This window comes from Dipodomys spectabilis, unplaced genomic scaffold, assembly GCF_019054845.1.
Source record: "Dipodomys spectabilis isolate Male_0828 unplaced genomic scaffold, ASM1905484v1 ptg000529l, whole genome shotgun sequence".
NCBI lineage: Eukaryota > Metazoa > Chordata > Mammalia > Rodentia > Heteromyidae > Dipodomys > Dipodomys spectabilis.
The window spans coordinates 1794598-2082955 of record NW_024871206.1 but is presented as its reverse complement, the minus strand read 5'-3'; the positions used below and the strand labels follow the sequence as shown (position 1 = coordinate 2082955).

Genomic DNA, 288358 nt, shown 5'->3' with positions numbered 1-288358 from the left:
TACAACTATCCAAGACAAATTCAAGAAATATGATAGATCTATTCAACATTTGGAAGACACCCTCAGAAGGCCTAATCTGAGGATAATGGGTGTAGAGGAGCACCTAGAGTCAGAAGTTAATGATCTAGGAAATTTGGTTAACATTTTCGAAGCAGAGAACTTCTCTAACATGCAAAAACATAGGCCTATTCAGATTCAAGAAGCTTTTAGAACCCCAAATAGACCAGACTAGGACAGGATATCCCACTGTGACATTTTAATCCCCAAGGGATCAATTCCAAAGAAAAAATCCTTAAAGCTGTCAAGGAGGAAAGATCAACAACTTACAAAGGGAAACCAAATAGAATAACCTCAGATATCTCAGCAGAGACAATTACAGCAAGAAGAGCCTGGAATGATATATGCCATGCTTTAAAGACAATAAACTATCAACCAAGAATACTGTACCCAGCTATACTCTCCTTCATAACCGAAGGCCAAATAAAAAACCTTCCATACAAAGAACAACTGAAACAATATATATCCACCAAACGAGCCCTATAAATGAAACTTAATGATATCATACAAATAGAAAACCAACAAGACTACAATAAAGGCCAAGATACCACACCCAAACTGAGAATCCAAGAACCATAGGAAGAACCCAGGTGATGCAGCCACCAAGAAAGGGCATAAAATGGTAGGAACTCACAAACAGCTCTCAATCCTAATTCTCAACATTAACGGATTGACTCTCCAATTAAGCGTCATAGACTGTCAAGTTGGATTAAGAAGCAAGATCGTTCTATCTGCTGCCTTCAGGAGTAACATAGTGCCCATACAAACACATTTTCAATGTGAAAGGCTGGAACAAAATCTACCAAGCAAACAGCCCCCATAAACAGGTAGAAGTTGCAATCCTAATAACAGATAAAATAGTCTTCCATTTAAAATTTGTGAGAAGAGATAAGAAAGGTTGCTACATACTAATTAAGAGATCTTTCCTTCACGAGAATATTACAATTCGAAATATCTATTCGCCAAACAACCAACCACCCAAATTTATTCAAGGAACACACTTTCCCTCAAATCTGACATAGATCCAAAGGCATTAATTGTTTGGGATTTTAACACACCACTTTCCCCACTAGATAGATAAACTCAGCAAAAACTCAACAGAGAAACAGAGAAACAGAGAGTTCTAAACAACTGCATAGATCACCTAAATTTAACATCTACTGAATATTTCATCCAGCAGCATCAGAATACACGTTTTTCTCAGCAGCACATGGAACATTTTCCAAAATAAACCACATTTTAGGTCACAAAACAAACTTTTCCGAATTCAAAAACATTGAAGCTATACCTTGCATTCTCTCACACAACAAGAGAATAAAATTAGAACTCACCACCAAAAGCCACCGAAGAAAGTCCTGTACCACATGGAGGCTGATAAACAAACTGTGGAATGACCAGTTTGTCATGAAAGGCATTAGAAAAGAAAATCAAATATTCATGTATTCAGCAAAGATGAACACACAAATTACCACCTACTCTGGGACACAGCAAAGGCAGTACACAGAGACAAGTTTATAGCCCTGAATTCCAACACAAACAACTTGTAGAGATCTGAAACGAACAATTTAATGAGACATTTGAGCCTCCTTAAATAAGAGCAGCAAGAGAATCCCCAATGCAGTAGATGGAAAGAAATAATTAATATTGAATAAGAATTAAAGAAATAGAATAAAAAAAAGTAGAAAGAATCAACAAAAGAAAGAGTTGAATCATCGATAAAATCAACAAAATTGACAGAACTTTAGCAAATCTTATCAGAAAATGAAGCGAACACACCCAGATAAATAAACTCACGGATGAGAATGGAAACATCACCAGAAAAACAACCAAGATTCAGAACATTATAAGGGAATATTTCTCAAAACTTTATGCTAATAAGTTTGAGACCGTGGAAGAAATGAACCTTTTCTTATCAAATATTGACATGCTGAAACTAAACCAAGACGAGTTAAACCATCTTAACAGGCCCATACACAACATTGAAATAGAAACAACAGTCAGAGTCCTCCCATCTAACAAAAGCCCAGATCCCGATGGATTTACAGTGAAATTCTACAAGGCCTTCAAAGAAGAGCTCACACCAACACTCCTCTAAATCTTCAATGAAATTGAAAGAGAAAGTTCACTACCTAACTCATTCTATGAAGCCATCATAACCCTCATTCCAAAACCAGGCAGGGAGTCATCAAAGAAAGAGAACTATAAAACCATTTCTTGGATGATCATTAATGCAAGAATTCTCAACACACTTTTGGCCAGTCGACTTCAACAATTCATCCAAAAAATCATACACCACGATCAAACAGGATTCATTTCAGGTTTCATTTCATAAAAAATTGTCTCAATATATGCAAATCAATTAATATAATTCATCACACAACAAGAGCAAGGACAAGTACCACATGGTTATCTCAATAGATTCAGAAAAATGATTTGACAAGATCCAACACCCCTTTACGTTGCAGATTCTGCAAAAATTAGGAATCCATGCAACATTCCTCAGTACAACAAAGGCTGTATATGACAAACCTACAGCCAGCATTATACTTAATGGTGAAAAACTAAAGCCATTTCTTCTTAACTCAGGAATGAGACAAGGATGTCCACTCTCTCTACTTCTCTTCAATTTAGAAATAAAATGCCTAGTTAAACCATAAAACAAGATGCAAACATTAGAGGGATCCAAATAGAGAAAGAAGAAGTAAAATTGTTCCTCTTTGCAGATGACATAATCTTATATTTAAAGAATCCCACGGACTCCACTCTCCAATTATTCAAGCTGATTCAAAATATTGGTAAAATAGCAGGGTGTAAAATTAACCTTCAAAAATCAATGGCTTTTCTGTATGCCAACAATGAGAAAAGCGTGCTGAAATCCAGAAAACAACTCTATTTTTAATAGCCCCACAAAAAATAAAATACCTAGAAATTAAAATGCCCAAAGAAGTGGAGGATCTCTATGATGAAAACTTTAAAAACTTGAAAAAGGAAATCAAAACAGAATTTAGAAAGTGGCAAAAACTTCCATGCTCCTGTATTGGAACGCTCAACATCGTGAAACTTGCACCACTTCCCAAAGCTATCTACAAATTCAGTGTAATACCTATCAATATTCCAACCTCATTCTTCAAGGAAATAGAAAAGGCAATCCAAAAATTCATATGGATCAATAAAAGACCCCGAATAGAAAATACTATCCTTAACAGAAAGAACAGTGCTGGAGGAATATCAATAACAAATTTCAAACACTACTACAAAACCATTGTAATCAAAACAGTTTTGTACAGGAACAAGAACAGACCTCAGAACCAATGGAATAGAATTGAAAACCCAGAAATAAACCCACAAACTTATAGTCATCTAATATTAGATAAGGGAGCTAAAAAAAATAGAATGGAAGAAAGACAGCCTCTTCAGTAAATGGTGTTGGCAAAATTTGTTAATCACTTGTAGAAAATCAAAAATAGATCCATACATGTCATTCTGCACCAGATTCAAATACAAATGCATCAAGGACCTCGGAGTCAAAGCAGACACTATGAAATAATTACAGGTCTGAAATCATTACTAGGTCTCCTTGGCATAGGCTAAAAATTTCTTAAAAGAGAGGCAGAAACACAACAAATCAAAGAAAATTTGGAAAAATAGGATTACATGAAATTACAGAGCTTCTGCATGGCAGCAAGATCAACAGAAAACCTACTTATTGAAAGAAGGTATTCACTAGCCATACAATGGACAAGGTTCTCATATGTAAACTATACCTGGAACTCAAAACATTACATGCCCCAACAACAAATCCTCAACGAAATAACTGCCCAATAAATAAGTAGGCTACATTGCAACAATGAGATGTACAAGTTGTCATGTCGAAAACTAAAATTACAACTTTCGTGGGGAGAGACGGGGAGGACTGGGGGTATGCAGGGCGGATTGGGGGGGTCGGGGGGAGGATGGGAAAGGATGGGAAGGGGAAACAAAGGAGGAGGCTAAAATGCTTGATAAGAAATGTACTCATTATCTTGCCCATGTAATTGTAACACCTCAGTAAAATATTTTCAAAATAAAAACAAATAAATAAAAAATAAGTGGGCTAAAGACTTACAGAGAAAATTCTGTGAAGAGGAAAGAAGGATTGCCAATAGACACACGAAAAAATGACCGACCTCCCCAGCCATAAGAGAAATGCAAATCAAAACAACAATGGAGATACCACCTCACCCCAGTTAGAATGGCCATAGACAAGAACAATAACAACAGATTCTGGAGTGGATGTGGTCAGAAGGGAACCTTACTTCATTGTTATTGGGATTGTAAACTTGTTCAACCACTTTGGAAAGTTGTATGGAGGCTCCTCAAAAAACTCCTAGAGCTCTCCTATGACCCAGCAATCCCATTTTTGGGCATTTACCCAAATGATCACAAACAAGACCATACTAAATCTTCCAGCACAACTATGTTTACTGCAGCATTATTTACCATAACTAAGATATGGAACCAACCCAGATGCCCTTGAGTAGATGAATGGATCAAGAAAATGTGGTATATATACACAAAGGAATTCTTCGCCTCCATCAGAAAGAATAACAATACTTCATTTGTTAGGAAATGGAAGGACTTAGAAAAAATTATATTAAGTGAAGTAATCCAGCCCCAATGAAACATAGGTCCAATGTTTTCCCTTATTCAAGTACCACTTCTTGTTTGCACACACCCAGTCTATGTGTGAGGGTACTTTTTCCATGTTAAGCAATAGGGTCGTACTCACTATCTGAAGGGGAACATTCCACAGTATAACCCTATGCCCACAATAGAGGGTGTATAATTTAAAGTATTTTGAGACAAACAGTGATACTAGAATTGAAATGCTCCTTTGGGACATTTTCTTGGAGCTCATTAGTTTACCCAGGAGAAATGTAAATATCCATAAATTTTGGAGCTAATTAGTAAATATCCAAATTAACACTAGATCCTAGAAGTTGTGTTATTACAAGTCAACATTGTATTATTGTTACATCAGAATCCTTCCCTACTTGCCAATATGTAAGAGAAAATGAAAGAAAGGCATTAAAGCAAAATGTCTTATCTTTTTAGGAATTTAACCCTAGTGGTGAGGGTAATGTCTGAACTCTTCCATTCATTAAAAGCTTGAAGTTTATAAGAGCTCTTCCTGCATATAAGAAATTGTGGCAGGTTGATTGACAGGGTTATTTCATCATGGAGATATCACCAAAACACTGTTCTTATTGAAATTGTCTATATCTTTTTAGTTTTCAAATCCAAATAGCATATTTCCTTCAATATCTCTGCAACAGTTTTGACCTTTTCTTCCTGCACATTCTTTCTTTTCTTTACTTCTGTAAATCTGCATTTATTACTTTCTTGTTTCTTTATTTATCTCATTCTTCCAATCTTGTCCACACTGGTACTCACATTGTTCAGAATTGTGTCAGAACTTTCCTTTTCCTCTTCCCTTTAATAATGCCCCGATTTTATTATTCTTTTTCATATTCATGTTCATGGATATTTTATTAATGTCTAAACAAACCTATCTTTGCATCTGCTTAATATAAACTTTGGAACTATCAGAGTTTTTTTCCCCTAAATCCATCATTTCCACCAGCAGTCTCTATTACCAAGAATATCACTAACACAGTTGCCTGGCCAGAGATATTGAACACTTTAGATTTCTTCTTACCCTTCTGCTACCACCCATTAGATAAAATGAATGATCAAGATTTTCTGAGTTTCTGTCACTAATATGATTTCTACGTACTACTTTTTATGCCTCTGTCACCAGCCTGTTCATGTAATCATCACTGATCACCTAGACTTAAACAACCTTTTACAAAGTATGTTTTTCCCCATAGTTTTTCATATTGGTCCTTTCCATCACCAAATTACTTCTGCTTGTAAGCACACAGAGTGAAGAGCTCAGACACAAATTCTAGTATCATTATTTATTCATTACATTGACTACTGGCCTTACATTTCTCATCTGTAAATAGAGCTAATCTACCAGAAATATTGAAGAATATATTTGTTGACTTCTAGAGCAAAAACAAGAAAAGTGAAGAGACCTTACGTTTTTCCCCTTAGCTTACAAATAAGGAAAGAGTCAAATTCAGTTTGTTGGTATAAAGTCACAAATTGTTTCATGCAGAAATAAAACTAAATTTTCCTCCTGGCTCTAAGGACGGGTTCTTTTAAGTTAACTCCAGCTATGTATGTGGTATTATATAAATTGTGTCATGTGTTTACAGCTATATTGAAGAATAAGTCATTGGAAAACATTGGTTATTGAATAGTGTCTTTATGAGAATTGTATTTGAAATAATCAACTAAGTTGAAAACTACATCTTAGTCCATCAAAATATTTCTTATTGTTTTATTTGTTGCCAAGTGTTCTTAATAAATTTATACATAGATTTTCTCTAGTTAACTGGATGGAAACTAAAACTGATCATGGATTTCTGCCTAATGAGTGAAGCATGCTTGAGACATGTGTTGTTAACTTCTAGGGATATATAACTAAGCCAATGGCTATGTGGGTAGTGAAAGGCTTTCTTCTAAATTCTCAAGGCTAGAACAAACAAGATCATTTGTAACAGAAAACACTCAGCTTATTAGATTTTATCTATATGGGATAATCAACATGTGAAAATAAATGATTTTATTTATAAGAAAACAATAGTACCAAGAAAAGTGAGTATATTTAGAGAGACTGAAAGAATAACATTAGCGTTTTTAATGTCTCACCTGTTTATGTGATTGTATTTCTTGGTATTGAAACTCTCCTCTTGTTATTCTTATTGTATTAACGCAATGCTGTTTAGTACTATGTATTCAATGTTGGAAATCTGGCTTAAAAGATGTCTAAAAATTTTTCTTTCCAATCACAACCTTGACATTATCAGGTTACACTGTGGTCATCATCATCTTCATCGAAATTATTATTAGAATCATAAGTGCTAACTATTGAACATATGATACCTGTCTATGATTTTGCAATATTTGTATTTTGATTAATAATTTTAATGTTACCACTGTGCATGCATCCATGTCAAAATTTTGAATAAATAAACAAAAAAAACTAAGCCATATCAGGTAACTTGATTATGTGCTTATAAAAAATTATTGAGTAGATTTTTGAGCCATTGCAAATTCCTAACCAGTATGAATTTTCTTCCTCTCTCCCTGTCATTACACACAAATATTTAAGAGTTTGAACAGAATTTTTTCAAGTAATATACTATAAACCATACTACAATATCATGTGTATATCTAAAATTCCCTTGAAATAAATAAACTCTACTTTCTATTGAAAGATTAATTATTTTACACTAGGAAACTTTTGGAAAGATAGACTACCTATCTTTGAAATGAAAAATAGTTGAATAAAAGTTTCAGAGGGAGTTCCGGGATGATGGCGGAGGAGAAGCTGGAGGCTAAACAAGCTGTCATATAGAAAGCAGTTTTTTTGTTTTTGTTTTTGTTTTTTTGTTCCAGTGAACAGTTCTAAGCCAGAGAATCACACCAAGTGTGCCATCACAGGACAGAGAGTTAGGCCAGAGTGGGAATATCCAGGCAAGGAGACAGATCTGCTGCGGCAGCTGGGCAGCAGCTGTGGTGGCTCTAGCCGCCATACCTGCGCCACAGAGAGTCCAGGATGAAGGTACCAGAGGCAGAGGTGGCAGGTGAGCAGATTCTACTCAACAACAGCAAGAAGTGACAAGGAGCAGATATCTTTATCCTGCAGTTCCCAGACCAGAGACAACACAGGAACCAAGATTCCGGCATGAGTAGAAGACTGATATCCTCACTCCTTCTCAGGGATCAGAGGAGGGAAGGCCACCCCTCCCCTCCCCACTACCGGAGATCTCCATCTTTGATACTGACAAAGGCCTGGATGAGCTGCTACCTCCAACTCAGGCATTGGAAGAAAACAAGAGTACTTTAGTAGGTCACAGGAACCTAACCTGACCTGCTTGGCTCAGCTCCACCCAGGGAAAAGTCACCCAGCACAGGCCGCAAGCCCCAGGAGTGGATTTCTTCACTGGGTACACAGAGACAGAGGCTGCCCCTCCCTATAGCAGCCTTGAAAATCAATTGAAATACAGTAAACATAAACCCTGAAAAAGGCTCCAGGCTGGGCTCTGTGAGTGACTCAGAAGCTAGCTCCTCAGGGTAAAGCTACTGTTTGCTGAAAGGGCTCAACTCTACCCAGAACCTAGCCTTATCACAGCATCTCTAAACTAGAGCAAACAGCCATCTCCCTCTTTTGTGATCCTCAAAGCAGAACTCCCTCCCATTGTACTAGCCTGGGAAGAGGATAAAAAAATCCTGGGTAAGCAGAGCATTTTTCTGCCTGCTCATATTAACCGACTTAAGAAACCAACCAAGCCACAGCAAAGTAAAACACCACAAGCAGCCAGAGACTCCAAATAGAGACAGGTTAAGGACACAAGGGAGATACAGGATCTTCCCATCCCCCCCCCAAAAAAAATCAAAGAACTTTTTTGTACCTTTTTTTGTTGTTGTTGTTCCAGTCGTGGGGCCTGAACTCTGGGCCTGGGCACTGTCCCTCAGCTCTTCAGCTCAAGGCTAGTGCTCTACCACTTGAGCCACAGTGCCACTTCTGGCTTTTTTCTTTTTTCTTATGTGGTGCTGAGGAATTGAACCCAGGGCCTTGAGCATGCAAGGCAAGCAATCTACTACTGAGCCACCTTCCCAGCCCCTGTACCTTTTATTTAAAAAAAGTTTTCTAAAACTTTTTTAAAATTTTTAATAATGAACATTTTTTTGAAAAAAAAAACTGTTTTCTATTAACTTTTTTTCTTCCTCTTATAATTTATATTTTAATGGTATAACTGTGTGCTTTTTTCTCTTTTTTTTTTCTTTTCTTTTTTGTTTAGCGCTACTGACCTCTTGATCCTTTTTTTCTTTCCTTCTCATTCTTTTCACCTTTTCTTCTCTTTTGTTCTTCTTTGAATGACTTAATTGCTCTTCTGCTCATCCTCAGGTATACCCGTAGTAGATTATTAGATCTTATCCCCCATTGTGTACACACTTAATCCAGAAATGTCTTACTCAAGTCAAAACCTTTTAGACTTAAATTCCTTAATAGTAGTACTACATCTTTAAATATATAATATTTTAAGCATTTTTAAAGTTTTCCACATCTCCTTTTTATCCCTACCCTTATCTTATCCTATCTACATTCTACTCTGAATATTATGGTTTTATTTTGCATGATTTTTAAGTTTTTAAGTGTTCCTCATTTTAATTTTTAATGGTTGTTTTTCTATTTTTTCTAGTCTCTTTTTATATCTTTCTCTTCTTTTCTTTTCTCTCTTTCTACTATCATTCTATTTATTCTATCCAACCTATTTCCTGCTTTGAGATTAGGACTTAGTTAAGTTAACTCACCCTCTGCCTTTCCATATACCTCTATCCCTATTTTTACCTACATCTCTCCCTAAACCTAATAATTAGTAGTTTGCCATATTCTTCTTTGCAGTTCGTAACCCATTAACACATAGTTGTTTGATGTTGAATAGATATATCTGTTGAACTAGAGTGTATCTGCAGACTTTGACTGAGCAACTACAGACGTTGGTTGATGCTTACCTTAAGGTAGTGATCTAGCACAAAACTGGTGTTACTTTCATCCCAAATGGGCAGGGCAAGCAGGAAAAACACAAGAAAAATGGCAATTCCGGGTATCTCAAATGCCACTCATGATAATCAGTGGACTGATCAGATAATTAATAATCCAGAGGAGAGTTCCCAAAAAGCTCTACAAACACTACAGGTAAACATGGTAAATGAAAAGATTGAAAACCTGCAACGGACTATGTATGAGCGTGATAGGGAGAGAGAGCAGGCAAAAGAAAGGCCAATACAAGAATATCATGAGCATGAGGAAGCTACTCAAAGATTGATACAGGAATTGCGTGAGCAGCTTGAGAGCAATCTACCGAAATAAAGGAATAGTGTGAGCAGGCTGAGATCAGTCAAAGAGAGCTACAGGAATCGCATGAACCAGAGGAAGATAATCAAAGAGTAATAGAGGAATTGAGAGAGCAGGATGAGAATGCACAAAGATCATTAAAGGCATTCATGGAATCCATAAATGGAGAACTGAAAGAACTCAGGGAATCCACAAAGGGAATGCTGAATGGAGCCCAGCAAAAGGAATGGGAGTCCAAGGAAACTATAACCAATCAACTAAGTGATTTGAGAATAAACAGTGAACACCAAATTAAGGAAGTAAAGAAGTCCATACAAGATCTAAACCAAATCTCCAACAAAGAATTTGAAGCCATCAAAGCCGACCAACTAGAAAGAAAAGAAAAGAAAAACAAAGTAAAAGTCTTGATAGTAGGTTAGAACATGTAGAAGATTGAATCTCAGGGATTGAAGACAACATCCATATTATAGAGAAAAAACATATAACCATCCAAGACAAATCCAAGAAATATGATAGATCTATTCAACATTTGGAAGACACCATCAGAAGGCCTAATCTGAGGATAATGGATGTAGAGGAGCACTTAAAAACAGAAGTTAATCATCTAGGAAATTTGTTTAACAGGATCCTAGCAGAGAACTTCCCAAACATGAAAAAAGATAGGCCTATCCAGATACAATAAGTTTTAGGACTCCAAATAGACTATACTGGAATAAGACATCCCACTGTCACATTATAATCTACACTGGATCAATTCAGACCAAGGAAAAGATCCTTAAAGCTGTCAAGGAGAAAAGATGAATCACCTATAAAGGTAAACCAATTAGAATCAGCTCAGATTTCTCAGCAAAGACAATCAAAGCAAGAAGAGCCTGGAATGATGTATGCCGTGCACTACAAACAACTATCAACCAAGAATACTGCACCCAGCCTTACTCTCCTTCATAAGCGAAGGTAAACTAAAAACCTTCCATACCAAAGAACAACTGAAACAATATATCTCCACCAAACCAGCCCTACAAAAGATTCTTAATGATTTCCTACACAGAGAAAACCAACAAGACCACAATAAAAGCCAAGAAACCACACCCAAACTGAGAATCCAAGAACCATAGCAAGAACCCAGTTGCTGCAGCCCCGAAGAAGCTGCATAAAATGGCAGAAACTCCCAAATATCTCTTAGTCCTATCTGTCAATATTAACGGACTTAAGCAATTAAGCAACATAGACCACTCAGTTGGATTAAAAAGCAAGATCCTTCTATCTGTTCCTTTCAGGAGTCACATCTTGCCCATAAAAACAAGCACATTTTCAACATGAAAGGCTGTAACCAAATCTACCAAGCAAACAGCCCCCATATACAGGTGGGTTGCAATCCTAATATCAGATAAAATAGACTTCAAATTAAAATTAGTAAGAAGTGATGAAGAAGGGGCTGGGAAGGTGGCTAGGCGGTAGAGCGCTTGCCTTGCATGCATCAGGCCCTGGGTTCGATTCCTCAGCACCACATAAGCAAAAAGAAAAAAGCCAGAAGTGGTGCTGTGGCTCAAGTGGTAGAGTGCTAGCCTTGAGCTGAAGAGCTGAGGGACAGCGCCCAGGCCCAGAGTTCAGGCCCCACGACCGGACCCAAAAAAAAAAAAAAAAAAGAAGTGATGAAGAAGGTTGCTACATACTAATAATTAAGGGATTTCTCCTCCATGAGTATGTAACAATTGTAAATACCTATTCACCAAACTACGGAGCACCCAAATTTATCCAAGAAACACTACTTTTCCTCATATCCCACATAGATCCAAAGACATTAATTGTTGGGGATATTAACACACCATTTTCCCCACTAGATAGATCAAATCAAGAAATTGTAAAGATCAACTAGTTTTAACAGATATCTACCGAATATTCCAACTAGCAGCATAAGAATACATGTTTTTCTAAGCAACACAAGGAACATTTTCCAAAATAGTACACATTATAGGCCACAAAGCAAACTTGTCCAAATTCAAAAACATTGATCTTATACCTTGCATTCTCTCAGACCACAAGGGAATAAAATTAGAACTCACCACCAAAAGCCACCAAAGAAAGTCCTGCAACATACGGGGGCTGAACAACAACACACTGCTGAAAAACGAGTGGGTCATGGAAGAGATTAGAAAGGAAATTCAAATGTTCATAATATTCAACAAAAATGAACACACAAATTACCAGGTCCTCTGGGACACAGCAAAGGCAGTACTCAGGGGCAAGTTTGTAGCTCTTAGTGCCTACATCAACAAATTAGAAAGATCTGAAACCAACAGTTTAATAAGGCATCTGAGCCTCCTTAAATAACAGCAGCAATATAAACCCCAATCCAATATATGGAAAGAAATAATTAAAATTAAATCAGAATTAAATGAATTAGAATCCACAAAAAAACATAGAAAAAATTAACAAAAGAAAGAGTTGGTTCTCTAAAAAAATAACAAAACTGACCGACCATTAGCAAACCTTATCTGAAAAAGAAGAGAACAACCCAAATAAATAAACTCAGAGATTAGAACAGAAACATCACCTGAGAAACAACCAAGATTCAGAACATTATAAGGGAAAACTTCTCAAAACTTTATACTAATAAATTTGAGAACTTAGTAGAAATGGACCTTTTCCTAGCAAATATTGACATGCCGAAACTAAACCAAGATGAGTTAAATCATTGTAACAGGCCCATATTAAGTATTGAAGTAGAAACAGCAATTAGAGTCCTCCCATCTAAAAAAAGTCCAGGACCAGATGGTTTTACAGCAGAATTCTACAAGGCATTCAAAGCAGAGCTCACACAAATACTCCTCCAACTCTTCAATGAAATTGAAAAAGAAAGTTCACTACTGAACTCATTCTATGAAGCCATCATAACCTGTCAGGTCTTTGTCCATCCCACAAATGATGGATGGGGGCCAAGGAAAGCTAAGTGCGGCCACTCGAAAGTTACCCAGCCTACCTTAGCCCTTGAGATAATCAGACCCAGCAGGTAGTCAAGTCAAGCAGGAAAGCTCATTTATTAACACAGAGGAGGCCCCTTTTGAAGCCAAAAAAAGCAGAGGGTGGCATGGCAGTGGAGGAGAAGGAAACAATCACTGCCAAGGTCACACCCTATCATGCACCTAAGCTTCCACGGTCTGGTTACACACTGAAAGTAAACCAAATTGGGCTCTGCCTAATCAACTCCCTCTCAGTGCCATCTTTGGTGCCCATGTGCTCTACAGATTCTCCTTTTTTTTTAAATGGCAGACCCACCTCCCAATTAGTTATCCTTTCCCCTCCTCTTTAAACGTTATTTTAACAGGATTACATTGGTAAGAATAGCATTGGCCACGTTGGGAGTTCGAGGCAAGTCTGGGGGGCCTGATTCGCCAAACAAGGATAGGGAGGGCCCTCGTGCATGATCCAAGAGCCTGTCCCAGTTACCTCCAATCCCCACCTAGCACAGTAATAAACATCAGTCCCACCACAGTTAGAAATGTCCAAAGCAGTTCAATTAGTTCCTGGGCATATATAAAAGTCAGTATCTTGTAAGGTTGTCCTCTTTAGAACATGGGAGCAGGCTGGGTATTGGGAGTTCTACACATGCGGCATGGTGCATCCTCATGGGCCCCCACACTCAGGCCATTCTACTATAGTCCAGAAAAACATGGAAAATATAAAACAAACTGCAGACGTAGCAAAGTAATCCTGGGCACCTGGTGTCTTTTAAGTAAGCCAGTTCCTTGTATGTGCCTTTAAGCAAGCACAGGGGTCAAAAAGACTTTTGAGCTTTACTCTCAGCTCCCAACGGCTCCTGACTTCTCCCCCTTCTTTGTTTAAAGAAGCAAACCCACCTGTCTTAGGTTGGGTGGATTGCCTTGTCTGCCTTACCCATCATTAGGAACTTCTTCAGAGCGAAGCTGAAGGCCCTGTCTTTGGTTCGTCAGACTGACACCCCCTCTTACCTGTCTCTGGCTGTGATTCCTCTCGAGGGAAACTCATTCCCTTGGAGCTTGATCTTATGTAACTGGCTGGCTAAGCTCATAAGAGTTTTGCAGTGCATGTGTAATGGAAGGAAGGCATAGGAAAACCATCAGCAAAAGCATTACCAGGCCAAGAAATGTCATTAGCATTACTTTAACATTAGTCAAGAATGGGATAGCAGTCTTTGCCACTTCAGAGTCCAGAGGTAGGGCTTGTTCTAATCCAGCTATTTGCCTGTGGGGTTGTAAAAGATCTAAACTGGAAGTATAACAAAAGGTGATTGTTTAACAATAAGTATGGATTCAATAATGCCGTTATACAAGCAATTAGTAAAAGGACAATTAAAGCAGGTAACATTAAAATAATTAGCTCTTACAGAAATATTAAACGTCGTCCGTACATAATGACGTAGGGTGGTGATCAAAATGAAGGTCAGGCCACCATGTCTAAGGGACAGCTTCTCTTGAGGTGCTACTGATGATTTCTGCATTGCCAGCACTGATCACTGCCCAGGTCACCCATTGAGGTTGATGTAGATCTGTAGGGCCATTGCCAGGACTGGGAGGGTCAGGACAGCCAACAGCTGAAGTATCACCATCTGCAATTAGAGAGCACAAGAGCTTCTCAAGGGCAGGTTTCCCTTGGGGATGGTTAATGGTTATCTTTCTGGCTTTCCTCTTTTAAACACAAGCCTCGCCCAACATAGCCGTTTTTCTTTTCTTGTTGGCTAGTTTATTCTTGGACATCCTTCTGTATAGAGGAAATGGGTAAAAACTTAAGTTTCCTGGCAGGTATCCAAATGGGCATTGTCTCCCTTATTGGAAAAAACGCATCCAAATTCCCTGCCCATAGTAACTAGGGGGTCAGGTCCTCTCCATTGTTGTGTCAGGGGATCCTTTCACTTGACTTTTACTTGGGGCTTAGAGTTTAGTTGTCCCCAGTGTTTCTGAAATCTGGATTCAGTTGCTCTTTTTGAAAAATTTAAAATATTAATGGTAAACAAAGCTATGGAACTGCAAAAATATTGCCTGATGGCTTTCTGTAATTGTAATAACTTCTTGGGGCATCCTGCCTTTTAGTAGGGCAAATAAGGACACAAGACTATCTTTAGGGACAGAAACCCATGGCAACATCCAATTGATTTCCCCTAAAAGACTCTGAAGTTGGATTAAGTTTAGAGAGGCTGGAATATCCAGCAAAGGCTTAAGGGGGCTGGCCTGAGTCAAGGTAAGGTGGGACCCGAGCATTTTAAAAGGAGGTATCTTTTCAATTTTATTGAGGGCTGTGGTAAAACCTCCCTTTTTTTAATATGGCGAGATCCTGGGCCAGAAGGCCCTCCAGGTGTCCGGGGTCTTGTTGCCCCAGAATTATATTATCCATGTAGGCATAAGCAATGGAGTTATCTAAACCCAGCACTGGCCCTAAAAGTGTGCCCAAGTATTATTGGCAAAAGGCCTGGCTATTGGCCATTCCCTGTGGCAACACCATCCGTTCAAACTTCCGATCAGGCTGGGAAAATTAAGCGAAGGGATGGAAAAAGAAAACTTCTCGTAGTCATCTAGATGCAGGGGGATATAAAAAAAATTAATATCAATCAAAACCAAGGTATATTCTGAAGGTATAGTGGGAATCCAGGGCATGTCTCTTAGGAGCGTTTCTACTAGCTCCATCCTTTCATTTACTTAATGTAGATCTTGGAGCTTATGCCAATCCTCGGAGGCTTTTTGAATAACAAATATGGGTGTGTTCCAAGGACTCACAGTAGGGCATATGTGCTCAAGGTTTATGTGTTCCTCCACCAGAAGGTTGAGGGCTACAAGTTTAGATATGGTTAATGGCTGATGCTCCACACAAATAATGTTTCTAGTATAAATCAAACATGGATCGACAATCGTTTTTCCAAAGGTATCCCTCCCTGCCCTTGGGGCAGGGTGTAGGGGGCGGTTTGCACCCCCCCCCCCGCCCGGTTGGCACTGATTCTTGTAAACAGTCCCTCTTAAAGTGCCCCTCCTGACCACATTTTTAAAAAAAAGTCCCTCTTCCGGATGGTCTTGGGGTTCCTTGGCCTTGGGGTGCCAGCATCTGGTAATAGCCTCAGTCATTGCAGATGTCTGAGCCTGTAAAGCTAAAGCTAATGATTGAGACTGTTGCTATTGTGTTCCCACATCCTGCAAGACTACCACCCATCTGCTCAAGGAACTCTCTCTCAATCCCATGCAGGCCATGCGATGGTCTTCATTCATTCCTTCACAGACCAGCAGCTTTACCAACTGATCTCAGAAGTTCCCTGCTGGCAGCTTCCAGTGAAAGATCTGTTGGACTTAGTCTACAAACTCAGCTAGAGGGTCACCAGGTTTTTGTTTCACTCTGCTACGGGGGACTCAGTAGGCCCATCATCCAGTTTGTACCATGCAGGAAGTCCTGCCTGCCTCACCTGGTCACAGTACGGGCCAGGTATTGGGGCCTGTTTGACTCCAGTGGAGTACCCTTCCCCCATCCCTGTTAACATGGCATAAGTAATAGGTATCTCGGGTTGAGCCTGCCATATATTGTTTGCTGCACTCCGTATTCCTCCTTAAAGAAAGCACATCACTTAATAAACTGAGAACTGGTAAGGACAGCTTTGGTCACATCCAGCCACTCCTTAGGGACACATGGGTGATAAGCAATATCCTGGAAAAAGTTCTGGGCCCAAGGAGAGTTTGGGCCATACTCCACCACCGCCTTGTGGAGCTTTTTAAGATCTTTAGCTTCCCATGGATATCATTCCCAGGGCCTGTTAGATCCTGGTGCCAGATTGACCAGATACGCTTGGGAAAGTGAATCCTGTAGCCTAGGGTCCAGGCTCTCAACTGGCCCTTCCCTTCCAGGGTAGGCCTCTGAGTAGGTTACTTCCCAAGGCCTTGGCCCCTCCACAGAAGGTTGGTAAGGATCCAGGTCTTGCAGCTACCTCTTGAGGGTCGAGTAGGGTACCATACCTCCTCCCAATCGGGGGAGGGGGCCTAGGACTGTCAGGAACACCTGAGTCAGTGTGAGTAACTTTCATCCTCATTTTGACTTCCACTGTGCATGTTTCCGTGTGTTCTCCATCAAATTTGACCCATTCTTTTTCCTTCTCAATTCCCAAGTCCTCCTTTACTCCTTCTATGCCTAATGTTGCCTCCTCCTCCTTCTTCTGTGAGATAGCATTACACATACTAAGGGTTTCACTTACCCTGAAAGACCATTTAGCCTCCGCTGGTATCTTTTCCTTTCAAGCCCCAATTTGGGTGCCAGATGTCCGGTCTTTGCCATTCCCACAAAAGGTCAACAGGGTCAGAGGAAAGGTAACACAGACGCTAGCATGTTCCTCAGCCTCCCTTAGCCTGGTATACAATCAGACCCAGCGGGGAGTCAAGTCCAGCAGGAAAACTCATTTATTCACACAGAGCAAGTCCTTTTTAAAGCAAAAAAAAAAAGCAGTGAGTGGCATGGCAATGGAGGAGAAGGAAACAATCAATGTCAAGGTCACACCCAATCATGCACCTAAGCTTCCTCGGGCTGCTTACGCACTGAACTTAAAGCAAATTGGGGTCTGCCCAATCAAATCACTCTCAGCGCCATCTTTGCTGCCCATGTGCTTTACAATAACCCTCATCCCAAAACCAGGCAGGGACTCATCAAAGAAAGAGAACTATAGATCAATTTCTTTTTTTTTTTTTTTTGTAGACCCATTTCTTTACTGAATATTGATGCAAAATTTCTCAACAAAATTTTGGCCAATCGACTTCAACAATTCATCCAAAAAATCATACACCACGATCAAACAGGATTCATTTCAGGGATGCAAATCTGGATCAATATACACAAATCAATTAATATAATTCATCAGATCAACAGGAGCAAGGATAAGAACCACATGGGTATTTCAATAGATGCAGAAAAAGCATTGGAAAAGATTAAACATCCCTTTATGATGAAGGTTCCGGAACAATTAGGAATCCATGGAACATTCCTCAATACAATAAAGGCTGTATAAGACAAACCTGCAGCAAGTATTATACTTAATGTTGAAAAACTAAAGCAATTTCCTCTTAACTTAGGAAGGAGACAAGGTTGTCCATTGTCTCTATTACTCTTCAATCTAGTATTAGAATACCTAGCTAAAGCAATAAGACAAAATGGCAACATAAAGGGGATCCAGATAGGGAAAGAAGAAGTAAAAGTCACCTCTTTGCAGATGTCATTATCTTGTATTTAAAGAATCCCACAACCTCCAATCCAAAATTACTCAAGCTGGTTCAAAACTTTGGCAAAGTAGCAGGGTATAAAATTAACCCTCAAAAATCAATGGCTTTTCCATAGTAATCAAAACAGCTTGGTATTGGCATAAGAACAGACCTCAGGACCAATGGAATAGAATTGAAAACCCAGAAATGAACTTACAGACCTATAGCCATCTAATCTTCGATAAGGGAGCTAAAACAATAGAATGGAAGACAGACAGCCTCTTCAGTAAATGGTGCTGGCAAAACTGGTTAACTACATGTAGAAAACTAAACCTAGAACCTTATATATCACCCTGCACCAGAATCAACTCCAAATGGATCAAAGACCTTGAACTCAAAGCAGACACTCTGAAAACATTACAGGATGGAATAGGAGAAACCCTGGGTCTCCTTGGCTCAGGCCGAAATTTTCTGAATAGAGACCCGGAAACACAACAAAAAAAAGAAAGGTTGGACAAATGGGATTGTATAAGGTTGCAGAGCTTCTGCAGGGCAAATGACATAGCTAGCAAGATCAATAGAAAGCCCACGGACTGGGAGAAGATCTTTACTAGCCATACAACGGACAAGGGTCTCATATCTAAAATATACTTGGAACTCAAAAAATTAAACCACCCAACAACAAATCCTCAAAGAAACAACTGCCCAATAAGTAAGTGGGCGAAAGACTTAAAGTGAAGCTTCTCTGAAGAAGAAAGAAGGATGGCCAATAGACACATGAAGAAATGTTCAACATCCCTAGCCATAAAAGAAATGCAAATCAAAACAACATTGAGATAACACCTCACTCCAGTTAGAACGGCAAAAATCAAGAACTCTAACAACAACAGATGCTGGAGGGGATGTGGACAGAAAGGAACCTTACTTCATTGTTGGTGGGAATGTAAACTTGTTCAACCACTTTGGAAAGCAGTATGGAGGTTCCTCAAAAGACTTCACATAGAGCTCCCCTATGACCCAGCAATCCCACTTTTTGGCATTTACCCTAATGTTTACAAACAAGACCACACTAAAGCTACCAGCACAACTATGTTTATTGCAGCATTATTTACCATAGCTAAGATATGGAACCAACCCAGATGCCCCTCAGTAGATGAATGGATCAAGAAAATGTGGTATATATACACAATGGAATTCTATGCCTCCATCAGAAAGAATGACATTGCCCCATTTGTTAGGAAATGGAAAAACTTGGAAAAAATTATATTAAGTGAAGTAAGCCAGGCCCAAAGAAACGTAGGTCCCATGGTTTCCCTTATTTGCAATATCTAGTATATGTATGAGTCAAGCGGAAAAGGTCAGATAATGTGATGTCAGGAAAATGAACCCTTAGATGTGTATTTTAATGTTTTTTTTCTTTCATGCATGTGTTTCTAACACATTTATAAGATTATCTCTTTGTTGCTTTGTATGTCCCTCCTCCACAGTATAACCCCTGCTTTCACTATATTTGATGTCAGTATAACTTGTGGAGGAGATGGGGAAAAACCAGTTGTTTAAGGATACAGGTGGACCTGTTGCAACAATGAGAAGTACAAGTTGTCATGTCCAAAACGAGCTTTACAACTTTGGTGCGGGGGGGGGGGGAAGGAGAAGGATTGGGATTAGGGGGGGAGGGGGGAGGCTGGAAAGGGATGTGAAGGATAAACAAAGGAGGAGGCTGCAATGCTTGGTAAGAAATGTACGCATTATCCTGCCCATGTAACTGTAACTCCTCTGTACAGTATGTTCACAAATAAAATTAAATTAAAAAAAAAAAACAAAAAACAAACAAACAAACAAAAAAAATCAATGGCTTTTCTACGTGCCAACAATGAGAAAAGTGTGGCTGAAATTAGGAAAGCAACTCCATTCATAATAGCCCCACAAAAAATAAAATACCTAGGAATTAAAATAACCAAAAAAGTGAAGGACCTCTATGATTAAAACTTTAAAAACCTGAAAAACGAAATCAAAACAGAACTTAGAAAGTGGCAAAAACTCCCATGCTCCTGGATTGGAAAGATCAAAATCCTGAAAATGGCAATACTTGCCAAGGCTATCTACAAATTCAATGTAATACCTATCAATATTCCATCCTCATTCTTCAAGTAAATAGAAGAGGCAATCCAAAAATTCATGTGGAACAATAAAAGACACCGAATAGCTAAAATGATCCTCAACAGAAAGAACAGTGCTGGAGGAATATCAATACCAAATTTCAAACTCTACTACAAAGCCATAGTAATCAAAACAGATTGGTACTGACACAAGAACAGACCTCAGGACCAATGGAATGCAATTGAAAACCCAGAAATAAACCTATAGACCTGTAGCTATGTAATTTAAGATAAGGGAGCTAAAAAAATAGAATGGAAGAAAGACAGTCTCTTCAGTAAATGGTGCTGGAAAAATTGGTTAACTAATTGCAGAAAATTCAGCTAGATCCTTATTTATCACCCTGCACCAGAATCAACTCCAAATTGATCAAAGACATCGGAGTCAAACAGACACCCTGAAAACATTACAGGATGGAATAGGAGAAACCATAGGACTCTGGAATAGGCCAAAATTTTCTAAATATAGACCCAGAAACACAACAAATCAAAGACTGGTTGTACAAATGGGATTGCATGAAATTGCAGAGCTTCTGCATGGCAAAGGACATAGCTAGCAAGATCAATTGAAAGCCCGTGGATTGGGAGAACATCTTCACTAGCCTTAGAACAGACAAGGGTCTCATATCTAAATTATACCTGCAATTCAAAAAATTAAATCCCCCAACAACCAGTCTTCAAAGAAACAACTGTCCAATAAATAAGAGGGCTAAAGAATTAAAGAGAATCTTCTCTGAAGAAGAAAGAAGGATGGCCAATAGACACATGAAGAAATGCTCAAACTCCCTCTCCATAAAAGTAATGTAAATCAAAACAACATTAAGATACCACCTCACCCCCATTAGAATCGCAAAAATCAAGAACTCTAACAACAACAGATGCTGGAGGGGATGTGGAGAGAAGGGAACCTTACTGCATTGTTGGTGGGAGTGTAAATTTGTTCAACCACTTTGAAGAGCAGTATGGAGGTTCCTCAAAAGACTCCACGTAGATCTTCCATATGACCCAGCAATCCCACTTTTGGGCATTTACCCAAATGATAACAAACAAAGCCACACTAAAGCTCCCACCACGACTATGTTTATTGCAGCAGCATTTACCATAGCTAAGATATGGAACCAAACCAGATGCCTCTCAGTAGATGAATGGATTAAGAAAATATGGTAAATATACACAATGGAATTCTATGCCTCCATCAGAAAGAATGACATTGCCCATTTGTTAGGAAATGAAAAGAATTGAGAAAATTATATTAAGTAAAGTAAGCCAGGGCCAAAGAAACATAGGTCCCATGGTTTCCCTTATTTGCAATAAGTAGTATATGTCTGAGTCAAGCAGAAAATGTCAGATAAGTTGATGTTAGAGAAATGAACCCTAAGTTATGTATTCAAATGCTTTTGTTCTTTCAGGTGATTGTTTCTAACACATGTATAAGATTAGTTTTTGTTGCTTTGTATGTCCCTCCCCCATGATATAACCCCTGCTTTCTCTGTATTTTAGGTTGGTATAATTTGTGGAGGAGAAGCGAAAAAACAAATAGTTTAAATAGGGATACAGGTGGAACCATTGCAACAATGAGATGTACAAGATGTTATGTGCAAAAACGAATTTCATGTCTTTGGTGGGGGGGGAAGGAGGATTGAGATGGGGTAGGGGGAGGATGGGAAGGGATGGAAAGGGGAAAAAAAGAAGAGGCTAAAATGCTTGATAAGAAATGTATTTTTTATCTTGCCCATATAATTGTAACTCCTCTGTATGGTATTTTCACAGTAAGAAAAAAAATAAAAAATAAAATATAATAAATGAATGCTTGAAGACCTTAAAAAAATTGTAACTCCTCTGCAGGTATTTTCACAATAAAAAAATTTATTAATAAAAATTTATTTTAAAAAAAGAAAAAGAAAAGAATTAAGAAAATCATTCCAGGGCTGGAAGGTGGCTCAGTGGTAGAGTGCTTGCGTTGCATTCATGAGGCCCTGGGATCAATTCCTCAGCACCACATAAGCAAAAAGAAAAAAGCCGGAAGTGGCACTGTGGTTGAAGTTGTAGTGCGCTATCCTTGAGCTGAAGAGCTGAAGGACAGCGCCCAGGCCCAGAGTTCAGGCCCACCACCAGACCCCCTCAAAAAAATATTCCAAGGCTGGTTTGCTCTAAGACTATATTTCTTTTCTTGTTCTAGTTTTCATATGTTTGTCGAAATTAAAATTCCAAAAATCCAATGGATGTTGACATCCAGAAACATCTTCATAGACACTAATATTGGAGGCCCTTAAGTGGAATTGTTTTATTTCATTTGTTATTTTCCCAAATAAATCACCATGATTGTGTATTTTGTTTCTTTTCACTTTTACTGGCTCTTATGTTGAGAATACTTTTTTTTCCTAGCAAAGTACAGAAAAGCAATTTGATTGAGCAAATAACATATGGCTTTCATAAAATGCAGATGCATATATTTGTGTCTTCTGTCATTTCTAAAATTTCTTCCAGAAAAAGTTATTAATTACTCATAAGAGATACCTAATTTCAAGGTATTCCAGTTATTACATACACATTTTGATTAAGTTATCTCTGTATAAACTCAAAATAAACAGAAATCATATCTTCGTTTTAAAAACTGTAGTTTACAGTCTTTAGCCAACACTGAAAATATTTCTAGGTATTTCTGCATTTTGTGTGAAGTATTTTTAACAATAGTTTTTTTTGATGTCATGTAAATCACGTGCAATATATTATCTCTTTTTATTGTATACATTTTAGTGGTTCAGAAGCGAATTGTACAATCATGGGTTTTTCAAGCCAAATTTTCACAAACTTGCATTTCTTCAAATAGAAAATCTGTAAACTTTAGAACAGACATTAAAATAGATATAAAATTCAGTTACAGGTATTTGTCCAGCATACATCCTCTATAGTGTGTCTTTTCAAAATTTGTTTTTGTAGATTATTTCTAGGGTCTAACATAGACCGTTCCAGTGTATTTTCAATGAAACACATTACATGTGCAAACAAGTTTTTTACTTCTCTATACATTCATAGAAGTGTAAAGCATGGATCCTATACAATTCTCTTTGACCTTTTGAAGACTTGAAAACTTTCTTGCTAAAATGATTGCAGTATTATACAAATCGATCTGCTATGTGGAGTAGAGCAATTTCTCCACAAATGCATTAATATATTTTGTGTCATCTTCTTATATAATGGTCACGCTAGTCACTTTTCTTTTTCTTTTTTCTTAGATGCTAAAGAGGATCTTATTTCTTATGTTTCTCCTATTGACTATTAACTTACATATGTTCTTTAAAGAAATATCCTATTCAGAAATAATTTATATAGAATTAGAAGATATAAAAATACTTAAGACTCAGGGTCATTGTAGCATTAATATTGTAGCACTAACAAATATATGCCCTCTATCTGTTGCATATATTTTCACTTCTGTTATACTTTCCTTTTTTGAAATATGAAAGGTTAACAGTTGATGTTATCTAGTTTATTCTTGCTTGTCTTTAGCCACTAATGAGCCTCCTGAGCATCAAGGATTACCAATTGGTGCATGTTTGTCTTTCAATATAAGTATTTTCCTTCTTCTTTTGAATTCAAATATTGTCCTTTCAGGAATTCTGCAAATTCTTAGACTGTTGTTTTCAACTGTCAAGATGGTAAGCATCTGTTTGATGGGTAATTATCCTTTTTATTATGTTTGACATATTTTTCATGATTTCTATTGTTTTATCCTTCCTAATTATTGCATATGACGATTAGAATATTTAATATATAGATTTCAGCTTTGCCTCTAAGGAGATGGTAAACGTCATGTCAAAAGAATGGTTGAAAGAAGTGGCGCTGTAGCTCAAGTCGTAGAGCGCTTACCTATAGCTGAAGACCTGAGGGACAGCACTCGAGCACAGAGATCAAGCCCCATGACTGACAAAAAAAAGAATGTTTGAAAAGATTCTTATAGAGACAGCATTTTGAACTTTATACATAAAAATGACAAAAAAATTTAGTTGGTCTTTGTTTCTATGAAGAAATTTTAAAAATAGGCTTTAAATTATATAGAAATATATTTTAAATGCCAACTAAACAAAAAATTAAAATATTATAATCAGCAAAGTTATCCCTAGATGACTGTCCCATTTATTACCCCCCCCCACTCTTTTTCCTGTTTTAGAGCCTAGAAAGGAAAAGGAAAATTGGTGTTGATTATTAAACATTGTAAAATTCTCAAACTAGTTTTTCAGAAGCTCTACAGGCTTGGATGTAGAACTGTGGTAGAGACCAAGCCTAGCGTGTGCAAGGCCCTGCATTGGATCTTCAGCACTGAGAAAAGAAGAAGACGAGGACGACGATGATGACGAAGAAGAAGAAAAGGAAGAAGAGGAAGAAGAGGAAGAAGAGGAAGAAGAAGAAGAAGAAGGAGGAGGAGGAGGAGGAGGAGGAGGAGGAGGAGGAGGAGGAGGAGGAGGAGGAGGAGGAAGAGGAGGAGGAGGAGGAAGAAAAAGAGCAAAGAGGAGGAGGAGGAGGAGGGGGAAGAGGAGGAAGAGGTACAGAATAACAATTATCTACATTTTATTTAGTGAATAATTATGTAAAATAAGAGGTTCAAGTTTCTTTTTGATCTTTATAGTAGTTCCTGCTTAGCCTCCGGATATACATTCCAAGTGGATACCTGAAATCAATGAAGTACCCTATGTATTCAGAATTTCCACATTAGGTGTTCACCCAACCAGAGACTTAAAATATTCAAGGAAAAAAATTCTTCCCCTCACATTCAATATAGCAACTATTTATATACTGTTACATATATGTTGGTAATAGATATAACCTTGACGTGATATAAAGTGTAACTTACTTTGTATAACATATTATGCTATTTTCTATATGGGCCTGGAGCCTATGCTGATTTTAGTACACTCAATCAGTTCTGGAAGCCACCCTATAAATACCAAGATGACCATTTTGTGCTTTTACCCAGACAAATGTAGCTACAATAAAGCTTAAGTTATAAATTAGGTACAGTAAAACAATAATAACAGTAACTAATAAAATAGAAGAATTGTAACAATATACTGTAAAAAAGTAATGTGAAATAGGTATGGAAGTGCACACCTGTAATCCCAGAATACAAAGTCGAGGCAGGAAAATAATGTGAGAGATTTACAGTGAGACCTTACATCCACAAAAAGCAAAAAAAGTATTATGCGAATGTGAACTCTTTCAAAATGACATTTTTTTCCTTTTAATCTTTTCAGAGCACAGTTGAGCACAGTTAACTAACTACAGAAGGGGAAATTACCGTGAAGGGGACTACTGTATAATTAAGTGTTTTGTGAAGAGAAAAATGTATCCTATTTAAAAGTTCTCTTCTGAGAAGAAAACCCATGCACCATTCTTTTGCCTTTTTCTGAAACTAAGACATTGCTCCCCTCCCACCTAACCACATTCCCACCTAGGTTGTGGAAAGGATAAGCCCTTTCAAACTAGCTTAGCTGTGCCATCAAGGCTTTCCATGGAATTACAAACATCTTTTATTCTTGAATAATCAAGCTTCCTGTAGACTGTTTCACACCTATTTTGCTTCCTGATGCCCAGAAGACACTCCTTTGAACACATATTCGTTATTTTCAGGTGAGTAAAATAAATGACTTCCTAAGAAGAAAATGTGAATTTGAAGATTGAAATTGAGAAGGGAAATCAAACTCTTCCATCTTTTGTTTATTAAGGATCAGAAAAAAATGATATGAGCTTACATGCTGAGAGTAAGCAACATTTTTTTGGGGGGGGGTACGGTCGTGGGGCCTGAACACTGGGCCTGGACGCTGTCTCTTAGGTCTTCACCTCAAGGCTAGCGCTCTACCACTTGAGCCACAGTACCACTTCCGGCTTTTTTTCTTTTTTGCTTATGTGGTGCTGAGGAATCGAACCCAGGGCCTCAGGCATGCAAGGCAAGTGCTCTACCACTGAGCCACCTTCCCAGCCCAAGTAAGCAACTTTTGCCGCCTGTGCTAATGAATTTAATCTTGATGTTGAAGTGAAATGTCTGCCATGTGACCTGAACCCAAATTCCTTATTTTCTGAGAGTATCACTCCTTCAGAGACTCTGATTTGTGCTCTGAATATTTACTTCCCGTTAAATGTAGTTGCTTGGATATTTTGATTTTGTGAAGGCTGGGTGAATTTGATGTTCTTTCAGTTAAATTGTAAGCATGTAAAAATGAATTGAACCTTATTAAATGAAGTCCTTTCTGCGAATTTTCTCTGGTACAGATTTTTCTGATTTAGGAAATCTATATTTTAAGTCATTCTGGATGCCTAACTAGGTCTGTGTATGTGGCTGGGTCCATAAGAAACGCAGAATTCGCCACATTGATTTTGGAGCAAATACTCACAGCTAGTAACTGTGCAATGATTCAGAAGACAGCTGAGGCTGTAGCCATGAGCGCTCCTGCCTGTGTTCAGCTCCCAATCTCTTCTAAAACGCCCTTCACTTCCCATGCGTTGCTATCTTTTTCTGTCCAAAAAGTTTCTGGAGCTTCATCTTATTCTGGCCTCTTAGTATTCCAACATGAGGGGAGTGAAATCAAGCAAGGGAGATGTGTCAAAGGGATTTTTTTCGGGTTCGGTTGTGGGGCCTGCACTCTGGGCCTGTCCACTGTCCCTCAGCTCTTCAACTCAAGGCTAACACGTTACCACTTGAGCTGCAGCGCCACTTCTGTCTTTTTCTGCTTATATGGTGCTGAGGAATTGAATCTAGGGCCTCATGCATGCAAAAAAATCACTTCACCACTGAGCCACCTTCCCAACCCCAGCAGAATGATTTTATCTCAGGATCCATCACATTTGGGAGCTTCTGGCTGAAAACCCCAGAAAGACAAAAGTGAGGAAACACCTAAGAGAAAATGTAATATAGGAAGCTGCAATGTTTAACCCTAAAAACAGTTTCTTGGATAAGGAGACTCAGGAACTGGTGTCACCTGAGGAGAAGCTGGTAGAAGAGAAAATAGTCAAAAGAATGAGAAGGGGTGTGAGGAAGTGGAGAAAAAGAGGCCTAGATTACCTAGAACTGGGACCTGAGTGTGAGCTTAATTTTACTGTGGGAAACCAAACACAATGACACAAGAGTTTACAACTTTGATTACCCTCTCTCATGCTACCAAGCCTTTCCCAGGTCCACTTCACTCAGCATGGTGTCCATTCTGGGATTCATTGACTGCTGGAGGTTCCCAGGGGAAGAAAAGAGTGGAAACCACAGGACTAAAGCTCAGAAAAGACAAATGTCATCATTTCTCACATGTCATTTGTCAAAGTAAGCTATGCAACCAAAGCCTGGTATCAATCGGGATGGGAATACATATTGTCAGCATTATAGTAATATCTATTATTATTGTCATAATAATCTAACATCTCTTGTTTTCATCAAAGGGAAAGGGATGGCATTTCTCCTTTTTCAGGAGTATGGGACAGGACATTCTGTAGAATGTTCTTCAATTGGGGGCTCTCTGAATCTTTTCTCCTAAGATTGTGGCTATGAGGTTTCAGGGAGGAGTATTACAGTGCAAAAGTATGTTGTCAAACTGGGAACTGGTGGCTCATACCTATATTCTGAGCCTGAGATCTGAGGATTATGATTCGAAGTCAGCCTGGGCAGGAAAATCAATGAGACTCATCTCCAATTAACTAAATAGAGCCAGAATAGGAGCTGTGGCTCAAATGTTAGAGCACTAGCTTTGAAGGAATGTGGGTGAGGGGAAGTTCTGGGACAGAATCTTGGCCCTGAGTTCAAACCCAGGATTGAGGGATGGAGGGGAAATATGCTCTCAGTGCATGAAATCAAGGGTGTATGTCAACATAAATATTGATGATAACTTTGGGGTAGAGTTGATCAGTTTTATTCAGGAAATGATTTGTTCCACTCTTCTCTGTTCTGTATGCTTATAAAAAAACAGCTATGTGCAATATGTACCTAAGAGGTGTGGATTGCACTGATGTATTGGTTACACTTTTTTCTAATTAAGAAATTATACATAGGTAGTGTAAAAAAGTGTTTTAATTTTTAATTTTGAGGAGTTTCAATTTAATGTCATTTTGTGAGTACATCTTGATTGATGTCACCAATTTTATCATTCTTCTCTGTCTCTCCCAACCCACCCCTCAATTTACCTGATTACACTTTCACACATTTACATTATGGCTGTATTAGCCTACTGCACCAGTTTTGTAAAGAATTTTCTTCATTGTACAGGCAAGGAAGATGAAGATGAGGACTACAAGCCCAAGACAGCGTAGCTATTAATTGGCATCAAGATTATTTGACTTACAAAATCTTCACCAAAGGTAGCATTATAAAAATGAACATGGCCAGGAAAACTAAAAGCATCTGTATTTGTGTGTGTGCTTGTTCTGGGGCCTGTGTGCTGTCCCTGAGCTGCTTCGCTACCACTTGAGCCACAGTAACACTTCCAGCTTTTTGGTAGGTAATTGGAGGTAAGAATCTCATGAACTTTCTATCCTGGGCTCGCTTTGAACCACAAACTTCAGATCTCAGTCTCCTGAGTAGCTAGGATTGCTGGTGTGAGCCATGGCAGCTAGCAAAATATCTATTAGTTGTCCCAATTAAACATATGGAGCTGTAGTAGGTCGTTTGACACTGGTGAAATGCAGATAATGATTCCTCTACTTATTTTTCTCTGGTGTTTTGACTAGTGTGATACTGCTCACTCTGGTTTATATGACTGTACAATCATTGTTCCATTTTGTTCAGTAAATAGTTTTTCAGGACAGGAGAACTGAAAGGGATTGAAGACAGCCTAGATATTATAGAGAAAGAACACACAACCATCCAAGACAAGTCCAAGAAATATGATATATCTATCCAACACTTGGAAGACACCACCAGAAGGCCTAATCTAAGGATAATGGGAGTAGAGGAGCACCTAGAAACCGAAGTTAATGGTCTAGGAAATTTGTTTAACAGGATCCTTGCAGAGAACTTTCCAAACATGCAAAAAGATAGGCCTATTCAGATACAAGAAGCTTTTAGAACTCCAAATAGAACAGATCAGAATAGGACATCCCACCATCACATTATAATCCACACAGGGTCAACTCAGACCAAGGAAAAGATCATTAAAGCTGTGAAGAAGAAAGATTAATCACTTATAAAGGGAAACCAATTAGAATCACCTCAGATTTCTCAGCAGAGACAATCAAAGCAAGAAGAGCCTGGAATGATGTATGCAAAGCCCTAAAAACAAACAACTATCAACCAAGAAAACTGTACCCAGCTAAACTCTGCTTCATAACTGAAGGCCAAATAAAAACCTTCCATAGCAAAGAAAAATTGAAACAATACATCTCCACCAAACCAGCCCTACAAATGATTCTTAAAGATGTCCTACACATAGAAAACCAAGAAGACCAGAATAAAGGCCAAGAAACTGCACCCAAACTGACAATCCAAGAACTAAAGGAAGAACCCAATTTTTGCAACCTCAAAGAAGGTGGATAACATGGAAGGAACTCCCAAATACCTCTCAGTCCTATCTCTTAACATTAAAAGAGTTCACTCTCCAATTAAGCGACATAGACTGTCTAGTTGGATTAAAAACAAGATCCTTCTATCTGCTACCTTCAGGAGTCACATCTTGCCCGTAAAAACAAACACATTTTCAATGTTAAAGGCTGGAGCAAAATCTCCCAAGCAAACGGCCCCCATAAACAGGCGGGAGTTGCAATCCTAATATCAGATAAAATAGACTTCAAATTAAAATTCATGAGAAGAGATAAAGAAGATTGCAACATACTAATTAAGGGATCTCTCCTTCAGGAGGATATTACAATTCTAAATATCTATCCGCAAAACACCGGAGCACCCAAATTTATCCAAGAAACACTACTTTCCCTCAAATCCCACATAGATCCAAAGACATTAATTGTTGGGTATTTTAACACACCACTCTCCCCACTAGATAGATCAACTCGGCAAAAACTCAACAGAGAAACCGCAGATCTAAACAGCTGCATAGATCAACTAGATTTAACAGACATCTACCGAATATTTCACCCAACAGCATCAGAATACACGTTTTTCTCAGCAGCACATGGAACATTTTCTAAAATAGACCACATTTTAGGCCACAAAGCAAACTTGTCCAAATTCAGAAACATTGAAGTTATACCTTGCATTCTCTAAGACCACAAGGGAATAAAATTAGAATTCAACACCAAAAGCCACCAAAGAAAGTCCAGTAACACATGGAGGCTGAACAACACACTGCTGAATCTCGAGTGGGTCATGGAAGAGATTAGCAAGGAAATTCAAGTGTTCATACTATTCAACAAAAATGAGCACACAAATTACCAGCTCCTCTGGGAGACAGCAAAGGCAGTATTCAGAGGCAAGTTTATAGCTCTGAGCTCCTACATCAACAAATTGGAGAGATCTGAAACCAACAATTTAATGACACATCTGAACCTCCTTGAAAAAGAGCAACAAGATAATCCCCAATCCAGTAGACGGAAAGAAATAATTAAAATTAAATCAGAAATAAATGAATTAGAATCCAAAAAAACTATAGAAAGAATCAACAAATCAAAGAGTTGGTTCTTTGATAAAATTAACAAAATTGACAAACCCTTAGCAAATCTTATCAGAAAAAGAAGAGAAGACACCCAAATAAATAAACTCAGAGATGAGAATGGAAACATCATCATGGAAAAAAACAAGGGGTGGGGGCCTGCCATTCTCCACCAGAAACCCCACATCTTACTAGCCCAAGTCTTCTTAGTGTTACCCTGCCCTCTCAAAGCCAGACCCTGAAAAGCCTCAACCTCATATCTCCGCATTCCTGCACCAGAATCCCCACCTTCTGTCAGCCTCTTGCCTCCATTTCCTGCCCTGCCTTATGGGAAACCTCACCCTACATATCCCACAAGGGCTCACAGTGCTCTACCCCTTCTCTAGCTAACCTCCTCCATTGTAGCCTTGTTCTTTCTTCTCAAAGCTCTGCCGCAAACAGCCTCCTCCACAGTGACCAGTCCCTCCTTCACTGAAAACCAGTTCACCTGCCAGGCCTCCACCAGAAACCTCACACCACCTTCATCCATGAAGGTCCCATCTAGTAACTTTTATTACAAATGTGATTTTATCCTGGCCATAGAATTCATACTAATCAATATGATAGGAAAGCAGTATTGCAAAAAGGCAACAATAATTAGATAGCTCTTAGATGCCTAAGTCTAGTTCGGGGTTCTGTTGCCCGGCAGATACATATTGTGTGAAAATATGTGAATAATTTCGGTTGCGGTGTCTTGTTCTTCTATATATTTCATTGTAAATATTGCTCTTTGTTAAGCTGTGACTAAAAATAGGTCTCAGCAGGTATAGGCCCAGTTAATTCTGTAGTTAGTCTATTTCATCATTTCAAGATTATCAAGATGAAAAACTCCACACACCTTAAGACACACCTGCAACAGTACTAGACATACCCTCCTATTGGTCCAAAAGTGTAAACCAGACCTGTGTTTTACAGAGCTTTGTATGTGGTATGGTATTGTTTATTCAGGCTGAAGAGCTAAAATAACTCCAATTTGAGATTAACCCCACTATCTTTTGCTAGACTGCCCTCAGAATAACGCCAAGAGAGAGTAAAAAAACACAGACTGCCACCAGCCCTGCCCACCCTTAAGAATGCAGAGCAGTTGCCCAAGTGTTCCAGGAACAGAACATAGCAGTAGTTCAGAAAAAGGGCAGAGCGGTTATTGTGGACTCAAAATAATCATGTAACTATTTGTGCGAAAATTCCCTAAACTTGTTTGTTTAAAGCTGTGCAGATTTTGTGCTCGGGGACTCTTAGAATCACTGGTTGCCCGGTGTGTAGGGGACCAAGCTTAATCTTGCACATATACGACTCTTTGGCTATTCGCACTGGTCATGGTCTCCGGTGATCTTTGGGGGTCCCAAGTTCAAACAACATTTCGGGGGGCTCATCTGGTACCTGCCTCATAGGACCCTCTAGACGCTCCTCCACAGAATCCCAAAAAACCCAGCTCTTGAGTCAAGTCATTGCCTTTCTGTATATTTGGTTGCCAGCAGGTTCTGTACCTGTAATTCTGGATTCCTAAGGGGTCTATTCTCTGGTTGGCAAGGTGTCTTGGTAGACACGCTATAAGACTGCCAATGGGGTCTGTGAGTAAGACGTCCTCAGACTCCTCTGGGTAGATTGCTGTTTAGGATGGACATTTTTGGGAAACTCTAAGTCTGTAGACTGGCACTTTTTGGTTGGCAATTTACAAAGCTGCAGTGTGCCTTTGTAAGTTGTGTCTTTGTGTTGAGTGTTCTGTTTGTCATTTGGGGTTTATTTTAGCCTTAGGCCATGGTCCAGGGAGGTCGGAGTATGTGGGAGATTCTGCCAGTCTGAGGGGATAGCCTCTAGGGACTGATTTCCTAGCCCCAAAATGACTTGGACTTCTCTTCCCCCTTGGAAGGCCCTTGGGTCTACAAATATTGATGAGATGTCAGCCCATTCACTGAGACCTGATTGTTCTCTGTTGTTGTTTCCAGAGATAGGGAAGTTCTGGTTGAGTGTGGTAGGCTCACTCAGCAGACTCTGGATTCAGCTTGCTGAGTGAGAACGGCACAGAGTTCTGGTAGGGATAAACTCAGCCTTTGGTTATTGTCTTCTCTAGTTCTGTTTTAGAATTTGTACTAGTTTTAAATGTGGGTTTTTGGTTTTAGTGTTTTTGTTATTTATTTGAAAATCTCTGGTGAAATAAAAGTTCCAGCCTCCAGCTGAGTTCAGTCATATAGAAGGATATGTGCCAGTTTTGACTTTTCAGCTAGTCCAGACAATGGAAATTGATCTTGTCTAAAATTGGATAAAAGTGGATGAATAAGTTTACACACCAACCAACAATGCAGTAAGGTTCCCTTCTGTCCTTATCCCCTCCAGCATCTGTTGTTATTAGAGTTCTTGATTATACCCATTCTTACTGGGGTGAGGCGGTATCTCAATGTTGTTTTGATTTGCATTTCTTTTATGGCTAGGGAGGTTGAGCATTTCTTCATGTGTCTATTGGCAATCCTTCTTTCCTCTTCAGAGAAGTTCTTTTTAAGTCTTTAGCACAATTATTTATTGGGCAGTTGTTTCTTTGAAGATTTGTTGTTGAGGAATTTAATTTTTTGAGTTTGAGGTATATTTTAGATATGAGACCCTTGTCTGTTGTAAGGCTAGTGAAGATCTTCTCCCAATCCGTGGGCTTTCTATTGATCTTGCTAGCTATGTCCTTTGCCATACAGAAGCTCTGCAATTTCATGCAATCCTATTTGTCCAACCTTTCTTTGATTTGTTGTGTTTCTGGAACTCTATTAAGAAAATTTCGGCCTGTGCCAAGGAGACCTAGGGTTTCTCTTATTCCATTCTGTAATGTTTTAAGAGTGTCGGCTTTGACTCCGAGGTCTTTGATCCATTTGGAGTTGATTCTGGTGCAGAGTGATATATAAGGATCTAGCTTTAGTTTTCTACAAGTAGTTAACCAATTTTGGCATCACCATTTACTGAAGAGGGTGTCTTTTTTCCATTTTATTTTTTTAGCTTCCTTATGCTAAATTAGATGGCTATAGGTCTGTGGGTTCATTTCTGGGTTTTTGGTTCAATTCCATTGGTCCTGAGGTCTGTTCTTGTGTCAGTACCAATCTGTTTTGATTACTATGGCTTTGTAGTAGAGTTAGGAACTTGGTATTGATATTCCTCCAGCACTGTTCTTTCTGTTGAGAATTATTTTAGCTATTCGGGGTCCTTTATTGTTCCCTATGAATTGTTTGATTGCCTCTTCTATTTCCTTGAAGACTGAAGTTGGAATTTTGATAGGTATCGCATTAAATTTGTAGATATTCTTGGGAAGTATTGCCATTTTCACTATGTTGATCTGTCCAATCCAGGAACGTGGGAGTTTTTTTTTTTTGTTTTTTTTTTTTTACCACATTCTTAGTTCTGTTTTGAATTCCTTTTTCAGGTTTTTAAAGTTTTCATCATAGAGGTCATTCACTTCTTTGGTTTAGTTAATTCTTAGGTATTTTATTTTTTTGTGGAGGTATTACAAACGGAGTTGGTTTCCTAATTTCAGCCACACTTTTCTCATTGTTGGAATACAGAAAAGCCATTGATTATTCGGGATTAATTTTATACCCTGCTACTTGCCAAAGTTTTGAATCAACTTGAGTTCCCCTATGACCCAGCAATCTCACTTTTGGGCATTTACTCAAATGTTCACAAACAAGATCACACTAAAGCTACCAGCATAACTATGTTTACTGCAGGTTTATTTACCACAGCTAAGATATGGAACCAACCCAGATGCCCCTCAGTAGATGAATGGATCAAGAAAATGTGGTATATACACACAATGGATTTCTAAGCCTCCATCAGAAAGAATGACATTGCCACATTTGTTAGGAAAAGGAGAGATTTGGAAAAAATTTTGTTAAGTGAAGTAAGCCAGGCCCAAAGGAACATAGGTCCCATGGTTTCCCTTATTTGCACTAACTAATATTTGTCTGTGTCAAGCAGAAACGTCAGATAATTTGAATACATGTTCAAATGTATTTTTCTTTCATGTGATTGTTTCTAACACATTTATAAGGTTATTTCTTTGGTGCTTTGTATGTCCCTCCCCCATAGTATAACCCCTGCTTTCACTGTATTCAATGTCGGTATAATTTGTGGAGAGGAAGGGAAAAAACAACTCGTTTAAATAAGGATACAGGCGGACCTATTTCAACAATGAGATATACAATTGATTATGTCAAAAACGACCTTTACACCTTGGGTGGTGAGGGTTAGAAGGGGAGGAGGATTGGGTGGGGGGCGGGGAGAGGATGGGAAGGGATGGGAACTGGAATCAAAGGAGGAGGCTACAATTCTTCATAAGTAATGTACTCATTATCTTGCCCATGTAATTTTAACCCCTCTGTAGAGTACTTTCACAATTTAAAAAAACATTAAGAAGAAAAAAATAAAAATAAACATTGGATAAAATTCAGGACAGTTTATTTTCAGGTGACCACCTCCCCCCCTGAGCCTTACTCCAACAGAAGTGAGTGAAAAGATCAATTGGTGAAATGACTTGCTAAAAAATCCATCCCTGAGAAAATGAAGCTGTAGAAAATTACCTAGTTTAAAAGAAATATTGTCTTAACTTTTTGTTTGAAGACTTTAGAAAATGTATGTACAACTGATTTGATTTTTGGGTGCTTAAAGATGTGAGTGTGTTTTGTATGTGTTTGTGATCATATTCATGATAGAAATTTCCAGGGTGATGTAACAATTGGGTGAAATTGAGTTTAAAATTCAAAAGGTTATGAGGTTTGGGCATTACCAAAACATTTTAAGGCATTTTCAAATGGTTTTAAATGGCTTTTTAAGGATACTTTAACTTGAAGATTAGAAAATCTGGTATTTTAGAATGCATAAGGCTGTTTATACTGTAATCAAGATATCGGGATTAACAAAAAGTAGAAACTTAGAAGCAAACAAAAAACCTATTTTAGGAGTTAACAGTGAACAGGCAGAAGTGCAGTTCAGCTCGTCATGCATGGTGGAACAGGCCATGGGAGGAGTCCTCCCATGGTGAAAGTGGGCAAACTGGCTCAATAGCAGTTCATCTAACCCTAAAGTGTCGGATTGTGTGCGTACCTATTCCACAGGAAGGGCCAAGTGGCCCATCTTTATTCTTCTGTCACTTTTCCCTTCACATAGACACTGGAAACATGATGGTAAAAATGAGTGATATAAAGATCTGATTAGCATTGCTAAAACTGCCCCTTGGATGTGTTAAAATTAAAATTAAGAAGACCTTAAAAAGAGGGTTAAAATTTTATTTGTATAATGTTATTTGCTCTCAAAGATATTCTGCCATTGTGTATGTTTTTTTTTTAAGGCATAAAGGTGTTAAGTCTAGTTTCTTGGTACAGTGATGGTAATTGTAATTTTTGCATTAAGAAAAAATGTTATTTGAGTTTAAAAGTTTTCATGTGTATCTGTTTTAAAACAAGCAACCAAGAGGAAATTGGTAACACACTTAGCCTTGAAAGTTCAAGGGATTTTTCAAAATGCAACTAAAAACTAAAGTATAGAATATTAAAACAGAGATTAATAGGAGGCTTAAAATTAGAATGGGTTTCTGTATATAAAGTTTAAAAGTATAATTGTTCTAAACATTTGCCTTAAAATACAAAAAGGAAAAATTAGGATTACCAAAATAATTGATTAATTCCTATTTCAGTTTGCTGTCATGGTTTTTTTGTAACAGTTCTCATCAGGCCCACAAAAAGGAGTGAGGATTCTTGTCAGTTTGTCAGATGTAACTTTTGCTCTTAATATGTTTCATGTAAGAATATGCTTAAAACTACTTCTATGTTGGCCACCTTGTTGCTTTTAATTGGAGTAAAGTGGCCTTTTATGAGATTCATTGATCTGTAACTGGTTTGAATCCAGCCCGGGCAGAAAAATTCCGTGTGAGACTGTCACCTCTACTCAGTCACCAGAAGGCTGAAAAAGCAAGCAGACCTGCTTTAGGATTCAATGTGACAGAGTGCTAGGCTTGAGCTGTAGAGTTAAGGGACAGCAGTTAGGCCCTGAGTTCAAGTCCAACAACCAACTAAGGGAAATGTCAATAAGGCATTTTTCCCCATGTGGAGAGAACATTCCTTGTATGAAAGCAATGTAGGAGCATCCAGAGACCGTAAGCCAATGCTTGGATGGCAGAAATAATGTCAGATCCTAGAGTCATTTGTGTGTGGCCCTTCAAAATTGGTCAGAGCCAGGAGGTCATGGCAAGATAGTTTGTAAGCATGTCTAATGTCTATGACTATCTACCTTGTAAGGGACAGGAACTTGTCAGTCATCTGTGATAGTACTAAAAGTCTAAGGTTGTAAAATGTGGAAGATAGTTTAGATCCCAACGCCTGTATGTGCCAAAAGCTCTTATTGGCATTAACTTTTGAGCTGACACCAGCTACAAGAAATTCATCTGCTCAGGAAAGTTTTATAACTTGAGTTTTTTTTTCTATTAATATCTGTCTGAAGGCCTGCAGAGAAAACTCAGACATTGTTAGGATTACAAGAGATCACATTCGTAAGCCATCCTGGAAGATCCTTTTGCAAAGCAGATGGCTAAATAAGCACCACTGCTGTAGCAAGAAAAAATGTCTGTGCATTTTTCAAAAGTTAAAATGTTGTTCTTAATGACATCTAACCCTGGTAACCTCTTTGTAAAATAGGCTAAGATTATATGTTCCTGGTTAGGTAGGATCAACACCCCTGAGTCAGTTTGAAGAAGTGACAGAATATGAATCTTCGCCCATTATCTACATTTAAGAACAAGGGACCAGAGTATCTTTTTTAAAAATGTGACAAAATAGAATAGATAGAAGGAAAAGGCATGGGAAATAATAGTACAGGCCTGAGCCCTCTATATCTGCTTAGAAAATCCTAATCTTATTAAAAGTACAATCTAGTTTAAAAAATTGTCATTTTGGTTAATTATCCTGGGCTACTATTTAAATAGTCTAAAAAACTAGGTGAGTCATAGCCTGCCAAGCCTATGCAATGAATCCCTAACCAGTCTTTGTAGGAATTTGCAGCCCAGAACTAGGTGTGACAGTCCCTTGAATCCACAGAGAGTCCCTGCTGCTGCTGCTGCTGCACACCCTAATGAGTAAAGTTCAACGACAACTTGACAGTCACCTGGAGGAAATCTATATCATCACCCAGACCATCTCCACCCTGGTAAAAGTAGACTGAACTCCTGCCTGATTCCATCACCTGAGAATGCTTCCTGGTTGAAAGCTGCTAAAACTAAGATCTTATGGGACATTCTTTTGGTGATATCAAGTAACCTCTCTACTCCCACAGTGGATATTTGGGGCAAGGATATTACTGCCTTGCCTTAGGCACTTCAGGGTCACAACCTAGTTTGGCTCTGGTATGGTAATTATCTGCTTCCTCCTGGGTGTATTTTAAAGATAAAGGAGAGAATTTTTTTAATTAATGGAGGTAAGAGGAGGAATGACACCCAGCCCTAATCTTAGCCTTAAAATCTTGCAAGTTTTTCATCCCACGGGTGCCTTGAGGCTTTCTGAGATAACTTGGTTCCACAAATCAAAAGAAAAATGTGCAGTTTTAAACTCTAGCCACAAAGGAGCTCAAGAAATTGTAAAGAACAGGAGTGTAGTAAAGAAAGCCTTAGGAAGGAATTGGGGAAAAATTGGTATCCACTAGTTAAGAAAGGATTTAAAAAGTAAGGATTGTCTTAAAATGTTTGTAAAGAAGAAAAACCTCAGAAAGTTTAAGTATGTAGTAAATGGTATTAGTATGTCTTAAAATTGGAGCTTACGAGTACAGCTGGTATAATGGTAAGTTAGCTGTGGTATATGGAGTCAGGATTGCTGGAAGAAAATATAAGGACCTTTGGTACTGTTAATTTTTGTTACTCACAATTGGACCTTGTAGACCTTGTAGATCAGCACAGTCCATCTATTAGTTCTGAGATCCCAATACCAAACTGTAAATATAGAAGACTGTACCAATTAGGGGACCATGATTGGTCCCTGATGCTCTAGAAGAGGAGAGAATGAAGAGCCACAGTAACTCCAATTTGAGATTACCCCCACCATCTTATGCTAGGCTGCCCTCAGAGTAACTCAAAGAGAGAGAAAAAAACGCAGTTTGCTAACAACCCTGCCCAACCTTAAGAAAGCAGAACAGGTGCCCAAATGTTCCAGGAACAGAACATACCAATAGTTCAGAAAAAGGGCAATGTGGTTAGGGTGGACTCAAACCAATCATGTAACTGCTTGTGTGGAAGTTCCCTAAACTTGTTTGTTCAATACTATTAAAGCTGTGCTGATTTTGTGCTTAGGGACTCTTAGCCTCACCGGTTACCCGATGTGCAAAGGACCAAGCTTGAGCTTGCAAATATACGACTCTTTTGCTGTTTGCATTGGTCATGGTCTCTGGTGGACTTTCGGGAATTCCAAGTCCACACAATAGGGCTTGATTCAAAATGTCTCTTCCCAGGGAATTAAATGATGGCAATAATAGCTAAAATGACTTAGGGTCATTATTAACATCGAACACATGCTGAGGTTTTTATTTATACCTCTCTTTCTCCCTCCCATTCTTTCTTCCACCATTTCCTTCTTTTCTTTTCTTTTCCTTCTTCCTTCCTCCCTCCCTCCCTTCCTCTCTCCCTCCCTCCCTTCCTTCCTTCCTTCCTTCCTTCCTTCCTTCCTTCCTTCCTTCCTTCCTTCCTTCCTTCCTTCCTTCCTTTCTTCCTTCCTTCCTTCCTTCCTTCCTTCCTTCTTTCCTTCTTTCTTTCCTTCCTACCTTCCTTGCTTGCTTGCTTCCTTCCTTCCCTTCTCTCCTCCTCCTTCTCTACTCTCTTTTCTTTCCTCTTTGTTCTTCCTTTTTTTCTCTTTTAGGAAGTGAATATGAATTTAGATACTTTGTTGTTTGAACAAGTATTCTACCATTAGAACAATCTTTTTTCAATTTAGTTATTTGCTCATAGGTTATCAATTGTGCTGAGGGCTGAACAGAGGCTAAGTTCCTCACCTCTGTCTGCCAAGTAACTCGATCACAAATGCATTGCAGCATGCCAGGCTTAGGATGATATGAGAATCTTCCTACGTTCCTTGCACACTGGTTCTGAACTGTGATTTTCTCAAATTCTAGTTAGTGATATGATCTCCAATAGCCTGCCCTCAGTATAGATTGTCTAAATGAATGATTGAAGGCAATTTCATTTTAATCTTTTTTTTTGCCAGTCCAGGGGCTGTTATAATTTTATTTCTAGACCATTTTTGTGCACATTAGCTTTAAAATATTGCTTTACTGCCTTTTTTTCCCTTTTTACTTTTCTTGGTCATTAGGCTTGAACCCCAGAGTCCTTACATTTTCCACCTTATCTTATAAAGTATACAGTATAAAGTATATGGTATAAAGCCACAAATTGTTTCCTGCAGAAAGAAAAATAAATTTCACCTCCTGGCTCTAAGGTCTATGTCTTTTTAAGGTAACTACAGATAAGTAAGTGGTATTATGTAAATTGTGTCATGTGTTTACAGCTGTATTGAAGAACATACTCTTAATATATCATTGGAAAACAGAGTTATTGAATAGTATCTATATGAGAATGTTATTTGAACTAATCACACTAAGTTGAAAACTACATCTTAATCCATCAAAATGTGGAAATTAACGATTTTAATTATAAGAAAAAAAAACCACCAAGAAAAGTGAGTATACATTAGAGAGTCTGTAGGAATAACATTAGGGTTTTTACTGTTTCTACCTGTTTAATGTGGTTCTATTTCTTGATATTGAACCTCTCCTCTTGTTATTCTTACTGTACGTAATCCAATGCTGTTAATTACCGTGTATTCACTGTGGGAAATCTAGCTTCAAAAATGTGTAAAGTTTTTTTTTTCCTTTTCAATCACAACATTGTAATTATTAGGGTACACTGTGGTCACTATCATTTCCACCAAAATTATTACTAACATCATAAATGCTAAATATTGAAAGTCTGATATGTATCTATGATTTTGCAATCATTTTTCTGTCGATTAATAGTTTTAATGCTACCATCGTGCATGCATCCATTTTAAAATTTAAAACAAATAAAGAAATAAAAAAAACTTAACCATAACAGGTAGCTTGACTATATGCTTATAACAAATTGTAGAATAGATTTTTGAAGTATTGCAAATTCCTCACCAGTATGGATTAACTTCCGCTCTCCCCACCACTACACACAAATATTTATGAGTTTGAACAAAATTATTTCAAGTAATATACTGTAAATGTTACTACAATATCATGAGTATTTCGAAAATTCCCTTGAAAATAATAAACTCTACATTCTATTTAAATATTAGTTATTTTATTCTAGGAAACATTAGGGAAAATAGACTGCATATCTTTGAAATTATAAAAGGTCAAAAATAGTAGCATAAAGTTTTATAGGGAGTTTGTCTTCAGAAATATATATATATATATATATATATATACATATATATATATATATATAATGTGTAGAAAGACATACATTTTTGGAGATTGTCATCAGAAATATATACATATATCTAAATATTTGTGTAGCACGATGTTCATTATAGTGAAACAAAAATCTTAAGACATAATTAAAATTAAATAAATACATCAAACCAAGTGCCAGTGACTCAAGCCTATAATTCGAGCTATTCTGTGTAATTAGATCTTAGAATTGTGTTTGAAACTAGCCCAGACAGAAAAGTATTTGTTAGATTCTTATCTCCAATTAACCACTAAAAGCATTAATTAGCTCTGTGCCTCAAGTTGTATAGTGCTGGCTTTGTGCATAAAAAGGTTTAGAGACAATGCTAATGCCTTGCAAACAACCACAACAAAATATGTCAAATTAATTTCACATTAATTTCACAAAAGCATTTTTTAACTGCTGTGAACATTTCTTAGAAACATTAATACATGCCTCTGAAAAATGTTAAGTAAAAATTATAGAATAATTACGTCTATGTTAAAGACATGACTATTTTGATTGAGTTATCTAGGTAATGACTAGAAATTAAGAATATGATAATATATTTGGATTGGTCTTTTATTCTACTTTATGATAGTAATAAAATGATATTTGTAATGATTATATAAAATTACTCTTGTCTTGTATTTGAATTGTAATAAGTGATAAACATTTTTAAATGATTTCCATAGGAAAGGATCATTTCCTCAATGGTATCAATTCTTTTGTAATTTCAAAACAATTAAGAAAATTATTTCAAGGCTGGTTTGCTCTAAGATTATATTTGTTTTCGTGTTCTACTTTTCATATGTTCGTAGAAATTAAAACTAAAAAAAAATCAATGCATGTTGGCATTCAGGAACATCTTCATAGATACTAACATTGGAGTTTCTTAAGTACAATTGTTTTATTTCATTTGTTATTTTCACAAATAAATCAACATGAATGTGTATTTTGTTTCTTTTCACTGCTGTTGGCTCTTATCTTGAGAAAACTTTTTCCTAGCAAAGAAGAGAAAAGCATTTGGATTGAGCAAATACCATATAGGTTTCATAAAATGCAGATGCATAGATTTGGGTCTTTTGTCATTTGCTAAAAGTTTCTTCCAGAAAAGGTTATCAATTACTTATAAGTGATGCGTAATTCCTAGATATTCTAATTATCACATACACTTTTTGATTCGGTTATCTCTGCATAAACTCAAAAAAACGGATCAAAAAACTGAAAATAAACAGAAATCACATCTTCATTTTAAAAGGTGTAGTTTACAAAGAATTTTTAGTCAACACCGAAAACATATTTTCAGGTATTCTGCAATTTGTGTGAAGTATTTTAAGCAATTTTTTTTGCTGACATGAAATTCACATGCAATATACTATCTCCTTTTATTGTAGACATTTTAGTGCTTTGGAAGTGAATTTTACACTCATAGGTTTTCCAAACCTAAGTTTCACGAACTTGCATTTCTTCAAATAGAAATGCTGTAAATTTTAGAACAGACATTAAAATAGATATAAAATTCAGTTACAGGAATTTGTCCAGCATATATCCTCTATAGTGTGTCTTTTCAAATTTGATTTGGGGGATTATTTCCAGGGTCTCACACACAATATACAAGTGCACTGTCAATGAACTACATTCCCTGTCCAAACTTTTTTTTTTTACTTCTCTTTAATATATACATAGAATATACAATTCTCTTTAACCTTATTAAGACTTGAAAACTTGCTTGCTAAAATGATTGCAGTATTGTACAAATCATTGTGCTATGTAGAGTATATCAATTTCTCCACAAATGCATTACTATATTTTGTGTCATCTTTTTATATTTATGGTCATACTAGTGAGTTTTCTTTTTCTTTTTTCTTAGATACTAAAGAGGAGCTTATTTCATATGCTCCTCCTATTAACTACTAATTTACATACGTTCTTTAAGAAATATCCTGTTCGGGAAAATTTTTATATAGAATTAGAAGATTTGAATGTACTTAAGACTCATGATCGTTGTAGCATTAACATTGTAGCATTAACAAATATGTGTCCTCTATCTGTTGGATATGTTTTCATTACTTTCATAGAATTATGAAAGGTTATCAGTTGATATTAACCAGTTAATTATTGATTATCTTTAGTCTCTATTGCTTTATATGTCAAATTTTTAGAAACCATTACTGATCCAATGTCATGAATCTGTACATTTAGGTTTTATAAGATTTTATATCTCATATTTAGTTTGATAATCATTTTTATTTTAAATTTTTGCATAACGTTTGAGGTACTAGCCTACGATCATTTTAAATCTAGAGAGGCAATAGTGCCAATACACCCATTTAAGATTCTATTTTTATTTCATTAAGTCATGGCATCCTGGTCAATATCTATTGACAATAGAACTAAGAATTTATTTTTGATAAATCTGTTACATTCTTCTATGTGTCTGTTCTTTCACTACTAAACATGGTAATAAGGTTCAAATCTAATATGAGGGCTCAAGCTACACCATTTTACACATTTGTTATGACTGACCTGTATTCCTTAAATTTACATACGAGTTTATTGAACAGGTGGACCAATATTCTACAGAGATATCTAGATGTTTGATAGTCACTCATATTTTGCACCTTGTGAAAACACAAGACCGCAGATATTATATATAGAAAAATGTCTTTAGAGAATGCTTGAAGCATCTAAAATTAATTTAGGAATGAGTTAAGATTTAGTTAACACAATAGCATAATAAAGTTGAATAATAACGTCTTGAGCTCTACTACAGAGGAGAGTGAGAGGGGATAGAATAGAATGATGGACCACATAGGAGATATATGTAATTGCTATTGTGTTTCAAAGAACAGAAAGACTTCAGAGAAGAGGAGGAAAATAATCAAAGTATTCTGAATCAAGTTTCTTTTTATTCCACCTAATAGTGTGGACTAAGAGTCAGAGAAGATGGGAAAAAATAAAATAGAAAATAAAGCATTGTATAGACCTGTTACAATGTAAAGAAATTGTAATAGGAATATGATGACTAATTTCCAAAGAAAAAAAAGAAAGAATAGATAAACTCTAAAGGCAAAAAGAATGAAGAGAGAAAAGAAGCAAAATAAAACCTTTATCAATCACAAACACAAGAGTTTAGAAGTAGAAAAGCAGTGGAAATATTCTAAAAAACAATAAAATAATAATAAAAATTGCTATCATGGATAGAATATGGATCACATTTTATCATATATAATTTTGAAAAAAACATATTAGGAATGAAAATTTAAAAGTCATAATTTAAAACAATATTTACATTATAACTAGACAGTATAGTTCAGTGGTAAAAACTTGGCCCAGCATATTTGAAACAGTAGAGTGATCACCCAAGCATTACAAAGTACACACAAAGCACACACACACACACACAAAAACGACATAAACACAGACACACAACAAATACATACATTTGGAATATTGATACTATCATATTTACAGAGTAAATTATCACAAATAGTAAAACTAGTTTAATATGTTGAATCATAATATTGCTTGTACTATTTAAAATTAGGTAGAAATAAAATAGTCACGATATACTTGGATTCTTATAGATTAAGTATATTGAAAATTAAGAAATAGAAGACATGAGAACCTTTGCAAAGAGTTTTATACAATAAACATTTTGAAACATGTATCCTTTTATTTTTACCAAAGATTGATGTTATTGGAGTTTTAACTCAAGATTTAGAATATGATAACCAGGTGCTCTATATCACGCTAGGGATGGCTATATCTCTATTTATTTCACTCTGAATATTTTTTTGGGGGTTCCTGTCCTGGGGCCTGAACTTACGGCTTTTGCGCTGTCCCTCAGCTCTTCAGTTCAAGGCTAGTGTTCTACCACTAGAGCCACAGCACCATTTCCAGCTTCTTTCTTTTTGCTTATGTGGTGCTGAGGAATCGATCCCAGGGTTTCATGCATGCAAGGCAAGCACTCTACCACTGAGCCACCTTCCCAGCCCCACTCTGGATATTTTTGTACTAAGGTCTCATAGTTTCTCAGGCTCTCCCTATTTACAAACCCTACTTGCAGTTCCTACCATAGCTAGAAAATGGAAGCCACAAATCACCATGCCCAGATTAAACTTTTTTTTAAAATTCAAGTACAAATATTTACAAAAAAAGTGAACAGGTAATGAAGCCTTTCTTAATGAAGTTTGCGCTTCTTGAAAATACAGTAAGTATTTGTTAACTGGAAAAACCTTAAGAAAATAAATTTATTTAAATTCACCAACCATATAAAAATTAAAATAATCTTAAAAATTCACATGTTAAATATTTTTAAAGCAAAATATATGTATATGAATAATTTAAATGTGTAAAAATCATGAAAAATTAAATTAACTAATTCTACAACTCTGAAAAAAGAATTACCCCCCACAAAAAAGAAAATGATTAAGTTCAAAATTTGAAATTTAGAAAATAAAATGAAATGTACTCTTTAGTTGACTTAAGTAATTGTAAACCCACCGTATACCAATTTTATAATAAAAAAATGCATGAACAACGAAAGCAAAAGTACCCATTGATCAATAGCAACAGCAAAAGCATCAGTAGTTTTTTGAGTGTACCAAAAAATCGATGGAGTGAATAACAATGTTCTTTCCATAAAAAATGTACTCATTACCTTACTTATGTAACTGTAACCCCTCTGTACATTACCTTTACAATGAAATTAAATTGAAATTAAAAATAAACCAAATAATATACCAATTAAGAATTCTTAGAAGCCATCTGTTAAAAACCTTGTACAAAACTGCCTCAAGTACCCGAGGAATATACTTTGATGATACTATTCGAATACTTAAACTTCAGCAGAGAAGCCAAAAGTTTAAAAACTGTTACAAAGTAAAGTAATAAATCAGAATCTATTACTATAATAATCATTAGATGAATTTTTAGTGGTAGTCAAATATGTAAGGAATGTGGAAATTTGCCATTTGTTTTCACTTAATACATGAGAAAGAATTTTCTAGGTATTTTAAAATATATCATAAGTTAATGAAGAAACTATTGCTTCACATCATATGATAATCAGATAAAGATTATATTAGAGCAAAGAACAGACAATAATACGTTGATGGATGTTAATGTATATACCTATTTTGGTTGTGGGCAATTATGGGGATTTCAAATTGAGTTATTGTTCTTGCTAGGCTGGCGTCCTATAGTGGTTAATTTTAGGATAGGGGTTCCCTTTCCACAAGAATATGCACCTGATCTGTCCTTTTAGCCTTCCCATCATCAATGGCATCAGAGTTGCCACACCAACTTTCTAGATTCCTACCTTGGCTGGCCTTGATCCTGTAATCCTTCCAATCTTAGTCTCTAGATAGTGCAGGATGGTAGAAAAGATCGAATGCACCCAGCTATAGATTGAGAAGGAAATCCACTAAAATTTGGCCTGTTTTCTATTCTCAAGCTTCCTAAGTAGTTAAGAGTACAGATTGGAGCCCCTGCTGCCAAGCAGTACTAGTATTTTTAAAGCAATTAGACATATTGTGACTTAGGCTTGTGATTACCTCAGGAACGAATAAAAGACCAATGAACCATAGAGGGGTCAGTTCATCTCCCTCAACTCTATAGTGTTAGGAAATTGTTTTGGCTCTTCCTAGCAATATGATTTTGTGAAATCCTGCATCAAGCAGCATATTTCTTTCACGAGAAGAGAAGCCTCTATCAAACAATTAGCAATAGGTTTTTCTCCTCCTGGCAAGCATCTGTAGTTTTATTATGTTCATATAATTCATGATCTGTCTGTGTATGCCAAAGACGGCTTTGAAAATAAAAAGACCCTTCTCAGTGCTTAGCATGCGTATACCATTCATAGATATGAAGGTGTTTAAATATTACTTAAATTGCTTTGGACTAAATAATGTTCACCTTGACAATCTTGAGAATGAAGAATTGGTTTCTCAGCACTTTAGGTAAGAACATGAAAGAAAAGGAAAAGTGAGGAATAAGTCAACACATACATTCAAATGAAACAAAACAACCCAAGAAAACACAAATTAATTCAGTATTCAAGAACTGCAAGAAATGCAACGATTTTTTAAAAATCAGGTGTGATAAGATTATGAAAATCCTGACTATATTGGAGGCTACTGTTGTGAGGCTAGTGGATAAAGCCCAGATTGAACAGAAAGATCTATACACTATGCCAGGCACCTGTTATTCTAATTTCCAGGAAGAATAACATCAAATGGACATCGCCCATTATCATACACATGTAGGAAGCCAGATTCTATCTGAAAATTAATCAAGATAATTTAGGGCTGGGGGCATGTGGCACTGTGGCTCAAGTGGTAGAGTGCTAGCCTTGAGCTGAAGAGCTGAGGGACAGAGCCCAGACGCAGAGTTCAAGCCCCACGACCGGACCACCCTCCCCCCAAAAAAGGTGATGACTTTTCAAGTACTTATATATCAACTGAGTTACCTTTGTGGAGTTAATGGATTCAATATAAGCCTCGCTTAAGAGCTACTTCTAAATTTCTACAGCTTAAAATTTCCTCAATGAGGTCTTACTGGCACAAATGTCTACCTGACCCTTGACCCTTCTTCCATGTAGGAACACACCAACCAGAATATTTTACCTTGACAGCATAGATTGTCTTAATGGAACAAAACTAAAATGTTACAAGGGATCAGAGAGATGAACAGTTCAGACAGAACTGTTCAGACTAGAAGGTATTTTATCAAAATGTAATTATTTATTATACCTACCATTTCAAAAGTAGCTAAAGTCAAGAAGATGAAATAATAGTTCAAATGCATAATTACCTAGTGTCCTGGCCTGTCTACCATCTAACCAGGCAGGAACTCACACTACTGACTTTCTATCACCAAATATTTCCATAGTTCCAGGAGAAGTCCATATGTTTCTCCTTGATATTAGGCCTTAAATTGGTAATGATTAATCACAGTATTTCCTCTTGCCTCTAGGTTGTACATCTACAAATGGTAAAGCATTAGGTCTAACTCTACCAAACACTGAGGTAGAGATAATGAAAAATACTTTAAAAGAGAGTTGCTTTTGATACCCTAACCATAACAGAACAATGCAAAACATTTTCTTATATTATATATAGTTATATATTTTATATTTATACGTGCTGATTTTATATTTCACACAGTGAATATTACTAAAATTAATTGATAATTGGTATTTAAGCCAATAAATACCCCGGCCCGCGGGGTTGATCAACAAGGGCTCGAAGAGGAACTGACCTGAATGAGAGACAAACCAGACATGAGGAAGGAGACCAAGACAGGGTTCTGATCAAGGTCTCAAACTTTATTTTTTACACAGCAGTATATATAGCACGCTGAGCAAGGTAATTAGCATCAGCAGGTCAATAGGTTTGCTAAGCACCAAAACTGCAAATTATATCTTGCAAAAGGTCATAGGTGAGGAATCTTCAGAAGGTGCCAAGCAATGTTGTCAAAGAGGACATCAGTAAATTGTAAGGCTTAATGGTTCTTATGGAAAGTGGTGGCGCCAAGCAATGTTGTCAAACAGGGTATCAATAGGCTCCAAGGCTTAACAGCCCTTATCGAAGGTAGTAGCTGTGTTTTCTTAGCAAACAGCACTTGGTTGAAGGTAGTAGCTGTATTTTCTAGCAAACAGCACTCGGTTCCCGGCAAATAAATAGATTGGAATATAAATAAATAGGTTTAGAATATATATTAAGATATAAAAAGTATGAATGCAGTGTCTTTGGTATAAACATGTGATATATTCTAAGTGTTCTTGGTCTTTTGAATTCACATGGTAAAAATTTGTTGTTTTCCTCTAAGCTATAAGGGATTTTACTCTGCTGCTCTCTTTATTGTTGTAAGTCGCTGGTCCCAAACTGTTTTTCTCCATATTTCTGAAGCATTCCTACTGATTATACACAAATTTTGCTGATATGATGTCTAAAAGGTATTGTTCTTCTGCAGGACCCACAGGTCCTAGGATCGCAGGTCCCACTTATCTGCATCATCAGATAACAAGGGCAAGACTTCTCACCTAAGCCCATGCAACATGCCAACAAAAAGTATTTGAAAACCCATCTCAATTTCTCCTTTCCTATAATATTTCAGGGCCCCAATTCCTTAAGACACAGAAAGTAGCGGTAAGCAATTGTGAAGTGCAAGACAACTTAAAATGAAAGATATCACAAAATCTGAGAAAAAGTACAGTAATTCAAAATTTCAATTTACAAATGATCAGCCCATATGAGTGAACAAGATCACAAATATCACAAGATTATTTTTAATACCCCTCCCCTAATGATTACTGAAAAATTTCAGTCCAGAATAAGTAGGCCAAAAAATATTTTCTGGAACGATAGATCCATAATCGGTCTACCAAGGCTAGGTAAACGACTTAGAAGTCAAATATAATTCAGTAAAACAATAATTGAGAAGATCATTAGTGCTTCAAAACATTGGTACTTCAGTAAAACTTGGTTCTGTAGTATAAAAATTTTGTCATTCTCAAACCAATGATAACCTACATTTAATCTAATGAAAGTATATTACTTTTCAAATAAACTTTTTAAACTCATTCACCAAAATAACATTTGACAAGTAGATGATACTTAGTGACATTACAAGTTTTTCATGTGTAGGGAGCAAATTACAATAGAGTGGATTTATTTACCCAGCACTAATGCCAAACAGGCTCAACCATTCATTAAAGTGTAGAAATAATACCCCTCACCATATGTCTTGTTCAGTAGGTGCCTTCCAGAAATGTGTTAAATAGATCAGCCACCCATATTTCAAACCCAAACAGTAGTTAATAAAGTAAATTTCATCACATAAGGTACATTTTAAAAAGTCATGAATAGTTGTCTTATCATATGTTGTTTTAGTTTTCCCTATCTGTCTAACATAGTAAGAAAAATGATTTTGTCTTGAATATGGGTACTCATCAGAGATGTGACGAACATAAAATCTGTCTTCTATTTCCATCATATTCCTCTATAGTAGTAAATTCTAGTTTTCTTCTTTTTGAAAATCTTGTAGGTAGTAGAAAATATTATCCCATGTAAAATAAAATAATCGAACACCATTGAACAAAGCCATTTATAAAAACTGGTAGGAATACATTCTAAGCCATTTTTAAATTTTCTTGTTTACTAAAGATTAATCTTCCAAATGGATGAGAATAAAATCATGTCTAGGTGCTTCACGTCTCCAGGCTTGCAAATTGTTATTGCAGATTAATGAATTATGGCAATATAAGCTGACATCAGTTCAATTATGTGCAGGATTGAAACTCCATGGAATGTATATAAACCTTTCAAAGTATTAACAGACAGTTTAACAGAATGACTATCAGGAAGTTGAAACCAGAGAGGAATAATTGTAAAGACATAGAATGAATGAAAAATGGAACAAGGGGCAAGTCAAGCTAGAATATTCAATGTACACATGTGATAAAGGAAGTAGTAAATCTGAAATAAATCTTGGAGAAGGAGTTGGTTGAGAATGATAGAAGGAGTGTGATTCTGATCCAGGAGCATTGGACAATTAGATGGACATATTTAATTGTAACACACTTGCACAAACTTCTGAAATTCAGTTAAAAAACACAACAACAAACAAAAACACACAAAAATCACAACCAAACAGCAATCCCTAGAGAGTATGAATATGACCTCTCAAAGTTTTAAATAGTTAATGAAGGGCAGTCTTGGGAAAAGCAAACAAAGCTGTTCAAAAGGGCACTTTGGGGTATGGGAGTATTTTGAACAGATTAAAATAGATTTTCTAAGGTTATAAATCACCTATATTTGCTGCAAATATTTTCTTCTGTGAGTTTTCTTTGTCTGAACTGGGTACTCCAGTCCTGAGACACACATGATAGCTTGTGAAGATAGAATGGACTAAACAAGATCAAGAACCCATTACTCCACTGGAGACAAAACAGTCCTCTATGTTTTCTCTCATCTCTCTTCACTACTCTTTTTTCATATTTTTAAGTCAAGTCATTTTGAATTATATCTTTCCTTCTTTGCTTTGGCAAGTAATTGGTCAAAATAATTAACTAAATATTATTTGCCATTTTTTTCTATCATGCTGTTTACTTGTCCAAGCAAGTCCATTAAACTTCACCCTTGTATTTGGTTGCCACGAAAACCCAACATCTATGTTAATGAGGACAAACTTTAATGTAAAACTTTGTCTCCAAAAAACCAGTCCAAGAAGCTGACATCACAAATATTTACCTATTCGTTTTTATTTTTTCTTTTACCTTTAAAGTCTTCCTGTGTCTAAAGTGCCCACAAAAAAGTACTCCACCAATTTTTGGTTCAAACACTTCTAAACTGAAAGATATATTTTGCTAGCAAGATGCTTAAAGGAAACCGAAGTATACTCCACTTTTATCTTCTCTCTTAATACTCTCCTTAGATAACATATCAGAAACAGTGAAGTTATTCTTTGTAAAATTATTTCAATAGATTATTTTTCTCTTGATCTTGCATTTGCTCAACAAGTTGCATGAAGAAGACCAGACTTAAATCACCCATACCTTGTATGACAGTGTCTCTTACAATGGACAATACTTTTGTCCTACTTTGATGTCCTCCTCTTAGCTCTTGCCTGATTTGCAATTAATCACAGCTTGTTGACTTCAAGTCTAGTGAAGCTGAAGAACTATAATGCCGACCCCACTACTACATCTTCATGGTTTCTCTTTTTAAACTCTTTTATTTGGATGTGGAATTTATTTTCATGTCTTCATTCAGTCTGTTCTGAACTATAGTGAGCCAAATAGGCTCTATAAAATCACTTTAGGTACCAAAAATATTAACACAATCTATATAAAAAAATTTGGCCTCCCTCCACTGCTGAAGCCAATATGCTTACCTAGGCCTTCTAAGAACGCCTTTTCTTACCTTTTCAATTTGCTCAATTCTTTTCTTTTTTTTGGGGGGGGGTGTTCTGTTCGTGGGGCTTGTACTCTGGGCCTGGGCACTGTCCCTCAGCACTTCAGCTCAAAGTTAGCATTCTAGCCACAGCACCACTTATGTTTTTTTTTTTTTCTTTTACTTATGTGGTGCTGAGGAATCGAACCCAGGGCCTCATGCACGCAAGGCAAGCACTCTTCCACTGAGCCATCTTCCCAGCCTTGCTCAATTCTTTTCTGATCCCAAAACTTTTTGCTTATGTAATAAGGGAAGTCTTCACTATCTCATGTTAATAAGGATATTATATTTTGTGAGCTACTTAGAAATCTGAAATCATTGGTTTGAAGTGTCCAATGTGATGTTTTTCTGTGTTTCACTGCTTCACGTGCAAAGACATTGTGGAAAGTATTGCAAACAGAAAAGTGTAAAGCCAATACATTCTTTCATTGTGAAGGGCACTTTCTCCCTAAATATTTTGACCCAAATTATCTTTTTCAGAGAATTACTGTTTGGTAATCAAAGGTTAATTCACAAATTTTTATGTCTTATTTTTTTAAGGACTTTGAATTTAAATTCCATTAGAACCTTGTTTCACACAGTGAGAGTATATTTGCTGGATAAGGACAATTCTCAAGGGAACCTATACTATTTATAGCAAGGTTTTTGAGATTTGTTTGTTTAGAGTGAAAAGGAGCCATCTTCACCCACATTGCTCCCTCTCAGCTAATTCTCCATGGATTTCTTTGCATGAAATCCTATTTTCCCAGGCAATTTTAAATTTTATTAATAGGCTAAGTTGTTAAAAGTTTTGAACAATTAAACCTTACCTGTCATTTTTTTTTTCTTTTGAAAATACTGTACAAAGGGGTTACAATTACATGGGCAAGATAATGAGTACATTTCTTATCAAGCATTGTAGCCTCCTCCTCTGTTTCCTCTTCCCATCCCTTCCCATCCTCCCCTTGCCCCCCCACAAAATCCTCCCAGCTCCCCCTCCCTCCCCCCCGCACCAAAGTTGTAAAGTTCGTTTTGGACATAACGACTTGTACATCTCATTGTTGCAATGGGTTCACCTGTATCCCTATTTAAATGATTTGTTTTTCCCCTTCCCCTCCACAAATTATACTGACATCAATACAGTGAAAGCAGGGGTTATACTGTGGGGGAGGGACATACAAAGCAATGAAGAAATAATCTTATAAATGTGGTAGAAACCATCACATGAAAGAAAAAAAAAAACATTTGAATATATATCTTAGGGTTCATTTCCTTAACATTTCCTTATTTGACATTTATGCTTGACTCAGACATATACTAGATATTGCAAATAAGGGAAACATAGAACCTATGTTTCTTTGGGCCTGGCTTACTTCACTTAATATAATTTTTCAAGTCTTTCCATTTCCTAACAAATGGGGCAATGTCATTCTTTCTGATGGAGGCATAGAATTCCATTGTGTATATATACCACATTTTCTTGATCCATTCATCTACTGAGGAGCATCTGGGTTGGCTCCATATCTTAGCTATACTAAATAGTGCTGCAATAAACATAGTCGTGCTGGTAGCTTTAGTGTGGTCTTGTTTGTAAACATTTGGGTAAATGCCCAAAAGTGGGATTGCTGGGTCATAAGGGAGCTCTATGTGGAGTCTTTGGAGAAAATTCCATACTACTTTCCAAAGTGGTTGAACAAGTTTACAACCTGTCATAATTTTTAAACTCTTTTGAAATTCCTTTATCAGAATCGCGAATTCACCAATCCTAATTCCACCTTTACCATCAAAAACAGTTAACATGTTTTTTTGATGATATTGTGTCCATGAAACTATTATTTCCAGTGACTTTGTTATGCGTATATATGACCATATAAGCTGATGCTGAGCAAAATGAACTCCAAGATATGGAAACAGATTTTTATTTGTGGTTGTTGTTTTTTAATGTACTATGTGATTTCTATTTTCTTTGGGCTTTTCCCCTATGGTTCATTCCCTGCTGTATTTGATTTTGGTACCATGTTTATTGTGTATACATTTACCTAAATTAGGGAAGGGAAGGGGAACAGCAAAATGGCGAGACAAAAGACAAAGAGCAAACCAATGCAACAGCAATTCTCACAAGACAATATGTTGGAAATGTACATTACAACTTGTGAGGGGTATTGGGTGAAAGAAAACTGAAGAAAATGAGGGAGGAGGTAACAAGTTTGAAAAGTTATGTATTCACTACCTTAAAATTACTGTAACCCCACCATTCATCACTTTGACAATAAAATTAAATTAAAAAAATAAGTTGCATAAAATATAGCTTATCTCTATTCTGAAAAAAGTACTAAGCCTCTGCTAATGTGATGCCCTCCTTGTTCTGGAACGAACCCCACAATAAACTGGATTGCATGAATTGTTCCCCCACTGGTATTCTTGAAATCAGAACACTTGTAAATATTATTTATATTTATACTTTTTTAACTATCATAGATATGCAGGATGCTAAGATTGAAAGATTACAGTTCAAAACCCACCCAGGCAGGAAGGTTCCTTAGAGTCTTATCTCGAATAAATTTCTCAGAAAAAGCCAGACAGACACAAGTGGCACTGAGGTTGAGGTGGTAGGGCATGAGCCTTGAGCAAAAACAGGCTCAGAGACAGTTTCCAGGCTCAGAGTTGAAGCCCTAAGACAAACCAATAAAGCAAAAGAAAAATAAAAACAAACCCCAAACCTAGCATTTTTCTCATTGCATACAGAGGCATGTAATTAAGGAAATTGCTTCCTGTGTTACATATAGGTAGAAGAAAGACGATCTCACAGAATCATTCTCTTCATTCCATGTTATACCAAAGCCTCAAAAAATTGCTCTTTTTCTAAATTTTTAAATTAATACCACCCATTTGTTGGTAACTCTGTCTACATTATTCACATTATCATTTTATACACAAACTATTGGAATTATCTATTAACTAATTTCTAATTATAACTCTCTTGAAAGAATATTCTTGGCAAATAGAATGCCAGAAACATTTGTGAATTTATCAATTAAACCATCTACATAAAAAGAATTTTGTACTATCCTATAGAATATGAAATTACAAACAAAACCAAAATATTTATTTTAAATCTAAATTCTAATTTAGCAATATCTTCAAAGTCTTACAGATGAAATTTGCTATTTCTCCAGGCTTAACCTTTTGTATTACTTCATCATTTCTTTGGAATCCAACAGAATGATGATTACTTACTTTTTCAAATTTTTGATGGGAATCATGAGGATTTTGCATCTAGGAATGTTCGGTAATGAAGAGAGCATTTAAAACTCAACTGGGGATTATACGTGAGTTGCACTGCAATAGGAAACTTGACTTTTCAAAACATAATAACAAAATTAGCCCAATCTTCCAACTGTGTATTCCTTTCTTGAATGGTTTGTTTTATTAATACAAAATTATAATACCTGATCTAGGGAAGCTATCACTATGTAATTGCACTCTTTAATCTCCTGTCTTAGTCTGAGTGCTGGAATTCTAGCCTTGTATCACATTGCCCTGTCATAGTTTCTTGGTTTATTTAATCTAGATACAGACTTGCAATTCTGAACTACTCCAGTGATATTATCCACTAGAATGACTGTTCAGACTGTTTATCTACTATTTTCAAAGATATTTTAACATTTCACACAAGATATGAAAATTTTAAGATGCACCTGCAGGGGTCTCTGATTCATTTCTCCATGGATCTGATCCCTTTAATAATGATTACTTGATTCTCTTATTATCTCTGGTACCTACCTATGTAATAGTCTCAAACATTTTTGAAGGTAATTCACTTGAGTACTTTCTAATTTTAAAAATTATTACTTGATTCTAGTGTTAGGACATATTTTCTATTGTTTTCTAATTTTTCTACATATTCTGAGAGTTGTTTCATTTGTGTATTCGTGTGTGCATATGTAAGTGCCTCTGTGTGTGTGTATCTTTGTATGTATGTATGCAAAAGCCCCAAGTTCTTATCCATCAGTCTTGCTCATGACTGGTATTCCATCACCTGAACCATTCTTCCAGTCCAGCTTTTGGCTGGTTAATTATAGGTAGTGTCACAAAGAGTGTTCTGCCCAAACTGGACACAAACTGAACTTCCCAGACTCCTTTACATTCTAAGGTTTTATTTCTCCAGGAGTATCAACTTTTAAACTACAAACATTTTTGTGAGTGTAAAGTCTAAGCTGTGTACCAGATTTTTCACACAGGAATTCATATAAAGATAGATGAACATACACATTGCATGGACTGAGTGCACACTGTTAGATATGTGATCTTAAACCAGGAGGCAGTGGGATCTGAAGATTGGGATTCAAAGCCAGCCCAGGTAGGAAAGTCCAGGAGACTCTTTTCTCCAGTTAACTACAAGAAAAAGGGAAGTGGCACTGTGGCTCAAGTGGTAGAATGTTAGCCTTGAGCTGAATAGCAGAGGAAAAGTGCCCAGGCCCAGAGTTCAAGACCACAACCACCAACAAAAAATATATATATAAGTAAAAAAAAGGAATGTAATCTTAGCCAACCGTTCATTGCTAGTATAATCCCTGTTCTCTCAAGATGCATTTTTTCCCCAGCTAAGTCCATGCTCTTATATCTGACTTGCATTGGAAAAAGAATTATTTTTCCATTCTACTTTTAACAAATTTGCATGATTAGCACGTGTGATTTAGAAAGGGAGTGGCCTCATACTTCGTGTTCCACTTAGGAATAATGCTTTCTGTATATCACTCCCATAAATCTACATACTGGAAATGGCTTTATTGTTTCATTGTTGTCTTATTTGTAGAGTCTTCTATAGTGTATTGAACCCTTAGACTTAAAAACAGAACTTCACTTTCTCCTATTATTGCTATTGTTCTCTTACTGTTCACTCATGTACACTTGGGAAATAATGCACAGCACAAATACTCACAAAAAGAAGGACCTGAGAACCTTCTTCCCATTAAAAATTCGCCTTAATTTACAGAGAACTTACAAAGTTTGAACTCAAGGTACTCATTGATAATATATTTATAAGCAACATAAATTTCATATTTTCTCTTTACTAAGTTGTCTCTGAAACACGTGTTACCTCAGGTCCAAAGATGTCCTTGTGTTATTTCAGTGAACCCAGAAAACTTTCATCATACCTCAGGCAGCACCACAGATTGTTACTGGAAATAACTGCTGCTGAATGTGGAAACTCGCAGGAAAGGAAATGAACATAGAGGAATGACAAAGTTCATGTTAACTTCTGCTTTCCTTTTTACTGTACAAAAAAGAATCCCAAGGCTTGAAGGAAACTCTGTCCCTGACATTTCGATTGTGTTCTATACTCATATAAAACTTTTCTGTAAACTTCTAGTTGAGAGTATTACAAAAAGAAATAATGTGCTCTTTGAAGGCCAGCATAGAACAAAAGGAAACAACGTTGTTTGAAAAGTGTTCTACAGAAAAGAAACAAAGACATGGAAGTTTTAAAGTGTCTTATGGATGGATATTTCACTCCTGAGATGATTCTCTTGTTGCAGGAGACAGTTATCAATTCCTTTAGTCTGGCTCTGAGTTCTCCAGAGCAATAAGGATTCCAAAAAAGCAGGATCCAGTGAGTATGATCAGCAAAAGGAGCCTCTTCTCAGACCAGTACTCCTTTAAGGAGGCTCCCAAATAAAAATGTGGGGTTATTTTTGTTTCCTTGTTTGTTTGTTTAGTTTGTGTTGGTTCTAGGGCTTGAATCCAGAGGCTATACCCTGTCTCTGAACAGTTGTCTTTCCTGACCACCTGCCTACAAAGCTAGTACTCTACTGCTTGAGCCAAACTGCACCTACTGCTTTTTTTTTATTTTTTTTTATTACAGATAAGAGTTGGACAGACTCCCCTGTCTGGGTGGGTGCTGAACTAAGATAGTAAGAAAGCTAAGTGACATCAACTGTATGGACTTATCTTTTGAAACAAGAAATATTAGTTGAGGGCTGGGAAAGTGGCTCAGGGGCAGAGTGCTTGCCTTGCATGCATGAGGCACTGGGTTTGATTCCTCAGCACCACATAATCAAAAAGAAAAAAATGTAGGAAGTGGAGCTGTGGCCTAAGTGGTAGAGTGCTAGCCTTGAGCTGAAGAGCTGAGGGACAGCGGCCAAGCACAGAGTACAGGCCCCACATCCAGATCCCCCCCCCAAAAAAAAGAAAAGAAAAAATTATTATTTGTAAATGATTGTCAAACTAATATTTGGCAATTTTTAAAAGAAGAGAATATGTCCAGCAAAGAAGCCATAACTTAAATTTTAACTCAGCAAAAGTAGGTGCACTGAATCATTTTAGAATTATTTCTTCTGCTTGGGAAGATTATTGACCTTGCCCTTCTTTTGGGGGAAACTAAAAGTCATATTTCACTTTTTTTATTGGTCTTGGGGCTTAAACTCTGATTCTAGGCACTGTCCCTAAGAAGTTCAGTTCAAGTTGAACGCTCTAGCACTTTAGCTACAGCACCACTTACGGGTTTTTGGTGGTTAATTGAAGATAAGAGTTTCATAGATTTTCCTGATCTGCCTTTGAACCACAATCCTCTGGTCTCAACCTCCTGAATAGCTAGGATTACAGGTGTGAGCAACCAGCACTCATCTTACATTTGCATTTATGTGCAAATACGCAAAGTATGAAAACTTGAACCAAATGATGACATTGAAGCTTTTCAGAAAATTTGAGTTAGCAATAATTATGTCCTCCTTTTCCAAGTTGTTACATTAAGGACTAATGAGCTATGGGACCCTTACATTAGTATCTCATGCCATCTGTATATGTGTAGTATCAGGAAATGTTCATAGAGAAATACAGAAAGACAGATTTTTAGAAAGCAAAGGAGATCTGGTATGAAAGAACAGCATAGGAGATACATTTTTTTTTTTACCACACAGAGCTTAAAAACTATCCTAAGAGATTTAGAATGGCATAGGCAATGAGGAACAATCCTAGTTGATAACTAATGCTTCAATAATCAGAAATGGTTCCCTAGAACAGCTTCTGGTATACCTTACCTACCCTTTTATTCCTTCCATCTGGAGTTTTTCCTTCTCTTCTGTCACAACTGTTAATTAGCCACTGCCTTTTTGGTGCCATGACTGACCAAAAAGATTTCCAAATCACACTTTGACTACCCTTCTCTTTGTTATTAGCAATGACCACACAAAAGCCTGGAATCATTGAATTTCCAGAATTAATCTTCACCTGACATCTAAGCACATTCCTGGCATTAATTCCTGTGACCTAATAAACAAAACTTTTTATTTCAACACAGTATCCTAATATGATTAAAGTACATGAATTAGAGACTATTTTCAGGTGTCAGTATGGAAGGAGCAATTATATATATTCCAAGTATGGGTTCTTTATTTTGCATTAACTAACTAAATGTTTTTTGTTTTGTTTTTGCCAGTCCAGGGGATTAAACTCGGGGATAGGGAATTATTCCTGAACTTCTTTTTTTAATCAAGGTAAGTACTCTACCACTTGAGGCACAGCACCACTTCCAGTGTTTTTCTGTTTATGCGGTACTGAGAAATTGAACCCAGGGTTTGATGAATGCTAGGCAATCACCATACCATGAAACCACATTCCTAGTGCCCTAAATAACTTTTTTTAATATGGCATTATATTTTCATTCCATAACTATGTATCATAATTTTGGCCAGGTGCTACAAAATGTTGTTGAAAACAATACAAAGTCCAATAAGGGTGGATAGACAATGAATAACCATCATGGTCTAGCCAGGGCACAGAGAGGCTTACCTCATGGAACTGTTTCAACAGGCTGAGCTAGACAGCTCCTGACCCAAAGCCCACCTCCGGAATGAGAGGGCCACCTTGGGTTCCAGCCACATGGGGACGCTGGGCCACCTCCTCCAGCACCCATTCAACCAGTTCCTGTGTGTGGGGGAGAGAAAGAAAGTCAGAATTACACTTAAGTCAGTGCTGATGGCTCAGAACTCTCATCCTAACTAGACAGGAGCCTGAGATTTGAGAATCATGGTTCATAGCCATCCCGAGCAGGAACGACTGTGAGACTCTTATCTCCAAAGAACCATGAGAAAACCGGAAGTGATGCTGTGGGCTCAAGTGGTAGAGTGCTAGCCTTGAGCTGGGGAGCTTGGGAACAGCTCCTAGGCCTAGAGTTCAAGCGCCACGACTGACAAGAAGTGGACTTTTGACCACAAGTAGTGGACTGAATAGCACACATTGTCCTAGAGAGCATGGCAGAGAAGTCAGGCTGAGCTTCCTCTGAACTTGAGGTCATAAGTAGGTCACCTGGCTTCTCTATGCCTTGATTTTCCCAGCTGCAAATCTTAACACAGTGAAGGATCTCCTTCCTCATGAAGATAGGATAAGGATGAAAGAAAGCCATGTTTTGTTTCATAATCCCAGAGGTGTTGCATGAATAATAACAGGTCCCACCTGTGCCCTTTCCTGGTATCTTCTTGTCATATGCTCCCAGAATTGTCAAGAAGCTTGTATGAAGGCCACTCCCTCTGAGCTTAGCCATATTCGAGATCCCTCTGTATAAATCCCTTGTTTCTTCACAACTGTTCTGTGAGGAGACTGAGGTCCTATGTTTGAAGCCCTACACAAAGCTTCACCTGTGGTCAAAAATTGGCTGCTGTGGAGTAAGAGTTTGAGTTAATCCATCTAAACTGATGACTGAGCATGGCGCTACATGCCTACCATCCCAACTACAGAGGACCAAGCCTGGTGGAGCATACCTTTCACAGATAGGAGGACCATGATTCAGCCCAGCCTGAGCATATATTGATTCTCTATCTCAGAAATTCCCAAGACAGAAAGGTGGCTCCTCAGAGCTGGGGAGATGAAACAAGCAGGGGATCATGGTGCCTCTAGATGCATGTCTGAGCTAGAGTAGGGCTGGTTTTATGGGGGCCATACACCTGTGCTGCTGGGAGAAGCTGTTGGTGGCTGCTCCGGGTGGGGTGAGCAGCAATGGCAGCAGCATTGCGGGTACATGGGTCCAGAGCAGAGCACCTGGGGCAGAGGACCAGGTGGGGGCCTTAGGCTAGCTGGCAGCAAGCCATTGCCTGAGGTATGGTACCCAGCACTGCGGGGAAGCAGAGGAGGGGGCCAGGGCGCCACCAGGAGTATGAATATCCTACTATACTCAAATTCTCTTGTGCACCACTCAGCCACCTCTGCCTTCCTCAACCGCTGGTAGTGGTGTCAACTAACAGAATGAATCCCTGTGCTACCTGGAAACATAGAATGTGGGCGTGGCCACCATTCTTGTATCCCATTGTTCAGAAAGAAACATGAAAGAATGGGAGTGTAGCCGGAATTCTGAGATGCAAGCAGCATGGCTGGAGCAAAGATGACAGCGTCTCCCCTAGCCCTTTTCCCAGAGAACTCTGTCCAATTCAGTTGGGTACAAGAAGGTGACCTGCTTTAGCCAGATAGCTGCACAGATTGTTGTGTATGTCTCTTTGTTTCCAGTCCCAGACTTTAACTCAGGATCTGGGCAGTCTGTGAGCTCCTTTTTCTCAAGGCTGGCCCTGTACACTGGAGCTACAAGGCTTCTGGCTTTGTTGGCAATGAAGTTGGACAGGGGTCTCAAGGACTTTCCTGCCTAGGGTGACCCTGATTCTCCTGTCACAGCCTGGTAAGTATCTAGGAGCACTGCTGAGAACCACTGGTGCCTGCCTCATCATTGGTCTTGCTGATGTTCTTGTACAGATAATTATGTTCCCTATTCACGGGTTGAAGTCATGGAAGCTGGAGCCCACAATTCGAATCCTGGCCCTGCCATCTCCAAATGGCAGGAGATACTAAGAAACTTGTTCCTATCCATATGATTACTAATGGAATGTGATATATGACTTGATTTCATGAGCAGATCTTGAATGATTCTAGCATAAAATTATTCACAATTATAGGACACTGGTCAATGTTAGTTAATACTTTATTAAGCATTTAAACAATCACATACATATAATGGAGGCATAATGAAATACCTAAGAATTGGGCCGTACATACTATAAAGGTTCCATTTTTCTGCCAGGACTGGGATTTGAACTCATGATCTGGGTAACTCTGTTGCACTGTGTGGGAAAGGGAAGCTGGCTTCCTTGAATTGAAGAAATTCCAGTCTGATCCTTAGGCCTGAAATAGATCCCCACCACTAGAAAACATCCTATCCATGTACAACTTAAATATATGATTTATATTTATATCCATATGTTGACTCCATAGGTGTTAAGTATAGTTATTTTATTTTTTGTTTTATTCATGTATTGACCGTTTATGTCATTGACTATTATGGCACATAGAACATTGATTACATTGATTAAATAGGATATAGGTCTACATATGTATTGTACTTCATACCTGACACTGAGGACATTCACAGAAAAGGAAAACATGTGTCGCCATCAGCTTCTTACTCCACGATTCATTGTTTGGGAGTGCTGGCATCTGAACTTATGGCCTACAAGGCCAAATTCATGAATGGGTGAGTGTCATCATGACATCCTGGGGCAAATTGAGCTGACAGGCTGTTTTCAGGATCTGAGATAGAGCCCCAGGTGTTAACAAAATAAGAACAGATTAACATGCAGATGGCATTATGCTAATAAATATATATCTTTATAGAGTGCCAGAGTCGTCTATACATTTCTCAGTTATACAGATTACATTCCTACCAATTCCTAGGTATTTATTATGGATCCACATAATTAATGTTGTTGTTTTCATCCTTAAAATATTAATGAAATCAATTACTGTCCTGAAATTATTGCATTCCTGTAAGTAATTATATTCTTTCAATGCTTCATAAATATTAAATAAAATTAATCAGCCTCCGGAAATGATGCTGTCTAATTTTATAGGAGCATCATTCACGATCAATTCATTCAACCATGACATTGACACCATTCCATTGTTATTCCTATGGATGAGAACCAGTATCTTAATATCTCCTGCCATTAGTTGGTGTCAGAATGGGGATTCAAAATCAGGGCCTATGTTGTCACTTAGCCCTATGGCTTCCCCGATAGTCTGGCAGCCTTCAGCAATGCAAGGTGAAGTACCCTTTGCAACAGTGTCATTCAGACCCAGGAGGGTCACCATGCAAAGGAAGAAAACATAAAAAGGCCACATTTTTTCTGTGCATTTTTTTCCAGGCAAGGCCTGGAGCAGCTATGGGATCAGTGGGTGCACCGCAGCTTAGGGTGATCAGAGCTGAGGCAGAGTTACCACGAACTGAGTTCAAGCCCTGTGCTGAGAAAAAAAATAAAAATAAAAACAAAATTAAAAAGTAAAAAAATTAACTACTTGGCTTGCAATTCCCGCAATTCATTCTTCCAGGCTTTGAATTTGAACTCAGGATCTGGGTAAATCTGCAGCAATGTGGATGAAGGGGAAGATTACCATACTTGAAGATAAGAAAGTCAGGCCTGTTCACTAGGCCTGAATTCAAGCCCCAATCCTGGAAAACATACTATTTATAATCATTGTAAAGATAAGATTTATACTTACCTATAGATGTTCAGTACATTCATGTCTGATGTGATTGTTCCTTGTATATTTTGTTTTATTCATTTACTTAACATCAATTGTACTATGATGAAACCCATTCCCTTTATTACATTGATGACATCTTATCACAGAGCATCTAGATTTGTAGAAATATTCTCCATCATGCCTGACACCAAGGATTCTCAGAGAAAAGGTAAACCTATTTCACACTTGGCTTCTTATTCCATGATCCACTTGTTGGTAGTGCTGGAATCTGAACTCAGGGACTAGCAAGACCAATTGGAGAATAAGTCAAGGTGTGAGCAACTATCCCAGGAACTGACAATGACCCCCAGGGTGTTCCACTATAGTCATAAATTCATTACTTAAACCTAGGATCTATATTGACATACATGTGTGGACAGGATTTCTGTTCGGTGTACTTCTTCTTAGTTTGTCTCAAATTCTAGGAGGTATTGCTTATTTTACTAAGTATGGTGACAGGTATAACTGTTCTAACATGGATGACAACCTGTTCCCATGGTTATAAGGTTGCCTATGCATTCTCCATTCTAGTTAGGCACTGGACATTCATGTGAGAGGAAAGCCTGTGCAACAGCTGGCTTCTGACATCAGCATGAATGTTTTCTCAGTTCTGGGACTTGAACTCAGGTCTGGGCAGCTCTGTTGTACTAGGGGAAAAGGGGAAGCTCAGCATCCTTGAGGGATAGAATTTCAGGCCTGGTCCAAGGCCTGATTTGAAGCCCCAGCACAACAAGCCCACCTTTTTTAAACATAATATCTCTTTACCTACAGGTGTGGTATGCATCTTGCATTCAGTGTAGTTATTCTTTTTATTTTGTGTCTTATTCAAGGATGTATTTTATATTTTGTTGAGTATGGTGACAGATATAACTGCTGATATGGATGACAACCTATTGTCATGGCTATAGAGTTGCCTATATAGCATTCTCCATCCTCGATGAGACCCAGGACATTCACAGGGCAGGAAAACATGGGCAACCACTGGCTTCTCACATTAGAATGAATCTTTTGGCAGTGCTGGAATTTGAACTCAATGCCTAGCAGACTCAATTGATGAATGGGTCATGATGAACACAGAAGCCTATGAGCCACTAAGGAGCTAGGTCATCCCAGGGACCTGAGATCATGCCCTGGTCGGGGGCAATATAGTCATAAATTCATAATTAAACAGAGGATCTATATTTCCAAACATGGCTGGGCATCATCTTGCATTCGGTATAGTTACTCTCTTTATTTTGTGTCTCATTCATTGATGTATTTTGTATTTTCTTGAGTATAGGGAGACAGATATAACTGTGGTGAACTGGATTACAACCTATTCCAATGAGTATAGTGTTGCCTATGCATTCTCCATCCTAGCTGAGACCCAGAACTTGCACAACACAGGAAAACAGGTGCAACAACTGGCTTCTCTCATCAAGGTGAATTTTAGGTAAAGCTGGGATTTGAACTCAGGGCCTAGGAGGGCCAACTGCACAATGGGTCCACGTGAGCACACCAGCCAGTGAGCCACTAAGGAGCTGGGTCATTCCCAGGAACTAAGATTGAGCCCCAAGGAGGCCAAAATAGTCCTCAATGCATCATTGAAACATGAGATATATATTCACATCCGTGTGTGGACTGCATCGTGCATTGAGTGTAGTTATTCTTTCTTTTGTATGTTATTCATGGATGTATTGTGTATTTTCTTGAGTATATGATGAGAGATATAACTGGGTTGACATGGATAACAACTTATTCCCATGGCCACAGGGTGGCCCATGCATTCTCCATCCTAGCTGAGACCCACGAGTTGCACTGGAAAGGAAAACAAGTGCAATGATTAGCTTCTGAAAGAAAGATGAATCTTTTGGCAGGGCTGGGATCTGAACTCGGGGCCTAGCAGTCCCAATTGGAAATTTGGTCCACATGAGCACACCAGCCTGTGAGCCACGAAGGAGCTAGGCCATTCCCAGGACCTGAGATTGAGCCCCCCACCATGGGGGGAAGAGTGAGAAGCACAATAGTCATCCATTCATAAGCTGAAGTAGTATGCAAATAAGTACATATTTGTATAGGGTAGGAGAGATGGTGTCCTGTGATGGAATCCAATCTACCATGGGACTACTGATTCTTGGATCTTTCCTGATGCCTCCATTTCATGACTGTGATGATTATTGTCAGCTTCATCAACTCTTCTTTACCCCATTAATCTATACCCCATAAGTCTTGCCTATCATTTCCTACTCTCATCATGCACGAACTACTCATTCAAGGATGAGATCGATAGCATACCATAACTCTTCCTAGGTCCAGAACTGAGTAGCTCATGATCTCCCGCCATTCCCTCCTCATAGCGGGGGCTTAATTCAAGATTCAGGCCTGCAAAAGATAAACCTTATGTACATTTTAAAAGTAGGATTTATACTTCCATACAGATTTTCAGTCCATATTGTGTTTGGTGTGGTTATTCATTTTATTTCTTGTTTTATTCATTTATTTACCATTTATTTTATTGACTCTGATGACACCTATACCATTTATTAAGTTGTTTATATCTATCATATAGCATCTAGATTTTGGATGTGTTCTCCATCATGCCTGGCAATGCTAGGATCTGAACTCAAGGCCTAGCAGGCCCTATTCATGAATGGGTGAGTTTGAGCATGGCAGCCTCTTGCCAATGAAGCTGTGAGGGGGTTCCCACATGATGAGATTGACCCCCAGGTTTAGACAAAACAGCGATACATGGATAGGCAAACTGTGGTATACAAATAAATACATATTAGTAAAGAGTGCCAGAGCCGTCTATCTATGATTGAATGACACCTACTACGTTCCTACCAACTCTTAGGTATTTATTATACTGCCAGTGAAGGAAAATTATTCGTTTCATGCTTAATAAACTATTAAGATCAATCAGCATTCTAGGATTATTGCATCCAATTTTAGACTAGACCAAGGCACGAAGTACTCTTTCAACCAGTATTCCTATGCATAGGAACGAGTCTCTTGTGATCTTCTGCCATTGGTGTCAGGACTGAGATTTGAAGCTAGGGTCTATGTTGACAGGTTGTCCCATGGCTTCCCTGAGAGCCCATCAGCCAATAGCAATGGCAGTTCAGGTCCACTTTACAGCCGTGTCATTCAGACCCAGGATGGTCACTGTGTAAAGAAAAAAAAAATCATAAAAACCGAGCCCTCTGCAGCTCACCATTTTTTGTGTTTTCCAGAGTTTTCTTTTCTTCCTGACAGCCCACTGGGCCTAGGATCTCAGGATCGGCTATGGGTCCAGAGACTGCATCCCACCCTAGGGAGATCCAAGCAGAGGCAGTTTCCACGACCTGATTTCAAGCCCCATGGTTGGCCAATAAATGAATAAATAAATAAATAAATAAATAAATAAATAAACAAAATTTAAAAAATGAAGCTCCCTGGTTTGGAATTTCTGTGAGTTTTATTTCCCAGAAAGGGATTTGAACTCAGGTTCTTGGTAAATCTGTAGCAATGTGAGGGAAGATTTGCCACTACTTGAGTTCAAACCCCATGCCCACCAAAAATGAAAAATTAAGTCACTGACCTCGGTAGGGGGAGCTAGTTGTCAAGATGGGAGGGAAGGGATGGTAAGGGGAATACAAAGAGGAGGCAACAGTGCTCAATAGGAAATGTACTCATTACCTTGTTCATGTAACTGTGACCCCTCTGTACAACATTTTACAATGAAAAACATACAAAAAAGAAACATATTAGTTTTCAGAGAAGCACTTTGGAGGTAAAGGAAGGAAATCTGAATAGCTGTACAAAATTCTACGCTGCCTATTTTTAATGTTCAGTATGGAATTGAATAAACATAACTGCTTCCATTAAAAAAAATTAAGTCACTGCCTTGGAACTGGGGCCAGTATTTCTGCCATTGCTAGCATTTGAGCTCACCATCCAGGTAACTCTTCTGCAACATGGGTGAAGGCGAAGCTCACAGCGGTGAGGAAAAGAAATTCAGGCTAGAGTTCCCAGGGCCCGAATGAAGGCCCTGCAATGGAAAAAAATATTTCTATACATGTGTAATGAATGTATGATATATACTTACATATGTATGTTAATTTCATATTATGATTTTTATTATTTGTTTTTATTTGATTCATTTATTTATTGATTATTTTGTTTAGTATTGTTATACACATAATATTTATTCCATTTTGCACATCTATTATAAAATTATGCACAATAATTTAGGACATTGACTCATTTTTCATTAATATTTTATTAAGTTTTGAAACATAATACATCATTAAATGGAGCCATTTGTCACAGTATTCACATGTTTAGAGTCTCTCCCAAGTATGAGCTTTTTCTTTTCTTTTTCCTTTTTTTTCTTTTTCTTTTTATTGTGAAAATACTGTAGAGAAGGGTTACAATTACATGGGCAAGATAATGAGTACATTTCTTATCAAGCATTGTAGCCTCCTCCTTTGTTTCTCCTTCCTATCCCTTCCCATCTTCCCTGAGTTTTTTCTTTTCTTTGGATATCTTCCTATAGAGATTGTTTAGATGATTTATACTCAGAAGCCTTTTCCTGAGGATAGGCAAAGTGAGGGATAAAATTTTACGGGAGGGGCTAGAAATGTGTCTTAGTAGTAAAGAGCTCCCTCCTCAGCATGCATGAATGCCAGGGTTTGAATCCTCAGTGACAGATACTCAGGAAAAGCCAGTGGCTAACCTTGAGGAAAAGAAGCACAGAGATAGTACCAAGGCCCTAAGATCAAGCCCCAGGACTGACAAAAACAATAGGCCAGATGCCAGTGCTCAAACCTGGAATGCTAACTTCTCAGGAGGCTGAGAGTTGAAGACTACAGTTCCAAGACAGCCTAGGCAAGGAAAGCCTGTTAGACTGTTATCTCCAGTGAACAATCAAAAGACCCCACCTGGCGCTGTCGCTCTAGTGGTAGATTGTTTGCCTTTAGTTGAAGGGCTCAGGGACAGTGCCCAGGCTTGAGTTCAAGACACACAACTGGAAAAAAATGAGGGTTAATCAAAGTACTTTCCTATTTGCTAATTAGGAGAACATTCTCTTGAAAATGAACACTGATATACACCAGAACTGGAGTCAGAGCTCCAGATTCAAATGTAGCAGATTTATATTCCCAGCCTCTTAGACTCTAGCATTGTAACCTTGTGTCCTACATGGTTCTTAAAGGTCCATTGTTGAAAGGCTTAATATGCTTCCCAAGCCCTATGTGATAAGCAGTTGACTTGTATTGTTAATGTCCTTACATTTCTGAACCTAGCAGAGCACCAGTAGCTCATGCCCAACACCCTAGCTCATGAGGCTGAGGTCTCAGGATCACAGGGTGAAGCCAACCAGGGCTAGAAAGGTCTATGACACTCTGACTTCCACTTCTGAAAGGTCAGATGTTCAAGAGCTTCCTGTGTTTCCCTTGGTGATGAGAAGTTACTTGCACTCTAAATGTTCTTAGAGTTCTCTAGCTATAGAAGCAGTAAAGAAACATTATTGAACCATCCTGGGTTCAAATAAAGTTCTCAGGATCCAAGCCCTAGCACTGTTTGCAGAAAAACTCCAGTGTAACACTGTAATTGAAGGACAGAAAATGGTTGCAAAAGCCAGGCTAAGTGCAGAGACCTAGGCCTGCAGGATTAGGAGGTAGAATGTACACACTCAACAGGGAAGTCAGCTGCAAAAGCCAGCAATGGGGGGAACCCTGAAACATTTGTTAGAGTTAAAACAGGGTCAGGCTTTTCTCAGCCTCTTCAAACAATGACTAATTAACCTTCCTCTCTCCGGTGAAGGGAGCCTCAGGCTATCTTTATTTTAACAATAGAGAGCCAGTTTAGTGGGGGAGAGGAGAGGAACAGAGAAGAAAAACCCTGCTCTCTGGTCTTAAGCAGTGGGGTTTTGACTCTCCATATGTCAGATTTAAAGACCATTCTTCTAACTCTGCCAGTCCATTCTCCTTCCTTCATTCTGCACATCATTAATGCAAATTCCCAGTCCAAGGAGAAGCAGGGCCCTTTCTCTTCTGTCTCCAAGCACCTGAGTTAAAAACTGGCTCTGCCCTCGTGGCTCTGGGGCATTTGGCTGCCTGAGAAGTGTTAAAGAGACAGTCTTCCTGCTCTGTAGTTGTGTGAAGGTGAAGTTGGTGGCCGGAACACTGAAGAAGGCATCATGACTGGGAATTGTTCCCTTCATTCCTCCTGACATCCAAGACCAGGTTAATCTATCATGTTTCTTTCTATCTATCTATTTTTCTTTCTATTTATCTATCTTTTTTCTATCTATTGTTTATGTATCTATGTAGTATGTATGTATGTATGTATGTATGTATGTATGTATGTATGTATGTATGTATCTATCTATCTATCTATCTATCTGTCTGTCTGTCTGTCTGTCTGTCTGTCTGTCTGTCTGTCTATCTATCTATCTATCTATCTATCTATCTATCTATCTATCTATCTATCTATCTATCTATCTATCTATCTATCTATCTATCTATCTACCTACCTACCTAGTTAGCTACCTACCTACCTACATAGGTTTCTGTTTGCCAGGTCTAGCCACAGCATCAATTCTGGCTTTTTCTGTGTATGTGATACTGAGTAATCATACCCAGGGTTTCTTGCATGCTTGGCCAACATTCTTTCAGTAATCCAAGTCCGCAACCCCATCTTTTACTTCATGGTATTTTTTACATAAGTATACCATCATTTTACATCCCCAAATTTAATTTTCTGAATATTAGTTATTTCTTTATATATATATATATATATATATATATATATATATATATATATATTACCATGTTTTTTTATATTTTTTTGTGAACATACTGTACAGACGGGTTACAATTACATGGGCAGGATAATGCGCACATTTCCTATCAAGCATTGCAGCCTCCTTGTTTGTTTACCCTTCACATTCCTTCCCAGCCTCCCCCTCCCACCCCTCCACCCAACACTACCCCCCCCCACCAACGTTGTAAATCTCATTTTCGACATGACAACTTGTACTTCTCATTGTTGCAGCAGGTCCACCTGTTTCCTTAAACGACTTGTTTTTCCCCATCTCCTCCACAAGTTATATTGACATCAATTATGGTGAAGGCAGGGGTTATACTGTGGGTGAGGGACACACAAAGCAACAAAGAGATAATCTTATAAATGCGTTAGAAAAAAATGCATGAAAGAAAAAAAACATTAAAATACCTATCTTAGGGTTCATTTTCCTAACATCACATTATCTGACCTTTTCTGGTTGACTCATACATACACTAGATATTGCAAATAAGGGAAACCATGGGACCTATGTTTCTTTGGGCTTGGCTTACTTCTCTTAATATAATTTTTTCCAAGTTTTTCCATTTCCTGACAAATGGAGCAATGTCATTCTTTCTGATGGAGACATAGAATTCCATTGTGTATATATACCACATTTTCTTGATCCATTCATCTACTGAGGGGCATCTGGGTTGGTTCCATATCTTAGCTATGGTAAATAATGCTGCAATAAACATAGTTGTGCTGGTAGCTTTAGTGTGGTCTTGTTTGTAAACATTTGGGTAAATGCCCAAACGTGGGATTGCTGGGTCATAGGGGAGCTCTATGTGAAGGCTTTTGAGGAACCTCCATACTGCTTTCCAAAGTGGTTGAACAAGTTTACATTCCTACCAACAATGAAGTAAGGTTCCCTTCTGTCCACATCCCCTCCAGCATCTGTTGTTATTAGAGTTCTTGATTTTTGCCATTCTAACTGGAGTGAGGTTGAATTTCAATGTTGTTTTGATTTGCATTTCTTTATGGCTAGGGATGTTGAGCATTTCTATTGGCCATCCTTCTTTCTTCTTCAGAAAAGTTTCTCTTTAAGTCTTTAGCCCACTTATTTATTGGGCAGTAGTTTCTTTGAGGATTTGTTGTTGGGGGATTTAATTTTTTGAGTTCCAAGTATATTTTAGATATGAGACCCTTGTCCGTTGTATGGCTAGTGAAGATCTTTTCCCAATCCGTGGGCTTTCTATTGAGCTTGCTAGATATGTCCTTTGCCATGCAGAAGCTCTTCAACTTCATGCAATCCCATTTATCCAACATTTCTTTGATTTGTTGTGTTTCCGGGTCTATATTCAGAAAATTTCGGCCTGTGCCAAGGAGACCTAGGGTTTCTCCTATTCCATCCTGTAATGTTTTCAGAGTGTCTGCTTTGACTTCGAGGTCTTTGATCCATTTGGAGTTGTGAATACTAGTTATTTCAAAAAAAATTATCTTCTGTTCGCCTGTCTGATTTGTGTCTGTTCCTGCATGGACCTCATAATAAAATGTAAATAAAACTGCTGAGAGCTTAAGTGTGCATGGCAAAGGACATAGCTAGCAAGCTCAATAGAAAGCCCACGGATTGGGAGAAGATCTTCACTAGCCATACAACGGACAAGGGTCTCATATCTAAAATATACTTGGAACTCAAAAAATTAAATCCCCCAACAACAAATCCTCAAAGAAACTACTGCCCAATAAATAAGTGGGCTAAAGACTTAAAGAGAAACTTTTCTGAAGAAGAAAGAAGGATGGCCAATAGAAATGCTCAACATCCCTAGCCATAAAGAAAAGCAAATCAAAACAACATTGAAATTCAACCTCACTCCAGTTAGAATGGCAAAAATCAAGAACTCTAGTAACAACAGATGCTGGAGGGGATGTGGACAGAAGGGAACCTTACTTCATTGTTGGTAGGAATGTAAACTTGTTCAACCACTTTGGAAAGCAGTATGGAGGTTCCTCAAAAGCCTTCACATAGAGCTCCCCTATGACCCAGCAATCCCACGTTTGGGCATTTACCCTAATGTTTACAAACAAGACCACACTAAAGCTACCAGCACAACTATGTTTATTGCAGCATTATTTACCATAGCTAAGATATGGAACCAACCCAGATGCCCCTCAGTAGATGAATGGATCAAGAAAATGTGGTATATATACACAATGGAATTCTATGTCTCCATCAGAAAGAATGACATTGCTCCATTTGTCAGGAAATGGAAAAACTTGGAAAAAATTATATTAAGAGAAGTAAGCCATGGGCCTGAAATGAAGAGTATGGTGCAGTATATGCCACGAGCATATCTGAAAAGTGAACCAGAAAATAATAGAACCATTGCATACGATCTGTTTGCACTCAGGGAGGTACTATACACACATAAGTAATTAGTGCACTGATACATAATCTTGTCCTTCTCTTTTTGAAAAGAGAAGCCATCCCAGTGCTTAAACACAGGGCCCAATGCGTACCTCAGCTGTTTCGTACAAGGCTGAAGCTTTACCACCACCATAGCTCTACTTCCAGCCATGTGGTCGTTAATTGGACATAAGTGCATCCCAGGCTTTCTTGCCTGGTCTGGCCTTTGTCTCCTGCTCGGCTTTCTCTCAAAGCTGGAGCTTTACCCTCTCGGACTCTGTTCCACTTCTGGTTTTCTGGTGGTTTTTTGGCAATAAGAATTATACAGACTTTCTTGCTCGGGCTGACTTTGAATTGTGATCTCCCCAGGAGACTGCAAGCAGCTTAATCAGGCATACACTGAGGAGCCCCTCCACCCAAAACCTTAGTCTAAATCTCGGGATGTACTAGAGAAAAACAGAAACATGCAGACGCTTTCACTGTGTTCTAGATAATTAAGTTTGGAGACACACAACACTCATAATTATTAGATCATTTTATAGGCAAAAAGAGCAATGCAGACAGTATGAGGATTGCTCCAGCTTTCGGTTCTCTCATCCTTAGACAGTAAATTCATTGCAGCTCAATGCTAAGTGACAGAACTGGCATGTAAGGTGGACATTAGCTGCCAAATCCTGTGATACTCATTTCTCACTTTTGCCTTCAAACTTGTGATCAGAAGAGAAGATGAGGGGAGAAAATCCTTCTCAGAGAAAGCAGCTATAAAGAACATTGGAATAGCTTACTTATAAAATCAAACCACTAGAATGACTCTATCAAGAAATCAGATTGTACAGATTAAAAAATGAAGAAGAAAAGAAAGGCAAGAGCCAGTGGAGGCTGACTATAATCGCTGCTCCTCAGGTAGCTGAGATGTACAGAATCAGAGTTTGAATCCAGCCAGCATAGGAAAATCCATGACACGGTTATTGCTAAGACATCACAGAAAAACCTAGAAGTGAGGAGGTGATTAAAGGTTAAAGCAATACCCTTGAGCAAAAGGAGCTCAGGGACAATGCCTAGGCTCATAGTTCAACCCCAGTTCCTGCCCCCTCGAAAAGAACCTGTACCTCCATGTCTCCGTGTATATGGACATATTCCTATAGGTGAATCTCCAGAGTAGCTATTATGAATTGCACTAGTCTAGAAAATTTGTTTTCAATCCAATGATTTCATAACACAGAGAGTGCTTTCATGACAGTGCATGTTCTGGGGCTCACCTCACTGTTCCCAGTGTAACCTGAGGGTTTCTCTGCATCCCAGGCCTGCTGGAAGAAGTCTCTCTCATTGTTTCTCTGCATCCTAGGCCTGCTGGAAGAAGTCTCTCTCATTGTCTGGATATGCAGACAAATGGCCTCACTCCTGTTCAGCTGTTTAACAAACAATTCCATCTACGTCAGTTAGTAATGATGAGTGTGGGCAGGCTTTGAAGGCCAGGAGAAAAAGACCTCTTTGTATCCCACATGATCTCTCTCCCCAGTGCCCTGTTTTGACAGGAAGATTTCATTTGTACCACTTCCCATAGCAGGCCAAGTCCTGTGTACTTATGCTGCCTTTGTGAGACTATATTCCGGTGTTCAGATACGGTGCTCAATATAATTCAGGGGTCCTTCTGGCAGACAACTAGGGCACTGTACCTAATGGAATATTTCATTGTTGGAGATGATGGGCCTATGATGCCTCTCCTATGTTTCTGGAAGCTTGGGAAATCCAAGCACATGTCGGATATCTCAAAGCTTCCTGTCATCTAGGGCTGGTCAAGCTCATCAGATATTGAAACTTTTGACCTCTCCTAGTTAGGGCCTTGGTGGCTAGGTTTTGGGGTTGAACACAAGGCCTGGGTGCTGACCATGAGCTCAGTGCAGAAGCCCAAGGCTTTACCATTTTGTGTCATGACTTCAACTCTGGTCTGTGTGTGTGTGTTTTCGTGTGTGTGTGTGTGTGTGTGTGTGTGTGTGTCTGTGTGTCTGTGTGAGTGCGCATACACCAGTCCTAGAGCTGGAACTCAGCACTGTACCTACTTTCTCTTGTACAAGGATAGCCCTCTCCTGATTGAGCCACAGAGCCACTGCAGCCTTTTTCTAGTGTTGTGGTCTTGAGAAATAAAGTCCAGGGTTTCATAGTTGCAAAGCACTCCACCCCTAAGGCACATTCCCAGCCCTCTACTTCAGGTTTGTTAGTTTGTTTCTGTCTTTTTTGTTGTTGGTGGTTGTAGGAGTTGAAGTCTGGGGCTGGATGCTGTGCCTGAGCTCTTCAGCTCAAGTCTTGTGCCCTACCACTTGAGCCAAAGCACCACTTCATGTTTTCTGGTGGTCCATTGGAGCTAAGTGCCTCAAAGACTTTCTTCCCCAGGCTAGATTTAAACCATGATACTCAGATGTCATCCTCCTGAGAAGCTAATATGATAGGCATGAGCGACAAGCACCCAGCTTCAACTTCAGGATTTTTAGTGGTCAATTGGAGACAACAGTCTCAAGGGGCCTTTTGTGTCTGGGATAGTTTGAAACCCAGATCCTCAGATCTCAGCTTCTTGAGAACGCGGGATGACAGTCCTCAGCTATCGACCCCTACGTGGCACTTTCCTGCAAGGGGGTCCTTGGCTACACGTGGTGGAATGCTAGCCATGTGCCCAAGAGGTAAAGGTCAGTGGCTAGGCCCCAAGTTCAAGGTTCATGACTGTGAAAAAAAAAAGAAAGAAAAAAAAACCAATTGTCTGCAGGAGACAACTCACTAGTCTTCATTAATACATAATTTTTGTCCCTGCCATGGGGACATATCTGAGCCTCAATATTCTTGTCTGCATAATCATCTCAGTTGTGGAGCTCTTACAAGGACCTGATGAAAGAATGCACCTGTGAAGGACACTCTTTTCACATGACACTCTTTGCATGACTCAACACACAGCATCCTGTGAAAGACCCAGCACACAGCACCCAATGCAGGACTCAGCACACTGCACCCTGTGAAGGACTCAGTACATAGCACCATGTGCAGGACTTAGCACAGAGAACCTTATGAAGGACTTAGCACATAGCTCTGTTCCACAAGCTGTTATTAGAATTAGGGTGCTTTCATCAGTATCATCATTCTTTGAGGAACATTTCACAAACCACACAAGTTCACATCTAATGGTTTATTGTGGTGGGGTTTTTTTGGAGGGTGGGGAGTTAGGCATATGGCTTGAACTCAAAACACGGAGATAGTACTCTAATAACATTTGCTCAAGGCTAGAGCTCTACCACTTGGAGCCACATTTTAAAGAGTCTCACAGAATTCCTGCCAGGACTGGGTTTTAAAGCCCCTGAGCAGCTAGGATGATCTGGGTAAGCCAGTTGTGTCTGGTTCCATGGAGCTTGGTTGCAGCATTTACATTTGACTAAGTCAGGTTAGGTGACAGCTGTCAGCACCAGACTCCTAGCTTGCTCTGTGATGAGGTATTTGAAGTTCTATCTTTGTATAGTTGCAGTTAGAACAATCTATCTTTTTGTGGCAGCAGTCCTATGGCTTGAGTAAGGGCTTAGACACTGTCCCTAAGCATTTGTACTCAAGGCTAGCACTCAATTCATTGAAAGACCTCAGAACTTCCCGGTACTCTGTTTATGTGGCACTGAGGAATCGAAACAAGGGCTTGGTGCTTGTGAGGTGAGCACTCAACAACTGAAACCAGGACTGAACAAGTTATACTTAGAGATTCCTGTATATAAATATTATATACACAGAGAGATGTCTGTATATTATTTAATTATAGATAATATTACTAACAATTTTTAGGTATTAAATCATGTCTCCATTTAATGATATGTTTCAGTTGAACAATTAATAAATCATTAATTAATAATTACTCAATATCCTGTTGTTGTTTATCATATATGTACATACATCCATACATAAAATTACATATTTTATAGAATGAGATAGATGTCTATATATAGTTAAATTATACATCATTTGTTACTTTCAATAATTAGGTATTTAATTATATCTCTATTTAATTTTTATTCTGTTAATGCTTAATAAAATATTAATTATACTTAATCCACCTCCTATAATTATTGAATCTAATTTTATCCCAGTAGGATTCACTACTAATTCAATCGGTTTTTCATTTATTTTAGTGACAATTATTCCACCTATGACATTTCTTACCTTTATGACATCCTATTACATATTATATAGGTTTGCACCCGAATTATACATCCTACCTGAGCACTTTCAAAGAAAAGGAAAACATGGGTCCTGCTCAGCTTCTTACTCCAAGATTATACTTTTGCAATTGCTAGGATCTTGACTCAGAGCCTAGAAGGCTCAGTTCATGAATGGGTGGCTGTCAGCACAGCAGCCTCTAGCCAATTCATCTGCCAGGCAGTTGCCAGGCCCTGAGATCGAGCCCTGTATGTTGACTCAATATTGTGCTTATTGTAGTCATTCATTTAATTTTCTGTTTTATTCATTTATTTACCGTTTATTTTATTGACTTATTGCACATGGAATATTTACTACATTTATTACATAGGATATAGATTTGCCTATGTATGAAACTTCACACTTGACACCCAGGACGTTCACAGAAAAGGAAAGCATGTGTTACCCTGGGCTTCTTACTCCCCGCTTCAATTTTTGTGAGTGCTGGCATCTGAACTCACAGCCTACAAGGCAAAATTTATGAATTCCTGAGTGTCAGCTAGGCCATCATGGGGCAGATGGAGCTGACAAGCAGTTCCCAGCACTGAGATCGAGACCTAGGGGTTGACAAAATAAGAACAGATTGACATACAGATGGTAGTACACAAAGCAGTATGGAGGTTCCTCAAAAGACTCCACATAGAGCTCCCCAATGACCCAGCAATCCCACTTTTGGGCATTTACCCAAATGATCACAAACAAGACCATACTGAAGCTACCAGCACAACTATGTTTATTGCTGGTTTACCCTACCTAAGATATGGAACCAACCCAGATGCTCCTCAGTAGATGAATGGATCAAGAAAATGTGGTATATATACACAATGGAATTCTATGCCTCCATCAGAAAGAATGACATTGCCCCATTTGTTAGGAAATGGAAAGACTTGAAAAATTATATTAAGTGAAGTAAGCCAGGCCCAAAGAAACATAGGTACCATGGTTTCCCGTATATGCAATAACTGGCATATGTCTGTGTCAAGCAGAAAAGGTCACATAAGTTGATGTTAGGGGAATAAACCCCAAGATAAGTATTCAATTTTTGTTTTTGTTTTTGTTTTTGCCTTTCATGCAATTGTTTCTAACATATTTATAAGATGATTTCTATGTTACAGTGTATGTCCCTCCCCCATGGTATAACCCCTGCTTTCACTGTATTTGATGTTGGTATAATTTGTGGCGGGGAAGGGTACAGGTGGACCCAATGCAACAATGAGATGGTGGGGGGAGGGGAGTAGTATGGGAAGGGATGGGAAGGGAAACAATGAGGAGGCAACAATGCTTGATACGAAATGTACTCCTTATCTTGACCATCTAATTGTAACTCCTCTGTACAGTATTCCCAAAAGAAACCCTCAAAAAAAACCCAATTAAATATAGATCTTTATAGAGTGCCAGAGGTTTCTATACATTCTTCAGTTATATACACTACATTTTTACCAACTCTTGGGTATTTATTATGCCTCCATGTAATTAATATGACTGTTTCCATCCTTAATAAATTTTTAATTGAATCAAACACTGTCCTGAAACTATTCCATCATGGAACTAAAAGTATTCTTTTAATGTGTCAGAAAATATTCACTAAAATCCATCGGCCTCCTAAAATCACTCTGTTTAATTTTATAGTAGTATCTTTCAGGAACAACTAATTCAACCTTGACATTCATAACCTTCCATCAGTATTACTAGCAATACGAATGAGACTCTTAGGATTTCCCTCCATTGTTAGGGGACAGGAATGGGCTTCTAACACAGGGCATATGTTGCCGAGTTGGCCTATGGCTTCCCTAGTAGCCAGCCAACCTTCAGCAATGCCAGGTTACAAACAATTTTCAGACATGTCATTGAAATCCAGGAAGGTTACCTTGCAAAGAAAGCAAATGTAAAACCGGAGCCATCTGCAAGTTGCCGGATTTTTATCTGTCTTTTCATTTTTTTTCCTATCAGTCTTTGTGGCCCAGGAACTCAGGTTCAGTTGTGGGTACAGTGGCTGCACCCCAGCCTAGACTGATCAAAGCTGAGGCAGAGTTGCCACTACCTGAGTTCAAGCCCTGTGCTTGACAAAACAAAAATAAATACATACATACATACATTAAAAATATTTTAAAAATTATGAGGATCCTTGGCTTGGAATTCACGCCATTTTTTCTGTCAGGCCTGAGATTTGAACTCACGGTCTGGGTAAATCTGCAGCATTGTGGGGGAACGGGAAGCTCACTGTGCTGGAGGACAAGAAAGTCAAGCCTGTTCTCAGGGCCTGAATTCAAGTCCTAGCACTCGAAAAAAAGTAATATTCATATACATTTTAAATACATGATTTATATTTACATACAAGTTAATTGCATATTGTGATTAGTTTAGTTATTCATTTTATTTTGTGTTTTATTTTTATCTATTTAATGAGTATGATTTCACATAATATTTTTTACATCCTATTACATAGGACATAGATTTGCCTATGTATTATACATCATTCCTGAAACCCAGGACTTTCGCCGATAAGGAAAACAAGTGAGACAATTGGCTTCTTCCACCAGGATTAAGTATTTGGCAGTTCTGTGATTTGAACTCCAGGCCTAGAAAGCCCACTTCATGAATGGGTTAATTTTAGCACAACAGTCTGATGCAAGTGAAGTTGGTGAGCAAATTTGAGGACCTGAGATCAAGGCCTAGGAGTGGCCAATACATAAACAGATAGATGTGTAGATTGCTGTGTATGTATTTACATATGTATATTCAGCTATAAATAAATGTATATATAGAGAGAGACAGACATTTATGTAGATTCTAGTGTATAACTCTACATAAAGTGATGTCTGTCTATATCTTATTTTTATATATTCTATTACTACCAATTATTTGTTCTATAACTATGCCTCCATTAATTACTCATGGTAGGAGACTTAATAATGTACTAATTAAATTAATCAATGACTTATATTTATTGGATACAATCTTTTAATAGAAAGACTAGCTAATTACTAATTAAATTAGTATATGTCAAACATTCTATTAGTGTTCCTATAAATAGGAACGAGTCTCCTAGGATCTTCAGCTGTGTGTAGGTGGCAGTCCCAGGATCATGGAACTCAGGGCCAAGGTGTCTCTGTTGGGCTCAGGCTTCACTAACAGCCCATGAGCCTTAGGCCATGCAAGGTGACATACAATTTCCAGCCGAGTCATTGAGACCCAGGATGGTCACAGTGCCAAGGAAAAAGAGGTAAAATGGTTATGCAAAACTTCTTGGTTTTTTTCTTCCTCCGTTTTTTTTGTTTTTTTTTTTTTTGGTTTGATGTATTTTTGCCAGTGCTGGGAGTTGGACTCAGGTTCTAGTATCCCCGGGTCACCTGTGGGTGTAAATGCTGTATTCCAGCCTATGGTAATCATGGTTTAAGACAATAAAGTGCTTCCTTCAGCAAAAGGAGCTCAGGGACAATGTCTAGGCTCATAGTTCAATCTTCAAAAAAAAAGCCATTACAAAAAGCCATTAAAACGTCACAAAAAAGAGCCATTAACTCCATGTGTCTGTGTGTGTATGCATGTATTTCTATTGGTGAACATCCAAGGTTGCTATGAAGAAAGGCACACAGCTAGGAAATTTGCTTTGAATACAATGATTTCATAGCACAGACAGTGTTTTCAAGACAGTGCATGGTCCGGGGCTCCCCTCACTGTTCCCAGGTTATCCTGAGGGTTTCTGTGCACCCCAGGTTGCTGGAGGATGTCTGCCTCACTGTTGTAACAGGCAGACAAAAAGTTTCACTGCTATACAGCTGTGTAACAAACAATTTATCGAGGGCAATTAGTGAGGATGAGTGTGGATGGGCTCTCAAGGCCAGGAGAAAAAGGCCTCTTTGTACCCCAAGCAACTCTCTCCCCAGTGCTCTGTTTTGACAGGAAGCCTTCATTTGTGCTACCTCCTGTGGCAGGCCAAGTTCCCTGCACTTGTCCTGTTTTTGTGAGGCTATGTTCCAGTGTTGAAACAAACTGCTTCAATAATTCGAGTCCTTCTGACAAACAACTAGGGAGCTGAACCTAATGAAAAGATTCCTAATTGGCAATGGTGATGCCTCCCTAAGATTCTAGAAGTTAGGTAAATCTAAGCACTTGTGCAAAATCACAATGCTTCCTGTCATCTAGGTCTGGTGAAGCTTATCATGTTTTGAAACCTTTGTCCTCTCCTAGTCAGGCCTTGGGTGGCTAGGTTTTGCGGTTGAACACAGGGTCAGGGTGATGACCATGAGTTCAGAGCAGAATCCAGGTGCTTTACCATTTTGTGTCACAACTTCACTTCTGCTCTGTGTTTGTGTGTGTGTGTGTGTGTGTGTGTGTGTGTGTGTGTGTGTATACACTAGTCCTGGAGCTTGAACTCAGGACATGAACATTGTACTTGTTTCACCTGTTCAAGTATACCACTTGAGCCACAGAGCCACTTCAGACTTTTTTTCTAGGGATGTGGTACTTAGGATTCAAACCCAGGGTTTCATATATGCAAAGCACTCTCCTCCTAACAGAAGTTCCCAGCACTCCACTTCAGGTTTCCTTCTTTCTTGTAAGTTGGAGGAGTTCAAGTCTGGGCCTCGGTGCTGTCTCTGAGCTCTTTAGCACAAGTCTAGCGCTCTACCAGTTGAACTACAGTGCCACTTTAGCCTTTCTGGTGGTTCATTGAAGATAACATCTCAAGGAATTTCCTGCCCAGGTTGGCTTTGCACCATAATCCTCATCTCTCAGCCTCCTGATTAGCTAGGATGACAGGCATGAGTCACCGATGCCCAGCTTCCACTTCAAGTTTCTAAGTGGTGAATATAAGATAATAGTATCATGGGACATTTTGTCAGGGTAGATGGCAGCTCTCAGCACCAGACTCTCAGTTTGTTCTGTGATGAGGTATTTGTAGTCCTATACTTGTGATGAGGTATTTGTAGTACTATACTTACATTGTTGCAGTCAGAACATTCTAACTTTTTTTTTTGGTGCCAGTCCTGGCTCTTGAGTAAGGGTCTAGACACAGGCCCTAAGTTTTTAAGCTCAAAGCTAGTGCTTGACTGCTTGGGTGACAGCATCACTTCTGGATTTTTTTTGTGTACACAGTAGTGAGGAATCAAATGCAGGGCTTTGTACTTACTAGGCGAACATTCTATCATTAAGCCCCAGGAGTGACAATTGTATGAACATATAAATGTATAGATTGGTAGATAGACAAATAGATCTATATGTATAAAATAAGAGAGAGAGATGTCTGTATATTATGAAATTGCATGTACAATATTAATACTGATTATTGGCAATTAAAATATTCCTTCCTTTTTTAAGTTTCATGATTGAATTCATACTAAAGTATTAGTTGAAAATTAGTCAATATTGTATAATTGTGTATAATTTCATAATATCGTATACTAACTACTAATTTAATTATTACTTTTATAAAATTCCGTTCGTATGGGTATATATTGGAATAGGTTTCTGAGAATCTCCATTCGTTAGTGGCAGTCCTGGGATTCAACCTCCAGACCTAAGTTGCTGGTTTTGGCTATGGCTTCCCTAATACCCCGCCAAACATCAGCAATGCAAGATAATGTATGCTTTCTGGGCCTTGTCCATTAGACCCAGGATGGTCACAATACAAAGGGAAAAAAAAGGACAACTACCTACTTGAACTTCTCAGTTTTAGGCTTCTCCTTTACAGTTTTTTATTTTTTTTCCACCCTGAGATTTGAAGTCGGGTCTTAGGATGCCACCACCAACTGTGGCAGAGATGCCAAGATCTGAGTTCAAGCCCCGTGCTTAGCCAAAATAATAATAATAATAATAATAGTAAAAAGGCCCTGGTAGGCTTTGGATTTTTTTGGATTTTCTAGTAGGCTTTGGATTTGCACTCAGGGTCTGGGTGAAGAAGAAAGGCTCACCGTCCTTGAAGACAGGAAATTCAGACCAGTTCCCAGGGCCTGAATTAAAGCCCCAGCACTGGAAAAAGTAATATTAATATATGAGATCTATTTACATACATGGGTTACTACATATGACATTTATTACCCTTATTTATTTAGTATTTAATATATACACATGTAACATTTCTTTCATTACATCATATCATATAGGGTATAGTTGCATATGGATTTTACATCATACTGACAAAGGACTTTCACAGAGAAAGTAAATAATGTGTCAAAATTGACTTCTTACTCCACGAATAAATTTTTGGCCATGCTGGGATTTCATCTCACAGTCTACAATGCCAAATCCATAAATAGGGTCACAGACTTAGCAGACCAGCCTCCTGAAAACTGAGCTGCCAAGAAGTTCTGAGGACCTGTGATCAAGCCAAAGTAGTGCCCCATATATATATGTATATATACATATATGTACATATATATGTATGTATGTATGTATACATTGATAAATATGTAGATTGAAGTAGATAGATAGACATAAACATATACACACACACACACACACACACATATATATATATATATATATATATATATATATATACATATACAGAGAGTGGGACTGTGAGGATATTAAATCATATATGTTATTACCAATTAATAGTTAATAAATTTTGCCTCCATTTAATGAAGTATCCGGGTTGAATACTTATAAAAGCATTAATTAAAAATTAATCAATATCCTTAATTATACCATGGTGCTAGAATGGAAAACATAAACCCAATAATTTTTGTGTGGCATTCTAAAATAGGGTCATGAATCCACTGCACATTTATCGTTACATTAATAACACTCCATAAGCATTCACATGAACAGGAATAAGTTTGTCAGGCTCTCCTTCCTTTTGTGGGTGGCAGTCCTAGCATTCAAACTCCAGGCCTGGGTAGTTTAATTATAATGACCGCGTGAAGACTTCAGATTGTTACCATTAAAAAAAAGAAAAAGAAGAAGAAAAGTAAGCAAGGTGCCAGTGCCTCCTGCCTATAATCCTAGCTCCTCAGGAGGCCAAGATGTGGAGAATGCCAATTTGAGTTCAGCCATGGTGGGAAAGTCCATGACACTCTTCTTTGTAAGAGATCGCAGGGGAAAAAACCCATGCATGGGGCTGTGGCTCAAGGGCAGAGCACTACTCTCGAGCAAAGGGTGCTCAGGGACAGAGCCTAGGCTCATAGTACAACCCTGGAACTGTCAAAAATAAAAAAGGAGGCAATAACTTCAAGTATCTGTGTATGGACAATGGGCATTCTGCAGGTTGCCCATGCCCAGCACCCCAACGTGGGCAAGCTGGGACAAGCCCTCAGAGAGTACAAAGTCTGAGCAGGCAACATGAACAAAACATCCTTCTCTGCCATTTAAGAACGGAAGCCTTATGTTCTGGCCGAGGTGTCCCATCGGGACACCATGCAGCCAGCCACTGCCTATAGGGAAAGCATAGTTCCTAGGCTGTAGGAGTTGTCAAAGGTTCAGGCTCCATATTCTCTGTCCTTCTTTAGGACATGAGCCTAGACTTCTGAGGCCTGTGGCTATCATTCATTTATCATTCCTCATTCCCGAGTCACAGGCTGGTCCCAAATAATGGCAAAGATATGAAATAGATATTTCTACACCAAAGGGGGTAAGTCAATAAACCCCACCCTCATAACTCCCATTAGAAGGGAACCGTGGGCTGAGATTGTGGCTTAGTGCTAAAGTGCTTACCCTAGCCCGCATGCACAAACCCTGTGTTCCATTGCTCAGTACCACAGAAGCAGAAAAAGCCGAAAGTGGTACTGTGGCTTAAGTGATAGAGTGATAGCCTTGAGCAAATGAAGCTCAAGGGTATGCCAAGACCCTGAGGTCAATCCCCAAGACTGTCAAAAAGAAAAAAATCATCCTGGTGTGATATTTTGCTCTGGGACTCAGAGGAGGGCTGAGGTTATAGATAAGAGGTAGAAGACAGGTGCTGGTGGCTCACCCCTGTAATCTTAGCTACTCAGGAGGGTGAGATCTGATTATCCCAATTGCAAGCAAGAAAGTCTATATGAGAAACTTTTCTCTAATTAAACACCCAAAAAGCCAGTAAAGTTTTGGTTCAAGTAGTAAAGCGCTAGCCTTGAGCACAAAATCTAGCCTTGAGCACAAAAGCTCAGGGATTGGATAGCATCCAGGCCATGAATTCAAACACCAGGACTGGCACACACACACACACACACACACACACACACACACACACACACACACAGCCCAAGATAGAGCATTTGCCAGTCAGCCTGCACAAGTTCCATCTCTAGAAACTCAATATTAAAAAAAAGAGGGAGAAGGGAAGGAAAGACTTGCTCCCGAGGTGACATAACCAATGCCAAAATTCCACAGGAGTTCTAAGATGTGGATTCAGGACAGAGGGCCTCAGGCAGAAGGTACAGCATGGGCAAAGGTCCTGAGGGGTGGTGTAGAGCAGATGGTGTGGGTGGAATGAAGGTTCTGTGGCTTCAGACAAGTCTGGTAGGACATTCAAAGCTGGGTCAATATTTGTACTTGAGTCACAGGTAGGGCAGAGGGTGGGGTCCCAGAATGGGACCCGGGGGGAAGATTAGTTGACTTTTTACCAGAGACCGCAGCCATTTCCTGTGGTTGGAAGCTTATTTTTCACAGCCACTGACCCTTAGACCTCCTTTGCATGGAGGAGTCAGGGCAAACGCAGGGAAGAACACTTGCTTAAGAAAAGCTTCTAGCCCAATGCCACCAGTGGCTCAACCCCTGTAAATCCTAGTTACTCAGGAGACTGAGCTAGAGATCGTGGGTCAAGCCAGCCCAGGGGAGGAAAGTTAGTGAGACTCTTCTTGCCGACGATCTACCAAAAGCCCGAAATGGAGCTGTGGCTGAAGTGGCAGAGTGCTAACCTTGAGGGAAAAAAATTAAGAGACCAGAGCCTAACCCATGAGTTCAAGCTCCAGTACTGGCACCTAAAAAAATAAAGAAAAGCTTTCTGAAGTTCCTAGTCTACTGTGGTGAAAGGCCAGATCAGCCAGGCACCAGTGGCTCACACTTGTCCTCCTAGCTCCCCAGGAGGCTGAGATGTGAGGATCACGGTTCAAAGCCAGCCCAGGCAGGAAAGTCCAGGAGACTCTGATCTTCAAAGAACCTCCAGGAAACCAGAAGTGGTGCTGTGGCTCTAGTGGTAATCCGAACAGCTGGGGGACAGCCCAAAGCCCAGAGTTCAAGTCCCATGACCAACACCTGGCCTGCTTGGACCTCACTCTGTGGCTCTAGGGAGATTACTTTACAGTGGGCCACTGAGGGTCTCCCAATATCTAGGTGTCCTACAAGTCTTGAGAACAGCCTCTTTGGAGGCCTTTGCCTACACAGCAGGCCACAGTATCAGAGAAGGTTCGAGCCGTGAGCACGGAGGTCATTAATCTGTTCATCAGAATGGCATCTCTCATGGCTGCACTGTAGATCTGAGCAAAAAATCGACCTCTCAAACCATGGTTCTAGGCCAGAAGGGGCAGCAGCTGCAAGATGGCACAGCAGGTAATGCCCACTCACTCGAGTATCACAAGAATGTGAATCTTTCAGGCACACCTTGAGCGGGTGTTGAGTTGGGCTCATGAAAGACTTGTAGTCTCAGGTATCCACAGCTAGCAGGCTGCTGCTGGTAGCAGTCTCTATCCCAGGAGTCACAGGGCTCAGAGCCTTACTTTTCTCACCAGTGCTCGGAGCAATCGTGAGCTGACTACAAACGAGCATCCATAGTGGCTTCCCTTGGTCCTGTGGCCCCATGCATGGATAGAGGGGCAGGTTCCATGGAACTTCCTGCCATGACCCAGACCCCTCAGCCCAAGAATGAATTAGGGAAATAGTGCTTGATCTGCCTTGAGAGTTTACTATGACTATGCCTCAGGAGTGCCCCCAGTTTTCTTGCTGAGCTCATCATTACCACCTTCTTGTGTGTGTGTGTGTGAGTGTGTGTCTGTGTGTGTCTGTGTATGTATGTATGCATGCACACACGTGCACACATCTTGGTACTAGGGCTTGAACCCAGGGCCTGGACTCTGTCCCTCACCTTTTTCATTCAGGGTTAGCTCTCTACCACTTGAGCCACAGCTTTTCTTCCAGCTTTTCGGTGGCTAGTTGCAGAGGAGATTCTCACAGACATTTCTAGTTGGGCTGCCTCTGAATGGCAATCCTCAGATCTCAGACTCCTGAGGAGCTTGGACTAGGAGGGCATGAGCTATTAGCATCTGGCCACACTTTCCTTCTTGGCTGAAACAGATTACCTCTGCCCCAGCCGAGCACCCATCTACAGCTACCCTCCTTCCCCAGGCTACAGAAGAAACATACCCTCCCATGAGTACAAAGAAATGGGATCATGTTAGAGGTTTATGTTCTCCACACTGTCACAGGATACTAGGAGCTGAAGTGGAGGTCAGAGATCTAGGCCAGGGCAAGTAGACAGCTGTAAGAACAGAAGAGCACATGAAAACACAACCTTGCAACTGGATGCCAGTGGCTCATGCCTATAATCCTAGCTACTCAAGGCTGACACCTGAGGATCAATCAAGATTCAAAGCTAGCCTGGGCAGACTTTTCTCTCCAATGAATCACCAAAAGCTGGGAAGCAGAGATACTCTAGTTCAAGTGGTAGAGTACCAACCTTGTGCAAACAAGCTAAAGGATACCACTTAGGCTCTGAGTTCAAGTCCTGGTAAATACACACAACACGCACACAAGCACATGAATCCACTGTCATCCTCAACTGGAGCCAATTGCTCATACCAGCAATCCCAACGACTCAAGAGGCTGAGCTCTCAGAATGGTAGCTTGAAGCCAGCCCAAGCAGGAAAGTCTGTGAGACTCTTCTCTCCACTAACTACTAAAAAAGGTGAAAAGTGATCTGTGATTCAAGTGGTAGAGTGTTAGCTCAGGAACAGTGCCTAGGCCCTGAGTTCCAGCTCTGAGATTTTTTTTTTAATAGACACCCTTTGCCTTCCCAACCCCCACAGACCATAAATCCAGATTTTGGTCATCATAGATCTCACTTTTACTCCTGCCACTTCCATAGCACTTCCACAAATGGCCGGTGTGTGGCCAGCTATGGGTTAGGAAGTGAACTTACACAAGGAAGGCATAAACAGGTCAAGGCTAATGCCCCAGAACAATGAGGTACTGGGCATACCAGTCTCTCATCCCCCTGTTCCCTGGCCCTGGAATCTTAAGTCTCTGCCTCTGTATTCTGGGTATCCGGAATTATCTAGAAGGACCTGAGAGGTCTAGCTGGGGCTGGGAGATAGACTTGGCTGTCATAATGTTCGTTGACATTTCCTAGACAACAACAGATACTTCCAAGCCACCTGGGTCTCACCTCCTATGCAGCCCAAGATCCTTCGTGATTGGGCAACCTTCAGTCAGCTATCAAGCTCAAGTTGGTCAGAGCCACTGGCAAACACTCTTCCCCCACTCCACTGCCAACCTGATGGGAGGGACATGCAGCCAGAGGCCCAGCTGAGGAAAAGGACAAGACATCCCATGACTGAACCCCACCCCTCCAGAGGTAAGGGAGAACCTATGCCAGCTGGCCCTGCTGACCCAGAATCCCCTGGAGGTGGCCAAAGATATGGATAGCCGGACTTGGGCTCCAATGAAAAGCTGGACTATGCAGTTCTCTGGCAATTTAGGACTCATTGTAGACCCTGACAGGGGGCTAACTGCAAGGTTGTAATGGAAGAGGGGCAACATCCGAGATCAGGTAGAGGAAGACAGGCACTCAGGAAGGGCACAGAGAAAGATGAGGGAAATACACACACACACACACACGCACACACACACACACACACACACACACATAGGGGTAACCCAAGGCCTCATCAGTCCCTGAGCACCGGAACATGCCAAACCCCTAGAAGATGGCACTACCATCCTCACACAAAATGTAGAAAAATCTCAGCCTCTCACACGTCTGGAATGGCTCATAACACAGCATGGCATTTCCTACTGTACACAACTCTATGCAGAAAACTCATCCACCTTATTTTTGGTTGTCAGTCATGGGGTTTGAACTATGTGCCTGCACCCAGTCCCTCAGTTCTTCAGCTGAAAGTGCACGCTATACCACTGGAGCCACAGCACCACTTCTGGTTTTCTGGTGGTTCATTGGAGATAAAAATCTCACAGACTTTCCTGCCCAAGCTGGCTTTGTACTGCAAGCCTCAGGTCTCAGCCTCCTGAGTAGCTAGGATGACAGTTGTGAGACACTGGCAGCACCCGGCTTCAGTTACATTCTTATAGCCAGGTGAAACCCAACTTGTCAGGCTACAAACCACATGCAACCCTTCACTTCAGACTTTGACACCAGCATCCAAAACTATATTTCCATGAATGGAGGGAATATAATTGACACTACCCTCCCATCCCTGCTCCCATTAGCCCACTCCCTGCCTAAGACAGGCCACGACCTCTGGAGTTGTTGGTAAGGCAACGCCCACCCTTCTGTGACTTCACACTGGGGCAAAACTGGAGAGTTTTTACACTTAGGCTAGCATCTGGTCTCCCAACCACAGGACCCCCATTGCTTCACCGTCACTTGCAGGCAAGGGGTGTCTTTCTGTTTTTTTTTTTGTTGTTGTTGTTGTTATTGTTGTTTTTGCTGAGGGGCTTGAACTCAGGGCTTGGGAACTGTCCTTGATGATGATTTTTGTTCAAGGCCAGTTCTGTTCCTTTTAAGCCATGGCGCCATTTCGGTTTGGAGATTGTGGATGACACTCTCATGGGAATTTCCTGCCTGGGCTGGGAAATGAGATCTCTGGATCTTAGCCACCCGAGTAGCCAGGATGACAGGCATGAGCCACCAGCACATGGCTTACAGTGTCTCATTCTTTATAATTTCCATTTAGTCCTCCTCTATACACTACCACCTAGACACTCCTCTATCTCCCTCACAGAAAGCAAAGGGAGGCTTGGAATCTGGTTGGGGCCATGGGCATTAAAGAGCCCCCTCCACATCTCTACCTCTCTCTAAGCTTCCATCCACCTCCTCTGGATGAACTGGTCCTCTGTGGCAGGTCAGACCCACTAGGATTCTGGGGGCTGCCTTGTATGCCCCCACCCCATCCAACCTGTACCTGAGAATTTCTGGGGCAGCTACTCCATGTCCTGGTGGAAGATGTTGGGAGGGTTGCTGATAACCTCCTCCAGGGGTGTTCAGGGCAGAAGGAATGTCTAGCTCCCTTCTGTTAAAGAAGGAGACACTAAGCATGGATGGATCTCCTAAGATCAACAGGGCATAGCCAACCACCTGTCACCAAGGACCATCGGAGTGCTATTTTATTTTCACAGTCCTAGAGCTTGACCTCAGGGCCTGGGTACTGTCTAGGAGCTTCTTCTGCCCGAGGCAAATCACTCTTCCACCTGAGCCCTGGTGCCGATTCTGGCTTTTTCTGTGTATGCGGGACCTAGGAATTGAACCCAGGGTTTCCTGTGTGCTAGGCAAGCCCACTACTGCTAAGACACAATCGCAACCCTGGATAGCTGTTCTTCTATAAACCCTCAGTCTGTCTCGGGATAGTCTTTCACATCAGTATTGAGTTTCTCACCAGCAGCCCTGTCTGGAAATAAATGTGCTCAACTATGTGGTAATTTATCTACAGCATCTTTGCTGTCTGTGCTTCCTGTCAGATCCTCTTTGTTAAGAAAGACCCTCTTTCAATTGTTGCCTCTAAAAAGCCCACTCCAATCTCCCTGACAGGGCAAGGTCTTCCCGCTCTGCAGGCTGCATGCCTTGTCATGCTCTGCCTTCTGCCTGGTGTGGGTTAAGAGCACACAAAGGAGTAGGCCTGGCTTCCACCATGCAATTTCTGAAGGCTCTGATATACTACCTAGGACCGGTGCTGTATCACACTATGTGAGAGGGTACTCAAGGCCTAGGCAGTCTGGGGGTGAAAAGATGGGGCCATTTTTGTGTGTGGGCTTGAACTCATGTTCTTGGAGCTTTCTCTCTGAATTTTCATGCTCAAGGCTAGTGCTCCACAACTTGAGCCAAAGCTCGACTTCTAACTTTTTGGTGGTTCCATGGAGAGTAGATTCTCACGAGCTTTCCAGCTTATGGCTGGCTTTGATCTTTGATCCTCAGATCTTTGCCTCCTAAGTAGCCAGGGTATCAGGCGTGAACCTGAGCAAGAGGTGATAGGCACCAGACCCTTTCTTTGATTATCTCGTGCCAACAAGTAAGCCCTAGTTAAAATAGTCATTTACAAGGGATCAAGTACCTCTGCTAGATCAGTTAATACAAGGAGATAAGGTGCCTTTGGAAAACGCTAGTCTGAGTTGGCCTAGGTGAATGTGTGTGTGTGTGTGTGTGTGTGTGTGTGTGTGTGTGTGTGTGTGTGTGAGTTTCGGGGATACGTACCCCGATCTCTGCAGTGCCTCATCCTCCCAGTGGTGAGAACATCCAGGATCCCCACCCCAAGGAAGTTGGGTAGAGGAGGGTACATAAGGTCACATTGAGTGGAATGATATGAATTCTATCCTGAAACTGAAGCCTGGAGAGCTAATGCAGAGAAGGGGAGGTTTAGAGGAGAATCAAAGAAGCCCCTTACTTTTGGCTACAAGTGCCAGAGAGACGACTGAATCCATTCTTTTTAGTAGTAAGATAACAGATGCCCACTATTCATTTATTTTAGTATTTTTTTCTGAGCCCTAGGGCTTGGATTCAGGGCCTTGGTGTCGTCCCTGAGCTTCTTTCATTCAAGGCTGAGGCACTACCACTTGAGCCACAGCACCACATCTGGCTTTTTTTCTGGTGGGGGGAGGTGGTTTTTGGGAGATAAGAATATCACAGACATTGCTGCCTGCGCTGGCCCTTAGTCATGACCATCAGACCTCAGCCTCCCAAATAGCCAGGATAATGGGTGGGAGCCACCAGCACCTGAACGCCACCATCCATTTATATTCCTCTAGGGCCAGTGCCGGCCACCTGCACTGCACCCCCCCCTTATTGTGAGTGGGAAGTAATCATGGGTGGGTTTGATACTTCAATTGCCCGCCTACATACCTTTGAGCATTGTTCTTGATCAGTTTGATGGCAGCTACTTCGTTATCCACAGCAATGACTTGGCTGTGTCACAAGAGCAAAGGTACCGCAAGAGCTGTCAGGTCTGGAGTCTTTCCTCTGCACCCTGCTCCCCTACCTGAAATGACACACCCCAGCAAAGCGAAGTAGACATAGAGTGAATTCATTTTCTTATAACCGGGATCTGGCCAGATAGATGGCAGTGAGGATCAGAGGCCCAGAATCATGCTGGGCAGTTGAACAACACGATGCCTCCTCATCCACATTCCTTTAACTGTCTTAGCAGAGGGTAGTGGGCAAGTACTCAGAGGATGGATGGACAATGACTAACCGTCACGTTCTAGCCTGGGCACAGAAGGGCTGACCTCAGGGAGCTATTTGAACAGGCTGAGCAAGACAGCTCCTGACCCACAGCCCACCTCCAGAATGAGAGGGTTACCGTGGGTCGCAGCCACATGGAGATGCTAAACCTCCTCATTCAGGACACATTCGACCTGTTTCTGAAAGAGAGAGAGAGAGACAGAGACAGAGACAGATGCATAGGGAGAGAGAAAGAGAAAAAGAAGGAAAGAAAGAGAGAGAAAGAAAGAAAGAAAGAAAGAAAGAAAGAAAGAAAGAAAGAAAGAAAGAAAGAAAGAAAGAAAGAAAGAAAGAAAGAAAGAAAGAAAGAAAGAAAGAAAGAAAGAAAGAAAGAAAGAAAGGAAAAGAAAAGAAAGAAAGAATTGGACTTATGTCTGATGCAAGTGGCACAGGCCTAATGCTATACAGGAAGCTGACATATGAGGATCATGGTTTTTATCCAGCGCAGGCAGGAACGGTCTGTGAGACTCTTATCTCCAAAGAACCACCAGAAATTCAGAAGTGGTGCTGAGGGCTCAAGTGGTAGAGCACCTGCCTTGAACTGAGGAGCTTGGGGACAGTGCCCAGGCCCAGAGTTCAAACCCCAGGACTGACAAGAAGTGGTCTTTCCACCACAATAAGTAGACTGAATACCAGCCATTATCATAGGGAGCATGGCAGAGAAGTCAGGCTGAGCTTCCTGTAAACTGGGGGACATGAATAGGTCACCCAGCTTGTTCGTGCCTCATTTTCCCCAGCTGCAAAACTGAACACAGTGAAGGATCCCCTTCCACATGGGGATAGGGTAAGGATGAAAGAGAGCCATGTTTTGTTTCATAATCCCATACCTGTTGCATGATAAATGACAGGCCCCATCTGAGCCCTTGCAGGCCATCTTCCTGTCATATGCTAACAGAATTTCCAAGAACCATATCTGGCAACCATTCCTTCTATGCCTGGCCCTGCCCCAGAGATCCCCCTATGTTGATCCCTTGTTTCCTCACAACTGTCCCAGGAGGATAGTAAGGTCCGATGGTAAGGCCCAGAGCTTCAACTGTGGTCAAGAATCAGCTGCTGTGGACTAAGAGTTTGTGACAATCCATCTAAACTGATGACTAAACGTGGTGCTACCTGTCTAGCATCCCGATACAGAGAACCAGTCATGGTGGCCAACACCTATCACAGGAGGATCGTGATCCAGTCCAGCCTGAGCATATATTGAGTCTCTATCTCGGAAATGCCCAAGACAGAAAGGCTTGGCTTTCATGGTAGAATACCTGACTGGCAAGCCTAAGGCCTTGAGTTCAAACCCTAATATACCAAAATGAATCAGAGGCCCGGTGCCAGAGGCCCATGCCTATAATCCTAGCTACTCAGGAGGCTGAGATCTGAAGGTCATAGGTCAAGATTTAAAATAGGGTTGGCCTCACCCATCAGACCTCATGATGAGATGACCCAGAGTTTGACCCACCCAGTACGCTCCATACTAACAGAGCTGGCATCCTGACTAAGTGCTGGCCATGCTCTCTGTCCCTCTGGGGAGCCACCCCTTGTGGGCCCCACCCTCAGGTCCTCCCAAGATCCTTCTGCCACCAACCAAGGACAGGGGAGTAGACAGCTCCAGGGAACACAGATCCCTTGGTCTTATAATTTAAGCTTTTCACCCTTCCAGGCCCCCAAACCTAAGACATAACATCCATGCACCCCCAAAGATAGCAGCTAGAAGTTACCCAAAGGGTCCAGCGCTCCTTGTTACAACCCACTTCTACACACACACACACACACACACACACACACACACACACACACACAAACACACAAATCTGGCACAGGTGGTTCATGTCTGTCATCCTACCTACTCAGAAGGCTGTGGTCTGAGGATCACAGTTCAAAGCCAGCCCATGCAGGAAAGGCTATGAGGCTCTTATCCTCAGTGAACTACCAAATAGATAGAGATGGACCTGTGGCTCAAGTGTCAGAGCACTAGCTTTGAGCTCAGAAGGTCAGGAACAATACCTATGCCCTCACTGCAAGGCTCAGTTCTTCTAACACAGGGACAGATCAAGGCTTCAGCAGTCCCTGAGAACAGAACCATGAACTCATTCCATTAGGATCACATCCCACCCACAAGAACCTGGCACTACCGAGCTCAGACCTACTGTAGACAAAACATTGAGCCTCTCACATATCTGGAATGTCTCAGAGACCAGCATGGCATTTCATATGGTACACACTGCTATGCAGAAAACTTAGCTACCTCTTTTTTGTTGTTGCTCATGGGGTTTGAACTCTGGGCCAGGTCACTGTCCCTCAACTTTTCAGCTGAAGATGAGCACTCTCCCAGACTTTGTCAACAAGCATCCAAATTCATCCTTTATTGGAGAAAAAACAGACATAGCAATCCCAGCACTGCACCCATTCACCCCCTCACTGCCTGCCACAAGCCATGTCCTCTTGAAGCAGTGGCTTCAAGCTGGGTTAAACTTGGGAGTTCTTAGAAATATCTGTACACTGGGGTGAGCACCTGGTTTCCAAACCACAGCACCACTCTTTTCATCTCTTGCACACCTGGACCATCCTTTGCAGGCAAATATGTTTTATTTTCTTTCTTTTTTCAGTTGTGGGGCTTGAACCCTAGGCCTGGTTGCTGTTCCTGAGCATTCCAGCTCAAGGCGAGAACTCTACTACTTAAGCCACAACACAACACCACTTCTGTTTTTCTGGCGGTTGGTTGGAGATAAGAGCTTCAGGGTTTTTCCTGCCCAGGCTGGCTTTGACCCCTGATGCTCATAGCTCACCTCCTGAGTACCTAGGAAGACAGTCATGAGCTAGTGCCACCCAGCCAAACATACTTTTCCATGCCTGTCATCCTATCCCCTCAGGAGCCTGAGATCTGAGGACTGGAGTTGGATGCCACCCTTGGCAACAAAGTCCATGAGAACACATTATCTCCAATTATAAACACCCAAACATGTTGGAAGTGGAGCTGTGGCTCAAATGGTAGAGTGCTAGCTTTGAGTATAAATGACAAGGGATAGGACCCAGTCCCTAGTTTCAAGCTTTTCTAGCAAAAACCCACCCAAGAAAGGGAAGCAGGTGGGCATACAGGAGCTGAAAGCTCACACATATTACTCAAGACTCCCAGAGCAGACCCCATCCTGCTCTGATTCTCTAGATTCTATGTCCTACATCATGGTAATCTTAGATGGAACTTACCATGCAACAAGTTAGGATGTTCAAGTACAATCGCATATTCAGGATCCCCTGACCATATCAAAGACTCAAGATCTCTCACTGTCCTGCCTCTACACTAGTAGGGAGGTGAGGTGTAGTTATCCAACCACAGGATGTGGGAATGAAAGGATTTCTCAGCCAAAGGACGCAGACTCAAGTCCCTCTCTCTCAGGAAGAAGAAAAGGGCTGAACTCTCCCAGGAATGTTCCTGGGTTGTGAGTATCCTCAAAGAAACAACCCTGCTCAGAGAACAGTGCCTCTGGTTTTCCCACCAGCCTCTATACAAACCTGCTCCACCTTCAGTCTGCTCTCTGTGAATCCCAGATCTGCCATTTAGACTAAAGGCTGAGCCAGCAAAGAGACCCATCTCTGCCTCTTAGAATGGCAATCACGGGGTCCTCGCGCCCCCTAGAGGAAGTCTGGGGAAACAAGGGTCCTTACTCCCCCCCTCATTCCCTGGCCGCCCTGTGTTAGTGGCCAGGTTATTTCTGTCTCTGGTGGAGGAAAGAAAAGTGCGGGGGGGGGGGGGTGTCAAATTCAGACTGAGCCCTGGAAAGTCCCAGTCCCCAAGGATGTACTGCACAGACATCCTGCAGTGGACAATAGCCAAGTGGTCAATGGTGAACCTAATGTGCCAGGACTCTTAATAGCAGTGTGGTTGGGTCAAAGGCTCTATCACATTTGGTCTAGGATGTCAGGTGAAGTCATGGCTCCGATATCCTGACACTCCTGCCCTGTGATTGTCCTCCCTCTTCATCTTCCTGCTTATCCCTTGCCCCCCCCCCCGACACTCCCTCACATCAATACCTCCCTAGCCCTTGGACAGCTTGTTCTTATCTGACCAGAAAATAAACTCTTTGGCGCCAGGGATGATTGAAACCTGGTGAACCGCCCTGAGTCCTAGTGTCTACCCGAGGCTGCTTACCTCTGTAGTCGGCTACCACACAGCTCCTGGATGTCAGAAAGTTGCTGAGTTGTCAGTGTCTTGGGCCTACATACTGGCTTTAGGCTATGAAATTGTCCCCACCTAGATTGTGAATGGTTGACTCCCTTGATCCAGGGACTCCAATACAAGGCTCACATGTTCTCCCTTCTTCCTTCCTTTCCTCTTTTTCTCCATCATGCCTTCCCTCCTCTTTCTCTCTTTCCTTCCTTTCTCTCACTCCTGGGCCTTGAACTCAGAGCCTAACACCAATTTTGTGCTAGAAAACTTATTTTGAGGCAAGTATCAACCATAGTCCGGTAGTTGCACAATCAAAATGGATGCAGATACAATCTAGTTCAACAGATACAATCTATTCAACATCAAACAACCATGTGTTAATGAGTTAAGAACAGCAAAGATGGATATGGAAAATCAGAAATTATAGGCTTTAGGGAGAAATGTGGGGGAAAATAGGACTAAAGGGATGTGGAGAGGTAAAGGGAGAGTAAATTTAACCAAGTCCTAATCTCTGAGAGGGAAATGGATTGGACAGAATATTAGGAGAGAGATTAAAAAAAAGAACAAATGGAATACCAAAAAATTAAATTTAAGAAGTGAAACACTTAAAATATGTAAGTGTAAAGAAATGATATTGATATAAGAAAAGGATAGGATGGAAGGAGGGGAGGGTTAGAAAGGAAACATGAAAACTAAAAAATAAAAATTTTTAAAATTAGTTACTTGAAAATTATATAGATATAAAGAGAAAATAGTGCTATTAAAAAGTTAAGCCTAAGAGGTTGTGAATTGAGTGATAAATTACTGTATTAAGTATGTACGCAATGGGGAAAAAGGTCTAATAATTGACAACAGGTATATATCTGGGGATGAGCAGAACACCATTTAAGTCATGCAAAAATAAGAAAGTAAAAATATGAAAACAATAAAAAGAACCAAAAGATCAAAAGAGTTTAAACACACACACACACACACACACACACACGTACCACAAATAAAAGTTATGAGAAAAGGAAGATTTACAGAAAACACTTTAAAAAATTAAAATTATAAAAAAGTTTCAAAAGAGTTCTTTGATTTTTTTGGGTTTTTTTTGGGGGGGTGGGAATCCCTTGTGTATCCCTTGTGTCCATAACCAGTCTCTTGGTGGAATCTCTAGTCTGCTTGTGGTGTTTGGTTTTCCTATGGCTTGATTGGTTTCTTAAGTCAGTTTGTTTGGGCAGGCAGAAAATTCTATGTGTTACCCAAGATTTTGTGATCCTCCTCTCAGACTAGTTCAGTGAGAGGGAGAACTGCTTGGAGTATCACAAAAGAGGGAGAGAGCTATTTCCTCTAGTTTGGAGATGCTGTGATGAGGCTAGGTTCTGGGTAGTGTTGAGGCTTTTCAGCAAGCAGTAGCTTTTCCCTGAAACACTCACAGAGCCCAGCTTAAAGCCATTCTCAGGGTTTATGTTTACTGAATTTCAATTGATTGTCTAGGCTTCTGTAAGGAGGGGCAGGCTCTGGCTCTGTTTACCAAGTGAAGAAAGTCACTCTTCCGGGGGCGGATCTTTTCTCCCTGTGCAGGGTGACGTTCCCCTGGGTGGAACTGAGCCTGGAAGGTCACTTCTATTTCCTCTGACCTGCAAAATAACTCTTTTGTTTTCTTCCATGGCCTGAGTTTAAGCTAGCTGCTCAGTTGGGCCTTTGTAAGTATCAAAGATAGCGATTTCCCGTGGTTGTGGCGGGGAGGGGCGGCCTTTGCTCCTCTGCTCCCTGAGAAGTAGTGTGGATGTCAGGGTTCTACTCACGTCAGAGTGTTGGTTCATGGGTCATCTTTAGTCTGCAATCTGCAGGATGAAGATATTTGCTCCTTGTCAGTTCTTTGGTGTTGAGTAAAATCTATTTGTCTGCTGTGTCTGGCACCTTTGTCCTGGAATCTCTCCATTGTAGGTTTGGTGGCTACAGCTTCTGTCGCTGCCACCACATCTGCTGTAGCCGCAGAAACTGGCAAGTGCTCAGATCTGTCTCCATGCCTGGATTTTCCATTTCTGGCCAAACTCTCTGTACTGTGATGGAACACTTGGTGTGATTCTCTAGCCTATGCTTGTTCACTGGAACACTAAAACTGCTTTCTATGTGAGAGCTTGTTTAGCTTCCAGTTTCTCCTCCGCCATCTTCCTCTGAACTCCCTTACACATTAGTATGACATAATGTTGTGACATCACACTGACATTGTGATATCACTGTGCCATTCTGTTTTCACAAACCTATTATGACATCACATGTTAGAAAAGTCATGGGTTTTAGGACTTCTAGCTCCTTCCTTGAAGTCTTATCCTCATTGTAAACTAGTAGCAATTTAAATCTGACATGATTTTAATATTACAAACTCGTAGTGACATCACTATTCCATGGGTGACCTCATTACCAACATAACACAAACCTATTGCATCATCACATTTCCATTGTGACATCACAATCACATTGTGACATTTCAATCCGTTATGACTTCTTAGCACCTTTGAAAAAGCATATGGCCTTTGTGATATCAAAGTTCAGTTGTTTACCCATATAATCATTGTGGTCTAAAAATTGAAATCAGTTATACCATTGTAATATTACAAAACACTGGAGAAAGGATCACCAGTATGACATCATTGACTAGTCCTCTCCTCATAACTTTGACATGATGTCCTTGTGATACATAGGCCATTTGTGATCTCATAATGTTTTTGACTTCATATTTCAGGTGCGACATGTGATATTAGAAATGCACTCTGATATGAAAATTTTAACATCACTCTGTCAGATATCATGAGCATTGTGTCACATTTTGACATCACATACCTGGTGGGAGTTCATGTTTTGGCCAATGCATGACTTTGTATATCTCACAATCCCATTCTGAATTCATATTCTAATTGGGAGTTAATGAAAATTGAAGTCCAGTATGTCATTGTGACATCATAAACCTTCTGTGACCTCATGACTGTTATGGCATCACCAACTAATTATGACATCAAAATATTATTATGACTTGATATTGTGACACCATATTGCCCTTGTGATATCAGTGTTCCTTGGGTTTTGTAAACCTATTATGACATAACATTTTACAAAATTTATGGCCTTTGAGATGATTAACTTTTTAACTCATTTACTTATGATGCATAAAGCACAAGAAAATCCAATGAGGCATATTGAAAATAACTTTATTTACACTAGAAATGGGCATGCGTTTACCTTGTCCTGGGCTGCGCAGTCAGTGACAAGCCAGCCCAAACCACCAAATCTCAGACCTCCAATGGGCAGTCCCACACAGAGTTAATTGGTCTGCAAACCACCAACCCCCCAAATTATCATCTCTAAAGCTCCAAACTTCAAAAGGTAAGGCTTTTCCCTTTTCCCTTACTCTCTCCTTTATAGACCTTTCCTTCATTTCCCTTTTTCCCTTTCATCACTTCCTTCTTCTCTTTAGGACTCTCCACTATCCACAGGCCTACACTTCTCTGGCCTGGTGGCCAATTGATATCCTTCCCCTCCTGCTCTCCCACAAATTCCTCTTCTCCCAGGTCTTTCCCTTCCTGCTGTAACACCACTTCCTTCCTTCCAGGTCTTTCCTTGATTTTCTCCAATTCCATTGCTCTGACCATGCAGCCTATATATAAGTTGAACCTCTCCATCACTCCAGGGTGTCTCCTGCCTAACAGTTTTCAACCATCACTTCACAAACTGCCCATTACCCAATCACTTCTTCACAGCTCGTCATGTGATGACAACATACTACCCCCTCCAGCAGCATGCCCCATGCACTCGAGTGGGCCATGACATGTGGCCACATTGATTAGCGGGCCCTGCTTATTATTAGGGCCCCACTGCTTTATACATCCCCCACTGGTTTTCATGTCCATTCAAATCGTGATTCCTTCTTACCAAATCCTAAAAAATCCCTTCTCTCCTCCAAACAAACAGGCTTAAAATGTAAACTTAATAGAAAGCAAGTAAATTATAGCAACATACTAGTTAGCACTAATTAACACTTAGTAAGCCTTATCCTTAAGGGATCCACTGAGTGTCTCTCAACAGTCAATCTTGCAGCCTTCTCTGTATATTGGTTCATTGCCTGTTTCACTTGAGACTGATGGATCTAATATTGTTTTCCTACTAATTTAATAGAAGACAGTGAAATTAGCACCACCAAGTAAGGTCCTTGCAACTTCAGTTCCAATTCAGGAGCATGATGCATTTTTACCTACACCAGCTGTCCAAGCAAGAAAGAATGAGTGGAGTTTCTTTTTTAAACTCTATTTCTTAGTTTATTTCACTTACTTGAGGTCTAGCTTTTGAATTTATTTCTGAAGTGAGACTTCCTATAGAATAAACTACATTACTCCCCCCAAAGAAATTTTCCTTCCAACTGGATTTAATTTCTTATTTTATATTTGAATATTTTTATTGTCATCCTTATGTTTATTTATTTTTAAACAATTTTTATTATTATAATCTTTAAGTAGTTGTACAGAGAAGTTCCCATTCTACAAAACAGTACATGAATGCAAGGTGTCTGACAACATTGTCACCCATCCCTGGTAACCTTTCCCTTAAAATTTGAGATAGGTGATTACATATCTTTCACATATTTCGCAGTATTGTGGAATTGTGATGCTTAAAGTCACAAACACTTTTTAACCTTGACAAGGCAAATTATGGTTATTATGGTCTGAAGTTTGTTAATTCTATGAGCTTCAACAATACAAATTATTTTTCCCACCTCAGGTGATGTTTAAATTTTTTCATCTTGCTTAGTGTGGGCTATTCCATCTTTCCCCCTCATTCCACCCTTCCCATCACTGTGTTTGGGTTGCTTAGTTATTTTTCTTCTATGTCCCGTGCAACTGATGGGCCCCTTTGTTGTATGTTGTTCCATTTCCCACTTATTCCGTTCCTCCTCCTGGCTTCTTCCATTGCGTGCATATTTCTATCATCTACATGTTCAATAACATGGAGTCATTAATGGTGGTACAACAAAATGAGTGGCTGTCCTTTGTTTCTCGAGTCCTGTATACTCTGTCATACCTTCTTGCATTTTGGCTTTAGCATCCACGTATCAGGTAGACCCCGTGCCGTTTGTCTCTAGGTTCTTTGCTTACCTCATTCAAAGAATTTGGTCTAGTTCCATCTATTTCCCTGCAAATGCCATCATTTTGTCCTTTCTAATGGCTGCATAGTATTCCATTGTATATAGGTACCATATTTTTGTGATCCACTTATCAGTAGTGTCCCATCTGGGTTGTTTCCAAATCTTGGCTATTATGAACAGTGCTTCAATAATCATAGAGGTGTGTGTGTGTGTGTGTGTGTGTGTGTGTGTGTGTGTGTGTGTGTGTGTGTGTTTGTATAGTTGTTCCTTTTGTTCAGAGTAGATGTCTAAGAGTGGTATAGCCAGTTAATAGGACAGGTCGATATTTAGCTTTCTGAGGTACCTCCAGAGTGCTTTCCAAAGTGGTTGTACTAGTATATATTTCCACCAGCACTGCAGTATTGTTTCTCTTTCTTTACATCCCTTCCAGCATTTGTCATTGGCTGAATTTAGGATGTGGGCTATTCTGACTGGGGTAAGGTGGTATCTCAGAGTTGTTTTTATTTGCATTTGCTTTACAGTCAGGGATGATGACCATTTCTTCATGTGTTACTTTGCTTCATGTGTTACTTTACTTCTCTTCTGAGAAGTCTCTCTTTAGCTCCCTTGACCATTTCAAGATTGGTTTGTTAGGTTGGTGAAAGGTTAGTTTCTTGAGTTCACCATATATAATGGATATTATACCCTTGTCTGATATATTGCTGGTAAATATTTTTCCCAATTATTTGGCTTTCTTTCTACTTAGTTGCTACTTTTTATCTGTGTAGAAACTTTTTATTTTAACGTAGTCCCATTTATCGAGTCATTCTCCAATTTGTTGTGACCCTGGGAATCTGTTCTGGAAGTTCCTGCCTGTGCCTATAAGTTCAAGTGTCTATCATACTTGGTCCTGCAGTAGTTTCAGAGTTTCAGGGTTGATGTTAAGGTCTTTAATCCATTTTGAGTTGATGTTAGTGCATGTTGCAAGACTAGGGTCCGCTTTTAGTTTTCTGCATGTGGCCAGTTTTCCCATATGTCTTTGGTTCCTTTGTCAAATATCAACTGGCTGTACATATGCGGCTATATTTCTGGGTCTTCTAACCTGTCTCATTGATTTTCAGGTCTCTTTTTGTGCCAGTACCACGGTGTCTTTGTTATTATGGCTCTATATTAGAGCTTGAAGTCCTGTTTCATGATCCCTCCTGTATTCTTTCTTTTGCCTAAAATTGATTTGGCTATGCTAGGTCTTTTGATGTTCCATATGATTTTCTGAGCTATTTTCTCTATTTCAGTAAACTAGGATATTGGAATTTTAATGGGAATTGCATTGAATGTGTTTATTAATTTTGGCAGTATAGCTATTTTTACCATATTAATTCTGCCTATCTAGGAACATGGGAAGTCTTTCCATTTTCTGGTATCCTCTAAGATTCCTTTCTTTAGGCTTTTATAGTTTTCATGGAATAGACCCTTTTCATCTTTGTTTAGGTTAATTCCTAGATAATTTTTTTGAGGTTAATGTGAATGGGGTTGTTTCCTTGATTTCCGTTTCTGCTTGTACATTGTTGCTGTTTAGAAAGGTGAGTGATTTTTGTTGCATCCTACTACTTTGCCAAATTGGTTTATAAGCTCTAAGAGTTTGGGGATGGAGCTTAAGGGATCGTGGATTTATAAAATTATGCCATCTGCAAAAAGAGGTAGTTGATCTTCTTCCTCTCCTATATGGATTGATCTTCTTCCTCTCTTATGTGGATCTTTTTAATGTATTTTTCTTGCCTTATTGCTCTGGCTAAGAATTCCAGAACGATATTGAAGAGGTGTGGAGAGAGTGGGCATCCTTGCTTTGTTCCTGTTTTTAAGGGAATTGCTTATAGTTTTTCCCCATTAAGTATAATATTGGCCTTTGATCTGCCATGTAAAGCTTCTATTGTCTTATGAAATATTCCTTCTATTCCTATTTTTTCCAGAGCTTTTAGCATGAATGGGTGCTGAATTTAATCAAAAAGCCTTTCCGCATCAATGGGGAAAATCATGTGGTTCTTGACCTTGGATCTGTTTATGTGATGGATTACATTTATTGACTTACATGTTAAACCACCTCTGCATCTCTGGGATGAAGCTTACTTGGCCATAATGTAGTTATTTTTATATATGTTTCTTGATTCTGTTGGCTACAATTTTATTGAGGAGCTTTGCATCTGTCTTAATCAAAGAGGTTGGTGTGTAGTTCTTTTTTGGGGGGTCTTTGCCTTGTTTGGGGAAGAATGTGATATTGGCTTCCCAGAATGAGTCTAGGATTACTCTCTCTGTTTCTATTTCTCTGAAGATCTTGAGGAGTATGGTTATTAGTTCCTCTTTAAAGGCCATATAGAATTCTGTAGTGAATCCATTAGGTTCTGGCATTTTCCTGTTGGAAGTTTTCTTATTACTTCTTCTATCTCATTGCAGGTTATTGACATGTTTAATTGATTTATTTCTTCTTGGTTCTGTTTGGGCAATTTGTATTTCTTTTGTTTTTCAGGCAGGAAAAGATGTTTATTTATTGAATTGCTGCCCCCACCATGCATGGTGGAGAAGCATGGCTGAAAAGGAAGGAGGGCAACCCACCTCTGGGCCAGGACTTATCTAAGCCAGGGACAGGAAGAGGTGTGGCTAGGTGGGGGAAAGGTGTGGCCACACTGGATGTGACCTCAGGGTCTTGGACCCTCCTAACGTCAGATGGGAGGGCAGAAACTTAGCCAAGAGGGAAGGAGGTGTCCCTGTTCAGACCTGATATTCCAGACTTTTGATTATTATGAAAAAGGACGAACATTCTCTCTGGCTACTTCTTGTTTGCAAGGGCCGTCAACAGAAGGGGTAAAAGGCTGAGATGTGGTCCCCTCTGTGCGAAGGAAGCAGGCAACAGCTGTCACTTGGGCATTGAGTCCTTAGATGAAGTTTGGAGTCTTGGATGAAGTCTGGAGAAGTCTCATGAGGCATTGAGGGACTGAAAAATGTACTAGAGAGCAAATAAATGGCAAGAGGAAGGACTTGGGGCTGAAAATGTTGGTAGAAATGTTCTAGCTATTTCTGACATCTGGCAACTAGGTAGAGAAGAAGACAAGTGATAAAGGCAAGAATATAAATTCCTGTCCAATTGAAAGTTATACACGAATGAACATTAGATGGTCAGACTTCTTACTTCTATTGATCTTATGACTCTGGTTTATTTTGAAAGGGCAGGCACAAAGTGGCTTATGTGAGATCATCTCCTCTTACTCCTCTCCATGTTCCCTTGATCCCCATACCAGCCGAGTCTAGTTGCTCATTGCTGGAATGGTTTGTCCCAGTTGGTATTCAAGGAGGTTTGTACTTAAGGCCTGGGCACTGTCCCTGAGCACTTCTGCTCAAGGCTAGCACACTACCACTTTGAGTTATAGTACCACTTGCAGTGTTTGCTGGTTAGAGATAAGAGGCTCTAGCAATGCTTCCAGCCTGTCTTTGCAGGTTAGTTGTGTGATGGAGTCTAAGGGATGTTTTGGCCTGGGCTGGCTTTGAACTTCAATCATTGCCACAAAATCCCTTTGTTATTTCTAATTAAAGCAACAAGGACATCAAATAGAATAAGTAGGGCTTACCTGGTCCTTATCAAGAATTGAACAAATATTCTACAATGACAAAACTCGTTAGACGTGAGAATCTTAGCACAGATATACCCAATATTTTAGAATCACGTAGTCAGTACCAAACTACACAACACAAAACAAAAAAGGCAAAACTCAAAACTTAAAATTTCTGACAACAAAATTTAGACATCTCTGCTAACAAATCACATCAGATGGTTGGGCATCAGTTACCAGTGTCTATGAAAAGAGCAACTTCTTAGCAAGGCACATTAGAAATAGATGAATGGAGGAGTAGTAAGCTTGGTGGAAGGGTACGGGTTGGTTTGGGCCAATCCCTTAACCCACCATGTGGCCAAGATGGCAAAGTCAAGTTGGCAAATTTCTGAAAAAATGCAAAGAAAGCCTTAACAAAAATCAAGCCTTGTTTGACCAGCCTTTGATAGGGAACTAGAGGGGTCCCCAGGACCCAGGGCACAATCCAAAAAGTTGTAGAAAAGGGAGAGATATGGAAAGTTGGACGTGAATAGCAGAGGGCAAATGGAGCCTGAAAGTAAACAGACTTCGACCATGTACCATTGCAGAGGCAAAAATTGTCTAAATCTGACAACAGCATGAAAATATTAGGTGTGCCGTCTATCCAGGGAGTGCAGGAAGCATTTCAGAGGCACGGCTCGCAGCACCCTATTAAATGTGTAGGACAGTCAGTCTGTTGAATGAAGGAGAGCTGACCAGGCAGAAGTGGCGTCCCAACTTCCCCCGGAGCCCTCTAGAGAGAAATGTCCAACCCCCCAAACCAAGCATCCTTGGCTTCAGAGCGACCAGCCTTTCGACTAAAGGCCATAGGAACTTTTTGGCGTGGTGGCACATCTGAAAAGAGATTGAGAAACAGAGAGCCATAGAGACTAGTTTCACTCACCAGAGTAGAGAAGTGGTGTGGACGTGGATGTCAAGGCCAACAATGGTATTGGTAAAAAGTCTCATGTGGTATCTCAAGGCAGTTTGGTTCGCAGAAAGAGGGTGGTTAGGAAAGTCTAACATTTCCAACTCTAAAACCCCATCCGAGACAGAGCATCATATATAAGGTATATTAAATAGGTAAGTTTCATTAGGTAGCTGATGAAGAGAACACCACATGCTATTTAGGCAGGAAAAGAAGTTTATTTAATCAACTTCTGCCCCCATCATACATGTTGGAGAAGCATGCCTGAAAAGGAAAGGGAGAAATAGCGATATGTATATTTGTAAAAATTCATCCGTCTCTGCTAGGTTTTCCTTCCTTTGTGAGTAGAGTCTGGAATTATTTCTTTATGAATGTTTGGATATCTTGCATGTTTGTTGCAATTTTCCCTGTGGCATCTCTGGTATTATTGATTTGGGTCTCCTCTCCTATTTTGTTGCTCTTGCCAGTGGTCCGTCAGTTTTATTGACTTTTTAAAAAACAAAAACAGGTCTTTGTTTTATTAATTTTACTTATAATTTTCTTAGTATCTCATTAATTTCAGCTCTTATTTCGCTTATCTCTTTCTGTCTAGCAACTTTAGGTTCAATTTTTCTTGTTTCTCTAACGGTTTCATTTAAATCATAAGATTGTTTAATTGGTCTATGTTTTCTTGATGTGCACACAGAGAACAATAAATTTGCCCCTCAGGACTGCTTTCGCTGTGTCCCATAGGTTTCTTTGTGATATATCTTCATTGTCATTGAACTGTAGGAACTTTTTAATTTCTTCTTTATTTTCTTCTGTCACCCATGTATTGTTCAACAGAGTGCTGTTTAATGTCCATGTGTTTAAGTATTTTCTACTTTATGCCTTGTTACTGAGAACTAGTTTGATTCCACTATGGTCAGATAGAATACAGGATATTATGTCGATCCTGTTGTATTTGCTTAAATTCCTTGTATGAACTAAGAAATTATTTATTTTAGAAAATGTTAGGGGGTTGGAAAAAATAAGACCCTGCTGGTGTGAATCCCTGTAATTATAGCTACTCAGGAGGCTCAGATCTGTGTATTCAGGTTCAAAGCCAGCCCAGGCATCAAAGTTCATGAGGCTTTTCTGGGGTTCTTCAGCACCACACCCTGCCTCAAGTATGGGGTTGTTCACCACCTTTGCCACCATGGGCTGGAACTGGGCTTCTTGTGCTAGCCTGTTTGGAGAGGTGCTGCACCCCACTAAGGGTCCAGAGTCGTCTGCAGCTGCTGTTGATGCTGCTGCTGCCGCCAAAGCTGCTACCGCAGCTGCTGACACTGCCCCAGGTGCTGCCACTGCAGGATCAACTGGGCCACTTATTCAAGGAAGGTACCACAGCACAAGTCAGGTGTTAACCACTGTTGCTGTCTCGGGCTAGGCTGGGCTGCTGATGCGGGCCAGTATGGAGAGGCACAAACTGCCACGGGTCTGGAGTTGTTCACTGCAATTTTCCCGGTCCCAGCCACCGCTGCCTCCCTGGGCTGCTCTGGGATGTTCCTGTGGCTAGTGCCAAGAGGCATTGTGCACAGAGTCTGGGTGGTTTGCTGCCACTGGCAGCTGCCACTGCTGCTCCAGGTTAGGCTAGGCTGTTTACATCAGCAGGACAGAGGCGCCATGCTGCGAGTCTAGGGTCGTTCACCACTGCTAACAGTTACTGTTGCTCCTGACTCGGTTGAGCTGATTGCACCAGCCAGGCAGAGGCGCTGTGCCAGGGAGGGTGAGGGAAGTCTTTCGGCTGGCTCTGCCTTCTGAGATTTCTATTTGTATTCTCTTGGTTGGCAGTGGCTCTTTGGAGTCTTCTGGAGGCCTTGGGATGCTTGCGAGTGTGTGGTCCTCTGAAGGTCCAGAGCTGGGGCCGCTTAAGTAGCCTGCTAAGAAGCCCTGCCATTTAAGCTACTCAGCATGGAGCCCCATCAACAACAAGGGATTTGGGAAGGGTCTTCCCCCTTTAATGTCTGTGTAAGTTTTTCCCTTTTCTTTTTTCACTTCCTCTCTGAGTAATCACCCTTTTTCTGGTGGGTCACTTGGAGAAACAGAGCATTGAAATCTGTATTTGGTTGGAGAGAGCTATGGTGTTTCCCTGCTGTTCCATCGCCATCTTGACCCCTCTCCTTCAGGTGGAGTTTTTCTTAGGTGGCCTGTGGGCCTTGGTTACCAAAGGATAGGTACATAAAAGAATATGTTGTAAAGCCTGCAGATTGTAGTTAGACATTTATGTTATTATAGACTTCCCAAGTTTAGCAACCAAAGGGGGTGTTCTACCCTAAAGTATTTCAAAGGGATTAAATTGTTTAACATAAGGGCTACATATTGCTCGAAGGAGAACAAAGTTCAGGAGGCTTATGTAGCCATGGCCAGTCCCTGTATTTAATTTAGTTAATGTTTTCTTTAAGGTCATATTCATACTTTCTAGTCCCTTGAACTCTGAGATTTATAAATGGATTGTAACTTCTAATTTATTCCTAGGGCGTTAATTAATAATTGAGAACTTTGGCCCTGAATGAAGGGGCATCTTTGGACCCCATAGCTAAAGGTAAGCCAAATCAACAAATTATCACATGCCTCAACTCAGCCTGAAAAAGTGTCCACAATTAGTAACAGGTACAAATAACCATACTTTCCAGGCTTTACCTCGGTGAAGCTCACTTTCCCAAATTCACCATCTGAGGTTCCTCACATATGAATTGTTTCCATACGTTCCAGCTTTTCAGTATTTACCTGTTGGAAATTATCTACACACTTTACAAAGGATTGTCAGGCTGAGGCCCCACTGGTTTTCGAACAGTTATAGGCAGTGGCCCGGGGCAATTTACCAGAGTGCAAATATCTACATGTAAACTGACAGAAAGCTTGAGCCTGTATGAATTTTTCACAAGTTCAGTGTCAACATTTGCACATTTATTACTACCTTTTTTGCTTCTTACTTTAATCTTAACGACTAGTAGCTCTAGAGACCCCACTGGTTTTAGAGTGCTCTCCCAAGTTACCTGATCAGCTCAGATGTTTCCCTGTATCTTAGGGTCTCTAGTTTAACTCCTGTATAGTACGCTGAACCTTGGAGACTTCTTCCATTTTATTCTCTTCCTTTTCTCTCAAACTTGCTTTCATGATCTTACTCTCCTTCTCAATGTGCTCCTTAATCTGCAAATATTTTGACAGGGTCATAGGAGAGTTTCTTTGACTGGTCATCTGGTTCTCCTTCTCACATCACCTTTGCTTGCTCTTCAACTCCTCCCTTAAGTTCAAAAAGGTGCTACTGAGAGGTATTTTTTCCCACCTCCTTCTGTTCCATAGGGACTCGGTGCTTCTGCATTACATTTATGGTGAAGGTCTCAGCAGTCGTTTTGGCCTTTTACTCTAGTAATTTATCTTTCTGATTTTCCACTTAAGTGTAATTTTGTGACAGATCTTGCAACTGTTTGTTTAGCTTTTCTGCTTTTCTTCCCAATGCTCTTTCCCTTTCCCCAGCATTCTCTATCAGAGCATGTGTTCCTTTAAATCTTTCTGAAGAGTAACAATCTTCAGCCTGATATTTTCCTGTTCACTTTTCTTGGCCTGATCTTCCATGACACAGCATTTCCCTGTCTTCTCTGCCAACTACTCTTTCCTTCTTTCTCTGTTGCCTTGAATTTCTGGTGACACTCTTCAAAGCTTATAATCAACATGTACTTCACCCTAATATATTCTTATATCAGGTCCAACTCCTTTTTCATGGCTATGATTTCTTAATGCAGCATCCAGATCTTTTCTTGGCCTCACTTGTGGTTAGCAAGGATGGCAGCATTGCTGTCCTGTGCTTCTGTTGGCCTCTGACTTGTAGTCCCCTAATTTGCCTCATGCTCACCCAGGCTAATGTACTTGAATTTCATTTGATTCTGAGTGTTTTCTAGGTTCCTTTTGAGGATTTTCTTCTCATTTTTGACTCTCACAAGTTCCTAATTTATATCTTCAAATCTTTTCTTCATGTTAAATAATTCTCTCTATTATCTCCTGTGTGCTCTATGTGCTTTTAATCTCTTGGTGGGTTTTTACTGGCACCTATAGGAGATTCATTCTTTTATAAGCCTGTGTTTTGAGTTAGAAGTGGGTAAATTTTTTTCTTTAACATATTTCTTCTTAAGTTCAGAGGGCTGCTTTTTAAATTGAACACAGTTAGAATTCGGAGCCCAAAGCTCCTTTGCATGTTTCTCCAGAGAAATGAATACATTTTCCAGGTGGTTAATGTGATTACTTACCCTGTCATTTTCTATCTTTCTCCTCCTTGGACATTCTTTTCCACAATGTCCATTTTGCTTGCAATAAGCACACTGGTTTAGTCCTAGAGGATCCCTACTGACATTTTCAAATGTATTGTACTGTCTTTGCTAAAGGTTTCTTGATCCATATTCTGGTGCTCCTACCAAAAATTCAAACTCACTTCTTAGACTCTTTTTTTCCAGGGTATCTCTGGTATCAAACACCCACTGGGCAACCACTTCCAACTTAGGATACACTTTTCCCTCAAAACCTTCTAACTTTTGAAGGTTTCTTCTAATATCTGTGGCCGACTGAGTAACAAAGGCCATATTTAGGGATCTTTGATTCTCCAGGTCTTCAAGATCTATAGGCCAGGCCTATAGGTCCTATAGGCTTCTGGGAGAAGTTCCAGAAAACGTTAGAGTACTAACTGGGGAACTGTCCCATTTCACTCACCTTAGATTGATGACTTGGCTTTCTAGCTACTGTGGTATCCCTGCTAACCGAACCTGGCAATAATTGGTAAGCACCTCCATACCTCGATAGCTGTTAGTCTCAGCTTGAGTTTACATTTTTTTTTTTTGGTCGGTCGTAGGGCTTGAACTCTGGGCCTGGGCGCTGTCCCTCAGCTCTTCAGCTCAAGGTGAGCGCTCTACCACTTGAGCTACAGCGCCACTTCCAGAAAGTTTTTTTTTGGGGGGGCGTCCGGTCGTGGGGCCTGAACTCTGGGCCTGGGCGCTGTCCTTCAGCTCTTCAGCTCAAGGCTAGAGCTCTACCACTTGAGCTACAGCGCCACTTCCGGCTTTTTTCTTTTTGCTTATGTGGTGCTGAGGAATCGAACCCAGGGCCTCGAGCATGCAAGGCAAGCGCTCTACCGCTGAGCCACCTTCCCAGCCTCAGCTTGAGTAAGTCTTGGGAAAGACTTGTTCCAAATGGTCTGGTTCAATAGTGGGGCTACTGTGTGGTCCAAGGACCACCTTTAAGTCACTGAGCAGAATTCACTCCCTTTTCTACCAGGTGAAACACACCTGTAAAATTTGCCGACACTCATCCCAGATGTGCTTGTGTGTGAAAATTACTGTCTCTAATGAGGGAATGAGCCCCTGGTTTTATTTTTTTCTGAAAAGGATAGATTTTCTGTATCCAGTTATACAGGTCACTAGTTGTAAAGGGAAAGTACATTAGACAGGGTGCCTGCTCACCATCTCCTCCATGTTCTTGTCTCAAGGGTAATAAGGATAACATACCACATTGTACCACCTCAAGCTGGTACAAGTAATCACTTTTGGTATGGGAGGACTTTAGATTAGAGGTGTTGATGGCAAAGAATAGGAGAGAGACTACATCAGTGCATCTTCCTCTGAAGGATTCTGTAACACTGGGGGAGAATATTTTTTTGGATATGACAACTTTAGGCCTGTTCTCCCATCCTGAGAAAGGGAGTAAACAGAGGTGCATACAGGACACAGATAGAACTATCAGCATACACACACAGACCAATAGCCACAGACACTAAACCCACATGTCCACACCACTCAATTTTGACCTCTACAGAAATCTGAGATGACAGAGAGAACATCCCAGATTGCCTCTTGAGGATGTTGCAGATGACCTCTGGAGGATGTCACATATATCCTCCCTAGGAGGCCCTAGATGACCTCTCATGGAGGATCCAAACGGTTCCCCAAGGACGTGTCAGATGACCTCAAAAGGAGGCCCCAGATATCCTCTCAATGAGGATGAGATTAACTCTTGAGTAGCTCCCAGATGGCCACTCAAGGAGGCCACAAATGAACACCAAAGGAGGTTCTAGATAACCCTCTTGAGAAAGAGACAGATGACCTACAGAGAAGGTCCTATATAGCTTCTCAAGAAATTCCCAGATGATGTCTGAAGACAGTCAGATTTTTCATCAAGGTAACCTGAGATGACCTCCCAAAGAAGCTCCACATGACCTCAGGTGGTCGTCTTAACTTGCCTCTTAAGGAATCCCCAATGACTACTTTTGAATAGGTCTCGGGTGGCCTTCAGAGGAAGCCCCAGATGACCTCTGGAGAAAGTCCAAGATGGCCACTGGAGAAGGCCCAAGATGACCTCCAGGGTAGGTCTCAGATAGCTTCTCAAGGAAGTTGCAGATGCACTCTTGATGAAGTTCCAGACAGCTTCCAAAGGAAGCACTACATGACCTCTTAAGGAGGTTCCAGATGGCTTCACAAGGAAGCCCCAAATGACCTCTCAAAATTTCTCAGATGGCTTCCCAAGAAAGCCACAAATTACCTCTAGAGGGGTTCCCAAAAGCAGGCTGGCAAGCTTGCACAAACGCACCCCTGGAGGTACCTATAGGACTTTTGTCCATGTTGGTCCTCTGGAGACAAACACTCGAGGCCTTGAAGGCTGACACACTCACCTATAGGGATTTTGCCCTGGGGCCAAGGCCTGATGCCATCTAAACGGATTAATCTTCATGGGGACTCCAAAAATTCGGAACTCTAATGTTCAAGGGAATCCATCTAGACATATTTAATATAATAAATATTCTCCAAACCACTGAACCCCAAAATTATGATATCCAAAGCTCCAAATATCAAAGGGCAAGCCTTTTTTTCCCCTTCCCTTTGTCTCTACTTCACTACAGACCTATACTTCCTTTGAAGTCTTTCCCTTTATCCCTTCTACCAGTTCCTTCTTCTCTTCAGGCCTCTCTACTCTCCACAGGCCTGAACTGCTTTGCCTGGGTCGTCAGTTGCCATCCTTCACCTCCTGCTCTCCCTCAACTTCTTCTCCTCCCAGGTCTTTCCCCTTCTGCTATCACACCACTTCCTTCCTTCCAGGACTTTTCAATTTGTATCTCCCCTTCCATTGCTCTGAACAAACAGCATATGTAAAGTCTGTACCCCTTCTCCACTCCAAATGCTAACAGTTTTCAACTATCACATCCCAAGCTCCTCACAGCCCAATCACTTCTTAACAGCTCAACTCTTGGTGATTAATGTACCATCCCCTCCTCCAGCTGGTGGCCACACTGATTATCATACCCTATAAATTATTGGGGCCCTGCTGATTATTACAGTATCCTCCTTGTGAACTAGTTGTAATTGAAATTGGAAATTTGATTGAGATATTGCAAACTCGTTGTGATATCACAAACCCATTTTGACATCATCATCAGCACGACATCACAAAGCCATTGTGACAATATTGTCATTGTAACATCATGATTCCATTGTGACATCTCAAATCTATTATGACATCTTAGCTCCTTTGAAAAATCACATAACCTTTTCAACATTACAGTCTCTTTGTGTACCCATATCCTTGTTGTTAACTAATGACAATTGAGATCAGATATGCCATTATAACATCATTGTGATATCACATTTTCATTATGAGAACATCAGCTCATTGTGACATCACCATACTCAATGATATAATCGCAGTATGACAACAATTGTCATTGTGACATCGTAGACACATTGTGAATGCCTATTCTGTGATTTCATTGTATTTCAAATGTGGCATGAGAGCTGATATCAGAAACACACTTTTGTGCCTACGTAACCATTTTGACATCATAATCACGTTGTGACATCACAGTGCCATTGTGATATATCTAATACCATGTGACATCACAAACCTCTCCTATCCTCATAACTTCTGTGACATGCTGACATTGTGATATCTTAGAACTTTTTGCCCTCATAATTTGTTTCCAACTTCATATTTCATGTATGACATGAGATACCGGAAATCCACTGTGACATCATAACCATTGTGACATCACACTGACAGATGTCATGAACATCGTGCCACATTGTGAAATTACAAAAAGCTTTGATGTCCCAATTAGTTGATGATGCCATACAGGTAAGGGGTCACAGTAGGTCTATAATGTCACAATTGGTTGGTGATATCCAAATGGCATAAAGGTTCTCAGTTATTATGAAATCACAGAGAATTTGAGTTCACAAAAGGACAGTGGTATCTCCAAAGGCATGTGTTGTCACAAATGTGATGAAGTCCTAGGAGGATTGTGATGTCATAGTGTGATACAATGGTCATGATGTCTGTCAGTATGATGTCACAATGGTCATGATGTCACAGTGGATTTCTAATATCACATATCAGAACTGAATTGTTATAAGTTTGAAAACAGGTTACGAGCTCAAAAATGGCCTAAGACATCACAATTGCAGCACATCACAATGCTTATGAAGACAGGGCATATTTGTGATGTCACAGTTTGTTAGTGATATCACCATGGCACTGTGATGTCACAAAGTGATTGTGATGCCATATGTTTATGGGATCACAATGATTTTCTGATATCAACCCATATGCCACATTTAAAATAGAATGAAATAAGAGCATAGGCATTTACAATGTGTCTATTCCCTCATAATGACAATATAATGTCATAATGCTATGAGGTCATTGTAAATTGGTGATGTTGCAAGGAGGTGATGATGTCATAATGAATATGTGTTGTCACACTGGTTATGGGGTCACAAAGGGTTTGTGATGTTACAATGGTATATATGAATTCAATTGTCATGTGTTCAAATTGATGATATGGATACACAAACTGACTGAGGTCACAAATGTCATATGTGTTTTCTAAGGTACTTAGGGGACATGATAGCTTTATGATTCACAGTTGTGATGAGGTCACAATGGGTTTTTGATGCTATAATGTTTTTGTAATATCTCAAACACAAGTCCAATTTGAATCGCTACTATTTCACAATCTGCATACAAGTTCACAGAAGGAGCATGAAGACCTAAGGGAAATGAATTTTTTTTAATGTTATGAGGTCATATTAGGTCATATTTTGAAACAGTGGGACAATGATATCACCATGTCAATGTCAACACACTTCATCATGTCAGAATATTGTTTTGGTGTCACAAATATTTGATGATGCCACATTGGTGATGAAGTCACAAAAGATAGATGATGTCACAATGTGCTGGCCATGTCACAATGAAATGATAGTTCTCAATTGTCTTTAACTTACAATGAGTTCATGAGTTCACAAAGGGACTGTGGTTTCTCCAAAAGTATGTGTCGTCACATATTGAAATCCTAAAAGGTTTGTGATGTCTGAATTTGACACAATGGTTATGACATCTGGCAGTGTGATGTCACCATGGTCATGATGTCACTGGGAATTTGTGATATCAAATGTCATATGTGAAATCTAATGAGGTTGCCAACAGATTATGAGGGAAAAAAATCATGTCACAAAAGTTATGATGACAGGACAGGTTTGTGATGTCACGGTGTGTTAGTGATATCACAATGAAAATGTGATGTGCAAAGGGATTGTGATGTCACAATGGTTATGAGTTCATGATTTGTTTATGATATCCACCTATATGCGACATTTGAAGAATGAAATCACAGAAAAGGCATTCATAATGTATTGATGATATCACAATGACAATGTGAAATTATAATTTTATCATATTTTAGTTTTGTGATTTCACAATGAGCAGATGGTATCACAACGACAATGTGATGTCACAACATTTTAATGTTAAAATGTCATGTCTGATTCTCAATTGTCAATATTTCACAGTGGGGTTTGGGTAAACAAAAGTACTGTTATGTCACAAAGCTATGTATTTTTTCAAAGGTTATAAGAGGTCATAATAGATTTGAGATGTCACAATGTGATCCTGGTATCTAAACAGCAATGTGATATCACAGTGGGTTCATGATGTCACAGTGGTTTTGAGGTCATAATGGGTTGGTTAGGTCATGAGTTTGTAATATCACAATTATTTGTCCAATTTCAATCACTACTAGTTCACTATGAGGACTCTGTAATAACCAGCAGTACCCCTATAACAGATAGTCATCATGATCTATTAGACTGGACCACCAGAGAGGGGGAGTGCATGCCGCTGGAGTGGGCAGGACATGCTGCTGAAGAGATAGGATGTTAAGTACCACATGGTGAGCTGCCAAGAAGTTATTGGGCATGGACATTTGGGAAGTGATGATTAAAAACTGTTATGCAGGAAACATATTTTAGTGGGGACAGGGTACAGCCTATATATAGGTTGCATGTTCAGAGCAACAGAAGGGGGAATGAAAAGGGGAAAGGCTTGGAAGGAAAGAAGTGATGAGACTGCAGGAGGGTAAAGACCTGGGAGGAGAGGGAATTGAGGGAGAGCAGTAGGTGAAGGACGGCAACTGGCCACCTAGACAGGGCAGGGAAGGCCTGTCAAGAGTGCAGCAACCTGAAGAGAAGAAAGGAATGATGGAAGGAAAAAATGAAAAGACCTGAAAGGTAGGACAGGTCTGTAGAGAAGGAGGATGAAGAGAAAGGAAAAAGCCTTGTCCTTTGAAGTGTGGAGCTTTGGAGATGATTATTTTGGGGTTTGGTTGTTTGAAGGCCAGTTAACAAATGCCTGGGCTGCTCTTTGGAGGTCTGAGGGTTCATGGTTGAGGCTGAAATTAGCTCTGGGCATCCAACCCAGGTCAAGCTAGTCGCTTGTTACAAAATTTATGAAGGCAAGACAGGTTTGTGATGTTACATTGCATTAATGATATCACAATATCACTATGAGGTCACAAAGGGATTGCAATATCACAATAGTAATGTGGTCACAATGGGTTTCTGAAATCAACCTATATGCCACATTTGAGATAGAATGAAATCACAGAATAGGCAATCACATTGTCTCTATGACCTCACAATGAAAATGTGATGTAGTAATGCTATGTTGTCATTGTCATTTTGGGATTTCACAGTTGTCTGATGGTATCCTAACAAAAATATCATCTCACTCTGTAGATGATGTCACAAAGCATCTGTAATAGTACAATGGAATGTCTGATGTCAGTTGTCCTTTGTTCACAGTGAGGATATGGTTACTCAAAGGGACTGTGGTGTTACAAACACCATGTGCTTTTTCAAAGGTGCTAAGAGGTCACAACAGTTTTGGGATATCACAAGGTGGTCGTGATATCACTGTGGCAATGTGATGTCACAATGGGTTTGTGATGTCACAGTGGTGATAAGGTCACACTTTGATAGTGATGTCACAATTAATTTGTAATATCACCATTATATGTCCAATTTCATTCTACTAGATCACAATGAAGATACAAGTTCACATAAGGAGCTAGAAGTCAGAAAGGCCCTAAATTTTGTAAAATATTATGAGGACATAATAGGTTGGTGAAAATGCAATGGGAAAGAGATATCCCATTGGCAATGTGATGTTACCATTACATGAGATAGTATTGTTTTGAAGTCACAAATAGTTGGTGATCCAGACAGGTGATGAGGTCACATAGGTTTGTGATTTCACAATGGGATAGTGATGTCTCAATCTCATGCCAGATCTCTAATTGACAATGAATATATAAGTTCATAAGTGATAATTATGTATCCAAAGGTATATGTTGGCACAAGTGTAATGGGTCTTAACAGGTTTGTGATGTCACAATGTGACTCAGTGGTCATGACAACTGTCAGTGTTATGTCACAGTGGTGATTCTGTCACAGTGGATTTCTGATATCACGTCATACCTGAAGTATGAGTTGAACAATTTATGAACTCAGAGATGCCAAAGAGATCTTACTGGCAGCATGTCAAAAAATATGTGAGAATAGGACAGTTTTGTGATGTAACAGTGGGCTAGTGATATCATAATGGCAATGTGGTGTCATCAAGGTATTGTGATGTCATAATGATTATGTGGTCACAATAAATCTCTGATATCAACCCACCTCCCACATTTGAAATAGAATGGAACCACAGAATAGGCATTCCAATATATCTGTGACATCACAATTAGCATGTGATGTCATAATGCTATGATGTCATTGTTTTAGGATGTCACAATTTGCTGAAGTTGCCATAATGACAATGTGATGTTACACTGGTAATGATATCACAAAGTGTTTTTGATGTTAAAGTGGGATGTATGATCTCAATTGTCATTAGCTCAAAATGGGGATATGGGTACACAAATGGCCTGTGATGTCACAAAGGCCATGCTTTCTTTCAAAGATTCTGAGGTCATAATAGGTTTGGGATGTCACAATATGATCATGGTGGCACAATGGTAATGTGATATCACAATGAGTTTGTGATGTCACCGCAGTGATGAGGTGACAATGGGTTAGTGATGTCTCATCAAGTTTGTAATATAACAAAGACATAAACAATTTCAATTTCTTCTAATTCACTATGATGATACTATAATAACCAGCAGAGCCAGAATTATCTGTGGGAGCCGTTAATCATTGTAAATTCTTGGCCTGGTCCACCGGAGAGTGTGGTGAATGCCACCAAAGGTCGAGGTTTCAAGCCTCACATGGTGAGCTGTCAAGAAGTGATTGAGCATTTGGCAGTTTGGGAAATAAAGGCTGAAAACTGTTAGGCAGAAGACCCGTTGGAGTGAGGAGGGGTACAACCTATATATAAGTTGCATTTTTAGAGCATTGGAAGGGGAGATAAAAATGAGAGCTACCCAGATGGAAGAAAGTGGTAATACAGCAGGAAGGGAAAAACCTGAGAAGAGAGGAAGCAGAAAAGTGGTCATTAGGGCAGAGTAGTGCAGGTCTGTGGAGACTGGAGAGGCCTGAAGAGAAGAAGGAAGTGATGGAAGGGAAAAACAGAAAGACCAGAAAGGAATGATAGGTCTGTAGTGAAGGAGGGAGTAATGGAAAAGTTAAAAGCCTTGCCCATTGAGGTTTGGAGCTTTGGAGATCATAATTTTTTGGCTGGTGGCTTGCAGATAAATTAAGATAGGGTGGGGCTGCCCATTGGAGATCTGAGGTTTGGTGGTCAAGGCTGATCTTGTACCTGGTTATCCAGTCCAGGATAAAGTGATCACAGTCTCCTTTCTAGTGTAAATTGGTTTATTATACTAAATGTGACTCAATGGTTTGTCTCCTTGCCTTAGAGGTAATAAGTACGCGAGTTCACAGAAAGACCTTGAAGTCTCAAAGGCCATGAAGTTTCTAACATGTGATGTGGCCATAATAGGTTTGTAAAAAAACACAATAGGACAGTGAAAGAACAATGCCAATACCACAATATCTTGTCAAAATAATGCTTTGATACCACAATTAGTTGTTGATACCATTCTCGTGATGAGGTCACAATAAGTTTGTGATGTCACAATAGGTCCATGATTTCAGAGTGGCATGGGATATCTCAATTGTCATTAATTGACAATGAATATATGAGTTCGAAAAGGGACTGTAATGTCTCCAAAGGCATATGTTGTCACAAATGTGATGCCTTTCTAACAGCTTTGTGATGTCACAATGTGACACAATGGTCATGACATCTGGCAGTATGATGTCATAAGGTATTTCTGATATCACATGTCAAACCAGAAATATGAGATTGAAAACAGATTATGAGCTCACAAAGGCCCTACTATATGACCATGACAGCATGTCACAAAACTACAAGGACAGGACTGGTTGTGATGGCACAGCAGGTTAATGATATCACAAAGGCAATGTGATGTCACAAAGACTGTGATATCGCAATGGTTATATGGTCAAAATGGCTTTCTGAAACAGAGTGAATTCACAGAATAGGCCTTCACACTCTTAAGTCATAACAATGTCACTTTGATTTTTAATGCTATGATGCCATTGTTGTTTGGTGATGTCACAATGAGCTGATGGTGTCATAATGACAATTTATTATCACTGCCGATTTATGATGTTACAATAGTTATGAGGTCACATTATGTTTCTAATATCAACACACATGTCACATTTGCAATAGTATGAAAAAGCCGGGCACCGGTGGCTCATGCCTTTAAACCTAGCTACTCAGCAGGCTGAGGTCTGAGGATCGCAGTTTAAAGCAGCTCAGGCAGGAAAGTCTATGAGACTCTTATCTCCAATGAAAACCACTAGAAATCCAGAAGTGGCTCTGTGGCTCAAGCGATAGAGTGCTCACCTTGAGCTGAAGAACAGGGACAGCACCCAAGCCCAGAGGTCCAGCCCCATGACTGGGAAAAAAAAAGATTAAAATCAGGCATTCATAATCTATTTATAACATCACAATGGCAGTGTGATCTCATAATGCTATCTTGTCATTGTGGATTTGTGATGTCAAAACTAATTGATACTACCATAATGACAATATTATACCACACTGGTGATGTCACAAAGGGTTCGTGATGTTACAATGGCATGTTTGATATCAAGTGTCAGTTCATAATGAGGGTATAGTTACACAAAGGGACTGTGATGTCACAAAGGCCATGTGTTTTTACAAAGGTGCTGAGGTCCTAATAGGTTTTGGATGTCACCATGTGATAGTGATGTCAAATGGTAATGAAAGCTCACAATGGGTTTGTGATGTCACATTGGTTATGAAATCAAATAGTTTTGTGAAGTCACATCTCATAATCACATGTCCAATTTCAGTTGCTACTATTTCACAATGAGGATATGAGTTCACAGAAGAAGACTGAAGTATAAAAGGCTATGAATTTTCTAAAATGCAGTAGGTTTTTGAAAACACAGTGGAAGAGTGACATCACAATGGCAATGTGATGTTGCAAAATGATGACTTAATTATGTTTTGATATCGCAATTGGTGATGCCACACTGGTGATGAGTTTACAAGTGGTGTGTGATGTCACAATTGGTTGGTGATATCAAAATGACACATGTGATATCAATTGTCATAAACCCACAATCAGTATATGAGCTCACAAAGTGACTGTGATGTCTCCAAAGGCATGCGTTGTCACAAAAGGGATGAAGTTCTAACAGGTGTCAGACTGTAACAAAATGCTTATAACATCTATCAGTGTGATGTCACCATGATGAAGATGTCACACTGGACTCGGGTATCACATTTCATACCTGGATTGGGTATGAGAGGATTGGAATTTCACATTGGGTTAGCGATATCACTATGGAAATGTGGGGTCATGAAGGGATTGTGCTACCACAATGTCTATTAGATCACAATGTGTTTCTGCTATGATAGGTTTGTGCTGTCACAATTGGTTGGAAATGTTACAATGGCATGCCGGATCTCAAATGTCATTAATTCGCAATGAAGATATGAGTTCACAAAGGGACTGTGTTGTCTCCAAAGTCATGTGTTGGCCCAAATATGATTAAGCCCTAACAAATTTGTGAGTTCACAATGTGACACCATGCTCTTGATGTCTATCAATGTGATGTCACAATGTTCCTGTCAGAGTCAATTTCTGATATCATATATCATACCTGAATTATTATGAGTTTGAAAACAGATTATAAGCTTACTAAAGGCTTAAAATATCCTAATGGCAGCATATCACACAAGTTATGACTAAAAACTCATGGCCTTTGGAGCTTAATATTCTTTCTTTGAAATTGTATCCTCATTGTGAACTAGTAGAAATTGAAATTGGACATGTCATTGTGATATTACAAACTCATAGTGACATCACAAACTCATTGTGACCTTATCACCACTGTGACATCACAAAACCATTGTGACATCACATTGCTGTTGTGCCTTCAAAATCAAATTGTGACATCACAAAACTATTGTGAACTCTTGAGATGTACAAGTCGTTATGTCGAAAACGAACTTTACAATTTTCATGCAGATGGGGGGAGGGGGAGCGGGGAGGATTGGGTGGGGGGCAGGGGAAGGATGGTTAGGGATGGGAAGGGGAAACAAAGGAGGAGGCTCCAATGCTTGATAAGAAATGTACTCATTATCTTGCCCATGTAATTTTAACCCCTCTATACAGTATTTTCACAAAAAAAAACATGAAAAAAAGAAGAAAAAAAAACAACACATGACCTCTTTGGCGTCACAGACCCTTTGTGTATTCATATCTTCATAGTGAACTAATGAAAATTGTTATCACACATAGCATTATATCATCACAAATACTTTGTGTAATAATTATGTCTGTGAAATCACATTGTCATCATGACACCACCATTCATTGTGCATCACCAAACCCCAATGACACCATACCATATTTTTCTTTTTTTTCTTCTGTGAGTTATTTTTTATAGTAAATACAGTGTACACAAGGATTACAGTTACATGAGCACGGTAATGAGTACGTATACTATCAAACATTGATGCCTTGACATCACATTGTCATTTTCATGTCATGACCCATTTCAAATGCCTACTCTTTGATTTCATTCTATCTCAAATGTGCCATCTGTGTTGATATCAGGAAACCATTATGAACTCACAACCTTTGTGAGATCTAAATCTCTTTGTCACAGCACATTGCCTTTGTTATATCACTAACCCACTGTGACTTCAAATACCTCTCTTGTTCTCATAATTTTGTGACATGCCATTGTGATATTTTAGGCCCTTTGTGAGTTGAAAATCTGTGTTCGATCTCGTATTTCAGATATGACATGAGATATCTAAAATCCAGTGTAACATCATGATTTCACACCGCTGGACATCATAACCATTGTTTCACTTTGTGACATCTCAGACCTGTTAGTTATTCAGCTTTTTCACTACATATGCTTTGCTGACATCAGAATCCCTTCCCAAACTCATATACTCATGGTGTGTTAATGACAATTGAGATCCCACATGTCATTGTGCCATTACCAACCCCTTGGGACATCTCAAATCCATTGCGACCTCCTCATCAGTATTGCATCACCAATTGTGACATCAAAACATTCTTATAACATGATAGTGAGATATCACATTGTCATTGTGAAATCACTGTCCCATTGGGTTTTCACATAGTATGACCTCATACTTTGGAGCTGCTTCTATCACCTGGTATCCTCATATTGAATTATGAGTCATTGAAATTTGATTATATCATTCTGATATTACAAACAAACTGTGAAATCACAAAACCATTGTGACCTCATCACCACTGTGACATCAAAAACCCAATGGGATATCTCATTTCCATTGTGACATTATGGATCACATTGTGCCATCCCATACCTATTATGACTAATAACCACCTTTGAAAACACACATGGCCTCTGTGACATCACAGAACCTTTTTCTATCCTAGCCTCATGGGGAACAAATGAAAACTGACATCAGATATACCATAGAAACATAACAAATCCTTTATGACATAATATTTGTGACATCATGTTGCCATTATGACACAATCAGCTCATTTTGACATGTAAAACTACAATGATATCATAGCATTGTAACATCACATTGTCATTCTGATGTCATAGACACGTTGTGTTTGCCTATTATGTTATTTGATTCTATTTCTAATGTGGCATGTCAGTTGATACCAGAAATCCATTGTGAGTTCATGACCATTGTGATATCACGATGCCTTACTAGCATCACATTGCCAGTGTGATGTCACATTGCCAAATTGATGTCAAAAAGGGATTTTGATGTGACAATGGTTATGATATCACAATGAGTTTCTGATAGCAACCCACGTGCCACATTTCAAATACAATGAAATCACAGATTTGGCACTCATAATGTGACAATGTTGTCACAATGACAATGCCAAATGCTATGCTGTCATTATCATTTTGTGATGTCACCATAAGCTAAAGATATCATAACAACAATATAATATCACACTGGTTATGATGTCACACAGGGTCAATATAATGTCACACTGGTTATGATGTCACACAGGGTTTATTATCTTACAATGGTTATGAGGTCACAATGTGTTTCTGATATCAACTGATATGCCACATTTGAAATAGAATGAAATCACAAGATATTCATTCACAATATGTCTATGACAGCAAAATGGCAATGCGATGTCATAATGCTATGATGTCACTGTAGCTTGGTGATGTCACAGTGAGCTGATTGTGTCATCACAACAGTCTGATGTCACAATAGTGATGATGTCACAAAGGGTTTATGATGTCACAATGGCATGTCAGATCTTAATTGCCATTAGTTTATAGTGAGGATATGAGAATGAAGTCACAATGACATATACAAATGAACTGTGATGAAACAAAGGCCATGTTTTTGTCAAAAGTGCTAAGGTTCCTAACAGGTTCTGGTTGTCAAAGTGTTAATGATATAAAAATGGGTTAGTGAAGTCAAAACTAGTTTGCAATATCATGTCTTATTTCAATTTTCAATTGCTACAAGTGCACAATGATACAAGTTCATGGAAGGAACTTGATGTCTCAAAGGCCATAATTGTCTAAGATGTGATGAGATCATAATAGATTTGTGAAAGCATGATAGTTCAGTAATATCACAATTGCAATATGATGTCAAATTATAATGTCAAAAGATTCTTGTTATGTCACAATTAATTGGTAATGCCATAAGAGTGATGAGTTCAAATTAGTTTTGTGATGTCACAGTAGAATGGCATTCCAGACCTCAATTGTCATTAACTCATAATGAGTATATGAGTTTAGAATGGGATTGTGAGGATTCCAAAGTCATTTGTTGGCACAAATGTGATGAAGTCAGAACAGATTTGTGATGTGGCAATGTGACAAAATGGTCATTACATCTAGCAGTGTGATGTCACAATATTCATAATATCACAGTATATTTCTAATATTTAATGTCATACCTGAAATAATATGAGGTCAAAAATAGATTGAGTTCTCAATGGGCCTAACACAGTGGCAACATATCACAAAACTTACGAGGAGAGGACATGTTTGAGTTGTCACAGTTGTTTAGAGATATCACAATGGCAATGTTACATCACAAAAGGATTGTCATGTCACAATGGTTATGAAGTCAAAATATGTTTTTGATATGAACCCACATTTGAAATACGAAATCACATAATAAGCCTTCATAATATGTTGTCACATTGACAATATGATGTCATAGAGGTATGATGTCATTACCTATTTGTGATGTCACAATGACCTGATGTTGTCATCATGACAATGTGATGTCACACCAATGATTATATTGTAAATGCTTTGTGATATTATAATGGCATATCTGATCTCAATTGATATTTCACAATGAGGATATAGATACACAAAGGGACTGTGATGTCACAAAGGCCATGTGTTTTTTCAAAGGATCTAACGATGTCATAATGGGTTTGGGTGGTAATCAAGGTGATTGTAATGTCACAATAGCAATGTGATATCACAATGGCTTTGTGATGTCACATTGGTGGTAAGGTCACAATGGACAGGACAGGTTTGTGATGTCAGAACAGGTTAATGATATTACAATGGCACTCTGATGTCACAAAGGGATTTTCATGTCACAATGGCTTTGAGGTCACAATGGATTTCTGATATTCACCAATATTGATAGCTTGTAATAGGATGAAATCACAAAATAGGAGTTCACAATATGACTTTAATGTCACTATGACATATAATGTCATAATATTATGATATTTAAGTTTAGTGATGTCAAAATGCCATGTCTCATCTTATTGGTAATTAAATTACCATGAGGATCCCAAAAGTTGCTATGTGTTGAGTCCTTCGAAAGGCACACTGTACTGAATTCATTACACAGGGTTCTTTGTATTGTTTTTTAAGTGTGCTGTGTACTGTCATCCCAAAAGATTCAATGTTCTGAATCCTTGAGAGGACAATCACACACTTACACACACACAGTCACACACACACACACACACACACACACACACACACACACACAAACATGGAGCATTACCTTGCACCTAATTTGTGTGTGGGGTGGATGGAGTAGAGTCTTCCCCAGTGGTTGGGCTGAGGGGATCTTCAATTCCCCCAGGCAGCTGCTGGGGTTGGAGGGAAGCCCTGAGCTGAGGTGAGGCTGATTCTGCCATAGCCTGATAGCCTTAATGGAGAGTCAGGGCAGCACAAAGCCAGGAGCGGGGGCATGCCCGAGGTGGGGAGGGAGTGTGAATGAGGGGAGGACAGGGCGTGGCTGAAGGGGCACATAGTTGCTGCAGCTAGGGGCAGATGGGAGTTGGCATAAATGCTCAGCAGGACCTGGGCAGCCTGGGTGAGAAGTTGGGGCAGAGAAAGAGCAGAGAAGAGCAGGCACACGCACCAGGGGTGGCAGCATCAATGGCTGACCTCTGCTGCTGTAGGAGCACAGGTCTGGGCCAGGAGCACAGAGGACACAAAGCCAGCACAGCAGGCACATCCCTCTTACAGCCCCAGGGAGGCTCAGAGGCCAAGTAGGTCCTGAATCCAGGGCCCCTGCACCAGGAGCTCATCTGTGGAGGGGGCGAGCTCAGCCCTGCCACCTGCCAGCCCCTGCCCTGGGCCCTTCCCCTGCCCTCCCCGTGACACCACGTTTGAAACAGGTTGCTGCCAGCTTGGACCCATGGCGCCTTTTGGAGTCATCCAGAGATGGTGCACCCCTGTCCTCCTTGCTGCCCTGACCCGGTCCTGGTCCCCAGTGGTAGCCCTGCGGCTCTGCACCTCACGACCTCCCATTACCCTCCACCTCCCCAGACCCAGACCCATGACTCCTGCCTCCCCTCTTGTGTCCCAAAACACCTCCCCAGCACCAGGCAGGCCAGCCCTGACTCTGCCACAAATGTGCACCAGGAGTGGAGAGTGGGGGAGTGGATGTTGATCCTGGGATCCCATCCCCATCCCTAGTGGACAGTGTCCCAGGAAAAGGGCAGATGCAGGTATGGGTGAAGAGAGGGCACCACTTAGCCCCTGGCCTAGAGCAGTGGGAGCCACAGAGCCATGCATCTGCACCCTTCCTTTCACTGGGGGGAACCTGGTGGCTTTACTCAGAGGTGGGAAGCAGCACTTCCACACCAGCCTTTTTGGGATATTTCCTTTTCTCTGAGGGTGGGTGGTGTTGGATTCAGAAGATAGACCCTCCTTGTTGTGTCAGCCCTTGTCTTTCGTGCTCGGTCATAATTTTACTTGAGGAGGGTCCCACAAGAGCCCACTAGGGAGGTGAGGGCACTGGGGGTCAGATAGAAGGTGAATGTCTGGGAAGAACACGCCCCTCTAACACACTTACACCTTGCCTGACCCCCCACTCCAGCTGTCAACAGCACTCATAGGGTGAACACATTTCCCAGCTCTGCCACCATCTGCTGGTGCTCCAAGTCCATCTGATTTCCTCATCTTCCCCAAGTCACCCAGAAGCATCTAGGCTGGAAGTAGGAAGTGTATCCATGTATATTGCGTTTAGGACCCCATCCATTTACCCAACACTGCCCCTACCCCGGGTCAGACACTTCTCTGGGGGCACAATGACCTCCTGCTTGTTTTCAGTCCAGTCTGAAGAGCCAACTGTCTCAGGACTCCTTCACCCAGAGTCCTGGTCTAGGGTTTTGGTGAATGGGGAGTCAAGGCTGGTTATTCCCAAGGGAAAGTGTCTGGCCCTGGAGAAAGGGAGAGGTAGGGTGGTTCAGCATTATTGGAGCTGTGCTTCCTTGAGTCGAGTCCCTGGTTCTGAGAAAGGAACTCCTGTGTTCCAGCTTGTACATTGTCCCAGATGAGGAACCAACAAACTCAGGAGGGGCACTACTCTGAGTCTGTGTGTGTGTGTGTGTGTGTGTGTGTGTGTGTGTGTGCATGAGAGAGAGAGAGAGAGAGAGAGAGAGAGAGAGAGAGAGAGAGAGAGAGAGAGATTGTGCTCAGGTGAGTGATCAGTTGACAAATTGCAGGTGCTGCATGGATAAGACTACAGTAACTATTATGGATTGTTGTGTGTGTTTGTGTGTGTGTGTGTGCGTGTGTGTGTGTGTTTGTGTGTGTGAGAGAGTGTGTGTGCATGAAAGAGAGAGAGAGAGAGAGAGAGAACCTGACTGATCTCAGGTGAGTGATCAGTTGGCAATTTGCAGGTGCTGCATGGATGAGTCTACAGTCACTGTTCTGCATTTGTATGTGTGTATTTGTTGTTCTTTTTTCATCAATGCCAAGTATGAGACCAGCCATAATTTTTGTTTTCACCTTCACTGTTTCATAGCTCCTATGGGGAAGATTTCAGTAGATGTTCTTTCCACCTCTCACTTCCCCCTTTCCTATAACCCACAGTAACTGCTGGGCCTGCGTGGGTCTCCCCTAGGAGGCCTGTGTGAACCACAGACCAAAGTGGACACCTTCTGTCTTAAGCCTGAGGGCTTGTGAGACGAGTGTGACCACAGCCGCACTCTTCCAGCCAGACAGTCTGCTCTCATTTGTATAGGTGGAGCTAATGCAAGGGTTGGGTGGAGCTAATTCAAGGGGGATGTAGAGCAGGGGCTGTAAATCTAGGAGGGTCTGGGAAGTGGTGAACGGTGTGACATTGCAGATGGTTCACCACTACCGAAGATGAGAGGGTAACCTTACCCAGGGCATTGACGGTGTCCATGGGCATCTGGGCAGGGGGCTCTGGGACCCCACTGGTGGTGTGGATTCCCTCCCGGGAGAGTGCACTGGTTTGAAGTCCTCCCTGGTGTCCTGCAGACTCTAATCTGTGTCCTGCCTGTGCTTATTCCAGCTGGGCAGTGGTAGGCAAGTGTATTCCTCGTGCTGGAGCCTGCCCGGTATCAGGCCGTGGCAGTTAGCTAGGGCTTGCTGAATGCTAGTTTCTGTAACCTGCTGTGGGCTGTCTGGAAAGAAAAGGGGACCACTAACTTTAGAAACCTTTAAGTTTGATTGGGACAACTGAAATGCCACCTTTTTCAGGGTTGTTTTTTTTTTTTGGAAGCTGGCAATTTCCACTAACGCCTGGGATTATAGGTCAAATTAGATGGACCATTTCAGCCAACAATCAATGATGTTCAAAGTATCACAAGCAGAGTTCCCAAGCCAGATGGTCTCCTGCTATGAACGTCGTGCCTTGATTGCTTTTATGCAGCAGCTGTTGATTCTCCTCTGACTCTCTCTAGTGTGACCACAACAGTTGAGTGAAGGGTTAAAGTACTTGAAGCAGTGACAATTTGTTGCTCGTTTCAGAGCAGAGCAACACGTGGTGCTAAACCACCTCCTTGTGTGCCTTTATAAGACCTGTAAATCCTTATCTCAGAGCTCTCCTCCTGGGCTCCGCTGTGTCAGAGTGTAGTACGAGGCCCGGGCTGCAGCCCATTTAAATAAAACAGCTGTAGAGCCTGACTCTCGGTGGTCTTCTTGGTGGGGGTCCTGCGACCTAGGCATAACATTGAGGATGTCATGAGGAGAAGAGATTGTGACCTCACCATTCCTAGCCTGCCAGCTGTGAGTAGAGAGGATTCTCAGCACCTGCACTGGACTCTGGGAGAGTCCAAGATGCCTGGAGGATCCTTTTTCTGCAACATGAAACTTGGGGGCCAGATGTGGTGGGCCATCCTGGCTGGCTCCAGGGGTAGGAGAGTAGGCCTCTTGAGCCTGGCCTTCAGCTGATGGCAACCTCATTCACTCTTGAGTGGGGAATTGAGTGCCACAGAGCTGGTCAGCCACTGGACAGAGATCTTTGAGAAGATAGGCATCCCAGAGGTCCCGGAATCCAGCGAGTATACCATGGATCATGTCTTCAGAGCCAAAACAGTTAAGTTCAGTGGCACCAGGAGGCTGGGAAGAGGGAGGAGGAGAATTGTGAGAGAGCTACATCAGCCTTTGCCCCGCCCACCATGATGCTTACCTGAATGGGATGGGACTTTTCTGTAGTATTTTTGTAAACAGATGCTCATTTATTTATGCAAGAAAGAGTCACAGTGTGTGCCAGGCTCTGGAGGGGTCATAGACAATGAGAGTTTCCATTGCTGGTTCCTCAGCACATGAAGAAATCTTGGTTTGAGCTGGATGCTGGTGCTTCATGCTTGTCATCCTAGCTACATAAGAGGCTGTGATGGGAGGATCAATGCTTGAGGCCCAGGCAGGAAAGCCTGTAAGACTCTTATCTCCAACTAACTACCAAAAAGAAAACACCAGAAGTGGATGTGTGGCTCAAGTCGTAGTCTGTTGGCCTTGAGTAAAAAGGCTCAGGGACAGCACCTAGGCTCAGAGTTCAAGGCCCAGGAGTGAGAGAAAAGAAGGAAAGAGATAAAGAGAAGGGAAGGCAGGATGGAGAAAAGGAGGAAAGGAAGGAAGAAGGGAGAACATGTGAGCCATGGTTTGGAGTCCCTGGATCAAGGGAGCCAACCATTCACAATCTATGTGGGGACAATTTCAGAGCATAAAGCCAGTATGTAGGACCATGCTACTGACACCTCAGCAACTTTCTGACATCCAGGAGCTGTGTGGTACCTGACTGCAGAGGTAAGCAGCCTCGGGTAGGCACTAGGACTCAGGGCAGGTCACCAGGCTTCAATCATCCTTGGCGCCAATGAGTTTATTTCTGGTCAGATAAGAATAAGCTGTCCAAGTGCTAGGGAGGTATTGGTGTGAGGGAGTGTTGGGGAGGGGGCAACAAGGGATAAGAAGGAAGATGAAGAGGGAGGACGATCACAGATAAGGAGTGTCATGACATTGGAACCATGACTTTGCCTGACAACCTAGACCAAAAGTGATAGACCCTTGGACCCAGCCACACTGCTATTAAGAGTCCTGGCACATTGGGTTCACCATTGACCACCTGGCTATCATCCACTACAGGTTGCCTGTGCAGTACATCATTGGGGACTGGAACTTTCCAGGGCTCAATCTGAAGATGACACCCCCCCACACCCTGTTCTTTCCTCCACCAGAGACAGAAGTAAACTGGCCACTAGCACAGGACAGCCAAGGAATGAAGGTGGGAATAAGGACCCTTGTTGCCCCAAACTTCCTCTAGGGGGCGCGAGGACCCCGTGATTGCCATTCTCAGAGGGAGAGATCTCTTTGCAGGCTCAGCCTTTAGTCTAGATGGCAGATCTGGGATTCAGAGATGGCAGACTGAAGGTGTGGCAGGTTTGGATAGAGGCTGGTGGGAAAACCAGAGGCACTGGTCTCTGAGCAAGGTTGTTCCTTTGAGAGTACTCACAACCCAGGAACATTCCTGGGATAGATCAGCCCTTTTCTCCTTCCTGAGTGAGAGGGACCTGGAGCCCTTGAGTCTGCGTCCCTTGGCCAAGAAATCCTTTCATTCCCACATCCTGTGGTTGGATAACTAGACTTCACCACCCTACCCAGTGTAGAGGCAGGACAGTGAGAGATCTTGAGTCTTTGATAAGGTCAGGGGATCCTGAATATGCGATTGTACTTGCTCATCCTAACTTGGTGCATGGCAAGTTCCATCTAAGATTACCATAATATAGGACATAGAATCTAAAGAATCAGAGCAGGATGGGGTCTGTTCTGGGAGTCTTGAGTATTATGTGTGAGCTTTCAGCTCCCGTATGCCCACCTGCTTCTCTTTCTTGGGTGGGGCTTTACTAGCAAAAGTTGAAACTAGGGACTGGGTCCTATCCCTTGTCATTTATACTCAAAGCTAGCACTCTACCATTTGAGCCACAGCTCCACTTCCAACTTGTTTGGGTTTTTATAATTGGAGATAAAGAGTTCTCATTGACTTTGTTGCCAAGGGTGGCATCCAACTGCAGTCCACAGATTTCAGTCTCCTGAGGGGATAGGATGACAGGCATGGGAAAGTATCTCTGGCCAGGTGGCACTAACTCATGACTGTCTTCCTAGGTACTCTGGAGGTGAGATCTGAGGATCAGGGGTCAAAGCCAGCCGGGTCAGGAAAAACCCTGAAGCTCTTATCTCCAACGAACCACCAGAAAAGCAGAAGTGGTGTTGTGTTGTGGCTTAAGTAGTAGAGTGCTCACCTAGAGCTGAAATGCTCAGGGACAGCACCCAGGCCTAGGGTTCAAGCCCCACAATTGAAAAAAGAAAGAAAGTAAAACATATTTGCCTTCAAAGGATGGTCCAGGTGTGGGAGGGACGAAGAGGGGGGGTGCTGTTGTTGGGAGACAAGGTGCTCTTCCCACTGTACAGACATTTCTAAGAGCTCCCCAAGTTTACCCCAGCTTGAAGCCACAGCTTCAAGAGGACGGAGCTTGTGGCAGGCAGGGAGTGAGCGAATGGGTGCAGGGGTGGGATTGCTGTGTGTGTATTCTCTCCAATAAAGGATGGATTTGGATGCTTGATGACAAAGTCTGAAGTGAAGGGTTGCGAGAAGTTTGTGGCCTTATGAGATGGTTTTCCTCTGGGTATGTGAAGGTGTTGAATCCAGAAGTCTCCAGTGGCTCACAACTGTCATCCTCGCTACTCAGAAAGCTGAGATGTGAAGACCATGTTCAGAGCCAGCTTGGGCAGGAAAGTCTGTGAGACTTGATGTCCAATGGACCACCAGAAAACAGGAAGTGGTGCTGTGGCTTAAGTGGGAAAGTGCTCACCTTCAGCTGAAAAGCTGAGGGACAGTGACCTGGCCCAGAGTTCAAACCCCATGATCAACAACAAAAAAAATAGGTGGCTAAGTTTTCTGCATAGCAGTGTGTACAGTGTGAAATGCCATGCTGGTCTATGAGACATTCCAGATATGTGAGAGGCTCAATGGTTTGTCTACAGTGGGTCTGAGGTCGGTAGTGCCTCCTTCTTGGGGATGGTATATGATCCTAATGGAATGAGTTCATGGTTCTATTCTCAGGGACTGCTGAAGCCTTGGGCTGTCACTCTGTGTGTGTGTGTGTGTGTGTGTGTGTGTGTGTGTGTGTGTGTGTGTGTGTGTGTGTGTGTGTGTGTGTGTTGTGTCTGTGTCTGTGTGTCTGTGTTTGTATCTGTGTCTTTCTGTGTCTGTGTGTGTTTGTAGGTATAAGAACTGGGCCTTTAACTCAGGGCATACGTGTTGTTCCTGACCTTCTGAGCTCAAAGCTAGTGCTCTGACACTTGAGTCACAGGTCCATCTCTATCTATTTAGTAGTACACTGTAGATAATAGCCTCAGAGCCTTTCCTGCATGGGCTGGCTTTGAAGTGTCTTCCTCAGACCACAGCCTCCTGAGTAGCTCGGATGACAGACGTGAACCACCTGTGCCAGATTTGTGTGTGTGTATGTGTGTGTGTAGAAGTGGGTTGTAACAAGGAGCGCTGGACCATTTGGGTAAGTTCTAACTGCTATCTTTGGGAGGAGGTGCATGGATGTTGTGTCTTAGGTTTTGGGGCCTGGATGGGTGAAACGCTTAAATTATAATACCAAGGGATCTGTGTTCCCTGGAGCTGTGTATTCCCTTGGTCCTGGTTGGTGGCAGAGGGAGCTTGGGAGGACCTGGTGGTGGGGCCCACAGAGGGTGGCTCCCCAGGGGGACAGAGAACATGGCCAGCACTTAGTAAGGATGCCAGCTCTGTTAGTATGGAGCACATTGGATGGGTTAGACTCTGGGTCTTTTCATCATGAGGTCTGATGGGTGAGGCCAAACCTATTTTAAACCTTGACTTATGATCTTCAGATCTCAGCCTCCTGAATAGCTAGGATTGTAGGCATGAGCCTCTGGCACCGGGCCTCTGATTCATTTTGGCATATTAGGGTTTGAACTCAAGGCCTTAGGCTTGCCAGTCAGGTATTCTACCATGAAAGCCAAGCCTTTCTGTCTTGGGCATTTCCGAGATAGAGAGTCAATATATGCTCAGGCTGGGCTGGATCACGATCCTCTTGTGACAGGTGTTGGCCACCATGACTGGTTCTCTGTATTGAGATGCTAGACAGGTAGTGCCACGTTTAGTCATCGGTTTAGATGGATTGTCCCAAACTCTTAGTACACAGCAGCTGATTCTTGACCACAGGTGAAGCTCTGGGTCTTGACCATCAGACCTCAGTATCCTCCTGGGACAGTTGTGAGGAAACAAGGAATCAATATAGGGGGATCACTGGGGCAGTGCCAGACATAGAAGGAACGGTCGCCAGATATGGTTCTTGGAAATTCTGTGAGCATATGATAGGAAGATAGCTGGAAAGGGCTCAGATGGGGCCTGTTATTTATCGTGCAACAGGTATGGGATTATGAAACAAAATATGGCTCTCTTTCATCATTACTCTATCCCCATGAGGAAGGGGATCCTTCACTGTTCAGTTTTGCAGCTGGGGAAAATGAGGCACGAAGAAGCTGGATGACCTATTCATGACCGCCAGTTTACAGGAAGCTCAGCCTGACTTCTCTGCCATGCTCCCTATGACAATGGCTGCTATTCAGTCCACTTGTTTTGGTGGAAATTCCACTTCTTGTCAGACCTGGGGCTTGAACTCTGGGCCTGGGCACTGTCCCCAAGCTCCTCAGTTCAAGGCAGGCACTCTAACACTTGAGCCTTCAGCACCACTTCTGGATTTCTGGTGGTTCTTTGGAGATAAGTGTCTCACAGGCCGTTCCTGCCTGCCCTGTCTAAAAAGCATGATCCTCATATCTCGGCTTCCTGTATAGCATGATGCCTGTGCCACTGGCATCAAGCATAAGTCCAATTCTGACTTTCTTTCTTTCTTTGTTTCTTTCTTTCTTTGTTTCTTTCTTTTTCTCTCTCTCTCTCACTCTATCTCTCTCTCTCTCCCTCTCTCTCTCTTTCAGGAACTGGTTGAATGGGTCCTGGAGGAAGTGGCTCAGCGTCTCCATGTGGCTGGGACCCACGGTGACCTTCTCATTCTGGAGGTGGGCTGTGGGTCAGGAGCTGTCTTGCTCAGCTTTTTGAAATAGCTCCCTGAGGTAAGCCCCTCTGTGCCTGGGCTAGAACATGATGGTTATTCATTATCCATCCATCCTCTGAGTACTTCCCCACTACCCTCTGCTAAGACAGTTAAAGGAAAGTGGATGAGGAGGCATTGTGTTGTCCAACCGCCCAGCACGATCCTGGGCCTCTAATCCTCACTGCCATCTATCTGGTCAGACCCCAGATATAAGAAAATGAATTCACTGTATGTCTACTTCGCTTTGCTGGGGTGTGTCATTTCAGGGAGGGGGGCAGTGTGCAGAGGAAAGACTCCGGACCTGACAGCTCTTGGGGTACATTTGTTCTTGTGACAGAGCCAAGTCATTGCTGTGGATAAGGAAGTAGGCACCATCAAACTGATCAGGAACAATGCTCAAAGGTAAGTAGGCAGGCTGTTGAAGTATCAAACCCACCCATGATTACTTCCCACTCACAATAAGGGGCGGGGGGTGCAGCGCAGGTGGCCGTCACTGGCCCTAGGGGAATATAAATGGATGGTGGCATTCAGGTACTAGGGGCTCCCACCCTTCATCCTGGATATTCAGGAGGCTGAGGTCTGATGGTCATGTCTAAGGGCCAGCGCAGGCAGGAGAGACTGTGATATTCTTTTCTTTTCTTTTTTTTTTTTTGCCAGTCGTGGGGCCCGAACTCTGGGCCTGGGCACTGTCCCTCAGTTCTTCAGCTCAAGGTTAGTGCTCTACCACTTGAGCCACAGCACCACTTCTAGCTTTTTTTTGCTTATGTGGTGCTGAGGAATCGAACCCAGGGCCTCATGCATGCAAGGCAAGCACTCTACCACTGAGCCACCTTCCCAGCCCCGAGACTGTGATATTCTTATCTCCCCAAAACCACCTCACCCCACCAGAAAAAGCCAGATGTGGTGCTGTGGCTCAAGTGGTAGTGCCTCAGCCTTGAATGAAAGAAGCTCAGGAATGACACCGAGGCCCTAAATCCAAGCCCTAGGACTCACAAAAAAATAATAAAATAAATGAATAGTGGGCACCTATTATCTTACTACCAAAAAGAATGGATTTAGTCTTCTCTCTGGTACTTGTAGCCAAAAGTAAGGGGCTTCTTTTGATGCTCCTCTAAACCTCCCCTTCTCTCCATTAGCTCTACAGGCTTCATTTTCAGGATAGAATTCAGATCATTCCACTCAATGTGACCTTATGTACCCTTCCCTCCCCACTTTCCTTGGGGGGGTGGGGATCCTGGATATACTCACCACTGGGAGGATGAGGCACTGCAGGGATGGGGGTAGGTATATTCGAAACTCACATACATACACACACACACACACACAAACACTCACCTACGCCAACTCAGACTAACCTTTTCCAAAGGCACTTTAATCTCCTTGGATTAAGTGACCAGAGGAACTTGATGCCTTGTAAATGACTATTTTATCTAGTGCTTGCTTGTTGGCACGAGATAAACAAAGAAAGAGTCTGGTGCCCATCACCTCTGGCTCAGGTTCATGTCTGACACCCTGGCTAATTAGGAGGCAAAGATCTGAGAATCAAAGATCGAAGCCAGCCATAAGCTGGAAAGCTGGTGAGAATCCACTGTCCATGGAACCACCAAAAAGTTAGAAGTGGAGCTGTGGCTCAAGTTGTGGAGCACCAGCCTTGAGTATGAAAACGCAGAGAGACTGCTCTCAGAATATGAGTTCAAGCCCACACACAAAAATGGCCCCATCTTGTTGCCCCCAGACTGCCTGGGCCTTGAGTGTACTCTCACAAAGTGTGATACAGCACAGGTCCTGGGTAGTGTATCAAAGCCTTCAGAAATTGGGTGGTGGAAGCCAGGCCTACTCCTTCGTATGCTCTTAACCCACAGCAGCTGGAAGGCAGAGCGTGACAAGGCAGGCAGCCTGCAGAGCGGAGAAGATCTTGCTCTGCCAGAGCAATTGGAACGGGCTTTTTAGAGGCAGAACTTGAAAGGGGGTCTTGCTTAACAAGGAGGATCTGACAGGAAGCAAAGAGAGCAAAGATGCTGTAAATAAATTACAACATAGTTGAGCATGTTTAGTTCCAGCCAGGGCTGCTGGTAAGAAACTCAACACTGATGGTCAAGACTATCATGAGACAGGCCTGAGGGTTCATAGAAGAACAGCTATCCAGGGTTGGGAATGTGTCTTAGCAGTAGTGGGCTTGCCTAGCACACAGGAAACCCTGGGTTCAATTGTTAGGTACCACATACATAGAAAAAGCCGGCAGCAGCACCATGGCTCAGGTGGAAGAGTGCTTGCCTCGGGCAGAAGAAGCTCATAGACAGCACCCAGGCCCTGAGGTCAAGCCCCAGGACTGTGAAAATAAAATAGCACTCCAATGGACCTTGGTGACAGGTGGTTGGCTATGCCCTGTAGCTCTTAGTAGATCCATCCATGCTTAGTGTCTCCTTCTTTGACAGAGGGGACTTGGACATTCCTTCTGCCCTGGACACCCCTGGAGGTGGTTATTCGCAACCCTCCCAACATCTTCCATCAGGACATGGAATAGCTGGCCCCAGAAATCCTCATGTACATGTTGGTTGGGGCAGGGGGATATAGGGGCAGCCTCCAGAAGTCCTAGTGGGTCTGACCTGCCCCAGAGGACCAGTCCATCCAGTGGAGATGGATGGGAGCTTAGAGAGGGGTAGAGATGTGGAGGGGGCACTTTAATGCCCATGGCCCTAACCAGATTCCAAGCCTCCATTTGCTTTCTGTGAGGGAGATAGAGGAGTGTCTAGGTGGTAGTGTATAGAGGACTAGATGGAAATTCTAAAGAATGAGACACCGTAAGCCATGTGCTGATGGCTTACGCCTGTCATCCTGGCTACTCAGGAGGCTGAGATCCAGAGGATCTCGTTTCCCAGCCCAAGCAGGAAATTCCCATGAGAGTGTCATCCCCAATCTCCAAACAGAAATGGCGCTATGGCTCAAAAGGTACAGAACTGGCCTTGAGCATAAATCATCATCAGGGACAGTTACCAAGCCCTGAGTTCAAGCCCCTCAACAACAACAACAACAACAAACCCAGAAAGACACCCCTTGCCTGCAAATGATGGTGAAGCAATGGGGGTACTCTGGTTGGGAGACCAGATGCTAGCATAAGTGTACAGAAATTTCTAAGAACTCTCCAGGTTTGCCCCAGTGTGAAGTCACAGCAGGGTCGGCGTTGCCTTACAAACAATTCCAGAGGTCGTGGCCTGTCTTAGGCAGGGAGTGGGCTAATGGGAGCAAGGATGGGAGGGTATTGTCAATTATATTCTCTCCATCCATGGAAATATAGATTTGGATGCTGGTGTCAAAGCCTGAAGTGAAGGGTTGCATGTGGTTTGTAGCCTGACAAGTTGGGTTTCACCTCGCTATAAGAAGGTAACTGAAGCTGGGTGCTGCCAGTGGCTCACAACTATCATCCTAGCTACTCAAGAGGCTGAGATCTGAGACTTGCAGTTCAAAGCCAGCTTGGGCAGGAAAGTCTGTGAGATTTTATCTCCAATTAACCACCAGAAAACCAGAGGTGGTGCTGTGGCTCCAGTGGTAGAGCACACACTTTCAGCTGAAGAGCTGAGGGACTGCGTGCAGGCCCATAGTTCAAACCCCATGACCGACAACCAAAAATAAGGTGGATGAGTTTTCTACATAGGATTGTGTACAGTAGGAAATGCCATGCTGTGTTATGAGCCATTCCAGACGTGTGAGAGGCTGAGATTTGTCTACAGTTGGTTTGAAGACGGTAGTTCCATCTTCTTGGGGTTTGGGATGTTCCGGTGCTCAGGGACTGATAAGGCCTTGGGCTACCCCTGTGTGTGTGTGTGTGTGTGTGTGTGTGTGTGTGTGTGTGTGTGTGTGTGTGTGTGTGTGTTTCCCTCATCTTTCTCTGTCGCCTTCCTGGGTGCCTGTCTTCCTCTTCCTGACTTTCGATGTTGCCCCTCTTCCATTACAGCCTTGCCTTTAGCCCCCTGTCAGGGTCTAAAATGAGTCCTAAATTGTCAGAGACCTGCATATTCCAGCTTTTCATTGGGGCCCATGTCCGGTTGTCCATATATTTGGCCACCTTCAGGGGATTCTGGGTCAGCAGGGCCGGCTGGCATAGGTTCTCCCTTACCTCTGGAAGGGTGGGGTTCAGTCATGTGATGTCTTGTCCTTTTTCTCAGCTGGGCCTCTGGCTGCATGTCCCTCCCATCAGGCTGGCAGTGGAGTGGGAGAAGGGTGGTTGCCAGTGACTCTGACCAACTTGAACTTGATAGCTGACTGAAGGCTGTCCAAGCAAGAAGGATCTTGGGCTGAATGGGAGGTGAGACCCAGGTAGCTTGGAAGTATCTGTTGTTGTCTAGGAAATGTCAACGAACATTATCACAGCCAAGTCTATCTTCCAGCCCCAGCTGGACCTCTCAGGTCCTTCTAGACAATTCTGGATACCCAGAATACAGAGGCACAGACTTAAGATTCCAGGGCCAGGGAACTGGGGGATGAGAGACTGGTATGGCCAGTACCTCAATGTTCTGGGGCATTAGCCTTGACCTGGTTATGCCCTCCTTGCGTAAGTTCACTTCTTAAGTCATGGCTGGCCACACACTGGCCATTTGTGGCAGTGCTATGGAAGTGGCAGGAGCTAAAGTGAGATCTAGGATGTCCAGAATCTGGATTTATGGTCTGTAGGGGTGGGGATGACAAAGGGTGCCTATTAAAAAATAAAAAAAACATCTCCGAGCTGGAACTCAGAGCCTAGGCACTGTCCCTGAGCTAACACTCTACCACTTGAATCACAGATCACTTTTCACCTTTTTTAGTAGTTAGTGGAGAGAAGAGTCTCACGGACTTTCTTGCTTAGGCTGTCTTCAAGCTGCCATTCTAAGAGCTCAGCCTCTCGCTGGGATTGCTGGTATGAGCAATTGGCTAGTGTTAAGGATGATAGTGGATGCATGTACCTGCGTGCGTGTTTGCGTGCATGCGTGTGTGCATATGTGTGTGTGTTTACCAGGACTTGAACTCAAAGCCTAGGTGGTATCCTTTAGCTTGTTTGCACAAGGTTGTTGCTGTACCACTTGAACTTGAAGCTCTGCTTTCCAGCTTTTGGTGATTCATTGGAGATAAGAGTCTGCCCAGGGTAGCTTTGAATCTTGATTGATCCTCAGGTGTCAGCCCTGAGTAGATAGGATTTTAGGCATGAGCCACTAGCACCCATTTGCAAGGATGTCTTTTCATATGCTCTTCTGTTCTAACAGCGTCTACTTGCCCTGGCCTAGATCTCAGACCTCCACATCAGCTCCCACCAGCCCTTGACTGTGTGGAGAACATAAAGCTCAAACCTGATTCCATTTTTTTGTCCTCATGGGAGGGTATGTTTCTTTTGTAGCCTGGGGTAGGAGGGTAGCTGGAGGTGCTCGGCTGGGGGAGAGGTAGTCTTTTTTAGCCAAGAAGGAAAGTATGCCCAGTTGCTAATAGCTCATGCCTTCCTATTCCAAGCATCCTCAGCAGTCTGAGGTCTGAGGATTGCCATTCAGAGGCTGCCCAGCTAGAAAAGTCTGTGAGACTCTCTTCTGCAGCTAGCCACTGAAAAGCTGGAAGAAAAGCTGTGGCTCAAGTGGTAGAGTGCTAGCCCTGAATGAAAAAGGTGAGGGACAGAATCCAGGCCCTGAGTTCAAGTCCTAGTACCAAGATGTGTGCACGTGTGTGCATGCATACATACACACACAGACACAGACACAGACACAGACACAGGCACACACACACACACACACACACACACACACACACACACACACACACACACACACATGCACACACACAGAAGAAGGTGTTAATGTTGAGCTCAGCTAGAAAACTCGGGGCACTCCTGAGGCATAGTCATAGTAAACTCTCAAGGCAGATCAAGTAGTTTTTCCCTAAGTAATTCTTGGGCTGAGGGGTCTGGGTCATGGCAGTAAGTTCCATGGAACCTGCCCCTCCATCCATGCACGGGGCCACAGGACCAAGGGAAGGACACTATGGATGCTCGTTTGTAGTCGGCCTACGATTGCATACCTTCATCTCCCCCGAGCACTGGTGAGGAAAGTAAGGCTCTGAGCCCTGTGACTCCTGGGATAGTGACTGCTACCAGCAGCAGCCTGCTGGCTGTGGATACCTGAGACTACAAGTCTTTCATGAGCCCAACTCAACACCAGCCCAAGATGTTCCTGACAGATTCACACTCTTGTGATACTCGAGTGAGTGGGCATTATCTGCTGTGCCATCTTGCAGCTACTTCCCCTCCTGGCCCAGAACCGTGGTCTGAGACTTCGATTTACTGCTCAGATCCACAGTGCATCCATGACAGATGCCATTCTAATGAACAGATTAATGACCTCCGTGCTCCAAGGCTCGAACCTTCTCTGATACTGTGGCCTGCTGTGTAGGCAAAGGCCTCCAAAGAGGCTGCTCTCAAGACTTGTAGGAAACTTAGGCATTGGGAGACCCTCAGTGGCCCACTGGAAAGTAGGTCCAAGCAGGCCAGGTGTTGGTCATGGGACTTGAACTCTGGGCCTGCAGGCTGTCCCCGAGCTGTTCGGCTTACCACTTGAGCCACAGCACCACTTCTGGTTTTCTGGATGTTCCTTGAAGATCAGAGTCTCCCGGACTTTCCTGCCTGGTCTGGCTTTGAACCGTGATCCTCACATCTCAGCCTCCTGAGGAGCTAGGAGGACAGGTGTGAGACACCAGTGCCCAGCTGATCTGGCCTTTCACCACAGTAGAGTAGGAGCTTCTGAAAGCTTTTCTTTATTTTTTTAGGTGCCAGTACTGGGGCTTGAACTCTGGGGTTAGGCTCTTGTCTCTTAATTTTTTTCCCTCAAGTTTAGCACTCTACCACTTGAGCCACAGCTCCATTTTGGGCTTTTGGTAGTTCATCGGCAAGAAGAGTCTCACTAACTTTCCTTCCCTGAGCTGGCTTGACCCACAATCTCTATCTCAGTCTCCTGAGTAGCTAGGATTTACAGGGGTTGAGCCACTGGTGGCATTGGGCTAGAAGCATTTCTTAAGCAAGTATCCTTCCCTGCATTTGTCTTGACTCCTCCATGCAAAGGAGGTCTGAGGGTCAGGAGCTGTGAAAAATAAGCTTCCAGCCACCGGAAATGTCTGGGGTCTCTGGTAAAAAGCCAACTAATCTTCCCCCTGGGCCCCATTCTGGGACCCCACCCTCTGCCCTACTTGTGACTCAAATAAAAACTTGACCCAGCCTTGAATGTCCTACAAGACTTGTCTGAAGCCACATCACCATCATTCCACCACACCATCTGCTCTACACCACACATCAGGAGCTTTGCCCATGCTGTACCTTCTGCTTGAGGACCTCTGTCCTAAATCCACATCTTAGAACACCTGTGGAATTTTGGCATTGGTTATATCACCTCGTGGAGCAAGTCTTTCCTTCCCTTCTCCCTCTTTTTTTTTTTAAATATTGAGTTTCTAGAGATGAAACTAGTGCAGGCCGACTGGCAAATGCTCTATCTTGGTGTGTGTGTGTGTGTGTGTGTGTGTGTGTGTGTGTGTGTGTGTGTGTGTGTGTGTGTGTGCGCATGTGTGTGCCAGTCCTGGGTTTGAATTCATGGCCTGGATGCTATCCAATCCCTGAGCTTTTGTGCTCAAGGCTAGTGTTCTACTACTTGAACCACAGCTCTACTTCTGGCTTTTTCGGTGTTTAATTGGAGAAAAGTGTCTCATATAGACTTTCTTGCTTGCAATTGGGATCCTCAGATCTCAGCTTCCTGAGTAGCTAAGATTACAGGGGTGAGCCACCAGCACCTGTCCTCTACTCTACCTCTTATCTATAACCTCAGCCCTCCTCTGAGTCCCAGAACAAAATATCACACCAGGATGGCTTTTTTTCTTTTTGATAGTCTTGGGGATTCATCTCAGGGTCTCAGCATATCCCTGAGCTTCATTTGCTCAAGGCTATCGCTCTATCACTTAAGCCAAAATACCACTTTTGGCTTTTACTGTTTCTGTGGTATTGAGCAATCGCACCCAGGGTTTGTGCATGCGGGCTAGGTAAGCACTCTACTACTAAACCACAATCTTAGCCCACGGCTCCCTTCTAACGGGAGTTATGAGGGTGGGGTTTATTGGCTTACCCCCTTTGGTGTAGAAATGTCTATTTCATATATTTGCCACGATTTGGGACCAGCCTGTGACTCATCAATGAGGAATGATAAATGAGTGATAACCACAGACCCCAGAAGTCTAGGCTCACATCCTACAGAAGGATAGAGAATATGGCGCCAGAACGTTTGACAACTCCTACACCCTAGGAACTGTGCTTTCCCTGGAGGCAGTGGCTGGCTTCATGGTGTCCCAATGAGACACCTCAGCCAGAATATAAGGCTTCAGTTCTTAAATGGCAGAGAAGGAGGCTTTGTTCCTGTTGCCCGCTCAGACTTTGTACTCTCTGAGGACTTCTCCCAGCTTGCCCAGGTTGGGGGGCTGGGCATGGGCAACCTGCTGAATGCCCATTATCCATACACAGATACATGGTGTTAATGGCTCCTTTTTTAATTTTGGCAGGTCTGGGGTTGTACTATGATCCTACGCTCTGTTCCTGAGCAACTTTTGCTCGAGAGTAGTGCTCTGCCCTTGAGCCACAACCCCATGCATGGGTTTTTTTTTTTCCTGTGATCTCTTGGAAAGAAGAGTGTCGTGGACTTTCCCAACCTGGCTGAATTCAAATTGGCATTCTCTACATCTTGGCCTCCTGAGGAGCTAGGATTACAAGCAGGAGCCACGGGCATCTTGCTTACTTTTCTTCTTCTTTTTCTTTTTTTAAATCGTAACAATCTGAAATCTTTTTTTTTTTGAGTCTGGTCGTGGGGCCTGAACTCTGGGCCTGGGCACTGTCCCTCAGCTCTTCAGCTCAAGGCTAGCGCTCTACCACTTGAGCCACAGCGCCACTTCCGGCTTTTTTCTTTTTGGTTATGTGGTGCTGAGGAATCGAACTCAGGGCCTCATTCATGCAAGGCAAGCGCTCTACCACTGAGCCACCTTCCCAGCCCCACAATCTGAAATCTTCACGGTGTCATTCCAATGGTTTGCATTCGAATTAAACGACCCAGGCCTGGAGTTTGAATGCTAGTACTGCCACCCACAAATGGAGGGAGAGCCTGACAAACTCATTCCTGTTCATGGGAATGCTTATATAGTGTTATTAAAGTAACAATTAAAATGTACAGTGGATTCATGACCCTATTTTAGAATGACACACAAAAATTATTGGGTTTATGTCTTCCATTCTAGCACCATGGTATAATTAAGGATATTGATTAATTCTTAATTAATGCTTTTATAAGTATTCAACCCAGATACTTCATTAAATGGAGGCAAAATTTAATAACTAATAATTGGTAATAATGTATATAATTTAATATCCTCACAGTCCCACTCTCTGTATATGTATATATATGCATATATGTTTATATCTATCTATCTACTTCAATCTACACATTTATCAATGTATACATACATATATACATATATATATATATATGTATATATATATGGGGCACTACTAGTGGCTTGATCACAGTTACTCAGAACTTCCTGGCAGCTCAGTTTGCAGGAGGCTGGTCTACTAAGACTGTGACCCTCTTTATGGATTGGGCATTGTAGGCTGTGAGATGAAATCCCAGCATGGCCAAAAATTTATTCGTGGAGTAAGAAGCCAATTTTTGACACATTATTTTCCTTCTCTGAGAAAGTTCTTGGTCTCAGTATATGATGTATAATCCATATGCAACTATATCCTATGTGATATGATGTAATAAAAGAAATGTTACATGTGTATATACTAAATACTAAATAAATAAGGGTAATAAATGTCATATGCAGTAATCCATGTATGTAAATAGATCTCATATATTAATATTACTTTTTCCAATGCTGGGGCTTCAATTCAGGCAATGGGAACTGGTCTGAATTTCTTGTCTTCAAGGACGGTGAGCCTTTCCTCTTCACCCAGACCTTGAGTTCAAATCCCAGGCCTACTAGAAAAATGGTGCAAATTCCAAACCAGGGCCTTATTATAATTATAATAATAATAATAGTTGTTGTTATTATTATTATTATTGTTATTATTTTGGCCAAGCACGGGGCTTGAACCCAGGTCTTGGCATGTCTGCCACAGCTGGTGGTGGCATCCCAGGACCTGAGTTCAAATCTCGGAGTGGCAAAAAAAAAAATAAAAAAACTGTAAAGGAGAAGCATAAAACTGAGAAGTTCAAGGAGGTAGTTTTACTTTTTTTTCCTTCGTATTGTGACCTCCCTAGGTCTAAATGACAAGGCCCAGAAAGCGTACATTATCTTGCATTGCTGATGTTTGGCAGGGTATTAGGAAAGCCATAGCCAAAACCAGCAACTTAGGCCTGGAGGTCGAAACCCAGGACTTCCACTAATGAATGTAGATACTCAGAAACCTATTCCCATATATATCCATACAAATGGAATGTTATAAATGTAACAATTAAATTAGTAGTTAGTGTACGAAATTATAAAATTATATGCAATTATACTATATTGACTAATTTTCAATTAGTACTTTAATATGTATTCAATCATGATACTTAAAAAGAATAATTTACTTGCCAATAATCGGTAGTAATATTGTATATGCAATTTCATAATATATAGACATCTCTCTCTTGTTTTATCCATATGCAATTATTTGTCTATCTACCAATCTATACATTTATCTGTTCATACAATTGTCACTCCTGGGGCTTAATGATAGAATGTTTGCCTAGTAATTACAAAACCCTGCGATTTTTGTGTACACAAAAAAATCCAGAAGTCGTGCTGTCAACCAAGCAGTCGAGCACTAGCTTTGAGCATAAAAACTTAGGGACTGTGTCTAGGCCCTTACTCAAGACCCAGGACTGGCACAAAAAAAAAGATAGAATGTTTTGACTGCAATGATGTAAGTATAGAATTACAAATACCTCATCACAAGTATAGGACTACAAATACCTCATCACAGAGCAAGCTGGGAGTCTGGTGCTGACAGTTGCCATCTAACCTGACAACATGTCTCATGATACTATTATCTTATATTCACCACTTAGAAACTTGAAGTGGAAGCTGGGCATCGGTGACTCATGCCTGTCATCCTAGCTACTTAGGAGGCTGAGAGATGAGGATCATGTTGCAAAGCCAGCATGTGCAGGAGATTCCTTGAGATGCTTATCTCCAATGAACCACCAGAAAGCCTGCAGGGGCGCTGTAGCTCAAGTGGTAGAGCGCTAGACTTGAGCTGAAGAGCTCAGAGACAACACCGAGGCCCAGACTTGAACACCTCCAACTTACAATAAAGAAGGAAATCTGAAGTGGAGTGCTGGGAACTTGTGTTAGGGGTAGAGTGCTTTGCATGTATGAAACCCTGGGTTTGAATCCTTAGTACTACATCCCTAGAAAAAAAGTCTGAAGTGGCTCTCTGGCTCAAGTGGTAGAGTGCTATCCTTGAACAGGTGGAACAGGTACAATGCTCATGTCCTGAGTTCAAGCTCCAGGACTAGTGTATGCACACACACACACACACACACACACACACACACACACACACACACACACACACATACATATAGAGCAGAAGTGAAGTTGTGACACAAAATGGTAAAGCACCTGGATTCTGCTCTGAGCTCATGGTCATCACCCTGGCCCTGTGTTCAACCCCAAAACCTAGCCACCCAGAGCCTGACTAGGAGAAGACAAAGGTTTCAAAACCTGATAAGGTTCACCAGACCTAGATGACAGGAAGGATTGTGATTTTGCACAAGTGCTTAGATTTAGCAAACTTCCAGAATCTTAGGGAGGCACCACCATTGCCAATTAGGAATCTTTTCATTAGGTTCAGCTCCGTAGTTGTCTGCGAGAGAGACTCTTGAATTAATGGTAGCAGTTTGTTTCAACATTGGAACATAGTCTCAAAAAGACAGGACAAGAGCAGGGAACTTGGCCTGCCACAGGAGGTGGCACAAATGAAGGCTTCCTGTCAAAACAAAGCACTGGGGAAAGAGTTAGTTTGGAGTACAAAGAGGCCTTTTTCTCCTGGCCTTCAGAGCCCATCCACACTCATCCTCACTAATTGCCCCGGATAAATTGTGTGTTACACAGCTGTACAGGAGTGAAGCTTTTTGTCTGCCTGTTCCAGCAGTGAGTCAGACTTCCTCCAGCAGCCTGTGGTGCACAGAAACCCTCAGGATAACCTGGGAACAGTGAGGGGAGCCCCAGAACATGCACTGTCTTGAAAACACTGTCTGTGCTATGAAATCATTCTATCCAAAGCAAATTTCCTAGCTTGGTGCCGTTCTTCACAGCGACCTTGGATGTTCACCGATAGAAATACATGCATACATACACAGACACATGGAGTTAACAGCTCTTTTTTGTGGCTTTTTCATGGCTTTTTTTAAGGGCTTTTTTTTGAGGTTTGAACTGTGAGCCTAGACATTGTCCCTGAGTTCCTTTTGCTGAAGGAAGCACTTTATTGTCTTAAACCATGATTACCATAGGCTGGGGTACAGCATTTACACTCACAGATGATCCGGGGATCCTAGGACCCGAGTTCAACTCCCAGCACTGGCAAAAATACATCAAACCAAAGAGAAAAAAACGGAGAAAGAAAAAAACAGAATGTTTACACAACAATTTTACCTCTTTTTCCTTGGCACTGTGACCATCCTGGGTCTCAATGACTCGGCTGGAAATTGTATGTCACCTTGCATGGCCTAAGGCTTCTGGGCTGTCAGTGAAGCTTGAGCCCAACAGAGATACCTAGGCCCTGAGTTCCATGATCCTGGGACTGCCACCTACACACAGCTGAAGATCCTAGGAGACTTGTTCCTATCTATAGGAACACTAATAGAATGTTTGACATTTACTAATTTAATTACTAATTAGCTAGTCTTTCTAGTATAAGATTGTATGCAATAAATATAAGTCATTGATTAATTTAATTAGTACCTTATTAAGTCTTCTACCATGAGCAATTAATAGGGGCATAATTTTAGAACAAATAATTGGTAGTAATAGAATATATAAAAATAAGATATACACAGACATCACTTTATATAGAGTTATACACTAGAACCTACATAAATGTCTGTCTCTCTATATATACATTTATTTATAGATGAATATACATATGTAAACACACACACACACAGCAAGCTACACATCTATCTGTTTATGTATTGGTCACTCCTAGGCCTTGACCTCAGGTCCTCAAATTTGCTCAGCAACTTCACTTGCATCAGACTGTTGTGCTAACATTAACCCATTCATGAAGTGGGCCTTCTAGGCCTGGAGTTCAAATCACAGAACTGCCAAAAACAATCCTGGTGGAAGAAGCCAATTGTCTCACTTGTTTTCCTTATTGGTGAAAGTCCTGGGTTTCAGGAATGATGTATAATACATAGGCAAATCTATGTCCTATGTAATAGGATGTAAAAAATATTATATGTGCAATCATACTCATTAAATAGATAAAAATAAATAAAACACAAAATAAAATGAATAACTACAATAACCACAATATGCATTAAAAGTGCATGTAAATATAAATCATGTATTTAAAATGTATATGAATATTACTTTTTTTCGAGTGCTAGGACTTGAATTCAGGCCCTGAGAACAGGCTTGACTTTCTTGTCCTCCAGCACAGTGAGCTTCCCGTTCCCCCACAATGCTGCAGATTTACCCAGACCCTGAGTTCAAATCCCAGGCCTGGAGAAAAAATGGCGTGAATTCCAAGCCGAGGAGCCTCACAATTTTTAAAATATTTCAGTTAATTAATTAATTAATTTATTTATTTTTGTTTTGTCAAGCACAGGGCTTGAACTCAGGTAGTGGCAACTCTGTTTCAGCCTTAATCACTCTAGGCTGGGGTGCAGCCACTGTACCCACAGCTGAACCTGAGTTCCTGGGCCCCAAAAACTGACAGGAAAAAAAATGAAAAGACAGGTAAAAATCCGGCAACTTGCAGATGGCTCCAGTTTTACATTTGCTTTCTTTGCAAGGTAACCATCCTGGATTTGAATGGCATGGCTGAAAATTGTTTGTAAACTGGTATTTCTGAAGGCGAGCGGACTACCAGGGAAGCCATAGGCCATCTCGGCAACATAAGCACTGTGTTAGAAGCCCGTTCCTTTCCCCTACCAATGGAGGGAAATCCTAAGGGTCTCATTCCTATTCATAGGAATACTGATGGAATTTTACGAATGTCAAGGTTGAATTAGTTGTTCCTGAAAGATACTACTATAAAATTAAACAGAGTGATTTTAGGAGACCGATGGATTTTAATGAATATTTTTGACACATTAAAAGAATACTTTTAATTCCATGGATGGAATAGTTTCAGAACAGTGGTTGATTCAATTAAAAATTCATTAAGGATGGAAACAGTCATATTAATTGCATAGAGGCATAATAAATACCCAAGAGTTGGTAAGAATGTAGTCTATATAACTGAAGAATGTATAGATATCTTTAGCACTCTATAAAGATCTATATTAATTGTTTTTTTTTTCAGTGCTTTTTTTTGTTAGAATACCTTACTGAGGAGTTAAAATTACATGGTCAAGATAAAGAGTACATTTTGTATCAAGCATTGTTGCCTTCTCTTTATTTCTCCTTCCCATCTCTTCCCATACTACCCGTCACCCCCATCAGATCCTGCCCCGCCCTCCGCACCAAACTTGTAAAGTTCGTTTTTCGACATAATGAATTGTACATCTCATTGTTGCAATGGGTCCACCTGTATCCCTTCCCCTCCACAAATTATACCAATATCAAATACAGTGAAAGCAGGGGTTATAGCATGGGGGAGGGGCATACAATGCAACATAGAAATCATCTTGTAAATATGTTAGAAACAATTGCATGAAAGGAAAAAACAACAAAAAAATTTGAATACTTATCTTGGGGTTTATTCCCCTAACATCAACTTATCTGACCTTTTCTGCTTGACTCAGACATATACCATTTATTGCATATACGGGAAACCATGGTACCTATGTTTCTTTGGGCGTGGCTTACTTCACTTAATATAATTTTTTCCAAGTCTTTCCATTTCCTAGCAAATGGGGCAATGTCATTCTTTATGATGGAGGCATAGAATTCCATTGTGTGTATATACCACATTTTCTTGATCCATTCATCTACTGAGGGGCATCTGGGTTGGTTCCATATCTTAGCTGTGGTAAATAATGCTGCAATAAACATAGTTGTGCTGGTAGCTTCAGTATGGTCTTGTTTGTGATCATTTGGGTAAATGCCCGAAAGTGGGATTGCTGGGTCATAGGAGAGCTCTATGTGGAGTCTTTTGAGGAACCTCCATACTGCTTTGTGTACTACCATCTGCATGCCAATCTTTTCTTATTTTGTCAACCCCTGGGGCTTGATCTCAGTGCTGGGAACTGCTTGTCAGCTCCATCTGCCCCATGCTGGCCAAGCTGACACTCATCCATTCATAAATTGAGCCTTGTAGGCTGTGAGTTCAGATGCCAGCATTCACAAAAATTGAAGTGTGGAGTAAAAAGCCCAGGGTGACACGTTTTCCTTTTCTGTGAACATCCTGGGTGTCAGGTGTGAAGTTTCATACATAGGCAAATCTATATGCTATGTAATAAATGTAGTAATTATTCCACGTGTAATAAGTCAATAAAATAAATGGTAAATAAATGAATAAAACAAAAAATTAAATGAATAACTACACTAAGCGCAATATGGAGTCAACATACAGGGCTCAAACTCAGGGCCTGGCAACTGCCTGGCAGATGAATTGGCTAGAGGCTGCTTTGCTGACAACCACCCATTCATGAACTGAGCCTTCTAGGCTCTGAGTCAAGATCCTAGCACTGCCAAAAATAGAATCTTGGAGTAAGAAGCTGAGCGGGACCCATGTTTTCCTTTTCTTTGAAAGTGCTCAGTGTCAGGTAGGATGTATAATTCGGGTGCAAACCTATATACTATGTAATAGGATGTCATAAAGGTAAAAAATGTCATAAGTGGAATAATTGTCACTAAAATAAATGAAAAAGAGATTGAATTAATAGTGAATCATTCTGGGATAAAATTAGACACAGTAATTATAGGAGGTGGATTAAGCTTAATTAATATTTTCTTAAGCATTAACAGAATAAAAATGACATGGAGATATTATTAAATACCTAATTGATAGTAACACATGGTGCATAATTTAACTATATATAGACATCTGTCTCATTCTATAAAATATGTAATTATATGTATGGATAATAACAAGATATAGAGTAATTATTAATTAATGATTTATTAATTGTTCAACTGGGACACACCATTGAATGGAGACATAATTTCATACCTAATAATTGCTAGTAATATTATCTATAATTTAATAATATACAGACATCTCTCCGTTTATATCATATTTATATACAGCAATCTCTGGTCACTCCTGGTTTCAGTGGTTGAGTGCTCACCTAGTAAGCACCAAGCCCTTGGTTTGATTCCTCAGTGCCATATAAACAGAATACTGGGAAGTTTTGAGGTCTTTCAATCAATTGAGTGCTAGCCTGGAACACAAATGCTTAGGGACAGTGTCTAAGCCCTTACTCAAGCCCCAGGACTGCAGCCACAAAAAGGTAGAATGTTCTAACTGCAACTATACTAGGACAGAACTTCAAATACCACATCACAGAGCAAGCTAGGAGTCTGGTGCTGACAGCTGCCACCTAACCTGACTTAGCCAGATATAAACGCTGCAACCAGCTCCATGGAACCAGACACAACAGGCTTACCCCCATCATCCTAGCTGCTCAGGGGCTTTAAAACCCAGTCCTGGCAGGAATTCTGTGAGACTCTTTAAAATGTGGCTTCAAGTGGTAGAGCTCTAGCCTTGAGCAAATGTTATTAGAGTATAATCTCCATGTTTTGAGTTCAAACCATATGCCTAACCCCCGCCCCCCCCAAAAAACACCACCACAATAAACCATTAGATGTGAACTTGTGTGGTTTGTGAAATGTTCCTCAAAGAATGGTGATACTGATGAAAGCACCCTAATTCTAATAACAGCTTGTGGAATAGAGCTAAATGCTGAGTCCTTCATAAGGTGCTCTGTGCTGAGTTCTCCACATGGTGCTATGTACTGAGTCCTTCACAGGGTGCAGTGTGCTGAGTTCTGCATTAGGTGCTGTGTTCTGGGTCTTTCACAAGATGCTGTGTTGAGTCATGCAAAGAGTGCCATTTGCTGTGTCCTTCGCAGGTGCATTCTTTCATTGGGTCCTTGTAAGAGCTCCACAACTGAGATGATTATGCAGACAAGAATATTGAGGCTCAGATATGTCCCCATGGTAGGGACAAAATTATGTATTACTGAAGGCTAGTAAGTTGGCTCCTGTAGACAATTGTGTTTTTTTTTTTCTGTTTTTTCGCAGTCATGAACCTTGAACTCGGGGCCTAGGCACTGACCCTTACCTCTTGGGCACATGGCTAGCACTCCTCCACGTGGAGCCAAGGACCCCCTTGCAGCAGAGTGCCACCTAGGTGTCGATAGCTGAGGTCTGTCATCCTGCCTTCTCAAGAAGCTGAGATCTGAGGATCTGGGTATCAAACTGTCCCAGACACAAAGGTCCCATGAGACTATTATCTCCAATTCACCACTAAGAAACCTGACATTGAAGCTGGGTGCTTGTTGCTCATGCCTGTCATACTAGCTACTCAGGAGGATGAGATCTGAGTATCATGGTTTAAAGCTAACCTGGGGAGGAAATTCTTTGAGACACTTAGCTCCAATGGACCACCAGAAAACATGAAGTGGAGCTTTGGCTCAAGTGGTAGGGTACAAGACTTGAGCTGAAGAGTTCAGGGAGAGCACCCAGGCCCAGACTTCAACTCCTACAACCAACAACAACAAAAAAGACAGAAACAAACTAACAAACCTGAAGTAGAGGGCTGGGAATGTGCCTTAGGGGTAGAGTGCTTTGCATCTATGAAACCCTGGACTTTATTTCTCAGGACCACAACACTAGAAAAAGGCTGCAGTGGCTCAGTGTCTCAATTGGGAGAGGGCTATACTCGTACAAGAGAAACTAGATACAGTGCTGATTTCCAGCTCCAAGACTAGTATATGCACACTTGCACAGCCACACACACACACACACACACACACACACACACACACGAACACACACACACAGACCAGAAGTGAAGTTGTGACACAAAATGGTAAAGCACTGGGCTTCTGCCCTGAGCTCATGGTCAGTACCCAGGCCCTGTGTTCAACCCCCAAGCCTAGCCACCCAGGGCCTAATTAGGAGAGGTCAAAGTTTCAATATCTGATGAGCTTCACCAGCCCTAGATGACAGGAAGCTTTGAGATCTCCGACATGTGTTTGGATTTCCCAAGCTTCCAGAAACCTGGGAGAGGCATCATAGGCCCATCATCTCCAACAATGAAACATTTCATTAGGTTCAGTACCCTAGTTGTCTGCCAGAAGGTCTCCTTAGTTATATTGAGCACTGTATCTGAACACGGGAATATAGTCTCACAAAGGCAGGATAAGTGCACAGGACTTGGCCTGCCATGGGAGGTGGCACAAATGAAGGCTTCCTGTCAAAGCAGAGCACTGGGGAGAGGGATCGCTTGGGATACAAAGAGGCCTTTTTCTCCTGGCCTTCAAAGCCTGCCTACACTCATCATCACTAACTGACACAAATGGAGTTGTTTGTTAAACAGCTGAACAGGAGTGAGGCCATTAGTCTACATATCCAGACAATGAGAGAGACTTCTTCCAGCAGGCCTGGGATGCAGAGAAACAATGAGAGAGACTTCTTCCAGCAGGCGTGGGATGCAGAGAAACCCTCAGGCTACACTGGGAACAGTGAGGGAAGCCCCGGAACATGCACTGTCATGAAAGGAGTCTCTGTTATGAAATCATTGGATGGAAAACAAATTTTCTAGACTGGTGCAATTCATAATAGCTACTCTGGAGATTCACCTATAGGAATACATCCATATACACAGAGGCATGGAGGTACAGGCTCTTATTGAGGGGGCAGGTCCTGGGGTTGAATTATGAGCCTAGGCATTGTCTCTGAGCTCCTTTTACTCAAGGGTATTGCATTAACCTTGAATCACAGCCCCACTTCTGGGTTTTTCTGTGATCTCTTAGAAATAACAGTGTCATGGACTTTCCTATGCTGGCTGGATTCAAACTCAGATTCTGTACATCTCAGCATCCTGAGGAGCTGGGATTATAGTCAGCCACCACTGGCTTTTGCCTTTCTTTTCTTCTTCATTTTTTAATCTGTACAATCTGACTTCTTAACAGGGTCATTCCAGTGGTTTGAATTTATAAGAAAGCTTTCCAATGTTCTTTATAGCTGCTTTCTCTGAGAAGGATTTTCTCTCCTCATCTTCTCCTCTAGTCACAGGTTTGAAGCCAAAAGTGAGAAATGAGTGTCACAGGATTTGGCAGCTAATGTCTACATTACATGTCAGTTCTGTCACTTAGCATTGAGCTGCAGTGAATTTACTGTCTAAGGATGAGAGAACCGAAAGCTGGAGCAATCCTCATACTGTCTGCATTGCTCCTTTTGCCTATAAAATGATCTAATAATTATGAGTGTTGTGTGTCTCCAATCTTCATTATCTAGAACACACTAGAAGCATCTACATGTTTCTGTTTTTCTCTAGTACCTCCCGAGATTTAGACTAAGATTTTGTGTGGAGGGGCTCCTCAGGGAATCCCTAAAAAAGCTGGTTTCAGTCTCCTGGAGAGATCGCAATTCAAAGTCAGCCTGAGCAGGAAAGTCTGTGAGATTCTTATCGCCAAGAAACCACCAGAAACCCAGAAGTGGAGCAGTGTCCCAGAGGGTAAAGTTCCAGCTTTGAGAGAGAAAGCCGAGCAGGGGACACAGGCCAGACCAAGCAGGAAAGCCTGGGAGGCACTTATGTCCAATTAATGACCAGATGGCTGGAAGTGGAGCTGTGGTGGTGGTAAAGCCTCAGCCTTGTAGGAAACAGCTGAGCAATGCATTGGGCCCTGTGTTTCAGCACTGGGATGGCTTCTCTTTTCAAAAAGAGAAGGCCAAGATTATGTATCAGTCCACTACCTACTTATGTGTGTATATGACCTCCCTGAGTACAAACAGACCATATGCAATGCTTCTCCTTTTGATTACTGGTTCATTTTTCAGATACGCTCATTGCACATACTGCACCATTCTCTTTATTTCAGGCCCATGGCTTTTCTCTTCTAGGGTTTCAGGCCTATGTCCTTATATGATGCACACTTAAGCTCTCAGCAGTCTTTATTTACATTTTATTATGAGGCCAATGTAGGAACAGCCACAAATCAGGCAGGGGAAAAGAAGATAAGGTTTTGTAGAAATAACTAGTATTCAGAAAATTAAATTTGGGGATGTAAATTGGTAGCATACTTATGTAAAAACTACCATGAAGAAAAAGATGTAGCTGCAGACTTGGATTAGTGAAAGAGTGCTTGCCAAGCATGCAAGAAGCCCTCGGTATGATTACTCAGTATCACATACACAGAAAAAGCCATAATTGGTGCTGTGGCTAGACCTGACAAACGAACCCTATGTAGGTAAGTAGGTAGGTAGGTAGCTAGGTGGGTAGATAGATAGATAGATGATAGATAATAGATAGAAAGATAGATAAATAGAAAGAAAAATAGACAGATAAACATATAGACAGAATGAAACATGATAGATTAACCTGGTCTTGGATGTCAGGAGGAATGAAAGGAACAATTCCCAGTCATGATGCCTTCTGCAATGTTCCGGCTGCCAGCTTTGCCTTCACACAACCACAGAGCAGGAAGACTGTCTCTTTCCCACTTCTCAGGCAGCCAAATGCCCCAGAGCCAAGAGGGTAGAGCCAGGTTCTAACTCAGGTGCTTGGAGACAGAAGAGAAAGGGCCCTGCTTCTCCTTGGACTGGGAATTTGCATTAATGATGTGCAGAATGAAGGAAGGAGAATGGACTGGCAGAGGAAGAAGAATGGTCTTTAAATCTGACAGATGGACAGTCAAAACCCCATTTCTTAAGACCAAAGAGCAGGGTTTTCTTCTCTGTTCCTCCCCTCTCCCCCACTAAACTGGCTCTCTATTTTTTCCCTAAAGATAGCCTGAGGCTCCCTTCACCTGAGGGAAGAAGGTTAATCAGTCATTTTTTGAAGAGGGTGAGAAAAGCCTGTCCCTGGTGTAACTCTAACAAATGTTTCAGGGTTCCTCCCATTGCTGGCTTTTGCAGCTGACTTCCCTGTTGAGTGTGTACATTCTGCCTCCTAATCCTGTAGGCCTACGTTTCTGCACCTAGCCTGGCTTTTGCAACCATTTTATGTCCTTCAATTACAGTGTTACACCGGAGTTTTTCTGCAAACAGTTCAAGGGCTTGGATCCTGATAACTTCTTTTAAACCCAGGATGGATCAATAATGTTTCTTTCTTGCTTCTATAGCTCGAGAACACTAAGAACATTTAGAGTGCAAGTAGCTTCTCATCATCAAGGGAAACACAGGAAGCTCTTGAACATCTGACCTTTCAGAAGTGGAAGTCAGAGTGTCATAGACCTTTCTGCCCTGGCTGGCTTCACCTTGTGATCCTGAGACCTCAGCATCTTGAGCTAGGGCTAGGTTCAGAAATGTAATGACATTGACAATACAAGTCAACTGCTTATCACATAGGGTTCGGGAAGCATATTAAGCCTTTCAACAATGGACCTTTAAGAACCATGTAAGACACAAGGTTACAATGCTAGAGTCTAAGAGGCTGGGAATATAAATCTGCTACATTTGAACCTGGAGCTCTAACTCCAATTCTGGTGTACATCAGTGTTCATTTTCCAGAGAACGTTCTCCTAATTAGCAAATAGGAAAGTACTTTGATTAATTCTCACTTTTGTTCCAATTATGTGTCTTGTACTCAAGCCTGGGCACTGTCCCTGGGCCCGTCAACTCAAGGTGAACACTCTACCACTAGAGCGACAGCACCAGGTGGGGTCTTTTGGTGGTTCACTGGAGATAACAGTCTAACAGGCTTTGCCTAGGCTCTCTTTGAACTGTAGTCTTCAGCTCTCAGCCTGCTGAGAAGCTAGCGTTCCAGGTGTGAGCACTGGCATCTGGCCTATTGTTTTTGTCAGTCCTGGGGCTTGATCTTAGGACCTTGGTACTATCTCTGTGTTTCTTTTTCTTAGGGTTAGCCACTTGAACCACTCCACAGCTTCTGGCTTTTCCTGAGTATGTGTCAGTGAGGATTCAAACCCTGGCATTCATGCATGCTGAGGGAGCGAGCTCTTTACCACTAAGCCACATTTCTAGCCCCACCCTTAAAATTTTATCCTTCAATTTGCCTATCCTCAGGAAAAGGCTTCTGAGTATAAATCATCTAAAGAAATCTCTATAAGATGATGTGCAAAGCTAAGAAAAAACTCAGGGAGAATGGGAAGGGATGGGTAGGGGAAATAAAGGAGGAGGCTACAATGCTTGATAAGAAATGTACTCATTATCTTGCCCATGTAATTGTAACCCCTCTCTACAGTATTTTCACAATAAAAAGAAAAAGAAAAAATACCAAAAAAAAAAAAAAAAGAAAAAGCTCATATTTGGGAGAGACTCTAAACATGTGAAGACTGTGACAAATGGCTCCATTTAATTATGTATTATATTTCAACTCTTAATAAAATATTAGTGAAAAGTGAGTCAATGTCCTAAATTATTGTGTATAATTTTATAAGAGCTGTGCAAAATGTAATAAATATTATGTGTATAATAATACTAAATACAATAATCAATAAATAAATGAATCAAATAAAAATAAAATACAAAATCAATAATAAAAATCATAATATGAAATTAACATACATATGTAAGTATATATCATACATTCATTACACATGTATAGAAATGTTGTTTTTCCATTGCAGGGCCTTCATTCAGGCCCTGGGAACTCTAGCCTGAATTCCTTTTCTTCAAGGATAGTGAGCTTTGCCTTGCAAAAGAGTTACCTGGATGGTGAGCTCAAATCCTAGCAATGGCAGAAATACTGGCCCAAGTTCCAAGACAGTGACTTAATTTTTTTAATGGAAGCAGTTATGTTTATTCAGTTCCATACTGAAAATTAAAAATAGGTAGCATAGAATTTTGTACAGCTATTCATATTTCCTTCCCTTACCCCCCAAAGTGCTTCTCTGAAAACTAATATGTTTCTTTTTTTGTATTTTTTATTGTAAAAATGTTGTACAGAGGGGTCACAGTTACATGAGCAAGGAAATGAGTACATTTCCTATTGAGCATTGTTGCCTCCTCCTTTGCATTCCCATTACCATCCCTTCCCTCCCATCTTGAAAACTAGCTCCCCCTGCCAATATCAGTGACTTAATTTTTCATTTTTGGTTGGCATGGGGTTTGAACTCAACTAGTGGTAACTCTTCCCTCACATTGCTACAGATTTGCCAAGAACCCGAGTTCAAATCCCAGGCCAGGAAATAAAACTGGCAGAAATTCCAAACCAGGGAGCCTTAGTTTTTAATTTTGTTAAATTATTTATTTATTTATTTATTGGCCAACCATGGAGCTTGAAATCAGGTCATGGAAACTGCCTCTGCTTGGATCTCCCTAAGCTGGGATGCAGTCTCTGATCCTGAGATCCTAGGCCCAGGGGGCTGTCAGGAAGAAAAGAAAAAGCTGGAAAACACAAAAAGTGGTGAGATGCAGAGGCCTGGGTTTTTATTATTTTTTGTCTTTACACAGTGACCATCCTGGGTCTGAATGACACGGCTGTAAAGTGGACCTGACCTGCCATTGCTGTTGGCTGGTGGGCTCTCAGAGAAGCCATAGGCCAACCTGTCAACATAGACCCTAGCTTCAAATCTCAGTCCTGACACCAATGGTAGAAGATCACAAGAGACTCATTCCTATGCATAGGAATACTGGTTGAAAAAGTACTTCATGCCTTGGTCTAGTCTAAAATTGGATGCAATAATCTTAGAATGCTGATTGATCTTAATTAATAGTTTATTAAGCATGAAACAAATAATGTTCCTTCACTGGCAGTATAATAAATACTTAAGAGTTGGTAGGAACATAGTAGGTGTCATTCTATCATAGATAGACGGCTCTGGCACTCTTTACTAATATATATTTATTTGTATACCACTGTCTGCCTATCCATATATCGTTGTTTTGGCCAAACATGGGGGTCAATCTCATCATGTGGGAACCCCCTCACAGCTTCATTGGCAAGAGGCTGACATGATCAAACTCACCCATTCATGAATTGGGCCTGCTAGGCCCAGAGTTCAGATCCTAGCATTGCCAAGCATGATGGAGAACACATCTAAAATCTAGATGCTATAAGATAGGATGTAAACAATTTAATAAATGGTATAGGTGTCATCAGAGTCAATAAAATAAATGGTAAATAAATGAATAAAACAAGAAATAAAATGAATAACTACACCAAACACAATATGGACTGAACATCTGTATGGAAGTATAAATCCTACTTTTAAAATGTATATAAGGTGTGTCTTTTCCAGGCCTGAATCTTGAATTCAGCCCCCGCTATGAGGAGGGAATGGCAGGAGATCATAAGCTACTCAGTTCTGGACCTAGGAAGAGTCATGGTATGCTATCGATCTCATCCTTGAATCAGTAGTTTGTGCACTAAAATATACAAGGAACTCAAAAAATTAAATCCCCCAACAACAAATCCTCAAAGATACAACTGCCCAATAAATAAGTAGGCTAAAGACTTAAAGAGAAACTTCTCTGAAGAAGAAAGAAGGATGACCAATAGACACATGAAGAAATGCTCAACCTCCCTAGCCATAAAAGAAATGCAAATCAAACAACATTGAGATACCACCTCACCCCAGTTAGAATGGCTATAATCAAGAACTCTAATAACATCAGATGCAGGAGGAGATGTGGATAGGGAAACCTACTGCATTGTTTGTGGTAGTGTAAACTTTTTCAACCACTTTGGAAAGTGGTATGGAGGTTCCCGAAAAGATTTCACATAGAGCTCCCCTATGGCCCAGCAATCCCACTTTTGGGCATTTACCCAAATGTTTACAAACAAGACCACACTAAAGCTACCAGCAAAACTATGTTTATTGCAGCATTATTTACCATAGTTAAGGTATGGAACCAGCCCAGGTGCCTCTCAGTAGAAGAATGGATCAAGAAAATGTGGTATATATACACAATGGAATTCTATGCCTCCATCAGGAAGAATGACATTGCCCAACTTGTTAGGAAATGGAAAGACTTGGAAAAAATTATATTAAGTGAAGTAAGCCAAGCCCAAAGAAACATAGGTCCCATGGTTCCCTTATTTGCAATATCAATTATATGTATGAGTCAAGCAGAAAAGGTCTGATAAGGTGATGTTAGGAAAATGAACCTTAAGATGTGTATTTAAATGTTTTTTTTCTTTCATGCATTTGTTTCTAACGTATTTATAAGATTATTTCTTTGTTGCTTTGTATGTCCCTCCCCCACAGTATACCCCCTGCTTTAAATGTATTTGATGTCGGTATAATTTGTAGAGGGGAAGGGGAAAAACAAGTTGTTTAAATGAGGATACAGGTGGACCCGTTGCAGCAATGAGAAGTACAAGTTGTCATGTCGAAAATGAACTTTACAACCTTGGTGGGGGTGGAGGATTGGGTGGGGGTCGGGGGGAGGCTGGGAAGGGATGTGAAGGGTAAACAAAGGAGGAGGCTACAATGCTTGATAGGAAATGTACTCCTTATCTTGCCCATGTAATTGTAACCCGTCTGTACAGTATGTTCACAATAAAAAAAAAGAATATTTTCAAACATTCTTTTTTCTTTTGTCAGTCATGGGGCTTGATATCTGTGCTTGAGCGCTGTCCCTCAGCTCTTCAGCTCAAGGTAAGTGCTCTACCAATTTAGATACGGCACCACTTCCTTAAACCATTCTTTTGACATAACTTCTACCATCTCTTTTGAGGCAAAGCTATAGTCTATATATTAAATATTCTAATCATAATATGCAATAATTAGGAAGGATAAAACAATAGATATCATTAAAAATATGTCAAACACAATAAAAAGGACAATTACCCATCAAACAGATGCTTATCATCTTGACAGTTGGAGAACAACAGTCTGAGAATTTGTAGAATTCCTGAAAGGACAATATTTGAATTCAAAAGAAAGAGGACAACACTTAAAATATTGAAAGACAAACATGCACCAATCGGTCATGCCTGTAATCCTAGATGATCAGGAGGCTCATTAGTCGCTAAAGACAAGCAAGAATAAACTAGATAACATCAACTGATAACCTTTCATATTTCAAAAAAGGACAGTATAACAGAAGTGTAAATATATGCAACAGATAGAGGGCATATATTTGTTAATGCTACAATTTTAATGCTACAATGATCCAGAGACTTAAGTATTTTTATATCTTCTAATTCTATATAAATTATTTCTGAATATGATATGTCTTTAAAGAACATATGTAAATTAACAGTCAATAAGAGAAACATATGAAATGAGCTCCTCTTTAGTATCTAAGAAAAAAGAAAAAGAAAAGTGAGTAGCGTGACCATTATATAAGAAGATGACACAAAACATATTAATGCATTTGTGGAGAAATTGCTATAGTCCACATAGCAGATCGATTTATATAATACTGCAATCATTTTAGCAAGCAAGTTTTCAAGTCTTCAAAAGGTCAAAGAGAATTGTATAGGATCCATGCATTACACTTGTATGGATGTATAGAGAAGTAAAAAACTTGTTTGCACAAGTAATGTAGTTCATTGACAGTACACTGGAACAGTATATGTTAGACCCTAGAAATAATCTGCAAAAACAAATTTTGAAAAGACACGCTATAGAGGATGTATGCTGGACAAATACCTGTAACTGAATTTTATATCTATTTTAATGTCTGTTCTAAAGTTTACAGATTTTCTATTTGAAGAAATGCAAGTTTGTGAAAATTAGGCTTGAAAAACCCATGATTGTACAATTCGCTTCCAAACCACTAAAATGTATACAATAAAAGGAGATAATATATTGCATATGAATTACATGTCAACAAAAACTCTATTGTTAAAAATACTTCACACAAAATGCAGAATACTTAGAAATATTTTGGTGTTGGCTAAAAACTCTTTGTAAACTACAGTTTTTAAAACGAAAATGTGATTTCTGTTTATTTTGAGTTCATACAGAGATAACTCAATCAAAAAGTGTATGCAATAACTGGAATACCTTGAAATTAGGTATCTTTTATGAGTAATTAATAACTTTTTCTGGAAGAAATTTTAGAAATGACTGAAGACACAAATATATGCATCTACATTTTATGAAAGCCATATGCTACTTGCTCAATCAAATTGCTTTTCTCTACTTTGCTAGGAAAAAAGTATTCTCCACATAAGAGCCAGTAACAGTGAAAAGAAACAAAATACACAATCATGGTGATTTATTTGGGAAAATAACAAATGAAATAAAGCAATTCCACTTAAGGGCTTCCAATATTAGTGTCTATGAAGATGTTTCTGAATGCCAACATCCATTCAATTTTTGGAATTTTAATTTCTACGAACATGAAAACTAGACAAGAAAAGAAATATAGTCTTAGAGCAAACCAGCCTTGGAATCTTTTTTTGAGGGGGTCCGGTTTTGGGACCTGAAATCTGGGCCTGGGTTCTGTCCCTCAGCTCTTCAGCTCAAGGCTAGCACACTACAATTTCAGCCACAGTGCCACTTCTGCCTTTTTTCTTTTTGCTTATATGGTGCTGAGGAATTGAACCCAGGGCCTCATGCATGCAACACAAGCAGTCTACCACTGAGCCACCTTCTCAGCCCTGGAATAATTTTCTTGTTTTTCTTTTCCTTTTTTTTAAAAATATTATTACTAATTTTTTTTATTGTGAAAATACCTGCAGAGGAGTTACAATTTCTTTTTTTAAGGTCTTCAAGCATTTATTTTTTTTATTTTATTTTTGAATTTTTTCTTACTGTGAAAATACCATACAGAGGAGTTACAATTACATGGGCAAGATAATGAATATATTTCTTATCAAGCATTGTTCCTCTCCTTTGTTTCCCCTTTCCATCCCTTCCCATCCTTCCCCTACCCCCTCTCAATCCTCCTCCCCCCCACCAAAAAGATGAAGTTCGTTTTTGCACATAACGCCTTGTATATCTCATTGTTGCAATGGATCCACCTGTATCCCTACTTAAACTATTTGTTTTTTCGCTTCTCCTCCACAAATTATACCAACATAAAATAAAGTGAAACAGGGGTTATACCATGGGGGAGGGACATAAAAAGCAATAAAAAAAAACTTATAAATGTGTTAGAAACAATCACCTGAAAGAAAAAAGCATTTGAATACATAACATAGGGTTCATTTCTCTGACATCAACTTACCTGACTTTTTCTGCTTGACTCAGACATATACTACTTATTGCAAATAATGGAAACCATGGAACCTAAGTTTCTTTAGGCCTGGCTTACTTCACTTAATATAATTTTTCCAATTCTTTTCATTTCCTAACAAATGGGGCAATGTCATTCTTTCTGATAGAGGCATAGAATTCCATTGTGTATATTTACCACATTTTCTTGATCCATTCATCTACAGAGGGGCATCTGGGTTGGTTCCATATCTTAGCTATGGCAAATGCTGCTGCAATAAACATACTAGTACTGGGAGCTTTAGTGTGGCCTTGTTTGTGATCATTTGGGTAAATGCCCAAAAGTGGGATTGCTGGGACATAGGAAAGCTCTATGTGGAGTCTTTTGAGGAACCTCCATACTACTTTCCAAAGTGGTTGAACAAATTATCACTCCCACCAACAATGTAGTAAGGGTCCCTTCTGGCCACATCCCCTCCAGCATCTGTTGCTATTAGAGTTCTTGATTATAGCCATTCTAACTGGTGTGAGGTGGTATCTCAATGTTGTTTTGATTTGCAGTTCTTTTATGGCGAGGGAGATTGAGCATTTCTTCATGTGTCTCTTGGGCATCCTTCTTTCTTCTTCTGAGAAGATTCTCTTTAAGTCTTTAGCCCACTTATTTATTGGGCAGTTGTTTCTTTGAGGAGTTGTTGTTGGGGGATTTAATTTTTTGAGTTCCAGGTGTATTTTAGATATGAGACCCTTGTCTGTTGTATGGCTAGTGAAGATCTTCTCCCAATCTGTGGGCTTTCAATTGATCTTGCTAGCTATGTCCTTTGCCATGCAGAAGCTCTGCAACTTAAGAAAATTTCGGCCTGCTCCAAAGGAGACCTACGGTTTCTCCTATTCCATCCTGTAATGTTTTCAGAGTGTCTGCTTTGACTCCGAGGTCATCACTCCATTTGGAGTTGATTCTGGTGCAGGGTGATACATAAGGATCTAGCTTAATTTTCTGCAATTAGTTAACCAATTTTGGCAGCACCATTTACTGAAGAGGCTGTCTTTCTTCCATTCTATTTTTTTTAGCTCCCTTATTGAACATTGGATGGCTATAGGTCTGTAGGTTCATTTCTGGGTTTTCATTTCTATTCCATTGGCCCTGAGGTCTGTTCTTGTGTTAGTACCAATCTGTTTTGATTACTATGGCTTTGTCGTAGTCTTTGAAAATTGGTATTGATATTCCTCCAGCACCGTTCTTTCTGTTGAGGACAGTTTTAGCTATTCGAGGTCTTTTATTGTTCCATATGAATTTTTGGATTGCCTCTTCTATTTCCTTGAAGAATGAGGATGGAACATTGATAGGTATTGCATTGAATTTGTAGATAGCCTTTTTCAGGCTTTTGATCTTTCCAATCCAGGTGTATGCGAGTTTTTGCCACTTTCTAAGTTCTGTTTTAATTACCTTTTTCAAGTTTTTAAAGTTTTTATCATAGAGGTCCTTCACTTCTTTGGTTAAGTTAATTACTAGGTATTTTATTTTATTTTATTTTTTCTTCTACTTTCATATTTTTTTTATTGTGAAAATACTGTACAGAGGGGTTACAATTACATGGGCAAGATAGTGAATACATTTCTTATCAAGCATTGTAGCCTCCTCCTTTTTTTACCCTTCCGATCCCTTCCCATCCATTCTCCCACCCCCCCCCCCCAATCCTCCTCCTCCAAGTTGTAAAGTTCGTTTTTGACATGAAAACGAATACTTCTCATTGTTGGAACAGGTCCACCTATATCCTTATTTAAACGACTTGTTTTTCCCCTTCCCCTCCACAAATTATACAGACATCAAATATAGTTAAAGCAGGGGTTATATTGTGGGGGAGGGACAGACAAAGCAACAAAGAAATAATCTTATGAATACGTTAGAAACAAATTCATGAAAGAGAAAAAACATTTAAATACATGTCTTACTGTTCATTTTCCTAACATCACCTTATCTGACCTTTTCTGCTTGACTCATACATATACTATATATTGCAAATAAGGGAAATCATGGGACCTGTGTTTCTTTGGGTTTGGCTTACTTCACTTAATATAATTTTTTCTAAGTCTTTCCATTTCCTAACAAATGGGGCAATGTCATTCTTTCTGATGGAGGCATAGAATTCCGTTGTGTATATATCCCATATTTTCTTGATTCATTCATCTACTGAGGGGTATCTGGGTTGGTTCCAGATCTTCGCTATGGTAAATAATGCTGCAATAAACATAGTTGTGCTGGTAGCTACCAGCACAAGTTCTCAAAATTATTAGCATAAAGTTTGAGAAGTATTCCCTTAAAATATTTGGGACTGCTGGGTCATAGGCGATCTCTATGTGGAGTCTTTTGAGGAACCTCCATACTACTTTCCAAAGTGATTGAACAAGTTTACACTCCCACCAACAATGAAGTAAGGTTTCCTTCTCTCCACATCCCCTCCAGCATCTGTTGTTGTTAGAGTTCTTGATTATAGCCATTCTAACTGGTGTGAGGTGGTATCTCAATGTTGTTTTGATTTGCAATTCTTTTATGGCTAGGGAGGTTGAGCATTTCTTCATATGTCTATTGGCCATCCTTATTTCTTCTTCAGAGAAGTTTCTCTTTAAGTCATTAGCCCACTTATTTATTGGGCAGCTGTTTCTTTGAGGATTTGTGGTTGGGGGATTTAATTTTTTGAGTTCCACATATATTTTAGATATGAGATTCTTGTCCGTTGTATGGCTAGTGAAGATCTTCTCCCAATCTGTGGGCTTTCAATTGATCTTGCTAGCTATGTCCTTTGCCATGCAGAAGCTCTGCAACTTCATGCAATCACATTTGTCCAACCTTCCTTTGATTTGTTGTGTTTCCGAGTCTCTATTAAGAAAATTTCAGCCTGCTCCAAGGAGACCTAAGGTTTCTCCTATTCCATCCTGTAATGTTTTCAGAGTGTCTGCTTTGACTCCGAGGTCTTTGCTCCATTTGGAGATGATTCTGGTGAAAGGTGATATATAAGGATCTAGCCTTAGTTTTCTACAAATATTTAACCAATTTTGGCAGCACCATTTACTGAAGAGGCTGTCTTTCTTCCATTCTATTTTTTAGCTCCCTTATCAAAGATTAGATAGCTATAGGTGTGTAGGTTCATTTGTGGGTTTTTTATTCTATTCCATTGGTCCTAAGGTCTGTTCTTATGTTAGTACCAATCTGTTTTGATTACTATGGCTTTATAGTAGAGTTTGAAATTTAATATTGATATTCCTCCAGCAGTGTTCTTTCCGTTGAGGAGCGCTTTTTCTATTAGGGCTCATTTATGGTTCCATATGAATTTTGGATTGTCTCTTCTATTGCCTTGAAGAATGAGGTTGGAATTTTGAGAGGTATCACATTGAATTTGTAGATAGCCTTGGAAAGTATTGCCATTTTCACGATGTTAATCTTTCCAATCCAGGAGCATGGGAGTTTTTCCCATTTTCTAAGTTCTATTGTGATTTCCTTTTTCAAGTTTTTAAAGTTTCCATCATAGAGGTCCTTCACTTCTTTGGATAAGTTAATTCGTAGGTATTTTATTTTTGGTGCGACTATTACAAATGGAGTTGCTTTCTTAATTTCAGCCCCACTTTTCTCATTGTTGGCACACAGAAAAGCCATTGCTTTTTGGGGGTTAATTTTATACCCTGCTACTTTGCCAAAGTTTTGAATCAGCTTGAGTAATTTGGGAGTGGAGTCTATGGGATTCTTTAAGTACAAGATCATGTCATCTGCAAAGAAGGAGAGTTTTATTTCTTCTTTCCCTATTTGGATCCCCTTTATGTCTGCATCTTGTTTTATTGCTGTAGCTAGGCATTCTAACACTAGGTTGAAGAGAAGTGGAGAGAGTGCACATCCTGGTCTTGTTCCTGAGTTAAGAGGAAATGGCTTTAATTTTTCAAAATTAAGTATAATGGTGGCTGTAGGTTTGTCATATACAGCCTTTATTGTATTGAAGAATGTTCCATGCATTCCTAATTTTTCCAAAACCTTCATCATGAAGGGGTGTTGGATCTTTTCTAATGATTTTTCTGCATCTATTGAGAAAACCATGTGGTTCTTATCCTTGTTCCTATTGATATGATGAATAATATTAATTGATTTCCGTATTTTCAACCAGCTTTGCATCCCTGAAATGAATCCTGTTTGATCAATGTGTATCATTTTTGGAGGAGTTGTTGAAGTCGATTGGCCAAAATTTTGTTGAGAAGATTTGCATCAATGTTCATCAAAGGAATGGGTCTATAGTTCTCTTTCTTTGATGAGTCCCTGCCTGGTTTTGTGATGAGGGTTATGATGGCTTCATAGAATGTGTTCCATAGGTAACTTTCTCTTTCAATTTCATTGAAGAGTTGGAGGAGTATTTTTGTGAGCTCAGCTTTGAAGTCCTTGTAGAATTCCGCTGTAAAATCATCTGGTCCTGGACTTTTCTTAGCTGGGAGGTCTCTTATTGCTGTTTCTATTTCAATGCTTGATATGGACCTGTTAAGATTATTTAACTCATCTTGGTTTAGTTTCAGCATGTCAATATTTGCTAGGAAAAGGTCCATTTCTGCCAAGTACTCAAACTTATTAGCATAAAGTTTGAGAAGCATTCCCTTAAGATATTTTGAATCTTGGTTGTTTCCGTGATGATGTTTCCATTCTCCTCTCTGAGTTTATTTATTTGGGTGTGTTCTCTTCTTTTTCTGATAAGATTTGCTAAGGGTCTGACAATTTTGTTAATTTTTTCGAAGAACCAACTCTTTGTTTTGTTGATTCTTTCTATTCTTTTTTTGGATTCCAATTCATTTAATTCTGATTTAATTTTAATTAGTTCTTTCCAACTACTGGATTGGAGTTATCTTGCTGCTTTTTTTCAAGGAGGTTCAGATGTGCCATTAAGTTGTTCGTTTCAGATCTCTCCAATTTGTTGGTGTAGGAACTCAGAGCTATAAACTTGCCTCTGAGTACTGCCTTTCCTGTGTCACAGAGAAGCTGGTAATATGTGTGCTCATTTTTGTTGAATGTAATGAACATTTGAATTTCTTTCTAATCTCTTCCTTGACCCACTCGTGATTCAGCAGTGTGCTGTTCAGCCTCCATGTGTTACCGTACTTTCTTTGGTGGCTTTTGGTGTTGAGTTCTAATTTTATTCCCTTGGAGTCTGACAGAATGCAAGGTATAACTTCAATGTTTCTGAATTTGGACAGGTTTGCTTTGTGGCCTAATATGTGGTATTTTAGAAAATGTTCCATGTGATCCTGAGAAAAACGTGTATTCTGATGCTGCTGGGTGAAATGTTCAGTAGATGTCTGTTAAATCTTGTTTATCTATGCAGGTGTTTAGATCTGCGGTTTCTCTGTTGCGTTTGTGCCGAGTTAATCTCTCTAGTGGGGAGAGTAGTGTGTTAAAATCCTCAACAATTAATGTCTGTGGATCTATGTGGGATTTGAGGGAAAGTAGTGTTTCTTGGATACATTTGGGTGCTCTGTTGTTTGGCGAATAGATATTTAGAATTGTAATATCCTCCTGAAAGGGGGATCCCTTAATTAGTATGTAGCGACCTTCTTTATATCTTCTCACAAATTTTAATTTGAAGTCTATTTTATCTGATGTGAGGATTCCAACTCCCCCCTGTTTATGGGGCCATTTGCTTGGTAGATTTTGTTCCAGCCTTTAACATTGAAAATGTGTTTGTTTTTACGGGCAAGATGTGACTCCTTAAGGCAGCAGATAGAAGGATCTTGATTTTTAATCCAACTAGACAGTCTATGTCCCTTAATTGGAGAGTTAATTCCTTTATTGTAAAGATATAGGACTGAGAGGTATTTGGGAGTTCCTGCCATGTTATCCACCTTCTTGGGGGCTGTGAAAACTGGGTTCTTCCTATGGTTCTTGGATTCTCAGTTTGGGTGCAGTTTCTTGGCCTTTATTGTGGTCTTGTTTTTTTTCTATGTGTAGGACGTCTTTAAGAATATTTGTAGGACTGTTTTGGTGGAGATGTATTGTATCAATTCTTTGCTATGGAAGGTTTTTACTTGGCCTTCAGTTATGAAGGAGAGTTTAGCTGGGTACAGTATTCTTGGTTGATAGTTGTTTGTTTTTAGGGCATGGCATACATCATTCCAGGCTCTTCTTGCTTTGATTGTCTCTGCTGAGAAATCTGAGGTGATTCTAATTGGTTTCCCTTTATAGTTGATTAATCTTTTCTCCTTGACAGCTTTAAGGATCTTTTCCTTGGTCTGAGTTGATCCTGTGTGGATTATAATGTGACGGTGGGATGTCTATTCTGGTCTGGTCTATTTGGAGTTCTAAAAGCTTCTTGTATTTTAATAGGCCTGTCTTTTTGCATGTTTGGGAAGTTCTCTGCTAGGATCCTGTTAAACAAATTTCCTAGACCAATAACTTCTGTTTCTAGGTTCTCCTCTACACCCTCCTCTACACCCAAGACCTTCTGATTGTGTCTTCCAAATGTTGGATAGATCTATCATATTTCTTATACTTGTCTTGGATGGTTGTATGTACTTTGTCTATAAAGTCTAGGCTGTCTTCAATCTCCGAGATTCGATCTTCTGCATGGTCTAACTTGCTGTCAAGACTTTCTACTTTGTTTTTTATTGCTTTTCCTTCTAGTTGGTCAGCTTTGTTGGCTTCAAATTCTTTGTTGAAGCTTTGTTTTAGATTTGGTATGAACTTCTTTACTTCCTTAATTTGGTCTTCAGTGTGTATTCTCAAATTACTTAGTTGATTATTTATTGTTTCCTTGGACTCCCATTCCTTCTGTTAGTTTCCATTCAGCATTCTCTTTGTGTTCTTCCTGACTTCCTTCCGCTCTTTGTTAATGGATTCCATGAATGCCTTTAGTGATCTTTGTGTATTTTCATCCTGATCTCTCAATTCTTGTATTACTCTTTGATTAGCTTCCTCTCGTTTGTGCGATTCCTGTAGTTCTCTTTGAGTGTTCTCAGCCTGCTCATGCAATTCCTGCCTTTCTCTTTGAGTATTCTTAAGCTGCTCACACAAATTCTGTATAAGTTTTTGAGTAGCTTCCTCACGCTTATGAAATTCCTGTATAAACTTTAGATTGCCTCCTCTCTCTCCCTATCACGCTCATACAGAGTCCTTTGTATGGTTTCAATCTTTTCATTTATCATGTTTGCCAGCAGTGTTTGTAGAGCTATTTGGGAACTCTCTTTTGGATTATTCATTATCTGTTCTGTCCCCTAGTTATCATGAGTGGGAATTGAGATACCCGGACTTGCCATTTTTCTTGTGTTTTTCCTGTTTACTCTGCCCATTTAGGATGAAATTAACACCAGTTTTGTTCTAGAACACTATCTTAAGGCAAGCATCAACCAAAGTCTGTATTTGTACAGTCAATAGTCTGCAGATACAATCTAGTTCAACAGATACATCTATTCAACATCAAACAACTATATATTAATGGGCTACGAACTGCAAAGAAGAATTTGGTAAACCAGAAATTATTTGGTTTAGGAAGAGATGTGGGTAAAAAATAGGAATAGAGTCATGTGGGAAGGCACAGGGAGTGTTAACTAAGTCCTAATCTCAAAGCAGGAAATAGGTTGGATAGGATGAAAGTAGAGAGAGAGAGAAAAAAAGAAGAAAGAGAATGGGAACAAAAAGATTCCAGAAAAAATAGAAAGGTAAAAATTAAAAATATTATACAAATTGAAAACAAACTGTTCAGAGAAGAACATGAATATAATGAGAGAAGGGGAGGGGTATAAAGGAGATGTGAAAAATTTAAAAATAAAAATACTTAAAATATTATATAGGTATAAAGAGGTAGTGCTGCTATTAAGGAATTTAAGTCTAAGAGGTTTTGAATTGAATAATAAATTTGTGGATTAAGTGTGTACACAATGGGGGATAAGGTCTAATAATCGACTATGGGTGTATCTGAGGATGTGCAGAGCAGCAATTAAGTCACATAAAGAATGAAAGAGAAGAACAGGTGAAAAGGATAAGAAAGAAAGAAAAAAGATCAGAAGTTCAGTAGAGCTAAAAAAAAAACAAAACAAAACATAAAACAAAAAAAGGAAGAAAAACGCACACACACTTATACCCCTAAAATCAAATTGTAAGAGGAAAAAAAATTACTAGAAAATAATTTTTTTCAAAAAAGGTAAAAATTAAAGATTAAAAAAAATTTTTAGAAAAATATTTTTATAAAAGGTACAAAAAAAATAGTTCTTTGATTTTTTTGGGACGGGTGGGAAAAATCCTGTGTCTACCTTGTGTCTGTAAGCAGCCTCTTGTTGGAGTCTCTGATCTGCTTATGTTCCTGTGGCTTGGTTGGTTACTTAAGGAATTATCAGTTTCTTTGAACAGGCAGAAAAATGCTCTGCGATCCTCCTCCCAGGTTAGTTCAATCAGAGGAAATGGCTTTTTCCTCGAGTTTGGAGATGCTGTGATGAGGCTAGGTTCTGGGTACAGTTGAGGCCTTTCAGCAAAGAGTAGCTTTTCCCAGGGGCTGGTATGTGAGAAACTCACAGAGCCCAGCCTGGAGTCACTCTCAGGGTTTCTGCTTACTGAATTTCAGTTGATTGTCGATGCTGCTAAAGGGAGGGGCAACCTCTGGCTCTGATTACCCTGTGAAGAAAGCCACTCCTGGGGCTGGCGCCCGAGCTGGGTGACTTTTCCCTGGGTGGAGCTGAGTCTGGCAGGTCAGATTAGGCTCTTGTGACCTGCTAGATGACTCTATATTTATTCCAGGGCCTGAGTTGGAGCTAGCGGCTCTGCTGAGCTTTGTCGGTATCCAAAATGGAGATCTCCGGTACTGGGGAGGAGGGGTGTTCTTCCCTCCTCTACTCCCTGAGAAGGAGTGAGGTGGTCAGGTTTCTACTCATGTCGAGTCTTGGTTCCTGGGTCGTCCCTGGTCTGCAAACTGCAGGATGAAGATGTCTGCTCCTTGTCAGTTCTTGCTGGTGTTGAGTATAACCGCTCGCCCGCCACGTCTGGCTCCTTCGTCCCGGACTCTTTGTGATTCTGGTATGGCAGCGGAAACTGCCGCTGCCACTGCTGCTGCCGCTGCGGCGGCTGCCCTCTCTGACCTAACTTTCTGTCGGTATTTTATTTTTGTGGGGCTATTAGGAATGGAGTTGTTTTCCTAATTTCAGCCACACTTTTCTCATTGTTGTCCTATAGAAAAGCCATCCATTCTTGAGGGTTAATTTTATACCCTGCTACTTTGCCAAAGTTTTGAATCAGCTTGAGTAATTTGGGAGTGGAGTTTGTGGGATTCTTTAAGTACAAGATCATGTCATCTGCAAAGAGGGGAGTTTTATTTCTTCTTTCCCTATCTCGATCCACTTTATGTTTGCATCTTGTCTTATTGCTGTAGCTAAGCATTCAATACTAGATTGAAGAGCACTGGAGACAATGGACAACCTTGTCTCCTTCCTGTATTAAGAGGAAATTACTTTAGTTTTTCACCATTAAGTATAATGCTTGCTGCAGGTTTGTCTTATACAGCCTTTATTGTATTTTGGAATATTCCATGGATTCCTAATTTTCTGAGAACCTTAATCATAAAAGGGTGTTTGATCTTGTCCAATGCTTTTTCTGCATCTATTGAAATACCCATGTGGTTCTTATCCTTGCTCCTGTTGATGTGATAAATTATATTAATTGATTTTCGTATATTGAACCAGCTTTGCATCCCTGAAATGAATCCTGTTTGATCGTGGTGTATGATTTTTTGGATGAATTGTTGAAATCGATTGGCCAAAATTTTGTTGAGAAATTTTGCATAAATATTCACCAAAGAAATGGGTCTACAAAAAAAAAAAAAAAGAAATGGATCTACAGTACTCTTTCTTTGATGAGTCCCTGCCTGGTTTTGGGATGAGGGATATTGTAAAGCCCATGGGCAGCAAAGATGGCACTGACAGTCAGTTGAGTGGGCAGAGCCCAATTTGCTTTACTTTCAGTGCATAACCAGCCCGAGGAAGCTTAGGTGTATGATAGGGTGTGACCTTGACAGTGATTGGTTCCTTCTCCTCCACTGCCATGCCACTGGCTGCTATTTTTTTTTTTTGCTTTAAAAAGGGTTTTCTCTGTGTTAATAAATGAGTTTTCCAGCTTGACTTGGCTCCCCGCTGGGTCTGATTGTCTCCCAGGCTAAGGGAGGCTGAGGAACGTGGGAACATCTGCGTTATCTTTCCTAGGACCCCGTCCATCTTTTGTGGGATGGACGAAGACTGGACATCTGGCTCCCAAGTTGGGTCTTGAAAAGAAAAGATACCAGCTGAGGCTAAATAGTCTCTCAGGGTAAGTGAAACCCTTAGTATGTGTAATGCTATCTCACAGAAGAAGGAGGAGGAGGCAACATCAGGAGTAAAAGGAGTAAAGTAGGACTTGGGAATTGAGAAGGAAAAAGAATGGGTCAAATTTGATGGAGAACACACTGAAACATGCATCCAGGTGACTGTGAGAAGTTTTCTTTCTCCATTCCTTCTATTAATTTTCCCAGCCTGATTGTAGGTTTGAACAGATTTTGTTGCCACAGGGAATGGCCAATAGCCCCGCCTTTTGCCAACAATACATGGCTACGCTTTTAGGGTCTGTCCTGGGTTTAGATACCTCCATTGCTTATGGCTACAAGGATAACATAATTCTGGGGCAACAAGACCCCAGACACCTTGAGTGGCTTCTGGCCCAGGTTCTTGCCATATTGAAAAAGGGGGATTTTACCATAGCCCTCAACAAAATTCAAAAGCTACCTCCTTTTAAAATGTTCGGGTCCCACCTTACCTTGACTCAGGCCAGCCCTCTTAAGCTTTTGCTGGATATTCCAGCCTCTCTAACCTTAATCCAACTTCAGAGTCTTTTAGGGGAAATCAATGGGATGTTGCCATGGGTTTCTGTCTTTAAAGATAGTCTTGTGCCCTTATTTGCCCTACTAAAAGACAGGATGCCCCAAGAAGTTATTATAATTACAGAAAGCCATCAGGCAATATTTTTGCAGTTCCATAGCTTTGTTTACCATTAATATTTTAAATTTTTCAAAAAGGGCAACTGAATCATGATTTTAGAAGCACTGAGGACAACTAAACTCTAAGCCCCAAGTAAAAGTCAGGTGAAAGGACCCCCTGACACAACAATGGAGAGGACCTGACCCCCTAGTTATTATGGGCAGGGGATTTGGATGCGTTTTTTCCAATAGGGGAGACAGCGCCCATTTGAATACATGCCAGGAGCCTTAAGTTTTTAGCCATTTCCTCTATGCAGGAGGATGTCCAAGGATAAACTAACCAACAAGAAAAGAAAAACGGCTATGGTGGCCGAGGCTTGTGTTTTAAAGAGGAAAGCAAGAAAGATAACCATTAACCATCCCCAAGGGCAACCAGCCCTTAAGAATCTCTTGTGTTCTCTAACAATTGCAGATAGCAATACTCCAGCTGTTGGCTGTCCTGACCCTCCCAGTCTTGGCAATGGCCTTACAGAATCTGCATCAACCTCAAGGGTGACTTGGGCAGTGATCAGCGCTGGCAATGTAGAAATCATCAGTAGCACCACAATAGAAGCTGTCCCATCGACCTGGTGGCCTGACCTTCACTTTGATCACACCCTATGTCATTATGTTTGGACCGTTTAATATTTCTGTAGGAGCTAATTATTTTAATGTTACCTGCTTTAATTGTTCTTTTACTAATTGCTTGTATAATGGCATTATTGCTAACTTATTGTTAAACAATCAACTTTTGTTATGTTTTCAGTTTAGATCTTTTTCAACCCCACAGGCAAATAGCTGGATTAGAACAAGCCCCACCTCTGTACTCTGAAGTAGCAAAGACTACTATCCCATTCTTGACTAATGTTAAAGGACTGCTAATGACTTTGCTTGTCCTGGTAATGCTTTTGCTGATGGTTTTTCTATGCCTTCCTTGCATTATATGTGCACTGCAAAATTCTTATGAGCTTAGCCAGCCAGTTACATAAGATCAAGCTCCAAGGGAATGAATTTCCCTCGAGAGGAATCGCAGACAGAGACGGGTAAGAAGGGGTGTCAGTCTGACCAACCAAAGACAGGGCCTTCAGCTTTGCTCTGAAGAAGTTCCTGATGATGGGTAAGGCAGACAAGGCAATCCACCAGCCTAAGAGAGGCAGGTTCACTTATTTAAACAAAGAAGGGGGAGAATTTGGGAGCCATTGGGAGCTGAGAGTAAAGCTCAAAGGTCCTCTTGACCCCTGTGCTCTCTTAAAGGCACGTACAAGGAACTGGCTTACTTAAAAGACACCAGGTGCCCAGGATTACTTTGCTACATCTGCAGTTTGTTTTTTATTTTCCATGTTTTTCTGGTCTATAGTAGAATTGCCTGAGTATGGGGGCCCACGAGGATGCACCGTGCTGCATGTGTAGAACTCCCAATATCCAGGCTACTCCCATGTTCTGAAGAGAACGATCTTAAAATATACTGACTTTTATATATGCCCAGGAATTAATTGAACTGCTTTGGATATTTCTAACTGTGGTGGGACTGATGTTTATTACTGTGCTAGGTGGGGATGTGAGGTAACTGGGACAGGCTCTTGGATCATGCACGAGGACCCTCCCTATCCTTGTCTGGCGAATCAGGCCCCCAGACTTGCCTCGAACCCCCAGTGTGGCCAATGCTATTCTTACCAATGTAATCCGGTTAAAATAACCTTTACAGAGGAGGGAAAAGGATAACTAATTGGGAGGTGGGTCTACCATTACAACAAAAAAGGGGGAATCTGTAGAGCACTTGGGCACCAAATATGGCACTGAGAGGGAGTTGAGTGGGCAGAGCTCAATTTGGTTTACGTTGAGTGTGTAACCAGCCTGTGGAAGCTTAGGTGCATGATAGGGTGTGACCTTGACAGTGATTGGTTCCTTCTCCTCCACTGCCACGCCACCAGCTGCTTTTTTTTGCTTTAAAAAGGGCCTGCTCTGTGTTAATAAATGAGCTTTCCTGCTTGACTTGACTAACCGCTGCGTCTGATTATCTCACGGGCTGAGGGAGGCTGGGTAACAGGCGAGCAGCCGCATTACCTTTCCTTGGCCCCCATCCATCATTCCTGGGACGGACGAAGACCAGACAGGTTATGATGGCTTCATAGAAAGAGTTAGGTAGTGAACTTTCTTTTTCAATTTCATTGAAGAGTTGGAGGAGTATTTGTGTGAGCTCTGCTTTGAAAGCCTTGTAGAATTCTGCTGTAAAACCATCTGGTCCTGGGCTTTTCTTAGATGGGAGGACTCTAATTGCTGTTTCTATTTCAATACTTGATATGGGGCTGTTAAAATGATTTAACTCATCTTGGTTAAGTTTTGGCATGTTAATATTTGCTAGGAAAAGGTCCATTTCTGCCAAGTTCTAAAATTTATTAGTATAAAGTTTTGAGAAGTATTCCCTTATAATGATCTGAATCTTGGTTGTTTCTCTGGTGATGTTTCTATTCTAAACCCTGAGTTTATTTATTTGGGTTGTTCTCTTCTTTTTCTGATAAGGTTTGCTAAGGGTCTGTCAATTTTGTTAATTTTTTCAAAGAATCAACTCTTTGTTTTGTTGATTCTTTCTATGATTTTTTGTGGATTCTAATTCATTTAATTCTGATTTTATTTTAATTATTTCTTTTCTTCTACTGCATTGGGGTTTATATTGCTGCTCTTATTCAAGGGGGCTCAGATGTCGTATTAAACTGTTGGTTTCAGATCTCTCCAATTTGTTGGTGTAGGAACTCAGAGCTATAAACTTGCCCCTGAGTACTGTCTTTGTTGTGTTCCAGAGGAGCTGGTAATTTGTGTGTTCATTTTTGTTGAGTATCATGAACATTTGAATTTTCTTTCTAATCTCTTCCATGACCCACTCGTGATTCAGCAGTGTGTTGTTCAGCCTCCATGTGTTACTGGACTTTCTTTGGTGGCTTTTGGTCATGAGTTCTAATTTTATTCCCTTGTGGTCTGAGAGAATGCAATGTATAAGTTCAATGTTTTTGAATTTGGACAAGTTTGCTTTGTGGCCTAAAATGTGGACTACTTTGGAAAATGTTCCATGTGTTGCTGAGAAAAACGTGTATTCTTATGCTGCTGGATGAAATATTCGGTAGATGTCTGTTAAATCTTGTTGATCTATACAGTTGTTAAATATGCGATTTCCCCAGTTGATCTATCTAGTGGGGAAAGAGGTGTGTTAAAGTCCCCCACAATTAATGTCTTTAGATCTATGTGGGATTTGAGGGAAAGTAGTGTTTCTTGGATAAATTTGGGTGCTCTGTTGTTTGTTTAATAGGTATTTACAATTGTAATATTCTCATGGAGGAGAGATCCCTTAATTATTAATATGTAGCGACCTTCTTTATTACTTCTTACTAATTTTAATTTGAAGTCTATTTTATCTGATATTAAGATTGCAACTCTTGCCTGTTTATGGGGGCCGTTTGGTTGGTAGATTTGGTTCCAGCCTTTCATGTTGAAAATGTGCTTGTTTTTATGGGCAAGATGTGACTCCTGAAGGGAACAGATAGAAAAATCTTGCTTTTTAATCCAACTGAGTAGTCTATATTGCTTAATTGGAAGTTAAGTCCGTTAATGTTGACAGATAGGACTGAGCGGTATTTGGGAGTTTCTGCCATTTTATACACCTTCTTGGGGGCTGCATCAACTGAGTTCTTCCTATGGTTCTTGAATTCTCAGTTTGGGTGTGGTTTCTTGGCATTTATTGTGGTCTTGTTGGTTTTCTCTGTGTAGGAAATCATTAAGAATCTTTTGTAGGGCTGGTTTGGTGGAGATATATTGTTTCTGTTGTTCTTCGGTATGAAAGGTTTTTAGTTTACCATCGGTTATGAAGGAGAGTAAAGCTGGGTACTGTATTCTTGATTGATAATTGTTTGTCTGTAGTGCATGGCATACATCATTCCAAGTTCTTCCTGTTTTGATTGCCTTTGCTGAGAAATCTGAGGTGATTCTCATTGGTTTCCCTTTATAGGTGATTGACCTTTTCTTCTTGACAGCTTTAAGGATCTGAATTTATCCAGTGTGGATTATAATGTGACAGTGGGATGTCCTATTCTTGTCTGGTCTATTTGTAGTCCTAAAACTTCTTGTAACTGAATAGGCCTATCTTTTTTCATGTTTGGGAAGTTCTCTGCTAGCATCCTGTTAAACAAATTTCCTAGACCATTAACTTCTCTTTTTAAGTGCTCATCTACACCCATTATCCTCAGATTAGGCCTTCTGATGGTGTCTTCCAAATGTTGAATAGATCTATCATATTTCTTGGATTTGTCTTAGATGGTTATGTTTTTTCTCTATAATATCCATGCTGTCTTCAATCCCCGAGATTCAATCTTCTGCAAGTTCTAGCCTACTATCAAGACTTCTACTTTGTTTTTTATTCTTTTCTTTCTAGTTGGTTGGCTTTGATGGCTTCAAAGTCTTTGTTGGAGCTTTGCTTTAGATCTTGTATAGACTTCTTTACTTCCTTAATTTGGTGTTCACTGTTTATTCTCAAATCACTTAGTTGATTGGTTATGGTTTCCTTGGACTACCATTCCTTCTGCTGGGTTCCATTCAGCAATCCCTTTTTGGACTCCTTGCGTTCTTTCAGTTCTCCATTTATGGATTCCATGAATGCCTTTAATCATCTTTGTGTATTCTCATCCTACTCTCTCAATTCCTGTATTACTCCTTGATAAGCTTCCTCTGGTTCATGGGATTCCTGTAGCTCTCTTTGACTGATTTCAGCCTATTATTTATTCATTTCTGTTTGAGTGCTCTTGAGCTGCTCACGCAATTCCTGTATCAATCTTTCAGTAGCATCCTCATGCTCACGATATTCCTGTATTGGCCTTTCTTTTGCCTCCTCTCTCTCCCTATTAAGCTCATACAGAGTCCTTTGCAGGTTTTCAATTTTTTTCATTTACCGTGTTTACCAGTAATGTTTGTAGAGCTTTTACGGAGCTCTCCCCTGGATTATTAATTGTCTGTTCTGTCCACTGATTGTCATGATTTGGAGTTGAGATACACGGACTTGCCATTTGTCTTGTGTTTTTCCTGTTTGCCCTGCCCATTTGGGATGAAAGTAACATCACTTTTATGCTAGATCACTATCTTAAGGTAAGCATGAACCAACGTCTGTAGTTGCTAAGTCAAAGTCTGCAGATACACTCCAGTTCAACAGATATATATATTCAACATCAAACAACTATGTATTAATGGATTACAAACCGCAAAGAAGAATTTGGCAAACCAGAAATTATTAGGTTTAGGGAGAGATATGCATAAAAATAGGGATAGAAGGATATGGAAAGGCAGAGGGTGAGTTAACTTAAATAAGTCCTAATCTCAAAGTGGGAAATAGATTGGATAGAATGATAGTAGAGAGAGAGAAAAGAAAAGAAGAGAACTATATGAAAAGAGACGAGAAAAAATAGAAAAACAAATATTAAAATTAAAAAGTGAAACACTTAAATACTTAAAAATTATGCAAATTTAAAAACGTAATCTTCAGATAAGAACGTGTATAGGATAAGATAGGGTAGGGATAAAAAGGAGATGTGGGAAACTTTAAAAAATGCTTAAAATATTATATAGATATAAAGAGGTAGTACTACTATTAAAGAATTTAAATCTAAAAGGTTTTGAATTGAGTAATACATTTATGGATTAAGTATGTACACAATGGGGAATAAGATCTAATAATCACCTAAGGGTTGAGAGAAGAAAAGGTGAAAAGAATGAGAAGGAAACAAAAAAATTATCAAAAGGTCAGTAGCGCTAAACAAAATAAAAATAAAGAAAAGAAAGAAAAAAGAAAAAAGAGAAAAAAAAGCACATACTTATATCCTTAAAATAAAATGTATAAGAGGAAGAAATGAAGTTAATAGAAAACAAATTTTTTTCAAAAAAAATTCAATATTAAAAATTAAAAAAAAGAGCCAGGCACTGGTGGCTCACACCTGTAATCCTAGCTACTCAGGAGGCTGAGATCTGAGGATCGTGGTTCAAAGCCAGCCCGGGCAGGAGAGACCGTGAGACTCCTATCTCCAATAAAACCACCAGAAAACCGGAAGTGGCACTGTAGCTCAAGTGGTAGAGCGCTCGCCTTGAGCTGAAGAGCTGAGGGACAGCGCCCAGGCCCAGAGTTCAAGCCCCACAACCGACCAAAAAAAAAAAAAAGTTTTAGAAAAAATTTTTTAATAAAAGGTAGATCCTGTATCTCCCTTGTGTCCTTAACCTGTCTCTAGTTGGAGTCTCTGGTCGGCTTGTGGTGTTTGATTTTGCTGCGGCTTGGTTGGTTTCTTAAGTCGGTTAATATGAACAGGCAGAAAAATGCTCTGCTTACCCAGGATTTTTTGATCCTCCTCCCAGACTAGTTCAATGGGAGGGAGATCTGCTTTGAGTATCACAAAAGAGGAAGATGGCTGTTTCCTCTAGCTTAGAGATGCTGTGATGAAGCTAGGTTCTGTGTAGAGTTGAGGCCTTTCAGCAAACAGTAGCTTTTCCCTGAGGGGCTAGCTTCTGAGTCACTCACAGAGCCCAGCCTGGAGGCTTTTTCAGGGTTTATGTTTACTGTATTTCAATTGATTTTAAAGGCTGCTGTAGGGAGGGGCAGCCTATGTCTCTGTGTACCCAGTGAAGAAATCCACTCCTGGGGCTTGTGGCCTGTGCTGGGTGACTTTTCCCTGGGTGGAGCTGAGCCTAGCAGGTCAGTTTAGGTTCCTGTGACTTGCTAAATTACTCTTGTTTTCTTCCAATGCCTGAGTTGGAGCTAGCTGCTCAGGCAGGCCTTTGTCAGTATCAAAGATGGAGATCTCTGGTAGTGGAAAGGGGAGGGGTGGCCTTCCCTCCTCTGATCCCTGAGAAAGAGTGAGGATGTCAGGCTTCTACTCATGCCGGAATCTTGGTTCCTGTGTCGTCTCTGGTCTGCGAACTTCAGGATGAAGATATCTGCTCCTTGTCAGTTCTTGCTGGTGTTGAGTAGAATCTGCTCACCTGCCACCTCTGCCTCTGGTGCCTTCGTCCCGGACTCTCTGTGTTGCAGGTATGGCGGCGACGGCTGCTGCAGCCACCACAGCTGTCACTGCAGCTGTGGCAGCAGGCAAATGCTCAGATCTGTCTCCTTGCCTGGATTTTCCCTGTCTGGCCTAACTTTCTGTCCTGTGATGGCAAACTTGGTATGGTTCTCTGGCTTAGGACTGTTCACTGGAACAAAAAAACTGCTTTCTATGTGGGAGCTTGTTTAGCCCCAGCTTCTCTTCCGCCATCATCCCAGAACTCCCTCTGAAACTTTTATTCAACTATTTTTCATTTCAAAGATAGGCAGTCTATTTTTACAAAAGTTTCCTAGTGTAAATTAACTAATATTGCAATAGAAATTAGAGTTTATTAATTTCAAGGGAATTTTAGATACACACTTGTTATTGTAGTAACGTTTATATTACTTGAAAAAATTCTGTTCAAACTCTTAAATATTTGTGTCTAATGAGAGGGAGAGAGGAAGATAATTCATACTGGTTAGGAATTTGCAATGCCTCAAAAATCTATTCAATAATTTGTTATAAGCACATAGACAAGCTACCTGATATGGCTTAGTTTTTTTTTTTTATTATTTCTTAATTTATTCAAAATTTTAACATGGATGCATGCACAGTGGTAACATTAAAACTATTAATCAAAATACAAATATTGCAAAATCATAGACAGGTATCATAAGTTCAATAGTTAGCACTTATGATTCTAATAATAATTTTGATGAAGTTGAAGTGTAGCCTGATAATGACAAGGTTGTGATTGAAAAGGAAAAAATTTTAGACATCTTTTTTTTTTTTTTTTTTTTTGTCGGTCTTGGGCTTGAACTCCAGGCCTGGGCGCTGTCCCTCAGCTCTTCAGCTCAAGGCGAGCACTCTACCATTTGAGCTACAGCGCCACTTCCGGTTTTCTGGTGGTTTATTGGAGATAGGAGTCTCACGGTCTTTCCTGCCCGGGCTGGCTTTGAACTGCGATCCTCAGATCTCAGCCTCCTGAGTAGCTAGGATTACAGGCGTGAGCCACCAGCGCCCGGCTGAAATTTTAGACATCTTTTAAGCCAGATTTCCCACATTGAATACATAGTACTAAAAAGCATTGGATTAATACAATAAGAATAACAAGAGGAGAGTTTCAATAACAAGAAATACAATCACATAAACAGGTGCGAGAGTAAAAACCCTAATGTTATACTTTCAGTCTCTCTAAATATACTTACTTTTCTTGGTACTATTGTTTCCTTATAAATAAAATCGTTTATTTGCACATGTTGATTATCCCACATAGATAAAATATAATAAGCTGAGTGCTTTCTATTACAAATGATCTTGTTTGTTCTAGCCTTGAGAATTTAGGAGAAAGCCTTTCACTACCCACATAGCCATTGGCTTAGTTATATATCCCTAGAAGTTAACAACACATGCTTCATGCATGCTTCACTCATTAGGTAGAAATCCATGATCAGTTTTAGTTTCCATCCAGTTAATTGGAGAAAATCTATGTATAAATGTATTAAGAACACTTGGCAACAAATAAAGCAATAAGAAAAATTTTGATGGACTAAGATGTAGTTTTCAACTTAGTGTGGTTAGTTCAAATACCATTCTCTTAAAGACACTATTCAATAATCAATATTTTCCAATGACATATTTTTCAATATAGCTGTAAACACATGACACAATTTACAAAATACCACTTACATATCTGGAGTTACCTTGATAGGACACGGTCCTTAGAGCCAGGAGGAAAATTTATTTTTATTTCTGCATGAAACAATTTGTGATATTTATACCAACAAACTGAATTTGACTCTTTCCTTATTTGTAAGCTAGGGGGCAAAACGTAAGGACTCTTCGCTTTTCTTTTTCTTTTGCTCTAGAAGTTAAAAAAATATATTCTTCAATATCTCTGGTAGATTACATCCATTTACAGATGAGAAATGTAAGGCCAGTAGTCAATGTAATGAGTAAATAATGATACTAGAATTTGTGTCTGAGCTCTTCACTCTGTGTGCTTACAAGCAGAAGTAATTTGGTGATGGAAAGGACCAATATGAAAAGACTATGGGGAAAAACATAATTTGTAAAAGGTTGCTTATGTCTAGGTGACCAGTAATGATTACATGAAACACGCTGGTGGCAGGGGCATAAAAAGGGCTACATAGAAATCCTAAAAGTGACAGAAACTCACAAAATCTTGATCATTCATCTTTTCTAATGGGTGGGAGCAGAAGGGTAAGAAGAAGTCTAAAGTGTTCTACATCTCTGGCCAGGCAACTGTGTTAGTGATATTCTTGGTGATAGGGATTGCAGGTGGAAATGATGGATTTAGGGGAAAAAACTCTGATAGTTCTAAAGTTTATATTAAACAGATGCAAATATAGGATTGTTTAGACATTATCAAAATATCCATGACCATGAATATGAAAAAGAATAATAAAATTCGGGGCATTATTAAAGGGAAGAGGACAAGGAAAGTTCTGACACAATTCTGAACAATGTGTGTACCAGTGTGGACAAGATTGGAAGAATGAGATAAATAAGGAAACAAGAAAGTAATAAACGCAGATTTACAGAAGTAAAGAAAGGAAAGAATTTGCAGGAAGAAAAGGTCAAAACTGTTGCAGAGATATTGAAGGAAATATGCAATTTGGATTTGAAAACTAAAAAGATATAGACAATTTCAATAAGAACAGTGTTTTGGTGATATCTCCATGATGAAATAACCCTGTCAAACAATTTGCCACAAATTCTTTTTTTTTTTAATTTAATTTAATTTTATTTTATTTCTGAACATACTGTACAGAGGGGTTACAATTACATGGAAGAGTTCAGACATTATCTTCACCACTAGGATTAAATTCCTAAAAAGATAAGGCTTTTGCTTTAATGCCTTTCTTTCATTTTCTCTTACACATTGGCAAGTAGGGAAGGATTCTGATGTAACAATAATACAATGTTGACTTGTAATAATGCAACATCTAGGATCTAGTGTTAATTCGGATATTTACTAATTAGCTCCAAAATTTTTGGATATTTATATTTCTCTTGGGTAAACTATTGAGCTCCAAGAAAATGTCCCTAAGGAGCATTTCAATTCTAGTATTACTGTTTGTCTCAAATTCTTTAAATTATACACCCTATAATGTGGGCATAGGGTTAAACTGTGGAACTTTCCCCTTCAGATTGTGAGTACTACCTTATTGCTTAACATGGAGAAAGTACCCTCACACACAGACTGGGTGTGTGAAAACAAGAAGTGATACTTGAACAAGGGAAACATGGAACCTATGTTTCTGTGGGGCTGGATTACTTCACATAATATAATTTTTTCTAAGTCTTTCCATTTCCTAACAAATGAGCATTGTTATTCTTTCTGATGGAGGCAAAGAATTCTTTTGCTTATATTTACCACATATTCTTGATCCATTCATCTACTCTAGGGCATCTGGGTTGGTTCCATATTGTAGCTATGTTAAATAATGCTGCAATAAACATAGTTGCGCTGGAAGATTTAGTATGGTCTTGTTTGTGATCTTTTGTGTAAATGCCCAAAAGTGGGATTGCTGGGTCATAGGAGAGCTCTAGGAGTTTTTTGAGGAACCTCCATAAAACTTTCCAAAGTGGTTGAACAAGTTTACACTCCCAATAACAATGAAGTAAGGTTCCCTTCTGGCCACATCCACTCCAGCATCTGTTATTATTGTTCTTGTCTATGGCCATTCTAACTGGGGTGATGTGGTATCTCCATGTTGTTTTGATTTGCATTTCTCTTATAGCTGGGGAGGTCGGGCATTTCTTCATGTGTCTATTGGCAATCCTTCTTTCCTCTTCACATTATTTTCTCTGTAAGTCTTTAGCCCACTTATTTATTTATTTATTTATTTTTATTTTGAAAATAAAGTACAGAGGAGTTAGAATTACATGGGCAAGATAATGAGTACATTTCTTATCAAGCATTTTAGCCTCCTCCTTTGTTTACCCTTCCCATCCTTTCCCATCCTCCCCACGCCCCCCAATCCTCCCTGCCCCCCCCCACGAAAGTTGTAAAGTTCGTTTTCAACATAACGACTTGTACATCTCATTGTTGCAATGTAGTCCACTTATTTATTGGGCAGTAGTTTCTTTGAGGATTTGTTGTTGGGGGATTTAAGGTTTTATGTTCCAGGTATAGTTTACATATGAGAACCTTGTCCATTGTATGGCTAGTGAATATCTTCTCTCAATAAGTAGCCTTTCTATTGATCTTGCTAGCTATATCCTTTGCCATGCAGAAACTGTGCCATTACATGCAATCCCAATTTTCCAAATTTTCTTTGATTTGTTGTGTTTCTGCGTCTCTTTTAAGAAAGTTTTGGCCTATGCCAAGGAGACCTAGTAATGATTTCAGACCTGTAATGATTTCAGAGTGTCTGTTTTGACCTCGAGGTCCTTGATCCATTTGGATTTGATCCTGGTGCAGGATGACATGTATGGATCTATTTTTCATTTTCTACAAGTGATTAACCAATTTTGCCAGCACCATTTACTGAAAAGGCTGTCTTTCTTCCATTCTATTTTTTTAGTTCCCTTATCAAATATTAGATGACTATAGGTCTGTATGTTTATTTCTGGGTTTTCAATTCTATTCCATTGGTCCTGAGGTCTGTTCTTGTGCCAGTACCAAGCTGTTTTGATTACAATGGTTTTGTAGTAGTGTTTAAATTTGGTATTGATATTCCTCCAGCACTGTTCTTTCTGTTAAGGATCGTTTTAGCTATTCAGGGTCTTTTATTGTTCCATATGAATTTTTGGATTGCCTTTTCTCTTTCCTTGAAGAATGAGGTTGGAATATTGATAGGTATCACATTGAATTTGTAGCTATCCTTGGGAAGTATTGCCATTTTTACGATGTTGATCCTTACAATATAGGAGCATGGGAGATTTTTTCCACTTTCTAAGTTCTGTTTTGATTTCCTTTTTCAAGTTTTTAAAGTTTTCATCATAGAGATCCTCCACTTTTTTGGGTATGTTAATTTCTAGGTATTTTATTTTTGTGGGGCTATTACAAATAGAATTGTTTTCCGGGTTTCAGCACGCTTTTCTCATTGTTGGCATACAGAAAAGCCATTGATTTTTGAAGGTTAATTTTATACCCTGCTACTTTACCAATATTTTGAATCAACTTGAGTAATTTGAGAGTGGAGTCCGTGGGATTCTTTAAATACAAGATCATGTCATCTTCAAAGAGGGAGAGTTTTCCTTCTTTCCCTATTTGGATCCCTCTAATGTTTGCATCTTGTTTTATGGTTATACTAGGCATTTTAATTCTAAATTGAAGAGAAGTGTAGAGAGTAGACATCCTTGTCTCGTTCCTGAGTTAAGAGGAAATGGCTTTAACTTTTTACCATTAAGTATAATGCTGACTGTAGGTTTGTCATATAGAGCCTTTGCTGTACTGAGGAATATTTCCTGGATTCCTAATTTTTGCAGAATCTGCAACGTAAAGGGATGTTGGATCTTGTCAAATCCTTTTTCTGCATCTATTGAGATAAACATGTGTTTGTTGTCCTTGTTCTTGTTGATGTGATGAATTATATTAATTGATTTGCATATATTGAACCAACTTTGCATGAAATGAAACCTGAAATGAATCCTGTTTGATCGTGGTGTATGATTTTTTTGGATGAATTGTTGAAGTCGATTGGCCAAAAGTGTGTTGAGAATTCTTGCATTAATAATCATCCAAGAAATGGGTCTATAGTTCTCTTTCCTCGATGACTCCCTGCCTGATTTTTGGATGAGGGTTATGATGGCTTCATAGAATGAGTTTGGTAGTGAACTTCCTCTTTCAATTTCATTGAAAATTTGGAGGAATGTTGGTGTGAGCTCTCCTTCGAAGGCCTTGTAGAATTCCACTATATATATCCATTGGGATCGGGCTTTTGTTAGATGGGAGGACTCTTACTGCTGTTTCTATTTCAATGTTGGATATCGGCCTGTTAAGATGGTTTAACTCATCTTGATTTAGTTTCAGCATGTCAATATTTGCTAGGAAAAGGTCCATTTCTGCCAAGTTCTCAAACTTATTAGCAAAAAGTTTTGAGAAGTATTCCCTTATAATTTCTGAATCTTGGTTGTTTCTCTGGTGATGTTTCCATTCTCATCTCTGAGTTTATTTATTTGGATGTGTTCTCTTCTTTTTCTAAGATTTGCTAAAGTTCTGTCAATTTTGTTAATTTTATCGATTAATCAACTCTTTCTTTTGTTGATTCTTTCTGTGTTTTTTCTTGGATTCTAATTAATTTAATTCTGATTTAATATTAATTATTTCTTTCCATCTAATAGATTGGGGATTATCTTGTTGCTTTTATTCAAGGTGGCTCAGATGTCTCATTAAATTGTTGATTTCAGATCTCTACAATTTCTTTGTGTTGGAGCTCGGGCCTATAAACTTGTCTCTGAGTACTGCTTTTGCTGTGTCCCAGAGTAGGTGGTAATTTGTGTGTTCATCTTTGCTGAATATCATGAATATTTGAATTTCCTTTCTAATGTATTTTATGATGCACTGGTCATTCCACAGTGTGTTTATCAGCCTTCATGTGGTACAGGACGTTCTTGGGTTGCTTTTGGTGGTGAGTTCTAATTTTATTCCCTTGTTGTGTGAGAGAATGCAAGGTATAACTTCAATGTTTCTGAATTTGTTAAAGTTTGTTTTGTCACCTAAAATGTGGTCTATTTTGGAAAATGTTCCATGTGCTGCTGAGAAAAACGTGTGTTCTGATGATGCTGGGTGATATATATGGTAGAAGTCTGTTAAATCTAGTTGATCTATGCAGTAGTTTAGATCTGCAGTTTCTTTGTTGAGTTTTTGCTGCGTTGATCTATCTAGTGGGGAAAGTGGTGTATTCAAGTCCCAAACATGTCAGATTTGAGGGAAAGTAGTGTTTCTTGAATAAATTTCGGTGCTTGTTTGTTTGGCGAATAAATATATTGAATTGTAATATTCTCGTGAAGGAGAGATCCCTTAATTAGTATGCAGCAACCTTCCTTATCTCTTCTCACTAATTTTAATTGAAAGTCTATTTTATCTGTTAGGATTGCAACTTCCGTCTGTATATGGGGGCCGTTTGCTTGGTAGATTTTGTTCCAGCCTTTCACATTTAAAATGTGTTTGTTTTTATGGGCAATATGAGACTCCGGAAGGCAGCAGATAGAAGGATCTTGCTTCTTAATCCAACTTGACAGTCTATGTCGCTTAATTGGAGAGTCAATCCTTTAATGTTGAGAGTTAGGATTGAGAGCTGTTTGGGAGTTCCTGCCATTTTATGCCCCTTCTTGGGGGCTGCAGCAACTGGGTTCTTTTTATGGTTCTTGGATTCTCAGTTTGTGTGCAGTTTCTTGACCTTTATTGTGGCCTTGTTGGTTTTCTATGTGTAGGACATCGTTAAGTGTCATTTATAGGGCTGATTTGGTGGATATATATTGTTTCATTTGTTCTTTGGTATGGAAAGTTTTTGTTTGGCCTTCAGTTATGAAGGAAAGTATAGCTGGGTACAGTATTCTTGGTTGATAGTTGATTGTCTTTAAAGCATGGCATATATCATTCCAGGCTCTTCTTGCTGTAATTGTCTCCGCTGAGATATCTGAGGTTATTCTAATTGGTTTCCCTTTATAGGTGATTCATATTTTCTCCTTGACAGCTTTAAGGATTTTTTCCTTGGAATTGATCCTGTGGGGATTATAATGTCATGGTGAGATATCCTGTCCTAGTCTTGTCTATTTGGGGTTCTAAAAGGTTCTTGAATCTGAATAGGTTTATCTTTTTGCATGTTTGAGAAGTTCTCTGCTTAGAACATGTTAACCAAATTTCCTAGTCCATTAACTTCTGCCTCTAGGTGCTCCTCTACTCCCATTATCCTCTGATTAGGCCTTCTGAGGGTGTCTTCCAAATGTTGAATAGTTCTATCCTATTTCTTGGATTTGTTCTGGATAGTTGTATGTTCTTTCTCTAAAATAACCTGGCTGTCTTCAATCGCTGAGATTCGATCTTCTGCATGGTCTACCCTGCTCTCAAGACTTTCCACTTTGTTTTTAATTTCTTTTCCTTCTATTTGGTCAGCTTTGATGACTTCAAATTCTTTGTTGGAGCTTTGTTTGAGATCTTATATGAACTTCATTACTTTCTTAATTTGGTGTTGTGTTTATTCTCAAATCACTTAGTTGATCGGTTATGGTTTCCTTGGACTCCCATTCCTTCTGTTGGGCTCCATTCAACATTCCCTTTCCTGCCTCCCTGACTTCTTTCAGCTGTCTCTTATTGGATTCCATGAATGCCTCTATTTGGTAGGAAAGTAACACCGCTTTTGTGCTAGAACACTATTTTAAGGCAAGCATCAACCAAAGTCCTGTAGTTGCACAGTCAAAAGTCTGGGCCTTTTGTCAGTATCAATTTCTGGGCCTTTGTCAGTATAAAAGATGGAGCTCCCTGGTGGTGGGAGAGGGGCTGCCTTCCCTCCTCTGCTTTCTGAGAAGGAGTGAGGATGTTAGGGTTCTACTCATGCCAGAATCTTGGTTATTGGGCTCTCTCTGGTCTGCTATCTGCAGCATGTATATATCTGTTCCTTGACAGTTCTTCCTGGTGTTGAGTAGAATATGCACACTGTGTCTGGCATCTTTTTGACTGAACTCTCTCTGTAGGCATGGTGGCTCTGGCAGCTGATGCTCAGATCTGTTTCCTTGCCTGGATATTCCATCTCTAGCCAAACTCTCTGTACTGTGATGGCACACTGGGTGTGATTGTCTAGCCTAGGACTCTTGACTGGAACACTAAAACTGTTGTCTACGTGAAAGCTTGTTTAGCATAGACCTTCTGCCATCTTCCTCCGTACTCTAGATTATGACTTTATACTCTAACTTGGGACAATGATCTGCTGTCAGTTATTTTCTACTCTTTTCCTTCTTTTGCCCTTCCACTTACATAATTTTTATTTACAGAAACATATTTGAGCTTGTATTTCTAAATTCTTCAAAATTATGTGAATTTCTTCATACTTCTGGCAGCCTCCTATATATTTCTCAATGGAATATTTGGTCACTACCATTTTTATCCCATACGATATTGAATATCTTCCTGACTAATTCAGCGCAAGATATAATTACACTCATCCAGATATTTCAACATTGTACCACCATAAATTACTTTCTTACGTAGAAATCATTATTTTAGTATTTCTGGGGAGGTATCATCTGTCATTTTTGAAAGACCCTACGTGATACTTATATGCAAACCTGTTTTAATCCAATATGCCATTCAGTAGATGAACGAATCAACAAAATGTAGACATATTATGTATTCACTACCTTACAATTAATGCAAACTCTGTATATATCACCGTAAAAATAAAATTAAACTAAAAATAAGTTACATAAAGTATAATTTCACTGTCTTGCTATAGTAAATATTATTCTATGTGCATTACCTTTTTTAAAATGAATACTATTTGGCATCTAATTTGAATTAATTACACCTTCTTTATCAGAGGTTCATCAACTTGAATGTTATCAAAATATACAATATTTTCACAATATACCTGCCATAATTTTCCAAAAAATTATAATTTCAGTATTGTCTCATAGTAAAACAAAAACAGTTTAATTCTCTGGAAACTCCTAACTTTTAAAACTGAATAATTCTTCAAAGGACAGTATATATGTGTTTTTCAAAGTTCTTACAAATACTAACTACTCATTTTCAAATTCTGAGCATTTCATATCAGAGATATTCAAAACATTACCTGTTTGCATGTTATTTAATTCTGCAATAGCTGCAGTTTCTAATGGGGTGTTACATATTGAGAAATCAACAGAAAAAAATAGCCACATTCTGGTGAAGAATATAACTATGAAGTATGTGTAATAATTAATTCCTCAAGAGTAAACATTTGTTCATCAGAGTAAGCTATTATTTCTGTGACCATCAATCCCAAGCTTTTATGCCATAAAGTCTTCCTAGCCCAACAGTTTCCAATTTGTAAGTTGCACCTTAAAATTCCCTTAATTCACATCATGAATAGCTTATCACTATTGTGAAAAAATACTACACTTGTGCTAATATGATGCCTTTCCTATTGTGGAAAGTACACTACACTAAATTTGCTGCAACATTTTTCTGATTTCTAGAATTCTGAACACTTGCAAATATTATTTATATTTTTTATCTATCATAGATATTCAGGAGACTGAGATCAAAAGATTATGGTTCAAAGTCCAACCAGTCGGGAAGATTCCTTAGATTCTTATCTCCAATAAATTTCTCAGGAAAAGCCAGACTCAAGTGGCACCGAGTTTGAAGTGGTAGGGCATGAGCCTTGAGCACAAACCACCTCAAAGAGAGTGGCCACGCCCAGAGTGGCCACGCCCAGTGTTCAAACCTGAGGACAAACCAAAATATAAAAACCAACTCCAACCCTAGCATTTTTCTCATTGTAAACAGAGTCATGTAATTAAGGAAATTTCTTCCTGTATTATGAATAGATAGAAGACCCAAGACCTCATGTTATACCAAAAGCTCAAAAAATTGCTTGTTCTAAATTTATAAATTAATATCATCCATTTGTTGGCAACTCTGTCTAGATTATTCACACTATCAATTTATACATGAACTGTTGGAATTATGAATTAACTAAGTTCAAATTAAACCTCGCTTCAAAGAATATTTTAGGCAAATAAAATGCCAGATTCATTTGTGAATTTGTCAAAACCTCTACTTAAAAAGAATTTCGTAGTATCCTATAGAATATGAAATTACAAACAAAACCAAAATATTTATTCTAAATATAAATTCTAATTTAGCAAGGTCTATAAAGTCCTACATTAGATGAACTTTGTATTTTTCCAGGCTTAAAATTTTGTAATCTTTCATTATTTCTTTGAAATCCAACAGAATGATACTTACTTTTTCAAATTTTTGATTGGGAATCATGAGCCATTTTGCATCTAAAAATCTTGTGTAATGAAGAGAGCATTTAAAACACAACTGAGGATTATATATGAGTTGCATTTCAACAAGAAACTTGCCTTCTCAAAACATAATGACAAAATTAGACCAAACTTCCAACTGTGTATTCCTTTCTTGTTGTTTGGCTTGTTTTATTGAGACAAAATTATACTACCTGGCCCAGGGAAGGTATCACTATGTAATCCCACTCTCTAATCTCCTGTCTTAGTCTGAGTGCTAGAATTCCAGGCTTGTATCAAATTTCCCTGCCATAGTTTGGTGGTTTATTTAATATAGATACAGACTAGCAATTCTGAACTTCTCCTATGATCTTATCCATTAGATTGACTGCTCAAACTGTTTATGTACAATTTTCTTTTCTGCAAAGCAGTTTTTTATCTTTCCAAATTTTGTGCCATTAGACATCAATTTGCATGAAATAGCACATTAAAGTCTTATTCCTTAAAACATGCATAGTAACAACATATAAATGCAAAATAAAAAATATAAAAGTTTTAGAGGAAAATGTAGAAGAGATTCCTCATGATTTAAAGTTGATAATATTCCTAGAGAGGGCATTAAGAGTACAAAATATATATTAAATATAAATTTAAAACTAATATTTAATGAAATATATAAATGAAATTTACCTTCAACAAAAATACAGCTTACTCAAAGGATACTACTAAGAAAATGAAAAAGGTAAGCTATAGACTAGAAGAATATTTGAAAGCAACATATCAGATTAAAGTATTATATGCATTATGTAGGGGGGGAAGGTTTGGTTCAGGAGGAGGGGGGAGGCTGGGAATGGATGTGAAGGGTAAACAAAGGAGGAGGCTGCAATGCTTGGTAAGAAATGTATGCATTATCCTGCCCATGTAATTGTAACCCCTCTGTACAGTATGTACTATTTTCAAGATGTTCTATCATTTGACACAGGATATGAACATTTTCAGATGCACCTGCAGGGGTCACTGATTCATTCTTCCATGGATCCAATCCCTTTAATAATGATTAATTGACTTTCTTATTATCTCTGGTCCCTAGGTATGTAATAATCTCAAACTTCTTTGAAGAAATTTCATTTGAGGACTTTCTAATATTAAAAATTATCACTTGATCTAGTCTTACTCAGGATATATTTTCAATTGTTTTCTAACATTTCTCCACATTTTGAGAGTTGTTTCATATGTGCAGGTGGGTTTGTACATATATGTGCCTCTGTGTGTATGTGTATGTTTATATGTTTTTATGCAAAAGCCTCAGCAACCTTGTTCAGCAATCTTGCTCATGACTACTAGAATTCCATCACTTGAGCTCATGCCTATAATTCTAGCTACTCAGGAGGCTGAGATCTGAGGGTTGCAGTTCAAATCCAGTACAGGTAGGAAAGAAAGGTTCTGAGGCACTTATCTCCAATTAACCACCAGAAAACTGGAAGTAGTGCTGTGGCTCAAGAGGTAGAACACTAGCCTTGAGCTGAAGAGTGGAGAGATATTGCCCAGGCCGAGTTCAAACACTGCCACAACCATCAGAAACAAAAAAAGATAAAAGATAAAAGAAAGAAAAAGAAATGAGATCTTGTCCACCAGTTCTTTGCTAGTATAATTCCCACTTTCTCACCATGGATTTTTTTTCCAGTTAAGTCCATGCTCTTATATCTAACTTGCTTTGGATTCAGAATTATTCTTCCATTGTACATTTTACAAATTTGTGGGATTAGCAACCATGATTTAGAGATAGAAGTTGAAAGACAGTGGCCTCATCGTTCATGTTCCTCTTAGTATTAAATATTTCTCTATGTCACTCCCATAGATCTACATAATGACCTTGGCTTTATTGGTTCAATGTTGTCTTATTTGCAGAATCTCCTATAGTATATTGAACCATTATACTTAAACACAGAACTTTTCTTTCTCTTATTATTCCCATTGATTCTTCTACTGTTAACTTGTGTACACTTGGGAAATAATGCAAAAGAAACACACACACACACAAATAAACGTTTTTGAGAATCTTCTCCCAGTTAAATTTAATTTAAGAGCACTTATGAAATTTGAACTTAATGTACTCCTGGATAATGGTTTCTTCATTTATAGTAAAAATAGTGTACAGAGGGCTTAGAGTTACATAAGTAAAGTAATGAGTACATTTCCTATTGTTATATCCTCTTTTGTTTTTCCTGTGGTATCCGTTCCCTCCCCATCTACTCAATTCCCCCTCAACTCCCCAAGTTGTAAAGTTCATTTTCTACATAGTGTCTTGTTCATATCATTGTTAAAATAGGTCATCCTGAATCTTTGTTTCAGAATTTTGTTGTTTCCCTTCCCCTCCCCACACTAGAAAAATGTACATGCAAGATGCAGGGCACCAACATAATATTCAGTTCAAACAGGAGTTATATGATGGGAGAAGAACATGGAGGAGAAACGAAAAAGTCACATAGTACATTTTTGATACATTAAAAACAATTGCAATAAAGAAAAAAAACAAGTTGTGTCCCTATCTTGGGATTCATTTGACTTAACATTATCTTATATGGCCATATGTACATGAACAATGTTTTTATAAGCCATTTAAATTTTATATTTTGTGTTTATTAGTTGTCTCTGAAAGGCGTGTTATCTCATGTCCAAAGATGTCTTTGTGCTAGTTCAACGAAGCCTGAAAACATTCATTTTACCTCTAGCAGTGCCATAGATTGTTACTGGAAGTAAGTAGAAGGAAATGTTAGTGCAGGTGGAAACTGATCCCAAAGGAGAAATTGAACATAGAGAAATGACAAAGTGCAAGTTACTTTGTGTGTTCCTTTTTTCTATACAAGAAAATAATCCATTGTCCAAATTAAGAAACATTGAAGTTATACCTTGCATTCTCTCAGACCACAAGGGAATAAAATTAGAATTCAACAACAAAAGTCAGCAAAGAAATTCCTGTATCACCTGGAGGTTGAAGAATACACTGCTGAATCATGAGTGGGTCATGGAAGAGATTAGAAATGAAATTCAAATATTCATGATATTCAACAAAAATGAACACACAAATTATCAGCTCCCCTGGGACACAGCAAAGTCAGTACTCAGAGGCAAGCTTATAGCTCTGATTTCCTATAGCAACAAATTGGAGAGATCTGAAACCACCAATTTAATTAGACATCTGAGCCTCCTTGAAAAGAGCAGCAAGATAAACCAGTAGAGTAGATGGAAAGAAATAATTGAAATTAAATCAGAACTAAATGAATTAGAATCCAAAAAAACCATAGAAAGAATCACAAAACAAAAAGTTGATTCTTTGAAAAAATTAACAAAATTGACAGACCCTTAGCAAACCTTAACAGAAAAAGAAGAGAACACACCCAAATAAATAAACTCAGACATGAGAAAGGAAACATCACCACAGAAACAACCAAGATTCAGAACATTATAAGGGAATACATCTCACAACTTTATGCTAATAAGTTTGAGAACTGGGCAGAAATGGAACTTTTCCTAGCAAATACTGAGATGCTGAAACTAAACCAATATAAGGTAAAGCTTCTTAAGGGGCCCATATCAAGCATTGAAATAGAAAAAGCAATAAGAGCCCTCCCATCTAAGAAAAGCCCAGGACCAGATGGTTTACAGCGCCTTCAAAGCAGAGCTCACACCGATACTCCTCCAAATCTTCAATGAAATAACAGAAAGTTCACAACCCAACTCATTCTTTGAAGCCATCATAAACCTCATCCCAAAACTATGCAGGGACTCATCAAAGAAAGAGAACTATAGACCCATTTCTTTGATGAACATTGATGCAAAACTTCTCAACAAAATTTGGGCCAATCGACTTCAACAATTCATCCAAAAAATCATACACCACGATCAAAGAGGATTCATTTCAGAGATGCAAAACTGGTTCAATATACGCAAATCAATTAATATAATTCATCACATCAACAGGAGCAAGGATAAGAACTACAAGGTTATCTCAATAGACATAGAAAAAGCATTTGACAAGCTCCAACACCCCTTGATGTGAAGGTTCTGGAAAAAACTAGGAATCCATGAAGCATTCCTCAATACAGTAAAGGCCATATAGGACAAACCTACAGCCAGTATTATACTTGATGATGAAAAACTAAAGCCATTTCCTCTTGAATCAATAATGAGACAAGGATGTCCACTCTCTACACTTCTCTTCAATCTAGTATTGGAATGCCTAGCTACAGCAATAAGACAAGATGCAAGCATTCGAGAGATCCAAATAGGGAAAGAAGAAGTAAAACTCTCCCTCTTTGCAGATGACATGATCTTGTATTTAAAGAATCCCACAGAATCCATGCCAAAATTACTCAAGCTGATTCAAAATTTTGGCAAAGTAGCAGGGTATAAAATTAACCCTCAAAATTCAATGGCTTAGCCGGGCGCTGGTGGCTCACGGCTGTAATCCTAGCTACTCAGGAGGCTGAGATCTGAGGATCATGGTTCAGAGCCAGCCCGGGCAGGAGAGACCGTGAGACTCCTATCTCCAATAAACCACCAGAAAACCGGAAGTGGCGCTGTAGCTCAAGTGGTAGAGCGCTCACCTTGAGCTGAATAGCTGAGGGACAGCGCCCAGACCCAGAGTTCAAGCCCCACGGCCGACCAAAAAAAAAAAAAAAAAATCAATGGCTTTTCTTTATGCCAACAATGAGAAAGGTTTGGCTGAAATTAGGAAAGCAACTGCATTCAGTGTAGCCCCACAAAAAGTAAAACACCTAGGAACTAACTTAACCAAAGAAGTGAAGGACCTCTATGATGAAGATTTAAAAATCTGAAAAAGGAAATCAAAACAGAATTTACAAAGTGGAAAAAACCTCCTATGCTCCTAGATTGGAACGATCAATATCGTGAAAATGGCAATACTTCCCAAGGCTATCTACAAATTCAATGTGATACCTATAAATATTCCAACCTCTTTCTTCAAGGATATAGAAAAGGCAATCCAAAAATTCATATGGAACAATAAAAGACCCTGAATAGCTGAAACGATCCTTTTCAGAAAGAACAGTGCTGGAGGAAGATGAAAACCGAATTTGAATTCAACTACAAAGCCATAGTAATCAAAACAGCTTGGTACTGGCATGAGAACAGACCTCAGGACCAATGGAATAGAATTGAAAACCCAGAAATGAAACTACAGACCTATAGTCATCTAATATTCGATAAGGGAGCTAAAAGTGTAGAATAGAAGAAAGACACCCTCTTCAGTAAATGGTGCTGTCAAAATTGGTTAAATACTTGTAGAAAACTTACGCTAAATCCTCATATATCACCCTGTACTAGATTCAACTGCAAATGGGTCAAAGACCTCCGAATCAAAGCAGACACCCTGAAAACTTTACGTGATGGAATAGGAGAAACACTAGGTCTCCTTGGCACAGGCCGAAATTTTCTTAATAGACACCCAGAAACACAACAAATCAAAGAAAGGTTGGGCAAATAGGATTGGATGAAATTGCTGAGCTTCTGCATGACAAAGGACATAGCTAGCAAGATCAATTGAAAGCCCACAGATTGGGAGAAGATCTTCACCAGCCATACAATGGACAAGGGTCTCATATCTAAAATATACCTGGAACTCAAAAAATTAAATCCCCCAAAAACAAATCTTCAAAGAAACAACTGCTCAATAAATAAGTGGGCTAAAGACTTAAAGGGAAACTTCTCTGAAGAAGAATGAAGGATTGCCAAAAGACATATGAAGAAATGCTGAACCTCCCTAGACATAAAAAAAAATGCAAATCAAAACAATATTGAGATATCACCTCACCCCAGTTAGAAAGGCTATAATCAAGAACTCTAATAACAACAGAGGCTGGAGGGGATGTGGACAGAGGAAACCTTACTGAATTGTTGGTGGGAGTGAAAACTTGTTCAACCATTTTGGAAAGCAGTATGGAAGACTCCACATAGAGCTCCCCTAAGATTCAGCAATCCCAATTTCGGGCATTTACCCAAATGTTCACAAACAAGGCCACACTAGATGTACCAGCACGACTATGTTTGTTGCAGCCTTATTTACCATAGCTAAGTTATGGAACGAACCCAGATGCCCCTCAGTAGATGAATGGATCAAGAAAATGTGGTATATATACACAATGGAATCGTATGCCTCCATCAGAAATAATGACATTGCCCCATTTGTTAGGAAATGGAAAGACTTGGAAAAAATTATACTAAGTGAAGTAAGCCAAGCCCAAAGAAACCTAGGTCCCATGGTTTTCCTTGTTTGCAATAATTAGTATATGTCTGAGTCAAACAGAAAAGGTCAGATAAGTTGATGTTAGGGAAATGAAACCTAAGTTATGTATTCAAATGTTTTTTTGTTTCATGTGATTGTTTCTAACATATTTATAAAATGATTTCCTTATTGCTTTGTATGTCCCTTCCCATGGCATAACAATAACCCCTGCTTTCACTGTATTTGATATCGCTATAATTTGTGGAGGTGAAGGGAAAAAAATCATTTAAATAGGGTTACAGTTGGACCCATTGCAACAATGAGATATACACGTCATTAAGTCGAAAATGAACTTTACAACTTTGTTGGTGGGGGAAGGAGGATTGGATGGGGGGGAGAGGTGAGGATGGGAAGGGATGGGAAGGGGAAACCAAGGCATAGGCTACATTGCTCGATAAAAAATGTACTCATTACCTTGCCCATGTAATTGTATACACTCTGTACAGTATTTTCACTATAAAATATATATATGTATATATATATTCATTGTTAGAAAAAAGAAAAAGAATCCAAGTCTTGAAGGAAACTCTGTCCCTGACTTTTTTCAAGTGTGTACTTTATTCATATAAAAATTGTCTGTAAACGTCTTCTTGAAAGTATTACAAAAGGAAATAATGTGCCATTTGAAGGCCAGCATAGAATAAAAGGAAATAACGTTGTTTTAAAAGTGTTCTATTACAAGGAAACAAAGACTTGGAGGTTTTAAATTGTCTTATGCGTGGATATTTCACTACTGAGAAGATTCTGTTGTTGCAGAAGTCATTTATTAATTCCTTTAGTATTGTCCTAAGTTCCCCAGCGCAATTTGTATTCCAAAAAAGCAGGATCCACTGAGTATGATCAGCAAATGGAGCCTGTTCTCAAACCAGTGCTTTAAGGATGGTTCCTAACAAATATGTGGGTTTCTTTTGCTTGTTGGTTTGTGTAGTTTGTCCTTGTTCTGGAGCTTGAACTCAGAGGCTGGACCATGTCCCTGAAAAAATGCCCTCCCTGGCCTATTTCCCCCAAAGCTAGTACTCTACTGCTTTAGCCAAAACTCCACTTCTGGCATTTTTGGTGTTTAGTTACAGATAAGAATGTGACAGACTTTCCTGTCTGGGTTGGCTTTGAACTGAGAAAGTAAGAAAGCCATGTGACATCAACTGTATCAAGATTTCTGTTTTGAACAAAGGAATACTAGACGAAGTTTATTATAAAGCTAATATTTGAAAATTTTTAAAAGAAAAGAATATGTCTAACAAAGAATTCATAACTTAAATAACTCCACAAATGTAGGTGCACTGAATCATTTTGGAAGCATTTTTTCAACTGCTTGGGAATACAACTATTGATTTCATAGATCCTTTTGGGGAAACTTAGTCATATTTGCCTGTTGTCACTGGCTTTGTACACAGGTATGCTGTACATACTTCAAAGGGCCTTACATAAAGGAAGCCTTGAAATTCTCAACAATATTTAAATAATATTTAAATAAGATGCTCCCTATATTTATGTTCACATTTGGGGATCATTATGTAAAACATTAATAAAGGATTTTTATATTTTTTTATTTTTCACACTAAAGCAAATACACTTTTCCTCCTTGCAAGCCTGATTTTGAAAGAGTCAGACACATACAATTATTTTATAGACAAAAGTTTACTGCTTTGGCTTAGGTGTTTTCCTGCCTTTGGGTGTTGCTCTCTATTATTTTGGCAACTATATAGAAAAACAAGAAAAATCCATTATGCTTTTGTTGAATTTTTCAAAGTCAAGCTGTCTTCAAACACAGTTTTCTATTACCTTCTTCACTGCTAATTAAAGTTTAATTATTGCACTTTAAATAACAAAAAACATACTTTAAGATATATTCTCATTGAAACCAATGAAAACAGGCGTTTCTGCCATTGCTTTTTAAATTGTTTCCATGTATTTTCCTTGGCTATTTTCATTATTGCCTTTGTTCCAGTCTTCTAATCAGGAATACAGTGTTACACAAAAAGATCTTCCTAAGATATAGGATGTTAGGCAGAAAAAATAGATATATAATTAAAGATTTTCATCTCTTATGAGACTGAAAAGCTCAGAAGACATTTTGCTATTACTGGCATGGTTCTTAAGCTAAGTGAAATGCATGTATATGTGACAGTTATTCCAAAAAAATTATGGCTTATACTTTTCTGCTCCAATGAGATAAGCAACTTTACTGTCAATGAAATCTCTGACAAGGTTGGAGGGCATATTGATTTTAGGGTAGAAAGTTTAATGTTAGAAAGCCAAGGGAGATTCCTAAAACAGCACTGCCTATCACTTATCAGTTAATTATACTTATGGCACATTAGTATATAAATACATAAATATGAATTGATTGAGAAATGTGTGACTTACACAATTGATTCAATGGTTACCAAAACCAGAAAACACTTCTCCTCATTTATATAAACTATTATATCTAGTGAGGATTCAAAAATTTTTAGAATTATATTTTAACATTTATGCCAAAATATTGGTTTATTTTTAACACTTTATTTTTAAATTTTGTCGGTCGTGGGGCTTGAAATCTGTGCCTGGATGTTGTCCCTCAGCTCTTGACCTCAAAGCTAGTGCTCTACCACTTGAGCCACTGCCAGTTTTCTGGTGGCTTATTGAAGATAATGTCAAGGAGCCGGCGCCAGTGGCTCATGGCTGTAATCCTAGCTACTCTGAAGGCTGAGATCTGAGGATTGCGGTTCAACCCAGCTGGGGTAGGAAATTCTGTAAGACTCTTGTCTCCAATAAAACCACCAGAAAACCGGAAGTGGTGCTGTGTCTCAAGTGGTAGAATGCTCACCTTGAGCTGTCAAGCATAGGGACAGTGCCCAAGCCCAGATTTCAAGCCCGATGATAAACCAAAATTAAAAAAAAAAAAAAACAACAAAAAGTCTCACGGACTTTACTGCCTAGGCTGGCTTTGAATCATGATTCTCAGCCATCAAACTCCTTAGTAACTAGGATTACAAGCATGAACCACTGGCACCTAGCTACATAATTATTTTTTACACATTTATGAAGTATGGAGTGGTAATCCCATTCATTTATAAGTTGCGTAATGATCAAGCTATATCATATCTATTAGCTTCTGTATGTAACATTTCTTTTTAGTTAGAGTGCTAGAAAAGTTATCTTTTGGCTGTGATGAAATAGCTATTCTTAACTATAATCACTTTGGTTCTTATGGTATACAATTAATATATTTACTTTTAGTATTGGAAGTCTGCTAATTAAACTCATAGAAAACATGAATTGTATGGTGAGAGAAGTTCATGGTTCCAATACTTGATTTAGGAAAACAATTATGCCTTTTGTTTTCAATTATATTTCTGTGGGAATGTGAACTATTCATTGATTTAATTATTAAAGTTGATAACTGTTATATTATATCAAGTTGATTCCAACTTGTATTTGAAGATTGCACATTTAACACAAATATGCTTCCACTTTCTTCTATCACATAACTAAAATAACAGTAAAGCAAAGCTTGGTGTTAGTGGCTCATGTGTAGAATCCTAGAAACTCAGGAAGTTAAAGCCTGAAGATTTTGGTTCAATGTCAGTCTAAACAGACAAAAATGTGAAAACTTATCTCCAATTTTCCAGCAAGAAGAAGACGAATAGGATGTGACTCAAAGGATAGAGTGTGTTCAGCGATGAGCAAAATGTACAAGGAAGACAATTAAACACTGAGTTCAAGCCCTAAAAATGGCATAGACACAGAAGACAACAATAAAAAGTACTATGAACATCAATTATTTAGACAAAATAGTAGAAAAGATCATGAGAAATATTGCATAAAGAGCTGGAAGACAGAAATCATTTGACAGAATGTTGATTCAGGTGAGGGAAAAATCACAGTCTCATTGGTACAATCACATTGTACTCATTTGCGTTGAAACCTGGCTACTGGGTAACACGTGAATGAGTAGATTGGATTACCTGACATTACAGACATTGCTTGTGACTGACTATGCACCATCCCACTCTGAAACAATCTAAAATTGTGCTTGCTAATTTAAATAAAACCTCATATAAGATACAGTTTGGTCCACACAGACTGGGGTCCTTATTTTGAGGCTTCAGACTTATGTGAGGCTTTTGTTAATAACCAGTCCTGTTGTACCCACTTTCCTTTGTGCACTTATACCTTACAAAGCTGACACCAAGCCAAGGCTTTGAACTAGACACCACGGCATTAATCTCTCCCTTTCTCCAGCTACAGTTCTTTTCACATGCTATCTCTGTCTTAGTATTAGTTGTTTTCTTACTAATCCCTACCAGAAAACTCTTATATTCATCTAAACTCACTATAAGTATCCTAGTTCAAAAAGGGATTAAAGGTTTACCATTGGCTAAGGCTCTCATCTGTAGGTTTGCTCCCTAATAAATCTGTGCTACAATATCTCTCTTTTCTTTGTGTCTTTTGAGTCTGACAAATGATTGATTCGGTTTGATGTAATCCCATTTATCCAACCTTACTTTGGAAGTTTTGACCTGTCCCAAGGAGCCCTCGTGTTTCCTCTAACTCTTCCTGTAAAATTCTAATGTATCTGGACTTACATTAGGGTCTTCAATCCATTTGGAATCGATTATGGTGCAGGAGGATATATAAGGATCTAACTTCAGGTTTCTGTGTGCACACAATTCCATCAGCACAAGTTTTTGAAGAATTTGTCTTTCTTCCTTCCTGTGTTTCTGGCTCCCTTATCAAAGATTATGTGCCTATAGGAGTGGATTCATTTCTGGGTCTTCAATTCTGTTCTATTGATGGAAATCTGTGCTTCTATTGGAAAGAACGGCATTACCCCATTCCTGAGGAAATTGACTACTCTGTAAACTGAAAAGCAAAATTCTATGTTTACAAGATAAAATTGAGGAAAATTTTGAACACATAAACTATAATATAGAGAGGAAAATGTGGGAGAGAAAAGATAAGATTAAAAGTAGAGTAGCTGTCAATTGAAGAACTCATAAACAATTACCAAAACTATACAAGAGAGCTGGGGTAAAGCTCAGTTGTAGGACTAGACTAATATATACAAAGCCATAGGTTCAATCTCCAAGAAGACCTAATAATAAGTTAATAAATAGTAATAATCAAATAATTACTTGAAATAAATGCTTTCATATGAGAGAGGTCTGAATCCTAAAACAGTAAACAAAATACCCTAAATTCTTGTATCTAATGACATGAAACTACAAGAATGAAGAGGAAATAGTTTTCCTTTTCTCTCCTTTCTTTTCCTTTCCTGTTTTCTTCTTTTCTTCTTTCCTTTGGCACTACTGGTGCTTGAAGTTGCTAAGGCTCTGACCACTTTAGATTATTTTTCAGATGAGGTATTACTTTTTGGCCAAGCCTCCCTTGAGCAATAATCTCTTTCCTATTGTTTCCACAAACGAGAGATAACAGGGAAATTACCGTATATCTTGCTTTCTTTTTTGGATTTTCTCACGACTTTTTTTGGTCAGAAGTGGCCCTGGATATCAGTCTTCTAAATCTCTGCCTTCTAATTAGCATGGTGTAGTTCATCTAAAGCTTGGACCCATATTATTTTTCATTGTAAACATTCAATATTGACTTCTGTTTTCTAGATATCTTTAAATTCAATTGAGGTTAGTATGGATATTTATGATGTTATAAGAAGAACATAGAGAATCCCTTGAATAGTTTTTTCAGTTTCTTTAAATATTTATAGTATGATATTAAAAGTAGGACATTAATATTTCACAAGTACCTTATGTAGACTTCAATTGTTTTAATGATTTTGTGCACACATTAAGTTCAATATAATTTTATCAACTCTATATGAATAGTTACAGACACGTTTCTTTAAGTCTGTCTCATGCTTCCCTGTTTTAATTAAACCCACTACTTCCCTTGGTCCCATCCCAAACCTGTTTCATCCTGGAAACCAAAACACATTTTTTCTCCGATTTCTAGGTCATGCAATAAATAAGCTTTTAGGATTGCCCTCAAATCTATGGTAGATTATTCCCTGTTGTTGTATGCTGTAATATTGTATTATATTCACTCGATTAGCCTTTTGGTTCTGTTATTAGAGAATGTAGCACAATTCGTTTCCCATTCACCTGAAGAAAGCCTGAATTGATTTCCATTTCTTTAACTAGAGGAAATAATGCTGCTATAATCCTCTGTGTTTTGGCCTTTGGATGAATGTTACAGCTTATTTCTATGGGACAAACCTGAAGAGCTCAATTCCTGTGCTATACTCTAGTTGGTTGCATATTTCATATTCTAGGAACCTGTCAAAATGTTTTCAGAAGTGGCTTTCCCATTTAAGATTCCTGCCAGCATCCAGTTTCTCTGTTTCTTGATAGCATTTAGTATGGTCAATATTGTATTATGTGCAGTAATTCTCATACATGTTTTATGATGTCATTTTTGTTTTAATGTACCTTTATTTAGTGACTGATGATGCCTTTCTTGGGCTTATTTTTCACAAGATGTTTTTTGCTAGTTTCTAATTGATGTTCTTTTTAACATTAGTTTTTGAGAGTTCTATGTAGAGTCTAATTTGAGACATTCTTCAAGTATAGGATTTGCAAATATTTTATCCTTGACTATCGGTACACTTCATCAACATTATCTTCATCATCATCATTATCATCATCTGTTGGGTCTTTGTCCATCCCATAAAAGATGGACAGGGTCTGAGGAAAGGTAAGTGCGGCCGCTGGCCCTTTACCCAGCCTCCCTCAGCCAGGAAAAAAATCAGACGCAGCAGGAGGTCAAGTCAAGCAGGAAGAAACTCATTTATTAACAAAGAACAGCATTTTTAAAGCAAAAAAGAGCAGGTGGCATGACAAGGGAGGAAGAGAAACCAATCACTGTCACGGTCACACCCTATCATGAACCTAAGCTTCCATGGGCTGGTTACACACTTAACATAAAGAAAATTGAGCTCTGCCCACTCAACTCCCTCTCAGCACCATCTTTGCTGCCCATGTGCCCTACAATAATCATCACCATAATCATCATCATCATCATCATCATCATCATCATCATCATCATCACTATTAGTAGTATTACTACCATTAGTTTTGTACATGTATGTAAGGTCCTTGGACATGAACACAGGATCCCTGAGATTAGTCGCAACTTGTTAATAATATACCATTTCAGTCATGCCTCACTTCTGGCTTTTTTGCTGATTAATCAGAGATAAGATTTTCAGGGACATTATTTTGTGGGCTGCCATCCATCAGCAATACTCACATCACAGCCTAACAAGTAGTTAGATTGAGATACATGAGTCCCCTGCATATGAGCTTTCACAGTCTAAATTATTTTATACATTTTTGAGTTCTACTATATCAAGTTTTCCTTTCCTATAATTTTAATGCCAAATTTAGGTATGCTTCATCTCGAAAATTGTCAAGGCATCTTCCTATGTTATACATTTACATCCCTCTTTTTGTTTTATAGGCCACCTTCAAATCCTGCTTGAAGTTAATATTTGAATAAATTATTTTAAGTCAATGTTCACTTTTTAATTCTCCCCAAGATTGTCTAACCTATCACCACTTATTAAAGAGAATGTCACTCCACAAGTGTCTGGTTTTACACTCTTATTAAATATTCCTTGATAATAATTAAGTGGCTCTAATCTGGTGTCCTACAGACACATTGAGCTGTATAATCTTTCCTCTACAAATATAACAATTTTACACTAACATAGCTTTAATATTAGACAGAGAAATATATTCCAGTTTATTTTCCTTTGTCAATGAGTCAAAGAGTGATGGTCAGGTTTTTTTAGATATTTTCATAAACTTATAAATTAAACTGTGAAGCTGGGCACTGTTAGCTCATGCTTATTATACTAGCTGGATAGGAGGCTGAGATCTGAGGATTGCGGTTCAAGGCAGCTGGAACATGAATATCTGTGAGACTCTTATCCTCAATTAACCACCAGAAAACAAGAAGTGGCACAGTTGTTCAAAGGGTAGAGCACTCCCTTTGAGCTGAAGAGCTGAGGAACAGTGCCCAGGACTAGATTTCAAGCCCAATGTATGACTCCAATAAAGGGGTGTGGGAACAATTAATATCTATGCTCAATTGTATCCTCAAATCCATAAAAAGTATATGTCTCCATTTACTTAGACTTTTGCTTTTATATTCAGCATTGCATAATTTTCATTGAGGGAAAGTCAACAACACTTTAATACATTTTGACGATATGTGGAGATGGAACAAAAAAATTCACAGAAAACAGATGAAAAATAAGGGGAAATGGGAATGGAGAAAGACAGAAATGGGTTAATCAAGCCCTTGATCAATATGTGAGTGTGTAAAATATTTCAGTAAGGTTTCTTTGTACAATTAATATACACCAATTAATAAATATCTTCCAAAGGCATTGATATTCAAGTATGTCATAAAGGATAAATACAGATTTTTGTGGTGAAATGAAAGATAGAAAATACATACTTATGTTAATACTTATAGTAATAATAAACTAAGAAATTTGGTCAACATTTTGAGGGCTCATGGCTCATTAGAATAGAAGGCCCTTGGTATCTAACATAAGACTAAAATATTAGACTTCAGCCTATCTTTAAGACTGCTTAATGCTCTTGCCTTTTGAGTAAGTATTCTCTTTATTGTTGTTGTTGTTGCTGGTGGTGGTCGTGGGCCTTGAAATCTGGGTCTGGGCACTGTCCCTCATCTATTCAGCTCAAGGCTAGATCTCTACCACTTGAGCCATAGCTCCACTTCTGGTTTTCTGTAGGTTTATTGGAGATAAGAGTCTCATGGACTTTTTCTGCCCAGGCTGGCTTTGAACCACGATCCTCATTTCAGCTTCCTGTGTAGGTACAATTATAAAATGAGCCACCAACATGGGGCTGGAATCAGTATTCTTAGTACAAAGAAAAAATACAAGTGATTTGGAACCAAGCTGTAGAAAGCTGCTTTTTTGGCTTCCAGCGAGAGCTGACTGGTATCTTATGAGAAGATAGATTTAGGAAAAAATGAACATATAAGTCCACATGGAAGGCTACAAAACATTTATAGGACATGAATTGCAATAACTACCTTGGTAATAAAGAACATGTTTGGAAGTTCAGTCTCTATAGTTACTTTTGTAAATGTACAATGTCATTTTATTCATTTTTGTTGTTGTTGTTTCCTTAGTATGTTCTTTCCCCTTTGGAATATCTCCTGTTGTCACTGTACTCAATTTTGATACCCTGCATCTTGTATATACATGTCTAATCTGGGGAGGGTAAAGGGAATTACAAAACGCTGAAACAAGGACACAGGATGACCCATTGCAACACAGATACCAATAAGACTATATTGGAAATCGACCTTATCATTTCATGCTGCGAAGAATGGAGAGAAAGGAATGTGGGAGCTGGGGGAGGGAGGGGATAGTGGGACAACAACAAGGAAGGAAAGGGGTAATAATGATCAACAAGTAATGTATTCATTGTCTTACTCTTGTAACTGTAACCCCTCCATACAACATTTTAACAATAAAAATACAATAAAGTAAAAACAATAAAGGACATATTTGGCAAATAAAGTAAAATGCTAACTTACAGACAAATGAAAATAATAATAAACATGTATGTACACATCTGTATATTCATATAAATGTATACATATATAGGTATTTGTGTATGTACACGTATAAGTATGAATATATGCATATGCACATAGTGTGTATACATATACATTTATTTAAAGAGACTTGAATAAGAAATATATTAATTCCTATGAAAAACTTTAACCATCCTGCCTATGAAAAGTTTTAACCATCCTGAATATGTTGTCAAAAAATGAAAAGTATTTTTACATATCTTTATAATAATATACCAAAATCCAAAAATATTTTCCACAGTGCAGGTTCAGATTTAACAACTAAACAAATATCTAAATGTTAATTTATTAAATTGAGCCTCTAGAATTCAAATAATAAATTTATTTTATTCTTAGATATATCTATGCTGAATTTGTGTGTCTCAAGCTTGTAAACCTTGCTACTCAGGAAGCTGTGGTCCAAATCCAGCTTTGCCAAGAAAGTTTGTGAGACACATCTCAATTAATCACACACACACACACACACACACACACACACACACACACAGAGAAAGCCAGAAGTGGAGTTGTGGATCAAACGTAAGGACACTATCCTTGAGTGAAAAAAAGGAAGGTATAGGCCTTGTGTTCAAATCATAAGAATAACACACACCCACATGCACACACATGCACATTATGTTTAAATTCTTATTTTAGTTTGAAGAAATAAGCAATATCATGAATAGTAATATTTGTTTCATATCCTGCAACTTTTATGAAGTGGTTTGTAGTACAATTTGCTTTAAGATATAACATAGGTCATTAAAATTATTATTAATCTAGTTAATATTTATAATTACTCATAACACATTGGTATTTTATGTATACACTTAAGACATATTATGAGTAAAAGAAAGAAAGGAAGAATAGAAGAAAAGAAAGAAAGAAAGAGAGAAAGAAAGAAAGGAGGAAAGAAGGAAAGCAAAAAGAAGAGAGCAAAAGATAGAGGTAGGGATGGAGGGAAGAAGGGAGGAAGGAAAGACAGAAGGAAGGAAGGAAGAAAGGAAGGAAGGAAGGAAGGAAGGAAGGAAGGAAGGAAGGAAGGAAGGAAGGAAGAAAGGAAGGAAGGAAGGAAGGAAGGAAGGGACAAAAACAATATAATTTACAAAATCTGTTATTTAGCCCAACATAAACTTCATGTAAGTTAACCCTTTTGTAAACGCAAGGTTACAATTGTCACTTCTCTGCATGTTCTCCATGCATGAATGAAACCAACAAAGGAAGGATCAGAAATAACCAGATGAATCTGTTTGCATCTCTAGTAAATATGTACACAAATCTTTTTCTCATTTTATATACATCATCAAATAACTATTTGCATTGTTATAAATATTCTAAAAATTGATGTAACCAAAGTATGTCACTTTAGTATTTAGTATGTCACACTAGTATTTATAATGCTATTAATATTACAGACTTCATATTATATTAATTATAACAATTATATATTTTATCAGAGAAAATAGCATACTCTGATTTGGTGTCTGTGGGAGACTTAATAGCAGACAGCAATTAAAATCTAAGGATATCTGTATTTCTGAAAGCAGTTAACTCATTGGAGATTGGTCAAATACATCAGAAGGGCCTTAGAAAGGCTGAACATGTTTACATGATTGCCCATGATGTGATTCAAGAGCCACAAAACAATCATACTTCACTTTGTCATCACTACAATTATTCCCATTGTAAGAATCATTCACATAAATTACACGATATGGGTTTGTCCTAAAGTTATTATTTTCTCTGAAATAATATAGAAATGATACACTACACTGAGTTAAAGAAAAAGTTGCATAATATATTGGACACTGTAACTCTTTCCAATTACACGCATTGAAATTCTATTCCCCTGTCTGGTAACATTAGAATCAGACTTTCAGAGATGACCGTGCAATAATGATCCTGATGAAAGAAGCCCAATATAACTAGTCAGCAAACAGATTATAATGAACCAGAAAGTAGACCCCCATAAGACAAAGATTTGCTTTGAATAACCATTTTTATAATTAATGTTCAAGCTTCTAGAGTATGGGTAATATAGTCCTGATGTTTTTAATACACTTACTTTGAAGTATTTTCTTGTAACATCCCAATAGAGAACAAAAAGCAAAGTAGTATTGATTTAAATTTCAAATTTTTGAAAAAACTATGCATAATATTTTATTATTTGAACTTTATTCTCCAAACCTCCAGGTTACAAATATTATTAAATGGGAATTGAATTGAGGTTCAATGTTCTATTCAACTATCATAATTAACATTTGGAATATTTTTATTATCTTTAAGTATTTGTACAAAGGAGTTGCCATTCACAGAAACAGTTTATGAATACAGTGTCAACCCTTTCAACATTCTCATCCACCCCTCCCAATAAACCCAGTCCTTACTTATCTCAATATTATGTTATGTATGGAATTACTTGCCATTTAACAAAACATTTTATGTATACAATACACTTGGAATTGTGTTACCACTTCAACATCTTCATCCCCATTTCACACTACCCATTGTTTTGTATATTTCAATTCTGGGAAGTATGCAATGGATTCTTGCCTGTATTCTATCCTTTTCAATTTCCTACCCCTCCCACATTGCCCCCCACTGTCCTCTCTTGTAGTACACATTTACTGGTATTTATTTTGTTGGGTTTTGACTTAATGTTTTAAGAGAACTATACTATTTTCTCTTTCCATGGACTCTGATACTTCAGATAATACATTTACCTCTTAGCATATCAGCCACTATGTTTACTTTTACATTTATACGCACCTTCTGACTACCAAACATAAGGAAAGTCATACAACCTAATTTTCTCTGTGTCCAGTTAATTTCACTTAATATGATTATTTCTAAGTCTGTCATTTTCCTTAAGAATGGTGCAATAGGGGCTGGGAAGGTGGCTCAGTGGTAGAGCGCTTGCCTTGCATGCGTGAAGCCCTGGGTTCAATTTCTCAGCACCACGTAAGCCAAAAGAAAAAAGCCAGAAGTGGCACTGTGGCTCAAGTTGTAGAGCGTTAGCCTTGAGATGAAGAGCTGAGGGACAGCGCCGGGGCCCCAGACCTCAGGCCCCATGACTGGACCGCCCCCCCAAAAAATAATGGTGCAATATTATTTTTTCTGATTGATGAATAAAATTTGATTATGTATGTATATATACACACATACTTGTAAATAGGGATCAATTCTTGATCCCTTTTTGCAGTGAGAGGCATCTGGGCTGATTCCATATGTTGGCTACAGAAAATAATGCAACAATGAACACGATTGTGCTAGCACCTTCAGTGTGATCTTCTGCTCTACTGGATAAATGCCAATAAGTGGAGTTGGTGGATCATAGGGAGCTCTCTATTCAGTTTTGTGAGCAACCTCCATAGTGTTTTCCAAAGTCGTTGAACAAGATTACATTTCCACCAACAATGTAATAGAGTTTCCTTTGGACAACTTCCCTATCAGTATCTGTAATTGTTCGTTTTTTCATAATGGCATTGTAACAGGGATGAGAAGAATCTCAGTGTTGTTTGGATTTGCATTTCTTTCATGGAGAAAGATATGTCTATTTGTCATTGTTACTTTTCTTCTAAGAAGTTCTCTTTAAGTCATTATCCCATATATTAATTGGGCTCTTGTTTATTTGAGGGTTTATTTGATCTGTAAATATGGGTTAGTTATGTAAACCCTCGTCTAATGCTTAGTTAGTAAAAATCTTCTTCCATTGTGTTCTCTTTCTATATACCCTGCTAACTTTTTCCTTTGCCATGAAGAAACTCTTCAGTATGATGCAACTCTATTCACCCAGAAAAAATGATATTACACCATTCATAAGGAAATGGAAAGACTTGGAACAAACCTATATTAAGTGAAGCAAATCAGACTCAAAGCAATATAGGTTGCCCAATTTCCCTCATTTGTTGTATTAGAATGTGCCTCTAATTCTACAACTTAAAACACCTGGATGTTAAAAGAGAAAACATTACATTTGGACATGATAAATTACATGGGATTCTAAACATTTAAACAGTGAGATCAAAGGAGGATGCCCTTTGGAGAGGATCAAAAAGGCTCAATAGCTATATAAATATTATCATATCAAATAATGTTCATCAAATTGATCTCCAAGAAATGATAATGATAGTTTTTTATTATTATTATTATTTTGCTTTTTCCATCTGAATTCGGATGCTGTTTGTTTTGTTTTAATTTCTGCACCTTTGGTCTTATATGTAAGTTTGGAAAGGGCAAGGGGAAACAAAGAAATGGTGGGACAAAGGGTGAACAAATGTAACAATGCCACTCAATAGACACTACCTTGTAAATGAACTATACAACTTATGGGGGAGGGAGATTGAAAGGGAAAAACTGGGAGAACATGAGGGAAGAGGTGACACTGTTGAAAAAGAAATATGCTCATTATCTGACTTATGTAATTGGATCCCTTCTGTACATCATCTTTACAAATTAAAATTGGACCTCATAAACAGGCCAGAGTAGTTATATTAATATTAGATAAGATTGGCTTTAATGTATTCCTTCCCTTACACATGTAACTAATCTCTCTTTAAGTCATCCTAACAACAAAATAAATTTTTTAAAATAATGAAATATAAAACCTGACAGGAAATAGAAAAACACTGAAAAAATTTAGGTTCAAAAGGCAAGTAAATTTTAGACTTACACTCTGAGCAAGAGTTAGGATAAATGTGAAAAAGAGGCTTCCTAACATGCTGATTCGATTATATGTATGCTTAGGCAAAGTGATCTAGTTAGAGCTGGGGTTGGGATGGGGAAAAGATGCAAGATATTGTGTAAAACTGCCACATATTTTAAGAAGAATGAATCATAGTTAGAATGAATGAAAACGAATGTCTGTGTTACTTTAAAGATCCAGATATAATTTGGTTTAAAGAGTGAGATACTTTTTTGTTCTGGTTAGGGTTAGGGAAGGATAAGCTTTAGGGTAAATTTAAATTTTCCACTAAGAAATAGAAGCAAAAAATATGCGATTGAATAAAATCTAAATAATTTTCCTTACATTAACCAGTTGGTGTTAAATCAGTCTGTGTTTAGGATTAGGTTTCTGGTTAACTGGGGTTGAGGATAGAGTAAAGAAATGGGTTAAACTTGTGGCTCATGCCTATTTTCCTAGCTACTCAGGAAGCTGATTTCTGAGGATCACAGTTCAAAGCTAGCCCAGGCAGGAAAGTCTGTGAGACTTTTATCTCTAATTAAACACCAGAAAAACCAAAAGTGGTGCTCTGGCTCAAGCGGTTCAGCTCACACCTTGAGCTAAAGAACTGAGGGATCGAGCCCAGGCCCAGAGATCAAGCCCCACGCCAGACAAAAGAAAAAAAAAGAAATGTGTTAAATGTTAAGGAAAGCTGAATGTTATTTAGGTTCTAGGAATTCAGGAAAAGAAGGGATAATGGAAGTACAATGTATTTCATAATATCAGGATTTGAGATCAATGGGTATAATGATTCCTGTTATGGAACAAGATACATTCAGAGATAAGAGTGAGAAAATCTATAGGGTTTAGGAATACCTGCAATTTATTTCAAGAATTGCAAGTGGAATTTCAGTTAGGATTGCACAAAACGAGCATTTTTCATAAATTTTTGAATTGGGATACTATTAGTGTCAAGGTTATGGTTAGGATTCCAGCCATGGTTAGGGTTAGAGTGAAGGAGAAAAAATGAGGCTCAAATTCAAAATAAATTTTAATATAATCCTTGTGCGAATTACAATGAATGTGAACTAGAGTATTGCTATTAATATTAGATTCTACTTAAAATTACGCTTATGGTTATTCTCAATGTTCCAGTTAAGATTATATTTAGATTAGAAAATGACTCAGATATTGGAAAAAATTGAAACCTATGTTTGGAATGTTTATTTGAATCAAGTTAGGATGAGTGAAAACTAATGAACTTGTGTTAGTGTCATATAATTTGGATTAAGACCAGGGTCAGTATTTTGTTCTGATTATGATTACTGTTATGAATAAGAAAGTTTTTATTATAAAATTGAGTTTTCACTAACAAGTAGAATAAAAAATATGACACTGGGAGAGTTCCGGGAAGATGGCGGAGGAGAAGCTGGAATCTGAACAAGCTCTTGCATAGAAAACAGTTTCAGAGTTCCAGTGAACAGTCCCAAGCCAGAGAATCACACCAAGTGTGCCATTACAGGACAGAGAGTTAGTCAAGAGAGGGGAAGCCAAGCAGACACATCTGAGCAGCTGCCGTTGCGGCGGCAGGGTCGCAGTGGCGACCACCGCCGCGGAGGCATACCTGAGACGCAGTCCGGGACGAAGGAGCCAGACGCAGCGGTGGAGCGGATTCTACTCAACACCAGCAAGAACCGACAAGGAGCGGACAACTTCATCCTGCACTTTGCAGACCAGAGACGACCCGAGATCCATGACTCCCCGTGAGTAGAAGCCCCACTTCCTCACTCCTTCTCTGGGAGCAGAGGAGGGAAGGCCACCCCTCCCCCCCCAGCACCGGTGATCTCCATCTTGGATACCGACAAAGCTCGGAGGAGCGGCTAGCTCCAGCTCAGGCCTTGGAATAGAGCTAGTCATTTGGCAGGTCACAGGAACTTGGCGGTGAGGTGACCTCACAGACTCAGTTCCATCCAGGGAAAAGTCACCCAGCTCAGGCACCAGCCATTGGAGTGGCTCTCCTCGCTGGGTGGCCAGAGCCAGAGGCTGCCCCTCCCTCTAGCAGCCACCACAATCAATTGAAAAACAGAAACCCTGAGAATGGCTCCAGGCTGGGTGCTGTGAGTTTTTTTTCACAAAATAGCCCCAGGGAAAAGCTACTGTTCGTTGAAAGGCCTCAACTCTACCCAGAACCTAGCCACATCACTGCATCCCCCTCTTTTGTGATTCTCAAAGCAGATCACCCTCCCAGTAAACTAACCTGGGAGGGGGATCTCAAAATCTTGGGTAAAGCAGAGCATTTTTCTGCCTGTTCCAACAAACTGACTTAAGAAACCAATCAAGCCACAGGACCTCAAGCTGACCAGAGACTCCAACCAGACTCTGGTTACAGACAAAAGGGAGATACAGGACTCTTCCCACCCCTCCCAAAAAAAAAAAAAATCAAAGAACTTTTTTTTTCTTCTTCTTCTTTTCTTTTTTTCTTTTTCTTGTTTTGTTTTTTTTTTCATTTTTTGTTACCTTATATATATATAAAAAATTTTTTTTGCTTTTCTAAAACTTTTATTAATCTTTAATTTTTGCCTCTTCTGAAAAAATAATTGTTTTCCATTAACTTTTTTTTTTCTCCTCTTATAATTTTTATTTTAGGAATACGTGAATGTGTGTTTTCTTTTCTTTTCTTGTCTTCTTTCTCTTTTTCTTTCATTCTTAATTATCTTTTTGTTTTTTTTTTCTAGCTCTACTGAACTTCTGATCTTTTCTACTCACTTTCCTATCCTTTCCATCTTTTCCTCTTTGTTCATCTTTATGTGACTTAACTCTTGTCCTGCACATCCTCAGATAAACCCGTAGTTAAACAGTAGACCCTATCCCCCATTGTGTACACACTTAATCCACAAACTTATTACTCAATTCAAAACCTCTGAGACTTAAATTCACTAATAGCAGTACTCTATACCTATACAATATTTTAAGCATTTTTTTAAAGTTTTTCTCATCTCCTCTATGTCCCTCCCTTTCTCTCAACATATTCATATTCCTATATAAATAGATGGTCTTTTAATCTCTAAAATAACATTAATTTTTACGTTTCTATTTTTTTCTGGTCTCTTTTCATTCCCCTTTCCCTTTCTTCTTTTTCTCTCTCTCTCTACTTACATCCTACCCAACCTATTTCCTGCATTGTGATTAGGACATAGTTAACTCTCCCTGTGCCTCCCCACACCAATCTATTCCTATTTTTTACCCACATCTCTTCCTAACCCTAATAATTTCTGGCTTTCCAAATTCTTCTCTGCGGTTCGAAGTCCTTTAACATATAGTTGTTTGATGTCGAATAGATGTATCTGTTGAACTAGATTGTATCTGTAGACTATTGACTGTACAAATGCAAACTTTGGTTGATGGTTGCCTTAAGATAGTGTTCTAGCACAAAACTGGTGCTATCTTCATCTGAAATGGGCAGAGTAAGCCGGAAAAACACAAGAAAAATGGCAAATTCGGGTATCTCAATTCCCAATCCTGATAATCAGGGGTTAGAACAGATAATGAATAATCCAGAGGAGAGTTCCCAAACAGCTCTACAAACACTGGTGGCAAACATGATAAATGAAAAGTTTGACAACGTACAAAGGACTCTGTATGAGCGTGATAGGGAGAGAGAGGAGGCATCCCAGAAGTTTATACAGGAATATCATAAGCGTGAGGAAGCTACTCAAAAACTGATACAGGATTTGCGTGAACAACTTGAGAATACTCAAAGAGAAAGGGAGGAATGGCGTGAGCAGGCTGAGAACACTCAAAGAGATCTGCAGGAATCCCACGAACGGGAGGAAGCTAATCAAAGAGTAATACAGGAATTGAGAGACCAGGTAGAGAACACACAAAGATCACTAAAGGCATTCATGGAATCCATTAACAAAGAGCTGAAGGAAGTCAGGGAGACCACAAAGGGAATGCTGAATGGAACCCAACAGAAGGAATGGGAGCCCAAAGAAACCATAACCAATCAACTAAGTGATTTGAGGACCAACACTGAACACCAAATTAAGGAAGTAAAGAAATTCATACAAGACGTAAAACAGAGCTTCAACAAAGAACTTGAAGCCAACAAAGCTGACCAACTAGAAGGAAAAGAGATAAAAAACAAAGTAGAGAGTCTTGACAGCAGGTTAGACCATGCAGAAGATCGAATCTCAGGGATTGAAGACAGCCTAGATATTATAGAGAAAGAACATACAACCATCCAAGACAAGTCCAAGAAATATGATAGATCTATCCAACATCTGGAAGACACCATCAGAAGGCCTAATCTAAGGATAATGGGTGTAGAGGAACACCTACAAACAGAAGTTAATGGTCTAGGAAATCTGTTTAACAGGATCCTAGCAGAGAACTTCCCAAACATGCAAAAAGATAGGCCTGTCCAGATACAAGAAGCCTTTAGAACCCCAAATAGACCAGACCAGAATAGGACATCCCACCGTCACATTATAATCCACACAGGATCAACTCAGAACAAGGAAAAGATCCTTAAAGCTGTCAGGGAGAAAAGGGTAATCACTTATAAAGGGAAACCAATTAGAATCACCTCAGATTTCTCAGCAGAGACAATCAAAGCAAGAAGAGCCTGGAATGATGTATGCCATGCCCTAAAAACAAACAACTATCAACCAAGAATACTGTACCCAGCTAAACTCTCCTTCATAACTGAAGGCCAAATAAAAACCTTCCATAGCAAAGAAAAATTGAAACAATACATCTCCACCAAACCAGCCCTACAAAAGATTCTTAAAGATGTCCTACACATAGAAAACCAACAAGACCGCAATAAAGGCCAAGAAACTGCACCCAAACTGAGAATCCAAGAACCATAGGAAGAACCCAGTTTTTGCAGCCCCCAAGAAGGTACATAACATGGCAGGAACTCCCAAATACCTCTCAGTCCTATCTCTTAATGTTAACGGACTGAACTCTCCAATTAAGCGACATAGACTGTCTAGTTGGATTAAAAAACAAGACCCTTCTATCTGCTGCCTGCAGGAGTCACATCTTGCCCATAAAAACAAACACATTTTCAATGTTAAAGGCTGGAACAAAATCTACCAAGCAAACGGACCGCATAAACAGGCGGGAGTTGCAATCCTAATATCAGATAAAATAGACTTCAAATTAAAATTCATGAAAAGAGATAAAGAAGGTCGCTACATACTAATTAAAGGATCTCTCCTTCAGGAGGATATTACAATTCTAAATATCTATTCGCCAAACAATGGAGCACCCAAATTTATCAAAGAAACACTACTTTCCCTCAAATCCCATATAGATCCAAAGACATTAATCGTTGGGGATTTTAACACACCACTCTCCCCACTAGATAGATCAACTCGGCAAAAACTCAACAGAGAAACCGCAGATCTAAACAGCTGCATAGATCAACTAGACTTAACAGACATTTACCGAACATTTCACCCAGCAGCATCAGAATACACGTTTTTCTCAGCAGCACATGGAACGTTTTCTAAAATAGACCACATTTTAGGCCACAAAGCAAACTTGTCTAAATTCAGAAACATTGAAGTTATACCTTGCATTCTCTCTGACCACAAGGGAATAAAGTTAAAACTCAACATCAAAAGCCACCAAAGAAAGTCCGGTATCACATGGAGGCTGAACAACACACTGCTGAATCATGAGTGGGTCATGGAAGAGATTAGAAAGGAAATTCAAATGTTCATGCTATTCAACAAAAATGAACACACAAAATACCAGCTCCTCTGGGACACAGCAAAGGCAGTACTCAGAGGCAAGTTTATAGCTCTGAGCTCCTACATCAACAAATTGGAGAGATCTGAAACTAACAATTTAATGACACATCTAAACCTCCTTGAAAAAGAGCAACAAGATAAACCCCAATCCAGTAGATGGAAAGAAATAATCAAAATTAAATCAGAATTAAATGAATTAGAATCCAAAAAAACTATAGAAAGAATCAACAAAACAAAGAGTTGGTTCTTCGAAAAACTTAACAAAATTGACAGACCCTTAGCAAATCTTATCAGAAAAAGAAGAGAACACACCCAAATTAATAAACTTAGAGATGAGAATGGAAACATCACCACGGAAACAAGCAAGATTCAGAACATTATAAGGGAATACTTCTCAAAACTTTATGCTAATAAGTTTGAGAACTTGACAGAAATGGACCTCTTCCTAGCAAATATTGACATGCCAAAACTAAACCAAGATGAGGTAAACTATCTTAACAGGCCCATATCAAGCATTGAAATAGAAACAGCAATAAGAGACCTCCCAGCTAAGAAAAGTCCAGGACCAGATGGTTTTACAGCGGAATTTTACAAGGCCTTCAAAGCAGAGCTCACACCAATTCTCCTCCAACTCTTCAATGAAATTGAAAGAGAAAGCTCACTACCGAACACATTCTATGAAGCCATCATAACCCTCATCACAAAACCAGGCAGGGACTCATCAAAGAAAGAGAACTATAGACCCATTTCTTTGATGAACATTGATGCGAAACTTCTCAACAAAATTTTGGCCAATCGACTTCAACAATTCATCCAAAAAATCATACACCACGATCAAACAGGATTCATTTCAGGGATGCAAAGCTGGTTCAATATACGCAAATCAATTAATATTATTCATCACATCAACAGGAGCAAGAATAAGAACCACATGGTTATCTCAATAGACGCAGAAAAAGCATTCGACAAGATCCAACACCCCTTTATGATGAAGGTTTTGGAAAAATTAGGAATCCATGGAACATTCCTCAATACAATAAAGGCTGTATATGACAAACCTACAGCCAGCATTATACTCAATCGTGAAAAACTAAAGCCATTTCCTCTTAACTCAGGAACAAGACAAGGATGCCCACTCTCTCCACTTCTCTTCAATCTAGTATTAGAATGCCTAGCTACAGCAATAAGACAAGATGCAGACATAAAGGGGATCCAAATAGGGAAAGAAGAAATAAGACTCTCCCTCTTTGCAGATGACATGATCTTGTATTTAAAGAATCCCATAGACTCCACTCCCAAATTACTCAAGCTGATTCAAAACTTTGGCAAACTAGCAGGTTATAAAATTAACCCCCAAAAATCAATGGCTTTTCTGTATGCCAACAATGAGAAAAGTGTGGCTGAAATTAGGAAAGCAACTCCATTTGTAATAGCCCCACAAAAAATAAAATACCTAGGAATTAACTTAACTAAAGAAGTGAAGGACCTCTATGATGAAAACATTAAAATCTTGAAAGAGGAAATCAACACAGAACTTAAAAAATGGCAAAACCTCCCATGCTCCTGGATTGGAAAGATTAACATCGTGAAAATGGCAATACTTCCCAAGGCTATCTACAAATTCAACGCAATACCTATCAAAATTCCACCCTCATTCTTCAAGGAAATAGAAGAGGCAATCCAAAAATTCATATGGAACAATAAAAGACCCCGAATAGCAAAAACGCTCCTCAACGGAAAGAACACTGCTGGAGGAATATCAATACCAAATTTCAAACTCTACTATAAAGCCATAGTAATCAAAACAGCTTGGTATTGGCATAAGAACAGACCTCAGGACCAATGGAATAGAATTGAAAACCCAGAAATGAACCTACAGACCTATAGCCATCTTATCTTCGATAAGGGAGCTAAAACAATAGAATGGAAGACAGACAGCCTCTTCAGTAAATGGTGCTGGCAAAACTGGTTAACTACATGTAGAAAACTAAAGCTAGATCCTTATATATCACCCTGCACCAGAATCAACTCCAAATGGATCAAAGACCTTGAACTCAAAGCAGACACTCTGAAAACATTACAGGATGGAATAGGAGAAACCCTGGGTCTCCTTGGCTCAGGCCGAAATTTTCTGAATAGAGACCCGGAAACACAACAAATCAAAGAAAGGCTGGACAAATGGGATTGTATAAGGTTGCAGAGCTTCTGCAGGGCAAATGACATAGCTAGCAAGATCAATAGAAAGCCCACGGACTGGGAGAAGATCTTTACTAGCCATACAACGGACAAGTGTCTCATATCTAAAATATACTTGGAACTCAAAAAATTAAACCACCCAACAACAAATCCTCAAAGAAACAACTGCCCAATAAGTAAGTGGGCGAAAGACTTAAAGAGAAGCTTCTCTGAAGAAGAAAGAAGGATGGCCAATAGACACATGAAGAAATGTTCAACATCCCTAGCCATAAAAGAAATGCAAATCAAAACAACATTGAGATACCACCTCACTCCAGTTAGAATGGCAAAAATCAAGAACTCTAACAACAACAGATGCTGGAGGGGATGTGGACAGAAAGGAATCTTACTTCATTGTTGGTGGGAATGTAAACTTGTTCAACCACTTTGGAAAGCAGTATGGAGGTTCCTCAAAAGACTCCACATAGAGCTCCCCAACGACCCAGCAATCCCACTTTTGGGCATTTACCCAAATGATCACAAACAAGGCCACACTAAAGCTACCAGCACAACTATGTTTATTGCAGCATTATTTACCATAGCTAAGACATGGAACCAACCCAGATGCCCCTCAGTAGATGAATGGATCAAGAAGATGTGGTATATATACACAATGGAATTCTATGCCTCCATCAGAAAGAATGACATTTCCCCATTTGTTAGGAAATGGAAAGGCTTGGAAAAAATTATATTAAGTGAAGTAAGCCAGGCCCAAAGAAACATAGGTCCCATGGTTTCCCTTATTTGCAATATCTAGTATAGGTATGAGTCAAGCGGAAAAAGTCAGATAATGTGATGTTAGGAAAACAAAACCTCAAATATGTATTTTAATGTTTTTGTTTCTTTTATGCATGTGTTTCTAACGCATTTATAAGATTATTTCTTTGTTGCTTTGTATGTCCCTCCCCCACAGTGTAACCCCCGCTTTCACTATATTTGATGTCAGTATAACATGTGGAGGAGATGGGGACAAACAAGTCGTTTAAGGATTCAGGTGGACCTGTTGCAACAATGAGAAGTACAAAATGTCATGTCAAAACCAGCTTTACAATGTCGGTGGGGGGGGGGAGGGGGGGTATGATTTGTTGGGAGGGAGGGGGGAGGCTGGGAAGGGAGGTGAAGGGTAAACAAAGGAGGAGGCTGCAATGCTTGGTAAGAAATGTATGCATTATCCTGCCCATGTAATTGTAACCCCTCTGTACAGTATGTTCTCAAATAAAATAAAATAAAATTAAAAAAAAAACAAAAAAAAATATGACACTGAACAGTAACTAGAGCATTATCATTATATTTATTTCTCAGTGATCCTTCTTGTAATGATTAATGAGCTTTTTCCAGCAAGGTTTAGGTTGAGAGCGTTAAGTAATGGATTAGGTGGTAAGTAAATCTGAAACTGTTTTAGGGTACAGGGGTTCAGGAAAAGGTAGGATCAATGGAAACTACAGTATTTTTCCTGATAAGATAATCTGAGGACAAGTAATAAAATTGTTTATGTTAGGGAACAAGATAACTTCAGAGGTAGAGTCAGGAAATTTTGGGGAATTATGGCAAACTGTATTCATTTCCAGAGTCCAAACTGGAGTATTCATTAGAATGATTAAAAACTAGATTCTTTTTCTTAAACATTAGAATTGGACTATAATTAGGGTGAAAGTTAGGTCTCAGTTCCAGCTGGGATTCGTGTTAGCATTAAGGAAAACTTCATTTTCAACATAATGTCTTGTGAGTATCATTGTTGAAATGGTTCATCCTATGTTGAACCTAAATTTTCTATTTCTCTAATCCTAATTCTAATTCTTTTTGGGATCCTAACCCTAACCATAAAGCCATAATAATAATGATAGCTCAATTCAAAAGTTAAAAAAGTATTCAATTTTTATTCATCCTATTAATCCACTGTACATCTTGAGTTAAGCTGCAATTTAGCTTAACTTTTCCAAATTAGTTTACATGTGCATATATAAAGATGTAATTTTATGTGAAAAACAGAAGATCTTTGGAGGTAGGAGTAATGAAAAGGAAATAGAGGAGTATAATCAAATATTTTAAATATATTATGAAATCACCACTTCTGACAATTAACATCCATTAACAAAATACCTAAAAATTAATAAAAAGTACACTGCCTTCTAGTGTTCTTTAAGAGAGCCATGACATGTCTTGTGAAATACTTACGTTAGATAAACTTTGTTCATGCATAATTTATATTGTTATTGGCCAATTATTTAACTTAATGAATAAAAATAAATCAAATAATATTCCATGACAAAAAATATAAAACAGTTACTTAGTAATTGTTTGAGAAATAGTTATAATCATGCATTTTAGGAAACTGAATTTCTATTTCCCTACAAAGGAATGAATTGGGTTTACTAATCTAGTATTTGTAGTAAGTTTAGAGAACATAATTGGCATGAAAAACATCTAACAGTACATCTTCTCTTGAATGAGTGATATTTTAAACATTGTCTTTTATTCAAATGAATGCTTAGGTTTACATTTCAGAATAAATGCTATTTTAACTCCCTTCAGAACAAGTACTTGCTCTGCAATTAAATGTACTAGCATATTCAGATATTTAAAAGCTAAATTTTCAGTTATATATGTAGCGTTACGTGTTCAGAATGACATGATTTTTTTATTCATAAATGTTTAACCTCAGATTTTTGCTTCACCAATATAAATGGTCTCAAGAGGTTGTAGTGAAGGCTCCAGTAACCAGATTGGTCAAAATCATTTCCTGAATTCTAAATTTTAAATCTAATAATTTTTAGGCTTTGATAATATCATTTATTGTCTCTTCAGAGCAATTAACCTAAAATAAATACTATTTTTAAGCATTTCACTCACATTGTAAATAGTATTAACATAGGTCAAAAAGAGACTAATTATTTAAGATTCAACATATTTGGTGATCTTAGTGTGAAGAATGTAGAGAGTAGAGATTTTTATATTCAATAAATATTTTTGTTTAAATTAAATCATATATCTGGATTTCTAATTCGGAGGTTAATCACATGGAAACAGGAAAACAATAAAGGAGTAATTACTTTGGGATCATTTTTCTTCTTAAAATTATGAAGCAAAAATATCTCTAAGAATATATTTTTCAATAAAATGTTTCAACTCTTAGTAAAGTGCATTATACTTTAATATAAAGTTTTTCTCAAAATAGAAATTCTGCAACTAATCTAATGTATGTGTTCATGCACAAAATTCTGTGACTTCTAGTCTTGTTATGTGATTTTATTTATATTTTTTAGTTGTGACATAATCCCTATTTACATTTATTACAAACATCTGTAATTATACAAATCATCTCTGTACACACTAATTTATGTAAGATAACATTCAAACAAAATTATCTTTTTCCCTGTATCCAACCGGGAAGGATGATGTGCTGAAGTATATTAAATGAAAGTACTCTAACGAAGAGTCTTTATGGAATGAAAATTTGCAACATGTGGATGTTCTACTTTGCTGAACAGGAATTCTTGTTTCTACAGTGCTTTCTTATCTTTTAATCCCACAAGGAAAGCTACAAAAATTGAAGTTCATATGAAGGAATTGCATTCCTAAATGATGTGGCAACCCTGCTCAAAAGTTTTATGTTCTATATTTTTAAGCATATTAGTAATTCAGCTGTGAGTACATTGCATGAGACTCCTGAATTCACAGCTATTGCGGTGTAATAATCAGAAGAGAGGAAAAAGATTATATTAAGCTCCAATTCCTCCCTTTGACCTTCAATATACCAATTAATTGTCAAAACAATCATGTAAGATGTTAGTTCATTTTTCCCTTTCTAATTAGAGATTAAGCAAGTGCTTTTAGCAGTTAAGAGTGGATTGTGTTACAGATAAAAAATCTTCTTCTATAGGCTCATAAATTGAAAACTTGTCTTCCTATATTGAAAGCACAATTAACATTTACATTTTTCCAGTTTTTTTGCTTACCTATGAGTTCTGATCATAAATCCTCTTATGAATTTTTATAGTATCTTTGAATAAATCACACGATTTGCATGTACTTATCATCTTAAGGAAAGGCAGTCTACCTTTATATTTTTCATTCTATGTGACAAACCCTTATTTTTTGTTTCCCTATATGCTGAAAAAAATGTATCCATGGAAACAAGATATTGACAGCAAATCTGAGTGTAATTTTCATTTTTCAAATTTCAAATATAATATAAACTTTGTTTTGCCTAGTCATTTTTTAACAATGAGTGATATTCATGAACACTAACATTTTGGTGCTTTTAAGTAAATTGAGACTTGATGTGGTATGGTAGTTCTAGTGTCTAGTTGATTTAATCATTAGATTATTCATGTATAAACATGTGCATTGCACTTTTTTATTTTTTTAATCTTTTTTTGGAGGGTTCCGGTCATGGGGCCTGAAATCTGGGCCTGGGCGCTGTCCCTCAGCTCCTCAGTTCAAGGTTAGCGCTCTACCACTTGAGCCACAGGGCCACTTCTGGCTTTTTTTTCTGCTTATGTGGTCCTGAGGAATCGATCCCAGGGCCTCATGCATGCAAGGCAAGCGCTCTACCACTGAGCCACCTTCCCAGCCTCGACTTTTGTATTTTCATATATAAAATAGTCCCCAAGGTTTTACTTTAAAGTATAATGGGGGAGGGTTGTCTTCATGTTAAAAACTTTATATATATTTCAATTAAAGTATTAGAATGGATTTATTGATTAAAACATAGAAAAGTGTAAATAGTCAGGTTTCTTGCTTGAGACTGCATAAATTTCATATGAATGCAGCTCAAGATGAGACTGAGAGATAAATTCATATTCATATCACTGAGATTTACATCACAATATAGGAAATATAGGTATTTTAAGGAATTGGTCATTCAAAGCCCTTGATATATAATGGAGGAAGAATTGAATTGAAAATAGCAGAGAATAACAAATCAATATGCAGGGATTATGATTTTATAATACTAATATGAAAGAACTGAAGCTTTAGTCTTCTGAAAAAGAAAGTTTAGCTTGTAAATTCAATATAAGGCATCAGCTGTGATGAGTCTAATATCTTTCCTCCAAGATATCCAAGAGTACTATACTCATCCTCTAAAAAGTAAATAAGTAATTATTTTAATAAGCTTTGCTTAATATTAATTTACTTGAAGCAAAAAGGTTAAAATGTCTTCTCTTTCTTTCCGTGTAATAATATACATTTCATATTATTACTGTCTCTTCATACAAGCCTGAAATCACTATTTCAAAGTAACATAAACAGAAAAACAAAAACAACCGGAAGTGATCAGACAAAATATTACCTCCTCTGGGACACAAGAACACAGGCAATACGCAGGAAAATTTATAGCTTTGAGTATATACATTAACAAATTAAAACAATCTTAAATCAGCACTAATAATGCACCACTAGGTCCTTGAAAAACAGGAACAAGCCAATTCAAAAACTGGTAGATAGAAATCATACAAATTAGAATAAAGAAATAAATGAATTAGAGTCTCAGAAAAACATACAATCATAATTGACCGATGTGTTAAATAGTACACTTTCATCAATGTTCAAGGAACTCCACTGCTTCATTTTTTCACCCTTTCCCTCAAGCTCTGTGTCCACCCCCACCTTCCTGAAGATGTAGAATGAATATACCATGCATAAGGTAAAGAAGACAGAACCATCACAAACTATAAATAACAACAACATACACTGAACAAAAAACAGAGTCTTCTGTTTCCATACCTCATAGCTTGTTTCAGGATGTTTATCATGTTATATAAATGTAAATGTTTTTATAATAAAGTCAATTCAGGGATTAAGGTGTGATAAACTTATAATTTTCTTTCTATTTAGTAATGCTTTTATTTTACACTAATGTTGTAAGTAACACAATTCAAATCCTAGTGAAATTTGGAGGTTCAGATTTAAAGTTAAATATTCAAAAGTTCTAATAGTTCCATTTTGGCAACCAAACTGAAAAACAGGCATGTTTTATCCTCAGGAATGTCATTATTTCATATGCAATTTTCATATGTAATTTTACCTACGTTTTCTCTTATATGATAACATATTATCTGCTAATCAGAGAAATACGAAAAGACTTTTAATTATGATATGAAAAATGTATCGACATGAATGAATGAAATCAGGGAGTAGATGGCCCAGAGCGGGGTGGTTCTGTTAAATATTCTCACGATTTTGAATGATCTGGTGTTTTTGTATGTGTGGAATTTTGAATGTATTTTATGTCTGGACAAGAAAGTTTGATTAATAGATCATTGTCTGATAGACAATATCTGGAATCTAACCTGAGTCAGAGTGGTAAGTATGTGTGTGTGTGTGAGAGAGAGAGAGAGAGTGTGTGTGTGTATGTGTGTGGGTGTGGGTGTCTCTCTGCCTGCCAGCAAGTCTGGATTTAGAAGGAAGTATCTTATTTCTCTGAGGGTATATACTTAATTCTATTAGGTATACTCCATTAATGACAGCAGATAAAGTTAATGAACATTTTGTGCCATATTTTTATGTTCCTATGATTGCACGAACAAACTAAAAATTATGTTTGGGGTATGAGTTTGTAAAAGGTCAGCTGAAAGTATAAACATTTGTAATCTTGAGAAAGATATCAATGGCAATCATTTCATTGTAGATAAATTTTGACAACACCTGCAGTGATAGGTAATCCCATATCAAAATTCAATATTTATTGATTTTCCATAGCTACACTATCCTATAAATTTGTAGGAAAACAAGCTAAATTATAGAATCATAAAAGTAATGTGATTATTTATTGCAAACAGTTTTACAGTTAGGTCCTGATTGTAAGCGCTAGGATCAACAGAAATAAAAACACAATATACAACATGGAGTGAGATATTTTATAATGAAGCATATTTTAATATACTCTACATTGTTAGAAAGTCTAGAACGTTGGGTTAGCTTTATAACCTACCATAATAAGTGATATTGTCCATTTATTAAGCAGAAAGGCTTACTCAGATTTACAAGATTGAATGTTTCAGTGTATGTTCAACTGGTTTTATTTCTTTTGGGGGCCAGTGACAAGACAATGTCAAGGAGGGGAGTATGTCAAAAAGAAATGTTTTTTGCCTAGAATGATTAAAAGATAAAAGAAGAAAGAAGATGAGAGTCTTTTTCTCATGGGTTTCACTCTGAAGAACTTAATCTCCAGAAGAACTATTCAGGTATGCTCCACAGTCTGGGAGGAATTGGAATGTCATTTTTCTTTAACACATAGGTCTTTATGGGGCATTCTAAAATCAAATGGCAACATCTTCACCAATGATAACTTGTCCAGGGGTGGAAGCCACTAGATACTTCTATAAATTCTAATCAGATCTCAGCAGACTAAATATTTTATGGAATTCCCATTAAAATAGTTTCTTGCAGACTGACTGGGTCTTCATAATGTGTATCTGTGTGTTTATATGTGTGTGTTTGAATAAACTAATAAAACAATGTGGCAGATAAAAGTATTAGTATGGTCTTTTTTTTTCTTCTCATACTATGAAAGCCTGTCACAATTCCCAATCAAATCCCATCCAAGATTCAAACAATAATGCTGTCCCAAAATTTCTTTATGTTAACCTAAGTACATCCATCTCATTTCAGATGGCCATGGTATAGGAAAATTTTAAGTCTTCCAATTACGTTGTCACCAAGGAAACAACGTACAATATTTCTTTTAAAAAAACCTAGAATGTAGAATATTTTATCCATAAAATTGAAGGAGTATACATTATAGGATTTAATTTAAATATTTAGTCACATAAATGGATATTCTTTATCCCCAACTCAGAGCCCTTTTAAACTACATAATTTCTCAACTCATCTATTACCATCTTCCATGAAGACAGTCCTTGCTGTAAACAAACCAGATGTGGTGAACAAATTAACATGTACACCATTGTTACATGCTGCTGTTCTAAAGCCTGGAAGTGAAAGAGCATTTAATGCATGTGTAGAGCAGGTTCTAAGGATTACGGAAAGTGATTACTTTGCACCATAAATAGAAAAATCCACAGATGTTTTAAGTTGTTTTTTGTTGTTGGCATTTGTGAGATATATTTTGGAAAGCACAATGAATGAAAGCATGCTATTTTGTAAAACTTTGCTGGCTGACACATTTACTGAAGTGTTTCATATGAGAAGACAGACAATAGGGTGGGTAGGATGTGGTATGCAGCTTTAAATACAGACAAGCAAAACAGAGAATGGGAATTTTTTTTCCTTAACAAATGCTTTCTGGTTATATTGTGCTATACACTATAATGATGAAATAATCATTTCTTTGGAAAAGTAAAGAGAAAACACTGTCACCTGTTGATTTTCTTTTTAAAGTGAATCTTAAATGTCAAGTTCAAAGAAATTTAAAAACCTTAATAAAATATTATCAAGTATTACTTTCATTTTTGATGAATAGTTAAAACAAACTGACAGACTGTTAGTCCATTAAGATTTATAAGTTTCCTGCTATACATTTCCTATTGTTCCTCTTTTTGGGGGTGATATATTTTTTTTTAGAATGGCAACATGGTCTTAACCATTACCTACAAAATGTATGCTGTCATAGAATCAGAGAGTTTTGGTTTTTTTTTGTTGTTTTGTATGGTTTATTTGGTCAGTCTTGGAGCTTGAACTCTGGGCCTCAGTGCTGGTCCTACACTTCAGCTCAAGGTGAGCGCTCTACCAATTGAGCCACAGCACCGCTTCTGTCTTCTAGTGGCTTATTGGAGATAAAAGTCTCAGAGACTTTCCTGCCCGGGCTGTCTTTGAACTGAGATCCTCATATCTCAGCCTCCTGCGTAGCTAGGATTACAAGCATGAGCCACCAGTGCCCAGCCAGAGAGTTTTATTTTATTAAATTAAGACAATAGTAGGCTCATTTTATGCCAACACAAAATATAAACACCAATGACATTTTTCCCTAAAAAAAAAACACTTATAAAAAAATCATGAGTGGGGACCAAGATGGCGACAGGGCAGTAGGGAAACGCCACAGCTCTCTCCAACCAAAAAGAGAGTTCGAGTTCCAACGCTTAATCTCCCCAAGAGATCGACAACAACAAAAAGACGAACACTCAGAGAAAAACCAGATGTGGAAAATAACAAAAAAAGAAAGAGAGGAAAAGAAGAATTTCAGAACAGAGAAGAGCGAAGACCCTCCCCCAACCTTTAATGGCCGTGTGGCAGTGTGCCAAGCCGCTGGCCAGTCGGCCCGGCGGGGGCTGTCGGAGCCCAGAGACACAGGGGGCCGCTTGCAGATCACCAGGTACCGGATTGCAGAACAGCGGATCGCCAGGAACAGAGAAACCTACCAGCCTGGAGTCTCCACGAGGATCCCACCCCCACCCCTCACTCTCCACCGGATCGGTGAGGCTCCATCCCGCCAAAGCCGTCCAGCACCAGCAGCGCGACAAAGGGACCTGTTGGCAGACCACCCGCCTAATCACGATCGCAACTACCCGGCGGGGGCCACCCAACCCAGCCCGCAACCACCCCAACTGAACTCGGATTGCAACAACAACTGCCGCCCTACACCACACAGAAACAACCAGCTCCAGGGTGAGTACTCCACAGGGGACAGTGTATCCCTCAAGGGAGACCAGAGCTGGAGGGAATCCCCAGACCCTGACCTAAACTCCCTACCCCAATACCTGGACCAGAGGACCCACTAAAACTGGGAACTGTTTGAGAGCTCCACCAGTCGGTGGAGCACACTCTGCTGGCCAGGCCAGAGCAAGAGTGGCCCTGGAAGGGAGCTTAAATGCCCAAGCCAGGAACAGCGCCCCTGGGTCAAGACTACCAACAGTAGAAGAAATTTGAACTGTGTCCTCCAGGCTGCATAACCTAGATGGTATACACATCAGCACAGGCCTAACGAGCGCACTCCAGGCTGGGGCCGGAACCAGGCCCGGGGATCTGGCACCTGAACAACACAACCAACTCCTCCCAACTGAAGTAAAAAGCTGAGCATATGCCTCAACAGAGGGGAGAAAACCAGGAAACAACACTCCCCAGGAAGCACGCCTGTGACAACAAAAGACCTGGAGGTTCAGGACAAGAGAAGCCCAAACCCCACCAAAACTCCACCCATATACTCTAGGCTGGGAATTGGGCAACACAGGCTGCCAGCACCTGATAGTAAGCAGGAGCTCAGGCTGATAAGGTGGCTCAGCAATAGAGTGATAGTCTTGGATGTATGAGGCCCTGGATCTGATTCCTCAGCATCACAAAAGCAAAAAGGGTCAGAAGTGGTGCTGTGGCTCAAATGGTAGGGTGCCAGCCTTGAGCTGAAGAGCTGAGGTACAGCACCCAACCTAGAGTTCAAGCCCACAACCAGCCCAAAACAAACAAACAAAAACACATCAGGAGCCCATAGCGGACTCCAGTATTTGGGAGAGTGCATCCAGAGCATCTGATCTTCCCAAGAGCACCCGTAGGAGCAAACACAAGCAGTCTAGGCTGCTCAACCCTTCCAAAGGTGGGAATTGCCAGCAATCTACTGCAGAGAGCTGAGAATCCTAAGTAAGTCAGAATAGCAGCTGGAAATAGGCTCCCAACAGAACCCAGATTAGGCACAGACTCTCTCTACCAATACCGAATCAGTAACCAAGCAAAGACAGACACACCAAAACAAAATTGAAGAGCAGTCTCCTGAACCCCCATGCGAAAATCACAGAGAAAAATCACAAGGTTTACCACCACCCAGGAGAGCAAGCTCACCTCAAAAGCCAGCAGCCATGCAGGGGTGAGCCCCAGTGGGAGCAAAGCAGGAATGGAAGACAAAAGCTACATCCAAGGGTTGCTGGAGGCAATGACTCAAGAAATAAAGCGAGAAATGGATCAGAAATTGAAAGAGCACAAGGATGAACTATCAAAAGAGATACAGGATATCAAACAAAAGTTGGATGCAAAAATAGAAGCTGCACAAACCTCAGTAAGAAGTGAGATAAATGCCAAATTAGAGGTAATGCATACTGATCTCACCTCATTGAGAGGTGAGATCAGTACTCTGAGAACCAACATTGAATCCAGAAAGGGATCCATTTCCTCCATGCAAACCACAATAGAAGCCACGGTCAACAGAGTGAATGAAATGGAAGGTAGAGTGTCAGTTAAAGAAGACAGAATACACCAAAGGAAAATTCAAGAGCAAGCAGATAATGCCAAGAAATTTAACCTTCGCATAATCGGAGTGGACGAAGGGGAGGAATTCCAGAGCAAGGGAATGCAACACCTATTTAACAAGATAATAAATGAAAATTTTCCCCGCCTCAAAAACGACCATCTTAACTACATTACAGAAGCTTATAGAACCCCCAACAAGCAAGATCCCAGGAGAAACACTTCTTTTCACATTATAGTAAAAATGATAGATCTGAATAATAAAGAAACAATCCTGCATGCAGCAAAAATGAAGAAGGAGCTATACTACAACGGAAAAAAAATTAGAATCACTGCAGATCTCTCCACACAAACAATGAATGCAAGAAAAGCCTGGGAAAGCACCATAGGAGCCCTGAGAGCCAATAAATGCCAACCCAGACTGATATACCCGGCAAAGCTAGCATTCACATTCGATGGAGAACTGAAAACTTTTAATAGCAAAGAAAAACTAAATGAATACATAAACATTAAGCCAGCATTACAAAGAATTCTAAGAGGGGGGACACAACCTGAAGAAAGCAACCAGGAACTGGGACCTGCCCCAAACAGGCATTACTCAAAGTCTAACCGAGCAAGCACAGGAGGAAAGGAAAGAAGAAAAACTTAGGAAAACGGAATGGCAGGGACAACAATGCATCTCTCTATACTTTCTCTTAATATAAATGGGCTGAATTCGTCAATTAAAAGAAAACGAACTGAGAACTGGATCAGAAAACAAGACCCATCCATCTGTTGCCTTCAGGAGACCCACCTCTCAGCCAAACATACAAACAAACTCAGAGTGAAGGGGTGGAAAAGGATCTACCAATCAAATGCCCCCAGTAAGAAAGCAGGTGTAGCTATCCTGATATCTGACAAAATAAACTTTTCATTAAAATCAGTACAGAAAGACAAGGACGGACACTACATATTAATAAAGGGACCAATCCAAGAGGAGGATATAACCATCATCAACTTATATGCCCCAAATATTGGTGCACCCAGATATGTCTAACAAATGCTCTCAAACTTACAGAATAAAATAGATCCCAATACGATAATACTAGGAGACTTTAACACACCACTCTCTGCTCTCAAATTTACAGAATAAAATAGATCCCAATACGATAATACTAGGAGACTTTAACACGCCACTCTCACCAAAGGACAGGTCTACCAACCAGAGGATTGGCAAAGAAGCTACCGAATTAAGTGAGGCCATACTTCAAGCGGAATTAACTGACATCTACCGAGTATTTCACCCTAAAACAACACAGTACACATTCTTCTCAGTAGCTCTTGGAACTTTCTCCAAAATAGACCATATCATAGTTCATGCAAGGTACTTAAGCAAATACAAAGGGATCGACATAATCCCCTGTATCCTATCTGACCACAGTGGAATCAAGCTAGCTCTCAATAACAAAGCATACCGCAGAAATTTCTCTAATACATGGAAATTGAACAGCACACTCCTTAACAATGCCTGGGTAACAGAAGAGATCAGAGAGGAAATAAAGCATTTCCTACAACTCAATGAAAATGAAAACACCTCACAAAGAAACTTGTGGGACACAGCAAAAGCAGTCCTGAGGGGCAAATTTATTGCCCTCAGTGCCCACATCAAGAGAATGGAGACAGACCAAGTAAATAATCTCATGTTGCAACTAAAACAGCTAGAAAAACAAGAAAAAATGGGACCTAAAGCTACTAGACGAAGCCAGATAACCAAATTAAGAGCAGAGATTAACCAATTAGAAAATCAGAAAACCATAACCAAAATAAACCAAACAAAAAGCTGGTTCTTTGAAAAAATAAACAAAATTGATGGCCTGTTGGCAAGATTAATTAAAAAAAGAAGAGAGGAAACCCATATTAATAGGATTAGGGATGCCACCGGAAACATCACAACATGTACCCAAGATATCCAAACAATTCTAACAGACTACTTTCAAAAGCTATACTCTCTAAAGGAAGAAAATCTGGCAGAAATGGATGCATTTTTAGAGAAATACAAGTTACCGAAACTGAGCAAAGAAGAAGTTAACCAATTAAATAAGCCAATATCCTATAATGAGATACAGGAAGCTATCAAAAGTCTTCCAACAAAAAAAAGCCCAGGATCAGATGGATTCACAGCAGAATTCTATAAGACCTTTAAACAAGAACTAATACCCATACTCCTCAAGCTCTTCAGAGAAACAGAGAAGGAGGGAGCTATCCCAAACTCATTCTACGAAGCCAATATCACACTCATCCCCAAACCAGGCAAAGACCCTACCAAAAAGGAGAATTACAGGCCAATTTCCTTGATGAACACAGATGCAAAGATCCTTAACAAGATTCTAGCTAACAGAATCCAGAAACACATAAAAAAAATAATACACTATGATCAGGTAGGCTTCATCCCAGAGACACAGGGATGGTTTAACATACGTAAGTCAATAAATGTAATCCAACATATCAACAGAGCCAAGGTCAAGAATTACATGATTATCGCCACAGATGCAGAAAAAGCCTTTAATAAATTTCAACATTCATTCATGCTAAAAGCTCTGGAGAAAATAGGAATAGAAGGAACATTTCTAAAAACAATAAAAGCCATTTATGACAGACCAATAGCCAATATGAATACTTAATAGGGAAAAGCTACAACCAATCCTCCTAAAATCAGGAACAAGGCAAGGATGCCCACAGTCTCCACTCCTCTTCAACATAGTCCTAGAACCCTTAGCCAGGGCAATAAGGCAAGAAAAAGACATTAAAGGGATCCGCATAGGGAAAGAAGAAGTTAAACTATCCCTTTTTGCAGACGACAAGATACTATACCTCCACGATCCCAAAAACTCCATCCCCAAACTTTTAGAAATCATAAGTCACTTTGGCAAAATAGCAGGATACAAAATAAACCCACAAAAATCAGTTGCCTTCCTATACACTGATAATGTACAGGAAGAGAGGGAAATAAAGGGAGCAACCCCATTCACAATAACCTCCCAAAAAATAAAATATTTAGGAATTAACCTAACCAAAGAGGTAAAAGAACTATTTAATGAGAAGTATAAAAAGTTAAAGAAAGAAATTGCAGAAGACAGTAGGAAATGGAAAGACCTCCCATGCTCCTGGATAGGTCGACTTAATATAGTAAAGATGGTAATACTTCCAAAACTAATATACAAATTCAATGCAATTCCTATTAAAATCCCAATGATGTACATCACTGAAATACAGAAAACAGTCCAAAAATTTATATGGAACAACAAAAGACCTAGAATAGCCAAAACAATTCTAGGGGATAAAGACAATATGGGAGGGCTATCCATGCCGAACTTCAAACTCTACTACACAGCTATAATAACAAAGACAGCATGGTACTGGCACAAAAACAGACCCGAAGACCAATGGAACAGAATAGAAGATCCAGAAATAAATCCACAGGCCTACAGCCAGCTGATATTCGACAAAGGAGCCAAAGACATACAATGGAAGAAACACAGCCTCTTCAACCGCTGGTGCTGGGAAAACTGAGCAGCCACATGCAGAAAAGTAAAAGTGGACCCCAGCCTATCACCATGCACCAACATCAACTCAAAATGGATTAAAGACCTTAACATTAAACCTGAATCTCTGAAACTACTGCAGGACAGAGTAGGAGAGACACTTGAACTAATAGGCATAGGAAGGAACTTCCTGAACAGAGTCCCAGGGTCACAACAAGTTGGAGAGAGACTCGACAAATGGGACTACCTTAAAATAAAAAGCTTCTGCACAGCTAAATCTATCGCAACTAAGCTAGAAAGACAACCAACTAATTGGGAAAAAATATTTACCAGCAATATATCAGACAAGGAGTTAACATCCTGTATATACAGGGAACTCAAGAAACTAATCCCTCCCAAACTTAACAAACCAATTACTAAATGGGCAAGGGAACTAAAGAGGGACTTCTCAAATGAAGAAATAAAAATGGTAAAGAAACACATGAGGAAATGTTCATCATCCCTGGTGGTGAAGGAAATGCAAATAAAGACAACTCTGAGATACCACCTTACCCCAGTCAGAATGTCCCACATCCACAAATCAGCCAAAGACAAATGCTGGAGGGGATGTGGAGAAAGAGGAACCCTATTACACTGCTGGTGGGAATGTACACTTATACAACCACTTTGGAAAGCAGTCTGGAGGGTCCTTAGAAAGCTAAAGATTGACCTCCCTTACGACCCAGTCATACCACTTCTAGGCATCTACCCTGAACAACAGGAACCAATATACAAGGACACGTGCACCTCCATGTTTATTGCAGCACTGTTCTGACCCGTCCAGCAGGTCCAGCTATTTTGCTAGGCTCGAGGAGGCACCTCCTAAGAACCAATGGGGGTGAGAGAGAAAAGAGACCAAGCGCATAAAGGAAGACAAAGTCAGTCTGAGTCGCGTCAAGGTCTGCTTTATTGAGCTCGGGGTAGGGTTTTTATACCCACAGGGGTGGTGGGAAGGGGAAGAATGAAAAAATTTTGCAGATGCAAGGGTGAGAAGTCCCGGGGTCAGGGATGGGTCATGCTTTTCCTTTGGCCGTTGTGCTAGTCTTTCTAAGAAATATTTATGGTTAGCCAGGCACTGTTTGCTTAGGGCTGGAGATAAGAGAAATGTTTATGGTTAACCAAATGTAGTTTGCTTAGGGCTGGAGGAATCTTATCTTTCCATACACTTTCTTGGCTCCCAACAAATCCCCCTTTCTTATTTAGAAAATTGACCATCAATTGTTGGCTGCTATTTTTAAGGGGGTGACAGAAGCTCTGTTCCTCTAAGGGCCCAGGGTTTTTCTCCGCTCAAGCGTCCTCACTCGGGGAGGGGAGTTTTACAGGCCTTGGCATGTTTTTTGAGGAGACGGCTCATGGGTATGCATGCCAACCGTCATGCACCAGAGCTTGCCACTCAGGGGTCTTGGGTTTTGGGATCTTGCAGATCCATCCCCCTGCAGTCTTACCTGCACCCTTGATTAGAGCATTTCTTCTTCCTCCCATAGGTGCATCCTCCCCCAAGCGGAGGGGCCTATAGGAGGAGGGGCGAACCTATCCCTTATGGCAATAGGTCTTGCTCGTTGAATAGTCAGAATAGTCAGAAGTTACGAATAAGAAGAAAGATTTTCTAAATAAGAAAAAGAAAAAAGGGGGGCTGTTTCCCACTGGAACAAGCTCAGGGCAAAGCACTAATTAAAAGCCTAGGGTAAATCCTCGATCTCAATGCCTTAGTCTGCCATATCGAGGTGATGATGATGAACCTGTATGGGCTTAGAAGACCAGAGATTAATCTGTTATTTAATAAATTCAAACAGGAAAGTCCAAGTCTGGAGTTCTAGCTGCATCTGTAAGAGAAAAGGCATCATTCTCGGGGGGAAGGTCTCCCCTGGGTTGTGGTAAGCCATGTACCTGTTTTATCAACAAATTTTCCAAAGGTAGGTTATGAGAAAACATCCTGTCTTAGGCTACTGGCTACATGCCTTGTTGAGCCGGCCTGTACGGCATCTTTATATAGTGCTATTCAGGGTAAGCTCCATAATAATCCCGTTATTGGATGTTTTCTAGCTTTTTAGGAATTATTAGGTAAGAAGTGTATGGAATTGCAGTCCTTCTCTAGGGGTGACCGTGGTGTGCTCTGTGGGGTCCTCCTGAGTCTCTAAGCGATGATAATGCACCGAGATCAAATTTTTTGGAAGAGCCGAATCTATTTGATTTTTTATAAAGCGCGTAAGGCTCTGAAAAGCCCAAGGGCCAAAGGAAACAAGCAAAAGTAATCCAACAAGGGGACCCAGGAGGGGAAGAACATAGGGTAAAAGTCCCCCCCAAGCAGCCCAAATAGGGCGCTCAAAAAACTCATGTCGCCGTCTTTCAATCTCCTCCTGATGTTTTTTAACTCTATCTCTTACAATGCCAGACTTATTGGCATAAAAACAGCACTTTTCCTGTAAAGTTAAGCAAATGCCACCTCTGTCAGCAGTTAAAAGATCTAAACCTCTGCGATTTTGTAAAGCCACCTCAGCTAATGAATCTAACGGATCCTGAAGATCTTTAACAGATAGATAAACTTTAGTAATATCATCAGCTAATTGTTGTGTGAAAGCTTGGAGTATGAGGAGACAGCAGTGGCTAATCCTGCATTCCCAGTGCCTAAAGCACCAGCCACTCCAAGTCCTATCAGTAGGGGAATAAATTGTGCCACCCTTTTATATCAGGGAACAAACTAATCAAAGGCAGGAATGGGTACTGGCTCATCTCCGGAAATCAAGTCAATGTCTGGGAGCAAAATAGCTGGAATACAGAGCCCTGTCCAATTTTGGGGAAGTACAGTGTAGGCCATATTATTGCCACAAACAAAAACCTGGCTCTGTTGTGAGCATAGGGAGGCAGAAACATTAATAACATTGTTGCACAGGGAAAAGGAGGATATCCCAACATCAATGTCATACTACCTGGGGAAGTTTATAACACTCTTTGCAATAAAACAATTAGCGAGGATGATCAAACTGAGGTAGTCACTCTGGGAGGTAAGGGTTAGGGAATCTACAGAGTTACAGGCTTGTGATTGATTAACACTTGGCCTAGTCTGCTGGGCTCATCAAATGGCCCTTATCTTGAGCCCCCTAAATCGGGAATTTTTACACAGGAATGCGGAGGAACATACTCTTTGTTTCTTATCTTGGGTCCCATTTGGCCATTTGGGGAATTTACTTGTTAGCCCTTTATTTAGACTACAGAGCTTGTCCCAGGGCCGTCATCTAGACTCTGAAACTTTTTATATATCTCCAGGGAGGGGAAGGGTCAGTGCTAGCGCAAGCAAGTTTACAGAAGCAAAACCAGCAGTTAGCAATTGTAAAATGTAACTCTAATTTTTAATCTTTTATTCCCCCATTTTTCTTTGGGCTAATTTTAATCTTAAAATTTAGGGGGTTCTTATCTCAGTCGTAGGGGTGTCTCTATATTAACTTGTGGGGTGTCAGTTGTTCTCAATGCTTGGTATTTGGATCTCAGAACTAATAGACGGACTGCGCTGATCTTTTTCTTTTACAAAAGACACCAGTCTGTTGAGTATACAAGGTCCGATTGTAACAAAAGTAACAGTACCAGAGCCCCTTATTTTTTTTTTAAGGCTTACTTTACTACCCTCTTTTTTTTAACGATTTTTTGAGCATCTTTGTGGCTGTAGTTTAAAACTGCCCAATTTTCCTTTGGCTTGCGGAACCTTTATCTTAGAACAGCCTTAAGGCACCACTGTGATGCAGAAGCTTGCTAGATTTTAAGGCTAAGAGTATTACCTCCATTGATAACACACTCAGGTTATTACCATACCAGAGCCAAACTAGGCTGTGACCATAAAGGGCATTATGCACTGAAGTGCCTAAGGCAAGCAAGCCAGTATATCCTTGTCCCCAATATCCACTGTGGGAAGAGAGGGTTTTTGGATATCACCCAAAAGAATGTCCCACAAGATCTTAGATTTAGCAGCAGTCAACCAGGAAGCAGACTCAGGTGATGGAATCAGGCAGGAGTTCCTCCAGGTGGCTATCAGGTCGTCGTTGAACTTTGCCCACTAGGGTATGCAGCAGCAGCAGCAGCAGCAGGGTCTCTCAGTGTCTCCAAGGGACTGTCACACCTCATGCTGGGCTGTAAATTCCTACACAGACTGGATACATTGCATAGGCTTGGCAGGCTTTGATCAAACAATAGCCCAGGACAATTTACCAAAATCATAACTTTTTTACTAACCAGATATTTTTGTAAATAGACACAGAAGGCTCAGAAGGCTTAGTCTTGTAACCATCTCTGACAGATGCAGTCTCCACACCTTGCACACCGACAACTGTTAACTCTATTTTATTTTATTTTATTTATTTATTTATTATTTTATCTATTTTGCCTCATATCTCCAAAACTGACTCTGGACCCTTGATCTTATAAAGGGGGTAGAAGGGCAAAGGTCCATCTTCTGTAACTTCTTCAAGCTGACTTTAGGGGCGTTGATCTTACCTAGCCAGGAACCTATAACCTTAGCCTATTTTACAAAAGAGGCCATCAGGGTTAGATGTCATTAAGAACAATATTTAACTTTTGACAACTGCACAGACTTTTTCTCCAGCTACAGCAGTGTAGCTTGTTTAGCACTCTAGTTTGTAAAAGCATCTTCCTAGATGGCTTAGGAATGTGATCTCTAATGATCCCAACAATGCCTAAATTACCTTTGCAGGCCTTGAGACAGATATCAATAGAAACACTCTCTCAGGTTTACAAGCTTTTTCCTGAGCAGATGAATTTCCTGTAACTAGTGTCAGTTCAATTAGAGCTGCCAATTAGAGCTTTTGGCACATAAAGGGGTTGAGATTTAAACTATCCCCCACATTTTATAACATTAGCTTTTTATTACTATCACAGAGGACTGGCAAGTTCCTGTCCCTTACAAGGTAGATAGTCATGGACATTAGGCATGCTTACAAACTCTTCCCATGACCTCCCGGCTCTGACCAGTTTTGAAGGGCCACGCACAAATGACTCTAGGATCTGACATTTTTGCCATCCAAGCAGTGGCTTACTGCCTTTGGATGCTCCTCCATTGCTTTTGTTTCAGGAGTGTCTTTTCCACATTGGGATAAATGCCTCATTGGCATTTTTCTTAGCTGGTTGCTGGACTTGAACTTGGGGCCTGAGCACTGTCCCTCAGCTCTACAGCTTAAGGCTAGCACTCTGCCACTTTGAGTCCCAGACTCGGGGCTTGAATGCTGTCCCCTAACTCTTCAGTCCAGGGCTAGTACTCTGCTGGCTGAATAGAGGTGACAGTCTCACAGGAACCTTTTTGTGCCCGGGCTGGCTTTGAACCAGTTTCAGATCAATGAGTCTTATAGAAGGCCACTTTACTCCAATTAAAAGCAACAAGGTGGTCAACATAGAAGTAGCTTTTAAGCATGCTCTTACCTGAAACTTATTAAGAGTCAAAGTTACATCTGACAAACTTGTAAGAATCCTCTGTGATTTGCTCTGGATTTGCTGGAAACTTAAAAAACCTATAAGAGCAAACTAGAATAGCAATTATTTTGGTAATCCTAATTTTTCCTTTGTGCACATTGAGGCCAATGTTAAGAACACCTTTACAGTTAAACTTTATATCCAAAAATCCATTTCTAATAATTTTTTTAAAACCTCTTATTAATCACCTTTAATATTTTATACTTTAGTTTTCATTTGCATTTTGAAAAGATCCCTTGAACTCTTGAGGCCAAGTGTCACTCATTGCCTCTTGGTTGCTTGTCTTAAAACAGACACACATTAAGATTTTTAAACTCAAATGACAATTTTTCCTTAATGCAAGAATTATAGTCACCTTCACTATATCACAAAGCTAGACTTAACACCTTTATAACTTTTAAAAGTACCCTAATTTTGGAACATAATTGAAAGTAAGCCACATTATATAAATAACTTTTTAGCCCTCTTTTAAGGCCTTCCTAATTTTAATGTTAACACATCCAAGGGGAGGTTTTAGCAATACTAATCAGATCATCACATCACTCATTTTAACCATCATGTTTTCAGTGTCTATCTGCAGAGAAAAGAGAGAACAAAGATGGGCCGTTCGGCCCCTTCTATGGAATGGGCACACACCCAATCCTACTCTTTAGGGTTAGATGAACTGCGTTTGTGCTAGCTTGCCCTCTTTTACCATGCGTGGACTCCTCCCAGGGCCTGTCCTACCATGCATGACCAGCTGAACTGCACTTCTGCTTGTTCACCCTTCACCAAATAAAAATAGGCCTTCTGTTGGCTTCTAAGTTTTTCCCTCTGTCTCTTCTCTTGGTTCTTGAATGAAATACACAGTTTTAGACAGACAGAACAAGTAACATCTTTGACAGTGTTAAACTAACCTTTACATTTAAATTTCTAATATTTATCTCCAAATTTTAGCCAAAGGAATTATATCCCAAACTACCAATGCATTTTTGTGAAGCCAGGTAACTTGATTACAGTATAAACAGTCTTATACATTTTAAAACATTAGTCTTTTAAAATACCAGATTTTCTAATTTGCAAGTTAAAGAATCTTTACAAAGCCATTTTAAACAATGTGAAGATTTTTTTAAATCTTTGGTAATGTCCAAACCTCATAACCTTTTGAATTTTTAAATTTAAACTCACCCAATTGTTACAGCATGCTGACAATTTTTATCTTTGAACATGTTCACAGACACACACAAAACACACAGATCTTAAAGCGCGCAAAAATCAAAATCAGTTGTACGTACATTATTTAAAGTTTTTAAACAAAAATTTAAGACAGTATTTCTTTTAAACTAGGTACCTTTGTTGGGCTTCATTTTCCCAGAGCTTGCTTATCTAGCAAGGCAATTCACTAATTAGTCTTTTGAATCTCTATGCTGTTTTCATTCAGCAAGCTGAATCCAGAGTCTGCTGAGTGAGCCTGCCACACTCACCCAGAACTTCCCTACCTCAGAAAACATAAAACAAACACACACACTAAACAAGACAAACAAGTGGCCACAAAGACAAAATCAGGTCTCAGTGAATGGGGCGACATCTCACCACCATTCACTTACCAGGGGACTCAACCCCCCTACTCACCTCTGGAGGATTTTTCTCTTAGATTCCTGCAGACGTTGACCCAGGGGCCTTCCAAGGTGGAGGAGAATTCCCAGTCATCTTGGGGCAAGGGAAAAGAAAAATCCCTAGCGGCCGTCCCCTCAGACTGACAGGTTCTCCCCCAAGCTCAGACCCCCTGAACCAAGGCCCAAGGCTGAGATCTAACTGGGGCCACTCGCAGGTGGTCAGTGGCAGCTTCATAATTGACAAACAAGCAAGTTCCTAAAACCTGACAATCTGGGCTCGAGCTGTAACTTTTCCAGTGATCTAAAGTCAGACTTAAGGGGGTTGTTAGTTGCTGCCCCTTCCCTTTAAGGACAACAAGACAGACAACAGAGACAATTAACACTAAACAGAAACAGAGGAAACCAGACAGGCCCTGCGCGGCAGACGAAGGACTGCAAACAGAAAAAGCAACTTCAGATGGGAGTGGCCATCTGAATATGTTTTTTGTTTATGATGGCCTGAGCCTCTGCCTTATCTATAAATTCAGCCTTCCAGGTTAAATATTGACCTCTGGTCAGGACCGATTGTACAATCTTATTCCATTCATGAGGCAGCAGGTGTCCTCCGTTAAAATCAGTAAGCAGGCACCATCTCTTCCCTTTTCTACCTCTTTTAAAATGTCCCTGATAATCCCATAAAAACTAAAAAAGGCCTCGGGAATTTCTTCTCCTTTAGCTGCTACATCATTAATATTTTTCCCTACTTTGCTCCAGGTAAGGGGATGAATGTCCGGGCCACTCAAAATTAGCCAAGGACATTTTTCCCCGATAAAACAAAAAAATTTTACAACATCCTTTCTTTTTACTCTTATTCCTCTCTCCCTAAGAGCGTCCTTCATTTCCTTTATAAATAATGGCTCTTTAGACAAAGCTTTTCCCATGGTTGATTGAACGGCAACTTACCTCAAGACTTCCCACGGTGCACGAGTGATGCGATGTGGGCGTCTCTACCCTTAAATGATTGGGGATCCCCGTCTCCAACGCCGTCGGGTAGGTCACCGTGCCTCGAGCTCCACGTTGGGCGCCACTTGACCCGTCCAGCAGGTGCAGCTATTTTGCTAGGCTCGAGGAGGCACCTCCTAAGAACCAATGGGGGTGAGAGAGAAAAGAGACCAAGCGCATAAAGGAAGACAAAGTCAGTCTGAGTCGCGTCAAGGTCTGCTTTATTGAGCTCGGGATAGGGTTTTTATACCCACAGGGGGGTGGGAAGGGGAAGAATGAAAAAATTTTGCAGATGCAAGGGTGAGAAGTCCCGGGGTCAGGGATGGGTCATGCTTTTCCTTTGGCCGTTGTGCTAGTCTTTCTAAGAAATATTTATGGTTAGCCAGGCGCTGTTTGCTTAGGGCTGGAGATAAGAGAAATGTTTATGGTTAACCAAATGTAGTTTGCTTAGGGCTGGAGGAATCTTATCTTTCCATACACTTTCTTGGCTCCCAACACTGTTCGCAATAGCTAGGATATGGAAACAACCTAGATGCCCCACCACAGATGAATGGATCCAAAAATTGTGGTATCTGTACACAATGGAATATTATGCAGCCATTAGAAATGACAAAATAATGGCATTTGCAGGGAAATGGATGGAGCTAGAAGGAATCATGTTGAGCGAGGTAAGCCAAGAACGAAGAGACAAACGGTACATGGTGTCCCTGATAAGTGGATGCTAAATCCAAAATGTTAGGTGATACGACAAAACTAACAGGACTTAAGAAACAAAGAACTCCCGCTCATCTGGTTGAACCACTACTAAATATCCCCATGCTGCTGATCACAAATATGGTATTTAACATGTGAACACTGTTATATATTACAGACTGTGATAGACAATTTGCTCCAGGAAAGTTAGAATGAACTTGTGACTTTGAAATTATGTAATCACTTAGTCACAATCAAAAAAAAAAAAAAAAAAGAACCTTGGGGAAGGGAGGGAGGGAGGGGATGGTAGGGGGAAAACAATGGAGGGGGTAACAATGTTCAAGAGGAAGTGTACTCATTACCTCACTCATGTAACTCTAACCCTCTGTATAGTATCTTTACAATAAAAAAAAATCATGAGATTCGGAGGAAGATGGCAGAGGAGAAGCTGAAGGCTAAACAAACTCTCCTATAGAAAGCATTTTAGTATTCCAGTGAACAGTCTTAGGCTACAGAGTCACACCAAGTGTGTCATCTCAATGCAGAGAGTTTGGACAGAGAGGGAAAATCCAAGCAAGGAAACAGATCTGAACACATGCAGCTAGCCATGGCTGAAGTGGCAGAGTTGGAAGCAGAGACACTCTTAGCAGCCATAACTATGGAGAGAATCTGGGACAAAGGCTCCAGATGTGGCGGACAAGTGGATTCTACCCAACACAATCAAGAACTGACAAGGAGCAGATATATTCATCCTGCAGATCACAGACCAGAAACTGTCCCGGAACAAGATTCTGGCATGAGTAGAAACCTGATCTCCTCATTTCTTCTCAGGGAGCAGAGGAGGGAAGGCTGCTTGTCACCTACCACTGGAGATCTCCATCTTTGATACTAACAAAGGCCCAGTTGAGCAACTAGCTCCAACTCAGGCCTTGGAAGCAAACAAATGTGTCATTTAGCAGGTCACAGGAATCTGCCCTGACCTGCCAGGCTCAGCTCTACCCAGGGGAAAGTCAACCAGCCCAGACAGAGAAAAATCTGCCCCCTGAGGAGTGACTTTCACCACTGGGTAAACAGAGCCAGAGGCTGCCCCTCCCTACAGCAGCCTAGACAAACAATTGAAACTCAGTAAACATAAACCCTGAGAATGGCTCCAAGCTGGGCTCTCTGAGAGTCTCAGGAGCTAGCCCAGCAAGGAAAAGCTACTGATTGCTGAAAGGCCTCAACTCTACCCATAACCCAATCTCATCACAGCATCTTCAAACTAGAGGAAACTCCCTTCTCCCTCTTTTGAGATACTGAAAGCAAATCTACCTCCCACTGAACTAGCCTGGGAGAAGGATCACAAAACAATGGGTTAGGCAAAGCATTTTTCTGCCTGCTCAAACACTGACTTCAGAAAACAATCAAGCCACAGGAAAACCAAACACCACAAGCAGCCCAGAGACTCCACCAAGAGACTGGTTATGGACACGGAAGATACACAATCATCCCATTGCCCCCCTCCCCCCCCCCCAAAAAAAATCAAAGAACTCTTTTTTTAAATTTAATTTTATTTTTTATTGTGAGAATACAGTACAGAGGAGTTAAAATTACATGGGCAAGATAATGAGTATATTTCTTATCAAGCATTGTTGCTTCCTTGTTGTTTCCCCTTCCCATCCCATCCCATACTTCCCCCTCCCCCCAACCGATCCTCCCCCACCCCCCACCAAAGTTGTTAAGTTCGTTTTTCGACATAATGAATTGTACATCTCATTGTTGCAATCAAAGAACTATTTGAACCTTTTAAAAAAATTAATTGTTAAAATTGTTTTCCATTAATCTTACTTTCCTCCCATAATTTTTATTTTAGGTGTATAGGTGTGTGTGTTTGTGCTTTTTTAAATCTCTTCTGAACTTTTGGCCCTTTTTAAGTATTCTTTTCATTTTTTTCTGTTTCTTTCTTTTTTTGTGTGACTAAATTGCTGTTCGGTTCATTCCCAGATATATACCTGTCTTTGATTATTAGACCTTATACCCCATTGTGTACACATTTAATCCAGAAAATTATTACTCAATTCACAACCTCTTAGGCTTAAATTCTTTAACAGCAGTATTATCTCTTTATATGTATATAATTTTCAAGTAACTAATTTTAAGAATTTTTATTTTTTAGTTTTCATTTCTCCTTTCAATCCATCCCTTCTTCTCATCTTATCCTTTTCTTCTCTCAATATCATTTGTTTAAACTTACATAATTTTTAAGTGTTTCACTACTTAAATTTAAATTTTGGTTTTTCCATTTTTTCTTGTTTGTTTTTTTGTAATCTCTCTCCGATCATTCTATCCAAACGATTTCCCTCTCTAAGATTAGGACTTGGTTAAATACCACGTTTTCGCGATCCATCCATCTACTGAGGGGCATCTGGGTTGATGCCTATCTTAGCTATGTTAAATAATGCTGCAATAAATATAGTTGTGCTGGTAGGGTTAGTACGGTCTTGTTTGTGATCATTTGGGTAAATGCCCAAAAGGTAGATTGCTGGGTCATAGGAAAGTTCTAGGTGGAATCTTTGAGGAACTTCCATACTACTCCAAAGTAGTTGAATAAGTTATACTCCCACCAACAATGCAGTAAGCTTCCCTTCTGGCCACATCCCCTGCTGTTGGTATTAGAGTTCTTGATTATAGCCATTCTAAATGGCTTGAGGTGGTATCTCAATGTTGTTTTTATTTGCTTTTCTATTATGGCTTGGGAGGTTGAGCATTTCTTCATGTGTCTATTGGCCTTCCTTCTTTTCTTTTCAAAGAAGTTTGTCTTGAAGTCTTTAGTCCACTTATTTATTGGGCAGTTGTTTCTTTTAGGATTTGTTGTTGGGGGATTTAATATTTTGAATTCCACATATATTTTAGATACGAGTCCCTTCTCAATTGTATGGCTAGCAAAGATCTTCTCCCATCAATGGGCTTTCTATTGATCTGGCTAGCTATGTCCTTTGCAAAGCAGAAGCTCTGCAATTTCATACAATCCCATTTGTCCAAACTTTCTTTGATTTCTTGTGCTTCTGGGTCTCTATTAAGAAAATTTCAGCCTCTGCACAGGAGACCTTGGGTATGTCCTACTCCAATCTGTAATGTTTTCAGTGTGTCTGCTTTGACTCCGAGGTCTTTGATACAGGATGATATATAAGGATATAGTTTTAGTTTTCTATGAATGATTAACCAATTTTGCCAGCATTTTTACTGAAGAAGCTCAGTACTGTACAGAGAGGTTACAGTTACATAATTAAGGTAATGAGTACATATCTTATTGAGCATTGTTGCCACCTCCTTTGTTTTTCCCCTACTATTCCTTACCTTCAACCATCCCCAACAACTCCCTCTAATAGTATCTTGCAAATCTCATTGTTACAATGGGTCAACCTGTATCTTTTCCTTGCATCTTAAATGAAGAAATGCTGGCTTGTTTCATGTTGATTCTACTTGTGTAGACAGACTTAAAAACACTTTCAAAGTCCAAAAGCATATAAATGAAATGCACTCCATCTATTGTCAGTTGGTATAATTGTGTTCTACACATTTATTGACAGGTTACAAATTATTCTCAAATTTTAATACATTAAAAACTTTCTTTTTTTCTCATTTTCGTTGCCAGGACATCGGCACGACCTCAGTCAGAATTGCTCACTTTAGACTTTTCATATGGGTTGGTTAAATTTTGACCTGCACTCCAGTCTTCTGGGGAGTCACTCATCTGCTTAGGAATTGATGCTCACTGTTGGAAAAGAGCCCAAGGAAGGATGCCATTTAAAGCCTTATAACTTTATTCTTAACAAGGATATTGTCCTGCTACTTTAGCTGTTGAGAGTGTCTACAAGAGCAAGCATTCCATGGGGAGCAGGGAGACACCATATGACCTATACGTATTGAGATTTCCGAGTTACTTGCTATCACTTGTCCTGCATTTTTCAAGTCAAATCTCTCTAAACGTACCAGTTGGAAGAGATAAGAGGAGTGGTAAAAGAACTCTTAGAGACGAATACATCTTCAACACATTTGTTTCCAAGCATTCTGTCTAAGGCATATTCAACAACTAGTGAAACCTGTGTTGGCTATATCTATGTGTCTTTTTCCATTTGTGCATGTGTACATGTGTGTACGTATGTGTTTTTGTGTGTATAGTAACATTCATGTGTACATATATGGGCCAATATTCATATATATGCATATATAAATAAAAATACATACATTATATATATATATATGTATATATATATATATATATATATATATATCAGGTGTTCAGTGATTTAATCTAGAGTTCCCAGCACATTGTCCTTATCAAAAAGTGTACATGATAAACTGCTCTAAGCATGTGTGTTATATGAAGGGTATCCTTTGTACACACTTCCCCCATTAACTTGTTTTTCATCACTGTGAACAACTTCAGCCTACTTTCCCATAGGATAGCTTTGTTTTTGTTACTTACTGATAATAAAAGAAAAAAGGTTGTTTGTAAATGAAAAAGAACTTTTAGGTCCCAGGCTAAAAGTATATTATCAGTCCCAATGATTCGTATGAGATAAAATATATAATAGTACTAAAAGTGAAAAGGAATTCCTAGATTTGTTGTTTTGCCATTTAGAATGGCAAAGAATAATTTCACGTCACTGTTATAACTCTTAAAGAATGCAAGGGTAACTGATGGTCCCTATCATGTTCCCACAAAACCAGTGGATCCTGAAGGATAATAGTAGACCAGCAGAAATTCTAAGTAGCAGACATGGAGCATGAAAGAGAAAGAGCAGAAATGAAGAGAGTGAAAGAGAGAGAAAAATATCATAATATTAAAGTGCGTAACAGATAAACAAGAGGTGTATGAGAATATTCATACTGCTATTTTGAGACTCTACATGTACATTTGAAGGTATTTGATGTATGATAACGCATCAAAATAAAATATAAAGTGATTTTGATAATAAATAAAAATGGCTCAGAAGAAATTATAAATGCAAAAACAGTCTTCACAGAAGCAAACTCTCAGAAATATTTCTTGACTTTGAAAAGGATAAATTGGCTGTAGTTAGTATAAATTTAGAAGTATGACAATTCACAAAATATAAAAATGTGTTCACATATTTCATTATATAACCCAAAGCAGAAAGCAAATATTGTTCAGATGATTTTTTAAATCACAGTTTCTCAGGAGCTGGGAAGGTGGCTCAGTGGTAGAGTGCTTGCCTTGCATGCATGAGGTCCTGGATTTCATTCCTCAGCACGACATAAGCAGAAAAAGATGAAAGTGCTGCTGTGGATCAAGTGATAGCGCTAGCCTTGAGCTGAGGAGCTGAGGGACACTACCCAAGACCCAGAGTTCAAGCCCCACAACCAACAAAACCAAAGCAAAAAACAAAACAAAACAAAACACAGTTTCTCAATTTTGTGGCCTCAACACTGTAATACCACTACTTCAGCCTAGGGTTAAGATTTTAGGTGTGGACATTTATCAACACTCCTGATTCAGACTCTACTTGATATAATTTTTAATCAATATTTTGTTTTTAGTTTTGCTATTTGTAAATTCACATGCACCTATGAAAAATGGTGTGGCCATCCCAATAATATTCTCAAAGTACCTCTTAATCACGACTCACAAAAAAGTTGTATTATATTACGACAAGGAAAAAATGCTATAAATAAAGAAAACAATAATTATATATTAATGATTACTAAAATAAAAAACAAAACAATTACCAGGGTTTTCAGTATTTGAAAAGTTCATAGTAGATTTTACTATTTTCTCATATTCCTGTACATTTAAAACTGGATAAAGCTATGAGTAGCCTTTAAATTTACCCACTAAGATTACTATTTATAGATAATTTCATCATGTGTATGTGGCTTTTATCATTATTTGTTCATCACTAATATATAACTTAAGGGAGCCCTAATGATTTATCAGAAACTGTGTACTTAAATTCTTAACTCTTCACTCTGCTTCTTTACACAGTCTTTGCAACTTCTCATTAGCAAAGTTTCTATAAACTCTGAAATGTACATACTTAGTAGTAGATGCTACCGGAAATATTATATATTTATCGAAAAAATTTATGACCTACCAGTCTTAATTTTGCATATATAAGCAAATCCCAAAATGAAACATATTTAAATCATTAAAACTTTTAACAAACCTTAACATTTGCTGCAATGATCATTATGACAGGTGCCTTGTGTAGAATAATTGAATTCCTCCTCCTACACATCTCATGAACAACAAATATCTGAAATTATTTTGCTTTTGTCATGTCAATATTGACTTTATTCTTAAATGTGTGCTTATGTAAGTAATACATGGTTGCAAAATTTCACAATTTTTTGAACTTACTTTTTGTTGAATTGTCTAGTTTAAGACAATCAATTACACTTTATATATAAAAAATGTTCTGTGCTCAATTTGGCTGCACATACACTAAAATTGGAACATACAGAGAAGATTAGCATGGTCCCTGCACAAGGATGACACGCAAATTAATGAATCGTTCCATATTTTTACACCAACAGATGCTGGATGGGATGTGGCCAGAAGGGAAGCCTACTGAACTCTTGGTGGGAGTGTAAACTTGTTCATCCATTTTGGAAAGCGGTTTGGAGCTTCCTCAAAAGACTCCACATAGAGCTCCCCTATTACACAGCAATCCCACTTTTGGGCATTCACCCAAATGATCACAAATAAGTCCATACTAAAACTACCACCACAACAACGTTTATTGTAGCATTATTTGCCATAGCTAAGGTACGGAACCAACCCCGATGCCCCTCAGTAGAAGAATGGATCAAGAAAACATTCTGTGTGTGTGTGTGTGTGTGTGTGTGTGTGTGTGTGTGTGTGAATGTACACTTACACAACCACTTTGGAAAGCAATCTGGTGAGTCCTCAGAAAGCTAATTATTGACCTTCCTTATGGCTCACTCATACCACTTCTAGGCAACTATTCTGAACAACAGGTACCAATATTCAAGGATACATGCACCTCCATGTTTATTGTAGCACTGTTCACAATATACAGGATATGAAAACAACCCATATGTCCCACCAGAGATGAATGGATCCAAAAACTGTGGTAACTATACACAACAGAATATGTTCCAGCCATTAGAAAGACAAAATAATGGCATTAGCAGGGAAATCAATCAAGCTACAGGAAATCATGTTGAGCGAGGTAAGACAAAAGCAAAGAGACAAACAGCACCTGGTCTCCATGGTAAGTGGATGTTAAATCCAAAATGTAAGGTGATACAACAAAATTAACAACACTTAAGAAACCAAGGACTTCCACTCATCTGGTCGAATCACTACTAAATATCCTCATTCTGCTGATCATATTTGCACACTGAAGGGAAACCAGGAAGACGACACAGAACTAGAGGGAATCAGGGAAAAACATACAACAGTGGTATCCATCAGCTGCACTGGACATTGACCAAAATGAACTAAGCAACTCAATGTCACTGAAGGGAAGGAGGGAACAAGTGGGAAAGAGGGAACAGCAGACACTATACAAAACAAAAGAAATATACATATTTCAAAACAAAAAACTATACATATGGAGGAAATAACTCTATTGCAAAGCTCATAGAACTCATAAGTATTGTAGACCATGATAGACAATTTGCTCCATCAAAGTTAGAATGTGTTTGTGACTTTACCTAAGCATCACTATCCCACAACATTGTGAAATATGGGAAATTACGTAATCATTTAATCACAATAAAAACATTTGAAAAAATGATGAAGGTGGAAAACTAAGTTGCTCTAAAAAACAAAAAAGGAAAATGTTCTGTGTGTATATGTGTGTGCACACACATATACTATATATATACATATATATGTGTATATATATTAATTCTATGCCTCCATCAGAAAGAATGACATCGCCCAATTTTTAGGAAATGGAAAGATTTGGAAAAAAATTATATTAACTGATGTAAGCCAAGTCCAAAGAAACATAGGTCCCATGGTATCCCTTATTTGCAATGACTAGTATATGTCTGGGATAAGCAGAAAAGTTGAAAAGCTATGTGTATATGACTACATAAGTAGATGTTAAGCTAAATGACCCCCAAGATAGAGACACAAGTGGTTTTTTCTTTCTTGCTGTTGTTTCTCACCTATTTGTAATGTACAACGTGATTTCTTTTTTTTTTTTATGTGTTCCTCCCCAACAATATAACCCCTGTTTTCACTTTACTTGATGTTGGTGCACCTGCATCTTGTATATACACTTCTCTAATTTGGGGAAAGAAAGGGACAAAACAACATGCTTAAATAGGAATACAGTTTGACCCATTGTATAATAATAGATGCACAAGACAATATTTTGAAGAAAGAATTTTACAATTTAGGCTGGGGACATTGGGTGGGGCTTGGAGGTGTGAGGAGTGTACTTGTGGAGGTGGAAGGGAAGGAATGGTGGGGGAAAAACAAAGGAGGAGGTAACAATGCTTGATATGAAACGTACTTATTACTTTGCTCATGTAACTATAACCATTCTGTACAGTATTTTTACAACAAAAAATGTATAAAAATGTTTTGAGATGGAAGAGTTTATTTTGCCTATTTTACCCAAATAATATCGTTAACAAATAAATTAATGCAAAACACTGATATGAAGATATTTTGAAAAAGTGAGTGTGTGTGCATTCCTGCGTGTTGGCATGCTCAGAGTTTGAAATCAGGGCTTCAAGGTCTCGCTATGTCTTTCTCTCTAGATTGGTGAGCTACTATATGAGCTACATCTCCATTCCTGGCCCTTTGTTAGTTCATTAAATTTTTTGAAAAATAATCTCATGAATTTATTTTGCCCTGATTGGCTTCCAAATGTTATCCACAGATCTCAGGCCCCAGAGTAGGTATCCCGAGTAGTTAGGATTACAGGTGTGACAAACCAGCACATGGCTTTCAGAATAATTTTGAAAGTAGAAGAAAATTTACTTCACAGTGGCATGTTTTATCATTTTCTAGTTTTAAAGCATTTTGGAGTTATTATATGTGATTTTTTTCATTCTTGAATTCTTAAAATAGAGTAAGTGATGATATTTAAAAGATTTAGTACTTTTTAAAAACGATACTGGAACTTTAAATAAAAAATAAAATAAAATATATGAGAGCAGCGATACAGGAGATGCGACTGGGGGAAATACTGTAGTATCGTAGAGTAGAAGAGCTGTGGAAAGGAGTAATTTTACATTAACATAGCAAGTAATAAACTAGCATACAGCTTTACAGCCTCATGTCAGTCATTATAAAGTTTAAACAAAATGCATAATCAGCAAACCAATAGAGATAAAATAGAAAACTAAACAATTAAGATGAAGAGATGACTTGGACCAAGAATAACAAATGACACAATTAGGAAACAAATAACAAGCTGCTGGGCTGGGAAGGTCACTCAGCGGTAGAGTGCTTGCCGTGCATGCCTGCGGCCCTGGGTTTGATTTCTCAGCACCACATAAGCAAAAAGAAACAAGCCGGAAGTGGTACTGTGTCTCAAGTTGTACAGCCTTGAGCTGAAATGCTGAGGCAGAGCGCCCAGGCCCAGAGTTCAGGCCCCACGATCGGACCCAAAAAATAAAATAAAAAAAAAACAAGCTAATAAGTTTAAAAATGATCACCCTTAATTCTATTGAGTTGTTTAGATCACAATTTGTTAGAAGTATAATTCAAATCAGAGTTTAATAGTATATCATTTTAATAATAGTTACTTATTGATTTCTTAATATTGAATGTTTAATATATAATTTTAATTTCAGCAGCTATAGAAAAGAAGAAAGTGAAAATAATTTTAATAATATATTTATGAATTGTAAAATTGAGAAGCATTAGAGTTTAAACAAATAACATATCATTATTGCTTCATTTCTGTAATTTAATGTAATAATTCAAAGTGTATTCTACACTTAGCACTCATCTTAACATCAAATAATAAATTATTGCACATGACTCTTGGTATTAGTTGGAAGGGTTCATCACTGTGGTAAAATTCACACCACATAGTACAAGAGGGTATGACCCCTCTCATATAGCTTACATTGTGGAAATTTGATTTCTACATGCATGTTAAATTCTTGTCTAGGTGACATCTATAAAATTATTTACAATTATATATACGGGGACTGTTTCAAATGATTCTTGAAAGTCATATTCATTAATTAAATTTTTATTATTTCATACCAAATAAATATTTACAGAGAGACTGAATTTTTGTGTAGATGATGGTGTATGTGTGCCAGATTATATGTATTAAGGCTTATTTTGTATTCCTGACATTGTTTCTAGAGTTGGATTTATTTGTCCATTATGGGTTAAGTGTATTATATTGGATCTATAAAAGTAAAGTGAATGTTCATTCCATTAATCCTTTGTCTAATCCCAATATAAATTATCCATGTGATTAAAGTAATGAAAATAACAATAGATAAAAGCAAGATAAATCAGTCTGTAGTAGACAAATATTTACACCATTGAGAGTTGGTCCTCTTTTACACTACAGAATATTCTTGGGAATATGTGCTCCAGGCTGACCACAACTGAAGATTATTACGGTTTGATCTATCATAAGAGAAGGAAGGAAAGGTAACCTTCCTCCCAAATGTCTGATCCCAGGAATGTGCTCTGCTTTGTGGTGCATACTTGGAAATGAACATTTTTCACAGTCAACCTTGAAAAGCCATCTTGATAGATGACTTCTGTAAGTGGTTATAAAGCATTATTGATGGCTTTGCAAGGATGCCTGATTGCCTCATTTTGAGACAATTAACAGGAATTTAGTCAATTGTTCTTTGTATCTTTAGGAGAAAAACCCATTGACTCTAGGCCAGGGGATCACAGGGGCCCAGAGAAACTACTACCTTGAATAGTAATCCTAGACATCTAAAACAAAACACACACACACACATACACTCCAGTAAGCACAGCCAGGCAGGGTTGCTATCATAGCCTACATGAAGTCAGGCAGAAAACAGAAGCTGAGAATCATTTAGCTGATAACTAATATATTTTTTATAAGGCAGACTCAAATGAGACTCCAGAGAAAGGACAGAAAGACTGATCAGGGAGACTAAAATTGGTCACACAAAGATTGGAATGTAGAATTCCTTGTAGAACAAATAAATCATAGAACGCTTATGCATGTAAGAACAAGAAAGAAGACCAAATTCCAGAAAGGCACATTTTCTTAGAAGTCAGCTTAATAAATTATCAGTGAAAATCTTTGAACTCTTATGTGGGAGAAGGTTGAAAAGAAAGAAAATTTCATCACTCTATTAGGAAGTCCAATATCACATTAGGAAGTAATCAAGCACAGATTTGTAATAAAAAGAGAAAATAATTATTCAAAATGAGGATTTCATTTCTTTTGATCTAAAAGTTCTTAAATTAGGTGCTAGCAAATACCGTACAATTGATCCAGTCCCCCAGCTGAGTTAATATTGATTGCAGTATTACCACATGAAGGAAAAGAGAAAATTTACAAATGTTTGATGAAATGAGGTGAAGGTGATGTGTTCTAATAGTAATATCTGAGGTTTAGACACAGGTGAAGAGGTGGATTTTCTTTTCTAAAAATCGTGCCAGTGAATCACAGCTGTAATCCTAGCTACTCAGGAAGCTGAGGTCTGAGGACTACAGTTCAAAGACAGCCTGGGCAAGAAAGACTATTATTTCCATTTAACCATCAGAAAACCAGAAGTGGCACTGTCGCTCAAGTGGTAGAGCACCCACCTTGAGTTGAAGAGTTCAGGGACAGTGCCCAAGTCCAGACTTCAAGCCCCTCGAACAGCAACAAGAAAAAATATCCTTTTCATGGACTACATACATCTCTTCCTAACATTCAACAAAGGAGCCATTTTATCACCCACTACATTTGAGTCCTAATCTAGCTACTGCATATATATTGATTTGGTATCTTATATAAAACGGTTCATATTTGCGGAAACAAATACCAGCAGAGGTAATTTTTTTTCCAGTCCTTGAACTATGGGCCTGAGCCCTGATCATGTATATACTGGTAGCTTTCATGTGAGCTTGTTTGTTATTTATTGTATTACTGCCCATAAGGGGAATTACTGGGTTTTAAGGGAGATCTACATTTACTCTTTTCAGAAAACTCCGTACTGCATTCCACAGTGGTTGAACATGTTTAATTTCCCATCAACAGTGTAATCGAGTTCCCAATTGGCTACATCCATGCCAGCGTTTGCTATTGTTAGTTTTCTTAGTAATGGCCATTATAATGGAGGAGGTAGAATCTGTCTTGTTTACTTATAGATTTGTATGCATCTTCTAGCTACAATAAATGAATGAATCCATGAAAACTATATTGCTCTGAGTCTGCATTCCTTTCTCTTTTCTCTTAATATAATTTTCCCAAACCTTTCATTTTCCTTACCACTGGTGAAAAGTCATCTTTCTGATGGGTGAATATAATTCCATTGTGTGTGTGTGTGTGTGTGTGTGTGAGTGAGTGTTTGTGTGTGTAAGATGACTATAGGCCCATGAATTCATTTCTAAGCTTTCTGTTTCATCTGTAATTTTGTAATTCCATATTATAGTTGCATTGCTTTCTCTTCTACATTGAAGAATATTGTTGGGATTTTGATGAGTATTGCCTTGCCAATTGTTTAGGGGAAGTATTGCAGTTTTCAAAATGTTAATTCTTCCAACTAGGAACATTGAAAGACTTTCTATTTCCTTGAATCTCACTCAATTTCCCTTTTTATATTTTTAAAGTTTTCACATATAGGTCCTTCACGATTTTAGTTAATTAATTCCTAGTTTTGTTGTTGTTGTTTTGTTTTGTTTAGATTTGATTTGATTTTGAGGCTAGTATATGAGGTCGTTTTTTGGATTTCAGCGTGGATTTTCCCATTGTTGGTAACAGAAAAACTACTGATTTTTGTGGTTTTTATATCCTGCTACATTGATGAAGGTTAGCATCACATTTATTAACTTGAGGGAGGAATCCATAGGGTCCTTTAAATACAGGGTCATTTCATCTGTAAAAAGGGATAGTTTTACTTCTTCCCTATTTGGATCTGCTTTATTTTTTTCTTTTGTCTATTGCTCTTGCAAGAAAGTCCACTACCATATTGAAGAGTAGTAGAGAGTGAACATCCTTTTCAAATTCTTCATGTTAATGACTTCATGCTTCTACACTTAGCTAAATGCTGATTATCTCTATCATATACATACTCAGTTTAATATTGAGGAATGTTCCATGCATTCCTAGGTTCTCAGACCTTTTAATCATAAAGGGGTATTGGAGCTTGTTAAAAGCTATTTCTACACCCTATTGACGATCATTTGTTTTTTGTCCCTGCTTCTGCTGATGGTTTGTATTATGCTTATTGACAAGAATATTGAATCAAATCGTATCCAAGATGAATCCTATTTGATCATACCATATGATTTTTTTTTGTTATTTGGTGAAACTGGTTAGTGAGAATTTTATTAAGAAGTTCTGCATTAATGCTTATCAAAGAGTTTGGTTCATAGTTCTCTTTCTTTGGTGAATCCCTATGTGATTTGGGGAAGAGTCTAATTCTAGTTTCATAGAATGTGTTTGATAATGTGTCTCTCATAGATACTAGATGGATGCATCTTGGTTTTTGATACTACTATCTAATCTATGTCTTCTATTTGGAAATTTAAGTCTATTGATATTGAGCTTTAAGACAGAAATATCTGAAATAAGTCCTGATATGTTATACACCTGTTATTAGGAGCTGTGCCTCATCTACTCTTAACATATTTACCTTGTTCTCTGGTAGGGAGCATTTTATATAAATAGTTCCTCTTCTTCTTGATCGTCTCTATTTAGTATATATTTGATTATATTCTATTCTGATAATTTGGTGGACATAGGTTGTTTCAAGTTTTCTTTGTCATGAAATATGTTTATATATCCTTTAAATGTAAAGGAGAGTTGGCTTGGGACTGTATTCATGGTTGGTAGTTGTTTATCTTTAATGTTTGTCATATATAATGCCAGGCTTTCCTTTTTACCATATCAGCTAAGAAACCTGTTTCTTATTCTGACTGTATATCCTTTATAAATAATCAATCTTTTCTCTATGGCATCTTTAAGAATCCTTTCCTTGATCTTTAATAATCCTCTAATAGATTATGATATCATGGTGGATTGTTCAGTTCTAAAATTCTGATTGGTTTCTAAAGGCTTCTCTTCTCTGAATGAGCCTTTCTCTTTGGATGTTTGGCATGTTCTCTGCTAGAATTCTATAATATGCTTCACATCCATTTAGTTTCTTGCTCTTCTCCTTCCTGATACCTATCTCCCTGAAATTTGATCTTCTAACTGTGTCTTGAAGTTCTGGCAAGATCATTTCTTATTTCTTGGATTTGTTCTAAATGATTATTTCCTCTTTCCTATTAGATCTATTCTGTCTTTGACCCTGAGATTATCTTCTATCTCATCTATTTGCTGTGGAGACTTTCTACTCTGTTTTTGATTTCCCTGTCTTCTAATTGGTCATTTTTAGGGGTTCTGTCTTCTTATTAAAGCTTTGTTTTAGGTCTTGTATGGACTTTCTGTACATTTTTTTCTTTGGTTGGGAGAGATGTAAGGGTTGTTTTATTAGCTGTGTCTTCTCTCATATCTTTTAACTAGGCATCCATTTTTTCTTGGACTCCCTTGCCTTCTCAGAATTTATTTATATTTCTGTTTGAAGTCTCCATGAATTATTTTCCTAATGACTGGTTGGTCTCATCTTGTTCACAAATTTCCTTGTAGATGTTTTCTATCTTTCCATTAATCACATTTTTCAGCAGTATCTGTAATACATTTGATAACTATCTTCTAGGTCCTTGATTGTCTGTTCTAATGCCTGGTTAATTACTGTGTGAATTATACTACTTTGTCATCACTTTTCTTGTATTTTTCTGATTTGTTCTGTCCATTTGGAGGCTTTCTTTTGGGGGAGCTATGATATTAATATGTGACTCTCTATGTTCTTGGTTGATCTCCAGGGTCTTGGTTTGGTTTCCTGTTGTGATTTGTTTTTCTGGAATTGCATTTTTGTAGAGTCCATTAAGTGTAGGAATAGAAATCAGTTGTGGTGAGATGTTGTGATGTTAATATTTGTGGTTCCAGTGACCATTTGGACTGTCCAGTGGTATGGTGAATTGTCTATGTGTATGGATGTGGCTTTCTCTGATGTACACTTCTGTTCCTGCTTTTTTCCATGTTGCCCTTTTATTTCCACATTGCACATGTGCTTTTGAATGTGTTGCCTAGTGTATTCCTGGCTGGCACCTTTTCATAAATTTCTGTTTCCTTGTGAAGACGGTATGAAATCTTCTCATGAATTGTATGTCTATAATTATGTCTATATTTATAGCTGCATAGCTATAATTATAGCTGATTTGATGTGACCCTCTAGACCTAGAGTACCTGCTAGGACTCTAAATCTCTGTTTCATTAGTGATTACTATGATAATTTTCTGTGGTTATTCTGTCATTGTTTTTCTCTTCCTCAGATTTATTTTTTATATTGTGGATTTTTTCACATAATTTAGGATTTTTGATTGTTGTATCAGGTTATTTTGTTTTCCTGCTTATACTACTTTGAAATAGTGATTTCAGGCTTGTAAGAGGAAACAGAAAGAGACAGAAATGTATTGTATTAAATTGAGAGAAAGAGAAGACATTTAAATCTATTTACTACGAGTAAGTTAATATTAAGCAAAGCTAATGAAAATAATTACTTATTTACTCTTCAGAGGATGAGTATAGTACTCTTGGATATCTCAGAGGAAAAGAATTTTCCCATTACATTTCCCATTACAATTAATGACTTACACTGAAATTACTGGCTAAACGTTCTTCTTCAGAAAGGGAAAAGCTCCATTACTTCCATATTAGTATTATGAAATCATAATAGCTGCATGTTGAATTGTTTTCCCTTTGCTATTTTCAATTCCATTCTTCATCCATTATGTATCTATGGCTTTGAATGACCAATTCCTTAAAATACCTATATTGTGATGTAAATCTCAGTAATATAAATATTAATTTATCTGTGAGTCTCATCTTGAGCTACATTCATATGAAGTTTATGAAGTGTAAAGCAAGAAACCTGACTTTTTTTTACTCTATCCTATGTTTTAATCAATAAATCCATTCTCTTTAGAAATGCGTTCTCAACTTTTAAATTGCTCCAGTAAACATCATGTGTTTCTAGTCCTTTTAATGAAGTAAATATAAAGTTTGGACATAAAGACAACTCCCCTATTATTCCTTTAAAGTAAACCTTTGGGGATTATTTTATATATAAAAATAAATAGTGCAATGCAATGTTTATACATGAATAATATAATGGTTAAGTCAATTAGACACATGAACTACCATAGCAATTCTCAATTAACATAAAGGCATCAAAATATTGTGTTCATGAATATCACTCATTTTTTAAAAATGACTAGTCAATACAAAATTTATATTATATTTGAAATTTACAAAATGAAAATTACACTGAGATTTGCTGTCAATATCCTGTTTCTAGGAATACATTTATTCAGGAAACAGGAAAACAAAAAATAAGGGTTTGTCACATAGAATGAAAAATGTAGATGCAGACTGTGTTTCCTTAAGATGTTATCTGCAAATCGTGTGATTTATTCAAAGATACTATACACATGAGAGAATTTGTGATCAGAAGTGATAGGTAAGCAAAGTAACTGGAAAACTGTATGCTTAAGTTGAGCTTTCAATATAGGATGACAAGTTTTCAATAAATGTTCCTATTAATCTCTATCTCTAACACACATACAGCATTCTACATTTTCCCACATACTCCCGTTCTCTTAGCTCAGTTCCTGATCGATATTCTTCTATTTCATGATTTCAATTCCGTCTAAAATAACAAGGTGGGCGTTTTTTTGTCTCTAGATCCAATACAGTAGTATGAATTCATGGAGTTTGACTTGAATGTCAAGTATGAAGATATTGTATTCAGGGTATTCTTAATTGGCTTGAAACATAGAAAGATACACAGTATACTAAGAACAAGGGACTTGATCTCAGGGAAACATACAGGTCCAGGCAAGATCCTGAAGCAAAGAAAAGCAAGGGAGTGCAAACATCAATCAACTATAATTACAAAGGAATGGAACTGATCTCTGATGTGTCTGGGTGGCAGCTCTATGTGTTTGTGTGTGTGTGTGTGTGTGTGTGTGTGTGTGTGTGTGTGTGTGTGTCAGTAGAGAGAGAGAAAGAGAGACAGACAGCGAGAGAATTCAATGTGGCTTCCATATTTACAGTCCATAGAGCATTACTTGTTAGGGAGGAGGTGCTCATATCAGAGCTGTGATACTACTGTCATCACTTTACTACAAAAAAACACTTGCTTAATCTCTAATTAAATAGGGAAAATAAACTAACATCTTACACGATTGTTTTGACAATTGATTAGTATATTGAAGGCGAAAGGGAGGAATTGGAGATCAATATAATCTTTTTCCTCTCTTCTGAATATTACACTGCAATAGATGTGATTTCAGGAGTCTCCTGCCATGTACTTCCAGTTGAATTACTAATATGCTTAATAGTATGAAACATGTAATAGAGAAATAGATCAGCCAGCAAGCACAAAGAATTTGTGATAAGATTCAGCTTTTGAGCAGGGTTGCCACAACTTTTAGGAATGTAATTCATTCATATGAATTTCAAATTTTGAGGCTTTCCCTGTGTGATTAAATGGGAAGAAAGTACTGTAGAAACAAGAATTCTTGTTCAGCCAAGTAGAAAGTGTTCATGTTCCCATCCTCACGTTGCATATTTCCATTCCATATAGACTTTCTTTTAGAATGCTTTCATTTAATATACTTCAGCACCTCATGCTTCCGTGTGGGAGACAAGAAAAAAGATAATTTTGTTTGTGTATTAAATTATGTAAATTACCATGTACAGGCATGATTTGTATAGTTACTGAAGTTTGTAATAAAAATAAGTAGGGCTCATTTCACAATAAAAATATAATTAAAATCACATAATAAGACTAGAAGTGACAGAATTTTGTGCATGAAAACATACATTAGACTAGTTGCAGAATTTCTATTTTGAAATAAACTTTATATTGAAGTATAATGCACTTTACCTAAGGATTGAAACATTTTATTGAAAAATATATTTCCTGGAGATATTTTTGCTTCATTATTTTAGGGATACCGTTCGAACCATTGTAATAATGAGATGTACAAGACGTTATCTCAAAAGACGAACTTTACAACTTTGGCTGGCAAGCGTGTGGAAATGGGTAAGGATGGGAAGGGGAAACAAAGGAAGAGGAAACAATGCTTGAGAAGAAATGTACTCATTACTCTGCCCATATAATTTTAACCCCATTGTACGAAATTTTCACAATAAAAAAGTTAAGAAGAAAATGATCCCAAAGTAATCATTTTTTTTTATTTTCGTATTTCCATGTGATTTACCTGCAATTTAGAAATCTAGATATATAATTTAAAAATATTATTGAGTATAAGGGTCTTATACTCTCTACATTCTTCACACTGAGATCATCAAATATGGTGAGTTTGAAATGATTAGTCTCTGTTTGACCTATGTTAATATTATTTAAAATGTGAGTGAAATGTTTAAAAAGTAGTATTTATTTTAGTTGCTCTGAAGAGACAATAACTGATATAATCAAAGCCTAAAAATGATTAGATTTAAAATTTAGAATTCATGAAATGTTTTTGACCACACTGGTTACTGGAGCCTTCACAAAAACTTCATGAGATAATTTATATTGATGAAGCAAAAATCCCACACTGGTTACTGGAGCTTTCAGAAAAACCTCATGAGACAATTTATATTGATGAAGCAAAAATCCCAGAGTTTAGACATTTACGAATAGAAAAATCATGTCATTCTGAATATGTAGAGCTACATAACAAACAGAAAATTTAGCTTTTAAATATCTGAATATACTAATACATTTAATTGCAGGGTAAGTACTTGTTCTGAAAGGAGATAAAATTGCATTTATTTTGAAAAGTAAACCTAAGTATTAATTTGAATAAAGGACAATGTTTAAAATATCACTCATCCAAGAAACAAGATGTACAGTTCATTGTTTTTCATGCTTATAATGTTCTCTAAACTTACAACAAATACTAGATTAGTAAACCTAAACCATTAGTTTGTAGGGTAATAGAAAGATTCTTAAAACTCATGACTAACTTTTTCTCAAACAATTACTAGGTAACTGTTTTATATTTTTTGTCATGGAATCCTATTTGATAAAATTTTATTCATTAAGTTAAATAATGGGCCAATAACAATATAAATTATACAAGAACAAAGTTTTGAACAAGTATTTCTTTCACAAGACATATCATGGCTCTCTTCAAGAACACTGGAAGGCTGTGTGTTATTTATTTATTTTTAGTTATTTTATTAATGGTTATTAATTTTCAGAATTGGCAGTTTCGTTACTCTCTTTCCATAATATATTTAAAACATTTGATTATACTCCCTCTATTTCCTTTTTGTTACTCCTTCCTCCAAAGATCATGTTTTTTACATAAAATTATATTTTTAATATATGCACATATAAACTCACTTGGAAGATTTAAGCTAAACTGCAACTTAATTCAAGATGTACAGAGGATTAACAGGATGAACAAAAATGAATATTTTTTGTTAACTTCTGAATTGAACTATCATTATTATTATGGTTAGGGTTAGGATACCAGACAGAATTAGAATTAGGTTTAGAGAAATAGCAAATTCAGGTTCTAAAGAGGATGACCTATTGCAACAATAATACTCACAGCACACTGTACTGAAAATGAACTTTAAACCATGGGGAGAGAAGAGTGATGGAGATGGGAGAGGGAAGGAATAGTTGGACAACAACAAAGAAGGGAGTAACAATGGTCAACAAGAAATGTACTCATTACCTTACACATTTAACTGTAATCCCTCTGTCAGCCTCATTAACTACTCAGGAAGCTGATTTCTGAGGACCGCAGTTCAAAGCCAGCCCCGGTAGGAAAGTCTGTGAGAATTTTATCTCCAATTAACTACCTGGAAACCAAAAAGTGGTGCTGTGGCTCAAGTGGTACAAGTGCACACCTTGAGCTAAAGAACTCCGGGATTGTGCCCAGGCCCAGAGTTCAAGCCGCAGGACCAACAAAAGGAATAAAAAAAGAAATGTGTTAAATGTTAAGTAAAGCTGAACTTTTTTAGGTTCTAGGAATTCAGGAAAATCTGGGATAATGAAAGTACAATGTATTTCATAATATTAGGATTTGAGATCAATGATTATAATGATTCCTCTTATGGAACAAGATAGGTTCAGAGGTAAGAGTGAGAAAATCTGTAGGGTTTAGGAAAAGCTGCAATTTATTTTGAAGATTAGAGTGGAATTTAAGTTAAGATTGCACAAAACGAGCATTTTTCATAAATTTTAGAATAGGGATACCTTTAGTATTAAGGTTATGGTTAGGATGCCAGCCATGGTTAGGGTTAGAGTGAAGGAGAAAAACAATGAGGGTCAAATTGAAGGTAAATTGTACTACAGGCCTGGTAAGAATTAGAATGAATGTGAACTAGAGTATTGCTATTAATATTAGAATATGCTTGCAATTAGGCTTATATTTATTCTCAATATTCCAGTTACGATTAAGTTTAGAGTTAGAAAATGACTAAGATATTGGGAAAAAAATTGAAACCTATGTTTGGAAGGCTTGTTTGAATCACGTTAGGATGAATGAAAACTAGTGTAACACTAACTAGTTAGTGTTAGTATAGACATTATTTGGATTAAAATCAGGGTCAGTGTTTTGTTCTGATTATGATTAGTGTTATGAATAGGAAAGTTTTACTATAAAATTGAGTTTTCACTAACAAATAGAAGCAAAAATGTGAGTCTGAATAGTAACTAGAACATTATCATTATATTTATTTCTCAGTGATAATTCTTGTAATGATTAATGAGAGTTTTCCAGCCAGGTTTATGTTGAGAGTTAGCATTAAGTAAAAGACTAGATGATATGTAAATCTGAAATTGTTTTAGGATACAGTGGTTCAGGAAAATGTAGGATTAATGGAAACTACAGTATTTTTCCTGGTAAGAGAATTTGAGGACAAGTAATATAATGGTTCATGTTAGGGAAGAAGATAACTTCACAGGTAGAGTCAGGAAATTTGTTGGAAATTAGGGCAAATTGAAACTCATTTCCAGAGTGCAAACTGGAATATTCATTACAATGAATAAAAAATAGAGTATATTTAATATTAATTTTGAGCTATTATTAGGTTGAAAATTAAGTTTCAGTTCCAGCTGGGCTTAATGTTAGCATCAGGGAAATGGAAAATTTAGGGTCAAACTGAAAATAAATCTTTGAATAACAAGTCAAGATTGAATTAGGATGAATATGAAATAGGAAACTGCTAATAATATTAGGATTAGGGTAGGATTAGTGTGAGGGTTAGCCTGAATGTTGTGTTAGAAAATTGGCAAGATATTGAGTAAAACTAGAAAATATTTTAAGAAAGATGAGTTGAAGCCAAAACAGGATGTATAAATTTAATGTACTTTTGTGACTTTTAGAATCCAAAGGCAATTGGTTCTAGGGTTAGGGTTACTTTTCTAATTTATGAACTAATGAAATAAAGGCACAATTCTTTCATTCTTACAAACCAAGACAGTCAAGAGTTGGGGAAAAAACAACTTTCTACATGAAAATGTGTCTTAAAATATTTTCCAACCAGGATTAAATAATAGTGAACAGGGTGTCATTTATTAAAATTAGGCAAGTTGATGATAAAACTTTCAAAAATATCAAAACACATAAGATTTGAACTCAGATATGTTATTGGGAAAACAGATACTTGCTCTAGCTGGGAAATTGTGTGTGTGTGTGTGTGTGTGTGTGTGTGTGTGTGTGTGTGTGTGTATGCACCCACCACTGGTCTTCTAATGAGGCCTGGGTCCTGTCATCAGCTTATTCTGTGGAAGTATGGCACTAAACCACGTAGCCAAAGGCTTTCTTCTGGCTTTTTAATGGTTTTTTTGAGATAAATAACTCATGGATTTTACTTTCTAGACTTAATCTTCTGATCCCCAGTAATCCTTGGGTTAGTGTTATTGTGGGTGCTACCACAAAGTGACAGTTCATTAAACTGAGAGCAATATGGAAGTACTCGTGCAAGATATGAAGTAACCAGTTCATTAATGTGGGAGTAACAGGATCACATTTGATTGCCTTCAAACACATTATTTCAGATGAGTTTAACTGAAGCCCAAAGCATAATCCAAACCTATTAGCCACACTGTATGAAGTAGCACATATTCATGGTGTAGAATATGTACAATGAATTGAATCCTGAATCAAACGACTTTGTTGGGTTTGCCTCAAAGAAATAGAGTGTCATTGAAATGAAATCCAGACTGGAGGCCTGTAGCAAGCAGGAGAGCATCTGCTTAGTGTGTGTCCAACACCTAGGACCATAAAAAAGTAGAAGGGAAAGTGTAAGAGAAAGAGGAAAGGAAAGGAGGAGGAAGGGGTAAGAGAGGAGGAAGGGCATAGCAGGAGGGAGAAGAGAAGGGGACAGGGAGAAAGTAGAGGTAGGAGAGAAGGAAGAGGGAAACAGGACCCTGGGGAAGAGGAGCAGGAGAGGAGACAGGAGGAGGAAGATAAATGCAATATAACAGCAAGAATTGTCGGAAAACATGTTGCATAAATGATTTGCATGTGCATGGCAGGATTATTTTCTAATCAGAAAGACAGCTAGCAAAGTGACAATATGGGTGATACCTGTTGCTCAGTCATTTTATTCTCTTTCTTCAGTGAGGAGTTCAGAAGAAATGCTGAGTTCGGTGTTTTACAGATATATTTCAGGATTTCTTTTTCATGAATCAAACAATGGAAAGAAATAAATGCAACTTCCCTTAATTAAAAAAAGAATAGAAGCTATATTTATTTGTATTACTATGCATGAAGAAATCCTGGAGATTTCTGGTTAATTCAGAGGGATCCATGCAAAAATATAATACAAGAGGAAACTAAAACTGTTTTTAATGTATAATAGGTTATCATTGATGAAAAGTTTTACTGGACTTTTTTCGTTTTTCTTTTTTTATTTTTGTTTTGTTTTTGTTTTTGTTTTTGTTTTGTTTTTGCCAGTTGTGCATTGCTCCAAGGCTGTGCTCTGGAGCCCTTTCCAAGTCACCACGTGAAACTCCATTTCTGTAGTCCCTGTGGGTATGGGTGCCTCCTCAGGTCACCCGTTGAGATGTGTGGCCAACTCCTTTACGGTGAATGTGCAGTGAGTGGATGTGTGTGCATGCTCCCCAGCATTGCCAGATGAGCCACGCCCACCCTTCCCACCTAACTTCCCAGTTTCAGTTGCTCCACTTCACCCAGGAGCTGGCAGCCATGGGTCTGGAGTTGAGGCCACTGCTGCCCTCTCCTCCTCCAGTTGTGCTGGTACTGGTCTTCTGTTCTCCTGAGTGCATTGCCCATCCTAGGGAGACTCTGTTCTGGGGTCACTGCCTGCCCACATGAGTGCAGTGTGAGGAACACCATTTTTGTACACTGCACAGTCCATGGGTAAAGGAAGGCTGGGCATGCAGTCTGCTCTCTTGGGGCCAGGCAGCCTAGCCGTGGTTCACCTCATCAGTCTTTAAGGGGGTCTGGTTACTGGAGCCATGTGTTGGACCCTCTGCCAGCTGGCTTGTGACAGCTGCAGCAGCTCAGCAACCTGAAGCCCCTTCAGCATCTCTGTGGACCTCTATTTTCTGGTCCTTGTGGACTCGGGTACAGGGTCAACCGTACATATGCCAATCAGTGCCAGAGAAGCCTGGACTTGCAGCACAACAGCTGCAGCACCGAGGGAATGAAGGCCCTCTTGCTTTGCTGTGTAGCCTCCTCCTTCGCCCTTCTGGCCCACATGGGCCCAGCTCTGGATGCCATTCCAGGGATACTCCATTTGGAGGCAATGGGGTCACCCCCCTACCCTCGTTGTTCTCCAAAGCAGGGGAAAGGACATTGCCTTGGCAATGTAGGCTGCAAAGATGGAAGGCAGGACTTAGCATCTACCCTGTCTTCCTCCCTGGCTTTGGCACCTGAGTCTGGGTTGCTTGGCTTGGTCACTAATGGAACCTTGTTGGCTACAGCCCACCGCAAAGGTCCTGCACCTGCTGCAGCAGCAATGCGGTGTCCTGGACCCCCTTAGGGTCCCCACATGGACCTCTGATGGGTCTACTTGGGCTGGGTGTGGGTTTCATCTCAAGACTCCCATTAGGAAGTGCCACACCCCTTCCTGGTACTGCAAGCAAGAGGTGCCACATATATCTACTTTCTAACATTTTCCTTCACTGAGATAAACAAAACTTGGAAATATAAATAAGTTTTGTAAAAACAAAATATATAACCTATATCACTTCAACCTTCTAAATCATTGTAATATTTTTATATCCAGTAGGAATTCTGTCTGTAATTACTTATTTTACATTTGAATGTAATGAATTTTGTGTTTAACTATTCTAGTATAATTTCATTTGCACTATTTACAATTTTTTCAAATTCTGAGATTCAATCACCTGTTTATGGATAAGTGTTTTGTTGTACTTTTATTTCAGTTTTCCATTATGGCCTTATGATGACAAACAATAAGATCCATCCTTGCTAGTATATAGTTCAATGATTTTGGACTAGAGACTCAAGGATATAGTATAACATATACAGTAATGTGTATCACTTTTTTTAATACTGCTCCATAAAATAATTAATAATTCAGGTGGCAGCCACTTCATCTGGCATGCTGGTCTGTCTGGTGAAGTAGGATCCTAGTGGCAGTCTGCCCATATCGGGCCATTGTGGGCACCTCGCCTGGGGCTGTGGGAGAAGATCAGGGTGCACCTGCTGTTCAGCGAGGGCAGCAACCCGGCAGCTGCTGTGTAAATGACACAGTGTCACTGACTCACATCTAACACATGCCTGCCCCGTGGGCTTGGGCCCTGAGGATCAGCCCCTGGGAGCACACACACACCGTGGGGCAGGGGGCGCCTAACTAGGAAGGTGTGCAGACCAAACATAAGCTACTCTGCAGATTGGCTGGTACAGTATTTATTCTCCGTAGAGCAGTGGACAATTCTGCTCTGCTGTGGGGAGAAAACAAGAAAGACAGACCCAGGCAGGTGAAGCCAACTTTTTGTACTCAGGCTGGCAAGTAAACTTTCCTCCATGCACTTTCCAGCAGGCTCAGGAAGCCCTTCCATGCTCCTTGTCCGTGGAGTAGCAGCCAGGGACACTCAAGTCTGGTACTCCTGGCTGCTCTTTTGGGTTTGTTTGTTAATTTATACAGTCAGCCCCTCCCTCAAACAGCAGAGGTATTCTGGATATTGTAAAACGTTCTGCATCTGAGCATTCCCAATGTTTGGTTTTTGTATTGTTTCTTGTAAATGCTTTGTGAAATTTGTGAAAATTGTGTGTGAGCGAAGGAGCCAGATTATGAACATAGTTTCCTACCAGTCTTTCATTTATAAATGAAAACAGATTCTCTATAAAAATGCCTACCAGGAAATAACTTGAGAGGGGAAAAAAAAGGCTGCTTTCTCATAAGATCAAAATCTGTTAGTTTTAAATGCATGTTTTATGCGCTCAAAATACAATTAAGTAACTCACTGTCTAGGAACAATTGTCCAGAGCTAAGAGTTAAGTGTCTGGGAGCTAGAGGCAGGGTGTTTGTGAGCTTTATCCAAAGGGAGGGAAGAAAGTAAAAATCCATAAATAACTTTGTAGAATCAAGGTGGCAATACAATATGAGAATCACAATAAACTTCTTTGCTATTTGGGCTCTTTCATTCTTCCATATGAATTTTTGGATTGCGTCTTTTATTTCATTGAAGAGTGACATTGGGATATTGGTAGGTATCACATTGAATTTGGATATAGCCTTTGGCAATATTGTCATTTTCATGATGTTAATCCTCCCAATCCAGGAGAATGGGAAGTTTCCCACTTCCATAGCTCTGCTTTAATTTTCCTTTTCTGGTTTCTAAAGTTCCCATCATAGAGGTCCTTCACCTCTTAAGTTAACTCCTAGGTATTTTATTTTTGTGTGGCTAGTAAAAAGGGGTTGCTTTCCTAATTTCAGCTGCACTCTTATCGTTAATGGAATACAAGAAAGCCTTTATTTTCTGAGGGTTAATTTTATATTCTGCTAGTTTGCCAAAGTTTCTGATCAGCTCAAGTAACTTGGGAATGGAGTCCATGGGTTTCATTAAATACAAGAGCATGTCATCTTCAAAGACGGACTGTTTTACTTCATCTTTTGCTATTTGGATCCCTTTAAGATTGCATCTTATCTTATTGCCCCAGCTAGCATTCTAATACTAAGTTGAAAAGGAGTGGAGAGAGCAAATATCCTTATCTTATTCCTGAATTTATAAGAAATGGGTTTAACTTCTCACCATTAAGTATAATGCTGGCTGTAGGTTTGTCAATTCTTAGCAGGAAGAACAGCACTAGAGCAATATTAGTTCCAAATTTCAAACGCTACTAAAAAGCCATAGTAATAAGAACAGCTTGGTTCTGGCACAAGAACAGACTTGAGGACCAATGGAATAGGACTGAAGACTCAGAAATTAACCCCCTGACCGATAGCCACCCAATCTTTGACAAGGGATCTAAAAAAAGAGAATGGAAGAAAGACAGCCTTTTGAGTAAATGGTGTGGGCAAAATTGGTTAAACACCTGTTAAACTAAAGCTGCATCTGTATATATCACCCTGCACAAGAATCAACTCCAAATGGATCAAAGACCTCAAAATAAAAGAGGACACCATGAAAACACTACATGAAGGAATAGGATAAAATCCAGGGCTTTTTAACACATACCAAAATTTTCTTAATAGAGAGCCAGATACAAAGAGTAAAGAAAAATAAGTTAAAGAATTCACTCCTTAATTCATCTCTTTATGAAACAAGTAATTTACTATTACAGGATGAGATGGAATTATAAATTCCGAGTGCTGATACAGTCTGTATGTAATAAACATATTACAATGGTCAAAAAAAAGAAATCAAAGAAAGGTTGGACAAATGGGATTGCATGAAACATGAGAGCTTCTGCAAGACAAAGTTCATAGATAGCAATATCAATAGAAAGCACACATTCTGGGAGAAGATCTTCACGAGTTATAAAATGGACAAGGTCTTATATGTAAAATGTACTTAGGACTCAAAAAATTAAATCCCCCAACATCAAATCCTCAGAGAAACAACTGCTCAATAATTAAGTGGGCTAAAAACTTAAAGAGAGACTTCTCTGAAGAGGAAATAAAAATGGCCATTAGATACATGAAGAAATGCTCAACTATTCTAGCCACAAAAGAAATGCAAATCAAGAGAATATTGCGATTGTACCTTACTCTAGTTAGAATGGCTATAATCAAGAAATTTTTTTTTCTGTTTATGTGGTGCAGAGGAATCGAACCCAGGGCCTCATGCATACAATGCAAAACACTCTACTCCTGAGTCACTTTCCCGGCCCCTAATCAAGAAATTTAATAACAACACCTTAGAGGGTATGTGGCTAAAACGGAACCCTATTTCATTGATGGTGGGAGTGTAAACTTGTTTAACCACTTTGGAAAGCAGTATGGAAGTTCTTCAAAAGACTCCATGTAAAGTTCCCCTATGTCCCAGCAATCCCACTTTTGGGCATTTAGGCATTTACCCAAATGATCACAAACAAAGTCATACCAAAGTTGCCTGTGCAAGCATGTTTATGGAAACAACCTCGATGCTCCTCAGTTCATGAATGGATCAAGAAAATGTGATACACACACACACACACACACACACACACACACACACACACAATGACACACACACAATAGAATTCTATGCTTCTATTAGAAAGAATGAGATTGTCACATTTGTTAGGAAATGGAAAGACTTGGTAAATATTATATTAAGTGAAGTAAGCCAGGCCCAAAGAAACATATGTCCCATGGTTTCACTTGTTTGCAAGGACTAGTACATGTCTAGGACAAGCAGAGAAGATCAAAGGCTATGGACGTATAACCATATAACCATATAACGTGACATTAAGAGAAAGGACCCCAAGTCAGACACACAAGTGATTTTTCTTTCTTGTTTTTGTTTTTAATATACTTATAATGTGCTATGTGATTCTTTTGTAAGTTCATCCCCCCATGGTATACCCCATGGTATAATCCCTGTTTTCACTGTATTTGTTTCCAGTGTTCTGCAACTTAAATACATATTTTGTAATTTGGGAAGTGGAAAGGTTGTAGCAGAATGCAGAAATGGGGATGCAGGTTGACCCATTGTGATTATGAGATGTACAGGACACTGTGTTGAAAATGAATTTACAATGTCGAGTAATGGTCAATGAGGGAGGAGTTGGAGAGTTGGGGAGGGAAAGGGTAGTAGGGGAAAAACAAAGGAGGAGGTAACAATGCTCAATAGGAAATGTACTCATTACCCTACTCATGTAACTGTAAACCCTCTGTATAGTATTTTTACAATAAAAAATATAAAACACTCTTCCTGGTATAGATTTCCAGTGCTGCCCACGGCATTGCATTTTTTACCTTTTCTGGCTGTGGTTAGGTCCATCTGCCTAATGGATCAGTAGTCTTCAAGGCTTCTTGGTCCTGAAGTGGGACTTGGATTATCCAGTGACGTTTGGAACTAGGCCAAGGACAGGACAAAACCACTTCCGGGGCATTGCTTCTTCATTCCCCTCCCCCCACCATGCAACTAGGATTGCAAGCAGAATTTCTCTGAATTCGACTCCAAAAAACAATCACTGAACCAAAAGGCAAGGTCACCAAACACCTCCCCTCCTCCCCCCAATTCCTCCTTTCTTCCTCCTTGGTAAAGTACAAAATAATTTTGTAGGTTTTGGCAAACACACAAATTGCCCACTACCTCCCCTTTTAAACTAGGCTTAAAGTCACTAAGCATTTAAACTGATAATGCCGCACTCATTATTCTGGACAACAACTTCAGGTTGTTTGATGCTTTAATTTGTTGTTGTTGGTGGTGGTGGTATAAGGGCCTCAACTCTGGGTCTAGCTGTTATACCTGATGAGCTTTTCAGCTCAAGGCTAGTGCACTACCACTTGAGCCACAGAGCCATTTCCACATTTTTCTCCTTATGTGGTGCTGAGGAATTAAACCCAGGACCTTATGTATTCAGGACAAGTACTCTACCACTGAGTCTCCTTCCCAGCCTTAATGCTTCAATTCTTTAAATTGTATTTTTCTCAGTCCTGTGGTTTAATCTCAGGGTATTAACATATTCCTGAGTTCTTCAGCTCAAGTGGAGCCCTCTACCACTTGAGCCACAGTGCCAATTTCTGTTTTCAGATAAGCGTCTTTCAGATATTCCTGCCAGGGTTTGCTTTGATCAGTGAATTTTTAAATTATATTTCTTCTATGTATTTATTGGAATATTGCAGTTTATCTGAAATTTAAAGTTTTCTGTAAAACTCTGTCTTCAAGTATTCCAATAGTATTAAATATTACATTTACAATCTATGCTGTAGCAATACATTTTGAAATTATTATGTTAAGATGAAAATCTTGTTGTTTGTAGAAAAATCCCATTAAAGTACAAATGGGAAATATGCTTATTTCAGCAACCTTGAGTCTCCTTCTTATTTATTTATTTGTGAAAATACCATATAGAGAGGTAACAATTACATGGGCAAGATAATGAGTACATTACTCATCAAGAATTATTGCCTCCTCCTTTGTTTCCCCTTCCCATCTGTTCTCATCTGCCCACCCACCCCCCTCGTTGCTCTCCAGACACCCCTTTGCCATCCCCCACTCTCGCCGGCCAAGGTGTAAAGTTCGTTTTTCTTTTCTTTTTTATTTATTTTTTTTATAGTGAGAATACCAACAGACAAGTTACAATTACATGGGCAAGATAACGAGTACATTTCTTATCAAGCACTGTTGCTGCCACTTTGTTTCCCCTTCCCATCCCTTTCCATACTACCCCCCTCCCTCCAGCCGACTCTCCCCCCACCCCCCATCAAAGCTGTAAAGTTCGGTTTTCGACCTAACGACTTGTATATCTCATTGTTGCAATGGGTCCACCTGTATCCCGAGTTAAAAGATTAGTTTTTTCCCTTCTCCTCCACAAATTATACCAACATCAAATACCGTGAAAGCAGGGTCTTTACTGTGGGGGAGGGACATGCAAAGCAATATAGATATCATCTTATAAATATGTTAGAAACAATCCCAAGAAAGAAAAAAAAAAACATTGAATCCTTATCTTGTGGTTCATTTCACCCAACCTCAACTTGTCTGACCTTTTCGGCTTATCTCAGACATATACTGGTTATTGTAAATAAAGGAAACCATGGGACCTACGTTTCTTTGGGACTGGTTTATTCCCTTAATATAAATTTTTCCATGTCTTTCCATTTCCTAACAAATGGGGCAATGTCATTCTTTCAGATAGAGGCATAGAATTCCATTGTGTGTGTGTGTATGTATACCACATTTTATTGATCCATGCATCTACTGAGGGGCATCTGGTTTGGTTCCATATGTTAGCTATGGTAAATAACGGTTCAATAAGCATAATTGTGCTGGTAGCTTTAATATGGTCTTGTTTGTGACCATTTGGGTAAGTGCCCAAAAGTCGGATTGCTGGGTCATAGGGGAGCTCTATGTGGAATCTTTTGAGGAACCTCCATACTACTTTCCAGAGTGGTTGAACAAGTTTACATGCCCACAAACAATGCAATAAATTTCCCTTATGCCCACATCCCCTCTAGCATCTGTTGTTATTAGAGTTCTTCATTATAGCCATTCTAACTGGGGTGAGGTGGTATCTCAATGTTGTTTTGATTTGCATTTCTGTTATGGCTAGAGAGGTTGAGCATTTCTTCATGTGTATATTGGCCATCCTTCTTTCATCTTCAGAGGAGTTTCTCTTTAAGTCTTTAGCCCACTTATTTATTTGGCAGGTTTTTCTTTAAGGATTTGTTGTTGGGAGATTTAATTTTTTTTAGTTCCAGGTATATTTTAGATGTGGGACCCTTGTCTGTTGTATGGTAGTGAAGAGCTTCTCCCAATCAATGGTCTTTCAATTGATTTTGCTAGCTATGTCCTTTGCCACGCAGAAGCTCTGCAATTCCATGCTATCCCATTTGTCCAACATTTCTTTGATTTGTTGTAATTCTGGGTCTCTATTAAGAAAATTTAAGCTTGTGCAAAGGAGACCTACTGTTTCCCCTATTCCATTCTTTAATGTTTTCAGAGTGTCTTTTTGACTCCGAGGTCTTTGACCCATTTGGAGTTCATTCTGGTGCAGGATGATATATAAAGATCTAACTTTAGTTTTCTACAAGTAGTTAACCAATTTTGAAAACACCATTTACTGAGGAGATTGTGTCTCTTCCTTTCCAATTTTTTAGCTCTCTTATCGAACATTAGATGTCTATAGGCCTATCGATTCATTTCTGAGCTTTCATGTCTAGTCCATTGGTCCTATGGGCTATTCTTGGGACAGTACCAAGCTGTTTTAATTACTATGGCTTTGTAGAAGCGTTTGAAATTTGGTATTGATATTCCTCCAGCACTGTTGTTTCCATTAAATATCGTTTTTGCTACTCAGGATATTTTATTTTTCCATGTGAATTTTTGGATCACCTCTTCTTTTTACTAAAAGACTGAGGCTGCAATATTGATAGGTATCATATTGAATTTGTAGATAGAGTTGGGAAGTATTGCAATTGTCACGATGTTGATCTTTCCAATCCAGGAGCATGGGAGTTTTTGCCACTTTCTAAGTTCGGTTTTGATTTCCTTTTTCAGGTTTTTAAAGTTTTCATCATTGAGGTCTTTTTTTCTTTCTTAAGTCCTAGGTATTTTAATTTTTGTGGGGCTATTACAAATGGAGTTGCTTTCCTGATTTCAATCATACTTTTCTCATTGTTGGCATACAGAAAAGCCATTGTTTTTTAAGGGTTAATTTTATACACTGCTGCTTTGTCAAAGTTTTGAATCAGCTTGAATAATTTGGGAGTGGAGTCCGTGGGATTCTTTAAATCCAAGTTCATGTAATCTGCAAAGAGGTAGAGATTCTTCTTTCCCTTTTTGGATTCCCTTTTATATTTGAATCTTATCTTATTGCTGTAGCTAGGCATTCTAATCCTAGTTTGAAGGGAAGTGGAGTGAGTGGACATCTTTATCTCATTCCTTAGTTAAGAGGAAATACCTTTATTTTTTCACCATTAAGTAAAATGCTGGAAGTAGGTTTGTCATATGCATCCTTTATTGTATTGAGGAATGTTCCCTGAATTACTAATTTTTCCAGAACCCTCATCATAAAAGGGTGTTGGATCTTGTCAAATCCTTTTTCTGCATCTATTGAGGTAAACATGTGGTTCCTATCCTTGCTCTTGTTGATGTGATTTATTGTATTAGTTGGTTTGCGTATATTGAAGCAGCTTTACATCCCTGAAATTAATCCTGTTTGATCATGTTGTATGATTTTTTTGGATGAATTGTGAAAGTCGATTCACCAAAATTTTGTTGAGAAGTTTTGCATTAATCTTCATCAAAGAAATGGATCTATAGTTCTCTTTCTTTCATGAGTCCCTGCCTAGTTTGAGGATGAGGTTTATGATGGCTTCATAGAATGACTTCGGTAGTGAACTTTCTCTTTCAATTTCATTGAAGACTTGAAGGAGTATTAATGTGAGCTCTGCTTTGAAGGCCTTGTAGATTTCCGCTGTAAAACTATCTCGTCCCGGGCTTTTCTTAGATGGGAGGTCTCTTATTGCTATTTCTATTTCATTGCTTATTATGGGCCAGTTAAGATGGTTTAACTCATCTTGGTTTAGTTTCGGCATGTCTATATTTACTAGGAAACAGTACATTTCTAACAAGTTCTCAAACTTATTAGCCTAAAGGTTTGAGAAGTATTCCTTATAATATACTGAATCTTTGTTGTTTCTGTGGTGAAGTTTCCATTCTCATCTCTGAGTTTATTTATTTGACTGTGTTTTCTTATTCTTCTAATAAGATTTGTTAAGGGTCTGTCAATTTGTTAATTTTTCAAAGAACTAACTCTGTTTTGTTGATTCTTTCTATGCTTTTTGAATTCTAATTGATTTAATTTTGATTTAATGTTAATTATTTCTTCCCATGTACTGGATTGGGGTTTATCTTGCTGCTCTTTTTCAAGGAGGCTCTGATGTCTCACTAAATTGTTGGTTTCAGATCACTCCAATTTGTTGATGCCTCTGAGTACTGCATATGCTGTGTCCCAGAAGAGCTGTTATTGTGAGTGTTCATTTTTGTCGAATATTATAAACATTTGAATTTCGTTTATGATCTCTTCCATGACTCATTGGTGATTCAACAGTGTGCTGTTCAGCCTCCATGTGTTACAGGACTTTCATTGGTGGCTTTTGGTGTGGGGTTCTAATTTTATTCCCTTGTGGTCTGAGAGAATGCAAGGTATAACTTCAATGTTTTTGGATTGGGACAAGTTTGCTTTGTGACCTAAATGTTGTCTATTTTGGAAAACGTTTCCTGTGCTGCTTAGAAAAACGTGTATTCTGATGTTGCTGGGTGAAATATTCGGTAGATGTCTGTTAAATCTAGGTGATCTATGCAGTTTTTCATATCCGTGGTTTCTCTGTTGATTTTTTGCCAGGTTGATATATCTAGTGGGGAGAGTGTGTGTCCCAACAATTAATATCTTTGGATCTATAGGAGATGTGAGAAAAAGTACATTTTCTAGGATAAATTTGGGTGCTCTTGTGGGGAATAGATATTTAGAATTGTAATATACTACTGAAGGAGAGATCCCCTAATAAGTATATAGAGACCTTCTTTAACTCTTCTCACCAATTTTAATTTCAAATCTATTTAACTGATATTAGGATTGCAACTCCTTCCTGTTTATGAGGCCGTTTGCTTGTTAGATTTTGTTCTAACCTTTCACTTTAAACATGTGTTTGTTTTTATGAGCACGTTGTGACTCCTGGATTTTTTTTAATCCAACCAGACAGTCTATGTTGCTTAATTGTATTGTTAAGTTCGTTAATGTTGGGAGATAGTACTGAGAGACATTTGTTAGTTTTTGCCATTTTATGCACCTTCTTGGGGGCTGCACTAACTGGGTTCTTCCTATGGTTCTTGGATTCTCAATTTGGGTGCAGTTTCTTACCCTTTATTTTGGTCCTGTTGGTTTTCTCTGTGTAGGACATCTTTAAGTAACTTTTGTAGGGCTGGTTTGGTAGAGATATACTGTTTCACTTTTTCTTTGGTATGGAAAATTTTTATTTGTCCTTCAGGCATGAAGGAGAGTATAGCTGGGTACAGTATTCTTGGTTGATAGTTGTTTGTCTTTAGGGCATGGCATACATCATTCCAGGCTCTTCTTGCTTTAATTGTCTCTGCTGAGAAATCTGAGGTGATTCTAATTGGTTTCCCTTATAGGTGATTGATCTTTTCTCCTTGACAACTTTAAGGATCTTTTCCTTGGTCTGAATTGATCCTGTGGATATTATAATGTGGAGTTGTGATGTCTTTTTCTGGTCTGGTCTATTTTGGGTTCTAAAAACTTCTTGTATCTCTATAGGCCTATCTTTTTGCATCTTTGGGAAGTTTTCTGCTCGGATCCTGTGAAACTAATTTCCTAGACCTTCTGTTTCTAGGGGATCCTCTACACCTATTATCCTCATTAGGCTTTCTGATGGTGTCTTCCAAATGTTGAATAGATCTATCATATTTCTTGGATTTGTCTTTGATAGATGGATGTTTTTCCTCTATAATATATAGGCTGTCTTCAATCCCCGAGTTTCAGTCTTCTGCATGGTCTAACCAACTGTCAAGAAATCTTATCACTCACAAAGCCCTGGTCCTGAAAAACGCCTCCAAACAATTGTGACTACATCATGCTCTGCTGGAAACCCCACCTCCACCCTAACACACTTCCCAAAGTCCTGCCATTCTCCATTAGAAACCCCGTCCCTTACTAGCCTATGTCTTCCTAGTACCACCCTGCCCTCTCAAAGTCAGACCCTGAAAAGCTACTCCCTCATAGCTCCACATTCCTGCTCCAGAATCCTCACCTTCGGTCAACCTCTTGCCTCCATTCCCTGCCCTGCCTTATGAGAAACCTCACCCTACATATCCCACAAGGGCTCACAGTGTTCCACCAGATCCCCTCCTCTAAGTAACCTCCTCCATTGTAGTCTTGTTCTTCCTTCTCAAAGCCATGCCCCAAACAGCCTCCTCCCCAGTGACCCCACCTTCTTCCAATGAAAACCTGTGCACCTGCCAGCTTCCATCCTAAATCCCGCCTACTCCAAAAAGATCCCTTCCCTAACAAGTCTAGTCCTTCCTGTTCCCTCCCTGATGTCTCAAAGCCCTACACACACTGGCCTTCGCCCTCAAAACCCTGTCCTGTTCCACCATACAGGCTGTGCCAATACCACCTCCTCCCTTAAACCAGACAGAGCTCCACCAGAAAACACATACCACATCATCCATGAAGGTCTCATATAGTAACTTTTATTACAAAGGGATTTTGAACATAAAAACTGGGGAAATAAAAGTTCCGGCCTCCAGCTGGGCTCAGTCACAGAGAAGGATTTGTGCCTGGTTTTGACTTTTCAGCTAATCCTGACAATGTAAAGTGCTCTTGTCTAAAACTGGATAAAAATCAGTCCAGTTTAATTTCAGGTGACTCCCCAACCCCAGCCTTCCTCCAACAGAAGAGATTCAAAAGACCAATTTCTGAAATGCCTTCCTAAATAAGCAAGCCCTGGGAAAATGAAGCTCAACATAGTTACTTAGATTAAAATAAATACTATCTTAAATTTTTCTTTCAAAACTTCAAAATGTACATATGATTGATTTTGATTTTTGCATGCTTAAAAATCTGAGTGTGTTTGTATATGTTTGTGAACATGTTCATGATAGAAATGATCAGCATGCTGTAACAATGGGCTGAGTTTAAGTTTAAAGTTCAAAAGATTATGAGATTTGATCATTACTAAAAATTTTTAAAGAATTTTCACATTTTTAAAATGGCTTTCGAAGGATTCTTTAACTTAAAAATGAGAAAATCTGGTATTTTAGAATGCATAAGGCTGTTTACACTGTAATCAAGATATCTGGCTTAACAAAAAAGGAGAAATTGAGAAGCCAACAGAAGACCTATCTTTAGGAGTGAAGGGTGAACAAGCAGAAGTGCAGTTCAGCTGGTCATGCATGGTGAAACAGGCCCTGGGAAGAGTCCACACATGGTGAAAGAGGGCAAGCTGGCACAAACGCAGTTCAACTAACCCTAAAGTGTCAGATTGGATGAATGCCCATTCCACAGGAAGGGCCAAGTGGCCCATGTTTATTCTGCCCCTTTTCCCTACAGATAGACACTGGAAACATGATGGCAAAAATGAGTGATGTGAAGATCTGATTAACATTGCTAAAACTGCCCTTTGGATGTGTTAAAATTAAGAAGGCCTTAAAAAGAGGGTTAAAATTTTATTTGTATAATGTGGTTTGCTCTCAATGATATTCTGCCATTGGATATGTTATTTTTAAGGCATAAAGGTGTTAAGTCTAGCTTCTTGGTACAGTGATGGTGATTCTAATTTTTGCATTAAGAAAAAAATGTTATTTCAGCTTAAAAGTTTCATGTGTATCTGTTTTAAACCAGCAGCCAAAAGGAAATGAATGACACCTAGCCTCGAGAATTTAATGGGTTTCTAAAATGCAACTAAAAACTAAAGTATAGACTATTAAAACAGAGATAATTAGGAGGCTTACAAATTAGGAACGGATTTCTGTATATAAAGTTTAAAAGTAAAATTGTTCTAAACATTTGCCTCAAAGTACAAAAAGAAAAATTAGGAGGACCAAAGTTATTGCTTAATTCCTATTTCAGTTTTTTCTCATTGGTGTTTTTGTTTGTTTGTTTGTTTGTTTTTGGTAACAGCTCCCAGCAGATCCACAAAAAGGAGTGAGGATTCTTGTAAGTTTGTCAGATGTAACTTTGGCTCTTAATAAGTTTCAGGTAAGAATATGCTTAAAAGCTCCTTCTATGTTGACTGCCTTTTAATTGGAGTAAAATGGCCTTTTATGAGACTCATTGATCTGAAAACTTGTTCGAATCCAGCCTGGGCAGATAAAAGTCCCTGTGAGAATGTCACCTTTACTCAGCCAGCAGAAGACAGAAAGAGCAAGCAGACCTGCTTTAGGATTCAATGTGGCAAAGTGCTAGCCTTGAGCTTTAGAGCTGAGGGACACCACTCAGGCCTCAAGTTCAAGTCCAACAACCAACTAAGGGAAATGCCAATAAGGCATTGTTCCCAGTATGGAGAAAACACTCCTTGGACGAAAGTAATTGAGGAGCATCCACAGACCGTAAGCCACTGCTTAGAGGGCAGAAATAATGTCAGATCCTTGAGTCATTTGTGCATGGCCGTTCAAAAATTGGTCAGAGACAGGAGGTCATGGGAAGGTAGTTTGTAAGCATGCCTAATGTCTATGACTGTAAGGGACAGGAAATTTTCAGTCATCTGTGATAGTAGTAAAAAGCTAAAGTTGTAAAATGTGGAGTATAGTTTAAATCCCAACCCCTGCATGTGCCAAAAGCTCTAATTGGCAGTAACTTTTGAGCTGACACCAGCTATAGGAAATTCATCTGCCAGGAAAAGTTTGTAAACCTGAGAATGTGTTTCTATTGATATCTGTCTGAAGGCCTGCATAGGTATCTCAGACATTGTTAGGACTACTAGAGATCATGTTCCTAAGGCATCCATAAAGATCCTTTTGCAAACCAGAAGGCTAAATAAGCTCCACTGCTGTAGCCAGAAAAATGGTATGTGCATTTGTCAAAAGTTAAAATATTGTTCTTAATGACATCTAACCCTGGTAACCTCTTTGTAAAATAGGCTAAGTTTACAGGTTCCTGGCTAGGTAGGATGAACACCTCTGAGTCAGCTTGAAGAAGTGACAGAAGATGAATCTTTGCCCATCATCCCATTTTAAGAACAAGGGAAAATATTCACTTTTTTTTAAAATGTGGCAAAATAGACAGAAGGAAAAGGCATGGGAAATAATAGTACAAGCCTGAACCCTCTATATCTCCTTAGAAAATCCTAACATTATTAAAAGAACTATTTGTTTAAAAAGTTGTCATCTTGGTAAATTGTCCTGGGCTATTGTATAAGTTGTCTTAAAAACTAGTGGGGTCACAGCCTGACAAGCATATGCAATGTATGCTTATCAGTCTGTGTAGGAATTTGCAGTCCAGCACGAGGTGTGACATTCCCTTGGAGCGACTGTGAGACCCTGCTGCTGCTGCTCCACACCCTAATGGGTAAAGTTCAACAACAGCTTGACACTTACCTGGAGGAACTTTATATCATCACCCAGACCACCTCCACCGTGGTAAAAGTAGATTGCACTCCTGACTGATTCCATCACCTGAAAATGCTTCCCAGTTGAAAGCTGCTACAACTAAGATCATGTGAGACATTTTCTTGGTAATATTCAGTAATCCTCTATACTCCCACAGTAGATGTTGGGAATGAGGATATCACTGGCTTGCCTTAGGCACTTCAGGGTCGCAACCTAGTTTGGTTCTGGTATGGTAATAACCTGCTTCCTCCTGGGTGTTTTTTAAAGATAAAGGAGATATTTTTTTTTTAATCAATGGAGGTAGTAAGAGGAATGAGACCCAGCCCTAATCTTAGCCTTAAAATCTAGCAAGCTTGGGCTGGGAAGGTGGCTCAGTGGTAGAGCGCTTGCCTTGCATGCCTCAGGCCCGTGGTTCGATTCCTCAGCACCACATAAGCAAAAAGAAAAAAGCTGGAACTGGCGCTGTGGCTCAAGTGATAGAGCACTAGCCTTGAGCTGAAGAGCTGAGGGACAGTGCCCAGGCCCAGAGTTGAGGCCCCATGACCGGACCCCCCAAAAAATTCTAGCAAGCTTTTCATTCCACTGGTGTCTTGAGGCTTTCTGAGATTACTTGGTTCCACAAGTCAAAGGAAAAATGGGCAGTTTTAAACTCTCACCACAAAGAAGCTCAAGGAATTGTAAAGAAGAGGAGGGTGGTAAAGAAAGCCTTAGGAAAGGAACTGGGGGAAAAGTGGTATCCTCTGGATAAGAAAGGATTTAAAAAGTAAGGATTGTTTTAAAATGTTTGTAAAGAAGACAAACCTCAGAAAGTTTAAGTATGTAGCAAATAGTATGAGTATGTCTTAAAATTGGAGTTTACGAGTACAGTTGGTATAAAATTAAGTTAGCTGTCATATACAGAATCAAGATTGCTACAAAAAAATGTCAGGGCCTTTGGTACTGTTAATTTTGTTACTCACAATCAGACCTTGTAGACTGGTGTCCTTTGTAAAAGAGAGGATCAGCACAGTCCATCTATTAGTTCTGAGATCCCAATACTAAACTGTAAATATAGAAGACTGTTTCAATTAGGGGAACATGATTGGTCCCCGATGCTCTAGAAGAGGAGGGAATGAAGAGCCAAAGTAACTCCAACTTTAGATTAACCCCACCATCTTGTGCTAGGCTGCCCTCAGAGTAAGCCCAAGAGAGAGAGAAAAAAAAAAACACAGGTTGCCACCAATCCTGCCCACCCTTATGAAAGCAGAACAGTTGCTCAATTGTTCCAGGAACAGAACATACCAACAGTTTAGAAAAAGGGCAGTATGTTTAGGGTGGACTCAAATCAATCATGTAACTGCTTGTGTGGAAATTCCCTAAACTTGTTTGTTCAATACTATAAAAGCTGTGCTGATTTTGCGCTTGGGGACTCTTACTGTCACCGGTTACCAGTGCGTGGAGGACTAAGCTTGAGCTTACAAATAAATGACTCTTTTGCTGTTCGCATTGGTCATAGTCTCTGGTGGTCTTTTGGGGGCCCCAAGTCCGTACAACAGGGCTTGATATAAAATGTCTCTGCCCAGAGATTTGAATGTTGGCATTTATAGTTTAAATGATTTTGGGTAATTATTTACACCTAACACATGCTGAGGTTTTAATTTATACCTCTCTTTCACCCTTTCTTTCTTCCTCCCTGTCTTTATTTTCTTCTTTTCCTTTCTTTCTTTCTTTCTTTCTTTCTTTCTTTCTTTCTTTCTTTCTTTCTTTCTTTCTTTCTTTCTTTCTTTCTTTCTTTCTTTCTTTCTTTTCTCTTTCTTTCTTTCTTTCTTTCTTTCTTTCTTTCCTTCTTTCTTTGTTTCTTTCTTTCACTTCCTTCCATCTGTACTTCCTTCTTTTCTTCCTTATCTCCTTCCTTCCTTCCTTCCTTCCTTCCCTCCCTCCCTCCTTCCCTCCCTCCTTCCTTCCTTCTTTCCTTCCTTCCTTCCTTCCCGTCCCTCCTTCTCCTTCTCTGCTTTCTTTTCTTTCTTTCTTTTCTCTTTCTTTCTTTCTTCCCCTTTTTTCCTCTTTTATGAAATGAGTATAAATTTAGATATTTTGTTTGCTGAACAAGTATTATACCATTAGAACAATCCTTTTTTAATTTAGTTACTTTGCTCATAGGTTATCAATTTTGCTGACGGCTGAACAGAGGCTAAGTTCCTCACCTATGTCTGCCAAGTAACTGGGATCACAAATGCATTCCAACTTGCAAGGCTTTAGGATAATATGAGAATCATATTACTTTCCCGGCACACTGGTTCTGAACTGTAATCCTCTCAAATTCTACCCCTTTAGTTAGTAATGTGAGCTCCAATAGCTTGCCCTCAGTATAGATTATCTAAATGAATGATTGAAGGTAATTTCACTTTAATCTCTTTTTTTGCCAGTTCAGGGACTGTTATAATTTTATTTCTATATACATTTTGTGTATATGTGCACATTACTTTTAAAATGTTGCTCTCTCTCACTTTTTTTTCTTTTTTCTTTTTGTTGGTCATGGGGCTTGAATTCCAGGCCTGGGTGCTGTCGCTAAGTTCTTTAGATCAAGGCTAGCACTTTACCACTTGAACCACAGTGCCACTTCCACTTTTTGGGGTTTAATTGGAGGCAAGAGTGTCACGGATTTCCTGCAAGGGCTAGCTTTGAACTACCATCTTCAGATCTCAGCTCTTGCATAGCTAGGATTACCGGCATGAACCACTGGCTCCCAGCTAAAATGTTACTTATTTTAAGTTCTATGATTTATTGAGGGAGCAGCATGAGTGTGTTGAAGGGAAACTTTCAAGTCATCTCTCTAAATAATTTCAGAGTTTCATAATATTTATTGCAATGATTAATAACAGAAGCTCCCAAAGTAACAGAATGATCCTTCATAGTCTCCTTCCCATAGGTATTATTGGAGGATGAGCAAAAACTAAGTATAAGGCAATATGTACTTGAAATTATAAAAAATTTTGATGATACATAAAGAGCCATATTACACAGCGTGGTTTTCATTTCATAAAGAAAAGAATGTCATACAAGTATAATTATTGGCAGGCTTTTTCATCTGAAAAAAAATTATAAAAAAGCTGAAGGGGATCAGCAAACATTTAAGTGTGATATAACATTGGAGACTATAAGACATGAATTTATTCATTAAATAATTATCTAGGAAAGGTATCTGTTCACTAAATTTATTCATTGTACATTTTATTTTATTTACATGTCACTTAATATATAAATACATACAAGTGTGTATATATATATGTATGTATATATATATATATATGTATATATATATATCAGCAATATCTGTCCAGTGAATTGTATGGTTAGGTAATTTCATCATGTCAAGTTCATCAAAAGGATGGACTTCCATAAACATTAACAACCCTACAACACCACTGCACATGCAAACTTAAGTGTTCACAATTGTAAGCCAGACCTGTGTTTTACCAAAGCTTTGTATATAGTGTGTTATTTTTTCATTTAAGCTTGACACAAAATGTGTTTGCCCTAGAAATAAATGATGGCATTATAACTACAGTAAGTTAGTGTAAATCTTTACATTGAACACATGTTAAGTATGAGTTGTTCTTGCTCTCCTTTTCTTATTTTATCTTTAGGAAATTGATTTCAGTTTTGATGTACTGTTTGCCAGACAGGTACTCCATCACTGGAGTCACTCCACCAATCCTTTCTTCTTTAAGTTACTTTACGTATAGAGTAACAATTTTTGCACCCAGCTCCAAAAGCAGGGACCATGATTTCATTCCAATATACCTACCTAGTAGGTTGATAGAGGTGATACATTCCTTCCTAGACTGATTCAGAACTGTGATCCTCTCAAATTTCTACCACTTTAGTTAATAGTGTGTGCTCCAGTTCTGCATACCTCTAGAATATATGACAGAAGTAAATGATTACAGGTAATTTGAGTGAATCATTGGCTCATAGGTGATTTGATATTAAAACGTAATGTGAGTTTGAAAGTATAATCACAGTAGTCAGATATTTTGCTAAGTAAATTTTGCTTCACATTAAAAAACACCTCGACCAGAATTCAGGACTTATTTTGTTGTCTGTCAACTTGTATGTCATCTGGAAAAATAAACTTAATGTCTTCCATGCGTGGTAAAGATCTTTGAATGGTCTGATGTGCTGGTTCACATCTATAATCATGGTTAGCAATCAGAAATAAATAGATCACAATTTGAAAATAGCCTAACCAAAAATTAGGAAATCTCAATCTCAACAAACTAGTGGATCACGTTGAATCATGCCATTAATCTCAACACCACAAGAGGCTAAGTCTCTGCTCAGTACCTGTGTCACTTAGGTAACTGGCTCACTTGGAGGCAGTCACCTCTCCTGATGCAGAAACTGGGCTGAGATTTAGCCAAGAGGAGGGAGGAGTCTGTCCCACTTTCCCAGGGTGGACCTCCAGAATGCAGTGAATGTGCTTGCTTTCCTCCTCCAAATGGCTTGAGACGCCATGCTGCTGAGTGCTCTTTATTTGATTCCAGTTACCTGTGTTAGAGGTGTAAGGTAACAGTAAATTAAATTTCACGTTTGCCAATTGAGCTGTTCTTCACCGCCTGTGAGTTCAACTCACCAAGTGTCCATTTTTTGAGAGTTGAGAACACTCAGGTAAGGGAAAGAGGGAGGGTGAGTGAAAGAGAGGAGTGATATATAGAGAGAGGGAGAGAGAACAGAAAGAAAGGAAGGAAGGAAGGAAGGAAAGAGGATGGAAGGAAAGAAAGAAAGAAAGAAAGAAAGAAAGAAAGAAAGAAAGAAAGAAAGAAAGAAAGAAAGAAAGAAAGAAAGAAAGAAGGAAGGAAGGAAGGAAGGAAGGAAGGAAGGAAGGAAGGAAGGAAGAAGAAAAGAAAGGAAGAAGAAAAGGAAGAAAGGAAGAAGAAAAGAAAGAAAGGAAGGAAGGAAGAAAGAAAGAAAGGAAGGAAGGAAGGAAGGAAGAAAGAAAGGAAGGAAGGAAGGAAGGAAGAAAAAGAAAAGAGAAGAAAGATAATGATTGAGAATGAACGGTTTGGAGTCAGGAGTTACATGTTACATGGCAGAAGTCCTACCTGTATTTAGTATTAGGTCTGCCCAAGCCATGCAGACCTTATGCAGACACTTCCCTTCTTCTTGGTTAACTTTCCATCCTTTATGTGTAACCTAGGTATCTGGCATGCCTGGAGGCAGACACCTCCCCCTCCTACTAAGTCACAACCTAGTCAGCCTCTGGTCAAACTTTCCATTTTACCAGAGGGTAT

At 39.2% G+C, this 288358-nt stretch overlaps 1 non-coding gene across 1 annotated transcript; it reads left to right on the top strand.

The window, feature by feature from the left end:
• The first annotated feature begins 251058 nt into the window (after positions 1 to 251058).
• Positions 251059 to 251164, top strand: LOC122099681. Its single transcript, XR_006145984.1, has one exon. It is a non-coding gene; the product is annotated as a U6 spliceosomal RNA (small nuclear RNA).
• The last annotated feature ends 37194 nt before the right edge of the window (positions 251165 to 288358 follow it).